Consider the following 252,804-nt stretch of genomic DNA (forward strand, 5'->3'; position numbering starts at 1 on the left):
TGTTTGAAATCCATGAGGGCAACTGAAAGGAAGGAAGGAATGTTGTAGAAAATTCCAAATAATACACACCTTCAAAAATGGGAAACATTGACAGATATGACACATTTTGGGTGAAACCCTGACTCTTTCCATGAAAATGCCTATCCTCTCAGTCCAGGATTTTACTGAAATACCAAAAAAAACCACCAAAAAAAACCAAACAAAAAAAACCTCACAACAAACCCACACAGTGATTTGTCTTTTGAGATAACTAGAGTCAGAGCTGACTTCTTGAAAATCAACAAGAGTAGTCCTGCTAGCTCACCTGTTTGTGTTTCTACTGTATTATAGTAACAAGAAATCATATAGAAGATTTTGATATGGGGGCAAGGATTTCCCAAACCCAGAACCTAAATGTTACTGGGAATACTTTGTATAAAATTTCAGTGGGAGTTTTCTAATTTCATTAAAATCATCTGAAAAAAACAGCTGAACACAAGAAGTTTCTTTTTAACTTCTGAATACCTAATTCAAAAATATTTTTTAGTCCTATGCTGTATTCCATTACAATACACAATGAAGACAAAGAAGAAATAATGTAATTTTAACCTTTTTTCTGTATTTCTTATCCAGTATTATAATGACAACTAAGAAAAAGGAGACAAAAAAAAAAATTAAAGAAGCTTCCTCAGGAAGCTGTTGCTCTAAATTATCTACAACTCCAAGCAAAGATAAAATAAAGTTTCTGTTCAGGGAATTATTTTTACAAATTACCACTTAGATATTAAATATTGTACAAAATACTAAGAAACTCCCAGTTGAAATGCTTCACATGTGTTTTGGCTCACATGACAGAACTTCTTTGGGCAAAGCTTCAACTGGTTAAAATGGGTAAAATCATCATCTTAGTTCTGGTTCTTCTGTGCCAATAAATTATTTGAAGACCCAAAGAGGACCTGAGGGACTTGTTTTGGGGAAAAAGGTTTCCTACACACAAAACTTGATCACTGATGTGTGGTATAAAGTACACATCAGCTTGAAGAAAAGGTGATCTACTCTTCTAGTATTTAACCCCATTTCTTTCTTCAGAAAGTATTTAAAAGATGAGCAGACTCCTAGGTCTCTGAGATGTTATTGGATGCTGCCAGTTGTAGGTTTATATTGCCTTAGGATACTTTGAGATAAAATAGATGTAGATCTGTTAACATTTTGCAGTGTCAGTTGTCAGAAGTGCCTATAAATGAAATCTTGAAGCCATAGGAGCTTTTATTATCCAGACTTAAAGCACATGTTGTTTAGATGAAAAACTGGCATGCTGCAAATTTCCCATTTAATTTATGTAGAGTCTTCATTCAACCAGCTGGATTTCTTTTGCTGAACATTGTAATACTCAATAAAGGGAGAGTTGGAGCCAAGAAAAGGAAAAATAGCTGGCCCAAAAGAGCAAGTTATCTAAACTGACAAACGGAAAATGTAAATACCTTCAATTGCTGGGTGAGAATCAAGTTAGAACTGTGTGGGATAACCCAAATGTACCATGAAAATGGCTGCCAAAATGTAACCTTCTTTTACTCTTGTGCACCATGTGCATGCTAATGTTCACTTATTGAGACTGTTACCTTCTGAGAGCTCAGGATTAAAGAAAGGTCTAGAGCTGCGGATGTAGTTCCTACATGGAGCAAGGATGATCTGGAGAGAATTGATCTCTGACCTGTATCTTGAAACATGCTGGTGAGGTTTATGAGTAGTTCAGATATTGCCTCCCAGCACACCTTTCATTGCTCATAGATTTGGGCCTTCTGAAAACTTCTGCAGGCATCACTAGCCTTCACTCCCCAGAATAAATCTGAAATATTTTAGGATACGTCTGTCTCTGGCCATACATCCCAATGGTGGCATCATTCAGTTTTCCACTTTAACTTGCATGGGCCCAAAAATACTGTCCTCAGAAGTCTGCCCAGCAAGTCGTTCGCTGATGGACCCACCCTGAAGCTTAATGTCCTAAAGCATGCTATAGTGATTTACTCTGCAGAATGTTTTTCCCTGCATACCATTAGAAATAGGATTTACTGTAGGAAAATAATTGACAAAAGAACATAATATTATAAAAAATGGCCAGGAAAACACTGGAATTAGAGTAGTCTTAAATTCTAGGGCTCAGGATTATCTGTAGGTTTGTTATATCAGGGTTTACTTACCAGTCTTTGCTGTGTAAATGTTCCTAAATCATTACAACATTAATCCTATCTTGTGCAACTCTGGTTTAAAGAAAAAGAAGTCGTGCCAGAATTTTCTTCAAATACAGTGTGATCCCAATCTTACAGCACGTCCCTGCATCAGAGATGACTCTGTTAGATTTGTGCTATAATAGATATGAAATCAAAATCAAACCCATGGTTTCACACCAAAAATATCAATACACTTTGATTTAACAAAAATTTGTTAGAATCAAAACTGTATTTGTCAAAAACTAGATTTTTCAAAGACCCAGGTGTGAGCTTTGGTTGTACTATACCAAAATCCCACCAAGATATATCTGAAAGATTTTATGATGCACTTATTGCTTAGACACTGAACTTCAGTGTTGTTTCATGGCACAGCTTGTTCTGAATGGTAGCTTTCATTTCACAAGTTCAGCTTCTTGGGTAGCTGGAATTTCCTGCCAGTTTTGCACCACTGGGAGGAAAGGGGTTGTTAGGCACTCTTAGGTGGGGGAGTCTTTTATGTCAGCAGCACTTATAGGACAGAGTCAGCTGCATAAATCACTGCAGCTTTTTTTTGTGTTCAAATACGGATTTGCAGTTCAAGAAAACCTAGCATTTTAGCTGTCATTTTAATTTGTGTTGATTTCCTGCTGAAGCACAAGTCTGTAGGTTGGAGCTGGGGTGAAAACTCTCACCCCAGTTTTCCTGCAGTCCCCATACTTCAGGCTCTAACATTTAGAAAAAATTACTTTCAAATGTGTAACGGTTTCTGGAAGTTCCTTTTAGGAGGTCTTTTTAGGCTTACTTACCAAGGTACAGAACATGTTACTGTGCCTTCCTGCAGCTGCTGTCCTTCTGCTTAGGACTTGGACCTTGTTTCTCATCATGTGCTAGTCATCAAGGCACTCTTCTTTGATTAATAAAAGTGAAACTAAGGCTTAATTGCAGTGAGCTTTATTTTTCCTGACTGTTAGCTGACTGACACGGAATTGACCTTTCCGACTTTTAACATTAGCTGTGTGAGACTGCTCCATGCTTATCTTCTCTCCATCCAAGATCACCAGGTCTCTGGCCTTGTCTTTCTCTTCAGTTACTCAAAATGTTTCAGAATATTCTGTTATTAAAAATAAATAATAAAAATTAAAACCTTTATTATTACTTTTTTTCCCCAGCCTGGCATGTTGTTCTGCTTTGGAACAAAATCCACTTCAGAAATTAATTTTTTTTTGGAAGGGAAGAGCAAGAATTTTATCTCCTGTCACCTATACTCCTAAATGGTCTTTCCTCAGAGTCTGCCTTGTATTCAGACAACTTGTGCGGTTTCTGTTGCACAAATGTCCATCTCTTGCCCTGGACACACCAGCTGTGAGGGTCTCTTTTGGGTGTTGCTCTGTGAAGACAGATCTGGTGCCATACTCACCAGCCAAACACAGGTAGTTCAGATACCCCAGGCTTTTAGAGTGGCAATAGCTGTCTCTGGTTGGTAATTAATTGCTCTGCTTACTTGCTGGCCTCTACTGCTGAAGACCTTCATAATATCCAAAATTTTGGAGCCACAACTTGCCAACCACAAGTTGTCTACAGGTACTTTTGTCAGTGAGCATATAAGGTAGGGATTTTCATAAGTGCTGTAGCACATGAAAATGTGACTGTAATGCTATCAACTCTCTGTAAAAAAGTAGTCATAATAATGAGAAATAAACCCTGAATTTGTAGTGCTTAATGCAAGGCTGATGAAAATTACATTTTAAAAGCAGTATGTTTCTCTGTAGCACCCAGAATTAAAATATTTCTCTTCATGAGCAGTCAACAGGAGACATGTAGCATTGGTACACTTGGGAGAGTATTTCCCTATGCCATGGACTGACCACTGAGAAAGACAGCAACAAGACTTCAGAGTCATCTCTTTGGTGCTGGTGCCCTGGACTCTGAAGAGAAGCTTGGATCATGAAAGCTAATCACATTCCTTCTGCAGCAAGAATCATGTGTTTTACTGGGTGCTCTGTTTTTTTTAGAGAACATGCATCAATGATGAGGCTTCGAAGTCTTTGCTATTTTTCTCAATGGCAAATGAAGTTGGCCTTATTCTACATGTCCTAGAGAAACATGTCGGTGACTAATACAGAGAAGAAACATTATTCAAGTTTATTGGCAGCCTTGCACATTTCTGGTGGAAATGTTTGAGGCTTTAAAATATTTCCTAATATATTTCCTCCACATATTTATGGAGGAGTTATGCCAGTTTTACACTGCTGAGAAAGTCTAATGAAGGGGTAGAGCCCTGCTCTTGCTGAGGTCCATGGTATTTTGGTGAATAGTGTTGGTTCCTAGTGTACAACGTCATTTAACCCAAAGAGCAGTTGTTCATGGCTTTAACCAATGATGACCTAATGGTTTAAGAATTATCTATTCTGGAAATCTGTATATACTTTTATTAATCAACTTGTTTGTTTAAATGCCCAGATTGCCAGATAAATGTCTCTTACAAGTAAACATGATATGACATAAGACGTTCCTCGACATAATTGATTTAATTTTATCTTGCAACAGTGATTTGGCACCACTACCATCTGGTCCTGAAAAAACTGAAATGTGACCATGAGGCTGGGCATTGTTTAAATAGCCTTATCATGGTCACATTAAATTACAAACCATTCTGTAGATCTAGTTCTTTTGCCACATCTATAACAGATGTTTTAATTTAAAAATGTGAGAATTTAGGCATCTCTACAACATCTCTAAAATGATAATTCATAACCTTCTCTGCATGCATTTCTCTGAGAGACAGCTGGGGACTTGACTTTTGAACTCTTCATGAGAATAGATTGGTAAAGTTACACTGTAGTTTGTATGTCCTTCATTATTCCAGTACAAGCGATGAAAGCTTCTAGTAACAAAAGGACATTTGGTAAACAAAAGCCAGCTGACTTTTGTATGAAAAGCAGATCTGCCTTTTTGTCCTAGTTGTGCACAATGTGATACCCAACTTGCTATTTGCAAAGAGCCTAAGGCTGGAGAACTAAAGGGAGTCGTGTACTTGTTCAAGGAGATGTTTAAAAGGAGAGAGCAGTAGAAATGAGATTTTTTTTTTTTTTTCTGGGACAGTGACCTTTCCTCTTAAGTTTTGAGGTCTTACCTGATCACTGCTGCCATAGAGCACCACGGGTTTCTTCTGTCCTGTGTATGGGTGAGGAATTGGTCATGGGGCACAAGTTCACCCACAGTGTATGAGAAGCTGGTCCTTTTAGCCAGATGAGTGTTACTCATTCATCTGCTAACTACTGCAGCCTCTGATTAGACACAAGCAGCCAATGTATTTGTCCTCCTACTTGATTTTATTTTAACAATTAGCCATATTTGTGTAGGTTGGCAGCAACTTTTTCTGGTTTGATTTATTCCCTGTCCTTCCCTGATCACAGTCAAGTGTGTTCTTTAATGGAAAATTCCTTTAATCTCCTTTTTCATGTTTGCCTAGAAAAGCATACTCTTTTTCAACCAGATGTACTAGGAAATAGAAATATTCTCCTATTTCTAGCCTCTTCAATTTTTGATTAAGAAGTGAATAGAACAGAAATCTACTTAGCTTCTATAGGATTCACTGCTGTTATTAATTCTAGTATTTCAGCTACCCGAGCCTTTAGAAGTGTAAAGGGCCAGAGGAAGGAAAGACTTTCATTTACTGATTGTGTAATTTGTAATAATGCCATTTGATTTCCCTCATGGCCTCACAGTTTTCCTTGACTCTCTCTTCCACTCTGTTGGTGGAAAGGAGCCCACTAAGCAGGGAACAAAAGAGTAAGAGACAATGGTCAGAAAAACTAAATCCTAAGAAAACAAAACCATTATTCTTTCTTCAGTGTTACAGCTAGAAAAGCAACACTATTGAGTATCTATCTTGGATGTTTCAATAGCTGTCAGTTTTCCCTCAGAAAGGGAGGAAAATACCAGGCAAATAACCTAGCAGGTGTGACAATTTCAGGTGAGACACTATTTCTGTTACACTGAGCAGAAATAGTGTTCTGTGAGTTATCCTGCAGGAATAAATTGATGTTAATCTAAAATCTGAGGAAAAGAAAGTGTTGCACATGAGAATGAAACTCAGAGAGAAGAGAGGCTTCCAAGTATAAACACAATGGAGCATTATTATCATAAAATAGACCATTGTTATCACAAAATAGCAGAAATGGGGCTAAGTGGATTCATGAGGCTATATTTGCACCTTTGACATAAATGAACCTGGAACAACTTCGTATCAAGTGAGAAAAGGACCCAAACTATGGCATAAAGCATTTTGGTTCTGTTTTGGTCTTGATACCTCAGATACCCACAGTTTCTAGGTTAATTATCAGTACAAGTGAATCTAATTGATACATTCACTAATGGATATCCCAAAATACAGAGGAAAAGCCAGGGACTGGAGTGTTTAAATTCTATTTGTGTGTGTTTTATGCTGATACACTCCTTCTTCCCTTCAGTAAATGCATACTTTTCCTCCTGTGCAGGATATTTTTTCCTCTCTCTAGTTCACATGGTCTTACTTGCCAGAGCATGTTGATAAACTGCTTCCATCACAAGTGTTGTAAATCACAAGGACAGCTAAGAAGAGTTAGCATTTTTGGAAGGATAGTATCCCATTGGACATACTTTTATTGTCATTATGAGTATCATCTGGTAAGATCATACACATTTGTGAACTGTAAATTTTGTAGACGTGAATGTTGTATCAGAAGCATCATTCTTCATGCTTATATTGAATGGAAAATTTTTATTTTCCCTCCAGAACAGAACATTTTATTTTAAAATTGGGGTTGCTAATGTCTTTTCAGAGATAAAACGTGTCAATAAGGGCCTTATCACTAGGAAAAATTTCCAAGAGAATAAAATTACAGTCTGTTGGAATGGAAGTTTTTGGAAGCACAACTGATTTATGCATCCCAAGACAGTTTGTTCTGGGTGGGCATGGAATAGAGAAATAACAGCTTGGAAGATGGAAACAGCCGACCTCTGTAGAAACAGTATACCAGGACAGCACAATAGCTGACAATTGTATTTATAATCTGTAATAAAATTATAAAATATCTTCCTGAAGATATACTACATTGAATTATTAGTGTATAATTGACTAAGGTCTGGATGACAGTTAAAACAGCTAGTACTTGGCCAGAAGACCTTTGAGTAGATCCCACTCTTTCAGCAAATACACCTCTCTCTGTATAAATATGATGTAGTGAACGGTCTTTACATTAGTTAGTGCTAACTAATGGTCTATCAATAGTCTTGGCTACCCTAAACCAGAGCAGGATAAGGTGTTCCTTTCCTGTCCTGAGCTGCTAGCTGTTTTTTTTGTGCTTAATGCTGAATGTTACTCCCTGTAAAACTAGCGGGTGCTTTGACATGGTGGAATAAGAAAAGGTCTACGCTCTCCTCTGAAAAACATTTAAGGTTCAATTACTGGATACATTAATTGCTGTACATACCTGCAGGCATGAGAGTACACAGATGAAGGTGATGCTGGGGCTTGCAGTACAGCAACCTTCCAGGTTCCCTGTTTCATGCTCCAGGATGAGACAGGAGTTGATAGTAAATTAAAGCAGCATAAGGGCTGCTGTCTGCTGGCTCAAGAAGTGCCCTCATGCCAGTTGGCACCAGAAGCCACATTGGAGTGGTCTCTGTTTGGATAATATCCTTGTCCTTCTCTTTGCTGGGGTATTCCCTGACCCCAGCAGGCAGATAATGGGGGAAATGGATTAACTAAAATTTGCAACCCAGAGATTTGGGGAACTTTGTTTTCTTCCTGGTGCCATTTTGTCTCCTTTTATTTGCCATTAGAATTATAAAAGAAAATGCATCAGGTGTTGAGAACTGATGAGGAGTTTGCAACAAAAGATAAGGCAGGCTCTTGTGTTTAACTGTTTACATTCAGTGCTGGAAGAGAACTCTGGAGATCACAACAGACCACATCCTAGAATAAAGTAAGATCATGCATAACTTGATAAAGAGTTTTTTTCCCTGACTCTTCAAAGCTTCATGTGAAGATGCCTCTGTATGTCTAATGGGGATGTGGAATTGCTTAACAGTGTAACCATCTGTTGAAAACTCAATCAACTTGCTTTGATGAGGTATCTGTCTCGGTGTCAGTTTCACCATCAACAGAATGGTACTCTATAACAAGGGATATTTAATCTTCAAAATGTTTGAGATTGCATGTTAAATAAAAAAAAATCCAGTATCTGTTTGAATATCCTATTAGGAAGAATGGCAGTAGACATTTTTCAGTCACTTCAGCTGCTGTAATGCAGCTTCTAGAACTGGATTTAGAGGGATAAAAACGCAGTCCAAACACAACTGGTGCTGAGCTTTTGAGCTTGCTGTTGTATATCTTTACCAGTTTATTGTAGTCTAAGATGATTCCACTTAACCTTGTCCAGTTCCTGGGCCAGAGGTAACATTGGCAGTACTGGCAGACTAAACAATGTGCTACCTGACTCAGGCACATGCTGTTGACACAGGAATTTTCACAAGAGGTCCTGTTCCTCTTCAGTATTAAGGGTGAAAATGTTCCAGGATTATTTTTATGTTAAAAAGGGATTAAACCTTGCTGCTGTCACTGAGGAAGTTGGAAAATTTATAATGAATGTGTTAGACACATGTTAGACATGACAGACAGACAGACTGATAAGATAGATAGATAGATAGATAGATAGATAGATAGATAGATAGATAGATAGATAGATAGATAGATAGATAGATGCTCACCGCAGCTATAGGAAAAATTATGGAATTGAGTTTTCTCTTTCTGGGCTGGGTGGCATTAGGTTACTTAATTTCATTTCCCTCAGGTGTCCATTAATGCTGCTTTTCAACATTGATTTTTTTTGTTTGTTTTCTGAAAATGTTTTGCTTTAAACATATGAATTTTTGTATGGTGCTGAAATAATTCTGAAATATTTTCTCTCAAGTGACACAAACTGGGTGTTCAACAGTAGCAATCCTTTGGATTACTGAAGCAGCAAAAGATCTAGTCCATGCCACTTTTTCTCTCACAACTTCTTCTCATATTGCCTTTCATTGGGTGTTTTGTTTTTCTCCATCCCTGCTCCTTCTCAAGATGCTGTTTGCACAGTTCATCTTGAATTGATGGGGTGGCTTTGAAATGAATTTGTCAGTCCCTAATTGAGCACAGACTTTCTGCTTGGGGAAGAGTTGAAGGGGAAAATGCTAAAGTTAGGGATGTCTGTAGCACAACCAAAGAAATAGCTAGGTAAATGTTTGCAAGACATGGACCACCGAAGATATATACCCTGCATGGTCACATATTCCTTATGATGGTGCTAAAATGGGTCTTAAAAAGCTCTTTTGTTTTCCTTCTTCTCCATCTGGAGTCTGAACCCTGAGACTGATAAAGGGCAGATGGCGGTTTGGGGCTTGTTAGGACACAATCTGCTGGCTCAGCAAGGAGTTGATAAATGACTCCCCAGTAATAGTAAATTATTTGGTAATGGAAGTGAAGAGGACCAAGCTTCCATCCCTGAGCTCAGGTCATGCAACTGGAGCACTTGTCTGCGTATCATATGGTACTTTATTATGACAAGGAGCGATGAGGTCTGTTTGTGTGTGCACAATTCAGAGCTCCTCACCAAGGCATACTAAATAAATATATTAAACCCATCTGTGGTTTGTGACATGTTTTTCCTTAAAATAGGTTTTCCAAATGTGAGATGAGTGGTCTGAATGAGTTTAGGGAACAGCCTATATTGTTATGATTCTTGTGAGCACATACTGAATCATTCCATCAAGTCTGCAAACCAGCAATATCATCACCTCAGACACACAAATGGGACAAATGGGGCAAAGCATGAAGTGCCTTGCTTTCCATGATTGCAGCAAGTTGTGGTAGGAAGGGGCTGCACTTGTATGACAGTCTTAAAATGTAACAGATAAAAACAGGAGTGCAAAATACATGAAAAATAGGGAGAAAAGATAAAGATAGTTTAACCATTTTGGTCTTCTTCCCTTTTTAATTAGATTCTGTATTTCTGCTCTTGGAGAGGAGGTACTCTTCCTTGGCAGAGCTGGACTGAGCAGCTTGGGTGTGGCTGGCATAATAACTCTGTTTAGGTGCTCCCAGCCTTTTGGGACTTAGTTGTTTTGTTGTTTTCTTTTATTCCTGGGGAGGAGGTGGGATAAATTTAGACACCAGACTGAACACCCCAGTGCAAAAGGGCACAGAAGAACAATTGTACCTTAAGTTTTGTACTGAGATTCTTGCACCATATTACATACCTTGTTATATGCCCTGGTTATCAAAGCTCCCATGGCTGATGAACGCATCATGTGGCACAGCTACACAGAACCTTGTATCAATAAAATGGAAAGTGTTTTGGTCTCATGGCCATTTTCTCTTGTCACAGAGAAACTGTGACTAGGTGCTGCCAAGTTACTATGAGTTGCTTAACTGGCACTCTGCAGGTGGAGATTCAAAAGTAGTTATTTATGGATGGATTTGAAATGAAGAACCAGATGCTGTTTTGTAGACCAATGTTAGCCACTTTATGTGCATCAAGACCTGCACACAAGATACTTGTTTAGGGGAAGTTTGCTTTCAAACCTGCTATTACTGGGTTTGTCACTGGGCAAACTAAGGAGGAAGAGCAATGCTACAGGCTTGGGGAAGAGTGTCTGGAAAGCTGCCCAGCAGAAAGGGACCTGGGGGTTCTGATTTGATAGGCAGCTGAATATGAGCCAGCAGTGTGCCCAGGGGGCCAAGAAGGCCAATGGCATCCTGGCCTGTATTAGAAATAGTGCAGCAAGCAGGACCAGGGAGGTGATTGTCTGTACTTGGCACTGGTGAGGCCACACCTTGAACATTGTCCAGTTTTGGGCACCTCAATACAAAAAAAACATTGAGGTCCTGCAGCATGTCCAAAGAAGGGCAACAAAGCTGGTAAAAGGCCTTGACAACAAGTCTTATGAGAAGCAGCTGACGGAACTGGGGATGTTTAATCTGAAGTTAAGGAGGCTGAGGGGAGACCTCATGGCCCTCTACAGCTACCTAAAAGGACGTTGTAAAAAGGTAGGTGCTGGTCTCTTCTCACAAGTAACTGGTGATAGAAAACAGAAAATGGCCTTACGCTGTGCCAGGGGAGGTTTAGACTAGATATTAGGAAGAACGTTTTCACTGAAAGGGTTGTCAGACATTGGAACAGGCTGCCCCGGGATGTGGTTGAGCCACCATCCCCGGAGGTGTTTAAAAGCCATCTAGATGTGTCACTTGGGGATATGGCTCAGTGCTGGACTTGGTAGGGTTAATGGTTGCACTCAATGATCTTGAAGGTCCTTTCCAACCTGTGATTCTGTGATTCTATGATTCTGTCTGTCAGTGGAGAAGGAAAGAGTTTCCAGAGATGCAAAAACAGTGAAAATCTGGGCTGGAAATATGTGAAGAAGATGATGTGGTCGAACCAACAGTTCAGGCTATGACCTGAAGGATCTGGATTACAAAGGTTTTGTTCTTCCTTATGAGGAGAAGAGGAAGCGACAATTCTTATTACTTCCAGAAGTAACTGTGTAGAGACAAAAATCTTTTCCATGCCTCTGATCTGTTAAGGAGGGGTATCATAAAATTATCATCTTGATGTAAAAAATTTGCTTCTTGGCAGGCAGATCCAGGCTCTGTGCAGGGAAGCAGTATGAGGAAGATTACACTGGCTGTTGCATGCTCATAAACTCCTCTTGAACGAGGAATCCACTTCAAGCCCTCTAGCCCCAGGCACATCACTAGTGAAGATGATAATTTTAAGTGCCATCTTTGGTATCAGGTTTTTATGTCTGTAGTAAATAATGAACAATGCAAATGTCAAGAATGGTTTATTGTTAGGAAGGGATTTTTTTTTTCTCTCCTGAAGTTTTACCAGTCTGTGAGAATCAATCATGAGAATTTGTAGTTAACGTTTGTTCCAAAGAGGCGAAGATCAGTGTGTTCCCTTGGCTTCCTTCATTAGCTAAAAAGGGTGGGGGGAAGGAAAATAGGCATGTAGCTTAATAGGAAATCAAAACTGGTTTGTGAATGTGTGTCTGGTCTAGCTTATTCATGACTGTGATACACATGTAAAATATGTTGGTGGTGCTACACAGTCAAAAAAGCAGCTTGCCAACACTGTTACATCACTATTTATTTCCTTTTAATTCCACTGGGTGTGACATTTACATTCAAATACATCTATCAGTTTGTTGGACTTTTCATTGGCCCTATGAAAGCCCTGAAAGGTTATTTAAGTTTTTGCATGTGGGAATGACCAGCTGTGAAGACTTTAGAATTGAAAAGGATACTTTTCTATTTTGACCTGAGTTGACATTGCTTAAAAACAAGTGTTTTGCTTTTTAAACCAAGTCTTTCTTGCAGAATAAATTAAACTACATAATTTTACCCTTTTAAAATATCCTAGTCTTCCTTTAGGGGAGAATACAGTATTTTAATCACTGAGTTTGCCAAAGGTAAATGGTGTCATGTGGTATGAGAGATGTGATAGGCTCCTCTGACTCGTTTATATATGAAGTAAAGAGGTGATGCAGAGGATGTCAAGGACCCTGGTGCAGTGTGTTTGGATTTTATGTGCTTTTGCTGTGTGGAAGAGATCAGTGGCACGCCATAGGGTTTGAATCTGGCCTCCACATAAATAGGTGAACTGGTCTACAACCAACTGGTCTACACAAACACGGCAATTTGCTCAAATGACATTGCAGCTGGATACACTCAGGGTTGTGCTGGAGATACATGCTGACTGCTGCCCACTCACTTAGCTGAGTTGGAAGGAAAACCTCTTTTCTCACGGTGCAGCTTCCAAAGAGCCCTTTCAAGTAACGGAAATGATGTGATGCCATAAGAGGCTCTTGTAGAAAGTTATGCATTTGACAGAGGAACCCATTAAGTAATTACCTTCTTCACTGACATGCCAGAAGCTGGCAGGAATAGATGTGGCACTGGAAATGTTTATACCCAGATCCTTGACAAAATGTTGGAGTTTCACTCCCACACTGGTGAGAATTCCGAGTTTACTCCCTTCAGGTCTTTCCGGTTTAGGTTAACGAGGCGTTTGAAAATCTTCCTGTAGCTACTGGCTCTTGTGCAGTAGGAAGCAATGGGTGACCTGCAGTGCCAAAGGCTATTTTATTTCTGAAGTCTCTCAAGCCTCAGTGAAGACTCAGCCTGACTGATGTTTCATCAGAGGAGTTTGGCCTCCAGTTGTCAAATAGTCTAAGACAAGGGTGCACTCTGAAGTGACATGGTACTTACTGAGGACTACCTGTGGTCTATAAGCCAAAGAATGGGCAATGAAATTTAGGAAAACATTTGGGGATACATTATATTTTGTCAGATACTGAGCGACCGAAAAAAATAGATGAGCACAAGGCACACAAGCCCTTCAGGTTTGAAACAGGAGTTGACAAACTGAGAGCTGAGTATAGCTTAATTCTCTATGTGAAATTTGTCGTTACAGAGACCTGAAGGAGATACTCCTTGCCCAAATACATTAATTTTTTTCCAACTGTCTGCAGGTGTTTCAGAATAACTATATTTCTCCATGCATGTTGCCTTTCTTATGACCTCAGGGCATCACAAAAAAAGGTATTATTTATAAAATATAAGAACTCTAGTCAAACAAACTGCAGCTGAGCTCATATGTTTAAAACCTTTTTCTCAGTGTCTAGATTTCTCTTCCATACCCATCATGCTGATTGCATTGCATACATGAGCTAAAATAAAACTACTTTTCTAGCTAGCCATGTGCCATCAAATATATGTGGAACATATACAGGCCTTGTAATATATGTTGGAAACTCTTGACAACAGTGCCTGGAATTACTAACAACATTCAAGTACAATAAGAGGAAAGCCAGGGAAAAAAACCTAACAAAACCACAAAAAGACCCCAACAAAATAAACCCCAACCAAAACCCAACAAAAACTAGAAAAAAAAACAACCACCAAAAAACAGGCTGGAAAACCTTCCTTAACTGGGAGTGTTTTGACTAGTTAATGTAAAGTCATTGCATGAGTATGAGAAGCAGGTTTAGATCACACTTTCCTGGCTTCCAGTGACTTTTACCAAGGTTAGCATTATTAGGAACATGTTGGTATTATTTTATTTTTGTTTTCTTTTCTCCAGAGAGTAGTTATGGCATGAAAGGGAATAGCGGGGCAGAATCATTATATCATAGTAAGCCTTTTTAAGCACTAGATGGTGGGCGCTCCCACTGATGTAAATGGGATAGAACTGGAGACATTTTGTCTCAGTCATCCTTATTGATCTATTGGCAAGATACTCGGAAGGATGAAAAGGGTGGCTCTAGCAGCAAGCAGTAATCAGATATCCAGGCATGTTTGGGGGTTCAGTGGTGGGAAAACACCAGTCACAAAACTGTAAGTGTTGGTAATCCTTGCTGTATTTCTAACTGTCCATTGTAAAATGGTAGGTTTAATGTTATGCATCAATTCTAGCGACTGTAGAGTATGACTGCAGGTCGCTTTCTCTGTGAACTGTGTTGTGTTCACAGGCAACATGATTGGTTTCAGCTGGTGAACGCACTGACAGAACAAAGGCCTGAGAGCAGTAACAGAATAATTATTTCCTCTGCCACATTGCAACTTCACCTCTTAGTGACAGCGTATTTCCACTGCTTACTGGCTGCAGTTAACGAGGTAGAAAGAGCATTCTTAGAACAGTAACATTGTTCCAAGAACATGAAATCTTCGAGTCATCCTTGGACTCTATACTTTTTGTTTCCTACTTCACTAGCTATGTCTGCCCATTTGCTTATCAGTCACTCCAGAAAATTAGACCCTTACAGTGATCCCATCTCTTACTCATGTTTTACTCATTTCCCAGCATGGCTATTACTGCTTTTCAACTTAAGCCCTGCTTTGAATTTTAGGTAGAGTGCAGATGGGGATAAAATTTAATATAGCAAGTTAATTCATAGCAAGTATATATGCAATGACACAAAACAGTCTGTGTATTCAAAGAACAACACATCATGTTTCAGGTTTTAATGCATTAATTTATTTGTGGCATCGTCAAGGAGTAAATTTGAAGTTGCATAGAGCAAAGAGATTGCCACATTTTCTTCCAAGATTGCAAATCTGTGCCATTTTAGCAAATTTTAGCTTGGCACACCTTTAGTGAAGCAACAGCCATACAGCTGTGCCAGCCTACAGCTCAGTTTACTTGGTGCCTGAGAAAGAAAGGGATGGCAGAGGGGCTCCTACTTATGCTTGAAATTCTGTCAATCCACAGGACAGCTCAGGTATGTCCTAATGAGTGGTAATCACAAATGTAAAATGCTGCAGACAGCACACCTCCACCATGTGCCAAGCACAAGATGTAGGGTCTGCACCTCTTCTTTCAGCTTGTGAAAATTATAGAATCATAGAATGTTTTAGGTTGGAAGGGACCTTAAAGATCATCTAGTTCCAACCCCCATGCACTGGCAGGGACACCTCCCAGTAGATCAGATTGTTCAAGGCCCCATACAACCTGGTCTTGAAGACCTCCAGAGTGGCAGGGAAAGGAGAATGCTTGATGTTTTTCAGTTGCAGAATCTTGATCCAAGGTATGCTGCTTTACTGGAAAATGCTTTCCTATAATCCTGCATTCTTGTACTCTCAGTAGAGAAAATCAGACAGGAACTCTCTGAGATGCACTTAAAACAACAGCCTATGCCACCCTCACCTTTCATGCCGTGTCCATCAAGCACAGATGGGGGAGCTTTGCAGATGTGTTGTTCAGATAAAAGGATGAAGTCCCAACAAGGAATTACTTTCTACAGTAGTAGACATAACTACAGTGTAAGTCATACTTAATTACTATTCTGTTCAAGCCCTGTGCACATTCCAGCACCTCTACATAGGATAATGTGTATAAACTTGCTGTGATTGTAATCTCCTGTATTTCAGTCAGAAACTCCTGCTGCTGCCTTCCCATCCACCTATGACAGCCATTATCTTCGGTCAACTGAAGTAAAATCCTACTGTTGTGTATCTGCCATTTTAGGGTACTTTAGCACCTAAATAATTTAATAAGCACTTCTTACTCTAGACAGCCCAGTACTGAGAGCAAAGGCTGACTGCAAGAAAAGACTGTTTTCTCTGATCCCGCTCGTGAGAGAGCTCTATTGGAACTTATTTATTGCTCTTTAAAAATGACACAGTTCAGGCTGAGAGTTTAAGGATGACTTGTAGTAAAGCTCTACCAAGTGTGTATGCCCAGAGTTACGCTCTCTTGTTCCTTCTCACAGCATTTATACTTTAGTCAAATGTTAAGGTATTCTTGGTTTCTCTTGGTGTCTCTTTGTATGAGAAAAGTGAAATGGCTTTAAGATTCTAACATGGGGAGGAGTATTTTCTTCATATCACTGATGAGGTATCAATCACTTCAAAGCCAACATTTTGAAAAACAAAGAATTCATCCTGAGGCAAACACCTGTCTGAAGCAGTCATTTCAAAACAACTGTTTGTCACAGTTTGAAGATTCTGTTTTCAGATACCTTTACTAAAGGCAAGTGTTCAGCAGCCCCACCACAGGTGACACTTATCTCTGCCTGCAATCATTTCAAACACTTACATACAGCCTGGTGCTGCTGAACTTCTGTATTGCCAGCAGCTGCTGAGAAATGACATCCTGTATCCCCGAGCCATCGAAAGAAGCGTGACAAGCAGATCAAGGGAGATGATTCTCCACCTCTGCTCTGCCCCTCATGCAACCACACCTGGAGTACTGTGTCCAGTTCTGCAGTCCTCAGCACAAGATGCATAGTTGTTGCAGGGAGTCCACAAAAGGCCACAAAGATGATCAGAGGGATGGAACACCTTCCCTATAAAAAAAAGACTACGAAAGTTGGGGGTTGTTCAGCCTGGAGAAGAGCAGGCTCCAGGGAGACCATATTGCAACTTTTCAATACTTAAAGATGGCCTGTAACAAAGACGGATACAAGCTTTTGTGCAGGTCCGGTAGAGACAGGACAGGGGTACTGGTTTTAAGCCGGAAGAGGGTAGACTTAGACTAGATATTAGGAAGAAATTTTTACAATGAGGGTGATGAAAACACTGGGAGAGGTTGTCCAGAGACATGGTAGATGCCCCATCCCTGGAAACACTAAAGATCAGCAACCTGATCTAGTTGGACATGTCCCTGCGCACTGCAGGAGGGTTGGACTAGATGGCTTTTAAAGGTCCCTTACAACATAAACTATTCTATGATTCTTTGAAATGTGTTATTTATTTTGCTGCTAAAGTAGCAATGTTGAGCAATCATGCAGCTAGTAGACCATGGTGGTATCGTGTCAGTGTCTTATAAAGTGGAAAATAAAAAGGCCATAACTAGGATGTATCCATGCACTACCTGCACTTAAGACAAAATGAAAAACTGCTGTATAAGAAACAGTTTTCAAGTTTGAACAACAAATGGGAAGTAGGAACAGGCCTGTTTGTCTGAACTCCAGCAAAAAAATGCTGTGAACAGGAAAGGTTTGAGCAATACAATGCTTTCATGCCAACAGTTTTTCGGATTCTCAGAATTAAAAAAAAATTCCTTGAGTTGTATCCCTAGTCATGGCTGCAGATAAAATATTCTTAATAATGAATCTGATAACCGGGCCAGCATTACATGAACTGGAAATTTGTGAATATCATACAAGCATCATTATTCATAATAGAGTCCTATAAATATTAAAAACTAAAATACAATTGTGTAACACAAAAAGTTATCAGATGATTCTTTGCATATTTTGCACATGTGCACAACTGAGAGTAAAAAACAGACTCCTTTGGAATTTCCATCCCGTCAGTCTCGGAATGGCACCTTTGAAATCTGGAGGTGAGCTGCTCTTAAGGCATGTTTGGAGCACCATGCACATTTAAACTTACAGAAACAGGTTTTGTCTCTCCCCAGATCTCCTCCATAGTTTAAGGCTTGTATATGTGCACTGTATGGTCTCCAGCAGCTCTATATTCCTCTGAATTTGCCTGGTTTCCATCCATGGATATTTACTTGGCCTAAATTGGAGAAATCTGTATTTCCTGGCTCCAGATCAGAGAATAATTTTGGACAAGTACTTCTCAAGATTATTCATGTAATAAATAAAAGTAACTTTCTTTCTAAATGCAAGGTAATTTGCAACTATCAAACAAGTTTATCAAACAAGAATGACAACAGTTGTGTACCTTTCAGTGTGTTTTATTGCCAGCTTAGCTTATTCTGAACACAAAACTTTCCAGAACAACCAAAAATACTGTTGGCAGACAAGTCTTTGAAGAGAATCATAGAACGCTGGGTTCTATGGCAGACTTCAGGGATCATCTGGTCCAACTTTTCTAGGTACTATTATTGTTTAAATGAGATGGTCCAGCACCCTCTCAAACTGACACTTAAAAATGTACAATGTAGGTAGGGGAATCCATGCCTTCCCTTGGGAGATTATTCCAATGTCTAACTGTTCTCATGGAGAAAAATTTTCTTCTGGAGTCCAACTGGAATCTCCTCAGGAGCAACTTGTGCCCATACCCCTTATCTTTTCCATGTGACTCCTTGTAAATAGGGAGTCTCTATTTTCTTGGTAGCCATCCTTTAAGTACTGAAACATGGTAATAAAGTCTCCCCAAAGCCTTTCTTCCTCAAGAGGGAACGAACACAGTTTTCTCAGCCTCTCCTCATATGGCAGGTCCTCCAGTTCACTGATCATCCTTGTGGCCCTGCTCTGGACCCTCTCCAGCCTGTCTGCATATTTTTTATATAGCAGGGACCAGAACTCAGTCAATACTCCAGGTGTGGTCTGACAAGCACTGAGTAGAGTGGGGTGATGTCTTCTTGATTTCTGCTGCTGATGTCCTTGTTGATGCAGCCCAGCATCCTGTTGTTTTCTTTGCCCTGCGTCACACTGTGCACTCATGGTGAGCCTGTTGTCCACCAAGACCCCCAGGTCCCTTTCCACAGGGCTGCTCTCCAGCCAGGTGGATCCCAGTCTGAACTGCGCTCCTGGGTTATATGTTCGCAGGTGCAAGCCCTCACCCTTCCCCCCATTGAACTTCACAAGGTTCCTGCTAGCCCACTCCTCCAGTCTCTCCACGTTTTTCTGGAGAGTGGCTCTCCCTTCTAGAATGAAGTATATAGCTGTGTGGTGTAAACACACCTGTCAGGGACCATTAAAATAAATTACCAGATTACTAAAAATTTGCAGAAGTATAGAACAAATGCTTATGGCAAGAATTAACAAAGGTAATACAATCTTTATTAATCACAAGTTTAATTTATTTTAGTTGTTTTCTATAACCTTTAGAACACTGGGACATGCAAATTCCTTATCTGCAGACTCCTAAGAAGGCAACTGTTTGCTTAGCTGATTAGCAACCTTGTATTACATGCAAAAACAGCAGCAGAGGCTTTAAAATCTTTTTTGTCATAATTAAAAAAGTTGGGGAATTATTTGCCTGAGACTTAGATCCCTAAAAATGATTACATACACTACTTTACACTGGGCAGTCCAGGTTCTCAAATCCCACATCTGTGCCTTGTCAGACATCACTAAAATTATGGTCCCTGCATGTACTGATACCTTAACAACAAAAATTCCGATAGATTATTTGAACAATTACAAGTTTAGAAGTGTGGCATTACATTTAGAATGTAACTTAGGTCACAGATCATATTTTCAGTAGTGTGAGTACAGCTATCACAAAATGACACAAATTTTTCAGGCAGTAAGAATTGAAAATACTTTGTAAACATACCCTAGAGTCACAATGTTCTTTATTCTTGTAGGAGCAGTCTTATTGCTATTGCTAGATTTATCTTTTTTAAGTTTCATTAAATAGGTCTATCAAACAAACCATGACAAGGACTACTAAACAATGAATTAAACAAAAGAAACTGAAAGCATTTTCAACTGCATGGTGTAAAAAAAGCTACCCTGAAACTCAGATGCACAAGAGACACCCCTTCAAGAGTTGTATCAGGAGTGTCAGTACTGACTTGACATCAATAAGTACCTGTCATCTGGAGTTAGCTACATTATGATCACTAATACTGTACTTGATGGTCTGTTTACAGGAGGTGGGGGTGTTCACTAAAAGCCAGGGTATCCAACAGGGTGTGAGAGGAGACTTGATGACACTTTTCCATCTTTTCCTGACACAAGTTCTTCCATGTTCTGCTTTTGGTAGTAGGGCACAGGAGACACTGTCCAGTCGCTACTGTACAAACAGGATGCTGAAGGCCATTACAACACAGCACACAGCCACGTAGGGGCTCTTCCGTTCACCTAGGGGAAGGGAAAGAACCCAAAACCAAAAATTTAGGCATGACTAAAGAGATCTAGAATGCTCCTAGCCTAGCATGGCTTACTATAAATCCTCTTTTCTGAGATGCAGTTTCCATGAAAACATAAAAAAAAGCCACCCCAAAAACACAGGGCAGCTATCTCTTAGTGCCAAAGACAGTCAGGAGGCATACATCAGATACCTCATTAGGACAAATCTTTTACTGGGCTACCACTGGTCAAAAGCTGTTTTGTGTCAGCTAGGAAGAGGTGCACCTCAATGCTATCTGGCGATGACAAGTGCTAGGTGCAGTGTGGATCTTCTATGCATGGTGTCATGTAAGAGCCAGCTAACTGGCAGGGGAGTTCACAGTGGCCCAGACATGGCCAGATGCCTGTCTTTTTTGTTTGCTAGAAAGACATAACAATGCTAGCATATGGAGAGGGTCTGGTGCACAGATTTTCAGATTAGTGATAAAAATGGCCAGCAGATTACAGAAGTTGCACAGACATGTCTATTTCTGACTTTTTCAATTAAGTGTTACAGTTTTCCATGGCAGACCGTGAATGAAAGTTAATTTTCTTCCATTAACAGACACACTTGGTGGCAAAGGCAGTAAGAGAGAGACCTTTTTCTATTGATTTGCTCCAGAACAAAATGTTACCTAGGTCTTTTGTTCACCAAATAAACTATGATAACAAATAATCTTAGGCAGGGAACTGTAACACAATCAGGGGAACATCACTAATGTTAATCAGACTGCTACCTATTTACATGGGCACTTCCTCCATTTAATTTGCCAGGTGTTTTTAACCCTCTACTTAAGAATTACAGTTCATGAATCCACTGGCTTCTCTCTGGAGAGAAGAATCAGCACACAATGGTACTTCCAGCCTACAAAACTGTCAGGTAATGTTAACGCAGCAATGACTCTTTAAAGTTTCTGGTTTTAAGCACTCACAAGCATAGAAACAGAACTGAAGCTGCTTGCTTTAAACAAAATTCAAATTCCTGCTGCTGTGCAAGATTTTTTGTCTTGTTATGAACAATCTTTTCTGAGATGAAGTTTTCAGAGAAGGATTAAATAAACAAAAACTGCCAAGGCTCCCAAATCTAGCATTAAGGTGTAATCCTTGAAAACAAAAAGTCTCTTTTACCAGCAGGACCTTCAAACATGGGAGGAACAAACTTTCCACAGCAAAAGAAAAATAAAATACTTGTAGTGGCACCTCCCATAAGCAGAAGTGCCTGCCACAGTGACATTACAAGATGTTGTCATGATCTGGCATATATTTAATTTAACTTCAAATAACTGAATGAATTAATGTCTGCAGTTTCACATCTGTTTAAAATAAATTTTTGAGGAAGTCCACCTCCTACAGTTTAAAGTATTACAATTTTCATATGGGTTATACTTTCCTGCTCTTAATTTTCTTAAAAGAGAGATCACCATGTGGCGGGATTAAACATCATTTTGCACAACTTTGTAAACATGTAACCACTTGTGGGTTATTAAAATCTTATGCACATGTGAAAAGGTTGTTTAAACATACTGGGCATGTTAAATGTAAAGGAAGCCAATAGGCATTTTTGTATTTAAAAGCCTACACTTTCTACATGCCTTTGTAATTAACACAGATAAAATGACAGGAATCATGTTCAAAGTCCACTAGTTCACTGTTATGCAAAGAATTGCATAGGTGCAAAATCAAGATGCTACCTCCCCATCTGTTCATCTAAAATAAAGTCACATTGGACCACTCTAGATGTAAGTTGAAAATAAATTAGTTTTTTTACTGAAAAAAAACCAACACAAAAAGGAAGCAGTTCAGTATGGAGCACAAGAGTGCATGCATTACCTTGGATTCAGGAAATGCAAACATGTTAATGTTAGTACACGATGGGAAAACCAGAATACATTCCAGATGAACCGCAGTTCTTAACTTCATCTGACAAGACCATGGTAAAAATTCTTGTGTACTCTTTTTTTGACTGCTTGCTGTACACAGCTATTAAGACAAAAATATACTTGTACTTAATTAATTAAAAAGAAGATGGTAAAGTCAGGTGTTCTCTTCAACTTTGAACAAACCTTAATGCAGCTGAATTTTTACATTTGTTTTTGCTTGTTCATTTTTGACAGCCCCCACCTTGCCAGTATCTTTCAATTACAGTACTAAAATTGGTTCTGATATGTCTGTTATCTAAATAGGACGATATCTGCAAACATTTGGACAACAGATCTTCACAAAAAAAACTGGTCTCCATGTTGGTGCTTTTTTGACATACAGACATTTGTATGTCATGTCCCTTTCAAAGCCTAGGAATACAGAAAAGGGAACCATACAGTTTTCCTTTAGGTTCAATGAAAAGTAGGAAGATCTAGAATTACAAGTTTGGTGTTTCTGCAATAACAATGCAATTTGAAGAGCACTGTTTTGATGATGGATTTGTAATTTAAAAAAAATTTTGGATACACCTCAACGCTAAGAATGATTTCATGTTGCATATTCCAATTTCCTCTTCACAATAAACTCAGAATAAGAATTAAACCCAATATAAATATGAACATTATAGGAAAATGTCTAAAATCAGAGAGAGCTGATTAGCCTCCATATAAATGTCACTTCCTATAAACAGCTTTGCGAAATGCTAACGTGCACAGAAAGTAACCAAAAAAGGGAGAGAAAAAAGACATTTGTGGCTAAACAGAACCTTACTGCATTATGAATTCCATGTTGTTTTATTACCATAAGGTAAATATCTGGCTTTTGTCAGTAGTCCATCAGAATTTCAAGAAGACAGCTGTTTATAAAGAATAATATAAAAACAAATCCATGACCAAGAAGTATGTCCTTGGTTATTTCTCACAGTAAAAAGTGCAACAGATTGTTGCAAATATAACACCACACGTATGAATTTACATTAGAAAATCCAAGCTTCCACGATGCTAAGTTGGTCAGTGAAATGCTGCTTCCCCCCACCCCTCCATTTCATGGAGGTAAAAATCTGCATTTTTTTAAGATGATGTATGAGTATGGGTCTCATTACTACAAGGAAAAATTATCTAAAGAAATAATGCATACTCTAGCAAAAGAACCAGTCTTAAATATTTCAAAGAAAAAACCAAATAAGTTACCAATTCTGGCGCATTTCCAGAATATTCCCAATAGTCTGTAAAGATAAAAAAAAACTCATTAGGCCCTTGGTTTATTAAAATAATTTAAGTAAACTGTATTTTATTTCTTCTAATCTAAAACAATTCAAACAAACTGTAGTTTGTCAACTTGACACTATTGTCAACATCACATAACACCAGATACCTGCAAAGAAGGGTATAGGCTATGAACTAAACAAATGGCAAAGTTCTTTTTAAGTCTAGCATGGTTTTTTATGCATGCAAGAAAAACAAAGATGCATTTATTCAGTCTGTGTTCCAAATCTGAAGATCTGATCAGGATTCTACATTTTACATTTAAGTACCCCAGGAGAGAAATAAAACAGAACTAGAAAAATACTAGAGTAGGAAAAACCAACAGGTCTCCTTGTTACGACTTTTGACATGATGATTTTGAAACAAGTTTTCTTACAGGTATAAGAGATGATAAACTGTGAGTACTTTAATGCTTTGTAGTCTCTCTGTTGTATTTCTCTTAGCAATAGTAAATAAAAATGCCCCTTCTAGCAGAGCACACACATAAGTGTAAGCTGATAAGAGAATACCTGCATTGAAAAAAGTAAAAAAAAAAAATAAAATTCTCCAAGTTTGTTTTTATTCCTTTACCAAGGTTTACCTTGCTTGTGCCTCTAATCCTGCTTGCCCAGAACGTTAATTCTCACAAGTGAAAAAACAAAGGAGAAGAGCAGATTTCAACTATTCAGAGCGGACCCAGAGGGATGTATGCACATGTAGGCCAAAAATACATAATTTCTCTGCGTAACTAAAATAATCTCATACTCACTGCTCAAGAGGAAAGAGAGCAGGGCCTGCTTTAGAATCTGAGGAGTAAGAGGGGAAGAAATACAGAAACACCCTGAATTAGATACCAGCTTTCAGCCTTTCAAATGTTACTCAAAACTGTGTTGAAGGCTTGTCTGTATGAAGGTCTCCTTCACAATAAGACTGGTTGCAATGCAGTAAAAACATCTGGATTCAACTATATTGTCTATTTACAGAGTTATGGACTAAAAAAAACTTAATTATTTTTCTCCTTCTCCTGATATGTTTATCAGCAGTAACTTCAGTCTACATTATTTATGGGGTTGTATATACTACCTGCTGTGATGGCAGTTCTCCAAGTGCTTTCCCACAGCGCTCTGAACCCATATCCACAATGGTTTGATTATCTGTCTTCCTCCTATCTTGGGCTCTAGCAAATGCCTGTTTTTTTCCCTGCTTAAATTCAGACAGTTTTGAGCCACTCACTTCTGAATACTTCAGCAGTCAACATACCCTAAATTTTTAAAATTATTTTCTGCACATCTTCGTATTTTATGGTCTCTCTTTTACGGTCTTAGTTTACTTCAGCACCAATTCCTCTTTCCATTTAGCAGCCTTCACTTCATTTCTGAAACAAAGGTCTGGTGTTGGGCAGGTAAGAAGTACAAGTTCCTAGAGGTAGCAACTGACTTAGGTTTTTAAATTCAAAGTGAAATGCTTTTTGACTGATGTGCCTTTTTCTGACCAACTTATTGTGAACAGCATTTTCATTTTTAGAAAACAGTATTTTTCATTTGTGCTTTAGATAATTTTAGCTAAAGCCAAAAGTATTTATGTATAGTCTAAGCTTCTTTTTTTCTCCTTTCATATAGCTGCACAAGCAGAAGTAATAATCCCTGCATGCAGACCATCACAATTTTCCAGGCCAAGAGGTCAGACAGTAATATAACCTAAAGACATCTAAAAGGGCATTAATGCGTAAATCTCAAAGAGCAAAAGAAACAGCCCGATAGTACTGTACAGATGGTGCTTAAGGCTCTCAAAACTGCCATTACTCTCTGCAAAACTAAGATCTATTGATTTATGAAGTTAAATTCACCACCAACAGGAGGGCTGACAAGCCTTCCAACAGGTAACAACAGTACCTTTTTTAAAGCCCATTTTAAAGTACCATTTTAAAGCCCATTAGCTGGGCTGCTAATGGAACAGCCCAGCACATTTTTGTCCACACAGTCTGCTGTTGAGCAAAAGCAAATTAAAATCTAGACCTTCTAACAGCTATAATCACAGCCTCTGAATGAACGGGGGGGGCTCACACTGGAAGAAAAACCTGTGCAGGTCTTCTGCTCTCCTGAAGTTTTACACTGCTCATCTCGGGTCCACAACATGCATCTCCAAGTCAAAAATTGTGACTGTTACAGAAATGATGGTGCCCTGAATGAATCTGTTCCAAAATACTTCCTCCTGAAGCAACTACTCAAATGAAATGCATTGTTCCTTATTCTCCCCTTCACATTCATCTTCACCCCTGTTTTGACCAGGTGAAATGTGTCACACTGGCTTGCATCCCTGCTCTCTTCTGGCAGCCCCAAGTCACATGTGCACGAGCTGCTGCATATTTCTGGCTTTCAGTGTTATGTTAAAAGCATTAATCATTAAAGTGGTGTTGGTTATCTGCAGGACAAAAAAACCTCTCAAAATAGAACCCAGTTAAGGTGAGAATGGGTTAGTCGGGCTGCAAACTTTGGCTGCTAGACTGAGAATGCTGAAAACCCAGCAGACATGTGTCTAACAGGACAACCCCACTGCCACTCCAGGAGGGAGTGTGAGAGATACCCCACCGCAGGGCTTATGGGAAGTCAAAGGAAATCTCTGCTGCATATAAACGAACATAGCTTTCTGGTTAGCAGGGAGGAGAGAACCATGTTGTGATACACAGTCTCCTCCAGCTAGCATGAAACAGTAAATCTTCACTTGCTTTCCCAACCTTAAGTTCTATTGCTCAGGACAAAGCACATGGAAACACTCAAGTCACATCAGGGAAAATGAAGGTTTAAAATTCTGTTCGGCTTGGTAGGAAAAAGACAAATTTTGGCAGGAGTCAAGGGCATGAAATACAATGTTAAGAGGATGGGTGACATCACTTTGCAACACATTCTCTCAACCAACACAAACATGTTTCTTTACTTACTATCAACAGATTTAAATCTTCACCAAAGTCACCACTCACTTAATCAGAAATACAGTGAATAACTATCAACATTTCTCCTCTCTGTCACTTTAATATTTTATTGCTACTTTTTTATTCTATTAATTTGGAGCAGGAATAATGAGGTAAGATCATCTCTGTGGTAAAATGAAATATGACTAGAATTTATTATATCCAGTATGTCTAGACATTTCCATCTGAGCATGGAATATGTTAGTGAAGAGGGACAGACAGGAGTTTAACAGCATATGAGGTCCACGTAAACATCTACCATTCAGGAAACAAATTTCATTGCTTCCAGGCCCGTGTTTTATTCTCCAGTACAAAGTAGTCTACATACGTATATATAAAACAAAAATAAAATAGTATGTCCAACATCTATATAAATACAAACCTACAGATCAAACGCCCAACTCCTCCAGTGTGTCAGCACCCTTTGAAAACATTTTATGAAGAGAGTTCTATTGTACTCCAGACAGATTTGCCTCAAGAATAAACAGAGTAGCTCCAGATTAAAGGAAATACTCCTTGCCAAAAACAGCACTAAAATTTTAATCAGTAAAATAAATATTCTTACTCCTTACTGTGTATACCTCATTGACTATTGTGTTATCTTTGACTAGCAGACACCAGAATTCCCTCCACCCTCCCTCAGTCCTTCATGAAGTCATCCTTTCTTTCCATCTTCTATCAAAAGAAATCTCTCATGTCAGTGACAACCTCATGGCCCCAAATGAAAGGACACCAGCATTTTCATGTTAGAACTCCAAAATGAAAAAAAGCTAGTCTACTCTGGGTATCTTACACTACTAGAAGAAAACCTGTGTGATAAAATGGCAATTCCAGAGGTTAATTGCAACACAGGCTTTCAGAAGACAGACATGCAGTAGTTGTTAAGTCTACTTAAAACTTGACACTTTTTCTGAAAATTAAATGTGATAGAAGAGACTCAGAGGGAAAAAACCCAACATTTTACTTAACAGCAAATGATCAAATAAAAAAATAAGTTAAACACTCAGTGCCCAACAGTCTTTTTTTTTTTTTTTTTTTTTTTTTCCAGCTACAATTACCTCCTACTTTTATAAATATTATATCCTTTGGATTAACCTTAGGTGACAGTGTTAGTGAAATACTATGGACTGCCTCAGTGGTTTCTAGATCAAAACTCCTGTTAGTTTAAAACCACAGCATATTGCTGACTGCACCTAATTCCCAGTTACATTATTTGTTAGCACAATGAAAATAGGTAAGCCAAAAGATGAATGGGCATTAACAGCTTAAAGTGAGGCACAGATTTGGCTCTGTGGCTGTCTCCCTTTCCCACTATCCCAAGAACTGTGCTGCTGAGCAGGCAGGGAAGAACTTTTGCAAAAGTATTGGGCCCGCAACATTAAACTCCGTGCAGGAGAACAGGGGACCAAAAGGAGAAAAACACTGGTCACCTAGGAACACGTACATAAGGAATAAAAGTGAGAGATGAAGTTATAGTGACCCAAAAAAAAATAATTAAGTTTTGTAGAAGCTTGCAAAAAACCTCTTCTATTAACTCCTCAGATAATTAAAAAAGATTATTTTAAGAGACCACAGGTAAGGACAGCGGTGATTATTTTTAAATAATCTGATTTTTTTTAGTTGCAGACTGTTGCAGAAGCTGTGTTTCAAACTAGTACCTCCAAAATGTCTACTCTGAAAACAAACAGACAGCTTCTGCTGTTAATGTTTTTTGTCCAGACTTAAGAATAATTAAAAAAATTATTACAGTGATAGCTGCATGTAGAAAAATGCTTGCTTTCTGTCACTTATGTCTGTATCTTCAATAAGCACTTAATGAGAAAATCTAGACAATAACTTACAAAGCAATATTAGCTGGCTTTGTTAATTAATTAGTTCTTACTAAAAATAGCAACCAAGTGTTTGCAATTACCTCACTGCCTTCTTTTGTAAGGTGTAAACTGAAAACCTCTCCCTTTAAAGAAGAGGGTCATTTTAAAAAATATCATTGGTTATTATCATGTATCATTGGCAGATACTAAGGCTAAAACGTTGCTGTTAAAACCAAACAGCATGTGCATTTTGTAAATGCTCAGACTACATACCCGGTTTTATTTCTGTCCAGTATGCTGGGAGCCAAGGATCTGATATAGGCACAGGTACATATGAGCAGCAGGATTACTGTCAGTAGACTCTGGAAGTTGAAGATGGCAGACTACAGAAGAAAATTAGAACAGAAAGATTATGTCTTTGCAGTACAAAAGATCCCCTAAACAATATCCATTAAAAACAAAAATCAAACCAACAATGCCAGTGAGCAAGAATGTCTTTTAACAGCCCATTGTACACGACGGTGCAAAACCAGTTTTTTTACTTCACAATTAATCCCAAGAAGGGTAAAGAAAATAGTAACCTAACAGTTTTACCCCCAGACACCTGTTCCAAAGTCAGTTTGTGGAAAGTCATCAGCAGCAGGCCAAGAGTTACGGAAAACAGATGTTCCCTCTCAGGCAGGAATAAGTGTAACTGCAGCTCACATCAATAGAATATGGTGGTGTGGTGAAAGTGAAGTGTGTTTGACAACTATACCAGCAGCAGCAAGACAGAGAATAACAAGAAATACGTAGAAGGATTGTTAATATACAGGTCTATGAAGACTACATCCAAAATTCAACAGATTCAAAGAAATATATAAAATTAAACACATCTGAATTATGAAAAGATAACTGAATAATTTTATTTTCAAATTATCTTTTGATGTGAAGTTTAAAAACATCTTTACTATAAATGTGTTTTTAGAAGTGTAAATTATATGGAAAATGCTGGACAAATTATGAAACTGCCTTAGGATGGAGACTAATCAAGATAGTAAAACTAATCTGTCTACTGGCAGTAAGAAGAAACAATTCTTGAAAAACTGCGATAATATTTGGCTATTTGTTAATCTTTAAAATGCCAGTAAAATGTAGTAAGTGCATTATACAAGGTTGTTGTTTTTGTTTTTTTTAACTAAAGTCTAAGACTTGTGTGGCCAACATGTTCTTTATTAATTAACTTATAATCAACTATCATTGCTTATGTGAAACAATCTGTCTGTTTCAGAAGCACAAACATTATAAGAGAAGGTTTTTATGTAAGGACTGCTGTAGCTCCATAATCAAGTACAAAATCTGGAAGAAAGATGGCTGATGCTGATTTCCAGCAAGTGCCACATCACCATTACAAGAAATAATGCACCAGTAAGACTGTTTTTTTTTCCAGTAAGTTCATTGGAATTTTTTGTAGCAATATTTGCCTATTAGTCTTTCTGATTTGTAGTTTCTAATAATTGGTCCCAGATCTGAGACTTAGATTCTTATTACAGTGTGAATACAACGTGAATACAACCCAGCAGCATGAAGCTGCAGTTTTATTGTTTGTTTTTTTGTTGTTTGTTTGTTTAACTTAGCAAGTTTTAATGGATATTTTAGTGAACAACATCAGGTAGTATACTAGGCAACTGCTTAAAGATCCTTATTTTCTCTTTGCCCACCTACACTCATTTGAAAATCCTAATCAGTGTGAAGTCCAAAAGAATGGCAAAGCCAATAAAATAAATTTTCTCTTAGTTCTGCAGTTTTGATTAATTTGTGTCTAAGTATCTAATCTTTTTTGTACTGCTCAACCTAAAGTCTGAGTAGTAGTATTTAATCAAGTGTAAATACTTAGCACTTAGGAAGGGGTATTAGACTGCAGTTTCCTTCTTCAAGCAGAACTCAGTGGGATTTAGGAGCACATCAGAGTTCACATTTCCACAGCGTGAGGCACAGCTCTGTTGATCTATGCACACCTTCCTCCTATGTCATGTAATTCTAATGTTTTGAAGCTCCAATTTCTCTAAATAATTACGGATAATTAAAAAAGAAAATCACAGTAGATCAGAATTACACTAAAAGCAAATTTAGAGATAAAAATGAGAAGCTCTAGTAAGAGCAAAGCCACTGGAATATCCACGGCGCTTCTGATACTGAGATTTAAAACCTCCTAACAAAAAAAATATATAGCATAACCTTAGCTTACACAGACATTTCCATGAATCATATGAAGCAATACCAGAACTTGGGTATAACTGCCAGCGTAAATTCATGCATTACACAGGAACAGATACACAACAAATTTAAATGTTTCAGTTAATGGAATTCAACAGACCACTCCTCCATGGGGAGCTACCTGTAAAAAAGCAATAGCATAGAGAGGCTCAAGAAGCAACTGAGAAACACTGCCACTGCAGCCTGTATGGGAGATTTCAGCATCCCTGAGGGCATGTCCTCAAAGGCAGCACTAGCCATTGCAGTGGGCATGCTACTCTCTTTTACTTCTGCCCAAGGAGAAGCCCTTCTTGCACCAGCCTTCCTTCTGAAGCAACAAAATTCCCAAGCCAGATTCCTCATTCCTCCTGCCCTATGACAGGGGCAACAGGCTGAGAGGTAAAAACAGGGACAGGCTGAAAATGTGATCATAAGGATGAAGAGAGAAAGTAGGCAGTGGAGAAAGGCAAAGAGTAAATGATAACTACATGCAACAGCTGACATGCAGGAAGGTTTCTGGGATGAGTAAGAACATTGACAGGGAACATCACGAGTGGAGAGGTGATCCAGCACCCAAAGTCTGCCCTCAGGTGCTCAAGGGGAGGCTACCTGATTTTTTCCTAAGCAACAGCATTTGTTAAATCATGCTTAGTGTAGTATTTCAGCTTAGCTAGCCAACTCATCATTTCTGTTCTCCTGTGTTGTAAATAATGGAGAGATTATTCACAAAGGACAAAACACTGCCCATCTCTATCAGTAGACTCTGGCCTTTGTATAATGCACAAGCTTTTGCCAACTTCAGAAAACAGGAAACTCTCAATGCCCCCCAGAGGCAACTCTTACTACCTAAGAGAGGCTCCTGTGGGTCTAGGAACGTGACAGGGCCGGATCCAGGAGTGGCTGCCTCTCAGCAAACCAAGATACTCCCTATCAACTGATTAATTTGATCAGTCCTCCGGGAGAGACAGCTGCTTTCAGTATCTCACAGTGCAGTGCCTGCCAGAACTCGGTTCCCATGAATTCCTGCAAGCTTTCTCCTGCAGCTGCTTCCCAAGCAGGCTGGCAGTGTCAGGTACTTCAACATACAAAAATGGCAGCAGGGCACACTTGCTTCCTCTTAAGCAGAGACTGTAAATGTATACTCATGAAATGTGTATTAGTCAATCAGTAGGGGCAGTACATAATTGTTCTTTGTTGGGCTCTTCACATGTTTCTTCAGATACGCAGTACAGGGCATCACTGTAATTACAGACACCATTTCACCAAAACATCCTCTGAATTACACCTTTACCTATGTAGTCACTTTAAAAGGACAGACATGCATATTTTAAAATTTGTCAACAATTTTAAACTGGAAATGAAAATTTATTTCTAAAGTGGATGGCTCTACGTTTCACATCCAAAGTAATTCTTATGGTCCAGATGAATTTATAGAAAAGAGCAATTTATATCCAGCTGCTTGAACTGATGTAATTTAAAACTGCTGTAAAAGTCATACATTACTCAGAATTCTTTTAACAAATACTGTCCTCACATCCTAAGCAATTTGGGAAATGTTGCAATGTAGGTGGGTTGCAGTTCATCCGATCCAAAAGTAATTAATCAGAATTTTTAAAATGTCTTGACCAACTTAATGTAGATCCTGTGAGCCTCATTCCCATTGTTAAGAAATTTCAGCACACAGAGAAATTGATGCTAATTTTTAGGCTGTGTCCACATGTTGATGAAAGGACAACTAACTTCCACAGACTCAGATTGCAAATGCAGAAAAAAATCAGCACTGGTATTTTATTGTTGTTCAAAACAGTGCAAGCTGTGGCTTTAATCTTACATGCTGAAATTTTCTACATTTGCATTTGGCACATTTCTGACATGGTGGAAACACCTTAGTAGTTATATTCTATGTTACTTAGGTAATTACACTTCCCCCCCCTCCCTCCCCTGTGTGCTGTCTCCAGGTAGTTGTGGAGCACTACCACATCACCTGCAGCACTAAGGAGACATTGTATTCATCAGAACTTGCAAGAGCAAGCTTTTTCTTAAGTCTTCAGTAATTTAAGACCATGGATTTTCGCTTTGAGAGCTACATGCCCAAAGGCTCTTTTAAATCCTTTCCAAAATTAAAGCTTAGAAAAATGCCTCAATATTATTTCCCTGATCATATCATACCTCAGTAAAAATAGTTCCATATAACATACCTTAGAAATAAAGAATGAATACTCTTTACTGTGTTCAGATTAGCAGTGGTGACATGTATTAGAAATACTCTTGTGAATACATGGTAGTTAGAAGACCAAAGTTATAGCTAGAAACCATGTCAGTATATTCCCATTTGAGTCCTCATCTGAACAGTGTAGCTGTCAGCACAGGGGATATACTGAGGCAAAACAGGGAGCTGCAAGGAAAGAAACAGTCTTCTAGTTGCCCCTAGAAGACACTATCAGTGAGTTTGCTAAAATGCTGGAGGTGGTGTGACAGCTCCTTTTCTGGGGTGAGGAGAGATGGAAGGAGGAGCTTGTGCACAGAGTAAAAAAAGAAATCTATGGAACAGAACATGGTAATGTAACTGCTTAATATACTTTACTAAATGTTGATTTAGCGTGAAAATATTTCCGTGTGGCTGAGAAATGGAATCCTGATGGGCCATAACATTTGCACAGCCCCTGTCAACCTGATTACAGACAACGTTGTCACTCCTGCAACCCAGTCAGCATTAAATTTACTACACTTGGAGAGAATAAAAAAAAAAAGGCAGCTCAGAGTTCTGGTTATCAATAACAACTGCTAATCTGAACACATTAAAGAGTATTCATTCTTTATTTCTCAGGTATATTATATGGAACTATTTCATTCAATCTGCTGAAAGGAAGGGCACACTGATGATTGCCTAATTTTTTAGTGACCACTGGGAAATGTGTATTCAGCTTCAGCAGTTATAACCATAAGAAATGCACTGATCCTAAGCTTTTTGCTACAGTGAAAATAACAGCCACATCAAAGACTTCACGCAGTATCTGCCTCTGTACGTCTTATTCTCGTACATTTTCTCATTCAGATACTGTTTTGTTGCATGTGTTTGCAGACAGCATCACATAATTATGAACCACGTAACGATGCACTCCTTGGACTACACTATAACGAATTACACTGTTAATTTTGATGCAACTATGTGTGTCATGGAAGGACCCAGTGAATTTCCCCTTGCCTCATACACTTATATTTAAAATAAACCACCTGATATCACAGTTCTAGAGAAGAAGAACATGTAGGAGAACAGAAACCCCATACTGTCATGCCCCTGGGTTGGTAGAAGCCTAAACCAAAAGGTCTCCTAGTTTATCTCAACAGACTTAACACTGATCCAAAACTTAATCTTCCCTAGACTTTCAGTATTTAACAAAATCAATGTATCTGATTGCAGCATGGCCATTATTTAATCTGTGTGTGCTATAAAAAGAGACCAGTGCAGTGCCAGCAAGTTGTTAAACTTCACCCCACGGTAACTTGTATAATAATTGATTCAAATGGGCAACTACAGACAAATTATTGGAATATTCTAAGGAAATTATAACCTTATTTGAATAACATGCTGCGAAATACAGTCTTCTTAGCAGTTGTTTTTTTTTTTCCTGCACAATACTATAAAATTGATGGATTATTATGTTCTCCAGAACCAAAGAAACAACTGTTGATATCTGATTGTTCAGCTGCCTTTCTCATACTAAAATGTGAGCAAGACCTTAAAATGCAGTTGGACAAGGGCTGATAAAAATGCATAAGCCTACATTAAAATAGTAATGCAGGCTTAAAACCCCATCACAGAAAAGTGAAATCAATCTATGAAATTCTAATAAAGCGGTCCTTAAAAAGCTAAAAGAGAAAATGCCTATTATATGAGTTTCCATTAGGTACTGTGATTCATATTTCCCCAGTCTAAATCTAATTTTTAGGAGTAAAATATTAAAAAAATAATTGGAAATAAAACATGTAGGACTACTTCCAACCTGAGGGTCAAAACAATTGCTAAAAATGTATTAGAACATGCACATAATGATGCTATTTTCCAACCTATTCCAAGGCAATTTGTTTACCCACTGCTGCCAAATGTAATCTGATAAAAATGAATGGAAAAGAAGCATTTGTAAAAAAGGCATGTTAATTAGAAATCCAAAAATCCCAAACAACAAAAACTTGCAAATCAGTTAAGTTTGAAGTGATTATTAGCAAAGCTACACTGAAGAACTAACCCAGAGGTGTTTAGACAAAACTGCTTGTATGAGATTAGTAAGCATCCAAATACCATCAAGCTAGAAGTTACTGGTTGCTCCAACAGTTTTTTTTAGTTTAAGTTTAATGCACTTTCACCCCAGTATTTAGTTTCGAAGGAACTTAAGTACAATAATTAACATTCATTAACATTCCTGTTAAAATCCGTATTTTTACATTTGTAAAATTTAGGCTAAGGCTAAATTAGAGTAACAGGGAATCTTTCCCTATACACTCCTTGAAGAATTATGCTAAGTAAAATGACGAGTACAGCACACAGGAACTAACATGTATTGTTTTAACTCAACTGAAGCCTATTGTTTAAAACAATAACCAATCTTTTTAAACAATTAATGAATTAACAGATGAAAACAGTTGTCTTCTCCTGCAAAAGCTCTCTTGACTTTAACAGGTTTAGTTTTTTCACTGCAATTCAAATCCAGAGATCAATACTGAAATGACACCTCAAGGTGACAATGCTGAAATTCGTTGCTCAACTCAATTTCCTTCTTCTGCTTTCTGACAAGACTTAGACAATAGTTTCAGAATTGAACTTTCGGTGTAAGCAGCTAGCAGATGTAGCATTTCACCAAAAAATCTTACAATAAAAAACTAAGTGAAAGTTGAAAAATTAAACTTTTTTTATCAGGGTTCCTGTAACACATAGGTGTATATGATTATACATTCAGCTAACAGAGACTTAAGTTAGATGAGGCAGCAAAAGCACAAGATATCTTTTCTTCCACGTCTTCTTTGCAGATTAGATAGTCTGCAGTTCTACAGAGATTCTTTCTCTGCTCTCTTCCCCCACTGGATAATAGGAATAATTTCTATAATCTTCTTTCAGGATGCTGAAGCCAAGTATATTCTCCAGAGTAACACAGGGAATGTAATGATACTTTCTGCAACTATAAACAGAGTATGTGACATTCAGCCACTGTCAGAGAGCTCTGTAAAATGACACAAATCTTGACTTGTAGCTCTTTTGCCTCTCCCACCCTAAAAATCTGTACTTTAGTCCAGCAGAAGGAGAAAAACTACCCATGTAAAGAAAAAGACATCTCCTATAATGCGTAACTTCTGGCTTCTTGTGCTGTTCATTGAAGAAGTATGGCCAGTTATAAACTCATACCATTCCTGTGTTTCTGAGGACTGATCAGCAGTTTCCGTGAAATTACATAACCCTCCTTCTGAAGTTGCACACCACACTGCTCAGTTTGTTTACCTCAAGGTTACTAAAGAGTATTAAGAAACAGTGAAGACCATTTGTCAATGGGAGAGGTAAGAGTCATTCTAACATGCCAGCCGATTTTTTATCAAATTCCATCCTTACTCTAATAAAAGCAGAGTACAAAAAGTGTGAGTTTGCAAAAGAAGGTGCTACAGAAGTTTGAACATGGAAGAAAGTCAACATCTCAAAAAGGAAGATACTGAAATATTTTTTCTTTGTTGTATCCAGTATTTTCACTTTTGCAGTACACCTAAAATTCTATCTGTCCAGGCTGGATAAATTTCAGAAAATAATGTTATGGTGAAAGTTCTAAAAATCACACCAAACTCACAAGTAAAAATAAAACTGGATATTGCTTCAGCACAACAGGAAAAAAAACACTTGCCTTCTATTTCTCTGAGTATTTCTTATCCCCACAGAAAGCCTGTGCAATTCAAAGCTGAACTGCATTCATTAACATCTCTACAAAAAGTCTAAGAAGTTGCTGATTGCAGTAAAGGGATGCTGTGTTCTTCCTGATCTAAAGGCTGCACAAAAAGCCTATCTTTGAATTTACCTCAGAATTAAAAACATCAGTAACATTTTTATGTGTCCTAGTTATATACTTTTCTTTGTTCATTAACAGTAGAACCACCTATTTAAAATATGAAAGTAAGAGCAGTTATTTTTTATTGTTAAGATACAATGAACAGCTCTGCAAAGCCTTTGATGTCCCATGGTGTTGGGCAGGCCTACATCACCTCTGCAGGTATCTGATGTGTGGTTTGGGTTCTTAACACCTGCAAGGTAGGTGGCATTTTTAGCAAGATGCTCTGTATATCAGCAGAAAAATGTGTTCAATACTGTAGCTATTGCAGTAGATGTGAGGGATAGATATCTAATGCTTCAACCAGACAAAAAAACAAATTGTCATACTGACCACTTTATGAAAACTTCTCGTTTTGTTCAACTGTCAGCAAAATCAATGACCTGGGTACTAAAGGCTTCATGAGATGAAATATTTGTCACTGCAGCTGTAACTCCCTGAAATTCTAATTGCTTCGTATTGAAGAGAAAATAACATAATAGTAATACTACTACCACTACTAATATAATGCCTCCTGGCATTATAATACTGACATGCAAGATGTCCATCCGTATTCCAAACCAAAATCACATTACAAAGAGATGTGTATTTCTATACATTAATGACACCTTAGGACTCTAAGATGTACTAGGAGATATTTTTAATCCTCTCTGCTTTTAGGCCATGATGAAACCAAAGCTATTAGCAAATTTGAATCAGGGTTGATTATTCCTTCTAACTTCGAATAAGCCAGACATAAAACTTTCTACTTGGGAGACTCCTGAAAGCTCTTTTGCAGAACAGTGTCTCAGATTCTAGTATGTTTATATCCAAGAGCTTGGTTTGGATCAGTATTTACTAATGAATGTTTTTACAATTGGCTACATCAGCATTCCCCTTCCTTCTATAAACACCACTCTAAGACAGAAACAAAGATTGTGACAGAAGTGTTTGTCCTTATGGAAAGCTCCCAAATCAGTTCTTCCAGAGTAATGTGGGGCTCAAAGTCAGTCCTAACCAGAAGGTGGTGGGAAAGAACCCATCTTTGTGAATTCTACAATTCTTTATTTTCTTCATCACCAAATTGCAATTCCAGACACAAAACCTATCTACTAAGACTTCCTTTGAACATATACTCATTTTTGGCGACAACTGCACAGTTTTGCTATAAAGTGAACTTTTGCTATATAGCTGCCCTTCAGTGGGTGAGAGACTCATCGTCTTCAATTTTAATGTAAAATTATTTGAGGCTTCTTCTCCATTTCCACCCACCACACCACATGTGTGTGGCACCCCCATAGGAAACGTTTTGTTGAGTTTTCAGGTATAAATTTCAAGAGTGACAAGATAAACTGCCACAATGGTTTCACAATGGTTTGTGAAAGCCAGGAAGCAATATAATTCCTGCTTTTAAATAAAGTAGCTGTGTCATTATACTGCATCCCTTTGGTTTCCAGTAACTTTTTATTCCACTGAGCAGCTTCTACCCACTTTCAAAGTTGCCTTAAGTTAAAATAGTATACCTTTTTTCTACCCACTCACAGTGATAAGGAAAAAAATAAATACAAGTTGTGCTCTCACATAAACAAAAAGAAAGGCAGCAGCCAGTCTATATACTCTGATAGCAGCTGTCTCGTCACCCAGCACGAGTTTTGACTTGCTTGATGAGGTCATGGTAAGGAAGCCCAGGAGACAATAGGATGGGAAATTCCAACAAATAAAGTCCTTTGGAAATTAAACTTAAAAATTTACGCTATTCACAGAATTACTGGCTTGTCACAACTGCAGCTCATTTTTTTTCGTAGAAAGAGAACAAATTGGAAATGCAGCTCTACTCTCTCCCTTTTACCCATACATAGACAGCAGCTGTTTCCTATTCCATCATCAAGCATGAGCTCAAAAGAAAGTGCCATTAACTACAGCTCATGACTGCTAATCCCAGAAGGAAAAAACTTTTTTTCTAAATAGCCATGACACCAGAGGTAGCACCATGGAGAACCCAAGGTCCTGGATATGCCATAAGGGTTATTGTTTCCCTCGAGGAAATTCAAACACCAGAAGACTGAGGAATCTTACTGTCACTTTCTTTGAAATAAAATCAAGAGAAAAATCTCATGAAAAGGTTTTCTTACTTCAGGTTCCTTGAAGCACACAGTGTAACCTCTAACAAGCAAGACAGACAAGTGGAGAAAAAAATAATCTCATAAGTTCTCAAATGCTTACTATAATATTTTTGCATGATACAAACATTAGTGTTATATTTAAGTGCTAAGCTGAGCAGTGTAAATGTCTCATTGATTGTCATGGTTCTCCTGCCTTTTTTTCCAATCTCAAAGTACTTTAAGTACTGTGAAGAACAGCAAGGTGATGTTGTACCTCTGTAGTATCCACGTTTTCAAGGCTTTGATTAGAGGTGAATGATTCACTTTTCTTTCTTCTCTTGCTTTCTCCATGTGTGTCTTAGATCTTCTGAGATAATTTATGCCTCTTATCTTGAAAACCCTTTTCTCACAGCTTAAAGCCACATATTAGAACAGGTTCATCTAAAAGATCTGCCAAGGAATGCTCAGGTGAGCAACTTCCAGTAATTTCCTGTTGGTGACAAGATCTGGAGCTTAGGAACTTTTTTTCAACTGAACTATAAGAAAGTTCAAGAGATATTAATCTCTTAATAAATATGTGGGATGAACAAACATTCAGCACAGTATACATCACTGTCAATGGATATTAATGGATAACCTGTCAAGCTCAGGTTGAATGGGGCCCTGAGCAACTTGATCTGATGGGAGGTGTCCCTGCCCATAGCAGGAGGTTTGGAAACGGATGATCCTTAAAGGCTCCTTCCAAACCAAACCATTGTGCAGGTCTAAGAAAGGTTCTGAAAGTGCTCATTTTACAGTAATTCTGTGTTGAACTAAAAGTCGTGTACAAACCTTTATTTGTTTAGGGAAATATTTTCTATTTTTAGCTATTCCTTTTAATTTTAAAATTCTGTGTCTGCACTGCTCATGTAAAAATCTTTCTCAACTAAGGCAAAGATTATGTCAACAGCACAGCTCTAACTCTAACCCAAGTAAAAATCCCTCATGTTTATTTTCTGTGCTTCAGAATTAAAAGAAGGCAGAAACCATAGAAAACACAACCGGCAATGCTAGGAAGCCTCTCTGTCACCTCTATACACACCATTCATACATTTAAATTAGCAAACAGACCCAGGTCTCAGGCGCTATTCCTGAAAAACGACACAAATGGTGAATGTCAGGATTCAGATCACCGCTCAAGAAGAAAGACGTCAAACAATATATCCATTAAATGAGAGTATCGGAAGAAACAGAAATTCTACCCTGACAGACAAGGCACCGCAGCCCCGGGCAAGGGCCTCTGCCCCACGGAAAACGCGGGCCAGGCCCGGGAAAAGACTCGGGGGACTGAGGGGGCGGCGGGTTGGGGCGCAGACACGACCGGCTTGCGGGGCTGCTAAGCCTACTGCTCCGCCAGGCTTTACGCTGGGGCTGGGAAGGCTCCGCAACCGCGGCCTCGCTGCCCCGCGGCGCGAAGGCGGCCTCGGCCTGTGAGGGGGTTCAAAGGCGCGGCCCGGATGGGACGTGACAGGCCTCTGGGGCGCCGCCGGGCCCGGGAAGCGTCGGTCGGCAGGGACGCGACTGCCCGTGCGGCGCAGCAGCCGGGGGTGCCGGCGGGAGGGGCCAGGGAGGGGCCGTGGCCGGGGCCGGTCCCGCCGCGACCCCGAGCGGAGCAGCCGCCCCCCGCCCGCCGCCCGCGCTTACCATGGCGACCCGCTCCGCGGCCACATCACACTTCCGGCGGGAGGGGGCGGGGCCAAAGGAGGCGGAGAGGGGGCGGGGTTCACGGGCGGGGGCCTGGGCCGCGATTGGCAGCTGGCGAGGCGGGGCGATGCGATTGGCAGGAACGGGGGGGCGGGAGGCGGGACGGAAGAGGCGAGCGTGATTCTCATTGGCTGCAGCGCGGCCGGCAGGCGCGGGGTCTTTTTCGTGCGGGCGGAAGCGTCGGGCGGCCGGGCGGCGGGAGGAGGTAGGTCGGCAGCCCCGCCCCTCTGCCGTGGCGGGAGCGGCCGGGGCCGGGGCCTGGGCCTGGGCCTGGGCCTGGGCCTGGGCCTGGGCCTGGGCTGCCCGGTGCCCCCTGCCCGACCGGCCCTGTCTGCCTCTTGCCCCCTTGTCCGAGGGGCTGGGGGTCCCGTGGCGGCGCGGCCCCGCGGCCCCGCGGCCCCGCGGCCCCGGCCCCGGCCCCGGCCCCGGCCCCGTCTGCGGGCGGCTCAGGTGTAGAGCTCCTTGCTAGTGAAACGTAAAGAGCGTTAGGAAGGGCTTAATGAGGCTGTTTTCGGAGAAGCCGCTTTCTGTTGCAAAGCCAAGGTGCGCTTCTCAGGGGGAATCCCGGCTGCCTTCCGTCTGGGGGGTGGCTGAGGAGAGGGAGAGGGGCAGCAGAGCTCCCGCTTGGTCTCTTGTGTTTTTGCTCTTGCCCTTTTTAATCGTTCGTTTTCTATAAGGGCGCTTAGCACTTCTAGTCATGTTGAAAGTGCTTGGGTGAAGGGAGTGTGCATTTCCTTATCCTGAGCACCGTGTGTTTTTCCTGTAACTAAAGTCAAAGGTACTGTAAGCATTAAATGTTCTGCATGGCTGGCCGCTTACGCTTGCCTGTGAGACAACCCTGTACAACTGAAATCTGTGGTGATTCTTGCATTTGGCAGCTGTTTTTGACAGTGGCTGCTCTACCATCAAGCCATATATATGAGAGGAATACCCTTTAATTTTGGCTCGCAGTGAAAAATATGTGACATTTGTTTATTAAACCAGGAGACCATTTTTTTTAAGGTATTTACCTTTAATCTTGTGAGGGATTTCAGTAAAGTTAAGGCCTCATGCTTTCTGACTAGTTCCCTGCAAGATCTTCATCGTGGTTATTTTGTATTTAAAGTAAAGTGCTAAGGTATTGCTGCTTGACAGACCTCTGTTCCAAAGTTCTGTGGGCAGTCTCCTCCTCTTTTTATGTGTACACTTTATCATACAGAACTTGGAAAGCAATAATCCTTTCAAAGATGATGGCATTGTTTTCATGTACCTGTCACTGGGGCCAAATAGTTTTAGTTGTGTTTAGTGCAGGACAGGCTTTACTTTTTCCCTTGGTAAGGGGAAACAATTTTTTCTTCCTACTAGAAGCTGGGATAACACTTGATATGCTTCCAGAAGTTGCTGTAGGAGGCTGCAGGGCAATGAGAGTATGTGTAAGACATCTTTATTTAGTGGAATCAAGGCAGTATTCTGGTAAAATGGAATACTTCAAGGCAACTGAAACAAACATACACAGTCCACTTAGAATGCTGTTACTGTCTTCTAAAGAGTAATGTCATTAGTAGTAGTGGCTTTGGTAATTACAATTTTGAGTTCTTTTTAAAACTTAAATTTCAAATTCATAATCAACAAAATGACTTGAATATTTTCCAACGGAAGCAGGAATTTCAGATGGATTTTCTTGTACAACTAATTTTTCTGTCCTGTGGATTTTAGATACTATATAGCTTTTAGATTTGTTCTTATTTTTTCTTGAGATTGTGTAAGTCTAGTGAGGTTCATTAATTTGCAGATTTATCCATTGATTAACTAGGTAATCAGCAAGATGCATGGTAATTTTGTGATTATGTCTTCATACTTCTTAATGTGTCAGCAAATTACATTCACAGAATCAGTTCATTTTATTCATGTGTGAAGGTTTTGGATGAAAAGTGGAGTTCAATTAAAATGCAGACAGTTCAAAAACCAGTTTTATTATCTAGTATAACCTGATGTCACATTAAAGTATATTTCTAAAGTGAAGGAAGTTTACAGCTACAACCAATGAGCAGTTCAACCTCTAATGGTTACCATGACACTGTATTTTAGAGGCAATAATACTTTTGCACTTGTTTTTGTGCCTCTGAGCACAAAGGTGCCTCTGAGGTTTTCCTTTTTGGTTTCACTTTTGGTTTCTCAATGTGGGTTAGTTAACGACATTGAAAAATTCTTTCTGTAAGTGCAGGGGAGAGTGCAGCTGTGTCAGTTCTTGGTCACATTGTGGCCAAGCCTGCTTCCAGGTGGTCATCTAGCTTTCTCTAGTTCAGTAGTTTTGTTTGCAAATGTGCCCTATGTGATAAGTTTTCTGTACCGTTGTCTACTTTGCTAGTTTCTAGTAGATCACGTAAGAAAACCATTGCAGATTCTTTGCAAGAATGCTTTTTATTTACGCTAGCAATTTAATTTTCAGGTGAAGTTTCTGACAGTGTCAGCTACTGAAAGAAGAGTTTTCATTGGTCACATGCTGTATTAAAATGCTCTTAGCCACACATTTTGCTCTGATGGGAAAAGTGTCTTTTGGTCATTAATGATCTTGTGGCAGCCTTAGTGGCATAATTTAAAAGACAGTGGTCCTAGCACGACAGTGTCTTTGGGGATGCAGCTGTGATGCACATGATATTGTTTGAAGTACAAGATTTCTGAATGTGGTATTCCGGTTTCCCTTCTGTTTTTTTCTCCTGATATATTTTCATGGAAAACCAGCTACAAGTGACTGAGATAGCTCTGTTGATAGTGTCTGCAGGAACTGGCTGGGTATGCACTCTTGACTGTTAAAATCTTAAATCAGAAGTTTAAGCAATTACATGGATCTATATAGCAATATTCCAATAGGTAAATAAAACCATATGATGAATACTGTTTTTCTGTGTTGTTTGTTCTTTTTTAGAGGAGGTTTAATGGTATTGGCAGTGCTTCATAGAACATACTGTAAGAAATGTTTCAATAGCGTGATTCAATAGTGAAGAGATCACATACTGTTCAGTGTTTCAACAGTAAAGGATAGCAAGGAATTTGTGTGTGTAATGAAAGGTAAAAAACGGTCTTCGGAGACTGAACTTCTAGATTGTTTTGAAATACAGGAAGAATTATAATGACAATGTGAGTTATTGAGGCTAGGTATTTCGTTTCTGTTGTGGCTGTTAGCTTTCTTAAGAAGTAGGAGTGTTGCAAGTGTTGCAAGTGAATGACCAACATGACAGGCACATCTGTATAAATAAGTTTTTGTGCATAACAAATGTGCTTGTGGATATTTGAGGTAAAAAACGTTTGCAAATACAATGGAAATGTAGTTGAATTTTTGAGACACACTAGTTTGAATGATTGGCAAAATCTGATAATGCTCTATTTTTTCTTTTGTGTCATGTCTTCTTCTGTTGTTCCTAGTAGTTTCAGCTACAAGCATGAATGCATAAAAACTTATTTACATAGTTGCTGCAGCTACATGTACATTTAGCTTTCCCACTAGAATGAAAAGGTGGTGCAACATGAAGGATATGCGTTATTCAGCCAAACCTGTAGTGGAAAGGTAGTGTTCTGTATGCTGGCAATGGTATCAAAACATAGCATTTTGTTTGCTGATACCATTTTGCAAAAAAGCTATCCACGTTTATGAATCGTTCCTCTTTCAATTTCCTACCTCCCTCTAGCAAAAGGACACACTGAATTTACTATAGTAGGATGAACCACAATAGCTGTGAGATATAGCTGTGAGATGCTTGGGGAGGTTGCAGCTATTCAGAGCAAGAATGACCAGTCCTCAGTCTTCACCTCAGAGGTGCTGGGAGGTGTGCTTTAACCTAGTGTAGCCATACATTTTATAGGAACTTACCCTGTCAGGTGATGTATGATAGGGAATATTCATATAATGATGGGAATTCCTATACCTTGACATTTCTGCTTTTCGTGGTAGGGTTCAGGTGAATTGCTATCCTCTGTCAGTATGATAAAACTGTTGTGAATTGAGTAAGCTGTTCTTTTATAGAAGTTGAGTAGAGTCTGAAAGACTGAGGAATGAATATACTGCCTGTTGTGCAGTATTTGATGTGCGAAACAGTTACTGAGTTTGTAGTCTGGGATACCTTCGTTGTTGGATGAGATGATGGTGACTATGCTGTCCAGACTGTAGAGAGAAAGCATGTGATTTTTACTTTATATGCTCAAAGTTTTTGACTACTGTTATATTGAGTGTTTAGAATTATTTGCTATATGGAGTTGTGACATTACAGGCTCTTCGGGAGTTATTTTGACATTGATAGTGAAATGCACAGAATAGCATCTTGGATGTACAAGATTATTCCAATGTGTCTGTTGGTGAAGTACTTAAGGACTGAACACAGCAAGTTTGATTTTGAATACTATTATGGTATGCAAAGCTGTGTAAAGGATTTTCAAAATTGCCTTAGCATTTAAATTCCATTGATTTCAAGCTTTTATGTGGACTAAAACCAGTAAATCTAAGTCATTACTTAAAACTCGCAAGGCAAAGCTTTTCTATTTAATATTATTAAAAAAAAAACAAACCCAAACCCAGCAAAGTCATATATAACTAAAGGACTGATGCCAGGCTTATTGTACAATTTAGCAAGGCACTCCAGCTTGTTGTAAAAATAAAATAGTGTCATGGCCTTGCTGTGCAAATACTTATGCTGTGCATGATGCAGGTGACTGTAGCCCCTCTTGTGACATACAAAATCCAGTGCTTCTGGTGCAGGTGTCTTGTCTTGCCAGCAGGTTTGCAGGAGCCCTGGATAGCTTACAGTGGTCTGTTTTGGCCAATGAACTTCCATTTCAGTATGGGTGAGATTATTTAAAATGGTTTACTACACTACATGTTTGCTTCATTGTAGTTCACATTACATGCTTACGTATGTGCGGTGAGCCTTACCAGGACACTTGCTGTTTTGTCTCAGTGCCTATTTCTGATGTCCTTGTTATCATTCAGTGCCACTTGAAGATGAGAAATTTTAATCCTTGCCTCTTGTCACCTAGGGCTTAGCAGTTGGTGGAGGATGTTTGAAAGGGGTTGTGTTAAATCTCAGGAGCCCCAAATGGAAAAGCACCACGCATCCCTGAGGAGTAGATGGAATAGCCAGGAGCTTAGGGTAAGATAATGCTGTCCAAGATAGGTCAAGATATAGAAGACTTACTGGTTTATGTATTGGTACCATTTTGACACAGGCTAAGGCAACATTTCAGAGAGAGTTATTAAACAGATTACTGTTGTTTGCTAATTTAACATGGTTGAATGTGATCTAGCTAAGGAACTATCTTACAGAAAAAGTTCCAAGTTGAAAAAATTTTCATTACATGTGGGCCTCAGCAAAGGCCTGTGGTGTTACTCTCTTCTGAGACATGCTAGTAATTTATCAAAAATTATTTAATTAAATATTGCAAATTTCTAAGGTTTAGAAAATTATTGGAATATTAATGCATGTGTTTCGCAGACTTTGAGGTGAGTGTTTTGGTAAGAGGTGTCCACCAACAGAGTAGACAGAGCAGAGATTGTAAAATAAACAGTGAAAAAGGGAGACAGATCTGACGTGATTGTAAGAGTGCAGAGACTGAGAACTCTTGTGTTCTTGATCTACAGATCAGCCAAATTGCTTGCTATGTTAGGGTGGAAAAATTAATGCAATTAGAGGAAGAATATACCCTATCACAGACTGCATTTGTTTTTAAAAATTATTCAGATGATTATGAAAGGGATTGTTTGTTTACAGGTCTACAAAAGGATCATAGAGGCCACCCTTTTCACCACATAGCTGGACAAGAAGGAGGGAGCATGGGGCTTTCCAAATGCTGTCAGCTGTGTCAAGCTTATGGTGGAAACTACACAAAAACCTGAGGAGAGATTTGTGTTGACTGAGCTGATAAGGGAAACTTAGTATTTGGAGGCAGCAAACTGCAATGTGTGAAAATTAAATTTCTCTGGCTGTGAATCTTAACATTAATTTACAAAATACAGCACACGGTGGCCATAGGCAAAAGGGGGATTGGGCAGAAATGTTAATTTCAGTGAAAACTAGGTATTGCTATCATAGAGGATAATTATTTTTTGAGATAAGAGGCAAGGAGCTTGCTGAAGCTTTCGTATGAATCTCTTGGTAATAGACATACTTGACCTACATTTTATAATCTCCCAAAGGCAATATTAGAGAGCTGGTTTTATTTTTTTTCCTTTGCCTTGGTCAGGGCAGTGTATAGATGAAAACTATGCTTTATATTTTATAATCTTTCTTCAGTCTTGTCTGTTCCACAGTTTTGTTTCATTAACCTTGACTGTCCTAAAAATATATATTTTTTTTTCTCTTCTTTGAATAATGAAGTAGAGGAGGAATTGGTTAGTGATACTGTCAGTTTGAGGTTTGTGTTGTGATTTTGGTGCTTGATGTTGCAAAACAAATAACTGTACTGGTAACACTGAAAAGGAAGAAAATGTGGTGAGGTACTGTACCTAAAACTGCACTGATACAGTTTGTTGGTGCTATGGAGAATTCACTCTTCTGCAGAAAGGACTGGTTGAGTTTTTCTATGCACATATACCTGCATTATTTCAGAGTCATTGTGTTTGTTCACTGCTTTATTTTGGATAGTGGAGTGCAGTAGAGGTTCTGTTGTCCTTCTGCAGTTGGGAACCACAAAGTATGGGAACCACCCAGCAACGTGAAGGTGAGGTGGTGATCCAACATGCAGTGAAGCCTAAGCTTCACTGAGACTCATTTAATTATTTTAATTATTTTAGCCGCTTTTGTTCTGTTTCAGTTTCTGCCTCCCCCCCCCGAACTTTTATGTCATAATTCCATAAGAACTGATTTAACTTATCTGGGACAGCAGTGGAACAGTCTTAAAACAACACTTTAGAGAACTCTGTATTAATGCTCCATGTATTTGCCTTGTAATAAGTTACACTTGAATATATCTCAAAACTGTGGCTCGCTGGTGCAGTAACAAAGCACTTTTGTGCTCTATTTTCCTAATGACTACTAACTGTCCTCTCAGTTCAAATCCCAGTGGCATTTTTCCATTGATATGCCCCCTGCTGTGTCCTCATATTAGCCTGCAAATTTCTTTTCACTCCAGTGCAACCTGGCCTTCTTCAGTAGTTGTGAGGGAAAACTAATATTGAAAAGCTGGCTTCCTTAGATAGAACCCCTGTTTGGCATCAGGTGTCTTGGCTAAGGATTTAATTTTTGATAGTAGGTTTTGTGTGAGTTTTTTTGTGTTGTGGTGTTTGTTTTTTTGTGTGTTCTGTTTTTTTTTGCCTAGCCCATAGTAAGGAAGAAAAAAGTCACCACATGAAAACATAAAAGAGTCAGAAAACTACTTGGAAAAGCAGTGAGGTGGTATGTCTTGAAGAGTTTTATATTTTTATGTATAGAACTTAAGATGTAAAAAGTACAGTTGACTCTTCTAAAGCTCTTCATGTCCTCTTTCCTTTCTCAATGTGGTTTTTAGACAGTTCTAATTGGGTATAAAGTAATAGATATGTGATCGCTCTTATTTATTTTGTCTCCCTTTTTTAAACAAAGCAGCTTGTTTGCTCAGAACTTGATAAGGTTGTGCGAGTTGTGCATTTGTCAGTCATCCTTGGATATGGACTGGTCCTTCTCTCCTGTTTTGGTTTATCCAATGTGTATTATCAGAAAGCATAAGATAAACTGGTACCTCACTTTTCTGTCAGTTTCTTGTGTATATTGATGGTGCTATATCATGGGAAACCAGCATCATATAATCCTATGTACGTGTACCTGTTGTGTTACCTGATATGTTGGATTTTATGGCTTGGAATTTAAGGCGCATTAGAGAACCAAAGCTGAACCTGAGCACATCTGTGGCATGCTCAATATGAATATCTGTTTGCCTTATATTCATTGCTCAACCTAATCCATCAATGCAAAGTAATAAACAGCTGAGTAAAGAGCTACAAAATTAAAATTTAAGTGCAATGGAAGTGAATATCCTGGTTTATTGAAAATGTCCTTTGAGTTATTTTTCTGTGGGGGCCAGACAAAAAGAACTGCAGTGTTTAAATTAATATCTGAAAGTACTGTGAACTCTTTGTTTTCAGGGAGATCAGTATAGCCTTTTCCAGTAGGTAAATAGCAAATGGAAAAAAACCCCACATAATAATACTTTTGTTAAGTGAAGATGGGGTAATGCAGGAATCTTCTTCAAAGAAAATGCCTTAGGAAACTGTTTAGCAAGATAGAGCACTTTGGAGTCTAAGCCTATTTTTTATTATTAATTTGACAGGGATGTGAAATTAAAATAATCCATCTCCTTGAAAAGTCTTGGGTGTAGAGGTTGGAAGAGAGGAGGGTATGTAAGCCTTCATATTTATACCTGCCCTTGTCCCACTGAAGTGGCTACATATGGTGAAACTTGTTTTTCCATGTTAATGGGTTTAGTTTGTCAAAACTCTTCAGAAATCAGGCATATAAAGTTACATCCACTCGTATCTAGCTGACACCAATTTCTTTGTTTCATTTATCCTTGTTTCAGATTTACTCTTGCATATGGAGCTTTTGTCATTTCAATAAAGCTGAATTTATATGGCTTTATTTCAAATAATTTTTAAAAAAGCAGTCTGTGTAGTGGAATCCATTGCTCAGTGATGTTAAGTCAAACATTTACAGAAACATGTCAAACTGAGTGGGATTATAGTAGGTCTGTATGGGGACTACAGAATAGAAAATGAAGGAAATCTGTAGCACAGATTTGTTTTGTGTTAACTATCCTGATCATACTTAATCCTAAAGTAGGCAGTGTTTTGGAAAACAGATGATACCTCAACCAGACTACTATGTTATCCAAACATACATCAAAAGACATATGTATCTGAGTATTTTTGGGTGGGCGAAGGGTTGTTAAAACATGCTGCTTTTTTTCCTCAGCTTTCCCATACTCAAATGGATAATATGAAGTTGCTGAAAACTGCAGAGACATTTTTGGAAATGTGACTAAGATACTAGGAGCTTCTGAATCTTCATTCTTACTTACTGTATGTGATAGTATCTGCAGGCTGAAAAGATGTGTCTAGCAGAATTGTACAGATTTGTTTCCTTTTTGTGTGTGTTTGTTAGTTATTTGTTTTGGTTTTGTTTTTTGTTTTTTTAATCTGCAAAGCATATTACTATTTTAGTGCTGCCTTTTCTGAGAGATTATGGGGAAATTGGTATATATTTAAACTGATTTTTTATTTTTTATTTATTTTTATTTTTTTAGAAAATAAATATCTTTCTTAATAAATAGTCCAAGCTTGCAGTTTTCAGGGCAAGGCAATAGAGGAGTGGCTCTGTGCCATAATTACCTTTGATAGAGGCTTGGAAAGCCAGGCTGACCTACTGCCAAAGTAGAGTTGTAAAATATTTGTTGGGGCTTGCATCTGCTGTAGGAAGCAAAGGTAGTCAGTCTGGGCCTCTTTGGCATGCCTGCTGGCTTTCTATCCCAGCTCTACCCACTTGAATCTAGTCTGGTAGTTGTCTTTGATCCTTGCTCTGTTCTACACACGCTTTTTAGTAATTTCAGTACTAAAATTAACTTTTTCATCAGGAAATATTTCAGTTGTATGACTTATTTTAATTTTTTTTACAGGTTTATAATATTATGTTAGTGCATCCTGTTTTATCTAAAGAAACCTTAGAATTTTTCTGGTATGGATTTTGGAAACTGAGGATTTGACAGCATGTACACAGTGAATTGTTTATATTTGAAAGAATTAATAGAAAAGAGTGAGAAAGAAAGGTTTGTCCCTTTTGGAAATCTATCCAGATACTCCATTACATGCTATTATATACTAGTATAATTGCCCACTTGGGTGTTTTTTTTAATATTTGAAGACCTTTCTTTAAACCTTGTTATAGCTAGAAACGTTGCCTAATATAGATGCTTATAAGCAAGCTTGGCAAGCCTGGGTGCCTGGAGTTGGTAGTAGGTTAGGTCTGAGACTTCAAGAGGATGAAAGACACCAGGGTGGGCTTTGCCTGTAGGCTGCAATTAAGATCAAAGCTTGTTAGTAAGATTCCTAGTATAAAGGTTGTTGACTGTCTGCTTCCTTCTGTTTCTCCTCATTTTTCAGCTGGTGACTGTAATAAATAAGTCTGACAAGGGTTGCTCCTTATCGTAGATTCCACATCTTTTGTGGCAAATCTTGCATATCCTACTGGCCCATGGAGTCTGACAAGCTCAAGATTGTTTTTTTTTTGGTTTGTTTTTTTTTTTTTGACAGTTTCACAAAAAATATGTGTATGTTTCCAATCCTTTTGTGGCTGCCATGAAGCAGTGGGAAGCAAGCAGTGCAAATGTTAGCTATGTCAGAGTGTTGCTTCTGCAAACCGTGAGGACCAAGTACTGATTGCAGCTGACTTGAAGTCAATCTCTTAATCAAATATTGTCATGCAGGACTGAATTTTTTAAATGGGCCATTCACCCTCCGTGAAAAGTTATAAACTCATTCAGTCACTTCTTCATATCTACTGCCAATTTTTTATTCCTTTTCTTTATCTGTGAGACAAAGTTGCATTACTGACAAAATTGCACTCCTTGTGCTTTTAATAAGGAACAAAGTTAAACCAAAGAACAACTAGATGCAGTTTAGGTTGTAATGTAAAAATGTGTTAGCCCCCTAAATTTCATTAGGAAACAAAGCTTTTGAAAATTTTTGTTTTCTTTGGGCTTCAGATGTATGCTTAAGTTTCAGCTGAAAGTTATTATTGAAACTTTCTTCAGTGTCAAACAAGTATTGTGGCCAAGGGAATGGAAGGCTTATTTTGGGATGCGATAGGAAGGATGCTGTATTCTTCTCTCCATGTTTTAGCCCAATTGTGTTACTCCAAAAATGAAATTAGGAGAGGAATTCCTTAATAGGTCATCAGTAGATTAACTGAGTCACAGTTGAAGTTTTTTGTCACATACTTGAATGCTCTTCCTCTTGAAGTATTGGAGTTAATGGAATTTGAAATTAACCTGAGAGTATATCAACTTGTATGAAATATATATCTAGAAATATTAATAAATATAGACATTACCCTATTTCCTTCTGTTAGAAGGTAATATCTAGCTTTAATCTTTAAAAGCAATCAGAGTTTTTCTTGACTGATTAAATCTCAGATAATCCATTTCTAAGTTCCTGCAGCATCTCCTGAATAGTGCCTTTTCTCTGATTATAGGTTAGCCATTCACTTCCTTGTGATTATTGATATCTGATTTGTAGTGTATGTTGTGGCCAACCCAATGACAGAAGGGAGAAAATTAGACACTTTAATAGCCTTCTGCTGTATGTGCTGGCTTTCTGTTCTGAACTTGCTGTAGTTAACTCTATTTTTCTCAACAAGAAAATACTTAAGTTAATTGCTCTATTAGGAAGACATAGTAGTTCTTTCTGATCTGTAAGTAGCCTTCCATGCATAGCTACTGAATTTTGGAACACCTGCAACCAAAGCAATTTGAAAAAAGCCATTTTTCTGCGTGGCAAAAAATAAAGTGCTGAATTTAAAAATATTGTCAATGACGCTGTGTTGGAGCAGCCTGAAAGATTTGGCTCTTGGTCTATGCCTAGTGCTATCCAAAACAACATATAAAATTATTTGTAAAGCGATTTTAAAAGTGTCTTGTTTATTCAGAAGCAACTGTGTACCCTGTTTGTTCAGTGAGTAGACTCCAGTCAATTGCACGCCAGCCAACAGCTGATTTCTCCTTAGAAAGAAACATTGCCTAATATAGATCATAGAAGCCAAGGACCAAAGGGACAAAGTGCTAAAGATAAGCAGCTCAATCCTCAACTGTTCGAAGGCCTCAATAAAGCCTCTGATTTACAAATTTGGGGTGGAACTCAACTGTTCCCACCTGCAAGCTTGTCTCAGATCCTTGGCTCTAATATGGTGAGGTGATGGTATGTGGTGTGACCTCTGTGCCCTTAAGGAGGAAAAACTCTGGCTTTTGTCGGGCCCTAATCAGTCAGTTTCTCTGCAGCTTTTCTTTTTCATAATTAGGGGAGGAAGAAAGTACTGACTGCTCTCATTCTATTGAGACAATGAATGAAAAGAGCCTACAGAATCAGTGTTGCTGAATATTGAACAGCACTCAAAGGTACTCGTCCACTCTAATAGGCTCAGAGGTGCTTTTTAGGTTGATATAGTGAGGGTCTGATTTCGGTAATTGAGTTTGTTGGATAGCTGTAAAAATAGTCTGGTTTTTGAAATTATTTTTAAAAAATAAGTGTCAGCAGTGGCTGAGCTGTTCAATAGTGAAAGTGCCAAAATTCAGGTGGCAGTTTTAGCGGTTTTGAACATTAATACGGTTCTTACCTGTGTGCCTACTTTTCCACCCAAAGATGTGAAAGTGAAACTAGCTCTTGCAATTTAAGTTCTCCTTCATACTTTTTATTTTTTGCTGCCTTTCATATGAAATTATGACTTTGTGTAGATGGTGATGTTAATAAATTCTTAAAAACCAGTACCAGCCTCTACATGCTTTTATGACCAGGTCTGTGGAGATTCAGGTCCCAAGTTGACATGCATTTTTCAGATCTCTTTATTAGTGTATGTGCAGTTACTTTATTTTAGCTATGTCTGGCCCAGAGTGACTCTTTATCCTTCGGTTGTAGGTGTAGTGTTATAGGATTATTTCCAACAATAACCACAAGAGAGAAATGTTTTGGCATTAATTAAAAAAAATAAATAGTAATAATTATAATGGGACTGCTTTCTGAATGTATAAAGGTAGATTCTTAGACAAACACATGCAGGACTGTTGGCTAGAAATTTGCATGTGTGGTGGTTAGGACAATAAATTATCCTGTTGAATACTTGGCCTTTTAAAGCATTATTTAGCTATTAGGTTGAAATGTGCATATTTTTTTTTTCACTTTTAGGACCTACAGTTAGCTTTTGGGAGACAATGGTGATGACAGTAGCAATGGGAAACATAAGAGGTTGCAGCCTTGATGCTATGCTTTCTCGCCTGTTTACATGCCTATGACATCTCCTGTGGAAGTGACTAAAGAAGTGTGGATTCAATCAAATTTCATAGGATCATAGAATGGTTTGGGTTGGAGAGGATCTTGAAGATCATCTAGTTTCGTCCTCCTGCATGGGCAGGAACACTTTTCACTAGACCAGGTTGCTCAAAGTCCTGTCCAGTCTGTCCTTGAACACTTCCAGGGAAGGGGCAGCCTCAACTTCCCTGAGCAACCTGTTCCAGTGTCTCACCACACTCACATAAAGAGTTTCTTCCTAATGTCCTATCTAAATCTACCCTCTTCCAGTCTGAAACCTTTACCCCCTGTCCTATCACTCCATGTCCTTCTAACAAGTCCCTCCCCAGCTTTCCTGTAGCCTCTTCAGGTACTGGAAAGTGTTTTAAAATGTACCAAGAGCCTTCTCTTCTCCAGGTGGAAAAACCCCAGCTCCCTCAGCCTGTCTCCATAGCAGAGGTGCTCCAACCCTCTGGTCATCTTCATGGCCTCTTCTGGACTCACTCCAACAGCTACATGTTCTTCCTGTGTTGGGGATGCCAGAACTGGACACAATACTCTAGGTGGGGTCTCACAAGAGTGAAGAGGGGGGTATCACCTCCCTTGACCTGCTGACCATGCTTCCTTTGATGCAGCCCAGGACAGAGTTTGCCTTCTGGGCTGCAAGCACATGCTGCCTGCTCCTGTTGAACTTTTCATAAACCAGCACTCCAAAATTCTTCTCAGGGCTGTTCTCAATCCATTCTCTGCCGAAGCTGTAGTTGTGCTTGGGATTGCTCTGCCCCTTGTGGAGACCTTGTACTTGGCCTTCATGAGTTTGGCATTGGCCCACTCATCCAGCCCTGTGTCCAGATCCCTTTGGATGGCTTCCCTTCCTTCCAGCCTGTCGACCACACCACACAGGTTGGTGTCATCAGCAAACTTGCTGAGGGTGCAGTCTGTCCATGTCTCCAACAAAGATGTTAGATAGCATGGGTCCCAGTACTGACCCTTGAGGAACATCACTCTTCACTGGTCTCCATTTGGCCATCAAGCCATTGATTACTGCTACTCTTTGCGTGTGACCATCCAGACAATTCCTTAACCACCAGGAAGTCCATCAAATCCATATCTTTCCAATTTAGAGACCAGGTTGTCTTGTGGGACAGTATTGAATGCTTTGCACAAGTTCAGGTAAATGGCATCAGTTGCTCTTCTCTTATCCACCACTGCAGTGACTCCATCATAAAAGGTCACCAGATTTGTCAGGCATAATTTGCCCTTGTTGAAGCCATGTTGGTTGCCACCAGCGACCTCCACTTTTTTCATGTGACTTAGCAGAGCCTCAGGAGGATCTGCTCCATGATCTTGCTGGGCACAGACTGGCATGTAGTTCTCCAGGTCTTCCTGTTTTCCCTTTTTGAAAAAGTTTCCCCTTTTCCAGTCAGGGGGAACTTCACCCAACCACTATGACTGTTTAAATATGATGGAAAGCAGCTTTGCAACTTCATCTGCCAGTTCCCTCAGGAGCTGTGAATGGACATTTTCACATTCCATGAACTAGTGCACTTTCAGGCTTTTAGGTGGTCTCAGACCTGCTCTTCTACTGTGGGTGGAGCATCTCCTAGTCCTTGTCTTTGCCTTTTGCGACTTGCATTATGTGGCCAGAGCCTGTGCTGGTCAAGACTGAGGAAGAAAGGCATTGAGTACCTCAGCCTTCTCCCTATCCCTCATGACCAGATCTCCTGTTACCTTATGGAGGAGGCCCACATTTTCTTTAGTCTTCCTGCAATCAATAATGTGCCTGTAGAAGCTTTTCTTGTTACCCTTGAAGTCCCTAGCCAGATTTAATTCTATCTGGGCTTTAGCTTTCCTAACCTGATTCCTGGCTGCACGTACAGCTTCTTTGTACTGCCCCCAGGCTACCTGTCCTTGCAACCACCCTCTGTGAACTTTGTTTTTACAGCTAAGTGTGTCCAGGAGCTCCTTGTTCATCCATACAGGTCTCCTGACATTATAGTCTGCCTTCCACTTTGTTGGGTCATATCACTTTTGGGCTTGGAGGAGGTGGTCCTTGAATATTGACCAGCTTTCTTGGGCCCCTCTCCCCTCCAGTGCTTTATCCTATAGTACCCTACTGGGCAGACCCCTGAACAGATCAAAGGCTGCTCTCCTGAAGTTCAGGGTAGTGAGCTTGCTTTGTACTCTCCGTGTTGCTCTGAGGATCCTGAATTCCAGCATTTCATGGTCACTTCAGCCAAGGCTGCCCTTAAGCTTCACCTTGTCCACTAGCCTGGTGACAACAAGGTACAGCATAGCACCTTTTTTGATTGATTTTTGTGCCACTTGGATAAATTCTAGGAACCTCCTGGATGGCTGGTGCCTTGCTGTGTTATCCCTCCAGCAGATACAGGAATGGTTGGAATGTGCCATGAGACCCAGGCCTTGCAAGTGTGAAGCTGCTCCTAGTTGTCTGTAGAGGGCCTCATCTGCTTGGTCTTCCTGGTCAAGTGGCTTGTAGCAGACCCCGCCAGTATTATGTCACCTTCCCCTGTATTGTGTTTAACCCTGATCCATAAGCTCTTGATCAGCTCCTTATCCATCCCCAGGCAGAGCTTCATGGACTCCAGCTCATAATAGATTTAGAGTTTGGCACCCTCTTGGAGGTGTGTTTCCTGTCTTCTGCATTCCTGGGGAGAACACTCATTGGTAGCCAAAATGAAATATTTATGAGGTGTAGTGGGGAGTTTCAGTGTTAATCTGGGAAAGGGGAGCTGGAGAAGAATCTGCTTTGGCAGATCTGCTCTTCATGTGCCTGTCAGACTTTGTCAGTGCAGAGTTTCCCCCACCAACAAAAGCCCTGTGGCAGAAGCTGTGGTAGGAGCATGGTCACTTTTACATGCAAGTACTTGATCTGTGAAGAGTCACATATGCTTCGCTCGTTGAGAGCTGAGGGGGTGATAAGAAGGTGTAGTAAGCAGAAAGGTGAATTGAGTTATGTTAGGTATAAGGAGGGTGTTTTAGTTTATTTCAGTTCTTGAAGTATAGAATGATCTATCTTTTAAAGCTGTGGAACAAAGCTATTTGTGAATCCTCTGAAAAAATACCTAACTTCAGGAATTCAACAGAGTGTCCAGCTTCTTCCCCATGAAATTCTTATTTTGGAGATATACCAGTGTATATATGTTAGTAAGTTTTGCCTTTAGAGTGGATGATATGCATGCACTCACCTCATGGTAAATGAATAATGAACATACTCTGATTTATTTTCTGTATTTTTTCTTTCATTGGTGATGATTGCTAGTTACCAAATAGTTAGGTTACTCCTTTACTCTGTGTGTGGTTTATCCATTTACTCCACAGTTCACTGAACTGTGGAGGAGTTGTGCTGTTGGAAGATGTGTGGAAGAGGGGTTTGGGGATTTTTTTGTTGTGTTTTTGCTTTTTCTTTTTCTTTACAAGCAGGTTGTACAAAGCATTAAGGTACGATATTTTTGTTTGATGTGATGTTTGTATATGCCCTGTAGGTCAGGCTTATTTTCATAAAGAAGGTTTGTTCCTCTTGAAGAGAAGTAAATAATAGCCATTATATACAGCCAGGAATCCATAAGCTTTTGCTGATGGGCTGGGACAAGTGGAGTGCTTGGAGATCTCAAGCAAGGCTGAGGTCTGCTTTGTGAGGCACTTTCTAAACATGTAGTAATAGTTAATACTGCTCTCAAAAGGTCAGTGAGCACAATGGAGGAGATAAAAGCTGGGACAAAAGGTATTTTCATTTTATGCTATCTTGTAAAATTGTTTGTTCAAAGATGCACAGTAAAATATGGAAGTGGTTGACAACTGTATTTTGCATTTAATTATGAAATTCATTTTATTATGAAATACAGAACAGTCTTCTGCATTGTATCTCCTCAGAGTGTTTATTTTTATTGAACTTGTGTTTTACCACAGATACACAAATCGTATGGGAGCTTTCTCAGTTCTAACAAGCTCATTCTGTATGCTGGCAACTGTCCTGTTAAGAATGATGTCTAAACAGAACCTTCATTTTTAGCTGTTCCACATCACTTGGGTAAAATAGTAATGTGTGAAGGTGGATGGAAAGGAAGCACAGTATTATGATGTCAGATTAATTTAACTCAGGCTTTAGAGACCTTGTTAGTGCATTTTTAAGTCAATAGATAGATTTCCTTTCCTGTGTAACTCTTGACATCACTGTTTCTGACCAAGAACTGACACTTCATTTTTATTTTCATGTGAGCAGAAAATCCAACTCTCCTGCTTTTTTTTTCTGGTATAAGCAGTGTACATTAAAAATAAAGTCTCTGATGCAGGTGATTTTCACTGAACGCTGCTTTGTTTTGTGGCAAGAATCAAATGCAACAAGCAAAAATTCTCTGTTAAACGATATAAATGCATTACTACCTTACATACTGACTTGGTTACATGCAACTGTTTTACAACCTTTAAATAAAAAGGAATAATTAAAGTCTTTTAAAAAATATATCTTTCAGATAATTATTTTCTAAGAAAGTATTTTATAAGAGACAGTATTTTTCCAGAACAAGCAAAAAACAAAAGATAATCTGGCAGGCAAAGTAGAATACATGCCTGTATGCTTAAACATACTACACACATTAGATGGGCTTACTGTCCTGTGCTCTACCCATATCCAGACAGTTAGTACACTGCAAATCCTAAAAATGGCTCTCGTTTTATAATCACTAACTGCAAAGGCCTTGTTCCAGACCTTCATGCCCCAAATATTTTGCGTTCTGTTCTTGCTTACAGGTGCGCAGACATACCGTAGATTTCCACAAATGGCCAGTTAGTTGCTGAAAGAAATAGAATACCACTTTTTGAGTCAAAACTGATTTTTACATCTTACTTTTAAATAGCTTTTTAGTTTCTGGTGCATTTCTGTTAATAGAAACATGGAGTATGATATCTGTAATAGTATAAGCAGTGGTGCTTTCTGGATTTAAGTAGTAAAGTCATCCCTCCTAGTGTTATTGGTGAGAATTCATGGTGCTTATCTTGTATGTACATGATTTATCTCCTTCTACTGCTACCATAGCTTTTGAAACCTAAACATTCTAGAAAAATATTCTAGTCAGGGAAATGTTAGGCTGCTTATGTGTAGTTCCAGCTGGAAAAATAAAGTTAACACTTTGAGTATTAGCCAAAGTTCAGCCTGGAATCTGTAGCAGGTACTTTGCCTGATGTTCCTCTGACTGTTTAGAAATGCTGTTTGTTATTGCAAGGTGTTCTGTATTGTGTTTTAATTAGCCATCAGAAATAGTTAATGTGTGGATTCTGTAACTTGATTTATATCTATAATGTATGTTTGTCTTATTGACAATGCAGCTGTTGGGTAGCTGTTAATGAAGGTTTTATTTTTACTTGAAAAACAAGTAATATTCATACATTATGCTGCTTTTGAATACTGTGCACTTGTCTGAACAAGCGAGGCATTTATAGATGTTGCTGGGTGCAGAGCAGAGCAAAGGTCAGACACAGTCAAGTCAACTGCAGTTAAGTGTTCCTTCTAACCTGAAAGTGCCAACTCTTAGGGAGAACAGTGGTAGTGAAACCTGTATCTAGATTTGGCTCTCACTGTGAGTAAAGAAAGAACTTCCCTTTACTGCTTGAAGAAAAGTGTCCTCTCAGGGCTGGATCTGAGCCCGATCATGATTACTTGTTGCTACAGTTTAAATAGAAAACTTGATAGCTCTTTGAATACCTAACCTTTCCAAGCATCATTGTTGTTAAAGTGCCTTAGTTGTGTTTTACCTCCTTTTATCGATGCACTCTATTTTTAGTTTGTTAGTAGACATGTAGCCCTTTTTTGTTCACCTTTTTCATTCTGTTAATTCTTTTCCAAAAAAATATTTTAAAACCCAAAGCACTGAACACCCCAAAACAAATCAAGTGCTGGGCAATGTGAAGCATTCTCAGTGAAAATACTGTATGTCAATGTTAACTTTAGAATTGGCTGTTTCTTCATTATTCTGTGGAGCAAATTGCCAAATACAGTTTTAAAGTTGAGTAACTGTGAGGATTAGTTACTCTCAGATTAGGCAATGTATAAATACATGGGTTTCTTTAGAATGTCTTACGTCAAGTACAGATTTCCAAGTTGCTTTGATAATGAGCAAAAAACTCACTGTAGCATCCTAAAACTGGTTTTTCACAGCATCCCATTTTTAAAATAAGTTCTCTGGTTGCTAGCATCCACTACTACCTGTGCTTTGCAATGAGGCTTAGTAGCATGCTTTCACATGGCAGGCTTCCAGATGAATATTGATAATTTTGAATGATGTTCCATGTGCTGTATGTTAATGTTATGTTGACAGTAAGTTTAAAATGTAGCCATAGGAAAGTGTTTGTATATTTTAATTTTCTGTTCCCCAGCTTCCTGACACTTAGATACTTAATTTGAAACTATTCTAATATATTTGATAGTTGATATTGTTCTTTTAAGCCTTACTTGTTGCAATCCAGTTTTTTGTTTGGAAATATCATCAGTTCTCTGAAGAATTGAATTTGTGGAGAAAAGTAACATAAAATTCTAAGTATGCTTATATTTGTGGTTTTTTTACTGCTAAGCACTGCTGGAAAATAAGCCATTGTCTATATAACAAGACTGTATTTGTTCCTAAACAGGTGTCTGGAAAATGGAGAAAACTTTGAACAGAATTCATCCAGTTTCTGATCCAGAAGCAACCTATTTTCTACAAGTGTCATGGGAAAAAGATTTAGGCGCTGGCTTTGGTATCGTACTTAGTGATGGTCAGTGTGCATGGACTGGGACAGGTAATGGAAAGATTAAAAAAAATGACATTATTGTTGCACTTTATTGATTTCAAGCATTTTATAAGCTCTGACCCACAACTTTTATAAAAAACTTATGGGCATTAGCTCTCCCCATGGATGGAGGAGGCAAAGTTCATGATCTTCTGGGATGGGTTCAGAGATCTTTCAAATCTGGAAAAATTACATGTCAAACCTAATATTAATTCATTTAGCATATGAATGTAGAATGTTTTGTTCTTTCTCAAGGATATAATTTCTTGCAGTGATATTGGAGTACCACTTGTGTGTCTCCTGCAGATTCTTGAACAAATGTTATGCAAGTTTCATTTGCAAATTGTAGTTCATGAAGCATTAGTTGCAGATGTTTTTTTTACATGGTTTCATAAAATCTTCACAATTAAAGGCAGCTGTATTTGGTACTCAGGTACATTTTAGAGAAGGAGGAGGGACAAAAAATATTTCCAGAGCATCAGAAGGAAAAAAAAAAAGCCTGTGGTATTTTTCCCCCCCCATTCAGAAGATGATTCTCTTCATATGTACCTGCTTCTGCCATTCATGCCTACTTGAAGAAAGCAAGATTTGTGTGTTTCATTAGAATTATGGGAAATACTTCATCAAATGCCTTTCTCTTGGCAACAAAATTATTTTAAGGAAAGGAAAGAATGATATATTTTTATAGTGTATTGTAAGCAATAACATTTTCCTGACTCTTTCTGAATTGTAAGAATAGATGTCTATGTAGTTCCTTCCTTTCTTCTTGCTCCTTGGTGGACTTTTTTCTTCCCTGTTTCTACATAAGCAAAGCTTTCAAATAGGCCTGATATAGCTGTGTATAAATATATATGTGTGTGTGTGTGTGTATATACATATATAAAAAATATGAATATTAGAGTGCTTTGTTTGTATATATATGTATGCCAACTGTATATGTATGTGTGTTTATATACTTCTTGTGCATAAAACCAAGCTTAATCATTAATTACTCTTCTTTTGAATACAATTGTTACTTTTTTCTTCCAGGCCTAGGAAACAAGATTAACTGACAATATGGCCATATGTGTATTAAATCTGCTCTTCCATATTACTTTTAATGTTTCAAACACATTATTGATTAGGAGTTCCTGCACAAGACGCATACATACATATATTCCAATGCTAGTTCCCTGTAGTCTGGTATGAAGGATTTATCTTTCTTGATTTGACAATGGGATAGCCAAACTATATATTTTCAAAATAACAAAAAGGTTGTTAACCTTGATAAATACTTAAACAGAAAAACTGGTATGCTCAGTTAGTTATAAACTTTTCTGGTTGCTCTTATGTAGCTTTAAAATCCCTAGCTAAAAAGTCACAAAAAGCTGATTCAAATGTTTTTTTTTTTCTAAGTAAAAGCTATGTTACTGTAACTGGAAGAGTACAGAAAAAATACCTAAACACAATTCTCATTTTGTTGACTTCCTGCATCTGGCAGAATAGCTGTGTGATCACTTCCTAAAACAGAGGACCAGTGAATGCAAGATTCTATTCTAACCTCATTCTATTAAAAGGAAATAAAGAAACCCACACCATTTTTGCATGAGCACTATGTACTAATCCAACTGAGAGAGCTTCTATTTCTTCTGCAAAAATCCTCTCAGTTTCTAAGGAATACCTATTGAATTTGTAATCCTTTGAATAATTTAGAGTTTCAGTTCTTGTGCATGAGGCATTTTTAGTGCATAAATCTGTGTTTTCGTACACTCAGCATTGTTTTTGATCACTTTTTCTAGTTTACAATATTATGTTTGAGACTGCTTAGACTCTAAATTCAAAACCTGAGTGGAGGCAAAGCAGTGGTCAGAAAATTCTTGCAATAGGAAATCCCTTTTGGCTTTCTTATGGTGTGGGTTATTTTGCTTGGCAGAACCTACGAGGAAATGAATGAGAGTTGCTGATGGAGTTGTCTTTTATGTTTTTTGTATATTTAATGTGATGATGAAATTTCTTTTGAGTCCTATTTATTAATTTGGTACTGAGTTAAAGAGCTACAGATACATGTATTTGTGCATTTTATGTTTCTCTTATGATTGACCAGTTCTGCTAGTTTTGTAGGATAGAGGAACATGCAGCATGTAAAGGTACCACAGGAGAAAAAAAACCCACAGTGCTCTATTACAGTATTTTAGTATAATTGTTTTTTTTAATCTTTCTTATTTTCATTAAAAATTTATCAAATTTTTCTTGGTGTTCAAATCATTGTTCTAGACAAACATTCAATTTTGCAAGTATTTCTGACTTCCTTTTTTCTGCCTCTCTTACTACAAGGGATTCCACATTTCTGTCTGTAATGTTTTGAAGGATTTAAGTGAAATGCTGGTGTTATAAGTGGCTTTTTCTCTCTCAACTCTGTCTAGTGTCCTGTGCAAGAAATAAGGTAATGAGGAAACAGTTTGTGGCTGTAGCCACATAATAAAGTAGAAAAGTTTTAATGGAAATTCCTTGTGTTTTCTTTCACTCAACTCTTGCTACAAATGTTATAGCGGATTGTTACCTCTGCAAGATGGGAGTAGCTCTTCACTAGTTGGTAGACACAGGTTTTTTCCAGACGGTAGTTCCATTCTGTCATTCTTTATGCGAACTAGAAAAGGGCAGTTTTCAGTTTAAGAAAAAAAACAACAAGATGCAGCTGGCAGTTGTTACAGTCTTAAGCCTTTCTGATCACATCCATTTAATGCTTACAATAAGTTTTATCTGTGTTCATTTGCATTTTGGGGCTGAGGTAGGGGAGAACTGGTAACATGTGCAGTGGCTTGTGTAAGTTTTCAGCCTCCAGCTTTGTATCACTGTTTGTAACAATACCAAGACCTGTTCTGAAGTTGGTACCTGTCATTCTTGATGCATGAGGAATAGTTCATAACTGTCTTTGACTTAGCAGTTGCTCATTTGTAGATCTCTGTGTTTTCAGTAGCTTTGCTCCTGTTCATGACCCCGTACTCGAGCTGCAGATATGTCGGGTGCATGGGGAAGGAGAGTGGTGCAGCAATGCAGCTAAATAGTGCAACTTTGCGCTCAAAGTCCTCTTTGTTGGACGAGTATTAGCTGGCTATATATGTGGCCCTCTGTCTTGGCCTCTCTCTGTGTATTAGAAGAGGGGTTTGCATATTAGAAATAACATGGATCTGGTGTTCATGCAGTGAAAAAAGGATTGTTACACTTTCATCCATTTCTCAGTCTCTCTCTCTGTTCTGTGTTCCCTTTCATAAGGGAGTTTTAAAACCTCAGCTTAGTGAAGAGGGTGGGCTGCTGCTTGCTTTTGCTCTGTTTAAATTTGTCATTTCGGGCTATAGAGCTAAATTTGAAAAGTGTAACATCTTCTTCAAATGATGACACTAAAATATAAATGCTTTGAATCTTCAGTTTATTAGGTGTCACACAGGATTTGAGTGCCCTGAGGTTCATTAGTACTAAGCTGTATACAGTAACATTTATGTATGATGCCTGTTAAATCTGCTGTAATGGGTAGCAGAATATGGTCTCCATTTTAGAACATGTGCTTTTATGAAGAGCACACATCTCAGGTTTACAGATCTCTAGGGACATACAGTTATAATATACTACAACCCTCCCTGGCCTCTTTTTTCCAAACCCCTTCTTTTTTTTTTTTTCCTTTTCTGCAATATAGATAATGCAACATGTATGGTTAGAAGCACCTTCTCCAATCTAGGCATGCCGCTTATGAAGTTATTTTATTTCTGATTTATTCCAATACATGTTCCACAACAATCTTAATTTTTTTTTAATGAATAATGACATCTCCAATTTCTGACAACTACTGAATGTTTGTGTGGTTGCAGATCTGATAAAATGCTATGTATTGTGCCTTGTCCTTTTATGTTATATTAAGCTGTTATGAGTATGATAGGTTTCCTCTCGTGTATTTAAAAGAACAGAGCAGCAGAGAGTACTCAATTTTAACCATTGTCTCTTAATGAGAATATGGAGGACTTTGTGACAGGCTTTAGACTGTCATAGGCCTGACATTTCACATCTTAGTGCAACAGAGACTGACTTGCTCGTATTTATTGAGCTTAATTCCATTATTTTTCACCTTCCCCCCCCCCCTTATTATAACTTGAAAGCAGTTTAGTTCCTTTGCATGCTGTTGCTTTCTAGCATTTGAAGGACCTGACACATTGGAGTCTACATAGGAAAAAATGCCTTGTGCGAGAGGATAACTAATTTATCCTTTTATCTGAGTATATCTGCAGCTCAGGTTTTCCACAAAAGGTTTGGCTTCTCCTTGAGTCAGCTGTTTGTTTCTTTGCAATAGTGACAATGACATATTCTCTCTTGCCACCTGCATCTCCTTTTTCACCTGATTGCTCACCTGTGTCTTATAAACAGAATAATTGAGTGGGGTTTTAGTGACTGACCTGCCTTATCAGATTTTGCAGACATATGGTAATCACTTAAGGTGATTAGCAAGATAGTATTTCTTTTTGTGTGCACAAATAGTTGATGTATTTGTGAACAGATGACCTAACTGATTATTATGACCTGTTATTTAAAAAAAAAAAAAAGGGCACAAAACCCCCACCAACAATAAAACCTACCTCTCCACCCCCAGTTAAGTCTAAGATCAGTGAAGTGTACATGTTCTGTATTTTGACATTTGTAGAAAAGAGGAGTACAAAAGGTAACACTTATGAACAAGGAAGAGCTGGTTAGTTAAGTCAAAGCATTTGGCTGCAGTGACTATTGAGTTGATGGAGTTCAGGATCGTGAGAGGGGGCAACAGAGTAAAAAGCAGAATAACAACCCTTTGACCTCTTCCAGGATCTTTTTAAAAGAATACCTTGAGATATGACTCTGGAGAGAAGAGAGATCCGGAAGAGATGGTTGATTTTTCAAGGATCATGTTTTCCAAACTCAAAAATCATAGAACCACCAAGGCTGGAAAAGATCTTCAACATCATCAAGTCCAACTGTCTTCCCTATAACCCTAACCTGTTCTCCAGACCCCTTGTCAGCCCAGTTGCCCTTCTCTGCCCCCTTTCCAGCACCCCAATGTCCTTTCTATACTGCGGTGCCTGAATCTGCACACAGTACTCCAGGTGCAGCCTCACCAAGGTTGAATAGAGGGGCAGGATCACCTCCCTGGTCCTGCTGGTCACACTATTCCTGGTGCAGGCCAAAATGCTGTTGGGCTTCTTGGCCATCTGGGCACACTGCTGGTTCATGTTCAGCCAGTTGTCAATCAACACCCCCAGGTCCCTCTCTGCTGGGCAGCTCTCCAGCCACTCCTCCCCAGGCCTGTAGCATTGCTTGTGGCTGAAGTGCAGGACCTGATATTTGGCCTTATTGAAACTCATGCCACTGGCCTTGGCCCATCGATCAAGCCTGTCCAGGTCCCTCTGAAGAGCCTCCCTACCCTCAAGCATATCGACACTCCCACCCAAATTAAGTGTTGTCTGCGAACTCATCCTGCAAACAGGAAATTGAGCAAAGGTGACAGAAGGTCTGTGTGGATGAACAAGAAGGTTCTGGCTAAACTCAGACATTAAAAGCAAGCATACAAGAGAGGAAAGCCAGAGCTGGGTCATCAGGTGGTGATACAGAGACAGTGACCAAGCATGCAGGGATGGGGTTAGGAAAGCCAGAGCCCACCTGGAGCAGCATCTGGCAAGGAATGTGAAGGGCAGCTAAGACTTCTGCAGGCTAGTCAGCAGCAAAAGGAAGATGAGGGAAAATACAGGCCTGCTGCAAAATGGGGCAGGGGGACTGGTGACAAAGGACATGGAAAAGATCAAGGTGCCCTTGCTCAGTGCATTCTTTGCCTGCATCTTTGCAGGTTAAGATTTCCCTTCAGAAATCTCAGGTCCCTCAGATCAGTGGGAAAGTGAGGAGCAAAGGAGGTTTACCATTGGAGGAGGATTAAATTAAATATTATCTCAAGCTGAATGTACACAAGTATATGGGGCCTGTTTGGATAAGAGTGGCAGTACTGTGGGATCTGGCCCATGTCATTTTGAGACCATTCTTTATTGTTTTTACAAGGTAATAGTAAACAGGGGAATAATTAAAGGCTTGGAAGAAATGTCTCTCCCATCTTAGGAAATGGTAAGGGAATGGATCTGGGTAACTGGAGGAGTAGCATTAGAGTAATAATCCTGGAAACCATTTAAAAAATATTAAGGATAAGGTGATGAGTAGTCAGTATGGATTTATGAAGGGGAAATTGTGCCTGACTGACCCAATAACCTTCTGTAATGAAATTACTAGCTTGTTGAATGAGGAGAGGGCAGTGGATGTTGTTTGTTTTGGCTTTAGGTAGCAAAGCTTTCAACAACTGTGTCCTCTGACGTCCACAGAGACTAACTGGTAAAGTATGGACTAGATGAATGAGCAGATGAACAGTGGAATGGATTGAGCTATGCCAGTTCAATTAGATTTCATCAAGTTGTCATCAGTGGCATGAAGTCCAGCTGGAGGCCAGTTAATAGTGGCTTTGCACCACAGAGGTCAGTACTGGGTCCAGTACTATTAACATCTTCATTAATCACTTGGATCACGACACAGTGCATCCTCAGCAAGTTTACACATTATGCAAAACTGAGGGGCAGGCTTGATAGAGAATTAGGTTGCCATTCAGAGAAACCTGGATGAAATGGACTCTCATGAAATTCAACAAAAGGAAATGCAAAACTATACCTGGGGAGGAATAAGCTCCAAGGCTGTTGTAGTGTTTTGGGTGACTGACTGCACACAGGTCCTTTATTGACTGGGAGTTCTGGTGAGCAAGAAGTTGAAGATGAGCCAGCTATGCAGCCTGTGGCAAAGAAGACCATCAGCCTCCTGGGATGCATTGGGAAGACTTTTGCAGCAGGCCAGGTGAGATGATCCTTCCCGTCTGCTCAACCCTGGTGAGACCTCTGATGCAATGTCCAGCTTTGGGCTTTCTGGTGTGAAAAAACTTGAATTTGTGGAATTGAGTCCAGTGACCATTTGTGAAAGTGACTGAAGGACCTGAGCATTTGTTACGGTAGCAGAAGTTGAGAGAGCTGTGAGTTTGTCAGCCTGGAGGAGAGAAGGCTTAGGGCGATTTTTTTCAATGTGTATTAATTAATACCTGATGAGAGGGAGTAAAGAAGATACAGCCAGACTCTTCTCAGTGATGTCCAGTGAAAGGTTGAGATGCAGTGGGCACGAATTGAAATACAAGAAATTCAAACTTTGTTACCGTATGAATGACCAAGCACCAGAACAGATGTCCCAAAGAGAATGGGAAGCTGCAGTCCTTGGATATAGTGAAAACCGGTTCAAAACATGCCCCTGAACAACTTTTGTAGTTAACCCTTCTTTGATCAGTGGAGTTGGACTAGATCATCTCCGGAGGTCCATTCCAACCTCAACCACTCTTCAGTCTGGGAAAATGAGATATAATTGCTGAAGATGCAGAATTAATACAGAAGTCCTGAAGTACCTGAGAATATAACTATTCATAGCAAGTTATTACGCATTTATGTCTGCTGTGTTTTTGTATGTTGGGTTGATTTGACACAGTTGATACTTTCCTCCTTTGCAATATGAAGTTAGTTGCTGTGTCAAGAAGATTGGAGAAAAAGGAGGCAATGTGAACAGGCTCGTGTTTGACTGAAATGCTTTTCTGTTTCTATCAGTGTTATTTCAATACATGTGCAGGCTTGTCTCTCAAAGGTGTTTGTACAGAGAAGAAACAGGTTTTAAGAGGCATACTTTAGGTTACTTGCAGTTCTGTGGTGGATGTGTTTTGGGTCTTTTTTGTTGGTTTTTGGGTTGATTTTTGCTATGTGTGATTGGGTTTTTTTGTTGTTTGGGTTTTTTTTGTGGGGGTTTTGTTCAGGCTGTCACAAACAAATGTCCTTTTGCATATCTTGCTCTCTCAAATGCTGGGCAAATGCAAGAAAGGTCTAAGATCAAGCAGGGGTAAATGACTGTCTAGTCTTCTGCAGAAGATTGGTCAGAAGAAAAGGAAGCACTTCTATCAAGTAAAAATTAAAATACTGTATTGGTAGAATACACATTAAAGCCTGCATTACATTGTACACATCCAATCATAACTTTAATTTGGAGTCTCTGCTTTTGTCTGTCTGTGCAAGAAACAGAGTTTGTAGAATAACGTAAAAAGGAAGGCAAATAACCAGAGGCCCAGGTGCTAAAACCAAGAACTGTTTCTTGCTTCTCCTAGTGAAAGATGGTGAGTCTCGATAAGCTGCTATTTCAGTTTGACTGTTAACCAAAAGAAAATTTAGGGAGAAATAGATTATCCAAAGCAGACAGTATAGGCTATCATGGTTCATAACAACAGTACAACTTTTATGGGCCTATTCTGTCCATATTCAACCGTTCTTCATCAAAGCAATGGAATACATTTTTCTTCCTAGACTTAATGTGATGCAAAATGGAGACACATTCCCCATTCATGGTCCTTGAATGTGAATGGTGAAACATGGATTCCCAAGTCCCTACATGTAGCTTCATTTGTAAATTAACAGTTTATTATTTTTTTATATAAGTTTGTGTGTTAGAAGCTTGGAAAACTGGATCAAGAATGCGTGAGGAGACAGTTGCATTTGTTGTCTTATAGGGCTTAGATTACATACTTTCAAAGAGAACTGAGAGGGCACAATAAATCATAGTTAAAACATTCAACTCTTTGTTGCAAGGTTAGTGCTAGAATAACTTCAGGCAAGTAGAATTGTGGACTAGTAGCAATAAACCATGTTCAGACATGGAAAAAAAGATACACAGTTTTAATGAAAAACACAGTATTCCTGCTACATCTCTTTTAGCATCTGGCATACTAGTATACATGACAGAAAAGGAATGTCCTAATACTTGCCTCCTCCTTAAAGTCTGTGAATGTGTGTCTGTGTGTACATATGTGTGAACACGTATATGTAGTTATATGTGTATTTATTTCTTGCATGTTTCTTTCTGGTAGTGTCTGAAGCTGAAATTTCTAGGGAGGCTGCTGACATGGAAATGAATAGAGAGAAGTATGTTGAAGAACTGAAGAAAGCGTTGATAGCAGGAGAAGAATCAGCTGGCAAATACAACTTTGCTATTTCGAAAGATGAAGAAAATATGGAGTGTCACTTCTCCTATGAAAGAAATCTGAAAGATGGCTCTGTAAGTATAGTTAAATGTTTAAATTTGACTGTTCAGCTATGAGAATGACCTTCTTGGTACATGTCTGTATTTTATTGGGTTTTTTAAAATCAAACAGGTCTGTGATACATGTTTCAGATTGAATGAATATTGTCAACTCAGCCATGGGCCAAACTATGAACAAATTTGTGGTTTCCTGTCAAAACCTGGTATCAGTAGAACTATTTATGTATTACTTTCTTAAATGCTACTGAATAGTACTTCTCCAAATTTTGGATTAGTGTAGTTATAGAATGAGGGGTAATAGTTTTAAACTGAAACAAGATATATTTACATTCATTATTGGGAAGAAACTATTTCTTGTGAGGGTGGTGAGACACTTGCCCAGGTTGCCCAGGGAAGCTGTGGATGCCCCATCCCCTGAGGTGTTCAAGGCCAGGTTGGATGGGGCTTGGAGCAACCTGGTCTAGTGGAAGGTGTCCCTGCTCATGCAGGGGATTTGGAACTAGGTGATTTTTAAGGTCCCTTCAAACCCGAACCATTCCATGATTTTATGATTTATGTTTTGTTTATATTACGCAGATTTGCCTCCACCTTGGAGTTGCAGTTTACTGTTAAGCTGTTACATTCCATAATCTGTAACTTTGTTTTCAATTCCTAACTTGGGAGGCTCCAACTTTCCTTTTTGAAATTTCTGCTTTACATGTTTCTTCTTTCTTCTTTCTCTCTACTCACCTAAATAAGGAAAAATATTAAAATTTAAGAAAGATGATTTTCAAATGCTAAAACAGACTTTTGAAATTAGCCCTTTTATTAATTTAAATATTTTTGGAATCTAACATTAAAATTGTTTCTTGCTTGGAAATGCATTCAATTATAACTGGGAATGTGGTTCTCTGTTGGTTTCTTGGCTGCAAAGAAGAAGACACACTTAAAGCAAGAAAGAAACCAGTATACTCTATCTGTAAACACTTTTGGCTATGTCAGATTGGGGTTTGGTGTTAAAGCTTTTCTAGGGAAAAGCTAACAAGGTAATCATCCTTGCTTGTACTTTTTAATAATTTTTTTTTCTTTCCCTCTAAAAATTAATGCTCTGTCTTTCCCAAGGTTTGTCACAACTTCAAGTGTGCTAAGATAGCAGTTGGACAGACTGACCACTCAGTTACATTAGTGAAATGATTTGGTTTTAAAAAGCATTTATTTAAAATTGCTCTGATTCCGTTCAGGGCACAGTTCTGCAATGAGTTTCACTGGTTTCACTGGCATTATTGTGGGGAAGAAAGTTGTGGGGAGAGAATGGAGATGAGATTGCAGATAGGGAAGAGTAGGAATGTCTTTGTCCACAATTTTTAATTTGTTTTTCCTGGGGAAAAAATCTAGCAGAGTTGTGTCCGGATGCAAAATGTTCAGGGATTGTCCTGCCCTCCTTTGTTTTAAAGAATTTCTACTTCAGACCTTAATTTTGTTGGTTTTGGCAAGTATCATCTTTTAAGAAACTAGCAGAGGTGTCTGACTTATAGTGACAAACCAAACTAAAAGAAGCAGACTGCCTTCTCTGGGATCTGTCAGTTGGAAGTGAAAGGTGGAAGTACTTTTTTCCTCTAAATTGGAAATAGGCAAAGAATGTAGTATAGGGATTGATCTCAAACTTGACTGTGTGTATAGTTCATGTATGTGTGTCACATTAGATGAGGAAAAATTCACTTTAAAGAAGGGAGGGGCATTTATATTACTTATTCAGTGGCAACTCACTTAGATACTTGCGGTCAGTTTTGACTTCATTTTGGTAAGCAGAGAAAGAGAGATTCAGTGAAATGAAGTTCTACTTTTTAAGAGGACCTCATTATAGACCTTTTTCCTTGTACAATATAGGAGAGTTCAACACAATTTGGCTGAGGTGCCAAAAGCTGTGTGGTGTAGGTCTTCCACTCTGCATTATCGATATTTCTGTGTATTTACCCAAGGCCTTATGGGCTTTATACCCCCTTCTTGACGCTTCTTGTGAGCACACAGTGCTGAGTGCTGTTCACAAAGGGTCTAGGTCAAAAGTACTGTATTACAGGAGGATTACAAGGTTAGGACTGACTGTTACTCAGAAAATAAAATCCTGTTTTTTTTGTCTGTGTCACACATAGTGTGTTGTAAATACCAGACAGATGAAATACATTTTTTTTATTAAGCGAAAATATCTTCATATAAGGGTCCACCTAATACAGATTTCCATCAGTTAAGGCTTATGGGAAATTTAATTAATATGAAAACGTCTTTATGTCAATATGGGAAAATAATAATCTGGCCAAAGAAAGTGAAGATACAAAGTGTCCTAGTTGCTATGCTTACTTTTAGCTTTGTCTGTCAAAAGACTGTTTTTAATAGAGATCTAATTTTTGGGGTGAAAACACACCTTTTTTCCTCCTGTACTAAACTAATGCCTACAAATATAGTTGCCAAAACCTGTATCAGAATTTCAGATAGATTTCATATGTATAATAAAATACATTTCTTACATTTTGCAAATTATTTGTGAAAGTGTTTATGGCATGTAGCTTTCACCATCAAATTAGGAAATTTATTTTCCTGGGCTCTGTACATTCAAAGGACTGAGATTCAGCTAAATGTATATTTGCTGCAGGGGAAAGCTAGAGAAAGGACTCTACAACTTAAACACAACTAAAATTCAGTGTTATCTCTTTTATCGGTACTTATTTTTCTTACTAGGTTATTTGTCTTTATGTCTTTTATTTAATTGTTAGTAATATTTTGTCTTTTTCTTTTCATGTGTCAGCAACTGTGTATGTACACAAATTAAAATCTTAGCAGTCTTGTGAAGAAAGTTGTGGGGCTGGGATGAGGGTGGAAAGACCATAGGCTGGGATGACACTTGTGAGCCAGAGCCCTATATTGAGGACCATGGAGACCTGCAACAATTTAAGGGAGTCTAAGAAGGCAGACTGCATCCAGATGTCAAATCCCTTTGACAGTTTTTTGTATAGCTTTTGGCATCAGCATAAGTAATGATCAGGGGAGTAATTTACAGCAAAAGTGTAAGAATCATTCATAAGGTTACAATTTACAATATAATTCACCTCTTGCTTAGTGGACGAACAGGTAGGTTCTTTCCGTGAACTGACATCTGCCACTCAAGTTAAGTGCTTAAAAGCAAATGCTTGCAACTACTCCAACACTATACTGGTTGGTTGAAACCAAATGTATTTTTCCAAATGCCTTAAAAAGTGTTCAGAGTGATTAATGTATAATAATGATATATATATTCATAAGATTCATGTTGTGAATGAATCTACTTAGATGCTGTTGCTTTCATTGAATCAATGAAAAAATTCCCCAAGTCACAAATAATTAATACCTGCTTAGAGAAGTTGTCTTCTTAAAATGTTTATTTGGCAGTGTCATAGTTGCATGTAACTTTTTAAAGCATCAGAATAAGAATCATAATCTAATTTGAGGCAAGTCTGTAAGTATGGTCGCACTTTTTTATTTAACATTTTGAAATCCTGATCAAAAAAAGATTAAATGCTGTCTGAGTTTTATAAATACTTGTTCTAACTATATGTCAGCTTGAGTTAGATGAGCCTAAAAACATATGCCTTTAAAAATTCTGATGTGTTTTGTGATTTATCTTCCTAATGACAGGTGGCTTTGCTGCAGGGCGTTCAGCACTCTGCCCTTAGGAACTGGTTTTAGGGTGGTGAGGGCAAAGTAGACTGTTAAGAGTCACATTAAAATAACAATGGGTTTGGTATACAGTGGGACTTGTGTGTCAAGCCAGCTGCAGTGCGAAATGGGCCACACACACAGAGATCTCAGTAAGGGGCCATTGAGGCTGGGCCAGCTAAACTGCTGCCACCTAAACAAACACCATCACAGAGTCAGTGATTTAATGCTTGATCTAAGTAGGTGACCACTTGGAAGTAAATCTTTCCAAGTACTTTAGCGAGTCACTCCATATACAATAAATAATGGAAATCCGGCAAGATTTTTTTTCGTACTGGCAATTAAGTTGATTAAATAGCCTTTGATAAACAATTATTTGAGTGCAAGCAGTCTTCCTTTTTACAGTAATGTGACAGGCTCTGGTTATCTTCTTCCCTTTTGTGTAAATTTGTAAATAGGGAGGATATGAGCCTCAGAAATTCTACCTTAGATACAGTATTGTTGCTAATTAGGCTGATGGAAGAGTTGCTGTTATTTGTCTCTTCCGCTTCCTGTGCCTGCTTTTCCATGGTCTGTTCTGTCAGTTCATTATGAGTTTACAACAGGTTACAAATAGTTGGAGAAATCCGTGCTAACCAAAACTTTTCACAGCATGCTGAATGACTGAAGAAGATTGTTAGAGCTTTTTATGCTGTCCAAACTGTCTTGGTTCAAGGTTTAAATAGTTACTTTGCTCCAAACCGCTGAGGTTATTTTGTTTGGATAACAAAGGTCACTAAGAGTTCAAATTGTTTCCCAGGCAATACAACTAACTGCTCAACTGGAAAGATGAAATGATTAATTTTTAGGTCAATGTAAAAGCGATTACTCTTCTGTATCATTTATGTCTGTGTACTTCAGGATTTAAGAGTGTACACTTGAATGAGTTTATCGGAAGCCAGGTTTAGAAATTGCTTACTAATGTGCCTTATATAATAAAAGCCTTAAGTATTATCTTTTGCATGATCTCAGACTTCCAAGTGCTACATGATTTTCCCCATCTCACCTGATGTGTGAGGTCTTCAGGTCTTGTAGGTACATTTTTAAATGCAGTTCATCACTTCTTAAGAAAAGCTCTTTTTTTTTTTTTTTTAAATAATTTTCCCACCATGTACTAATATGTGTCAATATTTGTGGATAATGTCAAAATTTCTGGATAATTAGGTTAATGCTATTTTCTTTGTTTAGCTCTTTGATTGTAATAAGCTATTTGATTGTTGCTTCAAGTAGCAGTGGTTTGGAGAACTGCTGGGGTGAAGTACATTTTAAAATGCTGTTAGTATATTAGTACTGTTGAAAAAGGAAGAATCAAACACTGCAATGCGTAGTTCTCCAGTTCCCCTCTACCTGTTTGGATCTGTGGATTGCACTGTAACTATACAGTAGAACAAAAATAGTAGTTTAACTGTTTTAAGGCCTATTTTAAATGGCACTTTAAAGGGCATTTTCATGTTTCGTAAGTACGACGACAGTCTAAATATATTAAAAATAGCCGTAAAATATTCTTAAAATAGCAAAATAATACATACTGCTTTGATTTATAGGAGAAAAATAAACAGTTGTCCTTTCTCCCTCCTGATGTTATTGTATTGTCTCCTCTCTATTCCTCTCAATTCCTTCAGATTTTCCGTTTTTGGCATACCTGCTGTGCATTTCAGCACATTTGTGTAGACATCAAGGCTTACTTTTACTTGTACAGCTGAGTGCAAATGCTTTCATTTTATGAGGAAAATCTTTAAATCGTCACATACTGACGAGTCCTAGTTTCCCAAGAAAACTATAGAGGACAGTGGATCCTCTGGAAAAGAGATTACTGTGTGTGGGTTTTAAAATTTCACCACAAGACTGTAGTCCCATATTCGCTCTAAGAATGAGTGACAGTTAGAGCCTGAAGAGCAGCAAGAAGCTCCCCTGTGTTTCTCGTCAGAAATGCTTTTAGAGCTCAGAGGAAGCATTCATATTTCTACCTGGAAAGGCACAGGAAAACCCTCAGGTTCATGATGATAATGTTTTGTTAAATTTTACATTCACTAAGATACGGAATTGATGTGTTTTACCCCTCAAAGCTTTGAGTGAATGCTTCCAGTTCATTTCAAGACACACACTAGTTCTGCAGTTACAACTTAAGAAAAAAAAAAAAAAAGAAAAAAAAAAAGAGATGTCCAGGATTTTTAAGTAGCAAGCAAATACATAAATATCTTTGTGTAATGTGATGCAGAAATAATGTAACTGTGGTACTTGGAGTAGGGAAGGTGTTATGCTTTCTGTTATTTTCTTCCCTTAAGTTGCAGTGATGTGAAATACATGTATTTTTACTTGTTTTCTCAGTGCATGATTAATACCTGTAAGTTATTAGTTTGACACAAATATGTATGCCAGTGCTAATTTGTGGTAACAGAACATTGTTAATGCTTTTAGGAGCTACAGTGCTATCAAGAATTGGAATTTGGAAACAGTCATGGTTTTTTACTGCTCATTCAGTCTGGATTAATGCAAAATTTCATTATTCTAAATCTATTAACCCGACTTAAATAGTCAGGGGGCAGGGCAGGTAAGGAGTGGAAAAAACCCTCCAACACTGAGATACCAGTAGGAAAAGAAAAATTACACACTGCCCTCATTCTCTCAATAAATCAACAGCACCCTCCAATTCAGGAATGGCTGATGTGGTCTTTATTAGCAAATAGTATCCATCACATTGAAATCAGATGTGTAAAACTCTTCAGATTTAGTCTTATACATACTATCTGGGACTTCAGCTTTGGTGAGAGAAGGTCTTCTGGTTTGCAAAGCCATGCTTTTTAGTAGTAGTTTCCATCAACAGACAGAAATACTTCATTGTAGCTTTTTCTTGCATCTCTCTATTACTGTATTTTCTTAATAAAAGTTCTCAATTATTTGCATCATCAGTTAGAAGCTATATTGTAGTTTGCGTGTGTATATATACATACAAACTGGTAAGTGTAGGCTGTCGTGCCCATAGTCTAATCCTATTCTAAGTAGTTTTTATACTTACTAGAAAATAGTGCATGAAAAATGGTCTTCATTGTTGGACATCACTTAATGTATTTGCTGTTTAGCTTGGGATAAAATTCTAACTAAAATGACTTAATGTAGAACTTGAATTACCATCCTAGTCAAATTTTCAGCTGCTTGTTACATTTTATACTCGATCTCTGTGCACTTAGTTGATTGCTATACAATTCACAAAGCAACAGGAGATAGAGTTTCATGACTCCATATTGAAAATACTTCTTTCCAGTTGCATTTTGTAACTGTTCAGTTTTAACTAGAAAGAGAATTCGTTATGCTATGTGTAGCTGGTCCATCCCAGAAACGTTATATGGATGGATTTTACTATTTATTTGCAATGAACCTGACCAGACTCCCTCTGTCTAGCCTGAATCTATAATCTTCTCTGAACCGAATGACTCTCAGGAATAAAAAAAAAAAAAAAAAATTATGCACTATCTGATGTAGCTTTTAGAGACTTGCTAACTTGATATATTGATTGGCAGTCACACTGCAAGTAAATGTTCTAGTCTAGATGGCAATTCTAAGCCTGTGGTAATGTGATGAACTTGAAAATCTGAAGATACATAGTGGGAGAAAAATTGTGAACTTGTCTAGCCTTTACAAGTACAGTTTTATTCTAAATTTAAAATACTGCTTACGCTAAACAAAAACTATGTTAAACAATCACATATAATGAGAATTTGTCTTTTTTAAAATAATGCGGAGGCAGCTGATAATTATTCATAAGGTGTTGGTTTTTTCCCCCTAACAATTGACAATAAAAGCATTTACTATTTTTTTTTATTTCCCTGAGCTCACAAAGATGATAAAAAACTTACTTAGATCATCTTATTTTCTAAATCAGCCATTCGTACTTCAGTCTGTTGGTTTTGTCAATGTTACTGATGTTGCTTACTGACATTTATTAATATAGTTTTAATCTCATTAAGCAATTCGGAGATGTTGTCTAGGATATAGGTCTAAACAAGAATGGCAATACTAGTGAATAGCACTGGAAGGATGTTCAAAGGGTTATTTCAAATATATGCAAGTGTAATTATGATAAAAAGTTGTCCTATGTCAATGGAAATTATTGAACCCACTGAGATGGCAGCTTGTTTCATGTTGTCTGTTAAACAATGAAGGTTTCTCTAAAGTCAATCATCATGCATATCCATTGCTCTCCAAACATTCCACTTTCCCCAAACTGAAGGGGTCTGAGTGAGTAATACTGTGTGTCAGTAAGGACAGTTGTCTGCAAGCTGACAGTAGTTTGCTAGCAGGCACTCCTGAGATTTGGTATATAGTAAAGCAGCTGTCTGTCTTATTCCCAGTATGACAGGATGACTGTCTGCTCTGTGGTTCCCCTCCACTGAGACTGTGAGTGCACTGGAACAAAATCCATGCCTGAAGGTAGAAAAGTAAGAAGCATCTTTCTCTGATCTCTCCCTTTCCTACATCTCCTAGTGTGGACATGGCCAGAAAACAACTGTTGTATTTCAAAACATGGCTCTCAACAATAAAAAAGAAAAAAAAAACAAACAACAAACAAGAAAAAAAAAAAAGTACTTGGAGATATTTCTGGATTTTTCAGGATTACTTATGAAGAAAATTTGTATAACATTGAAATCTGTCCGTGTTTGTGATCTCAGTTTTTTATTTTTGAAAAGCTGCATTAGTTACGTTAGTTACATTACTAGCTGCACTAGTTGATACACAACAAACCAATTACATTTCTGAGAGACCCGGCTGATGGTTTCGTTAGCTGTGATGGATGGCAAAAACATGTTTCCATTGTGAATGAATGTGAATTCTCTCTTGTTCAAGAGATTAGAGCAGTAATTAGCCTGCTAATATGCTTCTGTGTTGGCTTGAAAAATATGTGAACTACATAACAAAGATGTTTAGCTTCCAAGAGTCCTTACAGGCTATGAGTGAATTATGCAAGGTGTTTGGGAAAATTTAATTTAATTTAATAATGCCGTTACTTTGACACTGGTACCAGAAGTATCTGTATCTTGGGAGAGGATGAGTAAAAGAAGGAAACCAACCATAGCTGTTCCACACTCTGCTCCAAAATTGCTTTGTTAGTTTGTTTCTTTGCTCTTTCTCTGCAATCATACAACATGTCTTGTACTAGATTTAGTAATTTTCATGGAGGCTAACAGTTTTATCCTAAGCTGTATCACTATATATTTTGTTTTTAGAAAATCAGTGTTCATTAACATCAAACAATACAAAAAGGTCCCTATAACTGGACAGTGCTCTAATAACTTAATGATTGAGGGCATCAAACGTTGCAAATTATTCATGGTAAAGACATTCTTAATTTGTGATAAAAATAATTCTTCCAGATTGTGTGTAGGAGGGATGCGTAGGCATCTCTATTAACTCTTAGGCATGCTCTACCTTGGTTTTTTGAATGTCTGTTCAGGTTCAAGGGGCATTAGGAATGGAAGAGCACACTGATCTTGAGGGCGGGAACAGTGAGGTGAACACTTGGGCTCAAACCTGTTGAGGTTTCACAAGACCCTTGTACAAGTCACTCTGGAAATTCTAATGAAGGCCTAAGTCTATACATTGGAAATGCATTTGATTTACCATGGTAATTTAATTTTCTTTTTTGTCTGTGGTCCCTGAGAATTTTTTTTAACTTCTTTTTCTGAAGTGTCCATTTACTTTGTGGCTAGAATGCTAGGAAGATGTAAAGTTACATAGTATTTACCACAGGGTACAATTGAGGCCATCCACTGTAACTAAGTATCTTGAGTCGTGGGAAATAATGAGGGTAGATGCTACTTTTATTTTCATGCCATTATAGTCTTTGGTGGGAGTGGTGGATCTCTTTAGGTTTTATGATATAAACATAAGAAGTGAGCCCTACCTCACCTGAAAACCTGAATGTGAGAGAAAAAGTGAGCAACTCACATCCTTGATGTCTGAGCTTCTTATGAGGTAAATAAACCTACTTCTCTGGTGAAAGAAAAAAAATGCAACTAAGCTGTGAAGGTGCCTGGAGTGATTAGAGCTGAAGGGGTTAACTGGTTCACAGACCTTAATAGCAAACATGATGCTGACACCTGTGTTAACCTAGAGAATAAATGGCAGCACCACTGTTCTTAAACCATTCTGAGCTTGCGCAGACACTGAGATTCAGGAGATGGGCTGAGGCATGTACAAAGTGTTGGAATAGAAATAGGACTGAGAGTCATCAACTTAGAAAGGTGAAGTGAATTTGAGTGTATATGGCATCATCAAGACTTAACATACAGGAAAATGAAGCAACCAGGAAGCAAGTAAAGCTGTCCTTATGAGTCAGCAGTTCAAAATAAATTCTTGATCAGAAATGGTGAGGAAAAAAAAAAGCTTAACTTATTTTTGTTTTAAATTCTGTTGGACAAACTGATACCTAAAACTGACAATATAACTTTTTCTTTTTTAATTTTTTTTTTTTTCTAAATCTTTATTACCAAGAGTTTGTAAGACTTGAATTGGGAGAGTACTGTATTCCAAGTTTACCAATCCTAATCTAGTTGTGGTTTAGCTCGTTTGTCAGACAGACCTTCTATAACATGGGTGCTGTGGTTTCTTTGTGGTATGCTGCCAGAGTTGCACATGTTCATCAAATGTTGTTTAGTCGTTGCAGCATATTTATACCAGCTGGAAATGCATGTGCTTCCCTTCCTGAACAATGGTCTTTAATCAAGACCACTATTATGGAAGGCTGGAAAGAGTAGTATACATGATTAGTAGGATGCCAAAATCAGAATTACACACACATTTTTCCTAACCCTGTCATGTTGCTCTCAAGGTAACAAGTTTGCAGAGGGTACATAATCTCTGGAATCAGTACTTTTATCCATGATTTCTCTTATTTCTGTATATATTATTCAGACTCAACTTAAAGAACTTCAAGGTAATAAAATCAAGAGTCATCTTTGAAAATTCTGAGCCTTTAGGAATTGCATACTATCTTTAATTTGCTGGGAAATTCTATTTTTCCAGGTCTGTCTAAACAGAAATATCCACAAAACCATTTCACACCTGTTGTGCTTCTTTCTTCATATTACAAAAAACATGAGCTTTTTGTTCCATGCTTTTTTTGGGAACAATTTCTTGCTTGTGCTAAAGCTCCACTAACTTTTTTTTGCAGTTGGTACTAAACTAACATGTAGAGAATGCAAATATGTTTAAGTTGGTGTTAATTTCCTTGGTACTTGATTAATTCACAGGAACTGAAGTGTGCCTGGTAGCACTCTGAAAATGTGTACATTCACAGATGATAATCAAGAATCAGGTATATACTTTCAGTCACAGGTGTAAAACTGATCTGAAGTCTTTTGCTTTTATGAAGGCTGTGTTTCTGTTAATTTGTAGTAATTTTTTATGCCAGATATTGACAAGTTGATCTTTTGTTGTGGGTTTGTTTGTGGGCTGTTTGGTTTTGGTTTTTTTCCCTGTTAAAGTCAATAACTGGAACAGGAGAAAATGTCTTTTCTCACGTTTTCTTGTAGTGCTGTAGCTCTTGATAAAGCTGCACTCCTTAATCCCAGTATTCCTGGAGTTCATTGAGAGAACTGCCCTGGATCTTTCTCCCTTCTTAAAACCAATTTTTTAGAAGCTGATTTTTGTTTTTGTTTTGTTTTTCTCTAGTTACAATTTTAAGGCTGATCAAAATCTAACTGTCTAACCATGAATCAATCCAGACACACATTCAGGGATTGTCAGTGGCAGGTCTGTCTTCCTGTCAGGGACCCTGTGGACCTTCATAGACAGGCTTACAAATTCATTATATCACAATGTTTGAGTGAGTGGAGGTTCTCAGTGTGATTGCATAGCTAATTTGGAGGTTGACAATAGATACTTGTGATATAAGCTTCCTGTTAATTTTACCACAGCTGACATACTGGTTTTCGATTTATCTCAAAACTTCATGGCTGTGTGGGTACAGTCAAATTTTTATCAGTTATCTGTCAGTTTGGCATTTTAGTGGATTACTTCTTAATTGTCCATCGCTTTCACATAAAGAAAGACTTGTATTTTGTGGTGTATGAGGGACTTGATTTGGTAGCTTGTGCATGTAAAGCACCACTGGGTGGTGTTTTTTTTTTCCCTTGGAGTGGTTTCTAAACTGTGACACAAAAGAGCTTACCTCACAAGTTCAAGCATAGGACTTGATGTGTAACTGCTATGGAGTTGGAGTAGTACTTAAAATGTAACTCTTTGTTAAAAAAAAAATAAAAGAGAAAGAAAAGAAATTGCAACAAATTACAAAGTGGATTCTACAATATGCAAGCATTTTCCTTTCATCTACAACTTTAAACTTAATCTGGACCATAACTTTAGAAAGAATATATTTCCATGTGGTCAATAATTTGTTAATATTTGTTAAAAATATAATGTGGGATTCTTCAGAGCTAAGGCATAACACTGTTAATGCTTCAACAGTTTGGTGGGTGACATAAAACCTCTGTGTATTTTTTTTTTTTTATATATACACCAGATTAAATTGAGCTCTCTGTAGACTTAATTGAGGATGACAGCAATATACATTGATTTTTGAGAAGGAAATATATATTTTTCTCTAAGGTTAGGGTAACAGTTTCAGAAAAATTATATACAATTCTGAAATTATTTTTTAAATGTTGAGAAACATTGAGGAAAACAGTTTTACTGAATGCATAAGTAGTACTGATGCAATTAAGGCTCTGAGTGTAAGTTTTCTGCTTGATTGATTTAAATGAATCCTTATCCTTTATTACTGCTGTAAACTATAACACTTAGTTCATATCACTGTGAAATGGAATAAACTTTATTCTTATTTAATATGAACAATTTATGAGTCATTGGAGTAATTTTGGCTTACTTGCACGTTGGTCTTTTGTATCTATTAAGATTGCTTGTCTAAATTTTGGAAAGTTTCAACACATTGTGGATATAAGGTAAAGGGTATAGAAGTGTTTTTTGTTTCTCATGGTGGGACTCTAATGGATGTTGTGTAACTATTGTTTTCAAAGTACTGTGCAACACAAGATGGAGACACATTCTTGTACTTATTACTAAAGCTTTGGGTAGTGCTCAAAAACACTTATAGTTGACAAGTAACGTAAATCAAGCTATAGACATTTGCTACTTTAGAAACTAATCCTGTTTCTTACATTAGCACAGCTTGGATTATGTGATGGTTTTACTAGTTGAATAGGTTTGGTGTTTCTGCAGAAGCTCCACTGAAAGCTTGCACAAGATGTAATTAGTTTTGAAAAGCTATATTTAACCTCTTAAGCAACTTATATGGCCTTTTTATTTTAAGGAGTATCCTTTTAGAAATGAACATAATATTTTTTTAATGAAACAGGACAGTGAGAGGTGTTACTTTGATAAGGCCCCAGTAAATCTTAATCAATAAAGAGATATTAAACATAGCTAAGGCATAAATGTAATCTTCAAAAATATTGGGTAGATGCTTCACATTTATTTATTTATCTATCTATTTTCTGATCGTGTTTTGGATGATATATTGTCTGTATTCCAGAATATTTCTTCCAGTACAGGAAGAAGCAGACTTTAAGAAAAAGAATCTTTTCAGCAGATACACCTGGGAAGTTCTTTGTTGATCAAATCAGGACCCTCTAGTAGGGACCAGACGTATGGTAAGAGGGATTCTCCACATGATTTTCCCTTCAGCACAATCTGTAAAGGAGATGGGAAGAGAGGATTTGTCATTCAGCTAGCTCTCTGAATTTCACTAAAATGTTTTGATATGTGTGGTGGCCTTTCTTCTTTTCCCTCCTTCATTAGAAACCTTAATTTAAAATACAGAAAATAAAGATGGCAGGAAAACCTGAAGTTGTAACTAAGACATGTTTTATCCCATAGTGGTTTTTTGTAACAGTTGAGACTTACCCAAGTGCTGTCTTGGTTTCCTCTGAAGTTGAGCATTTAAGTTTGGAGATCATTCTCTTACAAATCCCAGCTGCTCTTTTCAGTGAAGAAAAGTAAGTATTCATAGCAATGGCCTAAAGAGAGTTGTTTAACAGATAGGATCTGGTTTCCTTCAGTGTTTGTTTTCAAGGATTATCTTTTAGTCAGAGTAGATGTGCAGCTGTTTCACAGGTCCTAAATTTTCCATTCCTTATCAACTTGACACCTATGGAAGATAGGCAAGATCTTGAATTTCCATCAGTTCTTTCCCATGGGCGTGGAAACTAATTTTAGAACACTTGGTAGATAAACAGTTGAACTGATTATTTCAGAGTGTTTTAGGTCACATAGCAGTATTTTTGTTTTAGTTCGTGCAATATTGTAATCGATAGAAATGGCAGTAGTTGTAGGCGATGGCATACTAAGACACTAGATATTTTTACAGTAATGCTATTACTTGTAGGCACTTCAGTTTGGAAAGTTTTGTCTACAAATACATTTTTGCTGAATATTCCACTAAGAATAATGCAAAAAAGAATACTGAATTTTTGAGAAATCAGTTTATCTTAGTCTTCTGCATGATGGCTTTTAAAACTCATCTAGATGCCTATGGTCCTTCTCATCTTCAGGGAGATTTTGTGAACGTATTCTCTTTGAAAAATCTGAGTCTGTTTTTTTGTTAGTTGCTTATTCCAGACTTTACATGGTAAGTGAGAGCATGTAAGTGCAGTAGTTAAGTGAGCATCAGAGCAGATAGCCAAGTAAAAGAACCTGGAACTTTCAACTTACTTGTTAAACACAGTTACATCTGAATTTGGATTTCAGAAATACTGTTTATTGTTCGGTCCATTACTTGGATCCTGTTGAAACAATCACACTTAGCTGAAGTAGCAACTTTTCAGTTGAAATTTCTACATTTTTACCACTTCAGGTATGTTACATAATTTCCTCATCAGCTGGAAATTATGTCTCAGTTCAAAACTAATGCAATTCAGGCATTTCATTTGTTGAAAAGGAAAGTGCAAGATATCAAGGGAGAGCTTGTTTCTTATTTTCTTTCTGGCCAGTAGGTCAGCCAAATTATGTCTCAGTATCTTTGTATTTATACAGCAATCATTCTTTACTGTGTCTTCACAGTGACTCAGCCCAGGCAGATTTCAATCCCTTTTTTCCACCCCACTCCCCTGGCTTAGTCACATGCAGTTTAGCAGTATTGGAGAAGCTGTTTCTTGGCTCTATCTACAGATAGTTTTGATTATCGAAAGACAAAAGAACTTCATTCAAGTATAGCTTGTAACTTGGGAACTTAATTCTGAACAGAATAGCATGCCAGTCTGTTTCTCTCATTTTCAGAAAGTCACCGAGATAAAATTAATGTCTGGATTCAATACAGAAAAATGTAATTACGTTTTTGCACTAACTTTTGTAAATACAAAAACTGCTCAAAAGAAAAAAAAGAAACAGCTGAAAACTGATTCTGTCGCTCATGGTCCAATTATAATGTTCATCTCCTCTGCATTGTTTTCACTTTCTAGTTTTCTGTTATCTTGCTTTTTGAGATCCTTTCCTGAAGGTTTTTTGTTTTGGTTTGGTATGGTTTTTTGTAGTATAGCTATAAAATTATCATTCTGAGAAAAAAAGGAACTAAAATGCTGAGTCGATGCCTGTTACACCTTAAAATTATGTATGTTATAAACAAAGCATTTCCATGGCTTCCCATCAGTATCACAGTTTAAGCTGCTCATATGGTATACATCTGTGGTCTTTTGGCAGCGTTCTTGGCTGCTGCATGGGAGTGTTTTGAGTTTAAGGCTAACCTCTTATCTGTCTTCCCATCAGTCTAGAAGTTATGAAACTCTTGCACTTCTTTCTTTACATTGCTGCCATGAAGTGAGCTATTAAAAAGTTACAGAAATAAGGAGGTTTAAATAATAATGCTGCATGATGGGAATAAAGGTGTTTGGTTTTTTTAACAATAAAACAAATACCTTTCAGTTCTTTAGCTGTGTGCTTTTTAGTTAGAGATCATGGTACATTTCCAAAACACAGATATAAAGGATGACTGTTCCTTGATTGATTCACTTGATCCATGCTGTATTGCTTTCAGGAAACGTAGTAATGACTATGCAGATGGCTAAATCAAGTACATAAATCTAAATCAACAAGTTTTGCATCATTTAGATGGTCAAATGTCTCATTGTTTCTTACTGAAAGCACGTTTAAATAAGACTTTTCCTGCTTAAGTGAGAGTTTAAAAATGAAAAAATAGATGAGAAAAAAATGAATTTACAAAAATATGTTAGAATCAAGAGCAGATAGTCTTATTAGTATTTCTATTATTGAATAATGTTGGGAAAAAAAACCACACATGTATTCCATTAGTTTTTTTCTTCTGAATCTGAAAAGCAAAAGTATTTGTATGTCACAAAGACAATCCATTAGTTACTAAGGAAGATATTACATAGATAAGGACATTTAAGTTTTCATCCCTCTCAAATAATTTGTGTTCAGAAGAGCAAAAATAGTTGACTGAACAGATTTCTGGCTTGCTCAAGTAAGATTTTAATGGTAAACAGTTAGGAAGTTGTGGAGGGCTTTAAAATGTGCTACTGTTCTTTCCGTATATAAGGGTATCCTATCCCACTTGTGCATGTTGAAATCTGAAGCTGTCTATGCTGTATTAAGGCTGGAATTAAATTGAGAAGTCTGCTAAAATATTAAGGGAGTACAGAATGAAAATGTAATTGTTCCTGGTGAACTTTCTTTATAAAAAAATGTATGGGTCTCAGAATTTCTTGGGAGAGGATCACGTTTTACATTCCTATAATTAGTTATTTACAAAGGAAGGAAAGTCAAGATCGCTTAGACCGACCTGAAAGTGAAGAAAGTTTTTTTTAAGGAGATCTATGGATGAAGAATATTGCAGTAGACTTTTTTGAGGTAACATACCAGAGATTTCCATATTGTACATGAAAGCTGGTTTTAATTATTTCCCACAAAATATCTGAGGATTTAAGATGCAATAATAAGTAGTAGCTATGGTTCTCACTTAAGTGCTGCTCATCAAGTCTAAAATAAGTATTGTATATGTTTAATTTCTAAAGACACTGCTGTAGATAGGGAGTCTCCAGGTATGAGCGCTGTAAAAGCATTACAAAACAAAGGCTATGACAAAGAGGAGTTGGAGGCTATGCTAGAAGTAGCAGCTCTGAAAAAGGTTCTATGATCTCAGGGAGACGAACAGCTTACAAAGACCTCCCAGTCTGATCCTGTGGTAAAAAGGTCCATGTTTTTCATAGTTGCATAAGTGAGGCCAGGGAGTTGAATGTTTTATTATATGGAGTGCTTAAGACTTAGCTAGCATATTGCACTTGGTTTAGTTGCCTTAGTGTTTTTCAGCATAATCCTAGAAACATGGATGGCAAAAAGCCAGTGACCTTTTCTATCAAGAGGGTAAGTTACAGGAAAGTTCTATGGTTGGAAGCTGAATATAGGTAAGTTTACCTGCAGTTTATGCAGTTTGCCTACAGTAATAGGGGAACAAGTAGTTTATTCTCTCTTTAGACTTTGATAGAGTCCCTTCTTGAAGAGACACAGTTATGAAAAATACTTTCACTTGAAACAAATTTCTAGGCTGTAAATGTCTGATATTTTGTTGACCTGTCAACTGCAGGATCATTTGTTGCTCCCTTGAAATTTTCTTTTCCCTTGAAATCTGATGATATACCTACATGTTGTATTCAAGATTATCATCACTGTGTTTTAATGTGTTAGTGGAATAAAATGTCAGTGAAGTCTGGTGATGTTTTTTCACATCTTGTATTATTTGCCTTTATTGTACGTTGCTTGGAAAGTGAGAAGGATCTAAATGGCATGCAAGTTCTGCATTTCATTCTCTCTTTTTATTGTCTTTTTTCAGCTTAAGCAATTTAGGGTAGTTTAGGCTGCAGACCTGTGGAACTGGAGTAGAATACAACAACCCAACAGCATTCTTTAAAGATTGTAGCCTTGTGGATTGGTCTTTTATTTTTTTCTTCTTAACCACCTAAACTTGCATCCTTTTGGTGAATTAGATAAGGCAGAAAACAATCAAGGAATGAAAACTGTATCAGAAACCAAACATCTTAAAATATAACGAGAAGTGATATGGCTCTTCATCTATCTGTTTTAAGGCATAGTGTCTGCATGGTGAAGAAACGTGGTCTCACTTAGACTGACATGGAGAACAATTAGGAGGGTGTAAGTGCATTCTGTGAGTGGTGGAAAAGGCAGTAGGTTATCTCGAGGAAACTAGGCAGTTTCTCGAGTTTGTAACAAAAGCAAGTCGAAGGATGTGATCTCTTTGATTGGATCATTATGGTTTGCATCTGTTTATTTATAGCCCATAACACATGTCATGCTATTTATTGCTTTGCTAGAATAGCAATAAATTTCATACCATTGCTCAGGTGATTTTTATGTGAAGGTGTGCAAAGCACCTTCTCTTGTGTACTAAAAGAAGAAATAAATTTAAAAGCATATTTACAGTTTTATCTTCTAAATAACTTAAAAGGTTATATTTTAGTATATTTTTGCATGAAAATTATAAAAGACAAAAAAACCCCAATCATTTAGTTATGCATTCTGGATAATCCCATAATGAAATGGGATTGCAGTGGGAATAGAGGTATGAAACCTCCAAGTTAGTTTGAGTGTGGTGAATAGGGACTGCCATGCTTCAGATATTGGATGGGAACTTCTTGGTGTGCTGATATTCAAGATGGGAATACAAGTATTGCATGAAAGTTGACATCAAAATAAATTGTGTAAAACAAAAATGTCAAAAGATCATTATGTTCTCTGGAAAACTGCAGTAGCTAATGCCAGTTTCGGTTTCCTTGGCCTTTAAGTATTTTGCATGGGAAATTGCATTCTGCATTTATTTCATAGGCAGAACAAGAATGGGTGATGTTTTGATAAATTTCAGATCACAGTTGTCTTTTAAATTTACAGAGTATTTTTGTTGTCCAGTAAGAGAGTTAAAAAAAAAAAAATAATCCCCTAAATTATACTACCTCCGTGCAATAAATCATATTTTACTTTATTTAGTGTGTCCTTTTATGAGAAATTGCTATTCTAAGCCATCTGATTTACATGCTGAAATAGTAAATATTTTTTTAAGTCTTTAAAAATTGTGTAAAACCCTTTTTCTGAAGTAGAATGTAGTTGTGGGCAAGTCAGAGATGCAAGTGAGAAAAGGAGGACATAAAGCAGGATACTTCTTGTTGAGATACATACATTAGTGAGATAAACTGACATTAGGTCATCAGCTTCTCTCTGGGGAAGACAGAGAGAGGGACTGGGTTAAGCTGGGCAGTACATCTCCTCATTAAGGCAGAACAGCTGTAGTTTGACATTTTGGTGCTCTGAAACTGGAATTGGCTGAAGTTCATTTGGATTCTTTTGACTTTTGTGCATTCAGAGTCCTGTGTCCTCTTTGGCCTGAAATCATCAGTGCATGTACAGTATAAAGCTGAGGAAAAAAGTGCCTTTAACAAATGCACTCCCCATGTAATGTTTAAAACAAACAGTGTATTGCCGTGGCAACTGGACAATAAAAAAAGTGAAAAAAAATACATTCTCCCTTAAATTCACAATATGTAAGCAGTTAGTTCATTTAACAAGATTATCTTCTGCAGAGTATGATTACTGTTTTGTAGCAGCACTACATATTTGTATAAGATGTCTGATATTTCTCAATCTGTCTCTTATTCATACAAGTTTATATTTCAATAAACATAAGAAAGATTGTGTGAAGATTAAATATGATTGCATAATTAAATAAAAAAGAGCATGAGGATTTCTCTGATGATCCCAGAGACCTAATAGAAAATGTCTTGTTTCATTTTGGGTTTGTTTTGTTGTGTGGTGTTTTTTTTTCCTCTCCAGACTTCACTTCAAGTTCATAAACAAGCAAACAAAAAGTTAAGCTACGTCTTAAGTTTGTGCATATTTAAAAATGTTTATTGCAGCTGACACTAAGCTTGAGCTGACAGGCGGGGAGGTGAGTGCCTGGTCCAAGACTGGGTGGTTCCTGCTGGTTACTCACCCACTGGACAATAGCAGTGGAAAAGCTTGCAGCACTGCTTTTTTCACCAAGTTCCTGAGTTATGAAGGACTTCTGTTTAGCTCTGGTTACAGGCCATCAAATACTGAATGACTGCTTTTTCCATGCTTTTGTATATAATTTGGTTTTTGAAACACTTTTAAAAATTTGCATTGGTAGGTTGGAGTAATTTAAATGTTCTAATGTAGACTGTTTTGGAAATACTCTATGCTAATCTTTAAAAATTTCTTAAAAATTTATAACTTTCCTAGCAAATCTTTACACAGTCCACCTGCTGCATTCATTTGTCTTTTAATTATTGTATCCAGGCTATGTCCATTAACCTGAATGAATCTAGTTCCTGCTGATCTGGGAACGAAAGAGGGAAACCTTGTTTGATATGCAGTAAAGCAGCTGTTTTAAATTTTAGTGATATCTAGGTATTTGTATTTTAAAAATTTTTAAATGTTGATCAAGATGGGAGTTGCTTGAAGACCTCTTCCTCTGTCTCTATTGCAGGCTGAGTCTTACTGAATAAAAGTTTCATTCTTTCTTTAAAGGAAGTTTCTTTCAAATTTGTTACTAAGGCTTATATAAACTTACATTTTATTTCTGTCGTGGCTTGTCTGATGAACCATAGAGAGACTACTGTACTCTGAAATATAGTATAAATCCTTCTCAAATTCTGACTGCTGTAAATAAAAGATCTAATATATATCATTCACTAGTTCTGAATTAATGTATCGTGTATTTGTCAATTTAAAACCAAAACACCATATTAAGTACAAGCTTTTTGTAAGAAGAAGCATCAAATTGATGGCTTTATGTAGCTTGATGTGGGAAATATACATTATCTAAGCTTGCTTCAATCATGCAGGTTAAGATTTTGTCATTCAGGGAGGTTTCAGAGTAATGCTCATTTCATGTTTGTCTACACATGAACTGCTCAGATGATAACTTAGTCCAGTGAAGGTGACTGGAATATGCACAGCACTTAAGCTGCACTGCTGCTTATTTCTGGGAAGTACTGTATCATCAAAGGGCAAACTCATGGTTCTTTGTGCTCTATCAGCTACAATATTGGAAATAATATGAATTACCACTTAGTGTGTTTGGAGAAATATTCTGTCTTTTTCAGGCATGTGATCGAATAGGGAGAAGGCTTTGATGGATTAGTGGCCCTTGAGTGATCTGATAACCTCTTTGTAGAAAATGGTCTTATTAGCATATCAGCTATTCTCATTCATCCTTTGGCATATACCGTTTGACAGGAGGGACAATGCAACTTGAAAAGAAAGTCTGATAGATTAAGATTGTGGATTTTTTTACTTTTAAGTGTACTTAGAACTTCAGGTTAGCAATTGTTTTATAGCTCAGCCTTGCAGGGAGAGCAATCTCAGTAGCGGCAAGCAAAGATGGGCGTTGCAGAATAAAATAACAGATGTCTGCTGACCTGAAAGCAGCCTACAGGAAAGCTGGAGAGGGACATCTTACAAGGATTTGTTGTGAGAGGACAAGGGGTTATGGCTCAAAACTGGAGAAGGGGAGATTTCAGTTAGAAGGAAGAAGTTATGTACTTTGTGGGTGGTGAGACACTGACACAGGTTGTCCAGCACAGTTGTGGAAGCCCCATCCCTGGAAATGTTCAAGGCCAGGTTAGATGGGGCTCTGAGTAACCTGGTCTAGTTGGAGGTGTTCCTGCCCATGCAGAGGGCTTGTAACTAGATTAATATCCCTTCAAACCCAAACCATTCCATGGTTACAATTATGAATTAGGAGTCTGGGTTTAAATAGGCTGAGGTTTCTGCCACAGTCTTACAGTCAGAGTGTTATTTCTGAGAAGAGTGTTTCTGCCTTGTCAGGGGAAAGTGACCCACTGGGAGTGGCAGAAAAACCTGAGGAAAAAGTCTCAACTGCATCATAAAAGCTCAACTGAAAATCGAGTGATTCACTTGTGCTGCTCAATGCCCTGAGTCATCACACTGGTGGTGTAGCATGCTGTGATTCGAGCCAGCTCCATAAAAGGGCATAAATTACTTAATGGTATTGAGGAGAAAGTGATTAGTAAATCTTAATTTTCATTCAACCCTACTTACTGCAAAGAATAATGCAAAATGAGGAATTATATTAAAGAAAAACAAATTTAACTTTTTTCACTGATGTTATTTACCAATTACATTAAAGCTGCTGTCTGCTACGTTTTTGTAATGCTTCCCAGGAGACTGAAGTGCAAACTCAATTAATAGACTTACGGCTAGATCTCTGATGGTGGTAACTGCATTATTATGCATGACACATAGATTCAAACTAAGGACCATAGGGATGATATTAACTTTATTGGGGTTGCATAGGACTCTTGATGGGAAAATTTGTTATAAAATGAAATGCTACAGAGAAGAAGAAAATGTGCACCAAAAAAAAAATTAAAGAAAATTATAGATTCTTGGTATCTTGATGTTATAGTAAACTTACTGTATCTGTTGATTGAAGTATAATTTTTAATTATGCTTCACATTTTTCCTGTGGAGCTTCTATTACTGTGGCATGTAGACCTCTTTTTTTTTTACATCATGTCCTAAATAAAAATAATTACTGGTATAAAAAATATCCAACCTAAATAACAACACACGAGATTTGAAGGGGAAGCATGAACACTTTTATGGATTTGTTTGCTTCTTTGTTTGCTTATTTAGAGCCCAATTCCCCCAGTTGCCTAGCTGATTAAGAATTCTAGCTTTCATTGAAGTTTCCAGCATTCCTGTTGTCAAAGCTTAAAAATACAACATTTAAGAAGTAAAATATATTAAAAAAAGATTGAAAAAATCCTGTTCCTTTATAGTTAACACTTATTTCAAGAAGTTTTAATTTAAACTAATTGTATTTGCTGATCTTGAAGAATCTGTCTTGATTTTTTTTTGACAGCTTATTAATGTTGAAGTTTAACGTAAAAAGGAAACACTATTTTCTCCTTCCAGAGCCATTACTAACTCCTTCCTTCACATCTCTTTCTGAATTACAAGGATTTTAAATATTTAAATAAGAAAGGACAAATCCCAAAGAAAAGAGAGACAGGTCAACAATGGAAGGCATGTTTGAGTCCAAACTGAGGAAAATGGGAGTAAAGGCTGAAGAAGTGCTCATTAGCACTGCTAAAGAACAAGAGGAAATGAATGTTGTGCTTTGTTAAGATGCCTTCTCAGTGATGTCTAAGAATCTCTAATCCAAATTTGTTTTGTTGGAGGGAAATTTAAATGCATATCATGGGCTCACCTCTTATGGAATATACTTGTTCAGATAACTTCAAGGTAACTAGTTATAATTTCTATAACTCTGGAAATATAAATGATGTAAATAACTGATTTCTCTCTCTTAGGAGAAAATACTCATCAGTACTGATAACCAAACCTGAAAAAACTGTGGGAGGGAAATAGTCTGTGGCAAAAGCAGTGCTTCATTCAAGTTGTGAAGGAAGGGAGAAAAATAATGCAATAGCACAAAGAAAAAATGAAGACAAACTTGTAGGTTTTGTGTCTCAGTTCACAGCGAAAGTGATTCGTGTCAAGTAAGGCACAATGTAGACCAGGCTTGCAGAAAAGATACTTGTGCTTTCTAATGCTTTGTGAGGTCTAAGAAATGGTTGAAAGTTTATAACTTTACTGGAGTTTTAACTGTCACTAGATAATGATGCTAATTAGAATCACATGGGAATTCATCCTTTGTTGTGATTACAGTGTGTGTATGGGGTATTTTTTGGTTTTGCTGAAAACAGAGTTGGCAGCTTAGAATATGGAAGGAAAAGATTTTGGAATAGGCAATGTGATGCTGAAAATTAAGTATTTCGACAGCCAGACAAAATGCATTTGTAATAGTCTGACATTTGTTTCTGCTCAGTCATCTTTCCAGTTAACACCCTAATAGTTGAAACAGCATGTAACAAAATACAGTAACAACCCATAATGTATAATCCAATACCATTATGATCAGAAAAGAGAAGCCAAAATAGTTAAAAGCTACAATTTCTACAGAGTAGGTATGAACATAAAGATAGTGGTATTACTTCTCAAAGCTTTCATCAATACAGATAGTGGAAAATACTGGAATCTTAAAAGAAAACAAAAATTAAAATGTACAATATCTTTAAAATTTGTGGTTTGGCTTCTGATTACATACAATGCAGTGTAATCAAATTTTTAGGCTCGTCTTCCTCAAAAATGTCCTTTTATAACCAATTTCTCTCACCTTTTAATAAAATATAGGCAGCTGCATTTTTTTCCATTTTTTTCTTCAGACATCATTTTATTCTTTCATTGGATAATATGCAATTGAGAAGCAAAGAGACAATTTTGTTTGTTTGTTTCAAGAGAACATGTCATATTATGGTCTAGCAAGAATAAAAAGCATAACCTGGAGTGAAAAACTGCATTGACACAATTGGAGATCACTACTGTCCAGCCTCCTTAGTATGCTATAACTGCTGTTGAGATTCTGGTTAACTCCAGATTCACAAACTAAAATACAGAACTTCATAAGTAGTTTGTGTGCATATGATAATACAGTAATGAGACAAGTGAAAGGCAGAAACAGAAAATACTTTTCTAAATAGAGTGGATGTATTTTGTTAATATTAAAAATAATGAACATTTAACAATATTTTAAAAATCCCTATCTTTTTTCTTGCATTTTATTGCTTTACTTTGACTCCAGTGTAAAAGCAGATATCCTAGCTGTTTGGGGATTTCTGTTTTTTGTGGTGTCGGGTTTTTTTTCATTGTTCTTGTTAATGGAAAACAATAATAAAGGTTAAATGATAAAATTACATGGATAGGTATATCCTATATTTAAAATGTGCTTTAAGAGTACATGAAAGTATAAAAAGAGAACATACAGAACTGTGTGTATTTACTGTTACTAGACTTTAAGAGGTATATAAATTGGAGTAGTGCTCAAATAATATTCCTTTTTTTTCTTTTTGTGGTAACCATGACAAATTAGTCCAAAACATTCACTGTCACTGGAAAACATAAATCTTTCTTTTCTAACATTTTGCTGTATGCAATTAAAACAAACAGTTTTATTTCCTGCAAGCCCTTGAGAAATAGCCATTATGAATCAAACTTTGAGGGTTTCACTCTCAAGCATGAAAATCTCTGCTGAACAATGTATATTTTGGTACATACTGAACATTTTCTGTAAGCCCCCATAAATAAATCCAGGAAATGTCTGTCCCTTGAGTACTACCTTCCTTAAATATAGAGCAGCTGTTGTTGTTGAACTTGCACCCAAACATATAATGGAGTCCTTGACATCAAAAACTCTTTTGTGACTGGCATATTATTTTAAGTTATTGTAGACATGCGTTTGTTCCAAAATAGGGATGATTCTATTACAACTACAAACTGCTTGATGTTACGGAAAATGGAACTCTAAAGCCGTATACTCTAGTATATGATTAATATTAAACAAACTTGCATTAGTCTTTTGTGTGGATTTTGTTGTGATTTGGGTTTTGGGGTTTTTTTTATTTGTGGTTTGTTGGGTTTTTTTTGCTTGTGAATTGAGTATTCTACAAGATACCAGAATGATCAGAGGAGCTTGTTGTAATAATTGAAGCATTTCACAGAGGTTATGTGATACATTCCTTGAAATCACAGTGATGGCATGTCTTAAAATATTGATTATATAAAATTTTAATCCTCTTACATTCTTACAAGCTGAGTAGGGCCAAATAAATAGCGTTAGTAGGCTTAGTGTTTGGGCAGAGAATATCGAGGAAATTCCTTTGTGCTCCACAAAATGGCATTGGTGATAAGATGTAAATGGGTGTCAGGCTCTGAACAAATCCAAATCCACAGGTCCCTGTCATGTATGTTATTCTAAAATAGTCAAAATTATTTCTCTGATTTATCTAGTGAAAGAAGTAGCTTCTGACACGATTTTTTAAGTGGCTGCTGTTTCTTTGTATGTGACTTTAAAGCAGTAATTTAGTTGACAGAAATACTAGTAGTCACAAGTCTAGCTCAAGGCACAACAACAAGGTTTGAATCAAGGCTTCCAGAAAGTTATGTACTCTTTATTCCTTGGGTTTCTGATTTTTAAGTTGATTTAAAAGCCTTCTTATGATAAGATCAATGAAGTTTCAGTAGTCTATTACAAAGTGTAAAGAAGCTTCAAAGAAGAGGAGCAAGTTCAGAACAAGGTTGAATTAAATGGTAAAAAAATGTAGCTTGTATTTCATTACTGTAAGTGATGAAATTCCCCTAGTTTTGTATATCATCCCTTTTGACTGCTTGACTAACTTAATTTAAAGTTATAAAAATGTTTCTGGATAAGTGTATTCCTGATTTGATAGGATATTTTGTTTTGTTACCCTTTAAGGAGTATTCACATTTAAGCATTTCATAAGAGGAAATTTTTTATTTCATTTTCTCAGTGCATGTTTTATGTGTACTCACATTTTTCTCACTTATTTTAGATGGGCAAAATTACACAAAAGAAGAATGGTCTTTATAGGCGTGTGTGTATATATACGTATATATACACAAAATTTATAATGGTAGTAAGGAATTCTGAGTTAATACATGCACATGTGATGGAAAACCTTTTTCTTTTGGAGAATTTGCAGTTGACTTGACCAAAACCAGATATTTCTCCAGCTCCTAGTATAGTACACGACACTAACCATAATATTTACTGATTCAGAGGGTGGTGGCAATTTCAGGATATTCTCAGATATCAAAGCAAAGGGTTTAGGCTGAGTTTGTTCAGTGCTAGCAAATGGTGTTTAGGGAGACCTGAACTGGTGTTTCCTACCTGCTTCACAGGCTGCTCCTGTGTCTTCTCTTGGAATTCTCTGACAATAGTGAGGGTACACAATGGTGCTTAAATCAAAGTTCTAGTTCACAGCAAAAGGAAGTTGTTTTACTTCTTTATCTGGGCGGAGGTTACAGGTATTCTGGCTTCTAGGAGTTATCAACTTGAACTGTTCCTTGCTCAAAATATCCTTGAGTCAATGGTTTCTAGTATTAACCCCAAGAGGAAAAAATAAATAAATCTGAAAAGCCAATGTTTAGATTGCAAAAAATTCTGTCCTTCATGTCTGGCTATGGGTAGGAAAGTGGATATACCTAAAAATGAAGTTGTAACTGTTTCTATGTGTAAGACTTACCATGCTGACTTGCCAGAACAACTGCTAACTGCCATTAAGTGACAGGAATTCTGGCTTCCTCTAGAGCAACATACTGTGTTTCTGCACTGCTCCTTTGTGTCGCTGCAGGAGGAATGGCAGTGGACCGGAGTGACTGCTGGCCCTTCAGCAGTGTGAAGAAATGCAAGGGACGAGGAGCTTGCTCTTGAAGCATGAGCTTTGAATGAGGCTCATTCCATCTGTGAAACACTTGCTTCCCATGTCTGAGGAACACATACCTGTGAGCATCATTAAATGACAGCCCAGCATGGAAAATGCTTCTGAGTCAGTGTCATCTGCAAGGAGAGCTAAGACTCTAATCTGGTCCCAGTATTTGTAGATTTTTACTGATTTCAGCAGACTAGTTTCAGCCAAAATTGCACACCTTCTGCTTGGTTCTGGATTAAGGATGCCTGACTGAAAGAAACAGTAGACATAAGTGCTTAAGCTACCTGAACCAAGCCCAAGTTTCCTCTCAAATCTGTGGGTATTTGCCCTTCCTATCTGCTGGTGGCTTAGATCCTGCATCTCTGCATAGCCTGTCCTTAGAGACCTTATAATACCAGCTTTTCTAGGGTTTGTTTCATCTTCTGTAACACTGCAGCTTCCTAACTTTTGTGTCAGAAAGTGACTGCTTTCTGGACTGGTTGAACAATTACAGTTAAGTATTTGATTTGTGTTATTCATTGTTTTACCTATGGCTCATTTAAATATCTTGTTACATTTAAATATTGCTCCTAATTTATCAAGAAGAAATGTGAGAGGAGTCATCCTGTTTGGATTTTTCTTTTCAATTACTATTTTTTAACTTGAGAATCAGTGGAAAGGAAAAAGAATCGTGTATTAGAGTTCTACTATAGGTTTATAAAAAAAATAAACTAAATAATCATAGTATGATAGAGAACTTCTCTCATTTTTATAAATAAATTGATCTCCAGCTACAGTTAATGAACTTCAGTAGAAAAGCATCAACTATTCTGACCTCTTGCATAAGAGGATCCTCCCTCTGGGTTTTGAAATACAGTATTTGTTTTCACAGTAGCTATGATTTCTTCTCGTTTTGACGTGAATTAACTTGCAGTCCTTCTGCAAAGAGCTATCTTTCCTCTTGGGGGGTGTATGACAAAAATGTTTTGTTCTCTATTATGAGAGCTGCCTCACAATGTAAGGGAAAGAGGATAATGTCCCTAAAACCAGTTTTGCAATGGCACCATTTTAGATGTATTCTGTGATTTTTATAGAACGCTGCCCTGTAGTATTAATCTGTGAAACATACCTTCATATAAGATACCACTTAATTCCTCAAACTTTATTTAGGTGAAAAGAGCAGCTTTATTTCCTGTCTTGGAAATACTAGTTATACCCTGTAATCTTTATAGCTACAGATGCTTTATTCACTTGGTAGCTTGACTTCTTTCTTGGAAGGGGCTATGTGAGTCTTGTTCAAACATGGCACAGGTGCTCATGACTATAATATTTTTGGGTGACTAACTTCAGGTTTGAGAAAATGAAATTGTGGAGGCAGTGAGTTGTAACTTCTGAATCCTGTATACAGTGGATGATTCTGCACACCTGGGTGATGGTGCTGGAGAGAGCAGGTACTCTAAGATGCCACTCAGATTTATCTTGATGGCAGTTCTTCATTCAATTTGGATGGTGATATTTAAAATTTAATGCAGTTCTAGGTATTAAACACTAATTTAAGTAAGTGCACACTGAGGTGAGAGAGCCTTAAAAAAATGCCAAAGAGATCATGAGTTCTGCCATCAATAGAAGACCATTTTCTGTTATGAGTTATAACTTTATTGTTTTCAATAGTTTAAAAGGTTCAGAAAAGTTCTTCTAAATCATGTAGCGGAATTTAGGATTTTTCTGCAAGTTTACAGTTGTTTCACTATCCCCTAAGAATTTCTGGCAATAGCTTCAGTTGCTGTCTGCAGCACAAATTGCAATTTGCTCTGGTTTCTCTTTGCCCCTTTTAAAATCTTTTAAATTTAAGTGCTCAGATCTGTTAGATACAGTCTTGCTGATAAGAGTGTGAAAAGAAGTGTGGAGAAGCAATGTTTATTTTGCACTTTGGTGCAATTTCTGGTAAACTTTTTAATACCTTTTCTCTGTTTGCACTTGTTTTGCAATAGTTTGTAGTGCAGGGGTTTCATATTTTGATTACACTACTTATAGTAGCTGTAGAACCTGAGCTTCCTGGAAGTTAGGATGGGCAGATGGGTGCATGGAGAGTTACATTTAGATTTGAAGTTATCCTTATGCATTATGAAGACTAAGTATTTTCAGTTTATTTTTAAAGATTAAACAATGAAGCTTCCTTGATTTGCTGTGGAAGACTGCTTTGCAGGTGGATTTCATCATGCAAAGGCTCTTCATGATTCTTAGATATTTTTTCCTTCTTGGAAATTTCATCTCCACTCTCAGTTTTCATGGTTTTGTTCTCACTTTAATTTCCAACATATTTGAATTCTTACACTTCAGTAGATAAAAGCAAAATATAAAAAGAAAAAACATGCTGCGTTTGCAAGTCTGTGTGCTGACTTACAGTCAAGGTTACAACAGAAACTATTTAAACTGTTATGTGTTATAGCAGTTACCTATTTGCTTTTATTCCGTGATATTCTTATCAAGCAACATTTGCTGTAATTACCATCATCACTTTCATCTGGCTTAAAGTGAGGGGAAAGAACTTATTTAGCTATATTGAGCATCCTCACTTAATTTTAAATTACTTTAATGATTGTTTAAATCCCAGTCTGCCAAAAAAGTCCAGCAAGCTCTGAGGTTGGTCTGAGTGGTATTGGCTACTGGCTATGATGCTAGTCTTGCAAAACATGAAATAACATTCATCACTTTGCAAGTCACCCCCACTTTTTTTTTTTTTCCTTCTTTTATTTTTTTTTTTTTTCAATTGAATTCTTATAGTTTAATGTTTGGCAGTGAAGAGCTATACCAGTCTGCTGTGTTTCTGCTCTGGTTCATCTCTCACTGCTGTTTGTGTGGGCTGGTATAACCACTTTACACTATTTGCTTCGCAGTCTGGGTTATTTCACGCTACTAGTCATTTCAGTTCAACTACGTAGAGATTGAAAGCATTGCTTCCTTAAGCTCACAGCTCAGGATAAATAATCACATCTTACGTGTTTAAACTAGCTGTCCCAGAACGTGGTATGGCTTCTTTTCAAAAGTTTGTCCATTTACTTCCATGTGCTTTGTGTGCACGAGACAGGCTTTGCTTAAAGGAGCAAGTTTCGTGGATCTTATTTGTGTACGCCTAAGAAAACCATTGAGTTATTCAAACGGGAAGGAATTTTAGGGATCAGTTTGGTAGTTTCAGAAACAGCAGTGAACCTTTTATTTGCTGTTTTCTCAACTGGGAATAGATTTAATTTTGGCCCAACAAGTTTTTACTGATCTCTAGCTGACCACCCAGTAAACCAGACTGCTGAGAACCTTAGTGGTCCTATTTAACTCAGGACAGTCCACTGTCTCACTGAGCAATGTTCCTGTGCCCGTGGAATGGTGATATAAAATAATTTAAAATTTAAGCTTTTTACTACTGTCTCTGTGTGCAGACCTATTGCATGCATTTGCTCCTGTGTATGTTCTTTTTCAGTTTGTTACTAATTTAAATATATATGTTAATTGAGTTTTGCCTTGTTTATCATCTCACTATATGCTTTTTTTCAAATTTATTTTTTTATCTTGATCATGTTAAACAGCACTGGCCAGTTACAGTTTTTTTAAGGTATTCCACTGCTAGTATTTTACTATTCTGGATAAAGATAATGTGGGTGTTTAAAAAGAAAGAAAAAAAAAAAACAGACAAAAAGCCTCCACCCTTTACTGGTTCTTAAGAAAGTTTTAGTTCTTCTGCCATTACTACCATAAACTCAGAAATTTTAGAAAAATCAGTGTATTCTCCCTTTTGAACTGGTTTGCTGACTTGTAAGGAAAAATAAAATAAAATAAAATACAGAACTATAACAGACTTCCGAAATGCTGTTTTCCTCTACTGAAATTATAGCAAAGGTGACATTAAATTCTTTGATTCTTTCCCACATTGAGCCATTTCTGCAATAAGTGAAGTGTACTGCTGTTGGCCTGTGAAATGTCTGACAAACAGCTGCGTCTGTCCAGGGGGAGTCTGTCCATGCCTCTGGTTTTGAAGGCCTAGTGCTCATGCTTTCTAATTACACTCTAGGATAAAGAAGATATCAGTGTTTTCCCTGGGTCTCTGAAAATTTTTTACTCTGTTATCTTGTGCAATGAATATGATGTGACTGTGACTTGTGGATCCAGGGGACGTGGCTTTATGGTGCTTCACGTGAGCTTGTAGTCTGACCAGTGGCAGCACAATCTGACTGGCTGAGCTGTCATCAGGGAGAAAACCGTGCCATCAGTTTGATGGGCATACATCTAAAAGTGCAAGTAACTGTAGGGTGGGAGAAGTGTGTGGTCTGCCCTGTTTTTTTATAGCACTCTCAGTTGAAACCTAAGTAATTGTCTTAATTACTTATGCTACTGACATTTTTTTTCTAGTACTTTGTAATCATCTTAGTGATGATGCATAAATCCACACACAAAATATATTCAACATATCTTTTGCTACAAGTATAATGAAGGAACCTATTTAACTCACTCATCTGAAGACTAGAAATGACTTTCTGAAGCAAGTAGCATGCAGAACTTGAAATTCAGAATCCAGTGAATTCAGATCCCAGTGAATTAAAAGGTTATGGCTTCAATAAGCTATATATTAACTTGTGGTAAAACACTATCCCTTGTATTAGTCATGCTCTACAGAACTCTAATTGGGAGAAAAATGCCTTTCTTCTTCCAGGATTGTCTTATGAATTTGGAAAAAAAATAAGGTAATCGTAGAAGAGATTCTGATGACTTACTTTGTATTTATCAGAGCTTATTAAACTTCTTACATGCTCCAAGGCATTCATGCTTCCAATGTCAGTCTTAGTACTGTTGGTTGCATGGTTCTGCCTATCGTGAGTAGTGCTGAGGTAAAGGACTGAAAATGTTTTCCTTTGGATATGCATGTGACTTCTTTGAATCTGGTTCCGTTAGTTCCTAAGCAATATCAGCTTGTTAATTGCTTTTCTCCGTCATTTGTAGTAGCTCTCACAAAATATTCAGAAAAGAGCATGTAACAACAGCAGAAAGGGTAATGGTTTCATGCTAGAAAAGGGTAGATTTAGGTTGGACATTAGGAAAAAGTTCTTTAGTATGAGGGTAGTGGATCACTGGAACAGGTTGTCTAGAGAGGTGGTGGAGGCCCCATCCCTGGAGACATTCAAGGTCAGGTTTGATGGGGCTCTGAGCAATCTGTTCTAGTGTGAGATGTCCCTGCCTATTGTAGGGGGGTTGGTTGTGTGCTAATTAAAAAATGCTTTTGCACAGATCCACAGATGTAGCAACATGAATGTGGCAGGGATAGTATGTGACTTTTAAGTGTAGTGAAATTTGAAAAAAGCAATTCCTAAACTCTTGTAGTAATTAATGCTGTGGTTTATTTTCTGTCTTTTTCAACTAGTGACAGTCTCTTAACTGATAATGTATTATAAAAGCAGTATTCCTAGGCATATATTTCTTAAACAATTTTTGTGAAAGTCAATGCAAAAAAGAGGGTCCTGTAGATTAATGGAGCTGCCTTTAGTATCTCAGGTGTCTGCAAAATGAATATAAGGTGCCTTCAGAAGTTATAAGTATATAAAAAGAAAAATAGACAATAATACTGTATTCTTTTGTATCATCCACTTAAAAATACAAGCACATTTAACTGCAGTGGCATAATATTCTTGGGGGTCACAGCAGCATTGAGTTCTTGTTCAAATGTAAGGAAAATGTGGAGCTCTTATCTCAAAATACTTTGTTCAAAACTGATGTGACAGATGTGCAAGACATGAACCAGTCTGGATTCTGGATGATTTGACTTGGTTGATTTTTGAGATTTTCTCCAATGGTGATGATTCTGTGATTCTCTGATTATCTTGCCTTCAGAAAATATTAATTCACTAAATACTTCTGAAAATAGTAATATGTGGAAAAAAGGAAATGTTTTGTTAGTGTTCCTAGCAACCGTTTTAGTTTAACATTTTTATCTGTTAACTGTATTTCTTTTGCAGATGCTAATTTATAAGACTTCAGGGAAAATATTTTCTAGTTGAATCCAATCCAATTTTTAATCTCAGTAAAAATATCCTTTATGAAAAGGCATCTATTACAATAGCATCTAGGTGTTAAGTTGTTTGTAGATTATTTTTTTTTGTCATAAATATATGCGTGTGCATATATTTAGAATAGATTTGGTAGATAAGAATTTTCAGAAAAATATTAATTTTTATTTGATCTTTAGTAGAATTTAATATTAGTTTCTTGGACACAAACTTTTTATGCCTTTTGTCATTATCAAAATCCATATGGAAAAATTCTTGGCTATAGCTGAGACTGTAAAGCCAGTGAATGGATCTGACATATCAGGTAGTATTTACCTTGTATGTACCTCCTCTGTCATAATGTGTCTGGGCAGTGCCAGACTTGAGAAGGGAAACCTTAATTTCATGCCCAGAGCAAAGCAAGACATAAACAAGATTGTAGTTAAATCCCTTTTGTTCTAACTGTAGGGAAACCTAACTGAGAAACAAAGTCCTTTTTTTCTCTGTGTTAATTTGTTCCTTTAGAGCGCTTGGGAGCAAAGCAATGCTTATGTTTTAAGAAGAGTTGAATACTAGCATCCTAAAGTGAAGTGTGGTGATGCTGTAGAATTGTAGAATCATTTAGGTTGGAAAAAGAACAAGTCCAACCATTAACCTAGCACACTGCCAGATCCATCACTAACCATGTCCCTCAGCATCACATTTACAGGTATTTTAAATGTGCATATGCTTCCAGGGATGATGACTCCACCATCTCCATGGGCAGTCTATTCCAGTACCAGATAACCCATTTGGTGATGGAATTGTTCCTAAGATCCAATCTGTATCTCCCCTGGAGCATATCCTCTTGTCCTATCACTTGTTACTTAGGAGAAGAGACCAACACCCACCTTGCTCCAACCTTCTTTCAGGCAGTTGTAGAGAATGAGGTCTCCCTTCAGCATCCTTTTCTCCAGACTAAACACTCTCAGTTCACTCAGGTGCTTCTCATAAGACTTATGCTCTAGACCCTTCCCTAGATTCATTGTCCTTATTTGGACATTACAATGTCCATAGGTCCTCCTTGAAGGCCAAAGACATATTGTGAGCTGCTAGTTAGTCTGGACAATGTGAAATATATTTTTTCAAGTCATTCCTATGGATAAATACTAGGTATTGCTCCTGGCCTACAGCAGTTACAGAGAATTACTTCTAATAGTGGCTTCTTAACTGCTTAACTTCCCAAGTCATCTGCAGCTGCATTTCATTATATCCCTCTGTCTAGACGTGTATATCCAAAGGAACTGGGTAGAAGGTTGGCAATTTTGTGCTGGGAGTTGTAGTTCTGAATGGAGTCATACCATGATTCCTGCAGACATTTGCAGAAAAAAGGCTTAAAGGGTTATACAAATCCTGTCTGGAGATAAAGTTGTGCTGCTGATGCTGATAAACCCATAAGGTGTTTGAGCTTGAACTGTCCTCCTTACATTATAATTTTATAGAAGACTTGAATTTGTTTGGTGAGTCCTTATTAGTATAGTACCATCTGGCACTATAGTCACAAACAGTCCACTATAGGAAGTACTCTTGAGACAAAAGGGAGAGAAACCACACCACCCACCACCACGCCCCAAGAAAATGAGAATCTCTGTTAACTGTGAAAGTTTATGTCCTACTAATGCTAATTTATGTCCAAGTAGTCTAGAACAAATTTTGGTTGTCAGATTTCTGCATTTCTGATCTTTTTTGACAAGGAAATACAGATGAATACTCCTTATTTTTTTTCATACTCCTTTGATTATTGTTGTTTTTTGTTATGCTTAAAGATGTGGTGAAGTTAGCTACATCTATTTAGATTCCAGAAGAGGTGTTCTTTGAAGAGGGCTAGAAGGGCTTATCTTCTTTGTGTAGGATCTCACTCTGTGCATATCTGTGGAGTAATTAAAGTCTTAAAGAGGCTGAGGGAAGTCTCTTGCCAATGATTAAATCAAACAGCAAGAAAAGGTGCATAAGTGTAGACAGATAAAACTCTGTAAAGTTTATTTCACATGCATTTCAGACCTTAGTCTGAGCTGGTGCTTCTTTCTACATGAAAATTGGAGTTTGGCTTTTTTGTTTGTTTCTTTTAGATTTTTGGATGGAAAGAAATATGCTGTTCATATAATGATAATTTATAGAAGTGTCGTCCTCTGTGCTTCACACTGCTTGGATTTTTTTACTTCTTTGGAGATTTTTTATATTCACTATATTTTGTGATGCAGTGAGTATTTCCATATTTGTTGGTGGGGCACCATGTGTGCCGATTTTCACCACATAGTTCAGATGGATAAGTTGAGTACTACAGTACTACAGAGTACAAATCTTCAGTCTCTTATTACTTGAATGGGATAAAATAATTCAATTAATTTTTTACTAAGTAGTAAGATGTTTGGATCTTAAAGGTTTTAGCAAGTGGCTGTCAATGTCTTGAAAGGAAGGATGTTATAAACAAAGGGTAGAAACCACCCAGAAAACAGTCAATGGTTGTTCTAAATGAACCCTGTGTTATTACTCACACTGGAAAATTGTTTGTAGTACTTAGCTGGGAACACTTTTATATTTTGCCTTGGTCTAGGCATTATCTCATGCTTATTCACGTGGTTATACATTTACTTTCCAAGCAAAAAAATCATGTGCAATCATTGAGCTGTTAACTGTCGGAGTACAGCATTTTCAGGGGGAGTCAGTCTTAAATTACTGCAAAATGCCAGCATGTTAGTTCCAAGGGTGTATTCAAGAAGCACTTTATAGTTTCCATTACTTCCCAAACCTAAAGGTCAATGTTTGAAGGGAAGTAGCTCCCAAGACAAGTTGTCTTCATATCTGACAGTTATTACTCCAGACATTTCAGTTTTTATTAAAATTTTTAAAGAAAGTTGCAGTCTGGCTTTCACAAGTAGGAATATGATCGGTTGACAGGTAATTTTAAAATACTCCCATTATGCAGCAGCTAACATGTAATGTGGTGGTGTTTTTTGAATATTGGAAATATTAATCATTCATATTTTGTTATCTTGAAACTCCTACTGACAGTAAAATCACAAGCACTCCTGCAAGCCTTGCTTTTATTTTGGACATTTTTGTTAAAAGCACATTTATCTAGATCTACTTTTCATAACTTTTGCAGAAAGTTTTCTGGAGCTTATCAGGAGGGTTGCTTGGGCTTTTTTCAGTGTTACATGTTCTACTTTCTGATTAAATGTTCAGAAAAAAAGAGCTTCACACTCCTATTTTAAAGATTTTTCTTAAATGAGCTTTGTTCTAGCATAATTTTTGAGTTGGAAACCTGAATATAAGTGCAGTATATTTGACAAAAGAATGCCAGCCAATTAAATTAAAAATCCTTGGCAGGCATCCTTTCGTACATTTGGGATACTCATGTCTTAAACACAATTAAGTATATATGTGATAAATTTGTGTGTCAGGTGATTTATTATAATGGCCCATATTCTGTACTTAGCCTGAAGAAAATGCATTCTGATTTAAGCTCTTATTAGGCTTTTCCTCTGAAATCTAAGTTAACATAGTTGTGAACTGTTCATGTCTTTAAACTCTGAGACTTGAATCCAGATGTTCTATATAGAGTCTATTGTAGTATTGCCACGCTGTAAGTTAAACAAAAAACAAGGTAGAAAACGAGTTTAGATCTCCAAGTAAAGCTCATTTCGTAATTAATTTAGGACAGTTTTTAAAATAATGAAACGTGCGAGTGTTTTACCCTGCTTCCTAAGGAAACAAAGCTTATGGGATCAAGCTGTGTGCTTCTGCTGACTGCGAGTCTCTTACCTCCTCCCTTTTCCCCCAATAACTTTTGAAACTACTGGCCAATTTCAAACACATTTGACAGGAGTAAAGGTCTCAGAGATATCAGGTTCCTACTAGTTTCATGGAAATAGGTGGCTGGATGGAAAAGAGAGACCCTATTCATATGTCTGCTTTGGAAAAAACTGTGGAATGAGATCAACTGTATTATTAGACACTAGCAAATTCTCATGGGAAAGAGAAATTATGAATGCACTAAATTAGGGAAAAGCTTTGACTGGATTTCTCACCTTCTTAAACATTAGGGGATCCAGCACAGGAGTAATAACCATAGGAAACCAGCCTTCAGGGGTTCCATTGCTCACATACCTGCTCGCTATTCAGTGGGGTAGGAAAGTGATTATTCCTGGAGCCACTGAATTAATGAGGAAAAGATGAAAAAACATCTTTTAAGGACGTTCTGCTTCAGTTATCTTTGTCAAGTCAATTCAGAGGCAGACGGGTAGCAGAGAGTTGAATGGGGGTTGTTGCCGGAAGTATATAGAAGAGACAGATTAACGAGAAGCATTAAAGAAGATCGAGTGCTTGGATGTTTGCATAAAACCTGCCAGATTTTTCATGATGAAGTAGTAATTTCATTCTAAATTTCATAAACTACTTGAATTGTTTGTTCTTTACATTATCATGACTGTTACCACTATTTGTGGAACTACAGTGTGTAGCTACCTGTCCATGTTTATTATTTTGATAACTAGTGCACCAGATTTCTTTTGAGATTTGCCTTTGGCCTTTTATTTCAATTGTTCAGTTTTGGGGTTTTTTGGGTTTTTTTGGTGGGTTTTTCTTTGTTGTTGATGTATTTTGTTTTATTTTGTATTTAGTTAAGTGGAACATTGTATCTGATCACACGAGGAAAGAGTTGGAAGGAATACGTAATATTACAGGTGCTGAATATTACCACTGCAGTGCGTTTTAATACTAAGTGTATTTCTAATTTTAAGCAATTTAGTTGCATAGTGGTCAGGAAAATTGAGAGGAAAACTAGTAGCAGCTTTTGGTAGCTTAGCACCTTGAGAGATGAGCTTTGCTTTAGTGCAAATGCCCTGTAATTTTACTCAGTTCATGCCTTTTTTGAAATATATCTCATTTTTTTACAAAGATATGTATATATGTTTATATATATGGTTTTAAGGCTGGAGGAGGAATTACTCTTATGAGCAACAGTTTTTAGGGTAAGTTTGGGAAAATCATTACAGACCACTTTAGGACAGTGAATCATAGCCTGAGTAGATCTTGACCAGATCATGTCACAGCTGTCAAAATTCAGGAGGTAAAGACTATTTCAGTATGGGTGGGATTAAGCTTCACAGAAGTAACTGACTGTATAGATATGTGAAATGTGATGTTTCTGAGGAGTGTAAAGATTAAACAAGGAAGTTTTCAAAAAGCTTTAAAGAAAGACATATAGGTTCAATGCCATTCACGGAAGAAATCAGTTAGTTTCTTGCTCATTAGGTGTTTTCCTGGCACCCACACAACTGCTCTTACCTATCTGAAAGGTTTTCTTTCTGAGTTTTTAAAAAGGGATATTTAAGCCATGTCTGACGTGCTTACAATTTAGTTAATATTTTTATTCCAACACTGTTCCAAACAGCCCTCCGGAAATATAGATATTAATTGTATTCTAGTGATTCTTACAACAGTAAATGCAGCAGGGTGAAAGAAAAAAAAAACAACATTCAAATAGACTGAATATTGATGATCTGCAAATGTCACATTAAGTACTATGTTTATTTTCTCTGTATTTGCACTGTTCCTTTAGTCATAGTATGTATTCCAAATTACATGTATAATTCTGGTCATCCACAGTCAAGAAATACCAGCTGAAACTAGGAGGAAGCTTGTATGACATGAGGAACAGAAAACCTAAGATATATGTAGCCAAAGCTACAACTCTAAGTGTTAGCTCAACAGAATAAATGCTGTCAGACAAAAATAATTATCAATAAATAATCAAGTCTGAACACTAAAAAGGGGGAAGAATGCTGTAGACTAAGAAACAGTGTCTGTCTGAGAGCAAATGGATATAAGGTTGACATGTGTGTGTTTAGGAGACAAATTAGAAAAAAATGTCCCAAACAGCTTTCCAGCTAGACTAGTGAGATTAAGAAACTCTTTTAAAAACTTTGATTCCTTCATCAGAGGTTTTATGTGACAATGTTTCATGTGATTGCAACGAGTTGTCCTCTGTGATTGCAAAGGCCTTAATGAGGTCTCAAGAACACAGGTTTCGTAAAATATCCAGGTCTTCAAAGAAATCTCCCTCATCCTTCTGAACAGAACAGTGCAGTTTTATGTAGAGAGCTGCTTGCTGGAATGATCTAAAATATGGAAAATCAAAATGCAGTGCTTCCAAGGACCTAATTAATTTCCAAGAATAAGAAATTGAGACCTCTGAGCAGAGCTGGCTTTTCATGTTACTGTTTCCTCCACCACAACAACATATCCAAGTCCGTTGGACCAGATATGTGGCATCTGAGGGGCCTTAGAGAGCTGGCTGTTATGACACTGCTCCTTATCAGATCTGAAAGCTCACAGAGATTGGGAGAGGTCCCAGACAACTGGAAAATGGCAAACCTTCCACTTGTCCTCAAAAAAATACTGGGTTAGTGCTCGGAGAAACTACAGGTTGGTCAGGCCTACTTTGATTTCATGGAGCATACATGCCCTCTCAGGGCACACATATTTCTGTGCACATGAAAGAGAAAGTGATGACTGGGAACTGTTGGTGTGGATTTACCAAATGTAAATCATGCCAGACCATGTAAACTGTGTCTGCCTCTGTCATATCTTCTGCAATAAACTGATTGGATTTGTGCCTGAAGAGAGAGTGGAGGATATAATTTGTCTGGACTGGAACAAGGCTTTTGGCACTTTCAGCACTGTCTCCCACAGTATTATGTTCAGGCTGGGCTGTTACAGTTTGGATGAGCAGGTAATGAGACAGATAGGAAACTGGTTGAATGATGTGACTTAGAAGATATAGGTTAGTATGTCATATGAGCTTAGGGGCTGGTAGCCCCTCCTGAAGCACCTCCTGCTTCATATCTTCAGTAACTTGGAGGAGGCAGTGGGTTGCACATCTACTGAGTTTCCAGTTGACACCAAACCGGAATCACACATGGATGCCCTGAAGGACAGGGCTGACACCTGGAGAGGCTAGAGTGGGTGAACAGGCTAACAACTGTATGAAAGTCAGGGGACAAATGCAAAGCCCTGCCCAGGGCTGGGAGGACTGGGGGAGCTAGGGAGCAGCTCTGAAAGTAAGACCCTGAATTCTGGTGGGCAGTGAGCTAGGTCTGAGCCCTGGCAACAGTGGAATTCAGCAGCGTCCTTGGCCATATTGATGGGACCACAATTAGCAGAGCTCAGGTAGGGGTTGTCCCTCTTTACTTAGCATTATTCAGTTTGATACAGCACCTAGTTTTGCATTCCCAGCACAAGGAGGTCACCCATCAGCTGGAGGACTGACAAAGGTGATCAGGGGCTGGAGCACTTGCCCTGTGGAGAAAGGCTGTGGGACCAGGGCTGCTGTTTTAACCTGGGGAAGAGTTACATTGTGTGGCCACCCAGGACCTCCAAGGAAGTTATTGAGAGCCAGGCAATTTGCAGGGGTGCATGTTAGGAGGATGAGGGACAGCAGACATAAATTGAAACCACAGTTTCCAGTGAGATATAGTGGAAAAGTTTTCCACTGTTGGGCCAATCAAGTGTTGGGACAGGTTGACTGGGGAGGTTGTGCAGGCTCAATGCTTGGAGATTTCCAAGACCCAACTGGATAAAGCCCTCATCAACCCGGTCTGACCTTTGAACCGGCCATGCTTTGGGCAGGAGGTTGAACTGGAGCCCTGCAGAGGCCCCTCCTGATTAACAACTCTATGAAGAGCTTTCAGGGTAGGAATCTGCTTCCATGACCCATGATGCAGTATACAACTTGATGAGCAATGTCTGGAATAACTTGTAAGTGGCAGAGCCTACTTCAGCCTGATTTATACCTTTTTCCTCAGGATCCAGATATGCCATCAAAAGGGAAACTAGGGACCTCCTTCTACAGCATGCCTTCGTCCTTCTTAACCTAATAAATTACATTGGTTTCTGCAGGAAAGCTGATAAAGCAGTATTCCAGGGACTACTGTGGTTACTTCTGCACCAGGAAATCTAAATTTTCTGGGAATGTTCCCAGGCACAGAGGCCAGTTGATGGGAAAGAGTCTATGTCCATGTTATTAAACTCTCTCAGCATCCAGAATCATAGAATCATAGAAGAAGGTGAATGCATGCAGAATGCCTCTTGGGGTGCTCCAACTCCTGCCATGTGCCTGCAGAGTGCTCGATGAGGTGGTTTCTGGCATAGGCCAAAGACATGCTGTGGGCATTCTAGTGCTTAGACACATATATTACTTTTGTATTCTAGTGTCTGGCAGTGTTTCCAATTTCTGCCAGATTTAGCCTCCTTGCACTGCAGTCATTAAGGGGGCCACACTGCCATGAACGTGTGGGTTCGAGGGTGTGAGAGACAGTGGAGCGCTCTCCAAAATATTTGGGAACCCCTGCCATACAAAATAGTGAAACCAGATGGAATTTCATCAGTTGATGTGGAGCTAATATGACAGCAGTTTTTGTGGAAGGTTTCTGCAGTGTGTAGTAAAAACCTGAGAAAAATAGTAATCACTTGTGTCAGCTGTTTCGCTCTAAAATAGATGTAATGCCTTTATCACAAAGGAAGATACTTTTTTTTTGGCGGATGAAGTAATACTTTTCTCATAACATTTCAGAAGGGAAAGGCAAGAGTGGAGAAAGGCAGGATTTTTATCTTAAAGTTGATTTTTGTAATTGGTGATCATATTTTTATACTGACTGATGTAGCTGGCAAGATGTCTTGGCTTCCACGGTAGTTTTTCTAGCTTCCTCGAGTTTGCTGTTACATCTGCTTTCACATTGTCATCACTGTATTGTGCAAGTCTAGTGTACTCGTTTTATTACCACACCCAGGGATGTCATGGTTACTGTTGAATGATTTCCCTGGAGATAATAGTGGCACAGCTTAAAAAAAGTCAAGACTACTCACTGATTGAGTTAAGAAATAAAAATGGTATAATGCTTTCCAGATTCAAGCTTGTAACAATGCTTTCTTTGTATAGTCAACAAAGTGTCAGCATCATTAATTTGTAGGTCATATTCTTTAACTCTGTACATGCATTTTCATTGACATTTTCCTTTTTTAGATTCATAGGTATTTTCATAGTGAAAACTTACTTCTATCAAAGTATCGATTCTATCTCAGTTCAGAGTCTGTGTGTAAGGGTAGAAGAGGTAGCTGATGTTTAACTGGCAGTAGCAAGGCTGATTCTGGAAGTCACAGACTGTCTTATAAGAGATTCAGGTCTCAACTGATAAAAGAAAGTTGCTGTATTTTACACTGCCTATTGTAATGCAAGCATGTAAGGGGCATCTTACGTTTGGATTATTGTAACTTTCGATGTTGTCTTGTATGTTATGGCTCATCTCTAACTCTGTTGTAAAGAATTTACTTTCAGTACCAGCCATAGGCAAGGTCATGCTCGTTTAGCTTTTAAAACCTTGTCCTTGCAAGATTTCCTAGGTATAGATTTGTGCAAGTGTTGAAAAGTAAGTGAGAAAGGCATTTGTTTTGGTTTGGGTCTTGAGATTATTTAGATAGTTTTTTGAGTATTGAAAACATATGGTTTCGGACTGTGGGATTTTTATTAATGAAGAACTCCCTGATGGCTCAGCCATTCTCCTTAGTTCCCAAAGACTCAGTTGAACTGGCATTAATGGGTAGCATGGGATGACCAAGCTTTAGGAAGACTGAGCTCTGTCACAGAAATATCCCTCCCAGAGTAGCTCCCTTCTAGCATAGGGAAGGTGTTGAGAGATGCTCAGGACAGAGCAATGACAAAAGGATCTCTTGTTATATGGGCCTGCAGGGCTTTCCTGCTTCAGTGGAGGGGTCACATCTGCTACTACAGACTGCAGGTCTTGATAAAGACAGAGACTACAGAGCTGCTTTGTGCTGTTAGGCTCTAGTGGATTTTTTTCCTCTCCCTCAAATTCTTCATTAATATTTCCTTGGTGAAAGGACATTTGTTTAGACAACACCTTGCAGGAGGCAGCATCTGTCTGCAAGGACATAGAAGTTAGTAATTATGCTAACCCAGCTGATGTTTACCACAGTTTGAAATACTCTGATGAGAGAAGCATAGTGCAAGGATCTCGAGTCCTACTCTGAAAATGTAGGAAAAATGGAAGTGAGGTGAGTTAGAGACGATTCTGTTACAGGTGGTAGGTTGACTCATACAACTAAGACTCCATTAATTAGTTCACACTCTAGGAATATTTTCATTTTAAAATCAGACCTAACTGTCTGTAAGTGTAAAAAGTATTTGTTAAATAGTTTTCATAATAAGGAAAAAGGAAAGATGATGCATTAAGATTGAAGTATAGAAGAGGGAGAGAGAGACACACACACACTGTATATAGCTGATATGACCTGCCAGGATAGGAAAAGACAAAATCTGTCTGTCTAAATAATTTTTTTATTCTAGCTTGTGGAAGTATGGAATTCCCTAACTACATTTTGGATAACAAATACTGTCAGAAACAATCATCAGGGTACCATGGTAATACAGAGACAAATCGTTGCCAGCTATGCAGATGCAGTATGAGTTCCTAGCAAGGTTCTGTATTTATCTTTGTGTTTCTAATAAATAAATAAATACATTTTAAAATCCCAAGAAAGAATAAAACAGATATTGAAGGAGAGCAGTGTATTAGACACAGTCAGTTTGTTGTCCACTGGGATCTCTAGCAGATATGCTTATTCTCTCTATAAATGAAGTGTTTAGTACTTCACTGTTTTACCTGATGTTTGCTTGAATGACCTGAAACAGGAAGTAGAAGGTACATTAATTACATCTGCAGATGACATAAAGCTAGAGAGCTACAGCATGTGGAAGAATGGCAAAAAATATAAGTTGATCTAGAGAGCAGCAATGTGCAGGAATTTACAAAACAAGGCTCACCTTGGAAACCTGATCTAAATTGTAGACATGCTATATGTAAAACAAGCTTAGTGACTTGCTAATGTTGAGCTTTCGTTCATGCAGGAAGCAAGGTGATACTCCACCCAGTTAGCTGCTTCTTATGTTATCCTGATCTTTAATCACTTCTAGTGACTCTTCGTGAAATAGTTTGCGGTTTCATTACTGTGGCTTTAGCAATCAAGGACAAATAACTGGACTGTTTCTTGATTTAGTGGCAAGGAAAAATAAACAATATGTGGAAAAAATTATTCCTCCTTTTAAATTTTTTTTTCCCCAAATAAATTCAAAATTTAATAGAATTCTGTCTTAATCAGTGCTGCAAATTACACGTCTGTCCCAAATTCAGAATCCTTGCCTCTTTCTATATTGTGCCTCTACTCCTTCAGCAGTTTGCTTTCCAATTTGGCATGCCAGCTGGGCTCCACAGCAAAACTGTCCCGAGGTTTTATTTTCTTTACCTTGTTTTACAAATGACTTGTGCTTTGCCTTAGTGTTTTGGAAATTGAATGGATTTGGCTGCCTTTATGGCTTATCAGTCTCTCAGCACTGGGCTTTCTACAGGGGCAATGCCAATCAGTTGTAATTCACTCAGATAACAGTGCTACTATTGTTAGCACTAACTTTTCTGTTTGTTAAATAGGTGGTGTAGTAGCTCATTGTAACCAATAATTTCATGTTGAAGAAACAGCCTAAGAAGTCTTATTGTTATACTTTTTATAACAGTCTGTGTGGAGAAGGCAAAACAAAACCACATATCCAGTATCATGTTACTTCTGGCTTAATTAGGGCTGTAGCTAAAATGTCCTATGTTTTTTCTGCACTGAGGTGCTCGAGACAGCTGCAGTTTAACTCAGATAATTAATTGCTACAACTATGCTAAGTTAAGATTAGATGACTGAGGAGGGAAAGATACAGAATAATAGCTGTTTTGCAGAAGCCTTATAATTATTTATTTATTTTCTTTTTAGTTGATGTGTGAGCACCTGCCTAATAAATTTAAGCCTTCCGGTGATGAGCTTGCTTTGCGTACATTTTGTGGGCCTCCTAGAAATGGTCCACAGATCACTGTTGTGGACAAAACTACAGGGAAGTTTAATGTGAGAAAGTACAGAGTAGTCAATTGCTTTGCTTGCAAAGACTGAATTAAAGACTAAATTAAAGACTAATTGTTACTTGTGTTGGAATTTGAAGTAAACACCTAAGAAGATGGCCAATCAATTTCATTGTGTCTCTGCAGCAGTGTGGAAAATCTGTCCAGCATCTCCTCTCTGCTGGCTCACCCATTGGCAGTGGCTCATCCGGCTGGCATGCATTTCTTGCTCCTCTCTTTGCAGTGTGACCTCTTCCCCACTCTGTTTTGAGAATTCATCAAAAAAAGTAGCATGCCCAAGAGCCTGGTTTGATGTTTTTTGGTGTATCAGCTTTTATAAAAAGAAGGACATTGTTTTTTTCTTGCAAAATTTCAGAAAGTGTGTCATGGCAGAGGTTCATGAAGATGGGGATGTGTTTTGCAGTTTCAAAACTCCATGTTGCAGAACTCAGCATTGGTTTATGTCACGTGTTTTAGTAAGAGGCTGAAATGATGCTTATTTATAATTACAATCTGCTTTTGAAATGTTTGGCATTGTTTTGATCGTGAGTAGAACCAGGCTTTCAGCTGAAATCTATTGCTATTCACCTTAACCTGTTTTAATATTATTCATATTTTAGTCTTTTGGGCTGAGTAAACTGTTATTTGAACAATGCTTATTTGTCCTGATTAAACATTTGCCTCTACCTTATCTCAGCTGATTATAATAAAAGCATAAGAGAAAAAGTTGTACGCTTCTTGCTGTTTCCTCCATAGCATAAGTAGAAGATTGTGTTGCTATTTATCTGTCCTCCTGTGCTTCTCTATCTCTGCCCCTAGTATTCAAGTGTTGCATGAATTCTTTATCCATACAGTGTGGTGGTGGCTTGCAAGTGATGAAAAACAGTTTCCTTTACACAAATGTCCATCTTTGTTAATGCTGTCAAACAGCAAGTGTGATACCGAGGGAATACACATCACTCTGTGAGTTACTGATAATGTAATCTAATTTCCAAAAATAAATTAAATGCATCTTTTCATCTGTAGCCATCAGATAGATACATGTAAGCTGAAGGGAAAAAACATGTTAAGAGCCAGTGCTCGTGAATTTGGAGGAAAGATCAGTGGTTAATTTGAAATTAAATCTTTGAGTTTACCTCATTTTCCCATAAATCAACCTTGCTGAAGAAGCTCATGATGGTATCATGTCGTTGGAGACTTGACTTCCACAGATAAATATCTAACTTTATGGTCTCTTATTTGTTTCAAACAATGCTTTTAAAATATTTATAAGCGATTTTTACAAGTCCTTTTTCAGCAAAACTTTATGTATAGTAGTAGTAAACTGTTTAAAAAGTGCTAACAAACACTGTGCATGGTTTTCACAACAGATGCAAATGTCTTTTATTGAGTTATTTTCAATGTCCTCCCAAGTAAAGTGAACTAAAGTGAGGAGAAAAACTGATGAAATGGCATTTCTTATTTTAAAAGATGACGTGCCATGACACAGACTGAAGTCTTTCCTAGCATGTACCTCTTGTGTGGATTTGTTTTTTAAGATGTTATTGCCTTGTTTTAAGTTGAAAACATGAGTTATAGGCTTTTTTTTTCACAGGGAAATACAACAGTTATGTCAATCCTTTTAATAATTGTAAGATTTTAGAGAGGACCCCTTCTTCCACGTCCTGCTCACCAGCTTGGTGTTTCTGCAGGCATTTCCAATCTAAGTCAAGTAATTTTGAGGAGTCTTTCCTGATAGATCTGCTTGTTACTGTAGTGTAAGCTGCCCAAAGTCTGGATTGTGTCAACTAACCCACTCTGCTTTTCTCTGGATCTGCTCCCTCAATTGCTTTTTTGTCAAGCTGAGCAAATGGTGGTGCTTCTGGGTGTAGAGAGGCATTGGAGAAACCCCTTGTGGCTTTTCTAGGCTCTATCAGCTGCAGGAGTGTACCTTAAAGTAGTTGTTCGGATTCCTACCCACTCCAGAGCACCAAACTCAGGTTGTTTACTTCTCATTTACTTCTATTAGAATAATGCACACAATCCTTTTAAAGAAGCCTTAATATCCTTCTTCAGTTGCCTCGGACTGTCACATTGCATATTTTGGTATCTCCATCCAGCTTTTCATGGTGATACTGTTTTATATGTATGGCTGAGCTATTCCTCATTCAACATAATAGAAACAACAGTTTTCCATATTTTTTTTTCTGCTAGACTAGGCAGAACAAATCTGTTCTGACCTAATGTATATCCTGTAAAAACATCCCCATTGCTGAAGAAACACATTCTTCATTATTTGTCCTATCCTTTAATTTTATTATATTGTTCAGGCTACCTGTTTAATTGAAGGACTCCCTATATTATTAAGAACTTGCTGTCTGGGTCCTGAACTTGCAGTCAAGTTTTCATCCATCAGGAGCATGTAAGCATTATAGAAATGCATTTGTAGTACTACTTTAAATCAAAGTTAATTAATGTTCTTTTGTTTTATTAGTAATATTTATGTGATTGTATTGCTCCTGTGGGTACCAGAACTGGGCAGAAGGCAAGAACACGTTAACAATACAGTTAGATTTTCAGTTCACGTGATTCTACATTGCATCAAAAATTCCTTTTATGTAAAGCCTGTGGTTGCACCATTATACTACTGACCACCTCTAATCTGTACAAGAGTAGATTGGTGCTGTAACATGTCTTACTTGCTACATGACATCTCTTTTCTTGCCCACTGGAAAGTATGTCAGTGCTTATGTCCTGTGCCTGTTGAATAACAGGTGACCTCTATGATGTATTAACTGCATAAATAATTGGCATGTAGATTATTCCACATATTCCACAATTCTTCTTGTGACAGATTTATTCTTTCACTTTGAACTGGGGCACCATAAGATATTTCTTATAATTGTGAAGTCTGTATTCAAGTTCAAGGGATCAAGATTTTGTCATATTCATAGGACAAATGACATAACTAATTCTCTCCTTGTGTCCTAGTTTAGACTTGGATCTCTGAAGCTACAGAAAGTTTCCAGTCCAGCAGAAGTGGTTAAGGAGTTGATTGGTTATTGTCTGGACTGCCTGGGAAGACTGCAGGCAAAAAATGAACATCTGCAAAAAGAGAATGAAAGGCTTTTGAGTGACTGGAGTGATGTGGAGAAGCGGTAAGTTTAGAAATGCATTCACAGGTGATACTTGAGAAATTCACAAATACTATCAGCCCAGGCTTTCCTGATGAGCACTTTTGAAGTCATACATAGAAAGAAGCACATTAGTTTTTCTGTCCTTGACAAATGTTCTTAACCCAGTTATCTACAGCCCATGTAGTTGTGTATCTTCTTATATCAAAGATACAACTGGTATCACAAGCTGCAATTAAAGCTTTATGATGTAGCAAAAAAAAAAACACCTCACATTTTCTCTGTAGAATCTTCACTTTCTTCAGGAAGCCTTTTCCATTATTTCCTATAATTCTTAGAACTAGCAGTTTAAATTATTTCCATTTTTTAGTGGGAAATAAGTTGCCATTGCTTTAATGGGTTTGCCTTGTCAAACAGCCAGTCTTGGAAAACTGTGTTTAAATAGGAAAAAGTATGGTTATTTTGTGAGAGATTTTTGTAATTGCCATTGCATTTGTGGTCTGAACTGCCTGCCACTGCACTCTGTACTGATCCATGCTTGTTTCAGTTAACATAACACACTCAGCACATACAAGTCAGAGATTTATCTTGTTTTTCTATAGCTTTATCTGAAAAAACACATTTAGGAAGATTAATGAAAGAATGTAGCTAATTGGCGTTAATTTACCTTGAAAAAAGAGAGCTTTTGGGAGGAGTTAGCTTTGTTTCCCTCTCATTAAAATGTGGAACAGTTTCTCTTGACAATCTCCCTGACAAGCATATGGCCTTCCTAAGTAGTGTTTTACTGCCTAACAGTTTATTGAACAATAGCGTATTGTATAACCCGTATGCTGTACTGCATTACACGCTAATATGTAACAGGCATTAGTGCTTGCATCAATTTCCATGGTGGTGTAGCACTTTTTAAAGAGTAACCCCAAAGAAAAATAAAAAAATATAAAAAAAATCATAGTTGCCTTACGGCTTCTGCTCTCTGGGGCCGCCTGTTCAAGCTTCAAAAGTGAGTGGTTTTCTGTAGTGTGTTTACACTCTGAATAGCTGAAACATGGTTTTTCAAAATAAATACTGGAAGTTGTGTGGTCACCAAACTTGGGCCATGTCTACTAAAATGGAGTAGAAAAATAATTTTCATCCCAGCAGTGTTTCTTTTTTGGTTTGAGTTTGGGTTTCCGGGTTTGTGTGGGGTTTTTTTGTTGTGTTTTTTTTTTCCACAGCCTAGTCTAACCCTCTGTCTCTTTTTGCTCTTTTAGTTTCAAATGCTGGACCTAGTGTTGTGAGTTTCTTAGACCTGAACAAAAGCTTTGCCCATCTTTGTTCAGTAGACAGGATTACAGGCTTCGCATTCTGTATAACTTGTGTTGTTGAGGAGTAAAACGTAAAATATAAAGCACTTGATACAGTGAATTGTGCTCCCTGTTTGCCTGGAGCTCCAGAGTTTCAGCCCCTGCCTTTCCTTTTCCTTCAAACCTCTCTCTTCAGAACCTCATTAGAATTAGGACATAATATGCTGACTTCCAAAAGCTGTGTTTGTTCTGTTTAAGCATGGGGCACTAGATGGAATAAATAAATCTACCCATTTCAATTTCCTTACTGTAATTTTCTAGACCATCGTTGTAATTTTGTGAGCTCAGCTCAGCAGCATTGCCCTGAACCTCTTCAGGGTCTCTTGAGGTGTAAACTTGTTTTACTTTCTCTTTGGTCTGTAAAATGGCAAGCAGATTTAATTCAGGAAGGCAGAGCTGCCTAGTGAGTAAGCTTTAGGCTGAATACCAGCCCTGATCTGCTGCTATCAATTGCCTCAACTTAGATGAGATAATTTGTTCAGCTGAAAACAGCTTGCTGCTGGCAGCCCTGTGCCAGCTGCAGAAATGTTTTTTGCTGCTTACCTCTGCACTTCAGGTTCATGTAAAGGTGAAAGGCTGGAGCAGGCCAAAAATCCCTTTGAAGAGAAATCCCCTGCAACATCAAATTGCTAAAATATTTATTCAATCTATTCTAAGCTGTGCAGCATCTGAAGTGTTGAGAGTGCTTCTGGTTTAAACTATAACTCCCTTAATTCTCATAATCTTGCTTATTGTGATGACCCAAATGTAGGATTTTTACCTGACTGGACATTTCCCTACTTTTAGATAGTAACCCATAGGTATGAGAATTATTGGCTAGCTAGACTGTTCAGCACTTTATCTAAAAACATAAAAACATAAAAAATACTAAGATGCTATCTGGCAAGATCCGAATACAAAGGCTATGGAAATTTTCAAAAGTATTATTCTGCAAGTGGGTGCCTGGAGGGAGCGTGTGTGTGTGTGTGTGTTTGTGTGTAACTCTGGGATGGATGAGTACAGTATCAGAGAATAGCTATTTGGTTTATTTCTTACAGATAATTAAGCTGGTAAGGGTCAAGTAACAATAATCTGGAGGAAAATAATTCCTTTTCCAATAAAAAACAAGTTAAATTTCTGATTTGGGTGTGGTATGGGTTTGGTAAGAAACATCTAGAATTAGTGCAGACAGCCAAAAATTAAAATAGCTGCTAATTTATTTTGTGGCCAACTGTAGTGACAGTGTATTTAAACCATAAACAGCTTATAAAAATTCAGGCTAGGTAGCTTGGTGCATGAAGCTGACTGCTCAGCATGAACTCATCAAGATTCAATACCCTTACCCATATTGGGGGAAGGGTGAATCTAAAAGGTAATAGAGCAGTGCTATAAGATCAGTAATTATTTTAAACCACTGAGGACAATGATAAATAGCAGAGATGTTGAATTTTTTCTTTCTTGTGTTCAAGTGTGAAAAATCTATAAATGCCATTAATTTACACAGTTAACGTTAACCTCTGTGAAGCCTGTATCATTGCTCCACTTTTAGGCAGCACTTAAAAACTGGACGGTTACCTTATTTTTTTCAATTACTGATTGTAACCATTCCTAATACTAGCTCCTTTGAGTAGTCTGTGCAAGCTCTTTGGTGGCTATCAACTTTGGTGTGACTGGGACATTAAAAGCATTGCACTCACATAGCAGAGAGATGTAAGAATACAGAAGTTGGAAAGCAGATGCAAATAAGACTTGCAGTACTCTTAGCCACTAACTTGCATTTATTTTCGTTGCACTTGAAGTTGTCTTTGAGATGAACAGCTTCTTTATATGGCCTGGGGAGATGGTATTTTAGTGAGACAAATCACACACAGGCACAAGCATGTGACAAATTGCAATTAAAGTTTGTATTTGTAACCGATGAGGTATTGGAATGAAATCCAGCCAGCTTTGCTTAGTGGTCACGTAATTCAGGTAGTGCATGCCTGAGTGAATCCTAAAGGCTGTGCAGAGTTACAGCCAGAGCCACCCCATGCACACATACATTCTGCATAATTAATGCATCCCTGTTCCCAGGCAGCAGAGGACTGTTCCTTTTTACTATTCTGGTTTTTAGTGTCATCTTACACTATATAAGAGTATAATTTTTAAAGGCTCATAACTTACAAATATAGCATTAATGTAATACGATTTTACACTGATTGAATGTTATGCCTAATTAATGTCATAGTTATGTCTGGAATTATTTATGGGCTAATTCAAAGAACAGGAAAAAATCCAAACAGGTATGCATGTAAATGAAAACAATCATACAAGATTAACTAATGGCATAACCCTAATTGATTTTTGCATACAGGGAAGAGTTAGTGTTCTAATCTATGTATATGGTCAGTATGTAAATTTTGAGATGCTAATATTTTGCTTCAGAGGCTAATGAAATTGGCTAATCTTGCAATAGGTTTCTATGGTATTCTTCTCCATGTCTAGGCATCATCAACTTTACTTCATGGAGAGGTTAAAGTTATGTGGATTTTCATCACTGGATGTCTTTGCAGGATTCAAGGGCCTCACTGAAGTTCTCTTATATGACATCTTTTTGGCCTAGTCAGCAAAATTTCTGAATGTAACTAAACCAGCCTCAGCTGCTCTGACACAAACCAGTCCACTGGCAAAATAAAGGCAGAGTAATAAGCACTTTCTTTAGTTATCATTGTTTTGTGTGTGGGAGAGGGGACTTTTCTACAGGGTTTGATACTATCAGGGTTACTATATTTTACACAATATCCTTGTTTTCCATTTTTATGTGCATAGACATAATTGGTTTCAAGTATGTAAAAAGGCAATTTTCCCAACAGCTGCATTTATTTTTGTATTTTCATATATTTTTTTAATGGCTGATTTCTACTTAATAAGTAGAAGGTGTTCTCCTTCCAAGCACTGGTCAGGGCACTTCAGGACCCTGTGTTAGGATTTATGCTTCTTTGTGAATTGTCTGTTTGTTCCCCACAAAAGAGTTAACTTTCCTTTTGTAGATGTGAAGTCTCCTGGTAGTTGATTAGTACATATGGTCTTTCATTTAGGAATTATTGAACCGATCTATATGGTAATAATATTCTGCCATTTGCATTTAAATTAGATGAATTATTTATCAACTATCAAGCATATCCCCAAAGCGTTGCACAGTAGACTTAATACTTCTTGAGATTATTTTCTATTGCCTTTCTTCTTCCATCATATATGGTTTTGATCTATGAACAAAATAAATTACAAATTAATATTTTTAAAGACTACTGTGCATTTGGGTTTAATAACAAAGGCAGCCTTCTGAAATTTTTTACCAACTTTGCACAGGTTAGTTAAAAAAATGTTGTTTATAAGTTATGACTATTTGCTATATTGTCGTTACCATGATCAATAAGATTACCAAAATGTTTATTTGCTTGTTGTGAGCATAGCTATTGAAATGCTTGTGGTTTAACCCAACGACCAAAAAGTTATGAAGTACAAGAAGTAAATATAACACCGCATTTGCTGAAAGTCACTTCTTTTATTGTGCTTATGTTTGCCTGTGTTCCAGTTTTGCTCTGCTTATGAGATGATATAGATCCATATTCTTTATTTTATGTTTCCATTGTGCTTTGTTTTATTGACATTGAAACACCTACAGGTGCACATTAAACCTTTAAAAACCTGAAGAAGATTTTGCTCTGAAGATATTGAGAGCTTTTAAAACATTTTTTAATATGTTGTAAGTGTCCTCTACCAAGTAATTCTGATGGGTTCAGGGGAAAAAAAAAAATATTCTTGCTCAGTGGTGGCTGCAAGTGAACCAAGATCTCTGCTCTGCATCTGTGTAGTTCCAAATTGAGTCTGCAGCACTGGAGCTACTAGCATTGTATTTGTCTGAAGGCCTGTAAGGGGTTATAGCTGCCATCAGGTGTTGCTGCAGTGTCCTGCTGAGCTTTGCCAGAAACTGGTTTCTGTACCTTGCCAGCTCACCAGAGCAAGACTTGCATGGAGACCAGAGCAAGACTTGCAAGAGTAATGATGGAAAAAAGTTTGGCAAAGGTCTGTATCACCCATGTCTGCCTGGGGAGTCCTGGCAAGGAAAGAATCCTGGAGCTTGTTCCAGGTGCCCAGGTATTTGGTGTTCATCTCAGCCCATCCTGGAATGGAGTTGCCTTTTTCTTATTTATTTTTTTGGTTTGCTTGTTTTGTTTTCTGTTCAAATATACCTCAGGTCAGACTGTGTGGTCCTGATTTGGGACCTGTCAAGCTTAATCATATCTATTTGTAATCTCATTATGTACACCTTGCTAAGGTATGCCCACTATGCTGAATTCACCATTGAAACTAAATAACAGTTGCCTATTTAAATTTTGGTTTCCTCAGATGCACATGTGCAAGTACGTAGCAAAAAAGGCATTAAAAGAATATTTCCCTTTGGAAACTTTTCCCTTTTGGTAGCAAAATTCACTGCATTATTCTATGAAAAAAAAAAAAAAGAAGCTTCTTCTGGCCTATTTCAGACACAAGATGCTGGACTAGTCATGCGTGGTTTGGTATGGGGATTCCTGTAATAAGAAGCTGGCTTTGCTGCGAAATTGTCTTCCAGGAAACACAGAATTTTAAAAAGAAATAGTCTGACGGCTAATTTTACATTACAGGCTGGAAAAATGTGTGGAAGCTAAAGAAGAGCTAGAGGTAGATCTTTATAGCCGATTTATTTTGGTGCTGAATGAAAAGAAGGCAAAGATAAGAAACTTACAGAAGTTACTGAACGAAGCTAAAGAATCTGCAGCAGATGCCAAATGTACAAGGTATTTCTTCCTTTTCCTGAATTACTTAGTGTCATACCTGATGCATATTTTAGTTTAGTTTATTTTCCATTTCCTTGGCTATAACAGTGAGTTGCAGTTCTTCCTGCCTAAGTGCTTGGTTATCAAAAAAAAATACTGTTACTCATGAAAGCAGAGGGTTCTCTGTGATGTCACTGCAAGTAGCAGCATAAAGCTTTAGGTGCTGTATCCAAGAACTTTCCTTTTCATTTTTCTGTTATATTGCAGTTGATGTTCTGATCAGAGTATGTCTCTGCCATTTACAGAGGTGTTACTTTCATATGCATTCTCTCTGAATTATTAGATTCCTTTTGTCCCTTGAGAAACAAAAATATACTAGTCTAAATGTTACTATGTACTGTTTATTTCAAAAGTATGCAGAGAAAACAAATCATTGTAATGCTACAAAACACCTTAATTTGCTTGTTATTTGGCTTTTTTAATATCTTAACGTACCTTTTATTGTTTGGCCTTGTATATCAATATGTTAAGTGAATAACAGATGGCAAAAATATGTGCCTTTTTTTTTCCTTCCCCCCCCCCCCCCCCCGCCCCCCCCTCTAGGGATAGTGTAACTACCACTCAGATGGCTAAAGGGAGAGGAAATGACTATGATGGTAGCACTGAGGAGGAAAGTGAAAATTTAACACAGGCCTCATTACCATCAGGTAAGACAGAATGTGTTGTCTTTGGGGAATATCAAGGACATGCCAATCACTTTATATGAATAAACCTTAATGAAGACAAAATACTACCTGACAAATTGCTCTGTGACAAGCCAACCTGCAAGCCTTAAAAATCGCTCTTGAAGCCAAATATAATACTGGCATTTTCAAATTAGAGAGAGGAAGTTTAAAAGCATGTTGTACGAGTGAAGGAACTGTCATTTCTTCCAAAATGACAAATTGCATCCTTTGCTGAACTAATGACAGTCTAACAGTATCTAAACCATCAACAGTTCCACTTTAAATTCTAGGAATCATGACGTGTATGCGATGATTGCTAAAGTGGAAAATGCAGTTCCTGACAGTTTCAATAGTGTTTAAAAAGGGGAAAGAGGGGAGGTTTAATAGCTATAAAAAGAGCTGTGTGCCTATATGGAATAAAAATATCTTTACAGCAGAATGAATTTCAGTTTTTCAGTGAATTTTTTGGCCTCATGAAATTTAACTAATTTTCTGGGACTAGAGATTTGTCAAGTGTATGAGGTACAGCATTTGCCTGTTCTACAACACTGTAAATGTAAAGAAATTTTGTCATATTTTGGCAAACTAGTAGGAACATGCAGGACCAAAAGTTTAAAACTGCCGTAAAGTTACTTATATGTATAAACTTCCCTTCAGGTCTGCAAAATTTGTATGGGTTCTCTCACTGGAGCCTTCTCTTTTCATCATAGGTAAAGATAATCAAGACAACGACTTGTTACAACAGTTTACTGTGCATAGTGGGAACCAGGAGTGTTCAAGTCCTTGATAATGCTGGTGGTGTTCAGCTCTGTAACTCATATGAGGTCTTTTTATGTTGAGGACTTTCTGGTGTAATATAGGGTAGGCAGAGCTTCAGACAAGTAGAGAAATCTACAGTCATAAAAAAATCATTTTCTGTTGCACTATGCTCTTCAGAAATCTTTCCTTTCAAGTGGCCTTTGTTCAGTTCAGGTTTCATGGGGAGAAATACTTTACTGACAATACTTTAGTTAAAAAGCAAGGAGAAGTGAAAGGTGTTGCTTCTATTATTGTCTTTTTTTTTTTTTTTGCTACGTTCAATTGAATTTACTGAGAGTTTTGAGGTAGACATATGTATTTAAAAAGTAAAACAAATTCCCACTGCCCTGTTCAAACAATCACAAGGGACTGGACTGATCAATGTTATAGAATAAAAATTATAACTGTGTTTTTTTTTTTTACTTGTAAACACAAATGAGCTTTCTGTTGCCTTTGAGGGATTCTACACTCAGTATTTTTATAATGACTAGGGAATTCTGTCAACTGCAAAATTTACAGGTCGTATGAAGACTATAAACTTAATCCTTTGGGTAACACATAAGGTTTTAAAGGTAATGGTGTTCTTGAACCTGCACAATGAGTGTTACTTAAGTCAGTTTATACTCTTTGTCAGTACACAGCGTTCTCTTTCCATGAACAACAGAAAAGCACAGATAGGAGCTGAATATGTTAACATGGTCTATGATTTTCACATGAAAAAAGGGACTTGAAACAGCCTGTGTTTCTGTGAAGAAGAGAATGATTCAGGGGTAGTGACATGAGTGGATAATGAAGCTCAGAAACATCAAGCGTCAAGGACTGTGAGGCATAAAAGGTAAAACAGATAATGTTCGGATTTTTTCTGTCTAGCTTAGTTTTCCTATCTCTTAGTCCAACATTGCATTTATTTTCCTTTTGGATTTGAAGTGTCATTGTGTGTGTTACAGCAGTCAATGAGGATTGCAAGATCTTTGAGAATATTTTAACAGGTATTAGTGAATGCCACAATCATATGAAAAAATGCATGTTTTAGAAACTACTTGAAAGGAAAGTGAAGGCAGGTGTTTATATGTACAGCTATACACATAAAAACTGTGCATTTCTATATGTGCACATCCAAAATATAAAAAGTGGGAAGCTGATGCTGGTGGTCATAAATGAGAAGTAGGAACTGCAGGAGATGGGTGAAGAAAGCCACACAATATAAAGGCGGAGGAAATCTCAGGCCAGAAGGCACAAGACCAATGACCAGTCTTCCAGTCAGTTTAGAACACATATGCAGGTCTTCTTGGCTTATTAGGGCAATGATTAAAAATTAGCTAGTATTTGAAAAGCAGCTGTGGTCAATAAGTGCTTTTGGTTTGTGTTTAGATGGGGAAACTAGGCGTAGTTGCATCATAAGTAGTTATTTTGTAGCAACTAAGAGGGACATGAAACAGCAGCTGTGAAATCTAGACAGTTTAAAATTAGCCAGTCAGGATACATTGAACTGCAGAGTTTAAAAAGCTGGCTGAGGATTTTTCTTAACCACAAATAAATTTTCTTCTAGAATTTTCAGTGCACTGAGGTAATTCCAGAGGATTTGGAAAAAAGTTGTAAATATTTACCAAAAGTAAATGAAGCAGCTCATTCAGTTATGGGTGTTTCAGTCTGGTGTTGATCTGATGCAAATATTGGAACCAGACTCAGTGAAGAAAAATATTGAGAAAAAGAACAAGAATTCTTAATTACAATCTTTGTAAAGGAGCAGAAACTGAAGGTTGCAGACTAGATACTCATGTCTTCTGTCATAAGATTACCAGCTGGCTGTAAAGTAACAGAATGACTTCCATAAGATATGCTCCACCACATTTCATTCAACAAATTAGAACATGAAAATTAATATAACACATGATAAATATATCCACAAATGAGGTAATCTATCTGTCTCAAAATGTAAATAGGAAGTTATCAAGTCATCATATTCGTGGAGTGTGAAACTGAAGATAATTTATAGAAAACAATTTGTGTTGTGTGATGCACCAACTATAAACAAAACTTATGCCTTCTAACACAGTTTAATGCCATGATTCCCAGTCCTTTGACAGCTATATTTCACTTGAGAAAACCAACAATATCTCAACTTTGCTGTGTCTAGCTCCTTCTGCCACATAAAGCTGACTACCTCCAGCGATTTTTGGTATCTTCCCCAGATGGGCCCATCTAGCAAAGCCAAGAGCTAGTTGGATAACATTTGCACTCTGCTGCATATGCTGGGAGGGAGGCCGTGTCCTGCCTATCCTTACAGGAACCAGTTTGAGCTTAGCCACGTTAGTTCAGTTGTCTTCTGCCTGACCTCTCATCAGGTTGTGACTTCCCAGTGCTACCTGCCTCACCTGATAGGGCATCACTGGCCTCGTGTAAGTCTGCTTTGGAAATTAAGTAGCATATGGACTGTTGTCTGAAGAAGCAGTGATTTTCAATAGGAAAAAAAAAAAAAAGAAAAAAAAAATAATTAAAGAAAACATTGAGTGGGAAAATAAGCAGATTTGCAAAGTTATGCCAAAAGCGACTGTGGAATTTTGAGTCAAGATACTATTTTGCTCCTTGATGCAGTGCTGTGTCAAGTTTGGACATTGGCATTTGAAGAAAGTTGTAAATATTAGCAGAGTGACTTTGTGGTAACAGTGGAGGGATTAGCAGATTTTTTTAATGAAATGCTGGGAAGGATCTTAAATGATTGTTGTTTTCATGGCCTGGAAGATACTATGATGCAAAATGATGTCATTGTTGATGGTCTTTCCCTCCAAGAGATACAGGTGAACTTGAAAAACTGAAAATTGAGATTAGATAAAGTCGAAAGTGGGACATTATTCTTGACAGGAAAATTAACTATTGGAACAGTTTGTAGCAGGTTATGCTGCCACTGCTAGTGTTGAAATCACAATGGCATGCTTTTAATAAAAAGGCAAGATCTTGTTCATATAAGCATGAACTTAGAAGAAGTACAAAACCTATGTGATGTCAGGCATTGCAAATGACTGTTACTATGAGAACTTTTCCTCTATAACAGTGGTTAAATTGCAGAATAAAACTGTTTCTTGAGTCTTCTACAAATATGGTTTTGCTCATGCATGAATACTCGAGGAGCAGGTGGGTTTTCAACCTCTGCACAGCAGTTGATTACATTTATTTTTTCAGTTTCAGATAAATTTTGTGTGGAGGCCCTTTTTCCTAAAATAACAGTTGAACTGTAACCTAAAAGTTTACCTAAAAACTTAGGTTTGGGGCACTTACAGTGCCATTTATAGATATGATTTATAGTTTGCTTTTCGTCAGCATTTTCTACTTAATAGCTGAAAGCCAAAATCAACTGAAGCATGGTTAAGTATTGTCTCTAATTTGGACACCATGTAGTTAATACTTTGTATTGTAAAAGAACAAATTAAAATGTAATTAGTAGGCATTTTAATGTCAAGCACTTGGGAAAAAAACTGATGTATATGGGGAGTACAACTTTCAGAAGTAGTACGACTTTTAAGTAATACTGTATATCTTTCTATACAACAACTTTGCCCATTATGGCACGAGCATGAGGGAAACTTATGTGACAGAACTCCCATTTTCAATGTAGTGTAGTAAGTTTTTAAGCATCAGCTATATATGATGTGTCAGGTCCTTATAAATGTCTGTGAGCTCTTGTTTGAGAGAGTTTCTGCTCTGGTAGGAGGACAGGAAGGAAATCCTCCTACTTGTTAGCAGTTTTTCATGAATGGGGAGATCTCAATAATTCCTGGGAGCAGGGGGAGGTTGCTTTTGGTTTGTTTTGTTATTTGTTTTACGCCAGGTTTGTTACGATTTAGCTGGGCCACTGTAACCAGATATAGTTGTTTCTTTCACTACTGATACTTCAACAATGTTCCAGCAACATTGCAGGTGCCTCACACTTCAGATGGCTGATGTGCTGTCTTGTGTTTTCCTGTCTTCCTCATGTGTTTCGTCTTGCAGTTCAACTCTTAAATCCAATAGCTGTTTGGTGGTTTCTTGCTTTTTGGGTTTGTTTGTCTGTTTGTTTGTTTTTCAGCTTGACTGTTGAGTTTTTTTTTGTTTGTTTCTTTTTTCTTTTTAAAAAAGCTGGAAATTGCCAAATCTGTTTTTCTCTTAGCCCACAGGAGTGACATGGTGACTCAGCAGGTGCCACCACATGGCTGCAAGAAGTTTCTGTCATTTCAGAGTTCAGAAACCTCATTCTGGATTAAAGACAATACTGAACACAAACCCGCTGTTACTGATTCCTCTTTTTTCTTCTCAGTGCTAAATTTTAGTTATTATTTGCTATAGCTATTGAGTCCTTTCTGCTGGGAGACCTAAAAGGACAGGGAGATTATCGGACTAAGAACACATCGTTTGATGTCACAATTACAATCATGTCTTTATCATATGAATGAAACTCTTTTATTAGCTGAAAAATACATCAATGGGACACATATCAGGAAGCCTTTAAAACAGTGGTAAGGATTGGAGAAACAACCACCCTTTCTGCATCTTTCTCAGGAGGTTGAATCATAGAATCATTAGTGTTGGAAGGGAACTTAAAGATCACCAAGCTTCAACCCCCTGCCATGAGCAGGGAACCCCACCACTAGATCAGGTTGCACAAAACCTCATCCAACCTGGCCTTAAAAACCTCCAGGGATGGGTCATCAACAACCTCCCTGAGCAACCCATTCCAGTTCCTCACCACCCTGGTGGTGAAGAATTTCTTCCTGATATCTAACCTAAATCTCCCCTGTCTCAGTTTAAAACCATTACCTCTCGTCCTATCACCGTCTTCTCTGATGAAAAGTCCCTCCCCAGCTTTCCTGGAGCCCCTTCAGGCACTGGAAGGTGCTATAAGGTCTCTCTGGAGCCTTGTCTTCTCTAGGCTGAACAGCCCCAACTCTCTCAGCCTGTCTTCATAGGAGAGCTGCTCCAGCCCTTTGATCATCTTGGTGACCCTTCTCTGGACCCTTTCCTTTCCGACAGGTCTATATCTTTCTTGTGCTGAGGTCTCCAGAACTGTACTCATTATTCCAGGTGGGGTCTCACCAGAGCAGAGCAGAGGGGCAGAATCCCCTCCCTGGCCCTGCTGGCCACACTTCTTTTGATGCAGCCCAGGATGCAGTTGGCTCTTCGGGCTCTCTGAAAGATAGATGAAGGATAATAGTTTCCCACTTCACAGTGTTTGTAAAATGACCAGTGAAGAGAAAGTTAGTCCTCTTCCCAGATATAGGATGAAACTGTAGGGAAAGATGTTATATACTGAAATCTAGAATAGAAATGAAGGATAATATAGCAGGTGCAGGATAAGCAATGGAATAAATGGTTTTGCAATTTATTGTTATTTTCAGTTATAACCCTACCATATGTGGATCTCTGTGGACAAAACAAGGCTGCTAGACACCAATCTACATTCAGCTTACTTTCTCTCCATTTTATTTTATCTTGCCCTGTCATCTTTCACATTGAAATTGGTGGAAGTTCCTGCTCCTTGGGGAAAAGAGGGATCTCTCATCCTGTTGGATTAAATGAAATTTTATGTTCTGTGTTTCTTTTCACATGTATGGAAATATTCCATGTTAAGTGAATTGTTAGACTTTCAACTCTCATACTTCTCTATGTGCTTCAATATGAGGAAAGATTAAAAATGGTTTTAATACACTCTCTATAATGTCCAAAATAAATAAGAGCAAGCACCTTGCCACTTTCCACTGGTTTACTATGCAAATGTTCTCATCCCCCTCATTCAGATTCTTGCCTTGGGGTTTCTATGCTGTGCCTTCAGGAGGCTGTGGACCTTTAAATTTAATTAGATCTCTTGTGTCGTCCAAACCACTAATGGCTTGATGTTGCTGGTTAATAAGCTTTGATCAAAGTTATTTTAAAAAGTGCCTTTTATAACAGCACCTGACTGTTCCACTGTGAAAACTTCTCTTTTAAAGTCCATTTTAAGGAGTTTTAGAACTTGACCATTTTTTATTAACTTCAAGCTTAAATTTTTATTTTATTTATTTGTCAAGCGATAATTGGTAGTGGTACATCCCAACAAGTAATTGCTTTTCCCTTTCCCTTAGAGCTGTAGATAGCATTTTTCTGAAGCTTGTTATGGATCCCTGTTTTTCCCCTCTGTAGCCTGGTCATTTTAGGCCTGTAAAAGATCAGTAGTTGCCAAACTGCTTTTACTCTGTTAAACCAGGTTCCATGGGGTAAAAATGCATTTACAGCACAAATATCAGTATGTTTCTTGTACTTTAATACATTTTTTTTCAATGTCACAATAAGAAGAATTAATAAGCTTTTACTTTTAAATATTACTATGAAAATTATCAAAACGGCTTATACCTGTGCATACACCTTCTTATGGATAGCCTCCAATATATGAACAAATGTAGCTGAATGTGGTTGCCTCTAAATGAGACATTATATTTTCAGTGAAGTGACAGAATAATGGTGGTATGATCATAATGGATTTATGCTTTGATAAGACTGTTGCTGATTACTAATTTTGGTGATTGAGCAAAAAGTAGAATACCTAATGACCACACTGAAGGTTAGGTGCAACAGAATTGACTAGTATAAAATTTTGAAAAGTTTGTTGGTGCGTTATCTACATATTACTAACTTTGCAAATCAAGGAAATTCATATCCTTAGGGAACTGTAAAGTTTTTTTAATTATAATTAAGTCTCTGCTTAAATAATCAAGAGTCTTTCTCAGATATAGATTAAATGGTAAGATTCTGATTTTAAATTCGTTTCCAGTCCAAGCTGGAAATACGAAGCTTAATGCCCTCCCATGAATAGTCTGTTTCTTTTTACTCTACTTAAAAACAAAGATAGTTTAACAGAGATGGAATTATTTAATAATTTTTCTTTGAGTTTAATAGAGCCACACAAAGATTAACAAATAGCATGGGGTTCCAACCATTCAAGAAGAAAAAAAAGAAATCAAATCACTTAATGAAGCAGTGTCTATATATATGTTATCTTGTTCCATAAATAAACTGGTGTTCTCTCTAAGGAGTCAAATTATCTGTATCTTTGTACCTGGCTTGCTGGTGTTCTGTTGTTCCCTCTACTTCTTTTCAAATCTGTTGTACTTTGCTATGACTTGAGAGCTTGAGAGTATGAAGATGCATTAGGCAGAGATAGCAAATCCTCGTATTTATGTGGAAGACAAACATATTGCCATAGGATGCATAAAGGAAAAGCAGACCATCCTTCTGTTGCTGCTTGTATTTCACACCCATTTGATGTGTCCCAAGAGGCTGTAATAAAAGCAAAGCTGGACACAAATGCTGGAAGTCAAGACACTTACACTGAGCTTGCACGTTCAGATACTTCTTTCCTTTGCAAAATCTTCTAACTTGACAATCCACAAGACAACAATAATTCAGTAGGACCCTCTCTTTTTTTTCTCTTCTTCATGAACTACAGAAGACTTATTTCAACACCCCCTGGTTGAGAATGTAATTCATCAGTTTTGAAACAATAGCATTAGTGGTGCAACAAACAGCACTGCTCTGTTTCATCCTCCTTCAACAAATAGTTAAAGAACAACTACTTATCAGGTACATAGGAAACTTCTGCTAGTCGTCAATAACCTGCCGGGGATAATACCCATTCTAACAGTATTGTTTGATCTTGTGCTTTCAAGGCACTGACTCTCTGTATTTGTTTAGTATCCAGCATAATGGTCCTTTTGGTGTCTGTTGTAATTAATAGACCTAGCAAGAATTAGTCTCCTTATACAAAAATATTCTTCATTAAATGTATGATAGACCACAGAAATTCCCAAATGCAATGTATTGTGACAACAATGCTTCAGTTTCATCTTTTTAAACCTACCAGTGGAACTGCTCTATCACGTATTTTATGAGGTAGAGCTTTATGCTACATGCCTGCTCTAAAGAATTCTTTGAGATGCAGGTCATAATTTGGTTCACCAGAAGGTACAGTCAGAGGTTTACTTTTCCTGGGATCCTTTTGGAAAGGCAAAACTCAGCCAAACTTTCTTTCTTTCTTTCTTTTTTTTTTTTTTAATAGTATGTCTTACTTTATCATGGGTGTTATGGTTTAACTGCTTTTAGTGTAAATAATAACCAGGTCTGTTTTAATGCAAGTTTTTTTATTTTGTGTTCAGTCCACACCTTTTATTATGATACCTTTTCATGCATGTTTACAAAGCTAGGTATTTGGTTTGGTGTCTGGTTTTATATAGAAATGTAATTTAGAAAGGAAGATAAGACATAAAAAAGATGTAACTATACCTGATGGTATACTGAAAACAAATAAAACAATTCACAAGCCAGTAACACAATGGGTTTGCATTCCCTTCCTAATTGAAATTAAGGATGTAGTTTAGAAGAGCTGACCTTGAGTTTAGCAGTATCAGCTCTTGCAGAAGTATCCTTTCATTGAAGAGGAGGAGTATTGGTTCTTAAGAAAAATGATTCCTGCAGGGTTACTGATAGCAAAATTCTATAATCCTGAACATTAGGGTAAAGGCCCTTATCTTCAGCTATTGAATAGGCTGGTATCAGTGGTAACCAACAAAGCCCAGATACTGCAGACTCTTGCAGACCAGAGTCTTGTGTTCAGTGTGCAGCACAGTCAAGCTAAGTGTGTTGTTATGACTTGAAACCTGGGGCTGTTGCACATTTTATAACAGCTTTTGTCAGATTAAGATGAATGTTTAGCAGGTTGTCTTCTTAATCTTCATGTTTCTCGTGTGTTTTGTCGTGGCTGGTAGCAACTCAAGTGACAGAAACTTTCCAGTGCTGTTTACCACACTGATTCTTTTGCACAGCAACAAGCTTCCACTTCTGAGTTTAGATGTGGCTTTCTCTCTGACAAAACACTGGAAAGACCTTTGCTCTGGCCAGCTGTGTAACACTCACTGTGATAATTCTCTTAATTACTTCCCATTGTATTACAGTATCTCATTCAAGCAAACAGCTTATCTTGATTAAAAGCTAGGTTGATGAAGATTGCACTATAACCTGTGGTTGTTTCCTGGATATATTACGTTTCCTGGATATATTACTTTTCCAGGTTAAAGCATGCATCTTTGTCTTTAGCTTGAAGTTTTCTCAGCTAAACTTCCTACCGAGTCTGGTTGGTCTTTCCTAGATTTTTTAGTTGGTTTCTCTATTTGTGTTGGCTTCCTCTAGCCATTTTTTGTTTCTTCAAACCCAGTGAATATGTCATTGGAAACATAATTTGCACCTAAAGAAATGTCAAAATCTTCATAGTCTATAAAATAAAAATTAAACAGATTGTATTTTCTTTTAATCCTTTAAAAAGGCTTTGATTACTAAGAAGGATATCCCTTTGCACCATAAGCTAATATTAATGAATGTTATACTCCCTACATTTTTTGGGTTTGGGTTTTTTGCTTTTTTTTTTTTACTTCTTCCCTCCTTCTCTTCTATCCTGCATATTTTACTCGGCATTTACATTATTTATTTCCATCTCAAGTAATAGTTGCAAAAATAGTTGCAAAAAAATCACTTTACTTTTAGATATCTAAAAGATATCGACGGTGAGGTGGTAAAACTGTACTAGAAAAAAAGTTGCTTTAATATAAAACCCTAAATTACTCTAATTTAGACACAAATTCCACAGAGATAATTTGTCATGATGGCCGATTTCTTAGAAAGCAGTTTTTTGTTTAACATTGTGCTGGACAGATGAGAAGTTCATTTTTATTTTTAGGATGAAATAGTGTCCTCCAGGACCCATTTTCTCAGTCTGCATATACACTGCATACATCGCATACTGAAGTTTCATATAGGGCATTTGGCATTTGTAGAACTTAGAAGGGAAAAAATGTATTTCAAGTAATTCACAGACAATTATGTTTGTAATTATTAGACCAATTTTTGTAGTGTGTTTTGCTGTATTGTGCTTGTTTGTAAAGATTAACCTGAGCTTGTTGATTTATGTTCCTTTACGTACAGCAGGCTAACTGATCTCATAAAGAAGCTATTGGTTACAAAGCCTGTGTTCAAGGAGATCAAATGTTAAGTTACACACTGTGAAAGACAATTTACTCATATGTGACCTGATAGAGGAGAGACATTTTCAAAACTGCAGCTGTCAGCAGCATCTTACTAGTTTTTTTTACTTCCTGAATAAATTAAAGGGAACAAAAGATAGAAAGCCAAATCAAAAGTATCAGGAACTCTGTGTTCTCTACTGGTTTTAGTGGAGATTAGGACCCAACATATCTGAAGCAGATAGAGAATGTTTCCTCATGCTCACAAATGCCTCATTTTATTTACATACTTGCTTTTACATTTGATTTATTTTGTTCTGGTGAGACACAGACAACATGACAACTGCTAACCCTTTGTAAAGAGCAAAATGGCAAGTCTTGCAGTTCAGAGTTTTACAGATTATATATATAAATATATAGCAAGATGGGTTGAAAACCCACTTTCTAGTATTTTGCAGTAAATGTTCTAAAACAGAACACTTTTTACTGTAGATTAAATCTTAATCTGAAAGTTAGATTAAATCTCTGCCTGAAAGCTCTATGTTCAGATATAATTATGATATGGGTCTGTGCATCCTGAATGTGACTCCTGTGTCTTTGAAGATAGAGTTCTAACTTTTATTTAAAAAGGATGACTTTAAGTAATAGCATGGAGATGGATTAGTCTTTCTTCACTTTTCATCCCCAGTTCACAAGTCTTTACCTAGTGACAGCTTTTCTGATATTTCTGTGAGACAGCACTTAATGGTTGTGATCTTGTTCAACCTGAGACCAATCATCATGCCTCAATCACTGGGCCTTCTTTTGAATTCTTCACAAATGTAAACCTAGTAATTCACCTTAGGCAAGAAGGTAGCCCTGTGGTCAAGCTGCTAACCTTTTCTTCCCTTGTAGCTTATAAAAATGTCATTAATAGCTCATGTATAATTTATTATTGATTCTGTCAGCATGTAAAAAGGCACACTACCATTTTTTTCATACAGACAAAATTTTTATCCTCAATCAGTGCATCGGTATTCACTGTTATAGAAATTTGTGCATACATCTGGAAATCTAACTATAAATTAATATAGGTGCCTATTTTTGGCTGTCTTTTTTTAAGGAGTGTGGATTAAAATATAGGACTCAGCCCTTTTTTTACATATCATTTATGCCTAAAATTAACATAGTTAAGATGAAAAAAGAACATTAGCATGTTTATCTGTAACACTATTTTGAAATATATTAATGATATAATAAACTGAATAATAGTGCTCAAAATTCTGCAGAGCAGTCCATTGTGTTTGGTTTTGGTCATCCTCTGGAAATTGTGGGGCTGGAGCAGGGACAAAACTAAATGCCAGCTGGGAAGGAGGAACTGGGTCCAAAAATGTAGAATGCAGGAAAATAAGGAGAGCCTAAACTTAACATAAAGCTGTGTTTAGCACAAGTGCTTTATATTGGTTTAACTTTTCTTCCTCGTATCTGAGGTCTGTTGGTTATTAGAGAAAACTGCTGCACAAATTCCTGTTACCTGTGCTTCTGACAGTAAAATACAGGTTTGTATTCACCACTGCCTTTTTGCAAATCAGAGGAGCATTTTGTGTAATTTTTGTACCTGCCACCGCATTGATTTTGCAAGTCCTCTTCTCATAATGCACCTTCTTTTGTCTACAGCCTTGTTAACCCATTTATTGCAGTAAAATATTTTTTGTGTCTGTGAGGAGCTTGTTTCAAAGGGAGAAGTAAACTGAACCTATAGGATAACACCTCCCAGCAGTGCTTTGTCTGCTGAGCTCAACTCTGCTCCTGGAGCTGAGACTTTGGATCTTCCAGGTCTGTTTACCTGGCTAAACTGTTGTTTTTGCTTATACAGCACTGTCCCTAGATTTCCATCTGCTGATCCTGCAAACTGCAACTGTCTCCAATTTAATGAGGCAAAAGCAGTACTTGTTTGCAAATAACCATTCTGTGAGCTGTTGTGTCAGTCAGGAAAAAAAGTGATTCTTCAATCTATAGCCATGAATTGAATTCTCACAAGGATACTCATTACTTAGGTTCTTGGGGGAGAAGGGTCAGGTCATGAGTATCTGATTGCCAATTTCCTTAAGACCTTTCCTGGGAAAGGTATGAGGCAGGCAGTTGGAAGGCTTTAGAGTAGGAGTTAAGAAACTGTATGTGAAACAAAGGCGTTAACCTGTTTGTAACCTCCAGGAGCATTGCATAAGGCTGATGTTGGCATTCCAGATGCTATCAATTGCTTAAAGTTATTTTAATTTTGTTCTATCTTTTCCATGCTTTGTTAATGCAACACATTTGCTGCAGACATTGAAGTAATTGAAAAGAAAATGTGCAAAAAACTAAATGCAAAATAAAGCCATTGTCTGTTCCCTACTCAATAGCAGCTTACTTCAATACACCTCACCAAATATTAACTTGTTTAGTTAAACATAAAACTTGGTCTGTTTTAGGAACACTATCATTAACTATATGGTTCACTAGTAGCTCATCACTCTTCCTAAAAGCATCAACACATTTTGTGTGCAATCTTTAAATTCAAACAAGACTCTCAGAATTTTGATGAAGGTGGAAGCTTCACTGCTCTGTCATTTCTTTAAGAGGTGAAGAGAGAAACCACATTATTAATACACTTAGTCACTTTTCTGAAGTTGGCCCATAGCCCAGGAGACATGGAAGGATGATGTCTCAGAGCAAACGGGAGAAGATCAGTGACGTGTCTCTGAGAAGTCACTAGACACTGATTTCTTGCATCATTGACCAGTGCTAAGAGGAATGTAAATGGGCAGATAGCAAAATGTATGCCTTTGTATTTGAGATACCATATATGACAGAGAATCTAACAGCTTGTATGCAGTAAGAAGGAGCACTCAAAGCAGAGAGCCCCATAGGCAACCTTGGAAAAAATGTCATGGAAATGCTGTTTTGCCAAATCAGTTGCATTTTGTGAACCACTGGATGGGCTAGCTGCTGTAGTGGTGTTGAGTCATAGGCTGGATTTGATGATCTTAAAGGTCTTTTCCAGCCTTGGTGATTCTGTGATTCTGTGTCCTTTGTTAATTAAGATACCTTGTTCTTGGCTTCCAGTGACTCCTGCTTTCTAAATGTGGAAGGTTTGCAGAGGTTTTTGTTGGAACTTCTAGAAACACTGTATTGATGTGGGAAAGAAAAAAAACTGATGTACAATATGAACAGAATACTTGGCTGTAATTAATCATCTTGACCTATTAGTTTTTTAAAAATCCCTCAAAATTTGCAAAACATAGTTGTGTATAGATCTGCAATGCATATGGTTTTTACTTGGCTGCTGGTATTTGTGCATAATTGCAACACAGCATAAAACAATTCATTTCATGTTTAGTCCTTGTGCTAAACAAAGCCTAGTAACAAGGGCTTTCATTTGACAAAAATCACCTGCTTTTTGGTTTGCTCTGCAACATCACTTACAATAATTGCATGGCATCAGATTTAGTCTGTAGCCAGAGATGAATCCTCATCCACAGCTTGCTCAAATGCTTCGTGGTTCAGATGAGCATTAAGTGCATTCAGTTCATTACTTGGCAGCAGTCTGTCACTTACTTACAATTTGCTTTAACTGAGGCTGATTGTAGGCTGTCTGAAGACTCAGTTCCCTGATTTCCTCACTTGACAACAGCAAATCTGAGTCACAGTTCCCAGTGCTCACTTGTTTAAAAACTGTGAAGCGAGGTGTGCTTAATAAACCTCCCTACAAAGAGCAGCCACTTGTTTGTGTGTCTGCTTCATGAGAAACGAGCCTTTATGCGGGAGACTGAAAACATGTTGATACTTGTCCTCCAGTTGAAGCTGCTCGTAAATTATATCTGATTTGCTTTCAGTTCTCTTCAGCAAAAAGGTCAACTCAAATCTTGTCACCTACTTTGATTTTGAAAAGAAAGGTCTCCCTGCTGTAACTTAGCCCCATATTCCTTAAAATAAATTTATACTGTTAACAGGTGAGTTATCATGGGGCTACAGCACTTAGCCCTCGACTTTGGGACTCTGAGTTATTAGAACCAGCTGCTCAAGTAACTGGGTGGTTATTTATTTATTACTGATTTATATCAGTTAAGACTTTTGTTTTGCATATCTTACAGTAGCATCTAAGAACTAAGTTGTGGATTTTAAGTGGTGGGTTCATTACTGAAGTGTCCAGTTGGCTTACTGCAAAGCAACGCAATTATACAGCTGTGGCAGTCAAAGGGCATATGACACACGCCTCACAAGCAGAAGAGGAACAGCACTGAAGAGTATCCTCCATGCAAGAAAGTCAAAAGATCTGGGGATAAGTAGAAGTGAAAGGAGAAGAAAGTAAGAAAGAATGGTCCATTTTTTTGAGAAAATGACATTTTGGGAGCAGTGAATTGAATAAACTGGGAGCAGGTCTCAATTTACAAGTTATGGTAGAGCAGATAAAGCATATCAAGCTTTTTTTTCCCCTCCAATAGGTCTCTATTGACTAGAATTGTTTTAGTACTGAGCCTTGTACTTTCCTTTCTGTTGTCCCTTAACTCCCATTCAGCCCCTTCCTGCCCCAGTCACAGATCTGAATTCATACTTTTCTGAAACAAGGTCAAACCTTTGAAAAAAAAGAAAAAAGAAAAAAAAGAACCACCCATGGGAGGGGTATATCAGGTTCAAGACTCTCTAAGGAACCTGTAAGTGCAGAAGTCCATGGGACCTGATGAGATGCATCTGAGTGTCCTGAGAGAACTGGTGGGTGAAGTTGCTAAGACACCATCCATTGTATTTGAGAACTGATGGCAGTTTGGTGAAGGTTCCCACTGACTGGAAGTGGGGAAGCATAATCCCCATTTTTAAAGAGAGGAAAAAAAGGATCACCTGGGAAACTAGAAGCCATTCAGTCTCACCTCTGCACCTGGCAAGATCGTGGAGTAGATCCTCCTGGAAACTATGCTAAGGCAATCAGATAATAAAGGACATGATTGGTGACAGCCAGTATGGCTTCATTAAGGGCAAATTGTTCCTGACGTATTTGGTGGCCTTCTGTGACAGGGTTTCAGAATTGATGACAAGGGAAGAGCAACAGATGTCATCTACCTGGACTAGCACAAAGCATTTGATGCTGTCCTGCATGATATCCCTGTCTCTGAATTGGTGAGACATCGACTTGAGTGATGGGCCACTTGGTGGATAAAGAGTTGGCTGGATGGTCACACTCAAAAGAGTTTTGGCCAGCTTCTCAGTGTCCAGATGGAGACCAGTGATGAGTGGTGTTCCTCAGGGGTCAGCCCTGAGTCCAATGCTGTTTAACATCTTTTTTGGTGACATGGACAGTGGGATCAAATGCACCCTCAGCAAGTTTGCTTGACAACACCAAGCTATGTGGTTTGGTTGACACACTGGAGGGAAGGGATGCCATCCAGACGGGCCCTGACAGGCTAGAGAGGTGGGCCCCTGCTAACCTCATGAAGTTCAACAAGGCCAAGTACAAGGTGGGGCAAATCCAAGCACAAACACAGACTGGGTAGAGAATGGATTTAGAACAGTCCTGAGGAGAAGATCGTGGGAGTGTTGGTTGATGAGAAGCTCAACATGAGTTGGCAATGTGTGCTGGCAGCCCAGAAAGCCAATTATGTCCTGGTCTGCATCAAAAGAAGCATGGCCAACAGGTCAAGGGAAGTGATTCTCCCCCTCTACTCTGCTCTCATGAGACCCCACCTGCAGTGCTGCATCCAGTTCTGGAGCCCTCAACACAGGAAGGGCATGGAGCTGTTGGAGCAAGTCCAGAGGTGGCCATGAAGATGATCAGAGGGCTGGAGACAGGCTGAGAGAGTTGTGGTTGTTCAACCTGGAGAAGAGAAGGCTCGAGGGAAGCCTTAGAACACCTTCCAGTACCTGAAGAGACTATGAGAAAGCTGGGGAGAGACATTTTACAAGGGCATGGAGTCATGGGATGAGAGCGAATGACTTCTAACTGGAAGAGGGGAGGCTTAAATTAGATCTTAGGAATAAATTCCTCAGTGTGAGTGTGTTGAGACACTGGAACGTGATTCCCAGGGGAGTTGTGGATGCCCCCTCCCTAGAACTGTTCAAGGCCATGTTGGATAGGGCTTGGAGCAATGCAGGAGGGTTGGAACTACATGATCTCTAAGGTCCTTTCCAAATCAAATAGTTCTATGATTCTGTGAATGCCTTTAGCTGTTGATTTAATGGCAGGGCAAGGTTGGTGGTATGTTACACAATAATTTACTTAGGTTTTTGGAAGTCACAGCTGTTGAAATACAATCACTCTGGACAAATACAGTTACATTTGCTTTTATATCGGACTGTTTGATGGGTAAGACTTTGAGCCTCCGTAGAAAACTGAACCGACACTTTGTGACAGAGCATCTCCATTTATGATGCTGAATTATAAAGCAGATTAGAAACTTGGGATTTTTTTGATAGATGTAAAATGGAGATAGACCTTTAGATTAAATGCTTTTTCAGTTGCTGCACTGTGTTGTCATTGATTTTCATATGATGTGCCCTTTATTTATTTTACTTTGTTGATTTTTATGTCCCTCATGTTTAAATCACATAATTAGCCAGTGAAATTTAGGAATGTGTTCTGCCAAGTGTTTGTAAGGTCTGAGAATATTAACAAATCACTGAACAAGCACAAGTTGCCATCAAGATACAGCAGAAAATTAAATACATTTTCTGTCCGGATGCACAGGAGGGATAAGCTCCCGTTGTGCGCTTAGCTTTTGTAGATGAAGCTTTCTCATATGATCATGTTTTATCTTTTCATTAAAGTGGGGAACAGAGAGCTGCTTTCTTTCTGAAATTTCTATTTTGTATTTCCAAGAAACAGTTGAGGCTTACGGCTTTTAGGGAGATGTAAAAAGTGCTTCTGGCCACCAAAGACTAGAATCTCATGTCATGAATGCATCTGTCTTTTCCCTGTGATCAGAGGTGGAGATGAGTCGAAAATTATGGAAATGTGATCTTTGCTTTCCCACCTGCCTGCATGTAAACCGATTTTTTCATATTTTTTTTTAATGTAAGTTAAAAACCCTTACACTGAGCAGCTGACCCCAATTATTGCAGGCTAATGACATTGACTACATCAGACCAAGGGTAAAATCAAATCTCTATCGTGAGTCCTGCCATGTCAGGAGTCTCTTTCTTGTGAAACAAGGCAAGGAGTTTAAGATTCTCACTAGAGAATTTTTAAGGGCTATGAGTGCTTTCAAGCTATCCTTAAGATATTTGGACCATGAGATTGATGTCAATCATTTTCACAAAGCATCAGCAAGGTCAAAATTGTGATTGCCCTTCCATTTGTGCACTTTTGTGAGTGAATTATGTTGCTTTCTAGGCAATTGAACTACTCACTAACAGTTTATTCTTTACTTAGTTACAACACTTGGCTCAGGAACCGCCTAGTGAAGAAAGCTTGCTTTCTAAGCATGGGAATGTCAAAAAGTTGCTTAAACTTCCTGATTAGCTTTTTATTGTAATTATTTTTTTATAATCTATGAAAACAATAGGCAGGAAATGACAGATTGCTTGGGAGCAAGCATCATTTCCACTGTGTCCTGAGAGAAGAGTCTTGTCCACCTCATGCTGGGCCATCAAGGAGGTAGTCATTAAACTTTGTCAAACTAAGGAGAGGATCTGATTTATTGCTTCCCTGGATATCCCCCAAGATAGGATAACTAAGGATAGAAGAAATACAGTCATCCCATTGTAGGTAGTATATGATCCCTCAGCATATGCCTTGATTTGAGGTTTGGTTGATATTTGAAGGACTGAAGTCACTTTTTTGTACAGAGAAAGCCAACTGTGAGAATGTTCCACTGTTCTTTGAAGTGACATAGACATGGAAGGGCTGTACTGATGATCCATATAAGCAGGTGCTTTCAGGAGATATTTGTATTTTGTGCCTAAAGTATATCAAATAGTTTTCTAAAGCTGCAGCACTAGTAGGTTTGTGTCTCTGTCTTCTGAGGAGAATTTTCTCTACATGAACAATGCAAAGTAAATTCCCCCTGGAAAGGAGACTGTCAACATTTCTGTTCAGCTGGAAGGAGAGGAGTGGGCACAGGGAGGCTGCACTGTTTGGGAAAAATATGCCTTAGCAGGGCAAGGAACCCACAGTTCCTGTCTTCTGCTGGGAGACAAGGAAATAAATGTGATACAGTTTAGGGATTTTGCAGCTCTTTTACATGCCTGAAGGAAGGAACTGTGCTTGTTTACTTTGTGCCTTTCCATCTTTCTGCAGCAAGGAGTAGTAGGAATAAAGGACTGATCAAGTTGCATTTTCATGTCATGTGTTTTTGCAAAACAGGATATCAGACAGAAAAAAGTGGAGCCTCTTTTTGATGGGTGTAAGCTATTTCTCACTTCATCCTCTTGTCTCTACTGTGGCTTGCTAAAACACTGTAGTTCAGGACAGGAGTGAAATTGCATTTGTTAACAGTAGCCACTGATTTAGTCTGTCTTGACTGCTATCTTGGTGGCAGTGTGTTAACCCTGGCCTGTGCTGTATGGCTGTGTCCTGTATCTGGGGTAGGAAGCTAGAAGGCAAAACAAAAAACAAACTCTCACTTCCAGCAGTCTGGTGTCCCAAGTTGAGCTGCTCATGTCTCCCGATTACTCAGGCTGGATCCGTGCTTGCTGCTGTTGCCAGAAATACACTAACTCTTTAATTTGCTGCCACATCTCAGAATAAATCATCCCCTTGTTGCACATGGAAATGAGCAACTTTAAAATCCTAGTCCGAGAGAAAGCAACACTTTGAACCTCTGAGCCCACTGGGTGATTTACAGTAGGAAAGATTCTGAACGCAGTTTCTGGTAAAGATGAGGTGGCTTTATTTCCTTAGGTATCCTTGGATAACAAATCCAACACAGTTCTTTTAATTGTTAAAAATAGTTTTAGAGAAAATATCAGGTATTTTTTGTGATAAAGGCTATTGAGAATAAATGATGAAGGTGCATAGCAATTCCCTTTGTTTTTGCCACCAAAACAAGAGGCTCTGAAATGGCTGCCTTGATACGTGACCATGCAGGCTGTCAGCATCCAGGGACCAGATATCTGCTTGGGCTGGGAGCCCATCAAAGCACCTGGGAACATCCTCCTCAAGGTCAGCTGGCCACACAATACTGTCTGACTTTTCCAAGGTTGGGAAAGATTGACTGTATCAAGTGAAATGGCATATTCCAGGATAGGTATTGTGTGCTAATGAGTTTAAACGAAATGTTTTACAGAACAGTCACGGTGATGCTTTTTTCCTTGCTAATTCAGAGCCTGTGGGAAAAGAAAAGAGGAATCCACTGTATGTCCTTTTTGTATAGGTCATTGTTGTCATTTTTTAAAGTACTAAATTGCTGTGTAGAGCTTTTACTAGAGAAAATATTGTCAAGAAGGATTCCAGGTGTTTCTCAGGTAATGGTATTATTCAGTTGCTTTTTTCAGGAAATGCAATTTAAAATAACTGCGTTCATGCATTTAGTCTTTTGCTTTGTTTTGTGTGCTTCACCAGCAAGCTATCCCAGAATAATACTCTGAATTCTCAATTGGTGTAATTCACGATACTTCCATTAACTTCCAGAGAGGCTACTCTGGTTTATTCTGGCTCTTTTTCTGGCCAAAGTGTTCAGTTCTGAATATGTAATAAAAGTGTTAGTCATCTTTACAGCCGTTATTCACATTAGTATTCTGTGCCCGGTCCTGGATGTTTTAATGTGTTTTTTTCTCGATCAACAAAGAGGGTGTTATGCACAACAGGGTATATCTATGGGCAAATATTAGATGTATCTTTCTCTACCTTTCAGCTTTTTTCTGATATTTTTACTCTTCTATGTAGTATTATCCTCTACAATTAGTTGAATCACAGCTGATCTTTGTGGGAGGCTGCCAAAATATGTCACTACCAGCGACCGGGGGACTGAGTGCAGTACTGTGAAGACCTCCCCGCTTAGAATTGAGCAGACAAGGAAAGAAAACATATATATATATATATATATATTTTTACTGTCTTGATTTGGAACTCTGTGCAATTGTAATTTTTTTTGAAGTCAGATATACTAGTATAACAATGATTAATCCATTCCAATGAAATTACAAGTTCTCAAATGTCTTTTTAGACAAGTATTGTGATGGTTAGATACAATATTAGTTAAAGACAAAAATTCCAGCATTAAATAATATCAACATTATTATTTCTAATGATCAAGCTGTCAAATACAGTACTATTTAGGATAGCTGAAGTACTTGCAAGTTGTAGCTTGTAATGTGAGAAAGTATGATCCCAAGAGTCTCTATTGTACATTTCTTTTTTTCTTGGAAGGCATCAAAAATCAAATGATACAATATTTTATGCTTTATAAAATCTTGTTATGGCTTTCTGTCATTCCATGTATTAGCCACTTAACCTTAATGACGTTATTCTGATTTTACTGTTTGTGAACTTAATTGTGTAAGTCTTTGTAGACTGAAAAACCTTTTTCTTTCTTGCTCCTTCAGAAAATGTCATTATAAAATCATGCATGCTTTCTAATATTTTTCCACAAAGTTGGCTGGAAATAGCCCACTAACATTCTTTCTTTGAAGACATCATGCTGTTACAGTGTTTCATCACTAGAACTTAGTGTGTGGTTTGTATCACAGTGATCATTCCTGCATATTCTCCCTGCAACAAGCTGACAGAGGAAAAATCTCTTCCCAGTCTAAATCAGTCTGTTAAATTGTCTGCTGGTTTTAGAATTGTGTTGTTTGTTTGGTTTTTTTCCACAATTTAAAGCAGTGTACATGTCATTTATTCCTGTTTCTTGAAATGTGTGAGAGCATTTTTTGTAACTGTCGGTTAAGGAAAAGTTTTTTATTTGCCATTGCCATTTGCTGAGTTCATTTTTTGATGCTTTCACAGTTCTCTTGTTAGATCAGTATTGCTATGCTGCCTATATCCCACCTCTTTTATTTCACAGATGATTTATTCTTGCAGATAGAATAGATGAAGTGATTAATCTTCATCCATTTCTTTCCACCTTACATTGAATAAAAACACATATATTTGTGTTTTTTTCCTTCTGCAGAGGAGGTTTTTTAAGCCTTTATCCTTCACTGATATTCTGGGGACCTATTTTGATAAACTTAGTGTCTGCAGCTTAGGCTTGAGCTTTCTTGTGGTGGGGAAAGGACTGTGTATTTACACCCTATGGATTTAAATGCCATTTTCTCTAAGCTTTCTCTAATTAGGAGACTGAATTACTTTTTATAATGAAACCACTTTACCAGTACAGTGACGGTTGTTGTGGAGGAATGTCAAGAGGTGTTTAAATCTCCACAGAACCTTGATAATGTGATTTCTTTGTGGTAAAAGTGCATGAGAATTTCCTAGTGCAACGAAATTACAACATGCATTAAATATAGAAAGTATTTTCTTCTTCTATATGGATATTTTAAGCTTGCATAAAATATTAAGCAACCGTAAATTATCCCTATATATAGATATCCCCCCTTCTTTTTTAATATTACTGCATGTTGATGGAAGGGTAGAGGAATTGCATGAAGATTTGCTGGTCCAAGCTGTGTTCTGTCCTTAAGTAATTTCTCAGCCTGCTGCACACTGTAAAAGGCTAGTCTGAATTTTAGAAAGGCTAGGTAGTAGTATTCTTCATCATAAGAAAATTGTATGTTTCCTAGGCTTGAACACATGTTGTTTTGTGTCATAAAGTGGGCTTAAAACCCTGCAATTCCCATTTTAAGAAAGTATTTGTGTGGTGCCTCTTCACCCTGGTGACTCGTAGGGACATTGGCTGGGGAAGGATACATGGAACATTAACACAGCTCGGGGCGTGATCCTGTTTTTTCTTACTGAGAAGTAGAGTTTTTACCATATGGAAAGACTATCCCAGAGTTAGTGGATCCCAAGGGAACAAAGCCAGTTCTGTGTAATGAGTCTGGCTGTGACTGTTACCATCACACCACACGGTTACTTCATCTTGCATCCTGGCTGTGCATCTCTATTGTCTGATTAACCTGGAGACAAGCTATTTGCCATAGTCTTTTGCCTTTCATTTTCACCATTACCCATTATTATTATTATCTGAATATCTGCCAGCTGCTCAATAACTGTGTGTTTCATAGATGGTTTCATAATGTAGGTTAAAGCTTCTGAAGGTGAGCTCCTTTCTGACTATGTCTTCAGCTCTGGTCTGTTCATGGTGACCTTTGCACATGTGTACAGCCCAGCCATGTCAGGAGAGCCCTGCAGGTGTCCAGGGAGCCAATGAAGAAAACCAGCTCAGAATGTAAACACAAGTCTTGAGTCCTATCAAAATTTTATGATCCATTCGCAATTAATAATAAATGAAGAGGTTAAAATTGTGCTATGTATGTGTCTTGTGGATTGTGTTTAAAAGCAACTAAATAGAAGTTGTTATAGATTAAACCAGTTTCTTGATTTGTATTGAGACATACTGATTGGTAATTTTTTGTTAATCATATGCTAATGTGTTGTACATTATTAGTTTCCATGTTCATTGCTCAATAAATCTTATAATAAATAATAATTTATTGCTGCTCTCAAAGTACTGACTGAAATATTTAAATTTCTTTAAATATATTCTCAGAATCTCTTAGTGTAACCAAAATTACCTGTAGCATTTCCTACAGCAAAATTATCCTGTGATGTTGATTGAAATTGTGCCAGTGTATCTGCCATAAAAACGTTAATGTCATGTCTGAGTGAGACACATGTACCTTCTGTGTTCATCATTTCTGAATCCATTATGCAGACCTTAATGGTAGCTGTATATAAAGACATGCTGTAATGACATCTTAAATGCTGTCTTTAAATTCACAGCACGAAAAACCTTTTAGAAACACTGAATGAAAAAAGCAGGTAGCTAACAGCAATTTGTGGATAATATTGATGATATATCTTATATTTAGTGGAGGTTTTATCTGAATTTCAATGGAAGTAGATGGGTCCAGAAAGCTAATGGTGTCAATAGAGCTTTGTTCCTAGTGAATGACATTTGAGACCTCAGGTCAGCTTGCTTATTTTACAGCAAACGTAAGAAAATGCATGCCAGAGTTTGGAGCTGTATCAGCTGGTTATGCAAAATTTAAAAGTATACAACAGAAATATAAGATCTTAAGCATATTTAATTTGTAAAAAAGGCTTATACATAGAAAAAGAACAGCACATATATTTTTTAAACTCATGTGGCAAGGTTATTTGAAAAGGGCACAAGCTTCTGATGAAACAGTCTTTCAGAAGGAAGGGGTTTGGTTTTTGTTTGTAACTCTTTCAAGGACCTTATATAGTCACTTTCTGGGCAACCATCTCCTTTGACCAGTCACCACAATACACTCAGTTTGTCTCCAATTTTGCTTAAGTCAGAAAGAGGAAAGGGAATCATGGAAAAGAAGGCAGTACTAAATCATATAGGCTTCACCCAAAATTTTTAGTAATCATCAGGATGCTGGAGCAAAGTATGAGCTTTTCAGAGGATGCTTCCTGAAATCACATCTTACTTCCTAGTTTTTCACTTCAGTATTTAGGACATTGAATATTTTGGGCAGTGGTTTGCTCTTCAGAAGGCTTACTTTAAATAAAAGTAAAAATCAAAACAAAACAGCAAAGCCTACAATTTTTATCCATGATAGTATTTTTTCTTTATTTGTTACAGTTTATAATATTGACATGACCTGTGGTCCTGTCAGTAGTACTGTTTGGTTGTATTAATTAGGCTTTATTATTTCAATTGTTTTCTATCAATATTGATTGGAAGATTATAATAACGCTTTGTAATCCTTCAGATGTTGAAGGATCATATTTGCCATCCAAGTGGCTCACTGGGCTGTTGGATACCAAGCTTGTTTGTGACTGAGCCTTGTTTGACAAAACTGGCCATTTCCTCATTCCTACCCACCCCAAGACTCACCATTTCCTCCACAGAGGATTAGATTCCCTGCCCTCTCCATCCTCCAGAGTCCTTACACACATGCATGTAGTTGGTGACTACAGGAATAATATTATCTACCAGCTGCTCCTATGTTTACAGAGCTGCCTTTATCCTGTGGACCTGGTTTGCATGCTCCTTTTCATTCCTCAGTGTCAAGATATTTTATAAAGTCAAGTAGGCATTACTCATGGTTTACACAGAAGGAACAAGAGCATGGGTATTCATCAAGGTCAGTGATAGTCCCACTGAATGCAGTGTAGGACCCTGCGTGTTGAATAACTTTGATCCTTAGAAAATTATTTGTGGTATGGGATGCCAGAAGAACATCATGCTTGTGTCACTAAAATTCAGAGTAAATTATCTTTAAGGCTTGAAATCTGTCTTTTTGTCTCTCAAATAAAGCAGTTAGCATCACAGATTTATGTTGCTATATTAATAAGTAGCAAACTAGCTTCTAATCTAAATGTAGTATTTTTTAAAACATTATTGTACTTCCTTACTAATATTTAGTGAAATATGGGGCAGATATAGTTCCTCATTAAATAGATTTTTATTTTAGTTTTTTCCACCTGAAACGTTTTCTCAGCCTAAAGTAGAAATACCTATACCTCCCAAAATAGGATTTCTAATATAATTGAAAAACATCTTAAGGCAGCTTGCAAGATATCCTATAATAAAGTTATTGTTAGAAGTTAGTAATTTATCCACCATAAAATACCATCATTATGAAAATATATATCATTATGAATAGATGCATTTTTCCAGAGTTATTGCAGCTTCTTGTGGCTTCCCTTGAGTTGTATTGATTTCCTCAAAAACTGTTTAATGGGGAAACAAATAATTCTTGTGGCATAAGAGGTGAAGATACAGCTATATCAGAGCACTATGGTGCAGCTCCAGAGCACTGGGTAGGTTATAGCCTGAATGCAGCTCACACTTGTTTCTTGACTACTTCCAATACACAGACACAGCTCTCTCTGGCCTTGTGATCCCTGCAGGGTTCTTAGTGAATAAAATATATGTCTCAAGATGATGATTTTCTAAACTAGTTAGCTTTTATGTACATTTCCAGGAGACAGATTAGATAATCTAAAGGCTATTCAAGCACAAGGGAGACACAGTGGTTTGTCCAAAGAAATAAAAAAAATAAATTCAAAAAATCAAAAGGCTTTGTTGCTTACAGATCCTTTCAGTCGCAGTTATATATTTTGCTACCTAAGAGATACTGATTTTGAGTGAAGAATTTAGCACAGGAATAGCTATAGTTCTTTCAACTGCATGGCCCAGGGGTTCGAGACTTACTGTTACATTAATTCAGAAGCTATGTTTCAAAGTGCTTACACATAGCTGTGGTACTTTATCTTCACATTTTGAATTGCATTGCAGGTGATCATTTTACATAAAGGTTAACAAAATTATCTCTTACTGATTTGAAATTGATAAGTACTATAATTACCATTATTCACACTCTTTTTTGGGACTGGCTTTCAAATATCAGAGTCCACATCCTCACAGTAAGGGCTCAGGCATGCTGAGTATTGCCTGACATATGAGGTAACCTTAGGGGTGATACTTGAAGGCCCACCACCATGAGTTCCAGAGTCTGGATCAGCAGAGCAGGTTGACCAGCATAAGCAGGATGATTTACTAGAGCAAAACTGATGCCATATAGAATTCCAGGCATGAGGTATATGTTTTACATCAGTTGTGAGAAACGACTTTGTGCTCCACTAACCTCACATTGAATCAAAAGATCACAGGCTAGAAATTTTTTCCAAAGCTTTTCTTAGCTCCATGTTTTTAATTCTTCCATCTGCCTGTTTTGTTGTTCTGTTTACTTGACCTGCTTGCTGTTTAATGTCTCCTGGGGGCACTGTTCAGAAGCCTCCTACCTCCACCCTGGGTGGTACAGATGATCCAAATAGGGTATCAAGGGAGTCCAGAGAATGACTCCAACAAACAGTCACACCCGGGACAGTGAGCTCATATAAACCTTTTCAGATGACTTTTCAAGTGCTCCTGCCTGAACTTGGATGTGCTGGTGAGCTAGACGATGGCACATCCAACCTTGCTACACAGAAATTAGCCTCATCAGGCAGCATTAATACAGAGTTTCAAAAAGATCCGAAGGTCAGAGCTGGAAAAGCATTTCTGAAACTGCATATAATAAACCTGGACTTTCAGTGGGTCATTGGAAACCTGCAGTATGCCGTTGCTGAGCAGCCCAACTTGTCACCAAACAGCTTTTGACTAGTCAAAAACCACCCCAGCTAGCGAGCTGCCAACATCGCCATTGCTTCAGTCAAGCACCCGTAAGAAAATAAAGCAGGGAAAGCAACTCAATTGTTGTAGGTTTCAGATATCAGAATGTAATCTCTTTGCTTTCACCACTTTCTAATGGAGCCTCTACTTGATGCACGTCAGGAAAGTTTTGAGTACATTATAAAGCATTCTTTTTGCATTGTAAGGCAGGTACTAATTTTTAGGTCCTTCTTGCACTACAAATACACAGTATACAGTTGTATACTGTGAGATTTTTCAGGTTTGCTGTGTTACTGATAGATCTTAACCTTTGACAATGTTTATAACCATTGACTTTCTTAAAACTACAGCATTACTAAAGCCATTTTAGCACCATTATTATGGGTTATTGAAGATTAATATGTGATGAAGTACATATGGCTAATTGAAATATCCCCTATTAAAGCACTTTTAAAAGAGGGATTTCTATTAGAGATCATGGTTTTCAAGATTAAAATTAATGGGCTCCTTCAGATTACCTGCAGATATTTGTAAAAAGGTGTTCTTTTTTTTACCCCTCTGGTATTCTGATATATGAAAAGAGACTTTTTCATGCTTCCTGACCAGACATTCTTATCTTGACAAACTTATGCTGATTTTTTTTTGCCATCTAGTTTTAAGAACTGGTAATTTGTGAGCACCTCTGTTGTCCTCAGTAAAAATGCATTGAGAAGAAAACCGTATGTCAAACAGATTTTTATTATAAGCATTCCTGCAGGTTTGAAATAAGCTTTTTTTAATTAAAGAAAATGCCTGTATTTAAAAATCACTTCGAAAAGGGTGACATCAGGAAAAGAATTGGCTTTGCAGATGTAAAAATCTACATCTTAAGACTTGTTATGTTTTGTCAGTGGTAATAGAGTCTAGCAGGGTGAAATGTAAACTTCCTTACTGAAATGGATACAATTTATAAATTTTGTATAGCTGGATCTAAACTTTTTGCTGGAGTTATTTTAAAATGTGTCTTCATAAACACTTCTCATGGAGATATTCCTTATAAAAATAAACATTAATGACTAACTGTCAGAGAATTTATAGAACTGCAGCCTCAACTGCCTTTAGGCCCAAGGGGATTATGGTATGGTAAACCCAAATTTACACAAAGAATGAAATACAAAGTAGAACAGAAAAAAAGAAATGGAGAATGGGTCTTACTGTTTTCCTAAAATGAAAATAGTGGCATTTTCCTGTTATTTTCACTGAAGTATATGTGCAAAGAGTAAATACCAGTGTTTAATTTTGGATCTCTTAAGTGATCTGTGTGGATCTATTTCTTATCAAAAATTCCAGATTATGGCCAAAATGTTTACATAGGATAACTTTAGCATAGGTGGAAGTTGTGTTTCCTAAATTGCTTGTCAAGAATGACTTAATCCTACTTTCCAGGAATTGCCTGTATCAGTGAGACATTCATTTCCATACTCATTTAGGAGACTCTGCTGAGAATGTCAAAGAGATGCTAATTATTATCAGCTATGGTGATCCCTTAGGAATTTGCTGGGATTGAGAAACCATATAATTACTGAAGTTACACTATAGTAAAGGATTAAAGTTAGGAATTCTTCTCCCTTTTTTTTTTTTTTTTTTCTTTTTTTTTTTTTTTTTAAATTTAATTGGTTGGGAAGCAGCTGAAAGTCAGTCCTGGTACTCAGCTCTTTCGGAGATCATTTTGTGACCACTTTGTCCTTTTTCAGCCCAGTTTATCTGCTACTGCTGCTATGCAAGGGCAGAAGCAGGAGAGGCAGTAGTTGTACTTGCAGCCTGGTTGTTTCCCAAAGAAACCAACCTAGAGAAATTTGCAAGACTCTTGAGCAAGGGACTGTTTTTAAGTTAAATAAGGAGAGACAGCAGAACTTGCAAAGTTCAGTTGAGTACCTAGGGCTTCATCCTGGTTCAAACCAGGACAGGTAGGGTTGTTTCTTTGTTTTTTTTTCCAGACTGAAAAGTTAATATTATAGATTGGAAGGTATTTATTTTTAAATAATTAACTTGTGTATATCAAAATAAAATAATGCAGAAGTCTATTTTAAAAATACAACTGGACTGCCTATCTTTAGCCAAGCTACAGAAATTAATTTTAAAATGTCTTGAGTTCTCAGAGATTATAATGCTATGTTAGTACACTAAGCAATGCCAGGGTCTAACCTCAATGCTGGCTTTTCAGCCAACCTCTTTCCCCTTTCATTACTCACACGTTCCCTGCAACAATTTTGCTCTACACCTGCTCAACCAAGCAGGTCCCCAGGTGAAGTCAAACAGCAATAAAAGATACCAAGTGTATTTATTTAAAGTCTTAATTCTTCTTCATACATATATTCTTTTAGTACTTGGACTATGATTCCCTTTCTTGCTCTCATATCAATCTTGTTTCTTGCAGTTATTCACCTGCAGAGGGTACTTTGTATATTGGGAACATTTCCTTTTCTAGACTAACATTCATTGCTTTAGGTGGCTTAATTAAGAGGCTTTCATCTGCTCTGGCAGGGGGTTGGACTAGATGATCTTTCGAGGTCCCTTCCAACCCCTAGGATTCTATGATTCTATGATCTATTTAAATTGGTACTGTTCTTCTCAAAGATCTAATAATTATTCATATTTTATTGCATAAAATCAAAGTAAGAAATTTAATTTCATGAGAAGTCAAGGCTTTACTTCCTTAAAATGGTGATAAAATTTAGACAGAAAAGATTTTCAGAATGAAAACCCGGGTTTATGTTCAAGACTGTCACTTTTCCAAATGATTTTTTTGTCAAGCAATGAGTAATATTTAGCTGAAGCTTTTTTTGGCTTCTAGTCAAGTACTATAAACTAATTCAGTAATGGGAATTATTTTTGGGCAGCAGTAGTGGGTGTGTGTTAGAAGTCTTATGGTGATACATGATACTTGGAGCTTCAAGTGTGTGCCATCTTTTCATTAGCAGTTCTAACTTCAGACGTAGTTTGGTTTAAAAGAAAGAAACAAAGAAAACAGAAAAACCTAGGCCTATGGTGCTCTACTACTATTAAGTAAGATCATTTTCTAGGCTGCCTGAATGAGAAGGCCTCCTCTTGGTATTATTAAAGGAAACATTCTCACAATAGATATTGTCAGCTTCAATGAAGTTCACTTGAATAATTTAGATAATTTTATTTTATTCTGCTTTCATGTGAAAGATTAGATTGAGATATTTAGTAGAAAACTGAGACCCTTTCCCAAGATGAAGTTAGCACATATGTGGTATGCTGCAAAGACAAACATTTCTCTTCCATTTTTCTCACTGGTGTACCTGTGGGACTGTTGTAGAAGACAAACAGGATTTGTGTCTGTGTGATGCTGAGCATGAGTACCATGAGCAACCATTGCATATTACACGAGTGAAAGCAGAGGGATGTTATTTATTTAACATCAGCATTATATAGGTTTTGCATATATAGCTAACCTCTGAATCTACTTTTTGACAAAAGCAGAGAGTGTAGGAGAACGGCAACAAAGTAGGGTAAGAACTGTGATAGTACAATTATTCAAGGTTGTTTACTCCTTGACTGTAAATTATTTTATGTGTATTAATTAGAAGGGGCTGTCTTTAGGAAGTGATGTTGGAATATTTAAAATAGTATTAATGTAAATGTTAAGATATACTACCTTGAACAGCCTGGCAGTAAGTAGGAACTATCATGAATATATTTTCAACATTTATCACTGGAAAGATATGCATAGCTAGTTAAAATGTTGTGTGGAGTGTTAGGCTTTAATTTAACCACTTTCAGCATTTATTATAGGCAGTGTATTTTGTCTGTACTGGACTTTAAAAATTGTGAATTAGCTCATGTCTTGGAAATACTGGTGAAAGCTAAGAGCTTCTGATTTTAAGCATAAGTGCCATTATACACAGTTGGACTGGCTCTAGGAAGCCTCTGTTTACATGTTTAATTTAACAGCGTTCTTGGTCAGAAAAACATTTATTTGAGAAACAATGAAAATGTTACTAGTTACATATTTTCTTTTTCTTTCATTTTCAGTAGACGTGGATAACAACTGTGAAAGGAATGAAGAATTAAGACACATTATTTAATTTCTGTGAAATTCTTTGGTATTGAATCTAACGTTATTGTGTCTTTACTCCATGTGAGGATTAATCCTTCCTAAAATACACAGAAAGTAATAATCAGGGAGGTTACCCGAACATCAGCAGCTTCAGTCACCACATTTTTATTTAATATATTTCAGTTGAAATGTGTGCTGTTCTGGATATAATTATCTTGAAAATTCAAAGTAATTTTTTTTTTTTTTTTTTAATAAAGCAGGCATACCAAATCAAGCATGCTACAAGATGTTGATAGCTGGAATAAAAATGTCTGCATATCTTCTGAGTGCATTAATAGCAAGGGAAAGAAGGGTTTTAGCTTAAGGAAGGATCCAGTTGTCTTGACTTTTGAGTTTCAAGTAGAAAACTTTCACATCAGAGAGGGGTTTGTTTTTTCAGTGTAGTTTATTCAGTACCAATGGAAATTAAAATTGTAGTTGAATGAACTGGACAGAGCCTACACTAACCTTCAGCAGAGGAGTCAGTGGAAACTTTCATGGGTTTCCCAGTTTCAGCTTGTGAGGTGCTGGGAATTCTCCCTGTTTCTCTTTCAGTCACTTTGAAGGGCTGAGTTTGAATAAGGGCCACCTGTTCCACAGGTAAATCAGTAAGCCTGTTTTGCCACTTTTTATGCACAGGTTTACTCCAAATGAATGCTTTACTCCAGGTGGATGGACATGGTAGCAGAATGACTTACATTACAAAATATTGATCACAGCAGTAAGCTTCCCTCAAGGGTTTATCCTAATGAATACTGAACATTAATTAAATAATTTGTGTTGTTGTGTGTATTGCTGTCCATACTGAACAAAGGCGTGCAGTAGGCAGAACACTTAAGCTCCTTTCCCTGTGCCACAAGCACATAGAATCATAGAATTATAGAATCACAGGGGTTGGAAGGCATCTCTGGAGATCGAGTCCAACCTCACTGCCAAAACAGCACCACCTGGGTCAGGTCAGACAGGATTGCATGCAGGTGAGTCTCAAAAGTGTCCACAGAAGGAGACTCCACAACCTCTCTGGGCAGCCTGTTCCAGTGCTCTGTAACCCTCACAGTAAAGAAGTTTTTCCTTGTGTTGTGGTGGAACTTCCTTTGTTTCAGTTTGTGTCTTTTGCCCCTCGTGCTACCACAGGGTGTGATTGAAAAGAGACTGGTCCCTTCTTCTTGACACCCACCCTTCAAATGCTTGGAAATCTTAATAAGATCCCCTCTCAGTCTTCTCTTCTCTAGACTGAACAGCCCTCTCACATCTTCCTCAGCTATTCTGTAGGTGACAAATATTAACTTCAGGTAGGTGGAATTGAGCTCTGTAGGCTACCTTTTTGGTTACTGTATAGTCTACAAGGAACAAAAGGGAGACAGACTATCAGTGTATTTCTGGTGTATAACTGCCCATCTTTCTCTCTACTGACTATGAAGATATGTTGGGGGAAGCTTATCTTACCTGGTTTAAATCTGGTCTTTAGGAATTTCTATTTATGTCATCAATCTGTTTTGACACATCTGTCTCACACCTGTCACATCTGAGCCCATCTTAGCAGTAGGTACATTAATAAAAAGAAACAATTTTTTTTTAATAATTGTCTTGTAATACTTCATATTCTTTTCAGCTTTGGTCTTTTTTGTTTTGGCAGCACCAGAACGAAGGGATTCCCTCCTGGTTAGCCCAGATGTTCTTGATACTGCTCCAAGGAGAAAGCGAAGACAAAGGACAACAAAGGCTGCCAGGACAGGAGCTAAGGTGGCTGCCTATGAAACAGAACTGCCAGCCAAGGAAAAGTAGGAAGTTTTCAAATGTATTTAAATGTTTTCATATCTACAACTGACAGAGGGTTTGTGACTTGGGAATTTTTGTGTGCTTTCTGTGCAGTTAGTATTTCAGACCAAGCAGTGTTTTCTTGCGTTCCATGTAGTCATTTACAGTAATTTTACCCAATTTCTAATAGATGTGAATTAATAAATTTTCAGGCCCAATTACATTGATTTTAGTACACCACTAACATGATGATTGTAAAATTATTTTCTTTTGTTGACTTGGATAACTTTTAGAAAGTAACTGAAGCCTACTAAAGTGGAGCTTACAGTATAAACCTGCAAGCAAAGAAGGATGCATTTATACCAAGTGTCAAACCAAGATGGACAGCTTATGCTAAGCTGTGTCACAGACAGTAGTAGCATTATGAGTGGTTTTTTTCATGGTGAGGATGATCAAACCCAGGAACAGGTTGTTCAGAGAAGGAGTTGAGTCTTTATCTGTCGAAATACTCAAACCTGACTAGACGTGGTCCTGCACAATCTGCTGTGGTTCAGGAGGGAAGCTCCATAGGTCCCTTCCAAACTTACTATCCTGTGAGTCTGTCTTTATAATTTCAATAGAAATTAATTCACAATGCCATTTGTAAAAGACCAGAGTAGATTTATTTTGAAAATAAGACCAGTGGGGAGAAAAAAGAACTCACTCTTAAACAGCATGTCAGAATTCATAAAGCATAACATAGAGTTTTTATGTCACTCTCAAATTCTGGAAGTATTTTCACATGATCTGGGAGGTGCTTAGATATGTACAGAATTACTTTGGAGTTGCAATATGATTGGTGGTGTTTTCTTCAAAAACTGATCTTTTTTTAAGATCTGTGGTGATTTAGATTTGAAAATACTTATTTTTGCTTTTTATCTGTAATATCCAATGGATAACAAACTGTTAAAACAGACATGAACACAAGTAAGCTACAAAGACCTTTGCCATGATAAGCAAAGATTTCTGCTTAAATCAGCAAGGGAATTATTTTGATACAGAATTTTCTATTTTTTTAGAATGGTCTGGAAATATGTCAAATTCTTCTATTCTTTTAGAGTCTAGTATATTATAATACACAATGCCCTTTCCCCATTGAATGTAGCTGGCTTGCTTTTGAGAGTCTGGCTGTGCTTGCCTGAAATAAAATTTCATTATTTTCAGTATTGATTGTGGAAGGGAAGCCTACAGAGACAAATTATTGCTGAGGACACAGAGAGGCCTTGGGCTGAGAATTCCTCTGTGTGTGAATATCTGAGTCCTATGTGTAGGGGAAGGACAAAGAGTATATCGATTTATTTATTTGTTTAAATTCCTTTGGGTAAGGCAAAGTGTAAAAAAAACAGCAAAATTGTGTTTTTCATACTATGCAGGATTGAGTCAGAGCTCAGTCTGAAGAGTGGTACTTCTTCTTGTCTGTAAGATAATTAGTCACATTTTAAGGCTTACCATATGGAACATCCATTCTTTCAGTCTCTATTCCTGTTTTTCTTTTTGCATTAAGTACTTGTAAGTTGTATTGTAAACAATAGCTTTGCACTATAGGTGACAACATTGTTTGACAGGTAACATGCCTCCCAGTGCTGTGAAGGTGTATCTGACAGTGAAAGATCCATGTTTCTATATAATCCAGTGGTGACTTCAGAAATCAAGTGTGATATTTCTCAATACTGGAATATGTTTTTTAATTCTTTCTATAGTTAGAAATACAGCTGCAGTGCTGTATAAGTGTATAAGTGCAACATAAGAAGATACTAGATCTCCCTGTTTACCTGAATGTAGCAAAAGCCAAACTGTAATCACTTCAATTTTGATGATTATTTTTCTCAGCGTCCCTCCTTAGTTCTAGGATTTTGAACTCATTTTAAGTCTGTTGTCAGCTGCTAATCAAGCTTTCAGTGAATTTGCTTGGCTAATAACTTTCACTTCTTTTCAGCCTGTCAAAAGTAGGGTGATGTAGAATTAGTATCATAATCCAGTTCACAAATACAGATGTTTCTTTTTATTAAGCCTATTCAGTATTTTGTACTGATGGAAGGCCTACCCAGTGTGAAAAGCTTTATCTTAAGCTGACAGTACATTGTGGTCCTGCCCAAAATGTTTTCCAGTATTGGGTCACTTAGCAAAAAATCACTAATGCAAGCAAACCACCACAGCCTGCTGCGGTAGTAGGGAGGTTGGGAGATAAGGTAATCTCCAAATTCCTTCACCTTTGGAAATGCTCCATCACAAATATGGAAGATGTACAGCCCTTGAAAGCATGTCATGCTTCTCTGTTTGGCAGGGGGATCAAATGACAGATTGTGATCACATTTTCAAATGCACAAATGAATCCTTATTTCTGAGCTCTCCTGCACAGACCTGTAGGAAGATTTTGTTCTTTACTCGTAATGTAAATACTTCAAGGTGCTATCATGTAAAATCATATCACACAGTTCTTGCTTTCACAAACTAAAGCTTATTTAGAATTAATTTTCATTTGCAAGTTCTGCTGACATCATCCGTGCTTGTCTCATGTTCACCAGGCAATCCAAGGGCAGTCACAAACCAAACATCAAGGGCATAATGCTGTCTTTATGTTGTCGCATGCTAAGTTGACTGATACAAGATCCTAAATCAGAAGAAAAAATACTTTACTGAAGGAGAGCATCCAACTTTTTTTTTTCGTTTTGGCTTTCAGTTTGTTTTTTGAAAATACAGTGTTTTTCAACACACTCATTATCTCATAATAGGAATTGTATCTTAACTTTTATATATTTCTCTTAAGATTTTAAGGTATGATAAGAAAATATTGTTTATGCTTAAAGTTAAGAGAATCTGAAGTAAATACTGAGTCATGAAAAATGAAAGGATTTTATTTCCACAAGTATTTTAGATTTATGGATGTTGAGGCTAGTTATGTAGCAATTGTCTAGTCCTTTGGAATGAAAATATATTCTTAGATATGCACATGAATACTGAGAAGAATGCAAATAAAAATTTGTTTAACACAGAAATTAGAGCAAAAGGAGTACAGCCTTTTTCATGCTTTGCATGTGGGTGCAGTGGCAGGAAAAGAAACTGAATGGTATTTATATAGATACGTAGCATTACTGTGACAATGTATTCAAGGACTAAATCAGCATTTTAAATGAAACTCAGAAATGTACTCTGTATAATACTGAGCTTAGACATGAAATTAGCAAAGAACTGAACTAGGATTTATGGAACAAGATTTGCTAAATTAACTGCTTAAGTATTTGCTGAGATAAAGATGTTCTTAACAATAAAGCAGAAATTCAGAATAATGAGTTGGTCAGTGAATTGCCAAGACAGAGTTTTATCCAGCTCTCTAGCAGGTTGTATTTCTGAGGTACCAAATAAAAGGAAATGCTTCTTTAGGCAGACAGATGTTACTTTATAGTTGATAATAGTCAAACTATGGCTTGATATTTACACATTTCTAAAATGTGTCAAAGGATGGATATTGCAGTTCAAGACAGAATTAAGCCAGGAAGTGAAATAAATTATTCTGATTCCAGTAAAATGTGATGGTATTGGTGTTAACTGTAACTTAATATATGGCAATTTCCTAAGGTGCAAAGAAGAGATAATATGTAAGTCAAGTTAAGATGCAAATTCTACTTTTCACAATTTGCATTTCATACTTGGAGGAGAAAAATTAGTAAAAGCAATCCCAATCCACAGTTAGAAGTTATGCTTACTGATGCATAACCCAAATCTCTTAGGGGACTGCTTATGAATAACACTATTAACTACATAGAATATGCATTCAATATAGAGACTTAAGTGTATGGCCTGTCAGCCTGAATCATATAAATAATTGGAAGTTGCTATAATAATTTTACTTTAAAAGCATTGGAATCTGTTTGAGAAAAGATAATACTTGCTGAAGATTAATTTTTTTCTATATATAAAATTCTAAATGAAGCATAGTCACTGGATACAAAATACTTTGTGTAGCTTGTATGATTTGCAGTTACAGGCTAGAGTGGAACCCAGCCAGTGCTTGAGATTCTATAACTAAAACAAAAGTAAATCAGGAAAAAGCTTCCTTTTCTAGTACAGCTTACAACTAGTACTTTGTTCCCACAAGTAAAAATCTTTCTGCTTTGGTTTATCAAAATTGTTTTTATTTAAAAAGGTAAGAAAAGCAAACCCTTTTTTTCTGCTGTTTCTTACTAATAAAGGATCTAGTTTCATGGTTCTCATTCACACATTGGTGTTGTAGGAGGAAGGCTTTTCTGGATAAGAATCCAAGTTTCTTTAAGTTATTCTGTGCTTCAAAATGTAATCTGTTTCAGACACAGTATAGGGTTTGTGATTGCTTTCCTACTGTTGAGAATACATAGAATTACAGGAGTGATTTTGGGGAAAACATTTTAAATACAGGAAAAAAATTATTACGGATGCAAATATGCTGGATTCTTCTGATAATGAGTAGAGACAGCCAATATTATTACAGAGAAAATTCTTCAGGATTTTGGGAAACAAGTGTTAAGATATACTTTTACTTCAACTGAGAAATAACAGGTATTATTTGCTTATCTTTTCTATTAAAAAACACGTGTACACCAAGTACTGTGAATCTGACTTATTAGTTATTCTGCATATTAAAAATTTCAGATTCATATTTGTAAGTCTAGTTTTGTACATTTGATGTAGCCATTACTGTCTTATTTAATATATATATTGAAGTTTGATTTTTTCTGGCTTGATACTTCTTGCTTCGTTGTTAAAACTGGGTGACTATCAGAATGAGGCCTGCAATTAAACTGAAGAAAAGAGATGATGCTTTCCCTTAATTTCAGTATGTTTGGTTTTGCTGAAGTATTGAGGTGCAGTCATAGCCCCAATGAATTTTATAGGATCTTTGCCATCACTAATTAAAATTTTTCTTCATTATGTATCAGGGCTGCTTTTTCAGATTGCTCAAAGTGTTCAACATATTTCTAAGCGTCCTCAGAAACATCTGTATCCAGTAAAGCACATATATTCAGATTGCTCACTGGGTATTTGAAAGTGCCAGGAGTTGCCAAGGGGTATTTTGTGCCACCTGCATTGCCTTCACCTGTTCCATCAGAAGAGGATGAAGAGAGAATCTCACCGTTACCTTAAATACAACTGCTAAGGGCCTCATGCTCAATGTTTGTTCTTGACTTAAGGGTCTTATTAAAGTTAGTCAGGTGTAATTTTGAATAGAATCAGCTGCCTAGTTTTTGCTTGTTAATGATAAATGTAGGGGTTTTTTGTTTTCAGACTCTCATCTCCTTCTGTACCTTCAAAAGGCTTTTACAGTCTTCACAGGTATATATAATTTATTTAAAAGGAAAGTTCTTAATGTTATATCCTAACACGGTAATAAGCTGGACTTCTCTTCCTTTTGCTAACCTTCCACCCCTTTCAAAGCACTCAGAGCCTGTGGTGTGTCAGGAATCCCCTGGGGATCATCTCTCTGCATTTGTTTAATTTATTGCTTGTGGTTCACATTTTTAAAGTCCTAATGCAAGGTTTATTTAAAATGTGGTTTGCCACCACCAGTGATTCAGGTAGCAATAACATAGATTTGTCCTGGAATTTGGCATTCTCAGAGGCTTACACATAGACATTGGTATTACTGTCTCACACAGCAAGTAATTCTTTCTCGTAAAGGTTTAACCAAGTGAAGTTTGGATTCCATTGAAAATTATACCATAACCTTCCATAGACGAGAGGGAGAATAAAATCTGCACCACAATTACTCCCTTTTTAAAAGCGATGTATGTGAGAGTTCATGTTGACATGTCACTTTTTTATTAATGAAGTGTATTTATTTAATAAAGCTGGGAAGAAGTGGCAGAGCCATGCATGGTGTGACAAAGCACTGTGGTCATTGGTGTATCAGTGAGTCAATGTAGTGTCTGTGTACAGGAGTGATAAGCTCATTTCTACCATAATAAATTTATGGAATGCAATGTTTAGAAAGTTTTTGATAGCTAACTCATTCAGGCTAAAATGTAAACAGGTTAAGAGTTCTCTTAGAAGTGGACACTCAAGTTTGAGACTCTAATGTAAGAATCAAACAAAAAATGTTTTAAATAGCTGAATTAATTCCTTTTTGTGCTTCATTCATGCTCAGCATTTTCTTACACTTTGGATGATTCTTTTGGTTCCCTTTTTGCCACAACTTTGGCAGCTGCAGTCCATCACTGGTCATACCAAACAGACTGTTTTGACTCGCTAGTGCAAATATTAAGAATTGTACTGTAGCTTTGTGTGACCTGATGGGAGCTTTCATAAGTGATACTCATCTCTGAACAGTCACCTGTGAACATTTAAGTTTGCATGAGGTTGGTGTAGAAAGAAGAGCTGTGTTTAATACCTAAGTTATGTGACTTGTGGCTGTACAAAAATGGAGTATCATCAGAGGAAAAAATTATAAAAGCCTTTGATTACAATGCACAGCAATATTTGCAAGAAAGTTACAAAAAAATCTAGAGTAATTCCATATTGAACTGGAGTTTAATAAAGCAGAGGTAAACACAACACAGTACAGTTGCTTTTCTCTTGGTGCACCCTGGCTTCTTGTGCAGCGAGTGTCTTTGTTTCAGCTGAGCGGTAGATAATTAGGCTTCCACCATCCATATAGGAAGGGATTATTTATTTCCGTGGGAAGTGTATGGAAGTGGTATCTGCAATCACCATTTCTCCTCCCTCCCCAGGGAAAGATGGGAATATGAAGTCTGAAAGCCCAGGGCAGGGAAAAATGAACATTATCTGCTGACCTTAGAGGCTGCAATTTCTCCAGAGCAAAGTCACCCATCTCTCCAGTTCATAGCAAATCTCACCAATTTTTGTCACCAGTAATAGCCTAATAATTGACTGCTGTTGGAGAAGTTATTACTCAGTAAGACTGGCAGGACTACCCTGTGTTTTCTCAGGGCATGTTCTTTAGAGCAGGATTTTATTGCTGTGAGAAGTCTGGTGAGATATGTCTCAAATTACTCATCTGTAACATATTTCAGTGAAATTTGTAGCTGTGAGATTATAACAGGATATTTTTAAAAATCTAAACTATATCTTCCATTACCTTTCTGGTAAATTTGGGGTGTTTTTTTCCCTTGCTTTTCTAACAAGATCTCTTTTTATATTGGAATGATATTTGAACTACATTTTATATTTTAAGGCTGTCTTAAGTATGTTGTGGGTTGTTGTAATTTAATTTATTGCACTATGGATTAGTTTTGTTAAATACTGGGATCCTGGCTGGGGCATTTTAATGTGGGAGTCAAAAGAATTGCTCTTCAGGAGTAAATTACAGTAAGAAGGAGGAAAGATTGTGTGTGGTTGAGCTAATTGTCAGCGCTGGAATATTTGTTGGCTTTTGATGTAGGCCAAGATACAATATTTTCAGTCTTTTAGTGGGAAGAGTGGGAAGTAAGAAAAGGAGATTGCATTAGAACAACAAACAAGGCAATGTTTAAAATTCCTTGTACATCTTTATGATTAGTACAGATCATCAAATATGCATGCATGCTCTTTATGAACACTTCTGTAAAGGGCTCTTGATTATGGTGTCAATTAAGCTTCTATTTCCTAAAACAGCTCTTCAGGCAGAATTGTTTTCACATTACTTTTAATAGGAAGAAGCAGGTGATGTAGAGGCCTAAGATTTTGATTATGCATGTTGGCAGGAGATTAAGAATTGACTGATGGAAAGCCATGCTTGCCAGCTCAGTCCTGATGTCAAAGAAAGACACCATGGAAGAGAATGAGATGAAAGCTTGGCTATATTAAGGAGATAAAGTTGCCTCAAATATCTATTTGTGTTGTTCACTAGACTGATCATGAAGTATGTCTCCTTTACAGGATTAAATTAGAGAATTCCATATAGCACAACTGTCAGTGAAGATGAGTAATCCTGCAGCTCATTAGGGAGCCCAGGAAACATCCTAGAGAAAAACCCATACATAAAAATATGCTAAAACAGGATTTGGGAAATGATTTCACAAACATTTGCAGGTGCCCCTGCTTCATTGGGGTGGTTGCTCAGCTTCTGTACAGTTCAGCGCACTTTTCAAAGCTCAGATTCACTGCATGAGGCTCCCTTAATCTTTTCATTTGATTTTTTCTTTTTTCTGTACTTAACTTGTTACCAATCAGTCATCCTTTCTGCCTCCCTCTGTCTCCCCCAAAATGTCCCACCTCAGCAAAGTAGGGCTAAAAAGCTACTATCTAGGATTAGCAACACTTCCATTTTCTTTATGCTAAAACAAGTGATTAACCTTCTGTATACAAAACACAGAATTAAATCCATTGAACTTATTTTTCCAATAGTGACTTAGCTCCTGAAACAGTGAAGGCTGTGTCTACATTACCTGTTGGTTTTCATCTGCTTAATTTCACTAATTATTATTGACTGTGAAGACCTACCCCATATAGTAAGAATTAGAGTATCAGACTTAGGTGACCTTCTAGACCTCCTGTATATGATGTACAAAACAGAGTACATTTGGTACCATTTTCTGTGGCTTCCTCTCCATCTCCTTTCGTGTCTTTTGTGGCAGTTTCATTAGATTTACAGTTTCATAGTTGCCAAGGATGCTGTTGAAAATGAGTGAGATGCAGATACCAGGACTTTTTCTTCCAGAATGCTTGAAATCTAGTGCAAAACCAAAGGAAAACCAAGGGTGAAAGGACTGTGAGTAAACAGACTGGTGCTGAGGTTTTTTTTAATCCTGTGTCTTCTGCCTCACAGACCAGGTTAATCTTTCAAAATTACTTGGAGAAGGGGCATCGTCTTAGAGAGGAGTACAGAAAAGGGTGTGAGATGACACTGGGAATATTACTGAGCAGACACATGAGAGGGAACATGGTGAGAGGCACTGATTTTTGCATTTGGTTTCCTGTTTATGTCATTTATATGTTTCCCCAAAGCACTACATTGAGCACTTGGAGTCTATGACAAAAGATTTTCAATAATATTTAGAGCATCCCTAAATCTGTTCTGTATGGATAAATATTCATATATTTATACCCTGTGACTAATACATACAGTATGAGCAAATGCACTTTCATGGTTGGTTGAAAGGACTCATCTGTTTCTGTCAACTTGTATAAGGATTCAGCATGACATTAATCAGTGTCCTTTTTAATGAGTATATGAATGTAGCACAAGTTTAGAAAAAAATATTAATCTTTTTTTCCATGCTGACAGGTTAACCATATACTATTGAAAGTTATCAACTCCTGTATTACTATTTCGCTTCAGGAAGAAAACCCTTCATTCACATTATGATCTGCGTATTCCTAAGTAACATTCAAGAATATTTTCACAGGGGTTGCTTTTTCTCAGAGAGTAATAGGGTACATTATACATTGCTTCAATTTTCCAGTACACCTTGCTAAACCTTGAAGTTGCACAAGTGTAAAACTGAAATAAAGTGATGATAAATCATGTCATTTAGCTTGTAGTTGTCCACCTAAACTATTGTTGCTTTTGTCTTTCTGGAGTTGCTCCCTGGATTACTATTAAACTTTGTGAACAAAATTCTGCTTTAATAAAAGTATCCTGAAAAATGATGCATTTTTGTAAAGAAACACCTCAAGTCTTTAGGCTAAATTACACCACTAAATAATAAAACATTTCTAGGAATACCTACTGGATTTGCTGTTGATTAAAAATATTACAAACAATTATTTTTCTGCTCAAGTTCTGTATCACTGTTAAACTGCACTAAAGGAAGAATCCCTCACCATGTAGATACTCCCCTTTAGTTATACATCTGTGTAGCTACAACATTGCTTGGACATGTTAAATTAGGGAAAAAGAATCAGATTATAGGCAGTTGTGTTGACAAAAATCCAGGGTTATAGAATCTGAACATCTCTTTCAGTCAAAGTAAAAACAGATTTGAAAGCACAAACAGAAGACCTCCAAAGAAAAGTGAAATATCAGGGTATGATGAGTTCCCTATTGACTCTTTAAAGGATTCAAAATACTGTGTGAACTCCAGATTAACTTTTCATCAGTGTCACTCAGAGTGATTCCAGAGCTAGTATAAGCAAAACTTGCAAACCAGTAGCCAGTGGTAGTGGTCTGGAAGGGAAGCAAGGGAAAGAACTGGAGCAATACAGTCCTTTTGGAGTATTTATGAAGTTTATGCAACCTACCCTCATCGTATATGTTGTACTTTCCAAAGCTACAAGCAACTGTGGCTGGTTGGGCCAACCAGCCTCTGAGAAGCAATGTCCTGTTTGCCTCTTTGCAAGCAGGTGATGGCTGACAGTTCTAAGCACAGGTAACACCAACCTGTCTGGCCATGGGTTCAGGTGTACTGCTGCTAGCCAAACAAATAGCATGACCACAGCTCCCATGTTGTGCCTACAGTTGCACCACATTCGTTTTATCTGTGTAGCATCTTTGGTTGGTTGGTAATGGGGAGATAATGGGCTTGGTCATTTTGCAATAGGAGGGTGAGAAAATTAGAAGCATTTATGCAATGAGACAACAGGTAATGGCTTTAAACTGGAAGAGGTTTGATTTAAGTTAGGCATTAGGAAGAAATTCTTTACTGTGAGGCTGGTGAAACAGTAGGAACAGTTTGCCCTGGGAATCTTTAGGTGCCCCATCCTTGGAAGTGTTCAAGGCCAGGTTGGATGGGGCTTGGAACTAGATGATTTTTAAGGTCCTTTCAAAACTATTCCATGATTCTATGGTAGTGCACAAATTTATGAAAATTATTAGAAAAATTATGTCAAGGCACTGAAATAAATAGGGATGGGATTGTAAGAGCTAGAGGGATCGTAGTGACATTGTATTTAGTGTTAGAGGGATACAGTGTTGCCCAACTGTCTCTTTATTCACTTTCGTGTAAGACCTCTCAGTCTTCTATTTGTCTTCCTACTTTCTCCTACCCAATGTAACACTTGAGAGGCATATAACGATGGCCTTCTGCATGCCTGATATGCATCTACAGCTTTTCTGCTCTAAGTAATACCAAATCAACCATCACATCTTATGACAAAAGTGTGAATGCTTGTTAGACTGTTTATTCAGTATGACTTGGTGCAGGAAGTTGCCAGAGTCCACAGTCCTAAGTTCACAGTGTTTCTGATTAAATTATTTGCAAAGGTTCATATGTTTCTGATGCCGTTATAACCTTTTCTTAGGCTAGATTTATAAAAAAGGTAATGTTTCTTGTTACCTTAAGACAGTGTTAGCCAGACACTCCTCTTTTTCACGGTTTCTTGCATATCACTCCCAGCTCTGCACTGACTCCTGTGTCCTGACGTGTCTCCTTTCGCCAAGCTAAAACCATAAAATTTCTTTCTTTGTTAGCTCTAACCCTTCTGTTGCTGAGGTTCCTTTTCAAAACCACCTCATATGTAGATAAGATCATATTGACTATGTTGATATGTGTTGTTGGCCTTTATGTCTTCTGATGCTGGCATTTGACTGATGAGAATTTTTACAGCTTGCAAGATAAAGAAGGCTGCAAAATGACAAGGCTTTTTAGAGCACTGAAAGTGCTTTTCAGATATATATGCCTTGAAAGTTAGCCCAACTCCCAAATTGGTGGCAAATCTCCTTAAAGAATAAAGCTGAACCACACTGGATGCTTGAGAAGAATTCTTCAAATACTACTTGAGCTTCATGATGTATCAACTGAGAGATATATTTCTATTCAATAGAGAAATGTACGAGTGTAAGAAAAATGCTAATTTGAGAGACATTTGTATTTTTAAAGTTCACTGTCGATTTTCATAGATGGCAAACAGGTTTGAATGTTGTTGTCTGGGTAAGTTTGCATATTCTATGCAAGCCTTTTAAATTACCTGAATTTTCCTGAATCTAAGCTGATGCTTCATATTTTTGTTTCACATCTTCACTTTTTTAGTAGACATTCCTGTCTTGAGTAATATTTAAGCATAGTATTTAGTTTTAAAGCATTAATTTGTTCTTTATTTAAATGCTTTTGTGTTAGCATTAAAAAGTTGAGTTTCAGGACTTCCAAATAATTAGTATTAAAATTTCTGTCACACCTAAAATTGCTGTCTTTAGCGGGGCACAGACATTCCAAATATAATTGAGTTCTCTGCTCTTAACTATATTCCTTGGCTGAGTCATGTTGACAAGTACTTTTCATCTTGAAAACTTTCCAGTTCTTAGAGTCAATCAATTTGACATGGAATTCAAAAAATGAACCGAAGTGGAGCCTGACACCATATGCATCAGGGTGCACCTGTGTGTAGGTTAACTTGCCATCACTTGACATCTGCAAATATTATTCTTCCATTGTCTGTCCTTACAAAAGTATGTTGTGGCCTGTAACACAGTCACTATTGTCTGCTAGAGCAAAATGTGACTGCCTTAATACATGTGAAGGAACGAGGAAGAAAAGAGGGTCAGATAGTTTTTCTGAACAGTTTCACCTAAACATTTAGGTGTACAAGATGGAAACAAGTATCAGATCCACAGCTGAAAGTTTTTTCTTAAAGCAGATCATAACCTGGTCAGTAGCATCTTGGAACAGCTTTTGGAATCCAATCTACTCCACTTATGGTGTCTAATTCAGGCAATTACCTCACCTCCGTTTTCGGTCTGGCCCAAGGTAAGGTAGGTTCTGTCTGACAGGCAAATCAGCCTTGGATTCTTATAGGGTTAGATGAGAAAAGTAGGTATCTTGGTAGAACTATGAAGAATAATTGATTCATCTAGCTTAGATCAGCACAGTCTTCATTAGCTGGCACTTAGTCCCTCAGGGCTCTCTAAGGAAGCAATAGGAAAAGTTAGGTTCTTTCATCTGAGCATTTGAAAGCGGCTGGATTTGGAACCATCTCCTGGAAAACAGATGTAGTTTTGTTTCTCAGGCTGTGTAGTCTAACATCCTGAGTCTCACTAAGCAAGCATTCTCATCTAGACTGTGGAGAAGGGGACATGATGTGGTATGATGTCAAGCTTAAAATTAATGGAATTTGACTTCATTTAAGTTTCTGAGCTTTTTTAGAGGATTTTGTTGGTAGTCCTGGAATTTGCCCACTAATTCTAGGCTATGTCACAGCTCAGTACAAAGGTACTGCAAGACAAAAATATATATAATGGTAAGTTCCTAAGGAACTTACCTACATCAGGAGCTGTTTAATAATTTCAGATGCTTGTGAAGTTGGGCATTCCTAGAAACTATGTAGACCAAATAGCTATTTTAGTTGTTAAGAGGGCTCTTGGTAGACCAAGCTCATCCAGAGATTCAAAAAAATTTATAGATTAATTTATAGGTGATCAATTCAAATGTATTGAATCATGTTGATGGTGTGAAATCACATTTGAACTAAAAACTTCTGAATGAATATTCAAGATGACTTATAAGCTTTGATGACAAGATCTATAGTCTTAGAAGCCTGATGCTCTTCATACTTAGACTCTGTATACAGGAAATGAAGTGATAAGACAGGTCCTTGGTCTTTCCTAAGTTCTTAACAGAGGTTCTTAACATGTAAATTCTTCAGTAGTGTTATCATGGATCTATTTGCAAACAAGAATTTGCATGTCTTAGACAAGACAGTGGGTTGTGTGTGGGGGGTTGTTTTATTTTGTTTGTTTATATGGTGTTGGTGTTGGTTGGGCAGGGGGTTGGTTGGTTGGTTGGTTGTTTTTCAAAAAATCATTTTGCACTATTCAAAATTTATTTTTATTTAGCCAGGGAAGGAATATGTGCTGCAGGACAGGCTGTTGCTGGGATAACTGACAAAACACAGTTTTATTATAAATGCATGAGCAAGACATCTCCCTAGATGTCTTTTTCTTCTCAGAAAAGGAAAACCCACCTGGATGCATTCATGTGTCATGTATTCCAGGTGATCCTGCTCTGGCAGGGGGGTTGGACTGGCTGATCTTTTGAGGTCCCTTCCAACCCCTAGGATTCTGTGATTCTGTCATTTAAATTTACAGTTTTTCAGTCTCCATCCTGATTTTTAATTATTTACAATACAGTAATACTTTTATTTTCTCACTCTTCATCTTTCAGCAAAATGAATTCTCCTGCCAACCTGTCAAATGAATTATAATAAAATTTATATTAACTTGAAAGTGGACTAAAGGAGTAATCCACATTAAAGTATAAAACAGGAATTCCATATTCAATCTGTATATCAAACTTACATGACAGCTTGCAGATAACACTAAGTCTGAAGTTACTGTTATTATTATAATACTTTTTTATTTCAGAAGAATTTTGCTGTAGATTTTAGTGTACACATACTAAATTAAATAGTACAGCGCTTCAGCACCAGGAAAGTATTAAAGACAAAATATAAGAAGTTGACAATGTGTACCTGTTTAATTGGATAAATAGGACAACCTCCTATATAAATATGACTGACAGGTCATAAAGCTCTCTAGTGTTTAATTATAAAAGAACTGACATCACAAGGCTGGCACACTTGTATGATAAGGGCTTAAGCAACAGACTTCAATATTATTAAAAAGCACTTCTGAAGAAAACATGATTAGGCTTGAGCAGTGAAGGGATGTAGAGAGAGGGCTGAAAAATTTGGAGTCTGTTTAGAGACTGTATTAAGAAAACTGCTAGGAGGCTAGAGGTGGAGAGTCTGACTGTTCCCAAAACTCAATTTGTATCTTGTTGCTGGCTGGACTTGACCATTTCTCTACACCCATCAACTCTGGTTATACCTTCCATGTTGGAGAGATGGCTGACAGTGTTCTGCCACACTAGACTTTGCCTATAGGTGGGTTTCCAGAGTCACAAGTTATGAGAAAATTTGAATAGTATCTGACTTGTGTGGCTTCACTTTATCTGATGCTGTGAAGAAAGTAGAGAACTTATTTCAGTTTCCTCCTCCCAGGAAAATTCCTTCATGCTCCTGCCTATTTCAGGCAGGTGGCTATCCTGTATAAACTACAGACTGTCCTACAGAGTCATTTGGTATCTCTTTACTGCAGGCAGGATGCTGAGCTTTCTGTGGCTGACAGAAACAAAGAGATGGGGTCTCGGCTGAGCTATGGCTTATCTATCTTCCTCCTTATCAGAACAATTAATGATCTGATATTTAAGGAGATAGCAGCAACTGTAGGGAAATAATCAGTCCATCTGTGTCTTTTACTTAGGCCAGTCCAACTGGGGAAGTGTTTTCTGTATGTGACAAATAACTAGGATGTAAAATGCATTCCTGTGCTAGAGAAGCTGACTTAAAGTGTACGGTTTTCATTTCAACCCTTTACTGTCATTCCTAGACTCCAAAGCTATGTAAGTTTCACTCCTTTTATGCTTCCCAGGCATTAGACACTTCCCAAAACACGTTTTAGTGAGGCAGATGTTTTCCTTGCTTATCACTGTACAGACCTGATCAGGAACAGAATACTTGCTCTTCAGCTGTGAATAGGTGACCCCATGTAGGCTATAAGGCGTTTTGAAGCCTTTATGTATCCATGGATCCAGATATCTCCTGGTCCTCCTGAGGACCATGCAGCACTACATTAATTGCATCACAAGGCAGTGCCTGGTAGGATCACTCATGTAATCTGACCTGTCAGGCATTTGTCTCATCAGGGTACCTTGGTGCATGCACCTGTTCAAGCAGCTTCCTGTGATTACTGTAGGCTCAAGCCTAGTTCAGAATAAGTATGTGTATTAGGTGCATTTCAAGCAAAATCTGTTGATTGTTGTCATTAGCCAGCAAATGATCATTCGCCATATTACTATGGATTTTAATAACGAAAGTTTTGGTGTTAAATTGTATTTTGCCTGTGTTAAAAAATCAGGGAAAAATGCTTCATGAACTGAACAAGCAGGTATTTGCCAGAAGAAAATATCTACTGGAGTTATTTTGAATTCTGAGTTAGATTTATTTTTTTAAACCGTGAAGCCCATTACTGGAATATTCATGCATTTTCTTTTTGGCTTATGACCTATTAATTAACAATACACAGTTTGAAATAGACGTTTCTTCTGGCTTTTCTATTTTAATGTTTCTTATCTATTCTTCCTCATACTTCTAGCTGTCTGAGTACACCCACTGCTTTTCCCTGAAGCTCATATAAGAATTTAAAATCTAAATTACTGACAGATGTGGATTGCTGTTCGAACAAGGCATCTAAATGTTCTCAAACAGCCTGATGAGTTATGCATTCAGGGGGCGTTAGATCAATGAAATCTATCATGTGTTTTTATTTATAGTCTCTTTGCTATCAATGGAGTTGTCTTTTACTTAATCTCCAAAGCCTAGTCTGACAATTACTGTAGTGTTTCAGGTATTTTATATACTTGCCTCTGAAATACGAAGAACAGAGTAATAAATGTTGCATGTGTGACATGTGGTCCCTAGACTCGATTAATCAATATGGAAGATTAACTGTTTGCAGTTTGCAATTCTCACTTTACATTCAGAATATATAAGTATTTTCTCTTTTAGTGTACTGAAGGTATCTTAAAGTAATGTTGTTTTGCCAGGTATTCTAGTACCACTATACAGCTATTAATTATATTAAATGATGCAAAATTATTATACAGATTATATGCTGCCTTTGTAGCCCTAACTAGACAGCAGCTGCAGATTTTTTATGCCTCCATTTGCTATTCTAGTAATGAAAAAATTACATACAGCTCACTGTCTGAAGATTATATATATTCTTAATAGAATGCTAGCATAGGAGAATAAGCCTATAGGGGATCACAGATTAGGGAAAAAATTCTTTCTAGCAAACACGTGATCAACAAAGTGAGAATAAGTGAGGGGGGGAATAGATACTAATCAAGTCTGAAATAGGTATTTTTCCTTTGATGTATGGACCCAGCCTCCTCACCTAGTCTCATCAATTGTAAAATCATTTGGAGGTGGACCCAATTTTAGCCTTTGAATGGTTTGTTTATACACACACCTGTCAGGTGCATGCTGAGCTACTGCAGTGGGTTTACCTCCTAGAATACTTTCATAGGGCCTCTGGTTTCCTTGTCTTTGTATCACACTGTGTCATTCTATTTATGCCTTTCTGACATTTTTTAGCCTAAAAGGTGAGCATAAAGCTATTAATTCTGGAGAACTGAATTCTCTGTTATTTCAGAATGCAGCTCTTATGCTGTAACTACATGGAGCTGGAGTAAACGACTAGATTTTTTACTTTTGTGGATCAACATGTAGATTTCTTATTATACATTTCACAGGAATTATTTTCATAGATTATTTTGCTTTGTGAAACACAATGAAACCAAAATTGTGAGATTACAATTCTTAGGTAAACTAAAGGGCTTAGGTTAAATAACAGACTTTTTTTGGATCTAAGCAAAATGTAATTTTTTTATTTTACATAGCATGAAGATTTTTTTTTTTTTGAGAAACAAAAAGACATATTCTCTGGTGCAAAAGAATAATGATGGAAAATATAATTACTGGTCTCTCTTCCTGTGGTCATGCAAACCACTAGGCCTTTCCTCAAAAGATAACTTCATAAAAATGCAGCCTGCAAAAGCTTAAAGTCAGCCCAAAAGTCAGAGACAACAACCTAATTTCATCCTGATTTGGAATGTAGCCTATGACATTAATTCAAGTAGCTAGAAACAAAGGAGGATAGGAAGCCATTCTGTCCTGTGGCTCCCTGAAAGACTGCAAGAATCCAGGGACAGTGTGAGATGAGAACAGTGGGTCTTGTGTATAGTTATGTAGCAGAGGTCCGTCATGCCTCTGGAGATTGCTTTTCAGAAAAAACCCACCTTTTCAGGAAGCCACTGTTGATTTGGAAGGGAAAGCATCTCCTTTCTGAGGGAAAAGTTTTTATTGCAGAGTATTAAAGCGTAGGCTACACTTGGTGTAAAGAACAGTTTCATTCACATCAAGAACAGGATGCTGCATTGTGATACTGCAATCTGATGCATGGTGAGGGAATCAGCAGCCATGTGATGTCCCACTGAAACCACCAGTTTGAACTGCACTGGGTGTAAATATTTGTATTTCTACTTCAGGTTAGGGAGAGAAATTCTCCAAATGATGAACAAGAAATGCTCAAAACATGCTGATGACAGGCAAACAATACTTGCAATGCAGCTGTGGGAATGTACTAAATTCTCAAATATTAATTATCTTTGAATTTGTACTTGCTGGTAATCCAGTATAATTTCAATTAAAAGCATTGTGAGCAGTCTGTTGTTTTTAGAGGAGTCAGATGAGGATGTTAATGGATTAAAAATGTACCATTTTTATCTAAGGAAAATAAAGCTTTCATCTTCATTCCCTCAGGTTGCTGTGCCTTCCTCAGGAAAATGGTCACCTACTCAATTGACCAGAATAATGTGATGAAAATTGCTTAATAGGAGGAGAAGCAATTTATCACTAATCTGTTTCAGGCTTGCCAAGGTGATCTCTCATTTTCAACTGTAGCTATTGAAACTGACGGGTTGTGAGTGAAAATGGGCAGGTAAATTTATTCAGCATAAAAACTGCTTGCCAGAAGCTGCATTCCTAGGTGTGAGGTTTTGGAGCACACCACTGCCGTTTAGGCTTCTAACTCCTCTTAATTGTCAGTGGAAGGAAGATGTCTAATTATCTCTGATGGGTGAGTTTAAAATCCTCTTCATTCACCTTCCTAAGAAAGTGTCACAATAGGAAGTTTGAATTTCGGCAGAATGAATATAATGAGGCCAAGGCAGCTGCAGAGTACTCATCATTCTTCAGAAAAAGGCCACTCTGTGCTCTCAGTGTGGAACATTTCCCATCCTCACACATGCATTTTTATCCCCTTTCTCTCTCTGGCTTTTGCAAGTGGACCGCTTAGTCACCCTGGTGTTTACAGTTCTTGTATTCTGTGCCTTGCTAAAAGCTTCATTTCGCAGACAAATTATTGCAAAATAAGCTATTCATTTAATAATTTAATTTAAAGAGCCGTGGTATTGCACAAGTCCATGATTTACTCTCTTACTCCACAACTGCTCCTTTCTGTTCTGCAGCTTTCCCCTAGCGCCAGAAGAGACAAAGCTACACCCTGGGCAGGCAGTCCTATAGCACAAGAGTTCCCATCTGTAGAGATTTCTCCCATTGCTCTTCCTGGGTGTTTCAAAAATAGAAAAATCCCGACTGTTTCAAGACCTTTGAAAAAATGTTATTTTATCAGATAGATGTCCTGCTCGATAAGCTTGCTGATAGTGTTAATTTCTGGGAGGTATTTCAGCCTGGTCAGCTTTTTAAAAAATGTCTCTGGTGCTGAGAAACCTGAGCAGTTTGCTTGTTTGGAGCCAAATGAGCTAAAGTAAGCTGATGCAAAATTTGCTTTATTTCAGCGCCTGGGTAATGTTGGTAAAGTTATCTGGTTCTTGCATACACTGGCACTCAACTATCTGATTTGTATTTTTTAATATTTCTGCAGCTTAACCCACAAGATTGCAGCACCAGCAAAGAGTAAGTAATGTTATAGGGCAGGATTTGTAGTGCAGCTCAATCTGTACACAGCACAGCTGGAGAAATAATGCTAAAAGTATTTTAAATTATTGTGGAAAACATGAAGAGTTCTTATGAGAACTGCAGGCTTCTGAAAGCACAAGAAACTGTACCATATGTGAGGCTGGCAGAGAGTGGGGTTTTTTTAGTAAAATAGTCCTTGGAGGAACTAGTCCTGACAGTTTATCAAAGGCACAAAGCAAGACAAACTGAGAAAAGTAAATAGACCAACAGAGCTGCCTTTGTTGGGACAGGTTTGGGATACAATGACCTTGTGGTGTTGTTGCTTCCTGTCAGAGCTGGGCAAGTGTTCCTGCCCCATCTCTGCTAGTTAAGCGATTTTACTGCGCCTGATTATTCCTCTTTCATCTCACTGCTCCTCTCTTCAGTTGGGGTAAAAGGTGGGAGTGAAGGGGACATAAAACTTGCTGAATTTGGAAATCTGAGCCAAGAGTTTGGCCTGGAGCTGACGCTGTTGTGCTGCAAGCTTTTCCACAAATTGCACATTTTCCATGTGTTTCTTTAACTGAAATGCCAGAATTCTGGTCAGGTCCAGTAAAGCATGAGCTTCGTCAGCCCTTTAACTGGCTTTTTTAGTGGCATCTGGATTCCTATGGATGCAGGCAGATGTTCACTGGGATACTTGTGTCTGCCTTGGCTTGCAAACTTCCAGGGAAACAACTTGCTCTGTTCAGTCAGTGTATAAGAAAAGAAGTAAACCTATAACATTTGCAGTACAGTAAGCATCTTGAATAAAAAAAATCATTTAAAAGTATCATTGTAGGTTTTCTTCACTCCTGGAGGCCTCACCTTGGACAGAAATAATTCTAAATTCTTACGTGATCCGAGAAATGTGCTTCCAGTTCTTCTCAGCCAGTGCATATGTATTCTTTAATGGTATCCTTTATTAGAAATAGGCTCTGTTTTCAATGTTGAAAATGCCATAAAAACCTTGAAAACCTGCTTGTTCCTATTCTGCCTGCAGACAAATAATAAAACTTGCTGCTCTGAATAGAAAGAAGACTGAATACTTTTATACTTTCATGGGTTTGGTAGGGCACACTTAGGTGTGAGAAGGATGTAGGGAGCAGGGTGTAAAAGAAGGAGATGCATTTCCATTTTTTCTTCTTCCAGGTTTTAGAGTTGAAGACAAAAATACACTGAGGTCTGCAGGGCAGTAAGAAACAATTTTTATTTTACTTGTCAGGTACTAGCTGCAAGAGAAACTGGAAATGCAGTTCATGCCAAACAGCTTTGCTTTGAGAGCATGGAATGCAAGTATCCAAAACCTGTAATCTTAAGTCTTCCATATGGAAAGATGTTCTGGTTTTGCTTTTTTTGATCTATTGGCTTGAATATTAAAGGTAATTATAATTAGAAAGTCAGATTTCCTAATTCAGTACAATTATTATAGCTAGAAATCTCAGCTTTGGAGGAAGGACCAGCCAAGTAATAACAGCCACAGCTCTTGAGTGAGCTGAGTGGTGCTCTGTAGTGCTGTTCCTGTTTACTAACCATATAAGCTGACATTGGGAGCTGTCTGCTGCTTGTTCTCTTCTCTAAAGTGCTGTAGTGAGCTGTAAAACCAATCCAATGAAAGCTCATAAGGTCTAGTGGGCAACAACTAAAACAAAAGGTACAGCTGTCTTTCAGCACAGCCAACACAACATTTCTTTGATTAGACAGCTGAAAGTCCAAGTAAATAAAGGAAGAAGATCATAACTTGTTCTTACTTTGGGAGCAATTAATAGTCCTTTGATAATGCACTATTTCCTTTTTTCCGGCTTTTACCCTTCCTTTCATTTTGCTGGTTAAGCACTCTCAATAGAGCTTCATCTGAAGTTGTGGGCAGTAGAAATCCTTATGTTTTTTATCTTTTCCAGGTGAATAGTTCTTGGATTTTTTCATCTGTTTGGGAGACAAAAGCTACTTTTCTAAAAAGAAAAATATAAAAGGCTTTCTCGCATTATTTTTTACTTCCCTCATAATTAACACAGTTAAGCTAAAATATCTTGTATATTGTGGATGGAAAATACTGTAATTTCATTCTGGTTTATTACACAATTATATTTATCTTCTTTGAGTGTTAGAAAGATCCTGTGTATCTTTTTGGAATAAGAAAAAAACAGGTGGGGGCAGAGGGAGGAGAAAGTTACAACTGAATATGTTGTGGGTTTTTTTCTGAAACTAGAAAATGTTCTGGAAATTGGTTTTGTTTTTTTTTTCTTTCCCCATGATTTTTTTTTTTCCAAAAAAAACTCATGCTTTATGCCATACACTAAAGAATTTTTTTGTTACAGGTGCCATAAAATTAGGTATACTGTTGTTCCACTTACTACTGATGATGAAACTACTGTAGCAACAAAACCAATACTTAGCGATCATGCATAATTAAATTTGTAGGTTTCACTCTGTGGCTGTGCATTTTTTTACAGTCTTATCTAACTGCCACACTTAGATACCCATTCCAGGACTTCCTTATTCTTGAAACTGTTCCTGGGGTTTTTTTTCAGTGTTTCAAATAACTAGAACTGACAAGTTGAAATCTTTGTTCCTAGCAAAAATTAATTTGTGTACCATTTAGATTGGCTTGTTTGATTTAGTCCTAGCATAAGGGCTATTTTCCTCTCATGGTAATGATAGTAAAGCTTTTTATTTATTTCATTGTTTTTCTGACCCATTTGTTAGACAGATAGCTGTCATTTTTTAATTTCTTATTGGATATATAGTCTGTAAAGTCTTTGTTTTATATATGCCCTCAAGAGGAAAACCATGGAGCAGCCATACATTAAATCCTTTTCAGGTCTGTGTGTTGTAACAATGTTGGAAGTGGTGTCTCAAACCAGCTTATTGATTGGTAACCACAAGTAAACAAAATTTTGCAGAAGCAAATAAAGCTAGTATGTGTTCCTGCCAAAATCCAGAAATTATTTACAACAGACAAGCCCTTAGGCTGCAACAGGGCATTTTGTAATAATGCTCCATTTTGCTCATCTTACTTTTGTGAACATGTGCATTTCTGGTCTTTTTTTTAATGCCTTTGAGCTATGCTCCATGAGTGGCACATAGTATCCTCACCCTCCTGCAGTTTTTTGCCTCACTTGGAAACAAAAAATCACAGAAGCCATCTTATTTTAGAAATTAATGAAATTCCACACTGGAATTAACAAGGCTTTGTACCCAACACCTGATGTTATCTTTTGAAATCATGATAAGGATCCAGCTGATAATTCTTGCTGCATTGTAGAATGCTAATTATTTGTGAGGTTGAAGGTCTGGTATATTCATACCCAGGCCAATCCACATCTGGTTTGCAAGCTATGATCAGGTTTGGAAGTGCTTCCTGCCCACTGTTCTTGCCTGAGAATGGCCAACTAGTCTTTTGAAAAGGTCTGTGTCTTGCAAGAGCACCCACATAGTTATTCCGTCTTTGTTCTTTCATGCTTTTTCTATTTCTATGGTGTTGTGTGTTTATGGCAAATAGTTGTTAATGTTCCACGAATGTATTGCCATCAGATGACTAATGTTACAGCACTGCTGAGACTGGATCACCCACTTTGAGGGTAAGACAGAAGGTGGGTCTCAATTCCCCCTGTGCCAGCATGACAGCTGCTTGACTCATGATCCAACTCATCTTTCACACCCTCAGAAACCCCAGACCTACAGCACAGGAGATACTGAATTCACCATTTGTTTCTTTTATTTTTTCTTAATTACTTATCAAGTATAAAATTATGGGTCCCATAGAAATAATGATTATAAACAGGTTTGTTTCTTCCCTTAGTCTGTATAGAAGGTCCTTCTGCTACCACCCTCACCTTGTGCCAGCACTTAAAAACAACACTGAATCTTTCTGTTTGGAGAGGTTAGACACAGTGACTCCCAGTCTGTCTGCTGCTTTAACTATAAGAGAACACAAGCCTTTGCTGATAGCCTTTATCGACTTCTAAAAGCCTTGCCAAGCAGCTTGCTGATTTTTGGTTGTGGTTCTTTTTTGTTGTTTTTTTCTTTTGTGGTGAGCATGTGTGCATTGGTTTTGCTGTTTCCTGGATTAAGTCTTACCCAGCAGCTTTTAACTAAAGCTCTATTTCCCAAATGCTATATTTCATCAACTTTTTGCAGTGACACGGATTTTGTCTAACATATTTAATATTTCTTCTGTGAAACAAGGCTCAATTCTTGTCTCTATTCCTGACAGGTAACATCTGATACCTTTAGGGAATGAAATGGGTCTCTTAATCAAGTAGAAGGAACACTTTCTAACCACTGCTACAAAAACTGGGTCTTTAAAAGGATTGAATGCTTTAGGGAAATGCTGAAGGCATATATTTAAATACCTGATGATATTAGGTTACTGCTAATGTTATAAATAGCATTTGTTTCGCTGCCCCAAGATGTTCTGCAAGCAGTATTGGATTTCAATTTTGGTGAGGAAAATTGCTGTATTATTTTTATTAAAAAGTCAATATTTATTAAATAGCTTGCCTGTGAAGGAGCTGTGTGGAAGGGAAGGCAGAATTGTATATCATGAGTCACATCTCAGTCCTTGAACTCCTGATGGAGCTGAGAGCTAGCCAGCATGCTTTCCTCTCTGCTCTCACCACCAGTGTTATCCTGATTTTCAGAATCTGAACAGCTGAAACACTATCCATTCATCTCCCCCACTTATGTCTGTTTCTTTTTCACATTCCAGCTTGAGTTTGCAGAGATCTACATTGAAAAATTATGAAATTGCAAATTTTAAAAACTCAACACATTAGCAATGAGACTGTAGAGTTTTCATAAGGAATTGGTTGTCTTAATAAGTACCTGGTGGTGCTATTTCGTTAATATTTCCGAATTTAGACTAACTGTGCCATTTTGATACTAGTTTAATGCTGTTCAGGAAAGACACATATTTTAAAGATAAGGACTATTTTTGTGTTTGTCTTTTTCAGAATTCTGTGATTCAAATATAGTACCCTGAGAAACAGCATATCCTAGCAGACATGCACCGACAAGCCATATCCTTACCCTGAGGTATTGTTTATGGTGGTATGAATAAAGTCTCTGCAAAGTCTCCCTAGAGGTTATTACTACTTTTACCTTAATTCCTGGCTGGGTCAATCTATGTTCTGTATTCAAAACTTAGGAAGAACATGTTTTCCTAGTCCTTAGAAAAGGTAAAATACACCCAAGATTTTTTTTTCTTTTTTATTTTGTGTCAAAATAAGAAGACTGAGAAGTGAGGGCAACTGGTATCTTTGTGGCTAAAGCCTCTACCTGTTCAATTCACATTGTCTGAAAGTCTATGACATGGTTAAGAGAACAACACACAAAATCTGAAAGGGTAGTTTTTTCCTGACCTGTATGTTTTATGCCATATTTCTCATACTTCCCAAGATACGCAGAGCTCTGTTTTAGATCAGGGAGAGAGTGAATGGGATGCAGAAAGCCAAATAATAAAGGATAAAATTGATGTATCAAGAAATCAGTAAGACTTATTTAGATCAATCTAAGAATACCAAAAAAGCAATGACACTTCTACTCTTCTAGTGGATTTGTTAGATCGACTTCCTGCACCTTCAGTGTATAATTAATAATGCTGTCTCTAATAAACTACAGCATGCACCCAAACTGCAAAATATGCATATAAAATAAATGTAGTTAAACTATAAATATTTTGTTTATTTGAACTGCTTTGACAAAATAAAATTAACCTAAAGAAGAAAGGATGTAAAGTGTAGATTAAAATTAAATTATATTCAGTATTATATTTCGTCTGCAAACTGGTCTGACACACTCAATCCTACATTGTCCTCTGCTTAGGTTACCAGGAAGTGTGTGAAACAGCAGTGTCAATGGTCACCACGTTATGCAGATACCCATCACACTCTGCAGTTGGGACAACCAGGTCATTTGAGGAACACCACAAAGTCTTTTTATCCAGCTTTGAAGAGTCTGGTATTGCAATTGCAAATCTGGTTGTTTTTTGTGAAAGTGAAGTTCTTGGTTAGTACCTTCTACTACTTGTTTCAGTAGGCAAGAAAACTTGATATCAAAGGTCTCCTTTTCTGTTCATGCTAGGAAGTGATTTTTCATAGCTGTAGCTCTTCTGCTTGTCAGTAAAATTATCATGTGTATCAATATTAGGGAATGTATTTTCATCAATATTAGGAACCGTATAAGCTCCTGTAGTTCAGGTTTCTTTCATCAGTTATACCTATTATTCTCATAAGTTTTATTAGTTGAAACTTTTCTAAAAGTAGAATTCTTCTCAGTTTTATAATAAAAGTATCTTTATGAGTGTATAAGAATGTGAATAGCTTCATATCATGCTAACAATGCCTTTACTTTTAAAGCATTAAGCAGTAGAACAAGGAAGGTTCATGCTAGTATTCTGTATTTGTACATCCCATGAAAAGTAGCATGGAGTGCTTTAAGAGGTGAACTGCAAGCGTTAATGATATTCAGGTCAGCCTGCATAGGTCATTTGATTTTTAGAGTTGGCATGTTGCTGACACAAGACATTTTGACTTAATAAACAAACAAACAAACAAGCATATAAATAAAGCAACCTGAAAATAAATCTATAAAAAAGAGGCTAAATGTCTTTGGTTTATTTCCACTTCCTTGTTCCGTCTGATACTTTAGTTTATGTAAGTCAGTGAAGCTGAGGGATTTCTTAATTTGTATTAGCTGAATCCTCTCACCTGAATCTTCCAAATAAGCCTTAAAAAACAGCTAGAATGAAGCAAGCAGATAACATATTTTCCAGGCCATTTTTACTTTTTTCTAACAGTTCCGGAGTTATTCATGACAAATGGAGATGTAAGTTCTTTATAATATTATACACCTGGTACCCAATTAATTTCCTGCTGCCAGGGTCATTAACACAGTAGATATAGCCATTTGTTCCCTCTCTTTTTCTGCTGAACTTTTTTTATTTCTTTGATCATTGCCCTACAAAGGATTATTAATATTTCATTTCTTCACTCTGTGAGTCCCTTGGAAAAATAGATAGAGTCAATATCTGTGATTTTACTTGGCTTCTTAGTGGTATCTTTCAGTGAAACAGCTCACATATGCACACTGAGTTTCAGGGCATTGCACAGATTTTGCAGATTATCCCCATCTATAATATGAAAGGAAAATGTAATTTAAATTCCAAGTGTGCAGTAGGGTAAGGTTTTGAAAGCTTTGTGTAAGATGGTACATAAAGTTTGACTCATAATAGAAATGTTTTGGTTTTATCTTAAGTGTTCAAATGTAATGAAATGGAAGACATTGCATATTATAAGGAGTTAAAGTGTAAAAAAAAATATCCAGATACTCTATAATCTTAATTCATTTACGGTGATATCACTTACTGCCTGCAGATGTCTTTTAGCCTCATTTTCATCTATCCGAGACCAAAGTGTATATTTCAGGATGTACAAAGGCTGCCCATATCCAAGGGCATAACAATATTCTTTAATAAAAAATGGCCAGGTTTTTATCTTCTTAGTTTCTATTACTATTTTGCTTTAAATTTACATTTTTGTACAGTAGAAATTTTCACCCATACTTTCTAGGGTCATTAAGCTTGTATTTAGTAGGAGTACTTTTGGGGTTGCAATGAGTGACAGCTCATAAAAATCAGAGGCATTGGAGACCGGTATTTGATTGACATGAAAAGCATTAAATTGCTTGATTTTAAGAGTCTTTTTAGAGGCTCAAGACATAAAGCTACACATTTTTTTTAACTGTCTTTTCTGATAAAATGTGTAAAATACTCAAGTATGTTTTGCTGTTTTTGTTTCGGAGCAAAATCGTCTGTAGTCCTTAATATAGCCAATGGAACAGATAGAAGGGATATAGAGTATAGCACATTTCCAGGGGGGAAAAAAACCTAGAGAAAAATAAAAGCAAGAAAAGAAACTCCTTTGTGGAATATGCTTTTCTCGTTATTTTGAAGTGGATAATTGTTTCATGATTTGAATGCTACAACTTCTTTTTTCCTTTTGTGATTTACTTGCTTGTTTTTCCTACAAGTGATTAAGCATAGAGAAACTTTGTTCACCTACTATCCTCTGTAGGATTCAGTGAGTCATTTGGTTAAATATGTATTTTATACAATGTGAGCACTTAACTCCACTCACTTGTTTGGCGTGGGTGTAACACGTGCTTGGATGTTGTGTAGGTAGCTCTTGCAGACTGAGTGGCACAACATTGGTTTATTAGATAGAAGAAAGACAATGTTTGTATGGGAAGTTCTCAGCTGCCTCTTAGCACCCACAGTACCCCGTGGCTTTGAGGACCACGTATTCCTCCTCCATCACTTCTAGCGAACCAGTGAGATGATTCTTTGTTCTAGTCTCATCTCCATTTAAATTTTGTTTCCAATCTGTCATTACTTTCTCAAATTGCACAGGGAATGCTGAATGTACTGGAAGATCTGCTGCTAATATGAATCTCTGCATTGAAGAATCATGTCTAGCTACTTGAAAACTTCAGGTTATGTAAACAAACCCATGTATTATGAAGTTGGTCATTCACTGAAATGTCAACAGAAGCAATCCTCATGATAGATTATCATGACAGAGAACTTCTGAACCTTCTGAAGTCTTCTGAAAACCTGGTGCCACTGTGGATCTCAGTGGGATTTGAGAGGATTTTTAATGCTCTTGTGGTGTTAGTGGTAAAACTGGATTAATGGTAGTTGCTAAGCATTTGAAAATAAACCTCATGTATTTTCTCCCCTAGCCATCTGGAATCTATGCTGCAGTAGACCCCAATGTTGACTGTTGATGAAGTCTCTGTAGTACAATTCTGTGAAAATATCCTCCTTTATTCTGTATGGTTAATCATGGTGGCTTCAAAACTGTAGTAGTTATCTTTGAAAAAGAGTGTACAGAAGTTGAGTAAGTAATTGATCTATTTTAAGAGTGTACAAATGGTAGACTTACAGGGAGAACAATTTTTACTGGGGCATGTACCTCTAGGACAAGGGTTAATGGCTTTAAACTGGAGGAGGGGAGATTTAAATTAGTCATTAAGGAAGAAATTCTTCACTGTGAGGGTGGTGAGGTACTAAAACAGGTTGCCCAGGGAAACTGTAGGTGTCCCATCCCTGGAAGTCTTCAAGGCCTGGTTGGATGGGGCCCTGAGCAACCTGATCTAGTGGGATGTGTCCCTGCACATGCAGGGGGATTGGACCTAGATGATCTTTAAGGTCCCTTCCAACCCAAACCATCCTGTGATTCTATGTAGAGCTGAGATTTCTGAAGCAGGTGGATGCCTGTTGCACTAACATTGAATTTGGCTTTCTTAATTCATAAAATCGTTCTCTACTGCTAGGGAAGACTCTAGAAAACCAACATAAATATCAGGCTGCTTTTTCACTGTGCAGCTCCCTCTAAAGACCCTGTCTACATTCTTCGGTCTAAACTGGTCTCCTGGAATAGTCAGACTTTACTGAGATTTCTTGGTGTAGTAAGGGTTAGACCTGGGAGTAAACATTTCCAATATTTGGTCTTGAATTAAGATCTTTACAGAGAGGTATAGACTACTATATGAAAGAGAAGGATGAGAGAAAGAATAGTTTCCTTTTGAAATTGTATTTTAGAATTTTATCTCAGTTTACATTTATAAATGTTAAATAGTAGTATAAGAGATTAATTTATGTATATACAGCAAAGACTATTTTGGAGTCTCCTGTTTTTCTGCTTCTTATAATGCAGAAACAATGCCATTTGGGATTTAAGTCCTGTATTTCATAGTGTATCCTACCAAGTCATATTACAGAAAGATACCATCCTAACTCGGCCTAAATATCTCAATTGTCCGTATTCTTGAAATAAAAAAAATGCCATCTGTTACCTTGACATTAATGTTACTTTCCCAATAATTGTCAACAATTTTTGAAACCTTCCTACTGTTTTTCTACTTATCAGAAAACAAATGTAAGAAAATGTATCATTCCTTTATGCCTAGGCACTCTCACTTTTCTGTAAGTTGTTATGCAGTAACAGACTGTGTTGCAATATATTCCTGAGGTAAGAAGTATAGTTGAGATAATAGGAACTTCTGTAAATACCACATACTCATCTTTCTTCTTGGCGAAAACTTTCCATGCTGACCACGGAAGTGTTGTAACTGAAGCTGCTCTATTTACTACAAAGACTAAACAAGTGACAATAACTATGCAGAGCCAAAGACAGAAGAAAAATTAAAGTTTCAGTGAAGTCTTCTGAGAACAGATGAGTTAATCTCAGAAGTGCTTATGTGTTACAATTCAGAGAAAACAGACACTGGACCTTATTGTGAGATGGAGAACTTCTAGGTGTAAACAAACTTCAGCAACAGTAAACTTAATGCTTAGGGACATAAATGGTGAGAAAAGAAGCACAATATGATAGCCAAATAAAAAAAAGAGCATTGTACCTACCACTGCAGAACTATTAAAAAAGAGTCCCTTTGTAAAAAAAGACAAATTTTTAAATCTGACTGGATGTAAATCCACTGTCATTTTGTGAGACAAAAATAAAATTATGGCAACTCTGCAATGAGTTTTTTTCAGTGTGGGACGCACAGTTGAGCTGTTGCAATTACAAGTCCGTGGCAAACCATTTGTAACAAAAGATGAATCTACCTCAGAGCAGATACTTACCAGTCTTTCTGTATTCCATGCCATATCCCACTTTCACAATAAGGCGTCTTAATATCACTGCAGTTGAGTATGGAAAACTCGACTAAATATTGTATTCCAATAAACTGTAACTTCATTAAAAGGCTGTCAATTCAAGGCATTCATCTTTCACATCTATACCACTTCATTTTCTTTCAGGTTAAAGTGAGTTAAACCTGGCTGAATGTTTACTTAAAATGGTTATGTGGAAAAAATTGTTGGTGGGGCTTTTGGAGGTTTTTCTTTCTTTGTTTCTTTTTTGTAGTTACATTGCTTAGCTGAAAGGAAGTTGTTGTAGAGAAGTTTTCAAGTTTCTTCATCCACCAAAAGTCATCTGGCTTTGAAATTTTGAAATCACTGTCAAGTCCAAACACAAGCAAGCAGTGTTGCACAGAATTTATTTCACTAATACAATTTGGTTTGTATGCGAATATCAAAATCGTTTTGTTTATCAATAGAGAGCTTTAAAAATGGCATTTTCAAGATTCTCATTTATTTTCAGGCGTGATTACGCTCTCATCTATTGTTTCCATTTGGCTGTAGAGTGATAAAAATATTTGAAACATCTTTTGAATATTAATGGTTAAGTTACACAGTAGGATAAGTAAGTCTTTTGGTTGCAGTGCAGGTTACTACATATAAATGTCTGGGGGTTTTGCCGTTGTGTTGAGTATTTCTGCTACTCTTTTGTTACTTTCAGGATTAGCTTGGATAGATGGTGCTATGTCTAATTATTGCATTGTACATTCCTTTGACAGGCCTAAATCAGAGAAAATAATGTTCTATATTATATGAGCCAACCATTATTAAACTTGCTTTTCCCTACCACCCACTCCCATACATACAGTTTATTGAAGAGAATGGTGGAAAGACATCAGCATAAGATCAATCAATTACGTGATTCAGGATGAAATGAAGATGTTAGTCTTTTCTAGTTGCATGAAAATTAATCAGGCATGCAAGTCATAACATTAATGAAATACAAGACTGTGACTAAGAGCATCACTCCAATTTATTGTTCTTCCCTTTGTCCCTATTCTTTGATTTTATACTCTGTCAAGAAAAAAAAAAACTAGCCAGAGTGGTGGGGTCCTGCAAGGACTGTGCTTTGCTGTGGCACCTAACACAGTGTCAGAGATGTTACTCTTCTAGAGGATCATTGTTCAAATCTAAGTCAGCCAACTATGTGCATATATCAAAACCTACACTATTTTATGTTGCTTTGAGAGCACAGAAAATAATGAGATCTCTTCTTTATCATTTTCTGATTATTTCTGATTTTCTGTTTCTAACATGTTTAATAGATACAAATATTTTTTGTTATAGAAAATCTATTCTCTCTCTGTCTCACTTGGTGTTTGAAAATGTATGTGAACAGAGAACTGCACATAGAAGTAGAGAAGTATAATTTGCTCTTTTTCTGAGACTCAGGCTCTTGAATAGGTATGATTGTATCCATGTCTCTTGAGAAAAAAGCACTGCAAAAACTTTTTTACTGTGCAGCCTCCTACTGACAACTGCAGAGAGAAGTGTCTCTGCCCTTTTCACAGAATCATAGAATCACAGAATCTTAGGGTTTGGAAGGGACCTAGAAAGATCATCCAGTCCAACCCCCCTGCCAGAGCAGGGTCACCCAGAGCACATCACACAGCAACGTGTCCAGGCGGGTTTTGAATGTCTCCAGTGAAGGAAACTCCACAACCTCTTTGGGCAGCCGGTTCCAGGGCTCTGTCACTCTCACAGTAAAGAAGTCTCTTTCTGATATTTACATGGAACCTCCTATGCTCCAGTTTGCCTCTTGTCCTGTCACTGGACATCACTGAAAAAAGCCTGGCTCCGTCCTCTGACACTCACCCTTAACATATTTGTAAACATTGATGAGGTCGCCCCTCAGTCTCCTTTTCCCCAAGCTAAAGAGACCCAGCTCCCTCAGCCTTTCCTCATCAGGGAGATGTTCCACTCCCTTCATCATCTTTGTGGCTCAGCCCTGGCCTCTTTCAAGCAGTTCCCTGTCCTTCTTGAACTGAGGGGCCCAGAACTGGACACAATATTCCAGATGTGGCCTCACCAAGGCAGAATAGAGGGGGAGGAGAACCTGCCTTGACCTACTAACCACACCCTTTCTAATGCACCCCAGGATGCCATTGGCCTTCTTGGCCACAAGGGCACATTGCTGGCTCATTGTCATCCTCCTGTCCACCAGGACCTCCAGGTCCCTCTCTCCTACACTGCTCTCCAGCAGGTCAGCCCCCAACCTGTATTGGTACATGGGGTTGTTCTTCCCCAGATGCAAGACTCTACACTTGCCCTTGTTGAATTTCACCAAGTTTCTCCCCAGCCAACTCTCCAGCCTGTCCAGGTCTCACTGAATGGCAGCACAGCCTTCTGGTGTGTCAGCCACTCCTCCCAGTTTAGTGTCATCAGCAAAACCTCGTCCAGGTCCTTGATGAAAATACTGAATAGTACCAGTCCCAGTACCAACCTCTGAGGGACTCCACTAGTCACAGACCTCCAAATAGATTCTGTCCTATTGACCACAACTCTCTGACTTCCTCCTTTCAACCAGTTCACAATTCATCTCACTACCTGATCATCAAGACCACATTTCCTCAGTTTATCTATGAGGATGCTGTGGGAGATACTGTCAAATGCTTTACTGAAATCAAGATAAACCACATCTAGCACCCTACCATCATCTATCCACCTAGTTACTTCTTCATAGAAGGCTATAAGGTTGATCAAACATGACTTCCCCTTGGTAAAACCATGTTGACTGCTCTTAATGACCCCCTCATCCTTGATATGCCTAGATATAATGCCAAGAATAAGTTGTTCCATAACCTTTCCAGGGATGGAGGTGATGCTGACTGGTCTACAGTTACCTGGGTCCTCCAATGCCAGCAGGCCCAGTGTCCTGGATATCAAACCATCCAAGAGTTTTGTCCCCTACCCCCTTCAAGTCTAGTTGAAAGCTCTGTCAATGAGCCCCACTAACTCCTGGCCAAGAATACGTATCTGCCTTGTTGATAGCTCTATGCCATTGTTTGCTAGCACACCTGGTGCCCTGTAAATATCTCCATGATTGAAAAACCCAAAGTTCATCCGACGGCACCAGCCTCTACGCCATACATGAATCAGTTGTGTTTTCCTAGTCCTTTCAGCTTTTCCTGCCACTGAAGGAACTGAGGAAAAGACCACCTGTGCTCCTGATCCCACAAGCATTTGTCCAAGTCCTCTGAAATCCTTTTTCATTGCCCTGGGACTTGCCTTGGCAACCTCATCAGTGCCCACCTTCATGACCACTGGTGGGTAGTGATCAGAGGGCTGCACCAGCCCTGGGAGTTTCCTGGTAACATTGCTAACCTGGGCCCCAGGGAGGCAGCAGACCTTCCTGAGGTTGGGTCTGGCCGGCATGTGGGGCCCTCAGTTCCCCTCAAAAGGGGATCTCCCACAACAGTGACCTTCCTCTTGTTCTCAGCAGAGGCTGTCCTCGTGCATGGGGCAGGCTGCCTCGGCAACTCCCTGGACGGACCTTTGTCAGTAACCTCAGGGGCTGCTCTTTACCTGAGGGGGTCAGGCCACCATCCCTTTGCCTCTGCCCACGATGAGTCAGAGCTGCTGCTCCCCAGAAGCTCTCACTCCCCACCCAGGGACAGGGGCTGGGTCTGACTCCCTCCCACTCTCTCCATTTATCTCTCTCTTGCCTTCTCTTCCTCAGTTTTGCTCAGGGTTTACTTGTGGTTTAGCCGATGCAGAAGGGCTCCACCAGCACGATCCCTTGCTCTGGTGTTCCTTGCCTCAGTGGCTTCACTGAAATGGAATTATCCTTCCCTCTTGCTGTGTGCTTTTCCTATCAACTGCCCCATAAATATTTTCCTGTAACGGGCACAGATGATGCGCCTGATGAGCCTTGTTCAGGACCTCATCAGCAAAGAGACACATAATTTTAATCTGCACTAAGAGAGAGGCAGCAACTTTAAGACAGCTAGAGGCTAGGTCTGAATACCATCTTCCTTAATTTGAGGACTTCACAGTCCCTCTTGTTCTCTGATTTTAGCCATACGCTTCATGTTTCATCACTGAGTCATATTTATTCATTCTAGTAATAAAGTTCATCCTTTGTCATCAATAATTTGCATTCATCCCTGATCCACATTAAGGGTTGCCTTCATAACTAGAAAGTCTTCCTTACAAAGATGTCTCCATTCCACACATCTCTTGCCTCATTATTGAACATATCTCTAATTTGCTAAAGCACTTCAGAATTCCAGATTTGGCTTAAGATTTCAGCGAGACTTTTGTGTGTCATTTCACAAGCACAGACGACATTCCCCATTGTAGGCATTAGCACTGAATGGTGGTGGGGGGGTGTAATTAGCAGACCAGGACAGATCTCCTTTCTTGCTAATTTTATCCTGATATATACACTTCCTTCCTAAGGAGAGAAGAAAGTCATGCATATTCCCTGTCATGTTTGCCATTTAAGATATTTATTTGCTTTATTTCACAGTACAACTAAAATAGTGTTTTCTTGTAGGCTGGGCAGGACAGTGACACGAGGAATTATTATTTCTCACTTTAAAAAAATGAGGTCTATGTAAAGTGTGTAAGAGGTGCTGACATCAGGGTGGTCTGGAATTGTGATTACAGGAATTACTGCATTTTGTATTTTAAGCCAGAATGAGTTAGGAAGAAAGATCCTAACTGTACTTCTGTTTCTAAACTAAATAATCTGATTTACAGACACTGATAAAAAACACCTTTTTTTTTTTTGTCTGTGATAGCTAAGATTAGCAGAAAAATCACAGATAATTTTTCTCAGTACATTGATCACGTTGCAAGATAATATTTATTTCATTCTAGGAATCTTTATCACAATACTTTGATTCTTGCAGGGAGCAGCACTATGACTTTTTTTTTTTTTAAGGGAAAGCATCAACTTGCTTTGGGTGAATGTTTAAGTGTTATACTATATGGCTTTAAACTTTTTCTGCAATTAAAGCCTAATCCAAAACACTGAAGCACATTATCAATTTTATGCTAAACTGGAGGATTTTTTTCAGCAGACCTATTCATCTCCTTAAAGTTAAGTACGTGCTTAAGTGCATTGTTGAACCAAGGCCAGAGTTGTTATGATGAAGCAAAAAGCCCACAAAAAATGTCTAAGATAATATTCGTATTTCTTAGATTAAAATGTTCATTTCTAGAAGAGGAAGAGCTAAAGTATCAGCTACCTTCAGGCACAGGTGAAATAGGCAGCTGCTTAGAACATGGCTGTTGAAAGCTATGGTTTACTTGCTTTTCCTAGGGCAGAGGAGATGAGATTGATTATTCCAGCAGTATTTGCAGCCTGACCGGGGGATTCCCTGCAGATACGGCTAAACTGAGAGGTCAAGGCACCAGGCGCAGCAGCTACTGCTGTGGGTGATGAAGCTGCCTAAGACAAAGGGATCTTTGCTTGCTGACAGCTTTGTCCTGACGGCACTTGGTAGCACTGGGTAAACTGAGGAAGGAGCAAAAAAAGCAACAGATCTGACAGCCACTGCTCATGTTCATGCCCGATCTCCCCACAGACTGTATTTACAGTGTAGAATCTGCTGCTACAGAGCAGAGATGGTGTCCAGCTAAGGAGAGCTGTATGGTCTGTGCCACTCTGTTGAGCTGTTGGGCTCATGTCCAGGCTCACTGCAGCTCCTGTGAACCTCAGTGAGTGCCTTTGGCTGGAGGTGAAACTTTGGTAAATTTTCAGCCAAACTTTTGATAGCGACAATATTTGGAATAAAACATTGGTCAGTGTGCAACACTGGTAGGATTTGAGTGCTACCCAGTACAACCCTGAACAAATTCTGGCTTAGGAGGAGTAGGGATTGCCATGTGAAACCTGGATATAATGTTGAAAATTGAGTACTTTATTATAAGAACAGTCTGGGAAAGGAGAACTGTCTTTAAGTGAGTAAAAGGTTGCATTTCTCCTTTTCCTTTTTGTCACTGAATTGAGCAAAGCACCTACACAGGATGCCAGCATTCCCATAGGTGTCCTCTAGCTTTAAAGTTAATCATAGAGTCACAGAATCTAGAATGGTTTGGTTTGGAAGGGACCTTAAAGATCATCTAGTTCCAACACCGATGCCATGGCAGAAACATCTTCCACTAGCCCAGGTTGGCATCCACAGCTTCTCTAGACAACCTGTTCTAGTGCCTCATCACCCTCCCAATGAAGAATTTCTTGTTTCGATATTATTTCTAACATCTAACCTAAATCTGCCCTCTTCCAGTTTAAAGCCATTACCCCTTGTCCTATCACTACACATCCTTGTAAAAAGTCTCTCTCCAACTTTCTTGTAAGCCCTTCAGGTACTGGAAGGCTGCTCTAGGATCTCCCTGGAGCCTTCTCTTCTAGAAGAGTTAAATAGGTGTTAAAAGTGCTTTGCAACATCAAGGAGGGGGAAGAGTCCATTGTGTTGTAAGCAGTAAAGCTGCTATGGAAACTATGGTGACTTGCAGAAAAAGGGAAGGAGGTGAAGAGAGAAAATACACACAGTGTTTTTCTTAATATTTGAATCATAACTGTGATTAGTGACCTTAGTTCCTGTATTTGTTTAAATAACATGGAAGGCAAATATAATTGTTTTGAAACTGCCAGAATATTCCTGTATTATGTTGCATGCCTTGTCCATGAGGTAAAGATGCTTATATGTACAATTATCTACTGAAAACAGTTGACCTCATGCTCATTCGTCCTAAACTATTTTGCAGATTTCTACGGTTCTCATACGGAGCGATATATGATGTCTAATGATTTGTTAACTTTTCACTTCTTGGCCCATGTTTAGCTCTAAAACCACAGTCCTGTTAATTACAAAGAGTCTGTGTCTGTGTTTTCTTTACTTTGCCCCGTGGGGGGAAAAATTAGGGAGGGGAGTATGGTTATTATTTTCTTTTTTTTTTCTTTTTCTTTCATATAAAATGTTAGTGACCTGTGGCAGTTTCCAAAGTATTTCAGTATGTTCTCTGATGTTTAAATTGAACTTTACATCATTTGTTGTAGTGACACCTGCTGCCCTTGTAATGGTTAAGTGTATGTGAATACACAGAACCCACTTTTCAAAAATTTATAACTCCACTGTAAAAATTTTATTCTGTGCTGAAACTTGGCACATGGGCTTTTTGACTAGGAACAAATTATGTGGTGGGGAGAAACTGGTCATTTGTAAGAGCTTACTGTGCAATAAAAGCAAACTGACTTTACTACCATATTTATCTGTTTGTGCCTCTGTAACATGGAATATGAGCAGAATGAAATAGCATGTCTGTTCACTTTTTATGTCTTTAAACCTCCATTCAAGCTTTTGCATAGGTCACTGGTGCAAATGGATCTGATTTTCTTTTCCTAGTTCTTCTGAATATTTGTCTCAGACTCTCACCAGACAGTTTGATTAAAGATTGCTCAGCCATTTTCAAGTGAGGAGCCCAGCTGGTTTTCAGCCAGAGAACAGACATTCCTGAACAAAATATTGGAAAATTTTTCTAAGTGTGTTCCAGTTTCTAAGTCTTTTAAACCTACTCTTTGTAAAAACAGCAACAGGTGCTTTTTTGTTTGTTTGTTTGTTTTGGGTTTTTTTGTTGTTTGTTTGTTTGTTTGTTTGTTTTTGTGCTGGGTTGGTTTTTTAACAAATATTTCCCACAGTACAGAAAATAGGATAGGAGGTAGGCGTTACCTGAGAAGGTAAAGAGAATTAATAGGTATGGGGTTTTTTTATGAAGTATTATCATTATGAGTTTTCCAGCATGTTTGTTATGTTTGCTAAGGATGCTATAAACACTTCTAACATCTCTTTTACAGAAATCCCTTGCAAACCCACTGTGGAAGTCCTTGTCATCTTTGTAGTTATCTTTTACTATGAATAGCAGTAGAAATAAAAAGTGTTTGTGCTTTTTGTTTGTGGAATCATGAGAATACAGGACTTTTTTTTTTCCAAATCTGCATTGTCGTAGTTTATATACTGTGTGCCAGGAAGCAAAATCTGAAGCTATTTCAACACACTAAATACATGGAGAGCAACATGTGACTAGAAATGTTGTATCAATGAGTAGAAAATAAAGCAGGTTGAACTTGTAAAATCAAGTTAACAGAATTAAACTGTCAAGAAAGTATACTGTCCTACAGAAAGAAACTATCTCTGTTCAGTAGAGTATGCCCTTTTCCTTTACATTTTGTTTCCCATGTGTCTGTGCAGGCTGTCCAACATTCATAATGATGTTACATTAATTATATGGTCACACTGCAACTTTAAGGGGATGACTTTGCAACTCAGTGAGCTGCATTTTGTCATGCTGCTGAGAAGACTGATGTTAATGACTATAAATAATAATAATGCTGATAGAGGTATTGCAAATCCTTATATACTCCAGTTGGGCCTTAGATGGTGAGATGTGCTTGAGTCGAGAAGTGAACCAGGCTGAGGTTCATCTGCAGGTTGACTTCAAAGGTCTGCTCCAGGGAACTGGTGCTGTGGCTGCATCATCGGAATTGTACGTGACCATGCAGATCTCTGGAGGGTTAAAGAATACCTTACACCTGCTTCTCATCCTTGAATGTGACCTACATACTGTTAATGTACAGCTTCATCTTCATGGTAATTCAGTAACTAGCAACAGCAGTAGCTTTGGTGACTGTTTATCCAGAGTCTAGACATTTTATAGGAGTTTGGGGCTCTCTTCTGTGTTTTATAAGGGAGGGAAACACACCTTTTCTGGTCTTGTGGTAGCATGAGGGGTGCACTGGCTGTGTGCTGTTCTGCCTTAACAATATCTAAAATAAGCGGTCTGCTGGAGGTTTGTCTGAAACTAATGTTTAGCGAATATGACACAGGTGAATTAGCCTCCACTGTCTAAAGGAACACATCTGTCACTCAGTAATTCAGCATCACTTTGTATAGTTCAACAACTAAAAGCTGTCATACAAAAACATGACATGGTTGGATAGAATAGCTTTCTTGTAGTCTTCATGAGGATAAATTGCTGCATTTTCTTCTTTGGTCTGAACTGTGGAGAGAGACACTACTCTATAAAAAGAGGGAGTGTGATAAATTCCCTTATAACATAACCCATAGTAAACAGATTTGCTGGAAAAAAATACAGGTAGAAGTGAAGATATGCCACCCACCACTCATTGAAGTGAGGCTTGCAGGAAATTTGTCAAAGAGCTTTCCTTGTTAAAAGCTGGTAGACTCAAAAAAACACTGAGTTAAATGGTATGCCAGTCCTGGAGGGTACTGACTTTGCAGACCCCAGCCAAACAAAACATGTAAACACAAATTTAACCTTTGAATCTCTAAATAATTGCATTTACTTGTATGGTAAGCAATTTATTGGACCACGACCAAGAATATAGCATTTTTGAAGAACAAACCTTGCCAGCTTAATGCCTGCTTTAATCAATTATCTGTGTCAGTTTCCCTCCTTTGTCTCTCCAGTACTTATTGACCCCTTGGGCATGTGTTTTATATTATAAACCCACAAGCTAGGAGCTGTGAGTCCCTGAGGGCACCGTGAGATATCAGCTCCCATGGTGAGAATAGATGCTGCACAGTATCATCTGCCATTAATGACAGTTTGCAGTCCTCTTAATTACCTCTGGTTTAAAGGTGCTCAAGTGTACAGAAATACTTTGCATTTAAAATTATAAATATTAAACTCAAATAAATGAAATGCTAGGTAGCAGAAATTTGGGGGGGTTGAAGTGTGGTTTTTTTTAATAATTAATACCTAAACTGCCTGAACTTGTCAAACGTCATTTTATTCAGTGTGGAACAATTCCCTGCACCACACACTGCTAGGCAGTCAATAATTCAGTAAGACAGTGTTTATACAGTGAAATTTGGTGTCAAATACATATGTAAAATTACAAACTGACCTAAGTTTCTGTTTACATTGAATACATAAACAACAGAGTAGTTTGTGCTATATTTTGTGTGTGTAACACATACAATGCATGCTCCAGCTCTTATGTGTAAATAGGCTACACATAAATATTTCCTATCAAAGTATTCAGCTGGTAATGCTTTTTAGAAAATCAAGTGCCCATGACCAAGGGCTATGCATAAAAATCTGTTGATGTGAAGTTTATGTGGCAATGGTAATGGAGCATGTTTCCCATTACAGATAAGGATACTTAATATTTATATAGTGCTTTCCATTTTAAAAGCATTTTAGAAACATTAATTAGTGCAAGCCTATCAAGGGAAAAATAATCTGAGAACAGATTCCTATGAGTGAGAGAAACCATGAAAATCAGTAATGCCAAAAGAGACTTAAAAGTAGTAGCTGACAGCGTATTACACATGAATTTAGAATACTGATTTGACAGCAATAAAGACCAATTCAATTTTAGTCTAATAAGCAGAGGTCTCGTGTCACTTGGGATTCTGAAGTCTCGTTAGCAGAAAGATATTGACAGCTGGAGGCATGGAGAGAACAGCATATACAGGAAAGGTATTTGGAGCCTGGATTTATAAGGAATGGGTTAGGTTAGATACATACAGGCTGGCTAGAAGACAACAAAAGAGACATTTGATAACACTTGAAGGGTATCAAAATGAATCAGATAATGTAATATGAGAAATGGGATTAGGAAAGATGACATTAAATGAAAAAGAGCTTTTGGACAATATATGAAGAAATTGTCAGTTAGATATATTGGCTTGCAAAATAGTATTTCGAGGCAGGGGGGGGTGGGTAGGCAGCATCTTTTGTTTCATTTAAAACTGTGCTGCAAAAATGCTAGTAATAAGGAAGAGTTCTTGTGTAGGAGGAAGAAGTTTAGTTTGACAAACTCCACAGCCCTTTGTAAAGAATTCCAAGTGAATAAAGAACCCCTCATCTAATACACTATTCTAGAAAACTAGTGTAAATAGATAAATTAATTAGCTTGTGCATGCAAGAAAACCAGTACAGCTCTTGATTTAAGTACAGAGATAGGTGCAAGCACTAAAGTCTGTGGCAAATTTATCTTTTAGTTGTCAGGGCATCCTGACTCCTTGTCATGCAGCTTGTTTTTTTAGAAATTATATATAATGATATAATGATAAAAAATGTGTTCTCCATTGGTGTTACTTCATTTTTCCTGTCTGTGCTTCTTGCAGTCACACTTCAGTGTTTCAAGTTCAGACGAGCCGAACGTGGTATAAGTTGAGATTTCATTAAGGTTACCAAGGTGACCAGTTCAAATGATACTAACTTTACTGAGTGGTGTCCCCAGCTGCAGAAAGGAGTAATTTCTGCTGAAATGAGTTACTGTGCTTGAAAAACCCATCTTCAGTCTGTGTAGAAAGAACCCTATTGTATTTTCAGTATATAGTTTATATGCAGAGAGTATGTATATGTACCTCCTCTAGTGTCTGATTCTGCAGTTCTCAAGGGATGTTGATGTATTTGATCTGTCATAAGGAAATTAGATAGTTTTCTGAAGTACCAACAACACTGGAGAACCTAAATCTCATGGTTTAGGCACTTAGAAGCAAAGCTCTGTTAGCTTTTAGTGGGTCTGAAAGTACAGATAGATCACTGTAGGTGATAAGCATAACATTGTAAGCGTAACACGTGAACAGGTTTTTAAACCTTTTTAGGAGAGGCAGTAGAGAGTAACATATTTGACTTTCTGTGCTGCTTCTCCTTCCATTAGGGGCAGGTGGGAATAGATGAATTATAATAAAGAGAACAATCTTGTCTTTTAGCAGCAGTACATGGAAGAGTAGTGCTATGGGGTTTTTTTGTTTCAATCATAGCATTTCATAGCACTTACACATCTTTTGTAAGATCAGTACAGCTGAGTGCATTTTGTAAAAAAATCTGCTTATATTTTTTAATTTGAGCATTTTGTTGAATTTATTCTTCCACTTTTTAGCCACATCTTCTGTGGCATCAGGTTTCCAGCTCTAGTGGACTGTATTCGGAACTCTTTGTAGTACTCAGTGCATTTCTGGGGTTTCTGTCTGTCACTTTCTTGCACTACACACTAATAGCAGTTAGCCAGGTGAAGCCCAGGGGCTTCACTTTTAGTCTGGCTGGCACTGGTAGCTGGCCAAAGATGGAAACCTTATCTTGGTCCTTATGTTCAGATCCCCACATGTTTAAAGGTACTGGTTAGATATACATGACTAACATACAACAGAATAGCCTACTTGTTGCCCCTACCAGATCCTACAGAATACTTTAGTATATGCATCTGTCCATTCAATTTCATATTTTACTTTATTTTTTAATTCCTTTTATATTCTCAAATCACCACTTAAATCCATTGTGTTCTTTAGTGGTCTGGGCTGAGTAAAAGTGCGTTCTCTGCATGCTCAGGGGACTTTCACCTCTTTGAATCTTACTGCAGGTTCCTGCTAACAGCAGCATTGCTTTCAGGATTATGATAGCCAAGTTAAGAGTAGTAGCATGACATTCCATCCAAAGTAAATTCTTTTTTCTTCAATGTGCAACATCCTGATGTGCAGAATTATAGAAAAAAAGCTCAAAGCCTCTGAAGGCTCAAGTAGCTTGAAGCAAATGCTCTCAGAGAAGGCTACTAAGTTTGAGACCTATTAATATGAGGGACCCACTGACAACACTCAAGAAGAATAAACTATTAGACAAGAAGAAAAAGAGCAAATTTTTTTGTTTGTCCACTACAGAAAAAACAAACAAACAAGCAAAACAAAACCAACAACAACAACAAACTATCACAAAAAACCCAACCACATTGCTGCTGGGACATACTCTGTTTTGGCCTTCTTCAGAACAGGACTTTTTTCACACCTTTCCTCCAATTTACAGGCTAGGGGTGTTGCTTGGCAAGATGCTCCCAGGCAAAGCCTTCTCAGAATTCACAGGGAATGTTGTTTTGCAATTATGGTCTGGTGTTGCCTGAATTTCTCCTGAAGATATAACTTCACTGGAAAATGACCGAAGATTCTTTGCTTTCTGAAGCTCCTTCTGTGAAAGCTGTGGATGGTGGCAGCAAAAATTCTTTAAATTCATTCATTTAATTCATCCGTCCTCATTTGTGCCAACATGAATGCATGTTTGTACTTTGCCTGCTTCCTGTGATTGTAACAAGGCATCAAGAGGACATAGAGTGGAAAATAACAATGAAAACCAAGTGCTGTTTACATTGCTGCATATTCATTATGCTATATGCATCCCCCTGGCTCATATATTACCTTCACATTTTGTTCTGTAGGTTAAATGAAGTCCTTATCTTCTGAATGAGTGGTTTTCTTTCAGCTTAAAATGTTATTTCTTCTCTAGGGGGTTGGAGTAGATGATCTTTCAAGGTCTCTTCCAACTCCTAAGATTCTGTGAAGATTCTGTAATGCCTGTGGCTAAATGCACAAGAAATTTAATGGTAGGTTTGGCTTAACAGTGAATTCTTTATACTGGTTTGATAATTCCTAACAGACTCTATAAAAGTTTTAATTCATTTAATTGTAAAATCCATTACAAATCCCTTTTGTTATCTAGAAAGGATGTTCTATCTCGCAGATTTCCAAAGTTTAAGGCTTCAGGGACAAAAGTTACATTTTCAAAACTTTTCCTACTTTTTCTAATACACTTAAGAAAATGCTTTGTCTTATTACTTGGCTAATTTCCTTGACATGTTGAGTTGTGGAATGAGGTTTTCTTTAAACAGCTCCAGACCATACAAGTATTGTGTTAATGTGGATGATTTTAGGAGGAGTAAACTGTGTTCCAGTAAAAATATGGCAATAAAATTTGCAACCTACAATTCTTCTTTGATCATTTAGGTTCTTTGGGATTTGCTTCCCAGCACTGCATATTCGGTCAGTAATTGATAGTTCATTGTGCTGCCATATAATTAATGTTTTTTGCAAAACCACAGAGGAGGCATGACTGCCTCCTGGCTAGGGTGAAAGGACCGATTAGGCAACAGGAACTTTGGACCACTGAACTAGTCCTTTATGCTGCGCTCTCACACTCTTGGCAGAATCCAAAGTCAGAGAAGTTTTTAATCCTGATTCAACAGTAAGAGACTGTAACATAAAAAACAGTATCAAAGGGGAGGATGGTAGAAAAGGAAGTATGTAGATCAAAACCAGAAGGAATAGAGAAGGAGGCTTGTTCACTCACAGGAATCACTATAAAATCATGCAATCAATTGCTTCATGAGAGGTGCTGAAAAATTAATGCTAGTGTGGACTGACAGTATTGGATTTCAACTGTGCACGGGGAGTATGGATGGAGAGGAGGCAAAACTGCTTATTCCTTGAACCTGTGATAAAGGCAGGTGCATTTCTGCAGGTGTTTCCTGCCAGTTACTGCCCGTGATGTTACTGCCTGTAAGAGTCCACAGGCTGTAGAGAGAATCACAGAATCTTTCTGGTTGAAAAAGACCTTTAAGATCATCAAGTCCAACAATTAACCCAACTCTACCAAGTCCAGAGCTAAACCATGTTCCTCAGTACCACATCCACACATCTTTTAAACACTTCCAGGGATGGTGATTCAACCACCTCCCTGGACAGCCTGTGCCAGTGTTTTAATGACACTTTCAGTGAATAAGTTTCTTTTAATACCCTGTCTAAACCTACCTTGGTGCAACTTGAGGCCATTTCATCTTGTTCTGTTCCTTGTTAGTGGGGAGAAGAGACCAAGCTCCACCTCACTACAACCTCCTTTCAGGCAGTTGTAGAGGGCCAGAAGGTCTCTGCTCAGACACCTTTTCTCTGTGTGTAGGGAGGGGAGAAGTGGAGGATTGCCTTTGAGTGGAAGTTCCTAATTATTCTGTGAAGTGCACCTATAAAAATCAAGTCTTAGGAAAAATAACCAACATGATACCTTTATGGAAAATTAATGTCAATTAAGCCAACCAAGTTTAAAATGTGATCTGTCCTTATTTCAATGAAAATCTCCTTAATTAAAAGCCTGCTTTTCTTCCAGTGTCATCAGTACAATGAGACACTGTTTACTAGTCTAAGGCAATAGTTATGTCTTTAGAATGAGGTTTTTGTATGGGAAATCCGCCACATTTACATTCAAGTATTATTCCATAGATCTGTACACCAAGCAATAGTTTATGGTTCAAATCAAATCTGATAAATCCCAACTTGGAATTACTGTTAGCTGTGTTAATGAATATAATTTTCCAAAATCAATTTTGTCATTTTGGATTGTTTTCTGTGCACTATATGTCACAAGTGTTTATCTTGACAGAAACCAAGATACACTCCTCTCTGTTTTGAAATTAACCATTTGAGTTGAAAAATAGCATATAAGGATGAATTGCTATAATAAACATATGCATAAGTTATTTTTACATGTCTTTTGTTGAGGTAACTGTAGTCCTGTTGGAAGTTTCCATAAACCTATGGCTGTCCAGATCAGAGGACTTGTTCCAATTAATATTTGTTAAATGTTCCTTTAATGTACAAGTATATAGAAAAAGGCATGTTTGATTATTTGGTTTTATTGGATTCTTTAAGTTTCTGGCAGCACAAAATCTAAAGCCTAAGTGATTAGTGTACTGAAACAATTACCTTTAAGTAAAAGATTGTCTCAGAAAAGGCTTTTTGTTCACCTTGCAGTTATTGGTTTAACATTTACCCCTAGACTCTCTTTAGTGTATTCACCCAGAAATACAAGTTCAACTGTATGATAGAAACTGAAACAGCTGAGAATACAGACTGTCCTGCCACAGCAGCAGACAGAACAACTCATCTCTTCCCTTCTCTGACAAGACTCTTGAAAAACAAATTTAAGTTGGTGCTTAATATCTGTATTTTTTGTCTGGCAATCATATAAAATAAATGTCTGACTTTCCTTCACATGTTAGACAGTTCCCACTATACAGTGATGTATCTGGTGTATTTCAAAGGGAAGTGTATTTTTCTGTATTTTTGTTTTACAGTGGGGAGGACGCTTAAGAGCTCAGGTGCCAAGGAGAGTGTAATCTTCATTTCACTTTTTGAAAATGCCAGTTAAAATCCGTAAAGATTCATTTTTACTAGGAAGGGTTAGTTGGTGTTACATTCTTCCAGGCGGACTTCAGCCTCACCTGAGTTACACACCTGAGTGGCACAAGCGATGGGGGGTCTGATATTGAGTATTGGTAACAATGTCAGCACTGCACTCAGCAAGATGCACACACTCCATCAAATGAAGTCCTGTGTGGGCTTTTTTGTTTGTCCCCTGCAGAACAGACCATATCTGGCCCAGGTGCAGTATGTTGCAATATTCATTAGTCTTGGGTGTAAGACTTACGCTGAACAGTGCCACATACCATTCTAGTTTGTAAGCCTTTTTTAAACATCTCTTCCCAAAAACCTGGAAATTTAAATTCAAGGGAGAACTAATGGCTTTCTGGCAATGTATGTGGTTTAGTCTCTAAAGCAGTTATGTCTAAAAAGGAGCAGAGTACCACTGTGTCAGGAACATTGCACAACAGTTTTCAGGAAGGATGGTAGAGGTTGCTAGCCATTTTATCTGTCATGTGTAGGAAAAATGCTGCATGGGGGTGAGTATAAGTAGGTCATTGGTTTATGAACCCAGAGCCCTAGTTTCCCAACATTTCTAAAAGTTAACATGGATATATATTTAATACGTATATTTGATTTGCCTGGAAAACTTCCAGAAAATTCCCATCTGGCTATGCATACAGTTTTGTAGACATTAATTATTCCAAGGAGGGTTGACGAGCACATATCCTTATGAAAATTACTTGGTAGCCTCCAATTTCAGATACCTTGAGATTGTCAGGCTTTAAAATAAGCTCTTGGTGCTACAGAGCTGCCTTAATAGATGTCATGTAGGGGACAAGTTCAGGGGGACTGTGGACCACAGTTGTTTCTGTGCACTTCTTGTGGAGGTAGGATATTGCAAGATGAGATGACTGCTGGAGCCCAGAGGCTGCAAGGGTGGCTGGGTTTTACTTAGCAAACTGACTTCAAGATACATTGGAAGAGTCTGTTTCCAAATCTCCCGTTTAGCTTGTTTTATTTTTCCCTTGAATGGTAGGGTTGGAATCTGGCCTTGCAAAATAGTCATTAGTGCAGCATGCTTTACTTATCATTTTGGGTTTTTGCAATAATAACAGTCCTACCAAGACTCTTCTCTGGATGATTTTTTCCCAGTAGTATTTTCAGCAGACATCTTGACAGATATTTCTGTTAGGGTTGCCATACTCCTTGCTGGGTGTGATTATTCCCAGGATTGGAATTTTTTATTTGGTTGGTGTTTTGCTCTGTTTTTTGGTGTGTTTTTTTTTCTTGTTGGTTATTTTTTTTTCAGAAGATTCTCTTCATTTCCTATGGCACAAAGAAGCACTATTCACATATAAACTCAGCAAACCCTTTAGTGATTCTAGTACTTGCTCCTCCATTAGGGGAGTTTGCATTTGGGAAGGGTAGCAATACATCATCCATTGGAGGTTCTGCTAGAGTGTGATGTACATAACCTTTGAAAAAAATGGTTCCTGCCACCAAAAGCTACACATTCTGTAGCTGGCCCAAATCCAGCTCCTTCCTGTTTGTACCCATACTGGGTTTATGCCAGCCAGCTACTGTGTTTCTGTTCCCATCAGAGGCAGCGCTTTGATTTTGCCATTTGGAGTGCTGGACGATGAGGGTGGAGGCAATAAATGAAATGCAGGGAGGGGCATGGTGGGAAAATGGGTGGATTTGGCACTCATTTGGGACAAGCTGCATAAGCCACTATGGCTTAGACACTCATGTTCACTGTGACTATTCTAGACCTGTGCCAATAATAACTTTGCTTTTACTGCATAGCATGACATCTGCTCACCTCTCTCCAGCAGCCACCTTCAGTCTGCCAGTGACAGCCTCTTTATAAATGTTATTTTCATCCAAACTTGTCTTGCTTTGAGTGATGCTTGGGACACTGTTACATTTCTGTTCCTCACCCAGGCTTGTAAGACTTCACTATTTTAATCTTCCTATGTAATCACGCTGAAGTAGGCATGGGTGTGATATTGCTGGTGCAGGCAAAAGCCAAAGAGTCAAGGGAGCAGCCAAGTGCCTTTCTGAGATCACACAGAGCAGCATTTCCATGGTGTCTGCTGGGGAGCCTTGGGGTGCCAGGGTGAAAGGCATCCCATGGGTCTTCTACGGGGCTTGTCTTCCTCAGCAAATGCTTTTACCTTCTCCAGACTATGGGATGGAGAGAGGGAGGAGTCTGCACAGGATAATTTCCTCTTTTTTGGTTGTTTTTGGGAGGTTTTTTTTGTTTTATTTTGTTTGGTTTGGTTTTTATAGTGGGATTTTTTTTGTTGGTTGGTTTTTGTTTGTGGGGGGTTTTTTAAGATATTTCTGCAGCACAGTGGTTCATCAGCTTCAGGTCTGGAGGAGGCCACTCCACTCCAATGAGGCAGACAGTATCTGTGATGGAATTTGAATCAACTGGGATTTTTTTTTGCTTTGAAGAGAAGTGTCTTTGGATTAATTATTCCCTTTTTTTGATTTAAGTCTAGCTGTTTGCCTCCTATTGATCTGGACTGCTCACCCAAGACAGTTTCACTAGAGTTTTTGTCTTTCCAGCCAATGATTAAAAGAAAAAGCCCCATGCCTTTTAGTTAAGCATCATGTATAAGAAGTGCTTTCTAGGAATGGCTAGTTTTATCACACTTTTCTTGTCTAGTTTGTCATTGCTGATGCATAATAAACACACAGAAGTCCTGAGGATGAATGACTCAATATGATGAAGTAGTAATTTTCCTTCCTCTGCCCCTGCCCTCAAGGCTTCATTCCTTTTTTGATCCAAACTTCAAAAGAATTGTCCTGAGTGTTCATGTTATCCCATTTTTCATCCCACTCTGTAAAAGAGGGATGGCTGGTCTTTTCTCCTCTCATTTCTGAAAGCAGTAATACAGAAATCTTAAAAGAAGTATATCTTTTAATGATTTTCTGCTGTTTAAAGGCTTGAAAAGAACATGGTGGTTTTAATAAGCCTTTACTCCAACTCCAAACCTTCTGAATCTGCTCATTTTTGCAATGCTGGGAACAGCTGTAGAATGCTTACAGGAAGTGAAATAACACCCTGCTACACAAATGCTGTCTGGGAGCATGAGCATTTCTTTCTGCCTTGGTTTTGCAGCAGCCTTAGTAAGCAAGTAAGTGTTTTATTCTTAGTGTGTTGTCTACCACCTCTTTCTTCTGTCTGTCAAGCACTTCCTGTTATGAAGAAAGAGTCAGTTAAATGTGCCTATCTGTTCATTAAACTGTGATGCAGGGAAGCACAGAAGTAGATGATGTCTGAATAACCTCCCTTTCTGTAGGTATATGTGGTTCATCTGTGAGCAGCAAATGATTCTGTGCTGATCAGTTGCTTTGAAATTTACTGCATTCTACCCTTTGTGCTGGGTACAGCTTTGTTTTAATTCATTCCCCAGTTTCTTAAGCTATAGATTAAGACTTTACTTTTTTTGTTGTTGGCATTCTTTTTGGCTAATGAAGGAAAGTTTTGTGGGGATTTTGTTTTGCTTGGTTTTGTTTTGTTTTGTTTTGTTTTTAATGCAGAAATTGTCTCTAGCCAAAGTCATTAACACTAGTTTTATCAAGTGTTATCTCAGATATTCCTCATATATAATGCTGATTTATTTAGTTTGGCCGTGCCTCCTGTTTGCTGGAGGCAAGCAGATGTAGCATAGATAGTATGGATGGCACTTTAACACTCCTAGATCTGGAACTGGGGTTTCCTTCTGTGGTCATTCCTGCCTAGGTTATGTGCCTCTGCCAGGTCTCCTTCACATTATCTAGGTCCCTTATGTGGCCCTGTGCTGTACTGTCTTTCACAAAGTTTCAATGCTTCTGGCCACACAGTGAGAGAGAAACACTTCCCTCAGTGTAGAATTAAAACATTAATCAAAGTGATTTATTTTTTTCCACTGACGTTGACTTCATTGTTACTTGTTGCTGTCTACTGACTGGCTGCTCTGCAAGCAGTTCAGCTCCAGTTTGGGTTCACTATTGACTGGCAGTTGTTATTCATGGAATATTTGAAACAAACAGGTAAAATATTCTATATTCCATGAGACATCTGCCTCCTGGTGCAGCCAGTCATCATTCAGGATGATTTTCACTATCACAGGGAGCTTCAGCTGAGGAGCCGAAGACTGAGTTGATGTATAGAGTTCAAAGCACATCTGAACAATGCTCTTAGTCAAATGGTTTTGTATTAGGTAGTTCTGCAGGAAGCAGGGAGTTGGACTCAGTAATCCATATGAGTCCCTCACAACTTGAGACACTAGAGGATTCTGTGATTCTACAGAGCAGGTGGCACTTTCCATTCATCACTGTGGAGCTGACTCCACTGGGCACTGGAGGAAACACACATTAGATGACTTATTGTCAGTGCCACTGTCCACCCAACACTTGACTTTCATACAGATAGGATGTACAATGCCCCTTCTTCTGGCAGTTCAATATTTTTTATAATCACAAAGTTTGTGTGACTTGGATGTGTGTGTGGAGAGCTTCATCATCAGTGTTAGTTTTGTGAGAAGCTGTAGGAAAAACTTTAGGCAGAATATGTTCTGCTGATAAATGGCGGTATTCAGGCTAAACTAACGACTCATTATTCTTTTATATAATTTCATTGTTTCCTCCACAATGGAACATGTCTCTAGCCTAGAAAAACAGAAGCAATTGGTAAAATTTAAATGAATATGCTTCCTAGACCTCTGGAACTTCTCACACCCCACCCACCAAGGTCCCCAAGACCTTTGTGGTGTTTTTTCACTAGTAATATCCAAGAGTGTGAGACACGTCCTTTCCTGAGGAATTGCTATGACAAGACATATAGTTTTATTGGTGCTCTACATAGTGTTTCACTGTTCTGCAGGTAAATGGTCTGTTTCCTTGGTCTCATTGCATTCTCAACTGGCTTGCAGTCTTTTTCTTTCAGAATAGAGAAAGCATACATTCTAAAGAGTTGCATTAAGCTTGCAACTTGACAGTTTGACAGCACCAAGCCCTCACCATAATTGCTTTCATCAGTTCCCACCAGATTTGGAATGAGCTTTTATTACTGTTGCCTGAATATCTTATTACAATTAGCAATACAGAGTGTGAAAAGGTAGAATGGATTCCTCTTCTCACAGTGGCTGGTGGAAAGCTGGTCGATAAATTATTTTAAAAGCTATGTTGGTTATTAAACAGCCACACAGTCAAACAGCCTTCTCAGTTTGCTGCTTTGTTCCAAATACCTGTCTTGTATCATGATTTTTTCAGGGATCAATATAAATTATTTCATTCTTAAATTAATGTTTCTTTAAAATGTTCTCATGCTTTAAAAAATGTGAATAGAATCAATATGTCAGCACCTGTTAATTTCTGTATTGATTCTCTTGTATGCTTTACATTGAGACAGACATTGACAATGAATGCTATGTACCTAACAGAGCAATGCAGAAGCTATTATATACAAAGTGAACACACAGGTATCACCAATGACACCTAGCCAGTGATTAGGATGTGCTTGGGGTTTGATTCCTTTGTTCTGTTTTTGGGGTGTTGTTTAGTTTTTTGTGAAAACCTAATAGCACACAGAGGCAGGACAGTCTTGTTTGGTTGATTTTTTTCTTCTGTCATTATTTTTAAAAGACGACAAGCAGTAAGATGGCCATATACTTTGGACTGCTGCCTCACCAGTGAGTCCAGACATCTCTGGGTTAAAAAAAGCAAATAGGTTAAAAGTACAGTCCACTTACCTCCTGCTAAGGCTTGGGAGACTGATGGTGGTGAGTTGTGTACAAAGAACCTATGCAAAGAAAATAAAGCCAGTGAGGAAACTCCCATCTTTTATAAGCAGGCCTATAATCTTTAATGGGCAAGAGCCTATATGTGTATGTTCAATACAGTCAATTATTATGCTACATATTGTTAGTAATAAAACTCTTTAGGAAGATTCACTGGGGGATTAGGAGGGCTGCATGCCAGCAGTGTCATGGAGGGAATTGCAGCTCACCCTGCACTGTGCTGGAGCAAGTGGAAGTGGGAACCCAGCACCTGTGAGGTGAGCCCTCAGAGCTGAAGAATTTTTGTAATTCCACATGCAATCATTTTTAAGTGCCACAGACTTAGTCCAACTCCTCTCTGAAATAAGCTGATTTTAATAAAAGCAGAACTAACCTAAGCTTGGACTAAAAACCCAGGCTTCAGACTGAATTCTGAAAAATTCTTTTTTTTTTTTTTCTCTAATGATACTAGGTATTCTATCTGCCAGATTTATTGGGAAGCTTTTCAAATAACTATTTTTATTTATAATAGTGTGTAAAAAAAAAAAAAAAAGAAAAAAGAAAACACAACAAAACAAACAACAACAAAACCAACCAAAACAAACAACAAAAAATCCAAACACAACCAACAACAACAAAAAAAAGGCTTTTTAAACAATTAGGTTTTTTAGAATTTTTGCATCCATTTGTACTACCTGAACAAGAATTTCTGCCAGGCTGAGGCATTTCTGAGCTCTGTTTCAGGTGGCAACTCCACTCTGTCTTGCTCTTTCACTTTTTCTCCCTCTCTTTTGCAAAGATACCTATTTCAGACATAATCAAGATTAACAATGTTAAAACTGTCACTACTGTAATTTAAAAAAAGACAATTACTTCCATGCAATGTTGGACTATAAGCCTACTGTCAGTTCTCATTTTTTCTCTGGAAATATAAAATGGAGACATTGCACAAAGAGATGTACTTGAAAAATGTGCCTTGCTCTTTTCCTGTGTCCCAGTGCTGAGGCATGGATAAAGCCATGTGGGTTTCCAGTACTGGGACCCATTAACAATAGCCAAAGATACAGGTATAATTTTATTTTCAGTGATTCATCTGTGTAGCACACTGGGCTGTTTTACACAGGCAACATCTGTTTCACATGTAGACAATGATTATTCTACTCTGATTGACATCCACCTTCTCTTAATAAAGTCCCAGTTGCCCACCTGTATGATGCTCCCTTTTTCATAATGCATTTGTAAGATAAATAAATCCTTTAGAGCACTGTGCTGAGACTCCAAAAAGGCAAACTATCTAAATTTTTCAGTGGTGCAGTACCAGCACAATTATCCAGGCTCTCTGCAGATTAAAATTTTATGAAGTTTTTTATTTGAATGCTGGTTTGTACTTGATGGAGGTACATCAGGTTCTTACTAACATATCACAACTGAACATAAAATGTGGCTTAGGCTGTGGAACTGCTTTGTAAAGAAAATTATTGTTCATGGGTATCTAATAAATTTTGCCACATTTTTTCCCTTTTTGTTGTATTCTATTTGCTGTATTGTTTTTACTATCCTTATGTAGTACCTGCAGAGATTCTTCAAGAGATTTGGAGTGTTAGAAGTTTACACAGGCTTAGGGTGACAAGGCCATTTTGTAACAGAGAAATGTTCTGAATATTACTGAATACACAGAAATTAATCCTGGGCAAGGAAGCATCAGAAATGCAAATGGTTGAAGGCTGGAAAAGCACTTTGTTCTCTTCAAAGAGCATCTGCTCTTGACTGCTGTTGGAGAAGAGGTCCTCAGCAACACTAGGTTGGCCCAAGGACAGCTGTTCTCACATTGCAGATGTCTGCTAAATTGTCTTCCTTATTGCTTGTTTCAGATTGGCTGGCATAGCCCATTTCATCATTGCATGAAGGCACCAATTTCAACCCAATGCTGGCTGAAGGTGCAATGCAGTGACCAAAATTGCTGAATGTTTTCCAGTAAGACTGCATGTGAAATAAAACTTACAGGTGTCTATACCTGGTGCCAAATAAGACAGGTGCTGAGCAGGCCTGGGCTGTAAAACATAACGTAATCTCTCCAAGTAAGGGTGGTGAGCATGGGGGCATTGGCAGCCCAAAGGAGCTTGGCTGTATGACACCACTATGGCACATTCTTGTGGTTGCATTTGTGCATCTGGTTAGCAGTCTTGAGGAGCCTGAGAGTCCAGCCTCAGATGCCTAAAGTGTATCCCAGACCTTGCTCTTAATTTCTTGATTGACTAAGTGTCTCTGAAAGCCTGAAGCCTGAGAAGAAACATCTGGTAGAGGCACTTGTGATTCATGGGCTCTCTGAAACTGCACCTGTATTCTCAGAAAGGTAGTAATCAGAATTTTCCATTTAAAATGCAGGGTTGATTGCTGCCTCTCAGCTTACCATGCTCATTAATTCATGTCTTGTAACTCTTATCCATTGGTCATCTTGGTTCCTTTCTCAAAACCAAAACGGGTGGCCTGCTAATGCAGAGACAAGTCTTGACTGGTAGCCACTCTGGGCTCCTCTCCCTTTGGCCTTTGGGGACAGATCTGCAGCAATCACTGCACAGTCAGAGCCAGCTGGAGTGTGATTGGTGCTGGCTTGGTACCAGTTAAGTCTCTGACCTTCATTACCATAGCACTGGGGAAGATCTCTGCCTGCATGAGTAAGCTGAGACTGTCCCTTGATCCTGGTACAACACGGATACCAAGAGTGTTCTGCCAGAACAGGAAACCTCTGAAATTTAAGGGCTAAAGGATCTTTGTGTGAATGTGACCATTTGCAGAAATAAAAAGCAGAGAGGCTCACTGGGAAGAAGAACCTACTTTATATATGGATTTTTGTGAGGGAAACACACAGCCAGTCCTGTCCTTTTATTTAGTTAGGGCTTTGTTGGTTTTGGAGGTAGTACAACCTTTCTTTAAAATCTCATAGTTTAGACTTCTTTGCAGCATTTACCCATTTACTTGTCTATTTGGTCTATTGTTAAATGCTTCTGGTAAATTACTTACTGCAGATATTGCACCCAACCTGCCCTTGAACACTTCCAGGGATGCGGCTTCCACAGCTTCCCTGGGCAACCTGGGTCAGTGTCTCAGCACCCTCATAGGAAAGAATTTATTCCTAATGTCTAACCTAAATCTCCCCTGTTCCAGTTTTAATCTATTACCCCTTGTCCTCTCACTACACACCCTTGTACAAAGTCTTTCCCCAGCTTTTCTATATCTCCTTCAGGTACTGGAAGGTGCTCTGAGGTCTCACCTTCCAGTCAGTGGAAACTTTGCTTGACTGCCATCAGTTCTCAAATACAATGGATGGTGGCTTAGCAACTTAACCCACCAGTTCCCTCAGGACCCTCAGATGCATCTCATCAGGTCTCATGGACTTCTGCACCTTCACGTTCTTTAGAGGGCCTCAAACCTGACCCACCCCTTCCATGTGTGGTTCTTTTTTTTTCCAAGGTTTGATCTTATTTCAGAAAAGTATGAAGTATGATCTGTGATTGGGGGTGAAAGGAGGAACACAGGAGGGGCTGAATGGGAGTTAAGGGACAACGGAAAGGAAAGCACAAGGCTCAGTACTAAAACAATTCTATAGTCAATAGAGATCTGTTGGAGACCTGTTGGAGGGGAAAAAAAGCTTCTTATACTTTATCTGCTCTACCATCACTTGTAAATTGAAACCTACTCCCAGTTTATTCAATTCACTACTCTCAAATTTATTGAGCTTGCTGCTGCTCTGTATTCTGAAGTGCATTTTGTTATTAGAAACAGAAGTCATATCCATATATGTGCTGTTCCAAAGTGTTTTTCTGCAATAAGCCAATTATAGTAAATTATCCAAAACCTTCTGAGCAGATCTGTGGATAATAGGTAACATGGGCAGTAATAGGTTTCTGCTTTTGCCCAAGTATACATGTACAAATTGTTCAGCAGGAAAAAAGCATTAGCTTAATTCAGTCACAGGAGTTTTAAAAGGTCATTTTTGGGATTATGCCCATGGATTCTTCTATGTCCTTCTAAGAAGAGGATGTTTTAAATTATATGTAGCAATTTAGTAACAATATCAGAGTACCCAAGTCTAGTACTAGCAGGGAAGTTTTCGTCATGTGAATAATGAACTAATATGTTTTTCTTTAAGAATAATTTTAATGTTATTAATTTGTGAAGATTTGTGTATCATCCTGTAGCAGTCAATGTGACGAGTGGACCCCAGCGAGTTGCAAACTGAGGCTGTGGTTCAGGAGGCTTTGTAAGCACATCCTTAACTTTAAGCAAACTTAGATCCTGCGGAAGTCATTTAGGATTTAAACAGCCACTCAGAGCCTGAATGCTGGAAAGCAGTGGAGAACACGTGGAACACCTAAAGCACAGTCTACCTTATAGGATTGCTGGATTTTCCTCCAGTTAAATGCTCTTATCTTAGTGATTTGGTTCAATATGGTTTTGCAGTTGTAGCTGCCATCTGCAGGCTTCAGATTTCCAGGTGGGAAACCCACCCCTCTACACTCCACTGCTGTGTGACAGCTCCAACAGCCATCTTGGCTCCTTCTGCCCTTGAGGACAACAGACGGAGGAGCAGGAGGACACACGTTTCCTCCGCGAGAAATTGGTTCAGGGATATTTCTTTGCCCCCATTCGTCTCTGACTACTGTTTATGATTACCCAAGGGGATAAGAAAGGGTTAGGGAGACAAGGCAGCTCCAGAGTTTGGCAGTCTGGAAAAGGGTTATGACACAATTTAGCCGGTGCTGGTGTTATATAAATGTATATGTGATGAATAGCGCTTAACGACTATGAGAAATGGCTTCTGGCATTTGCCAATAAATTCACAATGTACTGGATTTATTAAAGACCTTGACAAAATTCCTAAACAAACTAAATTTTCCTTTACTATATACCCTTGTAGTTATGACTAAGAGATTTGTGTTTTTTTCCCAGTGAAGGCAGTGGTGCTGGTATGTCCCTGAAAGTGAATGTGGTCTAGTTTATTTAAGGAAGAAGGAGTTTAAGTGGAAATGAGCCACAGAAATGTGTGCCACTTGTCTAAAACAAACATGGTTTAGGCTTTTCCTCATAAGTGACATCTATTATTGCATTTTTAAGTAGATCTTTGTTAGTAAGCATCTGCAAGTGCATTTGATTAGATGAAAAAGTCCAAGACTATATTTATATTACTAAACCAGACTGTTGCTTTTCAATAAGGGCCTGCACCTGTGCCTATTAACTGAATTTAATTGGAAATTCTCAAGTGAATGGATGCAACTCCCTAAAAATGTACTGTCAGCATTGTTCATTTACGTGACATGTTGTCTGTGCAGGCATTTTAGACATTACTTATGGTTTTCTGAGGATCTTCAGACAATCTGATTCATGGGACCAAAAAAATAGAGTGAATGATTAATAATGTTGAGAATGGACCTAGACCAGTTATTGGAAGTTGTATTAATATTAAACTTGCTGTCATTAAGAGATATTTGGGTATCTTCTCAGTGTAACAGATTTGTTTGCAAGTTTGTTCTTGCTGCAATCACAATATCAATTTCTATGATGTTTAAGGAATTCACAGTACGCTTTTTTCCCTCAGAAGGATTTGAGTGGTAAGTGAAAAAAAGCAAGTGTATAAGCATGAATCAAAATTATCCCCCATTTGATAGTTTCTTGTTCTAGAGAACAAAGAATGGTGCTTGCAAGGGATTAAGACAGTGCTTAGTAATTGTCCTCTTTTTTGAAGTTTTGCTTTAAGTTTTGTTTATTGAGAGAATTCCAGACTTAACTTACTGCACAGTGGCTGTGATGATTGCAGGTGTCATTGCAGCTTGGCTTTCAGCCAGAGGCGGAAGCTTATTAATGAACATTGATTCCCTGGCTGAACATCAAATTCGTGGATGCTGCATTGAAAATATTCTTCATTAATTGTGTAATTGAACAAGCTTATTGTTATCATTAGCTGTCAGCTGATCTTGAGACTGGACTGTTGGCTTAATAAACCGAGCATAAGAAAATGCCATACATGGAACGTTCTCTAAGAGGGGTGGAAACAGTATCCCTTAAGCTAGAAAGCATTCTCTTTACCTATTGCTTGAGTGGTTTTCTCTACTGTCTGTGACTTTATGTTGGGACCAGATACCACTTGGGCTCTGACGATCTCTGATACCACTGCTCTCTTCAGGTTATTGAAGTGGGAAGAAAAAAAATCAGTCTCTTCATCAACAGATCTTAGAGAGAAGTCCATCAACTGTAATCTCAGATCATGAAGGTGATTGTATCCAGCAAGTTCTTCATGACTTGCTGGAGTTTACATTTTACAAGATCAGTTAGAAATATATGTGTTTGTTTTCATATTATTTCCAGGAATGAATGCCAGAGCAGACTATATCTGGTAACTGAATCCTCATAATACTGCCAAAACCCAAACCAAATTATTGAGTTACATTTTCCATTTTTAATTAATTAAAAAGAAAAATAGCTTTATAATTTACCTTATATTATAGTCATTGCAACGTTTCTTTAAAGGGAAATATCACTGCATATTTAATCATGTCACTTGAATTTAGTCTACTTAATGTTTCTAATATTCAACCTTAAAGTCTGTCTACATAGTGTTCTTGATGCATCTGTTCATGTAAGAGGCTTTTCCCCCTCCTCTATTACACCATTTCTTTTCCTTTCATGGTTGAACTTTCCTCTTTTTGGCCAGCAGCCACAGGCAGTCAATATGATGTCTCCCAAGAGCTCACACCACAGGGCACTGGTTACTCAAGGCCAAGGTTTTATGTAGAGCCATGAGCTTTACTCAAAGCTCCTTTCATAATCCTTCCTTAATTACGAGGCTGATGAGTACCTTGCTTCTGAGGACTTTCTGTGAAGATTATGTTTATACAGCCAAGACAGCAGATTGCTGATAAATCAAAGAATTCAAGTTTTTCTCTCAAGGTAGATGAAAGGTAACATCTCTGGAGAACAAATGTTGCTCTGAGTTTTTCCCCTGCTGATCACAATGCATTCATTAGTGTTTGAGGTGCCTCACCTGTGTTCCTATATTAATGCTGTAATGACTACCAAGTCTCTGTTTATAAGCTGCTGCTGCCACCTATTTTTATGATACCAAGGAAAGCGTGTATCTGATTATATCCTCTCTTAATATCTACACCTGATATTTTAAGCCTTCATTTTTTGAGATTAATTAAAAAAAAAAAAAAAAAAAGTTAAACCGAGCGGAGGAAACGTATACACAGTGAGAAATCCAGCCTTTTCCTAAAACACTGCTACACATTTTCTGGGAGAGCTGAAATCTCTCAATGAAAAATGTCAGTTTTTCAATGGAACTGATTACCTTAATTACTAAAAAATGAGGCAAATAATGTAATGGTCCAAGGACACGAGCCTGCCTCCTAGATAGCTTAAGCTTCTTCTGAAACTTTTTTAGCTATGTTAATTTGCAAGGCTATTTCTTTTTTCCAAATCCCATGAGAGCTGCTGGAGAATAAAATTGAATAAAAACTAGAGTAAGATCATAACCACAATGTGCTGGGCTGGCTATACAGGCAAACCTAAGTGCAAGAACCTTTTATCTTTCCAGCAAGAAGTACTTCAGGATGAGAAGTTGTGCCGATGTTGCAGCCTGTGACCTGATTTACCTCTAGCACAGCTACAACTTGCTTGATCTTTTTGCCACTGGTGATCACTTTTTAATTGTATCATTTGCAGCAGTCACGTAGATTATTTTCTACTTCATAATGCTTCACAAATGCTGTCTTGTGGAACTGGCCGTTGTTGCATCAGGAGCGGTGTTGTGCAGGTCTTGTATGGTGTCTGTGTGAACTCGGGAATATTTCAACACAAGAAACTAACAGGAGTGGTCCATCTGTCCTGCAAAAAAAAAAGTTGTTGTGTTTTCTCCCCAGCTATGCAAAACCATCACTTTGCATGGCTTTGAGTTTCCGTGCTGTTTAGTTAAGTACTAAAGTGTTGCATGTCTTCTGTTTCCTATGGCTCTTACTCAGCTGTGGAAAGAAATACTGAGTAATGTAACCACTTTCTTCCAAATATTGGGCCAGAATCTCAGCTGGTGTAAGTCAGCAGAGCTCCACTGACATTATTAGTGCTCCAGTGATTCACACCAGCTGTGAATCTGGTCTTCTGTCTCAATTTATGAAGGGCTTGAATTAAATGTCAGGAAATATGAAATGATCTCTTATAGTCAGCAGTTCTCCAGATGTGTTAATGGAGTTTAAGTTTACCAAAAGGCAAGACTTCAAAAAGTGATCCAACAGAAGAATAAACTTTCAAGAAGAATGCCTTACTTACAGGCTTTTTGGCAAGAGAGGACTATACAACTCTGCAATTTAACGATATTAACTCAATTATGCATTGGGATATGGTAATACGGCTTCAGTGAGAACCCAAGATTCAAAATAATTTCACTGCACAAAGCAAGCTGTTGGCGTTCAGTGAATAATTGCCATGCAAACAGGAAGAATCAAGTCTTAAAACAAAAATTAAGTTGCTAATGAACTTTGTGTAAAAAGCTTACTGCTTCCACTTTGCAAGTGTAGTTGGGTTTGTTCACAGGCATGGTGTGAATTTATTCACAGCTTTTGGAGGCTAAATGAGGACTGTGTTGTTACTAGAACACAGAAGCTTAATAGTTCTAGCTGTGTAATGTTAAAACTCAGCAGTGATTTGGCTTATAGATGTGATCTCATGTATAGTGTTGAAAACAGTTATTTTAGCCAATGAGGATAAAATTGTTGTTGATATTTCTTAAGTGCTGTCAGGCTTACTGTTCAAAATCAGAAAATGCTGGAAGAGGCAAGACCTCAAATTTAACAAATGTGTTATCTCAGGAGTCTTATAATCTCACATGCCTAGTCCTATTTGGATATATGGCATGGGAGCATATGCTCTATAAAAAACGTTTGGTATCTGAAATGTACTATGGTGGTACAGATGTCTTCTCAGCTTAATTTATTTGCTGGTGAGATCCTTCAGAATGAATTAAAATAATCAGTGTGTGGCTCCACACTGTGTGATTTACATATATTCCCACAGGAGAATTAGTGCTTTAGGCAGGTCTAGAAAGGTAGAAGAACACATCTTCAATAGGTACACTTAAGCATCACACTGTGTTGAGGTATGATACCTGTGTTTTTTAAAAATTAAGGTACCAATAAGTTGATTGCTAGCAATCACAACAGCATAGTGATCCTGCTAACCAGAGGTCACTGACTAAAGGTCCAACTGGCCAGCTTCTGGCCAGTTTGTTTCATAGTCAGTCCAAGAGGCTTTTGAAGAGACACACATCTGTTTAGTTGTCACTGAATACCAAAAGGAAAAAAAGAAACAAACAAAACCCCACACACAAACAAATAAACAAGCGAACAAAACAATTACAAACAAACAAAACAATTACAAACAAAGAAAAATAAATCCAAACAAACAAGGCTGCAATTTATTCAAATCTGAAGGAAAGCATTTTGGAAGAGTTTTCAGGGAAAACTCATTAGTCTTCCAGCAAAAGTAATTATCATAATCTGAATATACCGGTACGTTTAATTTAAAGTGGTTTGCAGAACTGGAGTGACAGATAGGGTAGTGAAAAAATCTTTCTGAATACTGGAGAGCACTTGGAAAGTGACAGCATCCAAGACTCAGCCTTTACTGGGCTTTTACTGATTGCCCATGAGCATGGGGGGCTCCTCGTCAATATGAAAATCATTCCTCAAGTCCACAGGAGGAAACATTGTAGTGAGAGCTCTGAACCTTCAAGGACTTGACAAACTGGAGGTGTGAGAGGCTCTGAATCATATAGTGCGTGGGGTCTTAGGAAGGTCATTGCAGTTTGAAGATTGTTATATAAAAACATTCATCTTCCTATAGATTTCTAGGTAGGGGTTCTAGAAAACTTGGTTCTAAATCTGTTTGAAAACAATTTTTAAAAAGGAAAAACATTGCTGAATTTCATGAACTATATTTGCTCTACGACTTGGAGCAGTTGAAGGCAAATGCTTGAATTAGTCTGAAAATTAAAGACTGCTTTTTGCATGCCTCAGTGCACTAAGCCGTCATATTGCAGCATTGGAGAGAAACACTTTCCATGGTTTCTGTCACATTCTTCCCGTCCTGGTGGCTGATGTGTTGGCCTTGGTAATGCATGAGATTTTCACCTTCTGGCGGATTACACCAGTGGAATACACATGGGCATGAAGCCATCAACCCTTATGAAACTCCAGCTGGTCCAAACTCCTACAATACAAACACATCAGGTCTACTCCTTACTTCCTACCCTGATTCCCTATAGCATACTGAGCCAAGACTAAGAGGTTACATCTTGGTTTCAAACTTTTAATATCTTCTTACCAAAGACACCCAAATCTGTGATCGATGATTCTACTTTTAAAGCTCACAGAAGTAAAGTTGTCTATGCAGGACTGAAAGATTTCAATGGATTCAGCCTATACATATAAGAATAATTCCTAAAGGGATGAGAAGCTGTTGCAAATGCCACTGTTTTTGAAAACACAATATACCTCACCTTCAGAGGCAGAGGCACAGAGATGTCTTTACCAGAGCATTATCTCAGAGAGGAGAAAGAGTGAACATGTGTAGCTCAGAGATATTTAGGTTATCTACATGGATGAGGACAGTAAAAGAGTGCTAAATAGGACTGACTGATGCAGAGCAGCATGTTAGTTCATGTCATGGATGTCTGATTCGGGCATAAAGTTTTCAGGCAGGACACTGTTGTCTGATGGCAAACCTGCACCTTAGCATGCAAGTATCAGTGAATGGTGAGAGCTTCTACTTGCATACATTCATAGCAGGTGTAAGCACAGCGTATGCATGGGGGCAGGCCAGTGATGTGAAAGTCCTCAGATACCTGGATTTATGTATTATGGAAGGTTTTTCTTCATTTGCCTTTGTTTTCTTCTGCTCTACTGTTTGGAGAGAAGCTTGCATCTTCTGGATGCTAGACTTTTAATACAACTCAGTCTGATTCTTCATATTCCTCCATGTCAGACTGATGGACAACAGGCACATGCTTAGCTCCAGGGAAAAAATAAAGAGCAGTTAACAGAACATAATTCTGTGCAGTAGTAGAAGAGCAGGTCCCTTGAATATTTTCTGCATTTTTTCTCTCTCCCTAGCTCTCCTTTTGGAAATTGTGGGTGAAATGGTCATTCTCAAGGTCCTAAAAATTGTAACAAAATAGCCGAAGCCTTGACATTTATAAGCTGAATTTCATCTGTTTGTTTTGCCATTGCCATCTCAGCAAGTAATTAGGTCTTACAGAACCACTTTTCTCATATGTGTAACCTTAACAAAAAGCTCGGAATTCACTATTAAATGGTTACCGTGGCAGTGTGTATGTTGGAATTATTTATATCTGTATCTAAGTTTGTTTCAAATCTCTTTGCTTTATATTTTCAGACCTGATGTAGCCTCACAGAAGACATCAGGCAAGCAGTCCCTGGATGTGATGTCTCTCGAAACACTGGAAAACACTTGTGAGCCAGAGGACCTCTTTGGTGACATCTAGCTACATGTTGGCTGAGAAACTGAGAGACTGGTGCTTCTAATAGAGATGAGCTATAAAACTAAAAGGCTTTGTTATAGACCCTGAGCCAGAATCTTTACTCTGAGCTAGTATCGGATGACATGTTGCTCTAATAGCCTTGCATTGCACTTGTCTCCATTCTTGTAGGCCCCTGGCGTGCTAGGCTTGATTTGTGAAGGCCTTCAAATCAGTTTAGTCTCTGTGAAGATCTTTTATCATGTATAGATGGGGAAGGAGAGAATCGTGGCAGCATTTTTATACCCTAACAGTCTCTGGCTGCTGATTGTGTCTGGGATAAACTGGTTTCCAGATGACCCCAGAAATTAAGTCAGACATAAAGAAGATTAAGGCTAGCACTGTACTCACCTTGTCTACAATCCCTTTCTAGAGAAGCTCACCTTAGATGTGGTCTAGCTAAATCATCTTAAACTTTCATTGATACAGCTTCCTAAACTGTGAGTTTAAAATGTTACCTTCTGACATGAAGCATCCAAAGAAATGTTGTTTCACTTTTTAATGCAGGTTCTCTGTGGCATTATGCATTATAAGGTATTCTTGCTTTTGGAAGTAAATTGCTTATAAAGTCAATATTTACTCTATTTTAACCTTCTGTAGAAATCCATAGCCTTTACAAATGTAATTTTTGATACTTTTTCTTGAGATGATTTCTAAAAAACAAATAAAATGCATTCTAAAAATACATCAGTTTTTGTGTTATTTACTTAGACAATTTATAAGTAGAGGGACTAATTTGCAGTGTTTGTTGATGCATTACCGTTTCCTGCTCCAAATGGATGCATTCATTTAGATTTAAGGCTTCGACGAAGAAAAACTTGGCAACTTGTATTTGCCTTCAGCAGTCAAAATCAAGTGTACTGAACTAAGCATGCATGTCAGGTTTCTGTTTTGCAGTTTTAAGCCCCTGAATCAATTCTCATTTAAGGCAGAGGAGGCCAGTTCTTCCTTCTCACAAATGATGTGATCCAGCAAGGGTTTTAAGCATGTGAGTAGTCCCATTGAAGTCATCAGGACTAGGCAACATAGTCCTGCTTATGTGCTCTGTGGCTTGCAATGGTCCTTGGAAGCTACGTGGTATTTTTTAAATGGCAGCTGATACAGGCCGTGATTCTGCCAAAATTCAGTCCTGTAATTAACTGAAAGCATCCTTGCCAGCATTTGCAGGATTGAGGCCTCATTTAAGAACGTACATGAGGATCTGGGAATGTAATATTTAAGCATTCCTTTCTGAAAAACATGGTCACAGCATTTTAAATTCACAAAGGGCTTTGGGACAATGTTATAAATCACAGAGTAAAAACATGAATGGCCAAAATATTTTGCTTGCTACAAAGCCTTTGTGCCTGAGAAATGACAGGACCACAAAAGACCTATTCATACACTCATTCATAGACATTGCCTGATTTAAAATCTTCCAGTGCTGATCTGACAATGCTTTCAGCAAAAGCTTGTATATAGTTTCAGTTTTAATGTGAAAATGTTCCATGACTTAACCTGAAACACAAGAGCTTAGTTTAATTGTGCCTGCAGCAGAAAATAAAAGTAAATGGACCTGAACGTCCTGCAAAAATCTGTTTTCAAGAAACTGTTTGTTTCTAATAGTAAAATGTTGTTATATCAATAGGAAATGTTACACACAATTGGCAGATATAGTAAAGTCTGTCTGAATGTTTATTCTTTGCTCTTTTTTTGATGTTTATAGAATCAAGTCAGGAGTTGAGCAGAAAGTTATGTGATGGTAGATACATACTTTGAACTGTGTGATCACAGGTATGTCATCTAGGTAGGGTAGCCATGGTATGGAGCCAGTTTCCAGTCAGCTGAGACTGTTTGTATACACAGGGACACCTCCTCTCCCCTCAAAGCCTGCTAACTTATGCCAGTCTCCACAACCATGTGAGAAGTGTTAGTGAAATGCTTTTTTTTGGAAAAAAGCGAGAAACTTTATGCGAGAAACTGTTGTTTTTCTGCTGATTAAGTTCCATTTTCCAGTTGACTTTTAAGACTTTTTGACGACCAAAATAAGCACAAATTATTTATGAGAGCAGAGGGTAGTATTGCAAGAGCTGCAGAAAATCAGTGAAACTTCTTTATGATGCACATTTGTCCACAAAAAGTGGACACAATGCACTTTATCCTCGAAATAAAGAATTTATTTCTCCAAGAAAATCTGGGATCTTTGCTCTCCCTCTATGCTGATGGAGTTCCTGCTGCAGGGGCTTTCCAAGCCTTACAGAGCAGGTTTCCCTTGTGAGTCAGTAGGCAGAGCTTCTCTTCACATATCTACTGTCATGTTCACCTGTTTCACAGTGATGTAACATCTCCTAGTTTATGTTCATGCTGTGATCCACCATAGTGCTTGGATTCATCTGTTCAGAGTTAGTGGGTAGTCACTAGTTTTTCTATTCTGTTTGTGCAACTGACTATTTTGTATGGGTTTAGTAGCTGAAATTTAACTGTATTGACTGGTTGAAATCAGTATTTTTGTAGCAGATTTCCCTAGTTTGTCAAGATTATTTTGAAGGTTCATTCTTCCTCAATTTGGTATTCTGGGTGAAGGTAATAATTTCATTCTTCATTGCTATCATCCAGATCATTAATGAAAACATTAACCAGTTCTGCACTGAAGCCTCACTCCACTCGTCCTGTTTAGTAGACATACTAAACTTACTTTGTGAACATGGTTTTCTAACCCACCCTTTGGAAGACTGTTTTCCAGGTGTGCCTATAAAACAGTCATGTGAAACAGCCTGACATGAGATGTCAGTCAATTGCTACTCCTCTGACCAAAATAATTTAGTGATGACGGAAGAAAAAATAGAGAGACATGGCCACAAATGTTTTTTTCAAGAGAGGAAATTAACCAAAGTTAGGAAACACAGATCAAATTGCAAAGGCCATCCTTAATTAATAATTCTCTTTGATATTAGTCTGTGAATTATTTCCTAGGTAAATTTTTTCTTCAGCTTAAACTGTGCTGTTGGGGAAGATCTCACATGTAGTTCTTTTACAGGAGGAAAACCATGCTGTCTTTCTTTAAAGGTTTAGACTCATCCAGAGTTTTATACTTTTAACGTAACTACTTAAACAGAATGTATCTTTTTATGCATAGTCTTTTGAGGTCTGGGTTTATCCAGCAAATCTTTTAGTTCAAAAAGACTTACAGTTGTTGTTTTTCAAGAGACAAAAAAGTTGGTCTGAACCTAAAAGACCCACCCTATTTTTTGAGGAAGATCTGTATAGAGTGTTGCCTTTGGGATTAAAATACTATTTTGATTTTGAGATAATGTTTTGGCAAGCTATATCACTATTTCAACTCCCTTCTCACTGTTATTCCCGAAAGTAGACACCCATGTGTATATACATGTGTAATAGATATATTGTTCCTCCTTGGTTTATACCTGTATAAAAGATGGTGTGTATAAACATGATTCCCTTGAAATGCTTAGTATAGTCTAGCTGGCTTTGACAGCTTCTACAGTTTGATCTAGCAGCCTAGAGGTACTTGAGGAAAGAAAAACCTTTTCTCATGTGAATTCAGATGCTGCTAAATCTTCAAGGTAAAGCTGGGGTGTTGTTTTTTTTCAGGCTTGCCATCTGCTTTGTAAGGAAAATAAAATGTGGAAACAGTGGAGTAAGAATGGTAGGAGAACAAGGCAATAAAATCATGCCCAGACTGCTTAGAGGCTGAAGTGAATATATTTGAACATCTTCTGAGTAATACTAATTTTGAAAAATGTGCCAGGAGCTGGTTATCCTACTGAAAGAGGAGCAGCTAGAAGAGCTGTTGCCTTTCATCCCCAGTAATGCATTACTTCTCTCATTAGGGGTTAGAACCATTCATCTGCTAAATATTTTTCTGCTCTAATCTTATTCTAATTCTCATAAAATCTTTTTTTCCTTTTGGTGGTCTGTCATCCTCCATCTCAATTCTTTTCCATATAGTGTTGGTCAGCATCTGAATTTTCATCCTTCTCTGATCATTAAATTATTTCCTTGCTATTATAATTGGACTCCAAAATCAATTTAATTCGTAAAATCTATCAAAATTTATCTGTTAGTGTTAGGAAAATGAAGCACTGTATATTTTTAAAACTGACACTGCTGCAAAGGAAAATACCAAGCTGAAGCAAGATTATTTCTGGGTCCATAGGGATGAGTTTTGGGACCAATCTGATTCAACATTTTAAACAGTGGCACTGGCACACAAAAGTAATGAAACATGTTGATGTTACAGATCTGGGAAGCCTCATGAGAAATTGCTATTTCTTTTTTGAAGCAAAAGCAGCCACCACCTTTAAACGACAGATGAGTAAAGCATGCAGGATTAGAAGTTTCCGCTGAATGTTGTGTCATTGAGATTTGTATGTCTGTACAGAGAGGGGAAAAAGCACAGGGGGGGAAAAAGTAAAGCTGGGAAAAGCCAAGGGCATGGCTGGGAAAAGCTCTGGGAGTCCAGGCTGAGAAAGAGAGAGAGCATGTGAGAAATGGCAAGAAAGACAGAAAGTGTGAACACTTTTGGCCTAAATGTTGATTGGAAGAGGGGATGAGGACTGAGCAGATTTGACCCTGTTGGGTAAGAGGATTGTAGCAGATGCCTGGCATTGTCTGATCTTAAATTGCCTGTTAATCTTGCTGGTCAGAGGGGATAACAATAACCAAAAATAGCTTTGGGGTTTTTTGGGAGGTTGTTGGGGGTTTGTTGGTTTGTTTGTTTGTTTGTTTTCCAGAATTCTCAGGTCTTGTCAAACAGCAATAGCAGCCTTAATATAATTATCTGAGGTGAGTTGTTTGTCGATGCTTTAGAGAAAAAAGATGATTAGGAAATTTTGGGTTTACTTCTTGGGAAAGGATAGCTCTGTTTTGTTTTTTTATGGCTCTGTTTGTCTTGTGCAGAAATATTTAACCTAGAAGATTTTACCATCATACCTACAACACCACAGAGTTACAGGGCAGTTTAGGTGGCAAAGGGACTGAAGATCATCTAGTCCTATGCTCAGAGAAGGGTCAACCATAGCAAGTTGGTTATGCCGTGCCCAGTCTATTCTTATTTAATAAGCAGAGATTGCATCTGCCAAAACGCTTTAATACAAATATCAGTTCTGAATGCAAGTCACTCTGGCTGCTGGGATTTTTTGTGGCTTTCTGCACTCACCTGACAGCACCACTAATGTTTACTGCAGTCCCATCCTGCTCTAAGTGTTTCTCTGTCTTCAGTGCTTGTTTGTACCCCAGGTACCATAAAGATTTTATTTAAAGTCTTAGCTTTAAGCCTCTGCTGCAACTTGAACCAATGCGTCCAAGCTGAAATTGTCTTCACAATTAGGAAATAAGTACATTAAAACATTTTAACATTTAGGCTGAAAACTGCTGTCCTCATTATCCTGTTTGAGAATGTCCTCTCCCACACCGTGCTGTTGTTTATTTGAGAGACTGAGAGGAATATCTGATGGGAATATTTACTTCCAGAGGTAGATATCCACTCTAGTGCTTTCTGAAAGGCATGAAGGTACATATATATCTGTTATACAGTTATCTGTTTTTATGCAACCACTATTTTTACAGTATTCATCATGTAGTAATTGTCACTACTGCATGAAGTACCTATGTTGCACTGGGTAAATGAAATAATATCACATTGTCCTTCTTTTCCTGCTTAATTAAATATCACTTGGAAGTCCTTCCTCTCATTTCTAGTGCATGGTTCCATTTCACTCTGGTTGAGCATGAGCCATGGATTCAATCAAGGCATCCACCCCAATTTTCTTATGTAGCCTGTTATGTTCTGGTTTTCTTTCTGGGCTGTTACAAGATCCTCTTTGACTTCCAAGGTAGTTGAAAAGTGATTTTAAAAATTGTTTTTAATTTTAACCAAAAGCCAGAGTTTGAAGCCAGAAAAGCTGGAGATATCTGCAAACCATCCTGCAGATAAATCTCCAGACTGCTCAGGCCATGTAAAACATAAAAAGGTAATAAAATGCATTTACAGAAGTATTCACAGGCCCACTATGGACAGATTATTCCAGAGGGAGATTAAAATCACTGCCCAGAATCACTTAAATTAAATGCTATTCTCAAGAAAAGAAGGGACAACTTTGCTGATGCTTCCTCAGTGCTTGGTTCTTACTAATGCTTTGGAGTGCAAAGGGAAAACCTGTGTCATAAATGACAAAAACTGGCAATGTAGAAGCCCTACCCTAGTTAGTCACCTACTTAGTCACCTCATCTCCCTTTTGCCATACTTGTTGGGAAAAACTGTAGGATTGTGCACAGAGGCACTGGTCAGAGAGGTGAGACACCGGTGGAGCTTGGAAAGGAAGAGCTCTCCACTGCTTCAAGGATGCTGGAGCTGCTCAGCCATCCCATGCTGGAGTCCTCCTGGCCAAGTTGACTTTACCACTGTCTTTCTCCATGAGTACTGAGGGAACATGGATGGCAACTATTGAAGCTTGTGGCTGCTTGAAGCTGGGTAGATGAGCATGGGTGGCAGAGTGACCATCATTGTTGTGGCTTCTGCACTCCCAAGAGCAAAGACATGGTTCAGACCTGACATACAAGGTTATCAGACTCTTTCAAGGTGGAGAACAAAAGAGGTCACAGTTCACAACCATGTGTCTATAGGCAGTCTGAATGTCCCTTGTGTTGTACCTGGGGACAGCTGAAGTCCTGATGCTCAAGGCCTGCCTGTGCAGCACTTGGGGAATGTCATGTTCTGAACTTCACTTCTGCTTCTTCCTTGTGTATCATGAAGAAATCAGGCAAACTCACCTCAAAGAGGAAGCTGGCTTTTAGATTTTTATTTACAAGGTCACTGAAAGAGCTTTTATGTCACAAAGAACTATGGAGACAGAGAAGCAAAGAAATACATATCTTAACTATACCAAAATACGAAATACTGTGATCAAGCATAAATCCATAAGCTATGAAACAGATTCATTTGTTTGGGATTCCTGGTATTCTGAGTAATTCAGAGACCTGTCTTAGGAGTTTCCCACATCATCTGGGTGAATTTTATTCCTACTTTCAATTTCTTGCTGTGTTAAGAAAGTCCTAGCAATACTCTCTGGTACCATTTCCACACAGTGAGCACACCGTTACTTTTCCTTATATATGGAAGGAAGAATTTAATCATTACCCTTTTGGATAATCTGCTGGAGCGGGTGCTGGCAGCACTGGAGTGCACCCTCTTCTAAATTCCACTTGCTCTATCCCTCCAAGACTCTGTCTCACAGCCCCATCCAGGAAACCCTACAACCCATCCTAAGCCCAAGGGGCATGTGTGGGTATATGCAAACTGAAATGCTGCCTAGATGTAGCTGCCTCAGCAGCAAGCACAGCTGCTCTAGCCCTTGGGGTTCAGCAGGGCAGTCCCATTAAAGGTGGTATGGTCCATTTTTCCCTGCTGCACTCAGACACTCAAAGGCATCATGCAGAGCATCCCGTGGAGCTGCTGGCACACAGGTGGTGCACACTCCTGTGAGGGGAGTGGTGGGAGCAGAAAGCATCCCGCATTCATATGAGCTGCTGTAAGTTTACTTTGGAAAATCAAAACTTCATTAGACATTGTCTGCAGGGAACTTTTACCAGACATGTTGAAGTAAAGTTCACTCCACCCTCTTTTCAGCAGCTGTGGTGAAAGCCAAGTGCAGATGTTATATGAGGTGTGGACGTAGCGAATGCAGCCGTACAAGCAGTCCTCACGAGTGGGTATGTAAAGCTGAGCACTCACATGCCTGACACGTGGAGTAGAACCCTGATATTAAAAAACCCACATCAAAAAAAGGAAGCAAATAATGTCTGCCACATCTATGTTTCTCCTGTGATCATCTTGCTAAAAACGCTGGTTAATTATTCTCTGCAGCTGATGCAGGAGATGAGTAGTCACCATCATGTAATTCGGGTGACTGAGGGTGAGTGAACCATTTGCCTCTGCTCGGGTCAGACAATCCCCATCTCATTTACCCAGGAGATTGCAGCGTAGTGATCTCAAATCAGGGAAAAGTAAAAGTTAAACTACAGGATGCTTTGAAATCTTTCCTACTTGTGAATGCGACGCACGTGTTCCTGCATGGATTTTACAGCAAGACCTCCTGTCTTAGGTCAGCTGTCATTCAGTGGTCGTGCTCAAGGCTTGAGTTGCCAGCAGCATTTCTTCCAAAGGCTGTGACAGGTCTGTGGAAAAAAAGAATAGCTGAGAGCCCGTTTTGGAGCAGCTTCTCGTGCTCTCCTCATTCACCACACAGTGTAGTGTCAGCGTGGCTGATAGAGAGAAAAACCTGTGTCCTGCTTTTTGTGTCTGCGGGTATTTTAATTGTATGACTCCATCCTTCCCCCAACAGAGCCAAAAACATAGATGGGAAATGAAATCAGCTGTCTAGAAGCTGCACTAATAAATATCTATAAAAATAAGATTGGATTCCCAAGAACAAAAGAGCAATTGAGACATTTAACCTAAACATTCATAATAAACTAATCAGAGTTGATTTATGGCAAGAAATATTTTATGCTGCAAAGGCATGGAGGAAGTGAAATAATTTCTGCCTAACACTTGGCCTCTTGCAGCCTGTCTCATTCCTCCTCACGCAGGCTTTGGGAAGATGTGACAAACCTCCTCATGACAAATCCCAGGAATGTTGTGTCTTCCCCTTTGACTTCAGCTGAGCAGCCAAGCTGGATTGTGATTTATTGCAACTGCTCGATAACAAGCTACAGTAAGCCCAGAATAAGCTGTTGTTTTGCAATTTATATAATTTTTTTATCTTGATTTTGCTTTCAGTTTTGTATGGAGGAACAAGCAACCAATTTTCTAGTTTTGCAGACTTTCTTTAACTGAAACTGTGAAACCCTTTCCTGTTTCTATCACCAGTTTCAGTGAATGGCTTATCTGCCCCCAGGACAGATTTTTTGCTTCATTTTGCCCGTGCATTAGCTTAATTAAACTTAATTAGGGGCAGGTATGGGCATATGGTTGGGATTCAGGCCACCAGAGGAGGTAGGATCAGTCAAAGGAAAAACTCAGAGAGGACTAGAGAAACTTCTTTTTTAATTGTGTAGTTCACTCAGATCCAAAAAGGAGATTCAGGTACAATCCCCCACTGCTCAGAGCTGTTTCCTTTCACAAAGTTCATGGACCAACTTGTTTTCATGACACCAGGACATATGTGGCCTCTCAATAAGAATCCCAAATGTTGTGTGAAGTTCCTCCTAAAGAGCAGGGGTCCATGCCGTGAAACCTGTAGACTTGATGTCAAACTCCTGCAGAGGGGATATCTCTGAGGTTGAAGTCCTCAATTTAGGCAGCCAAGACAAAAGTTTTATGCATGAAAACCACTGGCAATTCTCAGAACAATGGGATGTGGGAGGGTGACCCTGTTTGGTTTCATCACTCCAGTTCAAGACCATAAAATGAGAAACGAAACTTAACTAGCAAAAGAAGACACACAAGCCAAAAATATGAAAGATACAGTTTCTGATTTCACAAAAGATACACGTAGGTTTCACAATAACTTCTTCATATCCTTTCTCTTTGCCTCAGCACATAAGTGATTTTGAGAGAAACGAAAAAATCAGGCTAAACTGGAGGCAGGCGCATTCTGGCAGCTTTTACTGTTTAATAGTGATTTCTGTTTCCCAGCTCAGGGTAAAATGTTCAAATTGATGTTCACATCTCTGTTGGGCTGGTCTGAGGCTCTTTGTTCTCATTGCTTGTGATTGTAACACACTTGCCCTCCCTCTCACCGGGACTGAAGTTACTCCACACCCAGCCCTGTGATTACAATTTGAATAGAAAACTCACAAAATAGAATCCCTTTGAGTGCTTAAAAAATGTCTCAATAAATTCAAGTGACAGTGGTGCTTTTTCTTTGTTTGCCTGGCTAGATTTTTACTTTAGCCTTTTTGTAGTGGATTGCTTTCCATTGTAGCACATAATTACTTGACAGTTTTGCTAAGGGAGTCCATGAGTCAAGTCCTTACCTCACTGCAGTAATCCCAGACCTTGCGTGGACTTCAGGGAAGCAAGGACGTAACCCCTATGCTTTTTAAAGTTCATTAAAGTGGTACTGCATGGCTAAGATGACAGACTAGATGTAAAGCAGACAGTGGATAGGGGCACCTTACAGGCAGGAGCGCTCTGTTGGTTATGGATATGTATGATACATTCCTCCCTTAGCTGTGCTTTGGAGGAATGGGGTAATACTTGGGTTTTTGAAAAGCAGGAGGTTGATTATTTTTTTTTTCTACAGGAGAGAACAGGCTAGGCTGCAGGCTGTGGTACCACCACTGGCCCAAGTCCTAAAGACAGGTGCAATTCAAGATGTCCTCCCAGTCTTTCTGCTCTCTGCTGAGGGAGTCTCTGAGTTATCCAGGTGTATCAAAAACAGGACTAGGAGCTTTGGATAGCTTCTGAATTAAACTCACACCCTTAAGAGTTTAACTGAGTACAGCTTCTAGAATTAACTGAAAACCTACAAGCCTCCACAACTAAAAGCTACCTTTGCTGTAAGATCTTTGACAGATCATTTTGTGATCCTTCAAAATCCTGAGCCAAAATACTCAGTCACTTTCCAGTATCCTCTGTTGTTTGTCATCCACAGGGGATATGTAAGAGGACTATAACACATACGAAAAAGGTTTGGAAGGTAGAGATCAATGCTGTAGTAACAGAGCTTCAAACGTTGCTGAAGAAGAACTGACAAACCAAACAGATGAAAACAAATAAAAGGAAGCAGCTCTATGTGCAGCTCCTAGAGCTCATCACCAAAAGACAGGGTGGATGCTAAAAGCTAACACAGCTCCAAGAGGAAAAGAGCCAAGTGTTCTGGAAAAGGATCACCAAATGTTGGCCCAGGAAGTCCCCCGGGCTGACTGTGTCCAGGATCTGAGAGAGTTCTGGGGTAGAATATGATACATATTAACCTGCTCCTATGTGTCTCCAAGCAACTGCTTCTTGCCATGGTTGTAGACAGATGCTGACCTGAGTAGACCTGTGGTCTAAGCTAGCAGTGACTGTTCTTATGGGTGCAGCTTATAAACAGGTCTCTGTATGCCATTGCCTAGAAAATTAAGCAGTTTCAAGAGGAAATGGGAAATTCCTGCACACATTGGTGCTGTAATGAACCTGGGGAACGTTGGCTTAAAACCAATGAATGGATTTATGGAGAAGGCAGGAATCTCAGCGCTCCTCACTCCCTCTCACCTAGGTGTGTAGCCCTGCTGCAGTCATAGGGCATCAACAAATGTATCTGTTGTGTCCTTCCATCCAAGGTCAGAGCTGAGCTTGGTCCTGCACTAAATCATCTCTTCAGCCTCCAAAGGTTAAAGTAGTGCTTTGCAGTGGTATTTGGCACAACAAACTGAGTTGTGTTTCAGTCTGTGTTAGAAAAGTTCCTATTCAGGTATTTAAATGTGACATTCCCAGGACACCATGTAATCACTTTTTAAATAAGGTATGTATGTTTGCAACCACTGACACAGAAAAGCCTTTTTGTGCAAGTCAACATCTGACCAGCTGTTATCATGGGCATGTATCAACTCATAAAGGGGTGATGTTGAGCACAGGTACAACTGCAGAGCATCCTTAGGCTTCTCGTTGTTGGTCAGTGGTAGAAAAATGTGGTTTCTCTTCCAAGTGCAGGAGCTGTAACCTTGCAGCTGGACAATTCGTAACGTGCGTTATAGCCTGTTGTCCACCTGTGTGTCTTCTTGTAAAACATCATGTTATCCACCTACTTTTCTACATATTTGTGTAGTGCTGCCCTGTGTGAAAAACACTTACTGTGTTTCAGCCTGAGAGACACATTTTGCTGGCTAATTACAGCATTTGGTTTCTGTGGCCAAGTGCTTTTGGATGAAAGTGCAGTGTTCTTGAGATATTGTTATTACAATTGTTTGATTTGATCATAAATGGATAATAACAGACCTGGGCCCAGGGAATCAGCTCCAGTAGCTGCTTGCTCCCTCCTCTCCTCTCCCTGCCAGATGTGTTGCTCAGTCTGTTAGGAAGATGGTTGCAGTGCAGTTGCTTTGTTAGCTGTTTCCATTAACATGCCAGACCCAGCCGCTTAGGGAGGAGGATTGGTCACGGTGCCTCATTTTCCTGTTCATATCTCACACTCGTTCATTAAAATAATGAACATGTTGTGAGATGAAAATAAATATAATTCAGGCTTACCCGGTGTAAAACTAGCTTAGTCATGCCGAGACAGTGCCTGTCTACATCTGTTAATTATATCCTGACAGGCCTCAGCTTGAAACTTTTAAGACATCACAGGATTTTCTGAGATCTCTTGATATAAACTTTTTTCCCCCTAAAGTGTAGGAACAAAGACCAGAATTATTTATTCTTTTTTTTGTTCTTAGAGATACCACCACATTCAGTCTGTCAGTCAAGATGTGAGGGGTGCTCACTCTCCATTGATCTGGCACAGAGGGTTTGTCTTCAGAAAACCCATTGGCCATGTGCATGACACCTTCATCTCTGTGCACGACAAGCATGCATCGCCCAGCACTGATGCCTGCTGCAGTGGGTGCCAAAGCTCTCCAGATCTTAGTTCCTTCTTAGAGCTGACTTGACATCGAGTAGCTTTTGCCAAGGAAGCCTCTTCTCTTGCTCCCCCAGAGTGGTCTGAGTTTCAGGAGCAGCTGGTGTCCTGTGGATTCTGGAGGCTAGTGCTTGCCACTTCCTCTAAAACACCTCCCTCCCATGGTGGGCCTGCTAAAAGTCCACAGCTGAGGTCACATCTTCAGAGTCAGCAAGGGAAGGCAAAAAAGGCAAACCCTTTTTCTCTTTGGAGTCCCACCCTGCAGGTTCCATGTATTTCACCCATAGTTTAATATCCAGTGTTTCTCTCTTAGGTCTTTTGAGCCGTCCTGCTCATACCTTGTAGATCTGTTCAGTGTCCTAACAATGACGGTGCTACCAGCAGCAGCGTGTTGCAGGTACAGCTAGAGAGGGCATTGTTTTCTCTGTTAGACAAGGAACTGCACCTTACACAAAACAAAGTGCCAACTATTTTAACTCAGAGGAGAATCTTCATCACAGAAACCCTGGAAAATAATGGTATAATTTACTGCTGAAAGCATTTGATTCTGTTTTGAGTGCAAAAATGCTGTGGAGAGTCCAACAAGTAAGTGTTAAACCTTCTGTGAGAAACACATATGGAAGAGGAGTTGCTAAGTGCAAGCCAATGCTGGATACCTAAAGCCCAGGGAGAGAACAGATGTTTTACCACCTGCACGCTCTTTTCTTCCAGAAAATAATTCAGATTCGGATGCTCTGAACTGGATCAGTTTTTGTTTCTGTTTTAAAGCTGACTTCCCTTCTCCCTACATTTAAAATGTAAGCAGGGGAAAAAAAGAAAATAAAAGAAAAAAGAAAAAAAAAAGACATTAGTATTATACCCTAGGTTTGCACAGTGCTTATAGGAAAATGTTAAAATGAAGTTTGTCTCCGAGGCTTAATATTGTATGGTTAGTGTAGGTTTGTTATGAAAAGAACATAGTTACAGCAAGAGAATATGGCCAAATAAAAGAAGGAATCCAGCCTTTCTGAGATGCTGTTCTCATGGAAAGGGAAAGGCAAAAGCTGACTGGAGCATAGATGTGCCATTAGCTGCAGCTAAGCAGCTTGTTTTCCTTCCAAAATATAAGGATATTGCTTCAAGACATGCAGGATGCTTCAGTGGTGATTTTTGGTGAAGAACTGTATTTCAGCTGAATTATTTACACTTTAGATTGGGGTGAAATCCAATGAGTATTTAATGCTCAGGGATAAGAAATGATGGAGATGGTTCCTGGGGGACTCTCCTCTATGTGCAGATGGTTCAGAGTAAGAGAGAGTAGGAGGAAACCCAGACACAAACAGACTGAACGAAGTGCTAAGTTAAATTAACCCAGAAACAATTTGTACATACGGATCTCGGTAGATCTGAGCTAACAAACAGAATCAATTTTACTTATCACAGAATCATAGAATGGTTCCAGTTGGAAGTGACCTCTGAACTAGTCTTATCCTTCTGCCATGGGCAGGGACATCTTTCTGTATATCTAGTTGCTCATAGCCCTGTCCAATCTGACCTTGAATGTTTCCAGGGACAGTGCATCCACAACTTGCCTTTGACTCTAAAGTTGCCACGTCATTTCACAGAATCATGGACTGGTTTAGATTTGAAGCGATCTTAAATACCATTAGTTCCAACCCCCTTGCTATGAGCAGGGACACCTCCCACTACACCAGGTTGCTCCAAGCCCCATCCAACCTGGCCTTTAGTACTTCCAGAGAGGGGGCATCCACCACTTCCCTGGGCAGCTTCTGCCAGGGTCTCACCATCCTCTTACTAGAACATTTCTTCCTAAAATGTCATCCAAATCTCCTCTCTTTCAGCTTGAAAACATTCCTCCTTGTCCTATCACTTCATGACCTTATAAAAAGCCCTTCCTCAGCTTTCCTGTAGCCCCTTCAAGTACTGGAAGGTGCTCTAGGGTCTCTCTGGAGCCTTTTCTTCTCCAGGCTGAACAACCCCAACTCTCTCAGCATGTCTCCAGAGCTGAGGGTCTCCAGCCCTCTGATCATCTTAGTGGCCTCCTCTGGACTTCTACCCGCTGTCACCCTCGCAGGAACTCTTGGCTTTGCAGCACACTGATCCTGCTTGAAGACAAGAGGAGTTTTGCCACCCCTTGTGCAGAGCTCAGCTTCCTAAGCACTGCCTACAATGCCATGATTGCTCATACTCTGCTGTGAGCAGCACAGTGCCACGACAGAGCAAAATATTTTCATTTCTAAACAACTAGAAGAGAGTTTATTTTACTGACAGATAAAGATAAACAAGAGGAGGCAGCTGTAAAAAGAATTCCATTGACCACTGACCTAAAAACATGTAGCTTTCCATAAAATAAGCACAAACTAAATAAAAGTGAGTATTTAGATTCTGAAAAAAATACTTCCTACAAAACCAAGCCAATTCATTTTAAAGGATGAAATGAGCAGAATATGTGTGAAGGGAACAGGCATGGCTTTCTAAGCTGAATTACCACAAATTTCAGTATTACTACATGGACATATTTACTGTCTCAAATTAGACCAGAGAAGATGCCCTGGTTCCTTCTGACTCTACATGGGCTGAAGATTAATTCTAACTCTTGCTTCACAAAAAAAGCCCAGATCTACACACTGTAGGAAGATCCTATTCCAATTTTTTCAATAATCTAAAGAAATATATGAGTGGCATAACACTGGAAATAGTCCTGACTTTGTTGGCTCTTATTTTGGGGGGTAGGGTTTTTTGCTTATTTGGTTTTTTTGGGTTTTGTTTGTTTGTTTGTCCTTCCAGGACTCTGTTCCTGGTATCTTTCCCCTGTCCAAAATCCAAGCTTTGTTGTGACACAGCTAGAGCTGGCTTAAATCATAGTAAAACACTCTGAGCTTCTCTAGTATTTCTCTCAGGTATCACCTGTGTTTACATGCAGACTGAAGGTTCAAAACAGGCCTGGTTTTGGAAAAAAAACCAAACACAAAACCAACAAAAAAACCAAACCAAAACAAACCACAAACCAAAACAAACCACAAAACAAAACAACAACAAAAAACCTTTATTGTCTATCCATTAATAATCTAAAAGAACAAAACCACTCTTGTGCCTCACATGGATTTTTACTCTTACCTGGATGCCATAGTGCATGACTACTATTCTCAACTCCTGCTGATCATCTAATGCATATTCTTTCTTACCAAGGTCAAACTGGCTGGTCCAAGAACAAGGAGCAAAAAATCCTAAATTAAATCTAAGGAGTGAAATACTGCCAACAAGCTCTCACAAATAAGAATCTTTCCAATGAAGACTGAAGAAAATTAGTGGAAGATCTTGAGCTGGTAGAAAGTGCCTGTAGAAATTATATACAAGCCACGGAGCCTGAATCAGTAGTACAAAATGGATACAGGCCAGGTTTGGTTAGAGATATATTTGAAAAATGTGGAAGTGGAGTGACCATCATGAGACATGTTGTTAAGCCACCTACAAAGTCAAGTGAGCTCTTAGTGGCTGCAAGGAGGCAACACAGTTCAGCTTTGGAGATAGCCTTGGAGAGTAGCTGGAAGCACAGGCAAAGCTGGTTTATGCCAGTGGAAGACACTGCACAGACAGGCTTTGTCTCTGGAACCACAGGTCCTTGTGGACACCTGACAAAAACTACCTGAGCCCAGGGTGCTGCAGAGCATCAGCAGCCTCAACCTCTTCATTGAGCCCCACAACAGCAGCACTCTCAGCCAGCACCAGCCCCTTCTCTCTGTTCTGCAGCCACATCCCAGGTGCATTCATGGCTTGGTGGCTTGGTCAGTGGTGGCAGAACCCTGCCCCTGGGTTTGTTTGGGTGTCTGAGTGGCCTGTGGATCAGCTGCTGACATGTCACATTCGGCAGTGTGGTTTTCTAAGGCAAACAAAGATTGGCTTTGCTTCCAAGTTCCTGCTGTCAACCTTTGTGATGCCTTGTCAGGTCCCTGTAAATCCAATGGAATTGAAAATAGTGATTATAGAAGGCTGAAACACTGCTTGAAGAAGACACTTCCCCAGAATCAAATGGGGAAATTATTTTCATTTTCAATTCCAACGGATGGACTAGTCATTAATGGGAAATAACCACCCTTCTGAGCTGTATTTACTATGGTTGCCATATGACATTTCTCTCTAGTGGATTAGATTGTTGGAACTGTCTAAAACAAATTCCGTGAAATATACAGATGTGGTGATATCATAACATTTGAGAAATTAAAATTCAGTTTTTGCCAAGGTGTTTGTCTTATAAAAATTCCCTGAAAGTCCAGGGAAAAAAGGAAATAGAAAGCCAACAGAAGTCCAGGCATTGCTTCAGATTATTTTTGGGATTGCCATTCAGGCTAGATTTTTGTTCCTAATTTTCTTTACGGTAAAAATCTAAATACAAAGCAAAATTCTTTTTTAAGGATGAAAAAATATTGCTTAATCCCAAAGTAATTTTTGATTTGACTGAAACCAATGCACTTTGGATCAGCCTGAAATAAAGGTCTTCCTTTCTATTTGTCCTTTATTTCATGTGTTTTCAACCCTCAGTTAAAAAAAAAAATATAAAAAATTAAAAATCTGCTCTCTCAGCTCTGGTTGTAGGCAAGAAGTGCCAATAGAACTGCTGGGATTTATCCAAATGATGCAATGAGGAGAGTTTGACCTTTCCTCATCCTTTCCAAGCAGCCTGACTCTTCTGTCCTTGGGGCCTTCTGCATATATTTAGGAAAGGTGAAAGACAGAAACTGCCTCAGAGGTGAGGTCATCTTTGATGAAGAACTGCTTTAAAAGTTACATATTGTGCCATCAGCATTAATGAGCTTTTTCATGCTAAAGTTTTGTTTTGTTGTTGTCACACTTGAAAGAGTTTTTTTCAGATATTCTGGTGTATAACTTGCATTTACTAATACAAACTGATGGATACTCCATGCTTACTACACAAGTTAAAATGTGACCTGCTTGGGCACCTTCTTGGTGGCAAGCCACCAGAATTTTGGTACTTCTACTTAGCAGACATCTGCCAATTTTGGCTTACCAGGGATCCCTTTGGGACATCCCCTTTTTATACCAACTGGGCATTCTGTAGCTGAGCAGAGCTAAACTTTTTGCTGGCACTAACCATACTTTTTCCACTGAAGAAAAATATATCAGCAACATGTCATCATGTGAATTTTAAAAAGTGTTTTCCAGTGCTACCATATTATCCAGAGGCATTGTTAGTATCTTTTAAGTTGGTTTTGGTTTTTTTGTTATCATGCAGAAAATACAAGGAAAAACTGGATGACAAACTTACTTTCAAAGTATGAAACAAATGGATCCTACAAACATCGGCCAACAGCTACATTCTGGGATTTGTTTTGAATGCAAAAGAGACAAGTGTGAGCTGAGAAATTAGGTCCCATAAATCTACCCTGTGCACATTGCCAGTTTATTTAAGTGATACAGTGTTATGTTAGTTGAAGTGATCATAGGAAAGTGCTAATAGCAAGTGATTAGTTGCTTAGGCATATTTATTTAAGAAATATAATAGATTAAAAGCCTTCTGGTCAGAGTAGATACTCCATCATCTTTAAAGTAAAATAATTCCTGCAATTTATGACTTCTTTTGTCATAATTCAGGCTTTAAAGCCATGAATCACAACTGAATTGCTGTTGACTGGGCTGTAGGCAGAGACATTTCTAACAACGATAAAAATAAAGTGGAAATTTATGATTGCTGAACTTACTTTCCTCTTCAAATTGATTCGAAAAGATAACACTAAATGCTTATTTCTAATGTCCCCATGCCTCTGACATTTTCAACTTCAAAATGTCTCTTTAGCAACGGAAAGTGCTATCACATTTTATAATAAAAGCATTTAGTTTACGTTTTCATGGTAAGTCAGAGGAAAATTATACGTGTTAAAGAGACAGCAATAACATTTCTGTGAGCCCTATGCATTAAACTCCTTGCATTATTTATTGCATTGACATTCTACATAAGCATCATTAATGTGATACTTGAGCATAAGTGGTGTATGAGGCTAATTGTAAAAACATAGCATAAAGAGGAAAAAAAAACTTCACCCACTGTGAGCTCATGGCCCCAACTCCTGCAGAAAGAGGAACATTAAAGGCTGATTGAGCTCATCAGGAACAGGACTATTTCTGTCATCTCTCTTTTGTGGCAGCCTTCAGATAGTCGTATTTCTGAGCACTGGTGCCTCATCTCTGAGTAGAAAATTACTTACAGAATAAGCTGCTAAAAGGAGAGAGAATAGCAAGAGATGACCTGTAATTCTTAAGCCAAAGTGGGGCTGGCCTCTTTTTCTATATACAGACAGTTGCTGACAAACTAGGTTATTTTCTGTGTATCACTGTACAGCCTCATGCTTGAACAGGACCAAAGGCAACTGCATCCCCAGCTGCCAAAAAGTTTACATATTGAGTTTATTTTCTGGAGGTGAGACATTAGCTCAGTCTCAGTACCAAAAGGTCTTGACTTCTTTGTCATGACAAGCAGTGGCACCTCAGTAAGGTCATGCCAGGGGTCTGTCCCGTTGGTTTGGTGTAATAAAGGCGCAATCATGCATTGTGCAAAGAGCAGTGCACACTGTTTACATGTGCTCAGATACAACTGAATTGGTTTGGATTTGATCTGCTGATCTTATCTTCCTCCTTGCAGACTTCCTCTCCTAATTGCTACACACCCCTATAGTTCATATAATCCCTCATATGCTACATGTGCTTGTGAATTTAGTCAGTCTATTCGCCTTGCTTTCCAATGACACACTCAGTCATTGCTTCGTTCTTGCTCACTGAGTCTCACCATTACCTAACTCTTACTTTCAGTCTGGCTGCACTGTAAATGTTGCACACAAGATCTTAAGTATATTGCTTAAGGGTGAAAGAAATTGCTGCTCTACAGCAGTTGGGTATTGGCTGAACATCTTCCAAATGATTTAATGTGTCTGTGACTAGACTCAAAGATTCCTCAAGCTCCAAATACTTCTATTTGTAAAGTGATAATGTAGTGATATTTCACCATGCACTTAGAGAAATTAGAGAACAAATACTGTGGGTTTGATTTCTTTATGTTGACATGATGAGGTGTATTTTGTACCATATCCACTTCTATGTTCTTAAAATGTACGAAGATATTGAATATTCATAGCTTAGCATTTTATCCATCATAATTAGGTCCCCTACTTCACACTAGTGCAGGTCAGGAACGCGTAGCTGGAAAGGCTTTTGGGAATGAATGCTAAGATATATTGGATGCCAAGCTAGAAATGGATACAATATTAAAAAATATGGTATTTTTAGTTTGTCTGGATGCTAATAGCTAATAGAGTATCTGCTGCTCTAAAAAAAGGGCTGGGTGCACAACTTTTAATCTGAATAGGTCATTGTGTAAGTCTTTTTCTGTAAGAACTTTCATTTGCTATCTGGGACCCAGTACTGGAATTGCTCTGTATGTGGGAGCACTATTTCAAGTTAGGAATATTAAAAACATTCTTGTGTGACTTGCTGCATGGCAGCAGAAATGTTAATATATGGGTAATATGTAAACAGAAGGACTCTGAGACAAAATCCTTTGGAAGGACACATGATCTGTGGTTGAACTAAAGCTCCTTTATTCTACACATCAGGAAGAGCTGGGGTACTGGTGCATTTAAGTCACAGCTTCTAACTTCAGAGTTTACTTTTATTGTGCAAGTCCTTACATGAACACTGTAGCTGGGCTTTTCATAGGAATCTGTGGAACCTGCTCATATCTTTCCTCTGAGCAGGTGATAGGTACGCAGCCCCCTCTCTGTCTAAACTAGTGGTAATTTTCCTTCCATAATCCTTAATTCAAAACCTGCTTCACCTGTATACTAAAAGTGCATTGGTAAGAGTACTTCCATCTAATGATTAAAAATTATCAAGATTATAAATAAATAATTGCATTGGACTTTATTCCTCTGTGTTTAAAATAATTCCTATTTTTCCTGTCCTGGGGAAGCTCAGAAAACAAAAAAGCCAACATCCAGTTGCTGACCATTCTGTAGAGGCATCACTCAAAGATACCTCCTGCTCTTTCTGACAGGCTATTTTACACATGCTATTAACCCAATGATTTGTGGACCAATAGGATGAATGCCCAGGTGGTCTCCAGTCTCCCAAAGGAGATTTCTCTCTCTCTGCCTTCAGGCAAAAAGAACTGCTCACTTAGATTAATGCTACCTTATCTTGCCTTTCTTCAAAGCTTGCCTAAGTCAAATGAGGCTCAGCTTTCAGCTTGCAAACTCAGAGTTGTGAACTAAGCCTCTGAAGTTAATGTTATTATATCTTCTCTAAAGGTAGAAGGCATGCACCACCAAAACCCAGGGAATGCTATTAGTCCTCTTGGTAGGTGAAATGTGTGCTGTATGTCGCTGTGGACCTGTGTGCATGAACTCACACAAACAGGGCATCCTATCTTAGTCTGTTAAAATAATTGCATTATTATGTAAAGAGCTTATTGCAGTCTTCTGGGAAGGCTTAAATGCCTGACCCTGAAAACATGCATTTTGGAAAGATAGCTCCTTTCTATTTAAATGCTTTTAGGTTTCCTTTTATAAAAGCTGAAACACAGTCAACATACTGCTTTTGTTCAACCTTTTTACTGAATACATCAGAGCATAAAGCTCTTCTATGTCAGTGGAAGAATTCTGGGGAAATTCAGAAGGTTTAGGATTAGGACCTAAGTATATTTTGTAAAAAGACACAAGAGATAAAGATACTCTCATTTTCTTCTTGTAAAAAAAACCTGGGCTAGTCTAATAATAAAATCTAAAAATAACTCATATATTAGCCATAAAAAGAATACAAATGTAATAAAAGTATATCAGCTATCTCTAACTATGTGGTTACATATTCATAACCCACAAGCAAAAATTTCAAATTAAATCTTAAGAATTCCTTTAATTCCTTGGGAAATCAGAAAAATTCAGAGGTCAGACTGCAATGGTTCCTTGGTGATAGTTGAAGAAGTAACATCCTATGAACCAGTTTCTCTTGGTTAAGTGTTCCCTTCTTGTAGATTATTCTCTGCTAGAAAGACCAAATATCTGTTCCCTTTATCTAGAAATGGTTCCCTTCTAGACTTTGATAGCTAAATATTTTTAAATTGTTAGAAGTAAAGTTTTTGAGATCCCTTCTATTTCAACAGAGTTTTCACACTCACAGTTCTGCCTGCTCTGTAGCTGACAACTGTAACCATGGCTCAGGCCCTTTCCCTGTATCATCCAGTGTAGAGCATGGAGTATAAAGTAATTAATATTAGTGAGAAAATAGTAGTTAAAAAAATATTTTAAAATGTCTTTTTTACCTTTCCTCTGTCAAGAGAGATGGTTCCTCATCAGGCTCAGCTGTGTGCTGTAGTTGCACAGTAGCCATGGTCATCTTCATCTGCTGCAAAAATGAGATGCACAGGGGGGATTGCCTCCATTGCATCCTCCTATGAAATTCCTTTTTCTCCCTCAGGCCAAGGGAGCCATAAGTTACTTTGCTCATGCTGTGTGCTACTGTTAGTCAGGTTTTGGCTATCTTTTGACAAAGTGAAGACTAAATGAATACTGAAGAGCTATGGCACATAACAAATAGTTGGTTGTTTTTTTTTTCTTTACTTAAATATTTGCTGTTGGTTTGCTGCAGAAAACAATAACTCTTATGCAAAAATTCTGTAGAGATTTCCATGTAAGGAATTTCTATCCATGTTGAGCATGTTGCTTTCAATCTTAAAAGTCAATTAATATCTTTGTAGCTTTTCAGCACCCAAGGATCATCCGTTGCCAGATACATGCCAACAGCAGGACATTGCTGGGGAGCTCTCAGAGATGGCACTTATATATCCCACAGGTATTTTTATTGTGGCCCTAATTATAGTGAATACTACTTTGTATCTTAGGGTGCATTTTTGTGCTATCTTCTTAATTTATCTTAAACATTTATTATCTGTAAAAGAGTGAATCAAATATGACAGTCTAAAACTTCTCAACTTCCTTGTGTAAGAAGAGAGTTTTACTGGCTTAGCTTTCTTTTTTGGTTAGGATAGAATTAACTCCATTCTAATGTCCAAAAACAAGCAAACATTTTTCACACAGAGCAATGAATGTAAAAGCATTTTCTTCCTCTTTGCCGTGTTCAGCCCTCGTCTCTTCAGTTTCACAGTTGCTTAATTTAATTAAGAGCAACAAGGATTGTCAAGAAGAAATATGCAATGGGGGTATTAGCGACCATGATTCAGTCTCCCTTGTGCTGATGGAAGTGATTATGGTTTCAGAAACAAAATCAGTGCTGCTGAATGCTCCTCGGACACAATCAGCTACTCTGCAAGACGGGGAATTTGAAGAACAATCCTGTGAAAACAGATGTTGACAAGACCTCAGATCCTGTTCTCCATCAGCGCCCTGAGATACTGTAAGCATTGATGTGTGGGAACTCAAACACAAACCAAGAGTCAGGATTTTCTCGGCTTTTAAGTTGAAATAGAAGGAGTGTTTGCCCAAGAAAAGGAGAGGCCCTGGAAGGAAGCAGACATGTTATACATTCAAGAAAGACATGTATGAACAGAAGTCGCTGGGCAAACTTTGCAAGAAGCAAAGCTCATGGAAAGATTTCTCCAGTTGTGGCTGATAAGCACAGCAGTAGATTTACCAGGGGCTATCAGGTCTCAAGGACCTTCATTGGCCCAAAAGCAGCTCTCTATAGCATCTCCTAATGCAGTTCAGCACATGTACAGCCCGCTGCCTCTTCAGGGAAAAATCACAATCAATACAAAATCTGCAGCAATGAACAAATCATGATCTTCGGACATGGGTAACTTTCAAGGGAGTTCACCAAAGTTAGAGCCCTTGGCTTCAGCCCTGTATTCCCAAACTGGAGCATGATTCTTCTTGTCAGCTTTCAAATACAGTAGATGTAAAAAGTGTTCTTACCTTTTATTCATCCAGCATTTTGTACTGAGCATTTAGTCTTTTCTCCTCTCCATCTCGCATATATGGGTTGCATACAAGGCAACCATTGCAGTGTGTGGCTGCAGTGACATAATTAACATTAGTTAATAAGGCGCCAAATCTGTGGTACAAAGCGGGGCACTGAAAGTCTGCAGTGTGCTGCTAAAAGCAGTAGAATAGACTGGAACATGGTAGGAAGTTTTAAAAATCATTAATCAAGAAGGATGCTCACAGGCAGGAACAATCCAGCTCTCTGTGAATCCAAGTGCAATGATTGTGGTAGTGCAGGGAGCAGAGGACACTCAGCAGAGGTTACACTATGTGAAGGGTTTTGCTAGAGACCACTCATGCTCTCATACTGCAAGAACAAAATTACAACAAAATGAGCAAATTTTGAGAAAAGACACGGTTCAAGCCTTTGTGTAGCTTAAAGACTATGAGAGCTAATTAAACCATTCCACAAGTATGAAATGATGTGTTCTCATTCAGTTTAAAACAAGCAAACATTAAAGTGAATATCTCAAGGCACTCTACATAAAAAACCCATACAGACCCTGCCCTGCATACTAAAGTCTCAGTCCTCATGCAACAGAGCACTAAGCAGAGCAGAAAGTGGCTGAGCACAAGCCAGCATGCAACACTCAGCAAAATCAAGGCCTCCAAGTTCACCAAAATACGGAGCTAACAAAGACAGATGGATATAAAGTGAAAGGGGCAGGTATGAACGAGTATCTGGTTGCATCACAGATGATGCAGTATAAATACATCTGTGCACACATTTAAAAAAAAAAATAAGAAGAAGGAAAAAAAACCCCACATAAATTCCCTCATAGCCTTTTCCCATTTGCATCCCACATGCTTCCGCCCAGCCATTCAGGACTGTGTAAAAGAGACCACTGTTCACCAGCAACCAGGGAGCTGGGTGCAACTTCTGAGCTTGGAAAAAGTCACATTTCACTTATCTTTCCTCCTCTGCTCGCGCCCAGATGCTTTGCAAAACAAACAAACTACATATCTACATATCATAGCCAAAACTACGTATCAGACTACATTCACTGAAAGCCTCACTGTCTGGAGCTCTAAGGTTCAGCAAACCTTGGCTGGTCTGTCCATGAGCCTGCTGCTTGATTTATGTTTTCAGATGGAAACTATATGAAGCTCTTAGTTATGCCTGGTTTTCTGCCAAAATCTGTTTGACCTAAACTAGGCTTTATAGAAACTTAAAGCACAAGGTGAAATGTCACATAATCTACAGTAAAACCTGCCTTTTTCTTTTTCTTTTTTTTTTTTTCTATTTTCATTTAAAAAAATAGAAAAAAAAGAAAAGAAAATGTACATTTTCTTGGGTCAAACTCCAAAGTTTTCACTCATTATAAATTTTCCCTGTGGGTGCTGTGGAAGGAGTAGCTGGAAGGCCAAAATTGGCTTTCCTGTCGTGTCCTCTTTCACAGCATACTGGTTGAGTCTGATACCAAGGCAACAAAGAAGGAATGAATGCTGAATTGGGACTGAAAGTTGTCTGTTTTCAATAACAAGCACTATCTCTAGAGGAAAGCATCCAACTTCATACACGTGTAGGAGGCTGACAAGTTTCAACACAACAAATGCAGAGGCAAAGAAATCATTGTAAGCACTGAGCATCTGAAAAAAAAAAAAAAAGAAGAAAAAAAAAAAAAAGCAGAGGAAAGAAGCCAAGCAGGAGAATATTAACCAATCTTGTCCTTAAAAAAATATATATATAGTAATTGTACATCAGCTTCCATCTCCTTTAGCCGATTAAAAAGAATCGGCGATGTTCATTAGCGGCACCAGACGTTCAGCTTGATTACAGTAATTTGTAAGAAGGGAAGTGCCACCTAGTGGCACGGACCTGCTGCGGGAGCTCTGAGGGAGAGAGTACGTGCAGCTTTGCCAGAGATCCTCACAAATTTGCTAAATACTCTCGACTAATACATGCTATTAATTCTTTATCAAGTGCCAATGGGAATCATGGCACCAGGCAAACACAGGGGGCCTCCTAGTCTAATTTAGATGGGACAATAGGGCCCAGAGACCCAAGATGGATATCCCCAGTGCAGATGCATTCCTTTTAATTCTGTTTGGTTTACCAAATAGGAATTCCTCTAGGAAACCTCAACAAAGAAGTGGATTAATGAGAACCCTAGCAGAGAGTGTTTGCTGTATAAGCAATTCCAAGCCTAAGTAAAGCAAGGGGCAAAGTCTGATCAGCGTTCAGTACCAAACTCAAATAAATTCTGACAGAAGTGGGTGAAAAATGCACCAGCTGCAGGTTAGCAAGAAATGCTAACAACTCTCAAACACTGGCCTGCCTATTTTCATTAAAAAGCAAACAGAGAGCAAAACAAACACTTATTTTCCCCCTGCTTTTTCTTGTTCTGTGGAGTTTGTTTTGACACTCGTCTACTGTTGCCTGGTTTCTTCCGTTTTCATGGCATCTTGCTGCTTCCCAACCCCTTTTACCCCTGTCTGGCTACATGCAAGACAGACAGCCCCTGCAATCAGGCCATGTTGTCCCTCAGGATAGTTTCACCTTGGTGCTGCTGGGTCCATTTTCTGTCTCTGCTGCCCCAATGGCTCATCACATTCCCTAGAGCAAAAGTTTGCTTTCATGCATAGAAACAGGAAGACGCTCCAGCCCTGAGCTGCTCACAGCTGCTCCCCTGGAGCATATTTGGAGGCTCTTCTCCTCCTAGACTAACCTGACTCTGCAGTGCTAAAGACTTGCTTAACACAAGACAGAGAGGTTGCTGTACTTCAAAATGATTTGTTGTAACAGCTTGGTCATAGTAGCAACGTCCAAAGGACCAGCCAGCTTTTGCTTCACTACAAGTTACTGTTTCCATACTCTGGAATTTCCTCTAACTCACGCACTTTGTATTATTTTGATTTCCTGATAGACCTTATACATTTTGGGACTGGAATACTTGATGGGAGGTAGCCTGAGGGCTGCTTGCCAGAAGCAAACTGCCTCAGATCTATGATGTCTCCTACCATCCCCTGACCAGCATGACCCCTGGGGTGGCTGACACCATCTTTGGATGGTTAGCTGTTTGATACACTGCACACAAAAAAAGTGTGATATCCTGCAATGCTGGTTAATATGCACAACACAGAAGCTGTGAAACTGGGTCTGCTACTGGGTAACACTACTATAGGATTCAGTAGAAACATTTAAAACCACAGCTTCCCTTATCCCCCGTGCATCTGAACAAGGGGAAGAATAAAAAATGAGAAAGAAGGTGATCAAACAGCTCCTTTTTAAGTGGCTGTTCTTGGAATATTCTGTGCAGTTATGTGACTGAGGCCAAAGACAAGAAAAAGAACGAAATCCCATCCCAATCTGTGCAGACCTCAACCACCTCTTGTCCTTCAAAATAAAATACCAGGCAGGTGGGTTTTTCTACATCTGTTGTACCACAGTCCCCTTCATGTCTGGGCTCACAATACCAGTGGTAAGGACCAGCAATGATTACACAAGGTCTGTATGGCAGCAGATTTCAGAGAGTCTCAGAGGAGCTCATGCCCCCAGTGTGAGAGCTCCTTATCTTCTCTGGAGCACGTCACTGACCTTCTTTGCAAACTCGCCACCCAAAAGAGATAGCACAAACTGCTATCTAAGCACTTTGGGCATGGAAATGTCAATTGCTGGGGCTATTGTGCTGAAGGCATATGCTCAGCCAGGTGTCCTGTTCAAAATAGAAAAGACGACCTCTTCGTGGCACCCCTTGCAGCAGGCTAACAGCAGCAGTAGGTCCACTGGCATCAGTAAGAAAAAAATCCCACAATGTTTAGGTTACTTTTATCTGACTTTATACTAAACAGAATATGTTCTAGCTCCTACTGCCAATGTTATGAGCATTAAAGGTTTTCCCATTCTCCTTCCTGTAAGACCCGACTCTCAACAGCAGGAAACTTTTGTTGAATATCTGAATACCAGAAATCTTTATTTTTATCCTCCATTCAGCAGCTAGAGGATAGTAGTGGCATGTATCTTTGGGACATGAACATTGCTAACAGAGTGGCAAAAAAGGTGAGAAATCCTTGGTTACAAGTGAGCGCTGCTAATACTTGCTCATAACAGAAACTTGGAAACACTGTGGAGGCCACGTAGAGCTGAAGTTTCTTTGGGCGGAGTATCCCAATTTTGTCTGCAGAGGCTTTTTAGAAGCATTGTCTGATGCTGGGCTTTCAGGGCTTGCCTGGGAAGATGTCTTCATTTGCTGTACCTGCCTGCCTCAGCTGTCGGAGGAGGCATGAGCTGCAAAGAATGATGCTGGTGTTCATGGTGTACCTCACAAATGGATTCACTTACTGGCAGTTTCAAGCTTCCCAAAATACTGAGTCCATCTTCCTCTCAAACAATGAGATTGCTTTACAAATCAGTTTTTTTTCTGTCTTTGGTTTTATTTGAGTACTGGGTCTTCAGGACAACGTTGCTTCCTCTTCCCAAACTTTTCTCTGCTACCACCATGGTTCATGCTCTGTGTGAAATGCTTCTTGAGTACTATGTTACCTGCTTCGTGGCTTTTTTTTAAAAAAAAAAAAAAACAAACAAAAGCACATTAAAAATCACAGAACATTCAATGAAGTGAGGTAGTTTTCATCGGAGAAGGACTCCTGTGGCACCATGAGGTTTGGATGCTGTGCTGGGAGCTCAGCAATGGCAGGACCTGCACCAGGCAGAGCAGAGAAGCCATCACAGATGCTGGCAGGAGCCAAGACCATGCACAGCCCTGCCTTCTCCTCAGCACCAAAGGAAGGCAGTTGTCCAGTGGGAGAACTGTGTATTTCTCTCTGCTTTTATACTCTTCTTTTCCCCTCTGAACAAAAAATAAAAGACTTTTGTGAAAGAAGTGTTTGCAGCTACCCCAAGAACCCCAATTGTGTGAAACATATTTGCAGACCACCTTGACCTTTTTCTAAATGTATTTATTTTAAATGACTGTGTTATAAATACTATCCTTAGAGCCAGACAGAATATGAGGGGTGGCAGGAATAGGTCTGGCTCAACTCTTTCAACCTGCTTGCACCATTTTTTCTCAAGGTGAGTTATGACTCTTCTTGTAGACAGAGATCTCTTAATCTTTCCTTGCCTGCTAACAGCTTCCAAAATTTCCACCTTTTTATTTTGTCTCTCAGTAAAAAAAATAAAGATTTTCCTGCATGATGGAGAACAAGGAAAAAGCCTGCAGTCCCACTCTCCTCCTCTTTTTTGGGGTCTTCATGGCTGTCCTTTTTTTAGGGTCTCCATGCTGTACTTCATTTCTTCACTCCCCTTCACACATGCAAAAGAGAAGAAACTATTGACTTGACCCTTGTGGAGTCAGTGGTATCTTTCCAGTGGCTTCAGTGAGTTTTGGATTAATCACATTGTGAATGTTTGTTATTGCTTTAGCAAAGGATGAGAAGGCCCAGAAAAAAGAGATTAGTTAAGAAAATCTCTCTTAATCTGTTTCAAGAGCTTGCCCTATCTGTGTGGAACCAGACCTGGCGAGTTTATTCTTTGCACAATGATGCTACCTTCATATCATAAAAAGAAAAAAAGAAAAAAAGAAAAGTTATGAAAGGCTCATTTCATTTAGTAACAGTAAATGAACAAAACCACATTTGATTATTGAGGATTACTTCTGTACTAAAGCTTATGATGCAGTCACAGAGTTATCAAAACAAAAATAATGTGTGTCCAGGATGGAGTTTATCAGAGGAAGGCCAGGACAGCATGGATTAGCACGACACTTGACTGTGGCTCAGGCCGTCCTGTGCTGATAAGTTTCTTAGTTTCTTTCCCCCTTACTTGCCTGGTCCTGCTTTTGGTTCTCATAAGGATCAGCATTGAGAAGGACCTCAGCAGTGACCTTCCCACCCTAACAACTCCTCCCTAAAATCACAAAGCAACTATTCTTCAAGGAATTGCGTTTGGCTGCATAAAGCAGACTGTTTTTTGAGCCTGATTTGAAGACAGAGCCTGGTATTTTGGCTTACACCAGGCAGAACCAAATGATACCAGCTTTCTGACATAGATTTTGGTGGGACTGGCCATGAAAGCATAAGTAAAAACATCCCAGCTGAGCCCATTGTCCTTGGAGTCAGGGAAGAAATACTGAGGCAGAACAGAAGGCAGTATCAAAACACAGGAGAAAAACATACTGTTGTCTTTGCCATCATCAAGTGCTGCTGAAAGCTTCTGTGTCTGGGACCTCCTCCTGATAAACTCTGTCCTGGAAGCTGACTATCTTAGTGTAGATAGTGCCATGACTGTATCATTACATTTAATGCAAAAATAATACCTAACTATCAATTGCGGTTTGTTCTGTTACCAGATGAAACACTCTATTCATAGGTTTTCATAGCAAAGTGGCAAAGTGCTCTCTCCTCCGATGCAGAAATAGGGAGTAAAAATAGGTGGAGAAGGGTTTTGCCACAAAAGAAACATTGACATAAGCCATCAAGTGTTTCATTTGAGAAAGCGGTTGTACACACTATGGTGTATACATAGTGTATACTCTATGGTTACTGCTGCTGCTCAGGTTGACTCCTCTGAAGAGTTTTAATTTGGCTCTAAAATGATATTTGTCTTCAAGTGTACAAAAGAGAAGGACTGTGAAAAGCTTTTCTTAAAAACAGAATTTGAGAACTTACAAAAGTACCTTCTTTCAAAAGATGTTGTGGTTTCTAAAAACACAGTGGGTTTTAGATAACTGAATCACAGCAGAATCAGGAAGCAGCCTGCTTTTCTGTACCTTTTAGAGGAAAATTGGACCAATGGACTCATTTTCATCACAGCTGGCAAGGCAGAGTCCTTTGCAAGTAGATGGGAATGGGAAGTTAAACCTTCAGAGCTGGTAGCCAAGTGGAATAACTTTCCAAGGATCTTTGATTTGCCTGAACCGACCTTAGTACCCCCGGCATCTAAATTACAGAAGTTATTTCCTTGACTTTTACATACAGCTTTTCACATACAGCAGCTCAGGAGGAAAAAAAAAGAAACACAATCAACAACAAAACCAAAAAGGGAGTAAAAAAAACATAGGAAGAGACATAGAAAAGGTGATAGTAAAGCACAAAAGATGCTAGACAAATTAGTTTTTCCTTGACAGACTGTATTTCAGATTCAGAATATTCTTTCAAGAGATGGGAAACTTTTTTCTTTTTTTCCACAGATGTTTGGTTGATATTTGCACATTGGCTGTAGCCGTAATCTAATTAATTTCAGATATTTCAAAACAATGTTTTCTCATAAAGAACCTGTTATGGTCTGTGTTTCACATTTAAAATGATAATAACTCCTGAGTCAGTAACATAAAACCTGTGCTTAAAAAGTATGTAATGAAAATAGTATTTTTTTATCATCTCAGGACTACAATGAGGCTAGCAGGATTTTTTTTTTTTTCCCAATGATGTTGCTTTAGGATTGAGACAAAGCCTAAACATTTTCTCTTTGTTGGGTTTTCTCACACAAATCTGAACATCTGAAAACAATGATTTGTCATGGGAGACATTTGGCAGCCCAAGCAAAGGTTTACTGTTTCTGCTTTGCCTAAAATATTTGCAAAGAAAAATATCTGACATTCACAGAAAATCAGACAATGTTTCAGGCCTCTGACATAACGCATCGAAGAAATCTGCATGGCCTTTCTGAGAGGGAAAAGGAGATCCCGTTTCTGTGTGTCTTTTGGCTCAGCGCAAAAACTTTAGCTCTCGAGGGAGACAGGGATATTTAAGTAAAATGGGATGAAAATACAGGGGTTGCAGCAGTCTGTTTTCCTAGCTAGACCAACTCCTCACTTTCCCCAATCTTTCTCTCTACTCTTAAAAGTCCTGAGGGTCCCCAGTGTAAACCACCCTGCTTCCTCCAGGGTTTCCTGTCCTTCCCGGGCTGGGGATGCCCAGGGTGAGCTCCTCTTTCCTCCCACCCCGGCCGCACATTTCTGGCGGGCGGCAGGAGCACACCCCGCACCGGGAAAGGGGGTGGCTCTGCGACCACCTTCGCTATCTCCTCCAGAGCCTTTGTCTCACCAGCCCGAACGTCTCCCCCCCTGTCCAGAAATCTCCATCCCACCGCGGATCCAAACGACCCCGCGACTCTTGATAGGGAAGGGGGGAGGAACACACGGCTTCTGGTCTGAACCCTCTCTTTGTCGCCTCTCTCGGTTTCCCCAGAAGAAAAGGTGAGGGGAGGGGGGAGGCACGGGGCGGCTCCGCTCCCCCTCCGCGGGGCTCCGCGCCTCCAGTCCCGGGGCCGCCGGGCTCCGCGGGGGCGCCGGGAGCTCCGCGCCGAGGGCGTGCGGGGCCGGGCCGCGGAAGGAGGAGGAGGAGAAGGAGGAGGAGGAGGAGGAAGAAGAGGAGGAGCGGGGTGGGTGGGAAGGGGGTGGTTTCTGCATCCTGTGCTTTCTTCCCAGCT

The 252,804-nt window shown here is 38.2% G+C and overlaps 2 protein-coding genes across 5 annotated transcripts; one reads left to right on the top strand and one right to left on the bottom strand.

Moving 5' to 3' along the window:
* Positions 1-19,444: 19,444 nt before the first annotated feature.
* Positions 19,445-40,590, bottom strand: TMEM167A (transmembrane protein 167A). The gene is made up of 4 exons (XM_051643268.1): positions 40,548-40,590; positions 28,739-28,848; positions 23,633-23,667; positions 19,445-20,495 (listed from the first exon to the last, which is right to left on the bottom strand). Exons 1-4 carry the CDS (start codon positions 40,548-40,550, stop codon positions 20,425-20,427), a joined length of 219 nt encoding a protein of 72 aa, XP_051499228.1. The 5' UTR covers positions 40,551-40,590; the 3' UTR covers positions 19,445-20,424.
* A 195-nt stretch (positions 40,591-40,785) lies between these two features.
* On the top strand, positions 40,786-221,570 carry XRCC4 (X-ray repair cross complementing 4). Of its 4 annotated transcripts, none has more exons than XM_051643409.1 (8): positions 40,786-40,812; positions 60,244-60,393; positions 69,356-69,543; positions 117,577-117,743; positions 123,706-123,858; positions 124,441-124,544; positions 157,320-157,464; positions 220,744-221,570. In XM_051643409.1, exons 2-8 carry the CDS (start codon positions 60,255-60,257, stop codon positions 220,850-220,852), a joined length of 1,005 nt encoding a protein of 334 aa, XP_051499369.1. In that variant the 5' UTR covers positions 40,786-40,812; positions 60,244-60,254; the 3' UTR covers positions 220,853-221,570. The 4 variants fall into 4 exon arrangements, with proteins under 4 accessions (XP_051499369.1, XP_051499370.1, XP_051499368.1 ...); XM_051643410.1 differs by lacking the exon at positions 40,786-40,812 and adding an exon at positions 41,117-41,150; XM_051643408.1 differs by lacking the exon at positions 40,786-40,812 and adding an exon at positions 41,292-41,385.
* Positions 221,571-252,804: the final 31,234 nt, after the last annotated feature.

This window comes from Apus apus, chromosome Z (assembly GCF_020740795.1).
Source record: "Apus apus isolate bApuApu2 chromosome Z, bApuApu2.pri.cur, whole genome shotgun sequence".
Classification (NCBI taxonomy): domain Eukaryota; kingdom Metazoa; phylum Chordata; class Aves; order Apodiformes; family Apodidae; genus Apus; species Apus apus.

What these genes read in the sequence shown, in the direction of transcription:
- TMEM167A (XM_051643268.1), bottom strand. An exon ending in CTGGACAGAAATAAAACCGG is followed by an intron (nt 23,668 to 28,738) that starts GTATGTAGTCTG and finishes TTATCTTTACAG; the next exon opens with ACTATTGGGAATATTCTGGA. An exon ending in CTGGAAATGCGCCAGAATTG is followed by an intron (nt 20,496 to 23,632) that starts GTAACTTATTTG and finishes CCCTTCCCCTAG; the next exon opens with GTGAACGGAAGAGCCCCTAC.
- XRCC4 (XM_051643409.1), top strand. Translation starts at nt 60,255, where the DNA reads ATGGAGAAAACTTTGAACAGAATTCATCCAGTTTCTGATCCAGAAGCA. An exon ending in GCAGATGCCAAATGTACAAG is followed by an intron (nt 123,859 to 124,440) that starts GTATTTCTTCCT and finishes CCCCCCCTCTAG; the next exon opens with GGATAGTGTAACTACCACTC. An exon ending in ACAGGCCTCATTACCATCAG is followed by an intron (nt 124,545 to 157,319) that starts GTAAGACAGAAT and finishes TTGTTTTGGCAG; the next exon opens with CACCAGAACGAAGGGATTCC.